This window comes from Adiantum capillus-veneris, chromosome 4, assembly GCF_014529385.1.
Source record: "Adiantum capillus-veneris isolate H3 chromosome 4, ASM1452938v2, whole genome shotgun sequence".
NCBI lineage: Eukaryota > Viridiplantae > Streptophyta > Polypodiopsida > Polypodiales > Pteridaceae > Adiantum > Adiantum capillus-veneris.
The window spans coordinates 52248590-52536947 of NC_140934.1; the positions used below are offsets into that span (position 1 = coordinate 52248590).

At 41.9% G+C, this 288358-nt stretch overlaps 2 protein-coding genes and 1 pseudogene across 6 annotated transcripts; all 3 read right to left on the minus strand.

The window, feature by feature from the left end:
• Window positions 1-51915: 51915 nt before the first annotated feature.
• On the minus strand, window positions 51916-148272 carry LOC147459165 (pentatricopeptide repeat-containing protein At3g09040, mitochondrial-like). 5 transcript variants are annotated; one of them, XM_086510491.1, is made up of 3 exons: window positions 147882-148271; window positions 144840-147803; window positions 102703-102878 (listed from the first exon to the last, which is right to left on the minus strand). In XM_086510491.1, the coding sequence occupies exons 1-2, from the start codon at window positions 148000-148002 to the stop codon at window positions 145624-145626; spliced, it is 2301 nt and encodes a 766-aa protein (XP_086366617.1). In that variant the 5' UTR covers window positions 148003-148271; the 3' UTR covers window positions 102703-102878; window positions 144840-145623. The 5 variants fall into 5 exon arrangements, with proteins under 5 accessions (XP_086366616.1, XP_086366615.1, XP_086366617.1 ...); XM_086510492.1 differs by having other exon boundaries at window positions 144840-147650; window positions 147882-148265; XM_086510490.1 differs by lacking the exon at window positions 102703-102878 and adding an exon at window positions 51916-53919 and having other exon boundaries at window positions 144840-148272.
• A 4665-nt stretch (window positions 148273-152937) lies between these two features.
• Window positions 152938-153809, minus strand: LOC147459166 (trihelix transcription factor ENAP2-like; annotated as a pseudogene).
• A 24812-nt stretch (window positions 153810-178621) lies between these two features.
• Window positions 178622-182257, minus strand: LOC147459167 (RGG repeats nuclear RNA binding protein A-like). Its single transcript, XM_086510493.1, has 7 exons — window positions 181934-182257; window positions 179900-180281; window positions 179714-179782; window positions 179531-179645; window positions 179294-179449; window positions 179124-179180; window positions 178622-179038 (listed from the first exon to the last, which is right to left on the minus strand). Exons 1-7 carry the CDS (start codon window positions 182109-182111, stop codon window positions 178841-178843), a joined length of 1155 nt encoding a protein of 384 aa, XP_086366619.1. The 5' UTR covers window positions 182112-182257; the 3' UTR covers window positions 178622-178840.
• Between the last annotated feature and the right edge of the window lie 106101 nt (window positions 182258-288358).

The window sequence follows — 288358 nt, forward strand, 5'->3', positions numbered from 1 at the left end:
TGAGTTGTTAGTTGTTTTCCAAGATATTGACAACCTCTTGTAGCCTCTATGCACTAATCGAGTCAGCTTCATCCCATGGTTTGACAAATTAATCGTGGTTCTCGCTAATACTGTAATAAGACAGGATGGTGAGGTTAGACATGCATCCCATAGGATATTACCAAGGCCTCCACCATATGCATCTACATTGACTTCTCCAAGAGGCATCTCTACAATAGCAAAGGAAGGTGCATCACAAGTTCCTTCTAGGGACCGAAAGAGTGGCACACTACCATGAGCTGCAAGCAAAAGGGTCAAAGTGTACCAACCTAAATAGCCCTCACTTGGAGCACAAAAAATATTACCAAAGCAAGTCCTACTCCCAAAGGCTCTAAGCACACCCCCATAGGCTAACTGAAGGTGATGATGGTTAGAAAGCCAATGAACACCAATAAATGCATCCAAAGGATGGTTTACTACTCAGAAGCCATTAATTGCATGAGGGTTGTTAGTTGTTTTCCAAGAGATTGACAACCTCTTGTAGCCTCTATGCACTAGTCGAGTCAGCTTCGTCCCATGGTTTGACAAATTAATCGTGGTTCTTGCTAATACTGCAATAAGATAGGATGGTGAGGTTAGACATGCGTGTTACCATATACATGTGGTAGTGATGTGTGTGAACACACTAGGACTGCCGGGGCATTTTTTCCCTCTTTAGGAGGTTTTTTCCCCCGTGCATTGGATATACGCCCATCACTCTAGGACTATCAATCTTTCCATTGCACAACACTAAGTAATACACTCTCTATTGTGTGCCTTGAGCTTCCTTCATCTTCTCCAAGATGTGTGTGTTTCTCTACAACGCTAATTCCAACAATTGGTATCAGAGCAGGTCACGTCCTCCCGGGCTTAGTCGCCAGCTGCTCCAGCACACGCCTGCTCACTTTCTCCGATTTCAGTGAGCTTTGGCAAGCATTCGCAAGTCGACAAATATTTTGGGTAAGCTCGTAGAGCCGGGTTTGCTCAGAATTTTGATTTGGGCTCATTTCGACCTCCGTTTCCACTACAGGCAGTACTGCACAGGCTATTTCATCATTTTGTGCAAAATTTCTGTCAGTGCCGTTTTCTGCATAACAGGTGCCTTATAGTCTTCTACTGTTTGTGTTATATAGCACTGGTTGTTCTCGCTCCGTTTCTCCTATTTTTGGGTAGTTTTCACATCAGGTGCAGCATTTACCATGGCTGACAACAACAACACAGATGTGTTCAAGATGTTTGCTGCTGAGGACAGGTTGGATGGGGACAACTACCCTATGTGGGCTTATATGATGCAACATGTTCTTGTGTCAAAGGGTGTCTGGAACATTGTGCAGGGCATTGATGTACGTCCTAGTTCTGAGGATGTAGGCGATGTTGAGGATGTTGCAGGTCTTGTTGCAAGGATTGCAATTGTTAGAGTTGTTTTGCCTACGGCAGAACAAGCTCGTTGGGATGTTAAGGGTGCGCAGGCTCATGCATTGATTTCATTGTCTGTGAAGCGCACTAATGTTCCTCACATCCGTTCAACAAAGTCTGCAAAACAAGCTTGGGATATTCTAGCAAGTCTTTATGCAAGCCGCAATGAGGCTAAAATTGCTTTGCTGCGAAAAGAGCTAGAATCGAAGATTATGCATGAGGAAGATGATATGGACACTTTCCTTGCTAGTGTCAAGGATACCAATGAGCAACTTATTTCTGCAGGTGAAGTTATTTCAGACAGTTCCCTTGTGCAGACTATTCTTGATGCCTTACCAGATTCTTACCAGAATTTTGCTAGTACTTGGAGACTTATGACCCAAGGAAATCCAGAAGTTGTCAAGTTTGATGCATTATGCACATTGCTGTTGCAAGAGTCACTTTCCAGAAAAAACAGGACTAGACAGCGTGCAGTTGAACAGGCTTTTATTGCTTCTCAAAGAAAGAGTGGTAAGAGCAATGCAGCCACTTCTTATGGTTCTGCTCTGAGTGGCAAAAATTATGTTCCTAATGATTCTGATGGCAGCAATTCGTCTCGAAATTGTGGTGATAAAGGCAAAAATAAGATGCGTTGCCATTATTGTAAAGCTAATGATCACGTGATCAAGCCGTGTCCTAAGTTGAAGGCCAAAGAGGCTAAGAAGAAAGAGGGTGTTTGATGCAGAATGGGCTTTTAGCGCAGAGTGCACTTACAATCCTGTTGTCCATGATGTATGCTTGTCAGTTGCTGCAGATTCACATGTGTGGTATTTTGACAGTGGTGCTACAAAGCACATTACCTCACATCGTGAATTTTTTACCTCTCTCGAGTCTGTCCCTCATGGGAATTCAGTCACTTGTGCCAACAACGCCTCTTATCCAGTTCAGGGAGTTGGAAAGATTGTGCTCTTGCTGCTAATGGCAGTTCCTTCACACTTGTTGATGCACTTTATGTACCTGGGATCAAGAAGAATCTCTTGTCTGTATCCGCACTTGCTAGACTTGGACTTGTAGTCAAATTTATGGATGACAGATGTACAGTTCATGATCTCAGTTTTGGTGATGAAATTGTTGCATCTGGCCTTTTTTGCCATGGGTTGTATAAGCTCACTTTGTATGACTAGTGTGGACAAAATTTTTCAAATGTTGTTACAGATTCAAGGGCTATTTCAGATGCAAAACTCTGGCATGCACGTTTTGGTCATCTGAATTTTGCTAGTTTGCTGCGTTTGCAGAAATCTGATATGGTTGCATCTTTGCCACCTCTTGAAGCACCTGTCAAACATGTTTGTGAAGGATGTATTTTGGGTAAAATGCAGCATTCTAAGTTTCCAAAGGATGGTTCAGTTCGGGCCACATGCAGGTTGCACCTTGTGCATAGTGATGTTTGTGGGCCCATGCAGACTCCGTCCTTGGGCAATTACATGTACTTCGTGACTTTCATTGATGACTACTCCAGGCATGCATGGGTATTTCTGCTTAAAGCGAAGTCCGAAGTTTTTATGTGCTTCAAAAAAATTTTGGCTATGGCTAAAAATGTCTCAAAATGTACTATGGGCACCCTCCGTTCTGATCAAGGGGGGGAGTATATGTCTCATGAATTTAATGCATTTCTGGCTAGTCGTGGGATAAAACACCAATGTACAGTGCCTTATACACCTCAGCAAAATGGTGTTGCTGAGAGGAAAAACAGGTCACTGACGGAAATGGCACGATGTATGGTCAAAAGTCAAGCTTTGCCGCATTGATTTTGGCTCGAGGCCATCATGTGTGCCACTTATGTACTTAACAGGTGTCCTACGAAAGCTTTGCAGTCTATTACTCCATATGAAGCATGGCATGATAGAAAGCCTTCTATTGAGCACATGCATGTTTTTGGTTGTTTGGCATATGCTTTGGTGCCACAAGTGCAGCACAGAAAATTGGATGATAAGGCTGTCAAATGTATTTTTGTTGGTTATAGTGCTGAAAGCAAAGGTTACAGGTTGTATCATCCGCAAACAAAACATATTCTGGTTTCACGGGATGTAGTGTTTGTGGAAGATTCTGTTCATCCCTTGTTGTCATGTACTAGAGAGAGTAATGTAAGCTCACAGGACATTTATGACACTTTGTTGCCTCTTTTCAGTGGTGGAAATATGAATGTAAGTTCCAATGAGGCAAATGTATAGCCTATGGGGGTTTCTGAAAATGTTACAGATCAGCCTATTACTGATGCAGATGTACATGATATACTTGATGAGGAAAGGGCTGAAAATGAGCAGGCTAGAGGTATGCCAAAATGGCTGGTGCACACTTTGCGTGAAAGTAACTTGGATGCACCTTTGTCTAGTCGTACTCGTTCAGGCTCTCGCCATGCATCTTATGCATCAGATTGTTATGCTTTGGCTCTGTCTAACTTACATGATAATGGGGAGCCTCTGTCTTTTGATGAAGCACAGAAATCAAAAAATTGGATGGCTGCCATGCAATCAAAATATGATGCACTTATAGAAAATGACACATGGACTTTATGCGATTTGCCTCCTGGCAAAAAGGCCATTGGTACGAAGTGGGTTTACAAGTTGAAACGCAAGCCGGATGGTGAGATCGATCGCCATAAGGCTCGACTTGTTGCAAAAGGTTATGCCTAGCAAAAAGGCATAGATTATGAAGAGAATTTTTCTCCCACTTGTCATATGACTACTGTACGTTTTCTATGTACACTCGCAGCTCATTTTGGTTGGGATGTACATCAATCAGACATTTTTACTGCTTTTTTGAATGGTGACATATTTGAAGAAGTTTATGTAACACAGCCTAGCGGTTTTGTCATAAAAGGACAAGAGGACAAAGTGTGCAAATGTAACAAGGCTTTGTATGGGTTGAAGCAATCTCCTCGTGCTTGGTATGAAAAAGCAGACACTCATTTGGTCAATCAAGGCTTTCGTAACAGTCCAACAGAAAGCACATTGTATGTAAAGCATGAGGGTGATGTACTTCTCATTGTGGTTCTTTATGTTGATGATTTACTGATCACTGGACCAAATGAGAGACATATTGCTGAATTTAAGGCTGATTTGAATGCTACTTTCAAGATGAAAGATTTGGGGTTGTTGCATCATTACTTGGGTATACAGTTTAAGCAGTGTGATGGTGGTATTGCCTTGTGTCGAAAAGTTACATAGAGACATTGCTATGTAAGTTTGGACTTGAGGATTGCAAACCTATTTCCACTCCCATGGAAACAGGTTTGAAGTTGAGTCTACATGATGTTGGCGATCCTGCTGATGTCACTCTTTATCAAACTGCTATTGCTTGCCTCATTTATGTATGCAACACGAGGCCGAATATTCAGTTTGCAGTCTCACAGGTCAGCAGATTTATGCATACCCCAGGGTCTAAGCATTGGCAGGCTGTCAAGAGGATTTTCTGCTGCCTTAGTGGCACTTTACATCTTGGCTTGTTTTATCCCAAGGGGGGATAATTGCCGCCAGACTTACATGTTTTTTCGGACTCGGATTGGGCTGGTTGTTTTGACACACGAGTGTCCACAAGTGGTTTTTGTTTCATGCTTGGTAGTTCATGTATATCATGGCTGAGCAAGAAGCAACCTACTATGGCCACTTCGAGTTGTGAGGCTGAGTACAGGGCAGTCTTCATAGCTACGGTTGAGTGTGTATGGCTCAGACGCCTTATGGCTGATTTGGGTGTTGGACACGACACTGCCAACACTATCTACACTGACAGTCAGAGCGCATTGGCAGTTGCAAGGAACCCAGTTTTTCATGCCCGCACAAAGCACATTGAGGTGCATTACCATTATGTCAAGGAGAGGCTCTCAGCAGGAGAGATCAGCTTGGCTTATGTGCCAACACAAGACAACCTTGCAGATCTTTTCACAAAGGCATTGTCTCGTGAGAAGCTTGAAGCTTTTCGCAAAGCTTTGGGCTTACTCCCCTTTGTGGACTGATCATGTCCTCAGGGCATGACACTTCCCTTTACTCATGTGCCAGCTCTTGTTCACCGCATCACTCCAGGGGGGATTTGTTACCATATACATGTGGTAGTGATGTGTGTGAACACACTAGGACCACCGGGGCATTTTCTCCCTCTTTAGGAGGTTTTTCCCCCCGTGCATTGGATATACGCCCATCACTCTAGGGCTATCAATCTTTCCATTGCACACTAAGTAATACACTCTCTATTGTGTGCCTTGAGCTTCCTTCGTCTTCTCCAAGCTATGTGTGTTTCTCTACAACCCTAATTCCAACAATGCATCCCACATTTGGCACCGCTGTTGGGGATCGAAGAGACCTAAACTAGGGAAAAATACGAGCGTTTTGTGTAATTGTCCTTTAACTTCCTATAGGTTCACCTAGAGTTCAAAACTCTCTTTTAGAAACCGCATAGCTTAAGATTGTCGTCTTTTGCTGTGTAGAGGTAGCTTGGAAGTAATCGTACTTACTGAGTGTCTTTAGGATTGTAGAATTGTAGATTTAGATTAGGATTTGGAGAATGATTGGTAGACGAGACAAGTCTTAAGCTCAAGGCTCTGAAAAACATAAAAAAACACAAGAAAACGAGTGTTTGTGGACACTTTCCACAAACCCATTGCATGAGAAACTAGGAGTAGGGTAAGTGGAATCGGAGGTGGATTTCATAGCATTGCTCTCTCTGAAAGAATCAAGTGTGAGTTGTTATGCAAAGTTGGAGAATTTCAGGTCTACGGCTAGAAATAGCAAGAGAAGACTCGAATTCACTCAATCCAACTGGGGAGTAAGCCTAAGAGTTGTCTGAACCATTGGTGGGTAAGCTCAAGGACACTTCGAGGTAAAAATTTCAAGAAGTTGATCAAAACTCAGATTAATTACTTTTTCTTGACTTTTTAAAACAAACTAAGTTTTGACTTGATTCATAGGCTTAAAACACATCATAAAAGGACTGTCCTTGAGAAAATTTCAAAAAAGTGCTCATTTCAAGCCTCAAGTTAATAATCACGATTATTAACTTTTTGCTCTAAATTACCCAAAACTCATATCATTGACTCATTGCATGTATACAAACAACTTTTGTAAAGGCCCAAGAGATTTGGATCACTAAACTGGCAAAAAACTAGGTGAAAACTAAAGTTTGTACTGACTTTTTGAATCTTGAGTGTGAATTGAGGAAACATTTATCCAAACTTGTTGAAAATTGATTCATAGACTTATATTGATGTGATAAACATGTGTATATGCTCAGTTGACCAAAAACTTGTAAAATTTTGACAAAAGTAAATAATCACGATTATTTACTTATGTCCTGTTTTTTAACTTTTTTGACCAAGTTGGCATACCACTAGCTTTACCATGTTGTAATAAGACCACAAACCAAATTTGGTAAGATTTGGATCACTAGAGTGAAAACTGTGACAAAAATTGCAAAGTTAGTCTGCGGACAAATAATCGATGACCATTTGACCAAAAATTGTCCAAACTTGGTGAAAATTGGCTAGTGACCTTAACATAAGGTGCTTAACAGATCTGTGTCAAAGTTGGAACAAAAATTTACAAAAAATTATCAAGAGGAAACAATCACGATTATTTACATTTGCTTCAATACTTGGTGATTTTGCAAATTTGAGTATACCACAAGGCTAAGCACATCAATTAGACCCCACAAATCAATTTTGGTGAAATTTGGACCACAAAAGTGAGACTTAAGCCAGATTCTCAAAATCAGAGTCTACGGACACGGAACAGTGGGTAAACTTGATCAAATTTTGTCCAAACTTGTTGAAACTTGCCCAAGGGCTATAACAAGTTGTATACTTGCCAAAACAATCCAAAAAGTGACAAAAGTAAATAATCATTATTATTTACTTATGCTATCCAGAGACTTCAAATTTGACTTTTGGGCTTATACAGTGTTTGACCAGCATAATATAAGGCCACAGGGAAATTTTGGGTTCAATTGGATCAAAATTGGTACAGATACACTAAGTTTATAGATTGCAGATTAGACCTTTGATTTTACTAAGCTGAATCTGAAAGTCAAAATTTTGACTTCCATAGCACGAATTGAAGTGAAATACAGAGACCAGTCATGTCCTTATAGAAAAATAGCTAATTTGATAAATTTTGTACAGGAATCAGGTTGCAGACGAAGAATCAGTGGCTTGACAGAAAGTTGCAATTGAATCAAGTGGACATTGACGACAAGTCAATCCCAGGTGAGTACTCTATCCAGCACTTCATACGTCTATATGAACCTTAGATGCGGTTGTGTAATAGGAAATCAAGGCCTATTTGGGAAAAACACCAGTAGAGTATCCACTGAAGAAAGCGTGAATCAAGGCAATTCCTTGCACACAATTCCTGAACAAGTCTCGGACACTTTTTCAGATTCAACATCCAAAATGTCTTCTTACTCGACTCACTCTGAAACCGGAACGACAATGCACTATAAGCATATACTCTCTTTTACAAGACTAATCGTCATGGTGCCCAGGTTTACTTGGATCCTAACAAAGAGTATGCTATTCGCATTGATGATCATGGTATTGAGTTCGAAGAGGAGGTTAGGACAAACAAACAAGGAAAAATGTACATGGATCGAAACGGAACTCAATATGTAAAGGTTGAAAATCTTGATGTGATAGACAAATGGGGCTTAGAAGTAAACGCTATAATCCCAGTTATGTCAGCAAAAGAAGGACCACCAACTTTGGAATTTGAGGGATATGATCAAGTAGACTTGAAGCCTTTGAAACGGCTTAGTACAGATAATCCTAGGATCGGAGTCTATTGTTGGGAAGATAGAAACATAAAAGATCTTTTGTAGACTTCTCATGCTAGACCAGGGCAATTAACGGCCATGAAGATCATCTATATCTTCAAAATCAAAGATAAGGGATCTGCGGATCTACCAACTTACTTGTTTAGGGATTGCTATAACAACAACTTTGTTATGATGACTCGTGAGGAGGTAGAACAAACCAAATATCAGGGGTATTCCATACGGAATTGGATGTTGGGTCAAGGACCAAAAACCACTCCAAGAGACGAACATCGTGAGAGATCATCTTAGAGTAATGTGAAGAAACCAGAAACCAACTCATCACATAGAAAAACGGGTGACACTAAGGCCAGCCCAGGGCTACATGAGTCACTATTTTTTACAGACTGGTTTGAAGGACTCAAAACAGGACCAACTCCCAGAAGACCTCGAGTTGAACCAAATAGATGTGTCAGACCAGCTGATTCCAAAAATGGGTCAGAAAATACACTGGATGAGGGGATCCATATGACCACTTAGCAAGCTTCAAGCAAGTGCTAAGAGCAGAGCGTATATTCGATTTCCATACTCAATTCGAGGGGTTTGGAATGACATTAGAAGGAAAAGCTTTGACATGGTTCCAAAACATTCCACCAAGGTCAAGCATGGATTTGAATACATTAGCTCAAGGATTTGTAGTTGCTTGTTCTAAAACGGGGATTAAACATAATACGGTAGCTCAAATCTACAGCTTCAAACAGAAACATAGTGAGTCTGTTAAGGATTGTGCAAGCCGGACTAAATCGGAAAAAACATAGTGAGTCCGGCTTAGTCCGGATTTTTGAGCCTACCAAGCTAAATCGGGAAAATGCCTACCAAACAGAAACATGGAAAACAAATGCCTACCAAGCCGGACTAAATCGGGAAAAACATGGAAAACAAATGGAAAAACTATCCATCCCCAGACATGGTAGCAGATAAATTGGAAGCTTATCAAAATTTGGTAAGAATCATGCAGGAAATGCTGGATAAACAAAAACCCAAGCTTGAAAGTATTGCAAAACCGGAAGAGCTTGCAGTAGAAAAAATGAAAGAAAAATCCGATGTGGTGGCAGAACCCCACCTTGAAACAAATGAACCAGAGCTCATAGTGCCGAACAGTGAAGATGCCTTAGACGGAATTCCATTCGTGGAGGAAGACTGGCAAGGAAACTTATGGGAAAAGGTAAGGGATATCAATGATAGGAGCCTAACTTTAAAGTCATCTCCTATAGAGGAAGTCTGGTTGGATAACCTACCATATGATATAAACATGGACATACAATCCTTGTACGGGGATTGCGTATCAGAGGCTTCAGGAATATCTAAACCTTTGACATTAAAAACATTACGTTCTTACTTGGGAGATAACGAAGATGAATCTATCATTTACAAGACCACTCAAGTAAAAAGAGCCAAACAGACCCCAAAAGTAGACAACATTCACTCAATCATGTCTACACCTATCCAATGCACTCTTACCTTGGGAGAACTATTGAAACTCAGGCCATACTTATGGAATGATTTATAGAAAACCCTAAAGAAGGTGGATATAACGGGGTTAATCTCTAAGAATCTGGGAAACTCAAAAAATGAAACGAAATACAAAGAGATACGATCTGTTCCTATGAACAAGGTCGGAGAATATTATGAAGGGGAAGAAGGAAACACTACCCTCCCTGTGAAATATAATGACATTGAAACCATGGCAATACTGGATAGTGAAGCGGTCATAGCCATAGCAACTAAAGCAGTATCGAAATCTTGGGGACAGCCATCCATTAGACAAACGCGAATGAAATTGCAGTTGGCTGACGGACACATTAAAAGACCGCTAGGGCTACTAGAAAAAGTGATAGTCAACTCCTGTGGAATTGTATATCAACACACTTTTTCCATAGTAGACTTTGGGAAAAAACTCAAATATGAAATCATATTGGGAAGACCTTTCATGCCACAGGTACAGCTTATCCAAGATTGGGGAAACGACTATCTGTACTTAAAGCAGGTGGGATCTATAACAAGGGTCAATCTAAAGGACCACACCTATAGAGACATCTTGAAAACACCCATCCAGGAGTTTGATTTAGTCTCTTCGGCTGAAACTAAACTTCCATCTTGGCTAAACAAAGACACTCCTATTTGGATGTGCGGAGCTTCAGAAAATGGAACCCTAAGACGAGAGGAATGTATCCTAGAAAGGGACTGTACAGACGAAGCCTACATACCTGAACCCTTTCCAGAGCATTTATTCGAACCATTTGAGTGGACTCAAATCTTAGCGACAATGGATGTATATGTGAATACGTCTATGCCTACTCAATTTTGCAATGGTGGATGGCATAATTCCCATCCAAATGATGTCAGTCCTTAACATTGAAAATAAGGATGAGGAAACAAAGGACTTGATGAAAGCTCAACAAGTCTTTTTTTACCTCTATTACGATGCAACTGATGATTTGGATGAACACTCAACTACCTCGGAAGATTCGGGATCTGAAAAAGAACATACAAGAGCTCAACTACTCTTAAGGGGAAGGGAGGAAAAGTTTTTTGACTTTCCAAACCAGAAATCAAGAAGAAAAAAATGGTATAGAAGAAAGAGGGACACTAAAATTGTGAAAGCACGACCTATGCCATCAGTCTCCAGTAAAACTCAATTCCTGATGCAGATAGATGCTAATGATTGTGTCAAGGACAAAATAACTGGCAGATATCCTTTGAATGGAAACTCAAAAATGTCTCAGACATCGAGAAAAACAAGGAAGGGTACTCAAGAAGAACATCAGGATAAAAAACCACTCATGACCAGAGTCGAGCGGAAAAAGAAATATCAAGAGTTGAAAAAAGCTCTAAAGGAGATATACACCACCGAAATGGAAACCACGGAAGAGAATGGGAAGGATGTAATGCATCATCCCATCACAAAAAGTATACTCATCAAGATCGGAAAATCATAATCGAACAACCTGTTAGGGAACTACGGAAACAAGGCAAGTCTTACGAAGGACCTGAAAATGCTAAACGGGTAGACTTGGCTGAACTAGGAGAAGAGCCTAGACCGGCCTACATTGCAAATGACCTAACAGAAGAAGAATAAAAGCTTGTTCTAAGCTTGTTAAAGGAATACCGGGATATCTTTGCTTGGTCTTACAAGGATCTCAAAGGTGTTGATCCAGAAATCTGTCAACATACTATACCCATGAGAGATGATGCGAAACCAAGTAGACAAAGACCATACACTTATAACGAAACATTTGCTAGGAAGATCAAAGAAGAGATTGAAAAACTAAAGGAAGCTGAATTCATTTACGAAATTGAACACACTCATTGGGTGTCCCCAATTGTGGTAGTACCTAAAAAGAATGGGAAATTATGAGTGTGCATTAATCTCAAAAAAGTGAATGCAGCTACCGTTAGAGACAACTTTCCTTTTCCGATAACGGAGCACGTTTTAGAACGAGTGGCAGGAAAAGAAGCTTACAGCTTCCTAGATGGTTTTTCGGGATACAATCAACTTTTGGTTGACCCAAAAGATCAGCACAAAACTGCTTTTGCAACAGAATGGGGTATATTTGCCTATCGGGTTATGCCGTTTGGGTTAACTAATGCTCCAGCCACATTTCAGAGATTGATGAGCCATGCTTTCAAAGAGTATCTTCGAAAATTGTTGGAAGTAGACATGGATGATTTATGCGTACATTCGTCAATCGGAGCTGATCATTTTGAACACCTCAAAACGGTATTCGAGAAATGTAGACTTTACAAGATTTTCTTAAACCCTGAAAAATGCACATTCATGGGAAGACAAGGGAAAATTCTTGGACATATAGTGTCTAAAGGGGCATAGCTACCGATATTGAAAAGATTCATGTCATTGCTGATTTGCCAAGACCAACAACAGTCAAAAGGGTACAAGCCTTCACGGGACATTGTGGATATTACTGACGATTCATCTACATGTATGCTATAACATTAAATGGCCTAAAAACTTGTGTGTAGCGGAAATTAGCATGAACATAGTGGGCATTTCATTAGAATAGATTCCTAATGAGAATTACAAGAGTGCTTGGGTGGAGAGAGCAACAAAAAGCATAACACCTAGTTAGATAGCATGAACAATACTTTCAAAAGAGAGAGAAATTAAGCTATTGTGACAACACTTGAGGACCGGATTTGCATGGAGCCAGTCCCCCCTCCAAAAGGCTTTGTATTATGGTTTCTCCCATCAAGAGAGACATTGTACAATACAATTCTTTGTGTTCCTTCAAGACTAGCTAGTGCAATGAAGATGAAAGCTTCATGCACTAAGCAAAACACTTAGCAAACACAACATTAATTATCCCCGTTCTCAGACCCAAGACCTCACACACCTTCGAAGATGGTGAGAGCTAGCAAGGTATGAGAGTAGATTGAGAGGAAGAAGGAGTATCTTACGAGAAAGATGTACATCTCCTCACATAGTCACTCATATTAGCATAGCTTAGCTTAGTAATTAGCTTGGTAGAGGAGATGAGCATGCATTGAAGCTTGGCTCTTGGTTGGATTTGCATCCACATGCCAAGAGTGTGTCGATGTAGGCTTCTATCTCACAAGCTTGGAGTAGGTGATGAGCTCTCCATTAAAGCTTGGGAAGAGATAGTCTTCTTTTCTTCTCACATAGACTGTGTGACAGTGTGTGTGTGTGTGATAATGCCTTGCAGAAATCAACCCCCTCTCTCTCTTGGGAGAGCCCTCTTGCTATTTGCTCTTGCTCTACCCTCATTGGACCTCCCCAGGTCAATCCAATGACTATTAAGCAGCATAAGTGATAGCCTTCTGACATGTGTCCCCCTTTCCCCTTTTGTGAGAGCTTTAGGTAATTTTATAATTCAACTAAACTCTCATTGGACCCCTTTGCCTCCTGGCCAATAGGAATCAGGCAAGCCATTGGGCTGCTGAATGCTCATTGGACCCCTTGGGAGACTGTCCAATAGTCTTCTAGAGGACTTAATTCTCATTGGTTCTTTTATTAAGTGTTTTGAAATTAACTAAACTAGATTTACTCTAGCCTAATTCTCATTGGTTCACCTCCAAGGCCATCCAATAGGAATTGGGTACACCTTGTGGGCATCTGGCCTAGGGAGCTCACATGTGTCCCTCATTCCCTTTGTGTAAAGGGAGCTTGTGTGTGTGTGTGGCTTTCTCTCTTATCCCCTACAAGAAAGGCTCGCCCCCTCCCAAGTAGGGATTGCAAAGACTTTTTTGTTCACACACAAGCATCCAATTCCCTTAAGGTTGACCTTTGGACACAACCTTTGAATTTTGGAACCTTAGCATTTTGGAAGTCTTAATGGGCTGAACCTTAGGGTCTTTTTAGCCCATTTTTGCACATGGCTCTTTTGCAGATGGCCCCCCCTTTGGATCCCTATTTTCCCTCCTTTGGATCCCTACTGTGGCCGTCTACTAGCTTAACCAATATTCTAGCTTTTTCTCCCCTGGCACTTCCCCATATTAAATGATCAGTTTAACATGAGAAAATCATTTAGGAGAATTAGATATTGATTATTATGACATTACCTCTCTCTTGAAATCATAGTCGTCCTCGACTATGGTGTAGAGAAGATAAAGCATATTCATGAGTCCTTTTCTTAGCGGGTAGAGGATCCCTATGTTACCCTACGACATCATTCCACAATGGATGACTAGTCCATTTGGCGCTTGAGAGCGTGAGGCTGCCGCAAGCATGTCTACACATTAATCCTATCAATCTTCCATAGTAGAGTGACAAGGTCTACTTGGTGTTTGGGAGATGTCGTCTCCGCAAACTTGATCTAAGCATGCATACTACTTCATTTTTGTGCACAATAAAGAAAAAGATAGTCTTATAAGACAAAAAAACTTTGTTCATTTTTAACATTTTGTACATTTGCTTACTCTTGGGAAGCATTGACAAGGTTTAGGTTATCCTTTGATTGTATGCCTTGCATCCATCTAGCATCTTCAAAAGGATAATTCTTAAACTTAATAAGATATCGTCGGATAGTCTTACCGCCTCTTAGTACCTTGTCTTCATGTCGGAGAATGGACTCGGGCTACAGCACCTCCTCTTGGTCCTCGATCTCCGGTGGGTCTTCAATAGTTGTTCTTGAGGTGGCTCTCCTTTGTAAGGTTTTAATAGGCTCACATGGAAAGCATTGTGTATGAGCCAATGATTGGGAAACTTGAGTTGATAGGCCATCTCATTGATTGGCCTAAGAATCTTGAAGGGACCATAGTACCTTTTTGCTAGTTTAGCATATTACTTTTGGTGGCCCGTAGGATTCTTGCCCGTCGTGTGCCTTAATCAAGCCTTGGGAAACTTTAATAAGACCCAATCATTTTATTTAAAGGCTTGGGCTCTTCTGTGCTTGTCAGCAGTAGCCTTTTGCCTTTGCTGTGAGATAGAGATAGCATCCTTAATCTTTTGAAAAGATTCTTGTAGGTCTCGGCTATACTCATCTGCAGCGAAGATCTTCCCATGTACCTTAAGTAGCAAGGGAATTTTTGATCTTCCCTCAATTACCTCGAAAGGTGCTTTTCCCGTGGAAGTATGTACAGTGTTATTGTAAGCATACTCCACTAAGGGTAAGTACTTCTCCCATTGGGATCTTTCATCTACTTCCGTTACATATGCTTTTAGTAGATCGAGAATGGTTAGGTTAGCTATTTCACTTTGGCCATCCGTTTGTGGATGATAGGCCGAAGGGAAGTTTAGCCTTGTCCCTAAATTCTCAAAGAGACCCTTCCAGAAATTACTGGTCATTCTAGGATCTCTATCGGACACTATGGAAATTGGCAAGCCATGGTACTTGAAAATTTGTGAAATGAAGAGGGTTGCCATTTGATGGGCTTTGATAGTCTTTTTGACAGGTATAAAATGAGCTTGTTTACTGAACCTGTCTACTATCGTCCATATTCCCGTATTCCCATGGATAGACTTAGGCAATCCAAAGATAAAATCCATGGATATGCTCTCCCATGGTGAATTAGGGATTGGAAAAGGTTGAAGCAATCCAAGTTGCTTCCCTCTATCAAATTTTGTCTTTTGGCATACCACACATTTAGAAACATACTCTTGTATGTTCACTTTCTTGGTAGGCCAATAGAAATATGTTTCAATTCCCTTTAAGGTAGACTGAATCCCTCTATGCCCCGCATAAGGTGGAGCATGAGGTTCATACATTACTTTCTCACGTAGTGAGTTAGTAACACATAGTCTATTGTTATAGAGAAGATAACCATCTTGTAAAGTAAATGGTTCTTCTTTCTTCCCTAATGCAAGGGCTGAAATCACATCTCTAAAATCGGGATCAATAGCATACTCATCTATCGTTGAAGATAGATCATTGTGAGTTGCTATGGAAACCGCATTCACTCTCGGTCGTCTTGAGAGTGCATCAGCTACTTGATTATGCTTGTCAGCAATGTGAGCAATATGAAAATGAAATTGCGAAAGGAAATTTGCCCACCTCATTTGTTTGTCGGAGAGCTTGGTCTGCGTCATGAAGTACTTAAGACTTTGGTGATCCGTACGCAGAATGAAAGGAGTCCCCAATAAATAGTGCTTCCATGAGTCTAAGGCATGTAGAACTGCAAGGATTTCCTTTTCATATATTCCTAAAGCTTGCTCAACAGGTTCAAGCCTTCGACTCTCATAGCCTATGGCGTGCCCTTCTTGGAGCAAAACAGCTCCAAGGCAATCACCACAAACATCACATTGGACCTCAAATGGTTTTGAGAGATCCGGTAGTGTAAGCATAGGTTGAGAGATAAGCTTTTCGAAAGCATTGTTCTCCTTAGCAGACCATGTATACCTAACGCTTTTCTTTGTTAGGTCATGTAATGGTCCCGCAATTTCTGAGAACTTTTCTATGAAGCGTCTATAGTATGCTTCTTAGTTCATGAGATTCCTTGGTTTAGGCCATCCTTTTATTACCTCTAACTTTGATGGATCCATTTGGATGCCTATAAAGCTTCTTAGTTCATGAAGATTCCTTGGTTTAGGCCATCCTTTTATTACCTCTAACTTTGATGGATCCATTTGGATGCCATCTTGAGACATAATGTGACCTAAATACTGAATCTCTTGTAAGAAAATTTCACTTTTCTTTCGATTAACATAAAGTTTATTCTCTCTTAAAACTTGAAATATTACCTGGAGATGTTGCTTGTGTTCATCTAATGAATTAGAGTAGATGATAATATCATCAAAGAACACTCCAGTGAAGGTTCGAGGAGGCCTGAACAGCTTCTCCATCAAGCGGTTGAATGTGGCTGGTGCATTGGTCAAGCCAAAAGGCATGACAATGTATTCGTAAAGACCAAATGTGGTGCGAAATGAGGTCTTTACAATGTCTTGATCAACTGTCCTTATTTGATGATAGCCACTTTTTAGGTCAATCCTACTGAAGTAGGTTGATCCTTGTAGCTTATCAAATAGGTCTTCTACCCGTGGAACAGGAAACCTATTCTTGATAGTGATCCTATTTAGTGCTCTATAGTCGACACACATACGATATGTGCCGTCTTTCTTTTGCACTAATAGCACAGGTGAGAAAAATGGAGATGAGCTAGGCCTAACCATGCCCTTCTCAACTAACTCATGCACTTGCCGCATAATCTTCTCTTGTTGAGCTTGAGAAACTCTATAAGGAGGTTTGTTAGGTGGTGAACTTCCTGGAAGAAGTTCAATTGCATGGTCATCATTACCTCGTTTAGGAGGTAGCTCACAAGGGATGTCGTCAATAAAAACATCTTGAAACCCCTTGAGAAAATTGGATAACTCTAATTCCTTTTGGTGGCTTTTATTTTCTTTTGCTAAAGCATTAGGTTCATTTTGAGAATCTTTAACAAAAATCATGTACACGGAAATAGAGCTCTTTATTGACTTGTTGAAAGCTGGTGTATGTACAATGGGAATAGTGTTACCCATTTCCTTAGCATCTATATACATGTCTTTTTCCCTAAACTTAAAGGAGATTCTCCTTTCAGGGAATTTAACATTGGCAGCCAGGGGCGATCAAACCATGGTGCCCCTAGGATTACATCCTCATGCTTGAGAGGAGAGATAAAGAAGTCCTCTTTGTCCACATAGCTTTGGACATGAAGCCTCAATTTCCCAATTAAGGGAGTGACTGAAGCTTCTTGCCCCTTGAAAGCACTGTCTGCGGGTAGGACATCTCCCATCTCGTAGGCTTGTATTCCTAGCTTGGTGGCCAACTCTATAGATATAAAATTGTGAGTAGAACTAGGGTCAAAGAGAATAAAATCATCATGTTCTCTTACCTTTCCCCAAGCATGGCATAGAGGAGATCCTTTGTGATGAGTTTGGTGAGTCTCCTCCTCTTGGATTTCAACCAAGGAAGCTCTAGGAGGATCTTGGCGGTTGTTCTTTTGGGGACAAGCGCGGTACGCATGCCCTTGTTCGCCGCACTTGAAACACCGGTTATCCTTGCGATAACACTCAAGCTCTTCAAGAGAGAGTTTGTTTTTACCTTTGTAAACTCCGTTCTCTTTAGCTTTGTTGGAGTTGCCCTTAGGAGACTTTTGGACATTGTCCTTCCCCTTAGGCTCATTGGAACCATTGTTTTCCGTGGGCTTATTATTTCTTTTAGCCCCTGTTTGGAAATTGATTCGAGAGGCCACCATAGTATGGTGTATTACCGCCGATATGGTACGTGGCCTTTGGGAGTTGACATACTCCACCATTTCTTCGGTTAAGCCCGCACAAAACTGTTGCTTTTGCTCTCCAACATCCAACTTTTTGAAGACAGTTGCTTTGAGTTGTAAGTCCCAAAACTTGTCTACATATTTGTGGATGGATTCATAGGGAGAGAGCTTCAAGCTTCGCCATTCGGTGAGTACTTTGTCTTTGGCATCGGTGGCCCAAAACTGCTTCATAATGGAAGCTCTTAAAGCTTTCCATGTTCGTGGAGCTTCACCGTTGGCTCGTAGGCTAGACCACCATTGCCTGGCGTACTTTTGAAAGTGCATGGCTACATGGCGTAGCTTAGAGGACTCCGTGAAGCCCTCATCTCCAAACGCCGCATCAAATTGCTGGATAAAGGCCAAGACTTTGTCCATAGCACCAAAGGTGCCATCATAGGTAAGGAAAGAGATGCTCTTCCCTCCCTCTTTGAACTTCTTCAGCTTGGATGACCTCTTCCATGCGGCATAGGATTTCCTATGGCCTCTTCTTTTTTATGGTTCAAAGGTTGCACCATCACTTTCTTCAGAAGGTGAAGAATTTGAAGAAGGTGGAGAAGACGGTGACCTCTTTCTCACCTTTTTCTTGTCTTGATCTTCATCGTCTTCACCATCACTTTCATAAGAGGAAGAGGATGAAGAAGATGGAGAAGAGGGTGTCCTCTTTCTCGCCTTTTTCTTCTCTTGCTTTTTATCATCCCTCTTTGAATTATGGTATGGAGAAGAGTGTGATGGTCTTCTCCGCTTTGGTGGTGATGGAGAGCGTTTAGCCCGCCATCTTCGTGGAGCCATCTCCGCCGAGGTGGCGGGAGACTCACTTCTTTCTCGTTCTTCGGTGGAGGCTCTTGAGTTCTCCTTTGGGAAGGAGATGCATCATCAAGAAGTAAATTCTTGAGCCCTTCGTATGAATTCTCTTCTTCTTCCCGAATCGGAGAGAGACCTCTTTTGGAAGTCTCACAAGGAGGCTTCCTAGGTGTGCTCTCGTCATGGTGATGAGCTTGGAGAATCAAGTGAGTATGGAGCTGCCGTTGCACTTCACTTTGGAGAGATGGATTGCCCATGGCTTGTTGAAGCCTAGAAACAAGATAGTTAACAAGCATCGGAGCATCATTAGTAGCTTGCTCATTAGCAAAATCAAAGTTATCAACATTAATTTCACTCTCTTTACTATTGTCAGCCATTCTAACAACTATTAGGTGTAAACTTTTTAGGTGTACTTTGGCACTTCAAGCCCTAGTTGCTACTCCTCTTTACCCCTTTAGAAAAAGCACTCAAGCTACTGTACCCGTGGCTCGAATACCATTGATTGCAAGGAATAGAAGAGAGGGTCTTTCAACACCAAAACAGCACCAGCTCCTGTCAAGCTTCTAATAGCTCAATAGTGGTTATGCCGTAGGCAAGCCCCGTAGGACTCCACTATTAAGACCATAGCTCTCGACGGTGATGCCCCGTTAACTGCACGAATCCAGGCACACTGCAAGGCTGAAAAATCCCTATTCTACTTACTCACAGGCAATTAATAATACCAACCATCTATAGCTAGCTTGAGGACCTCCCTTCTTGAGCAAGAAAAGAGAAACCTTGTGCTCTGATACCAATGTAACATTTAATGGCCTAAAAACTTGTGTGTAGCAGAAATTAGCATGAACATAGTGGGCATTTCATTAGAATAGATTCCTAATGAGAATTACAAGAGTGCTTGGGTGTGGAGAGCAACAAAAAGCATAACACCTAGTTAGATAGCATGAACAATACTTTCAAAAGAGAGAGAAATTAAGCTATTGTGACAACAGTTGAGGACCGGATTTGCATGGAGCCAGACCCCCTCCAAAAGGCTTTGTATTATGGTTTCTCCCATCAAGAGAGACATTGTACAATACAATTCTTTGTGTTCCTTCAAGACTAGCTAGTGCAATGAAGATGAAAGCTTCATGCACTAAGCAAAACACTTAGCAAACACAACATTAATTATCCCCGTTCTCAGACCCAAGACCTCACACACCTTCGAAGATGGTGAGAGCTAGCAGGGTATGAGAGTAGATTGAGAGGAAGAAGGAGTATCTTACGAGAAAGATGTACATCTCCTCACATAGTCACTCATATTAGCATAGCTTAGCTTAGTAATTAGCTTGGTAGAGGAGATGAGCATGCATTGAAGCTTGGCTCTTGGTTGGATTTGCATCCACATGCCAAGAGTGTGTCGATGTAGGCTTCTATCTCACAAGCTTGGAGTAGGTGATGAGCTCTCCATTAAAGCTTGGGAAGAGATAGTCTTCTTTTCTTCTCACATAGACTGTGTGACAGTGTGTGTGTGTGTGATAATGCCTTGCAAAAATCAGCCTCCTCTCTCTCTTGGGCAAGCCCTCTTGCTATTTGCTCTTGCTCTACCCTCATTGGACCTCCCCAGGTCAATCCAATGACTATTAAGCAGCATAAGTGATAGCCTTCTGACATGTGTCCCCCTTTCCTCTTTTGTGAGAGCTTTAGGTAATTTAATAATTCAACTAAACTCTCATTGGACCCCTTTGCCTCCTGGCCAATAGGAATCAGGCAAGCCATTGGGCTGTTGAATGCTCATTGGACCCCTTGGGAGACTGTCCAATAGTCTTTTAGAGGACTTAATTCTTATTGGTTCTTTTATTAAGTGTTTTGAAATTAACTAAACTAGATTTACTCTAGCCTAATTCTCATTGGTTCACCTCCAAGGCCATCCAATAGGAATTGGGTACACCTTGTGGGCATCTGGCCTAGGGAGCTGACATGTGTCCCTCATTCCCTTTGTGTAAAGGGAGCTTGTGTGTGTGTGTGTGGCTTTCTCTCTCATCCCCTACAAGAAAGGCTCGCCCCCTCCCAAGTAGGGATTGCAAAGACTTTTTTGTTCACACACAAAGCATCCAATTCCCTTAAGGTTGACCTTTGGAAACAACCTTTGAATTTTGGAACCTTAGCATTTTGGAAGTCTTAATTGGCTGAACCTTAGGGTCTTTTTAGCCCATTGTTGCACATGGATCTTTTGCAGATGGCCCCCCCTTTGAATCCCTATTTTCCCTCCTTTGGATCCCTACTGTGGCCGGTCTGCTAGCTTAACCAATATTCTAGCTTTTTCTCCCCTGGCACTTCCCCATATTAAATGATCAGTTTAACATGAGAAAATCATTTAGGAGAATTAGATATATATTATTATGACATATGCTATAATTTCAAAACCCATGTATAGCTTGATTACGCACTTTGAATGGACCGAGGCATGTGAAAAATCCTTCATGAAGCTTAAGCAAGCTCTCACCTCAGCTCCAATATTGAAAGCACCCGATTGGGATAAGGTATTCCACGTACACATAGATGCCTCAAATTTTGCTAATGTGTGTATACTAACCCAACCAGGAGATGGAAAAATTGACTTTCCTATTTCTTATGCTAGCCGACAATTAAATATGGCAGAAAAGAATTACACCACCACTGAAAGAGAAGGACTAGGAATGATCTATGTTGTTAAAAAGTATAGACATTACCTATCGGCCAACAAGTTTGTGTTCTTTGTGGACCACCAAGCTTTGTTATATTTGGTCAACAAACCATGCAGCACAGGGAGAATAGTGAGATGGTTCATCATTCTTCTCGAATTTGATTTCACTGTTGTTGTTAAAAAAGGCACTACACATCAACGAGCAGATCATTTGTCCAGGATTGTTTCGAGGGAATCACCTAAAGGGGTAGATGATGATCTACCAGATGCCTATTTGTTCTCCGTGGAAATGATACCAAGATGGTCGGAAAAAATTGTGTCATTAGTGACGATAGCTCAAGTGGATTCACCACTCTCTATCACAGTTGATTTAATCGAGCAATCAGCTACATATCAATTACTAGTTGGGAGGCTATATAAAAGAAATCAAGATGGGATATTGCTTTTATGCATTAGCCCTGAAGAAAGGGATCAGTACCTAAGTCAAGCACATGTTACCATAGTAGGACTTCACTTTGCGGAACATCAAACTATGCAACGAATCTTAAGACTTGGAGTATTTTGGCCGACTATGAGGAGAGATGTTCGATCTTTTGTAAGAGATTGCCCTCAATGTCAGAAACAACAACCCATTCCTCATGTAACATTGTTTCAAATGTCACATGTTCTTAAGTGGAGTAACTATCTGGTTACTTACTTATCAAGTCGAACATTTCTTGAGGATATGAGTAAACGTCGTCAAAGAGAAATTGAAACGGAAGCAAGAGACTATGCTCTTATTGGAAACCAATTATCTTATTGGGAACCAATTATATTGGCGAAGTAAAGATCAACATTTGCGTCTTTGTGCAAATGAAAACGAGTATATTCCGATTATAGAACAAGCAGATGCTGGATTAGCTGTAGGTCACTTTTCTAGTGAGACCGCCGCAAGAGCAATCTTGATGGCAGGCATATGGTGGCCAATACTTTTTGCAGATGCCAAAGAATATGTTCGAAGGTGTGATGCTTGTCAACGAGCTAAAATGCCAACACAAGTAGACAGCATGCCCTTAAGACCAATGATAGGGGCCAGAGCCTTCGCAAAATGGGGTATAGATTTTGTGGGACCGATACATCCACTTTCTTATAGAACCCAATATCAATATATCATTGTAGCTACGGACTATTTGACCAAATGGACCGAGGCTAAAGCGACTCAAAAGAATGATGCCAGAACCACTGCTGCATTCTTATATGAGAATGTATTTGTAAGGTATGGACTGCCAAGAGAGATTGTCAGTGATCGGGGAACTCATTTCCTCAATGAGATAATAGAGTATCTGCTAAATGAGTTTATGGTTATCCATAAGAAATCAGCTCCCTATCACCCACAAGCAAACGGACAAGCTGAGCATACGAATAAAATTCTTAGCTCAGTACTGTCCAAAGTGGTTAGTTCAAGAAGGACCAACTGGGAAATGAATTTCCATGCTACTCTATGGGCTTATCGAGTTTCATTCAAAACAGCTTTAAATGCTACACCCTTTAACCTTGTTTATGGTCTTGATGCCATACTGCCAATAGAATTTCTATTGCCGACCTTAAGGGTAGCACAGACTCTCGAGTGGACTGGACATGAATTGTCAGAAAGACTTAAAGATTTGGAAAAGCTAGACGAGCAAAGGCTAACTGTTGTAGCTCATATCTATGCACAAAAGCGAAAACAAAAACAGTTTTTTGATTCCCACTTAATCACCAAAATTTTCAAGAAAGGGGACTTAGTTCTAGTCTATTCCCTTTAGCAACACATTCCAAAGTTTAAGAAAAAGGAAAATGGACCATTTATCATTGAAGATGCATCTCCAAGTGGAGCAGTAAAATTGTCAACCTTGGATGGTGAACCAATGGCTAATTGGATTAGTGGATGTCGTTTAAAGAAATACAATTTTCCACTAACCAATGAATTGCTAGAGAGAATGCATGCAACCAAACAAAGGAAGATGAAGCGACAACAGGTTATTGATGAATCCCAAGAGGAAGCTAGACTTCGGGTACTCAAGCGTAAAGTTGCTCTCAAGAATCAACAGATACCGATTCCATCAACACTTTGGAATTAGATGATCGACAATGGGAATTACCTAAAGACGCAGTTTCAAGAGATGACGACTGGTTAGATGGAATGGATCTGCGCATCAAAGTACAGCTCAACAATCATAGCACCAATGCTTTGGTAGACACAGGAGCTAGAGTGAATGCAGTCAGTTATTCCACATCAAGAAAGCAACAAGTCAAGCATTGACCGCAGGAATAACGGCAATCAAAGGATGCAACAAGAATCCGACTCCAACATTGGGAGTGGTCAACTTGAACGTGGTAGTCCATGGATGTTCATGTCCGCATCGGTTTGTCCGCTTGCCAGATGAACACATGAATGAGACGATGATTCTTGGTATTCCTTGGATGCGAACATACAAAGCAATACCAGATTGGGATACAAATCAGCTAAAGCTATCACTTAAAGGAGGGCAACTCATTGTTCCCATTGTACCAAGCAAAGAGGAATGAAAAAGGTGCATTCAGAGGACCAATCCACGAAGCAAATCTTCTCCATCCCCTCGACAAAAAAATGCTACAAGTAGCATACAAGGAGTCGGGAAAATTTGGGTACCAAAAGCACAACTTGTGGATAAACCAAATCAGATCTGGGTACCTAAAATTTCACCAAAGAAACAGAAGACGGTTCCAAGGATTTAAGCACAGAATCGAGCATCTATGATCAAGGAACCTAACATGAAAAAGGTTTGGAAGAAAAAGGAGCACATATCTTCTCCACACAATGTGAAACCCATCAAACAATGGCAAGTTAAGTCTCAACAGACTCTCAACCACCATGCACCAAGCAAACCGAGCTACCAATGGCGAGAAAAAGCTCAACAACCGTCTAGAGTGCTACCAACAGCTCAAGCAATCAGCATGCTTAAACACCCTAGTGGTATTATCAAGCAGAGAGCACAAAGGCTACAGGATTTTCTCTTTGGAAGACACCAGCAGCAAACCTCGACATCGGAAACCCTTAGTTATTTACTCAAGACCCAACTCTTGCACAGCATATTGAGTTGAATTGCATTGATCTTCATATCATGGTAGAGCCAATCATGGCTATGCATAGACACAATTGTTCAACCCATGCACACAGTCGTCCCGGAGAACGCCATCTAGGAGGGGTGGAAGGGTACTACTAAATACTAAGTAATTAGGGGCAATGTTTGAAGAGGGAGAAAAAATTTTCATGTTAACGTGTGATTTTTTGCAAAATTACCTAATAATGCCCTTATAATTCATCAACTGGAGAAAATTCACTGATAATATCTTCCCGAACAGTGTAAATAGTGTATATACTATCAGAAAATCATCAAAAATAATCTCTTTTTTGTATTTTTCATCATTTTTGCTGATGGGAAGGCTTAAAAATGGAGAAATCCAACAAAAAACAATAAAACTGTGTTTTTCAAGGGATTTTCTTAATTATTGGATTTTCACTTTGCTTTTTTAGAGCATTTTTCTATTTTCTTTGATTTTTTCAAATAAAAAGGTCAAAAATTAATAATAAATAGTAGAGAAACTCAGATGGAAAAATGAAAGACACTATGGTGATCAGAAAGACAAGGCGGACAAGCACAAAAATTTTCAATGAAATCAGAAGATGAAAGCGGGAAGGCCAATTTAAGCGGCCAAGCCTACTTTTGCAAAAAAATTTGCAGAATGAGCTATAGGAATCTGAATTGGGAAATTTTTGAGCCTAACATAGATTTCACGGCCTAATAGGACTAACGGGGGAATCTAGGGAAATTTGGTTCGGGAAGTCCGGGTATAGATAGCCAGGGTAGGCTAAAACCACCTCATTTCCACTTGGAGCTTTGCACAGAGAGCATTTCGGCTTCTTTCGCGCGTCATTTTTGGAGCCCGCAGTTGACCTTTTTCAGCGCCGTCTCACACAATACATGAGGGGTAAGTTCCTTACTAATCAATGATCCATTTTGTACAGCCGGTAGCTAGTCTAAAGCCCTAGAAAAAACCTTAGAAGCCGAGCATTGCACGAAGACCTACAACCTAAAAGTGACCATGGCGGCCTGTCAGCTTGACCAAATCGGATGGGATTTGAACCATAGCATGTCCTAACATAATAAAACCATTCCATACCATCAGATGATCATTCGACTGGGGTCAAGGGGGTCCTCAGTAGAGAATCATGGTTTTTTGGGAAAGGCCAGAATTTCGACATGACTCCACAGATGACCTGCTAATGAGGTTCATATACAATGTATATGATTGGTTTGGAGAAATCCATCAAGTAAATCCCTCGAAAAGCGGAAAACGGCTCGAAGGTTACAAAGCGTCAAATTCGACATACGAGGCCAAACTGACTCCAAATGAGCCAGAATTAGACAGGTAGCCTCACGATGATGTTACGGACAAGTCCAAAGCCTCAAAGTTGACCGACCAACCCAACAGACAGAGTAGTCACAAAAAACGGTGATTTCAGAGTCAATAGAGCACAAAGTGATGCCGGCATGACCAAACTTGACCAAATTCAATTTAGGACTTGTATTAGGTGTATGAAACATGTTTAGGTCAAAATTTATGTGAAATGCAAAGTTTTTGTCATTGTTGTAAATAATCGTGATTATTTACTTTTGCAACATTTTTACATGGAAATTGTCAATTCACCTCACCTATCGTGTGTACACACCTATTACATGCCAAAAATCAAGTATGAGCCAAAAAGACAACCCATTACTTGCAAAATTGCCAAAAAACGCAAAGAAGTCTATGCAAACCAAAATTTGGGCTATAGACAACTTTTCTTGATCCAAATCACCTCATAATTCATACCCAAGGTCTATACCATGCTTAGAGCCAGTCTATGCCAAAAGATGTCAATTTTGCAAGAAAAGTTAATAATCGTGATTATTTACTTTTTGGCCAAAATGGGGCAATTTGAAAAATTTGTCATCATATATCCAAAGAGCATGTTGAAATAAGCCCACTAGCCAGTTTTAAGTCAATTTGGATTTCAAAATCTCAAATTTCCTTCATATCTATTGTTTCAAAGACCTAAAGCCCAAATCTGGTACCATTTTCACCTTGTACATCCAAATGAGCCCATATTTCCCTCAGAGCATGTAATTGGCATATACTTCAAGCCTATAAAGCCAAGTTTGCAAAAAAGTTGAAATTTTTCCCAGCTGTAAATAATCGCGATTATTTACTTTGGTTGCAAATTTTTGTTTTGACCATAGAGTTTTGTTCCTTGCATGATTTTATGCATCTTTGCTTGTTCAAAAATTGATTTGAAGCAATTTGGACCAGATTATCAGCATTTGAGTCTAAAAGGACATTCTGGAGAAAAATCTGACAACTCCGCTAACTTTGCACTCTATTCACTGAATAGGAGCAATGCAAGCCGCGGAGAAAGCCAAGAAAAAGTTAAAACAAAAGGAGAAACTGCAAGAGCTACCCCCGTATCAACTGGACCCCGAGTCAATAAAAGCTGCAAAGGCATCTTACCTTTCTAAAGAGCAGTTAGAAGAACACCACACCACAGTCTTCACTGGCAGGTTTAAGAGTGAAGAAGGACATCCAGTGGAGTTGCGGCTCTTGCCTAAAGAGGTTTATGATGTCGCAGCAAAGCCAGAAACCAAAGAGGCGAACCGCAAGTTGGGACTCCGACACTTCTATGAACAAGAGCCCTGCGGAGTAGACTTTCAGAAAGCTTACGAGCTTCTGTCCACCATCAAGGAAGACGGAACTGCCCAAATCTCAGACAACCAAGGAAATAAGGTAGAGGTTGTAATTACAAAGGAAATAGTGGGAGAGGCACTCAGCTTGCCCACTAAAGGGATGACCATGCGAGTAAGAGATAGGAAAACAGCGAGCACGTTTACAAAGGAAACAGTTGTGGGTACATTTTCCGATCTCATCCACAAGCAGGTGGAAGAGCCAGCCCGTCTGTACCACCAACATTTTCATTTCCTGGCGAAAAGGCCACCAAGGTACACGACACCAAATCACGCCGTGGCCACCACTTTTACACAAGTTCTGAAGTCAACCACTAGACAACCTGTGGACCATGCGCTGTATGTGTTGACAACATTGAAGGCCACCAAGAAGGAGGGAAAGATAACATACTTGAGCATGCCGGAAGTATTGACCAGAATAGCCTATCATGCCATCGGCATGGCCGACAACCTACTGCCTACCCCGGATCAGAACACATGGATCTTGGCAGCTCAACCCTCTCCAAGATCTACCAGATCTGGTAAGCGATCATTTAAATCAGGTGATGAATCCAATGACAGTTCATCAAAGCAGCATAGCAGTGAAAGCTCTGACAATGAAGAAAAAAGAGCTAGGAGGGAAGAGATGAAGAGGAAAGTTGTGGCTGCCCACCAAGAGGAGCCAGCTCAAAAGCAAGCGAGATTTGAAAGAGAAAAACAGGTGTATCAGCGCACAAGGCAAGCGCAGGGCAAAGACCCAGAAAAGTGGGTACCCACCGGCTTGAAGGGACTTCGAACGAAACATCATTCAAGGAAAGAGGCCGAGGATCCCAAGGATCATTTAGAAAGAATGTACCAAGAGGCAGAGGCCTTGAAGTTAAAAGAGGTGGAAGAAGCGTCCAAGAAAGCTGAGGAAGCAGTAACTCAAGAGCAAGGCCAGGCATCTTCTCGACCCACCTCACCACCGCCGGAACAACAGGACCAGCCCATGCCCACTCCACCATCATCACCACCAGGCCAAGAGACCACTGAAGAGGCCAAGACTGACAAGGAAAAAGAGTCTGATTTCACCCACCAAACGGAAGATACACAACAAACTGACCACGCCAAGAAACATGAAGAAAAGGAAGCTGAACCAGCACCAGAGCAGACAGCAAAGGATACTCACAAGGAGGTGGATGAAACTGATAAAGAGCAAGATACAGAAAAAGAGCAAACCACTACACATGAGGAAGAAACCGGGACTGAGAAGGCAGAAAGGCCTGCGATCGAAGAGATTGTGAGGGTTGAGACCAAACAGATTGTTTCCACTCAACCAGAAACTACCGAGGTTTCAAAACCTCAAGATGGCCAAGGAAAAGCAACCATCTCTATAGAAACACTAGCAATAACAACACAACAAGAAGCAACACAAGAGGCTGCCGGCACATCTCAACTTGCAAGACAGGAGGAGTGGCATTCCAATGATGAAGTCATTCTACAAGTGAATGAGTATGCAAGGCAGATGCAAATCATGACGGAGAAACTCCGCTTAGCAGCCTTTAACCGCAGTACTAAAGCCAAAGAATTAGAAATGGTCATCAATGATCTTCAAGGCGAGCTCAATGATCGAATGGCTACTATCACTGATCTCCAAAGACAAGTACAAGAGCTAAAGACTGAAGCCAAATGACATCAATAGCCAGGGACAGCCAACAGAAGGAAATGGAAGAGTTGGGCAACCTCCTCACTAAGTTATCTGATGCCTGCAAAGTGAAAGATGAGCAGTTGACAGAGGTGACAAATGAACTTCTTACCACCTTTCTGTCCGCTCAGAAGATTCAAGTACAATTAGATGTAGCAAATGCATCTCTGCAGTATTCGGAACAAAGAATTAATGATCAAGCCACTGTCTTGCGGTAATTAAGAGAAAATCCAGACGTGGCCTCGATCAAGGGAACAGATGAGGTGTATAAAGCACTTGAAAAGAAAAACAAAGATCTAGAGCTGGAGTTGAAGCTGGAACAGTCACAACGCAGAGACCTAGCGCTCGTGCGGGTCCAAAGAGAGGAGGAGCTCCTTAAAGAGATTGCAGAATTGAAAAGAGTGAACCAACTCCTCAGAGATGGAAGGCCAGATATACAGGAAGAGGCAGGCACTTCAGAGCCGCCCCAAGTGGAAATCCCTTCGGTCTCATTTGCTGACCTTGAGACGCAGTCTACAACAGAGCCGAGTGAAGGAGAAGCTTTTCAAGTCCAAATCAGAGAGGAAGACACAGTGCCAATAGTCCAGTTGTCAAAGGCTCAAGAAGATGCACTAAAGGAGAAGATCGCCTTGGAGGAGTGGAAGGTAGCTATGGATTGGGAGTTGAGAGTTTTACACTCTGTCAACATCACACAGCTCACTCCCAATCAAATCAATGCTCAATGGCACCAAAAATTCCTGCCATACCCTCTCATCAAGGTTGAACTCTTACAAGTAAAGGAAAGATTATACAAGGATATGCAAGAAGATGGCGCGGATCAAGACCACCCGAAGTGGAGGCTCAGCTGGCTGAACAAGAATCCAAGATACTTGATTCTGTTCACGAGAGCATCTGCGGCCATACAGAAAGATTCAACATTTTGTCATGTACCGCGAGTAAGGACGTGGCAAGCACATGAAGCACTGTAGAGGAAGAGGCCAAAATGGCTCAATTTTCCCATGCTACCAACTCCAGAGAGAGACCAAGCAACAGAAGAATACATGGTGAAAACCCTAACGAGCGCCATGACATTCTTCAAAAGTCTGCCAAATCTCTCCTGCGCAATGCTATACAAAATCTGCAGGATGCTACTTACTTTAATACAGGTCTTCAATCATCATGAGCAGACATGAGCCCCCTGGCTCTCATTTTCGGAAGGGAACAAAGGTCTTTGCTATGATTTGAGTGGGCAGCCCTCAGAGGAAGTTCTTTATGGCTTTTATGCCCGATGCATGTTTCTGCCCTCACACAATATGCTAGCTTTTGAGGAGGCATTTTACACTGGCTTCTTCACCTAGTGAACGAAGATATTTGTGCCGGTAATAAGTAACCTCACGGCAAGATTTGTAGGCTACTCGGCAGTGGAACTCAAAAACAAAGTCATCATGCAGTTTTTGCAAGTGCCAGACAAAGAACGCAAAATCAAATATGAAAAAGCACTGGAAGCACTGAAGGACTGCCTCGCCCGCCGTTAACCCGAAGATTACTTCAGCCCATAAAGCTATGTCAAGGGACGACACATACGAGGAGGGGGAGAATGTTAGCAGCAAGCTAGCGTGGACACTATTTTTTGGAGTTCTCCTTGTAAAACAGTTATTATTTTGATAAATCGGGAATATTGTAACTCTTGTTTTCTTGATAAACCTTGTAATTAATGAGCCGGGGCTACAAGCTTCCAGATTGTATCAGCCATTCAATTCCCAGCTTTGGTAGAATTCTAGATTATTACTTTTGACCACCCAAAAACCTTGGCTAAGGTATAAAAGCCAATTTTTATAAGTTTTTGGATAAGAAATACACAGCGTGAGCTAACGGCGCTCACTTCTCTCCTTCTCGCGCTTCCTACTCCCTCTCCGGTTGTCACATTGCAAATGCGTTTGTTGCATTGCAACCGCAGGTAAGAGCTCTACGCATTGACGTAAGCCATTCACAGTATTTCGTAGCTTTTGGCATCCCCGACCCGCGGCCTAATTTTATCATAAATAGGAATTTGCATGTTTAAATCAAAAACTAAGCATAGGTGGGGTATTGGAGCATCATTGCTAAGCATTTAGATGCATTCTGGGTCGAAAACGACTAGGTCAAAAATCCACTGCTGTTAATAATTGTGATTTTGGAACTTGACCTAAAGTGGGGTTTGAGGCCATAGGCATGTGTGCTTAGGTCTTATAAACTTGTCCTACAAGTTTCGTTACGTTTGGATGTCATTTGATGCTGTAACGGATGTGATTTGCTTGCCGATGAGCGATTTTCTTTTGATGATTTTAGTCACTTGAGTGTAGCTTGAGTTAGATGCGAGTTGTTAGTTGTTTTCCAAGAGATTGACAACATCTTGTAGCCTCTATGCACTCGTCCATTCATCTTCGTCCGATGGTTTGACAAATTAATCGTTGTTCTCGCTAATACTTCAATAAGATAGGATGGTGAGGTTAGACATGCATCCCATAGGATATTACCAAGGCCTCCACCGTATGCATCTACATTGACTACTCCAAGAGGCATCTCTACAATAGCAAAGGAAGGTGCATCACAAGTTCCTTCTAGGGACCGAAAGAGTGGCACACTGCCATGAGCTGCAAGCAAACAGGTCAATGTGTACCAACCTAAATAGCCCTCACTTGGAGCACAAAAAATATTACCAAAGAAATTCCTACTCCCAAAGGCTCTAATCAGACCCACATAGGCTAACTAAAGGTGATGATGGTTAGAAAGCCAATGAACACCAGTAAATGCATCCAAAGGATGGTTTACTACTCAGAAGCCATTAATTGCATGAGGGTTTAATAATGGAAAAAGAGATCTGTGGTTACCAATTCTAGAAGTCATAGGTTACAAAGTGTAGCTAGGAATGACAAATCAAAGAGCCAACAAGGGGTTTAAACATCGATCACAATCACATACATATATGCGGGTGCATCCTAGGTCTAGAATAAATTGTAAAGCTACTACAAGTGCTTCCAAGGTCCACCACTCTCCACAACAACTTATCGTGTAAAAGAGGATACTAAAGACTCTCCTTATCACCTAGAGGTACTATAAAGGCAATAAGAAAATTTTTCTACCAACCACCCCAAGGCCAAATTCAACAAGTTCCAAGATACAAGGGGATCGAAACATTATGGATATATACAAAATGTATGGAAGCCAAATGTTTATCAATCTCAATAAGGACCACGTCACACACTCAATGATGGATCTCCCAACCTACAATGGGTCCTCAAAAAGTAAATCCATACCAACGAGGAGATTAAAATCATCTCCAAATCCATGGAAACTGCAAAGAGATTCAACAAAGTCTACACGGAGTCTAGTGTTAGGTAACCTTTCCCACCAACAATCAGTTAAGGGCACAAATGCTTCAAGTTTTACTCCATGGTGAGAGCTCCCTAAAATAAATTCACACCATCAAGGTGAACAATACAATCATTTGGCATAGTTAGAGTCAAACAACTTAGCCACCATATCATCAAAGCATTAATCCAAAAGCTTCACATCCTAATAAACTATGTGCTAAAGGTCATAGGTTATAGGATTATGTTCAATCTAGCAGACTTGAATCATATAAGCATGTTGCTCATGTTAGCATAAGAGTTGAAGTCTACTCCAATATATTGATGAAGTGACGTAGAGTCCAACACTCATACACAAGCACACAATGAGATAAGATCACCTATCATTGACATCAAAAAACCCCTTCTTAAAGGGACGATAGCTCGTAAAGCTAATATAAGTGCTTTGATAGCTACACTTACATTTAGAAGTACCATCAATACTCTCTCTTTGCACAACATATGGTTCTGTATGCATTTTTGTGCATGCATATAGATGTCCCGACATTGGACATATGCATTAGACACTTTTTTCAACTCGACACATGCACCCACTTTGCAAGATGACTTGACAATATCAACTTGGAGATCAACAAAAAGTCTATCAACTACATCTTCTACCTCAACACCCTAATTAATCGAGGCCCAATTCCCTAAATTTTATTTCCAATATCTCTACAAACATGAGAGCCTTACAATATCAAGCCTTTTCACTAATTACATTGTTATTTGGCTACAACCCTTTCATTTCAAACCTTTTCCACTAAGGTACTTAGTATTTCTATATGTACTTCTTCATTACCCAATCGTCTTCTAATTGAGCCAAGTACGTATAAGAACCCCATGTGTGTATACCTAGGGTATTTTCTTCCTATTGGATTTTTTCCTTGATCATCCAAGTTTTCAGACCCTAATTTAGCTTCTAATAAATAATAATTTTTTTTGTATTTCTACCATGATAAAATCCAAACAAACTCCAGGTCGTGTAATTGGAATCACAAGTTACCAAGTGAACCTCAACGAACTCTTCAACAGCAAAGCCACACTACAACACCGTTGTCTCCAATTCTACATCCCTCAACAATGCAACATATTAAAGAAATCCAATCAACAAAGAGTTTTCATGTTGGTCTCCAACTACTTTTGTTAATAACAATTTTCATGGCCCATGTAATCTTAGTGCAATGGGGTCCGAGTATTTGCACACTTCATGAAGAGGAAAGTAATGTAGTGATTTGCATACATTACACAATTTTCAGCTACAACAATCAAAGTGAAGGTCAAATCAAAGTATCAGTGTAAAAATGGTCTATAAATTCTCAATTGGAATTATATTTTCATGTAATCTTTGCAAATGCAGTGTTGTATATCGTAGATTGGGCTCATCACGAGCTCCACAAATGGCACAAGTGCCTTATTTATTTGTAGTTGGGAGTTTGATGTATGCTAGATTGCTACACGTCTTGATATTGCTTTTGCAGTGGAAGTTGTTAGCAGATATATGTCAAATCCAGGTAAGAAAGCAATGAAAGGGTTATGCGATATTTAAATGGTACAAAAGACATGTGCATTTGCTTGGGAAGAAAGAAAGCATGTGTAATGGGTTACACGGATGCAGATTATGCAGGAGACTTGGACAAGAGAAGGTCCACTTCAAGCTATGTTTTTGAATTCACTGGAGGTGTTTTTGAATTCACTGGAGGAAGAAGTTTGAAGCTTGTATTTGGTGTCTCTCTACTTCTTCTTTATTAGTATTTACTTTTTAACTCATTAACTATGCTTATGCGTGTTGTTTGCATTCTAGGGTATAAGCATGTTAATGTGTCACTAAAAATATTGTCCTCGACAATGCTAATTACTTGTGCTTGTGAGTATATATTGATAACAAAAGAGCAAGTGCATTTTGAATTTTCAATTTTTATAAAAAATATTATTCATTTCCTCTATTTGAGGTGTGGCCTAGTTTTTCAGTTATACTGAAGACAACATGGGGTACTAGAGTCTCTCTCTCTCTCTCTCTCTCTCTCTCTCTCTCTCTCTCTCTCTCTCTCTCTCTCTCTCTCTCTCTCTCTCTCTCTCTCTCTGTGTGTGTGTGTGTGTGTGTGTGTGTGTGTGTGTGTGTGTGTGTGTGTGTGTGTGTGTGTGTGTGTGTGTGTGTGTGTGTGTGTGTGTGTGTGTGTGTGTGTGTGTGTGTGTGTGTGTGTGTGCGCGTGCGTGCGCAGTGCAGAATCTCTCTCTCTCTCTCAGAGCATCACAGACTTCCTCTCTCTCTCTCTCTCTCTCTCTCTCTCTCTCTCTCTCTCTCTCTCTCTCTCTCTCTCTCTCTCTCTCTCTCTCTTTTTTCCTTGCGTCGGGCATCCTACCTTGGAGTTGAGTTATCAAAGATGAGCTCTTTTCCTCGCTTTGGCACAAACCTACAGATATGGAGAACCAACAGACAACATTATTGCCACTAGATCCAATGCTCGAAATGGAGGCGTGTTGTAATATGATGGTAAGCAAAACTTGTGGATAGCCCACTCACTACAAATAAATTCATTGGTTTAGTTGGCCACATCATTGCATGTTTGGAGCTGGCATGTTTGGAATTACAATGTTGGCAGCTATTCATCTAATTAATTTCAAGTAATATATTATGCACGTCTATAGTCCTCGAGAGAATTAAGAAGGGAGTCACTACAGGCAACAAATTACAACTTTCAGGATCCAACCCTTTCTGTTATCAAGAAATATGAGAGAGAAAAGACTAAGCATCGGGAGCATAAATGGATGAAAGTTGAGCAAGGACATCATGACGTCGACGATGAGGAGAAAAAGAAAATATCCTTCAAAACTACAACAGCTTTCAAGAGTAGGTCTGAAGGTTTTAGTATAGAAGCAAAGTGGGAAATTCACAATCTTGTTGCTCAACATCCGCTTGTTTGGGCAATCCATGATCAATCTTTAATGGAGGAGAATGATGTACAGAGTGCAACTGTCTCCAATGTCCACAACACACTAACACCATCAAGTAGCCAAGTTTTAACAAGGAGTTGTTTTTCAAGAATACAGCATTGCACATGGTGTTGAATTCAAAGGAAAACATGCCTATTGCAAAATTTTCTAGGGTCCCAAAAATTGTCCATCACACCTTGTTCGAGGCAAAATCACGACGGACAAAATCTGGTATCGATGGTCCTTTTTTTCCATTGGTTGCATGTCACAAACAACACCATCATAGCCCTATCACATATGAGAATTAGGAAATTGGTCTATACATTTTGGAGACAGGAGACTCATGTTTCACCCAACAAGAAGGATTTTTTGTCGAAAGAGAGTGGGAAGGAAAATCAGCATAAAACACTTTGTGCACCTCCTAGACAAGCCTCAGGTGATCGATCAAATAATTATACCATAACTTATGCTTTATATGTATTGCATCTCTTGTGGATAATAACTTGTTTATGTTGATCAATAGCATACTCATCTATAGACTGATACTAGTAACCACATTGTACATAAAACTCAGAATGCTTGTTAACATGCTAAGTAAGATAGGTAGCATGCCAAGTATGCTAGTTAGCATATTTGTATATTGTTACACATTGTGTATGTTGATCAACATATTATGTAAGATGGTTAGCTCATTGTCTATGCTAGTAAGCCATATTGGGTGTGATGTTCCAATTGTGTATGGTAGTTACCACAATGTTTATGGTAGTTAGCATTCCTAGTATGGTATTTAGCATTCCCAGTATGCTAATAAGCATATAGCGTATGTTGGTCAAAACAAGATGTATGCTATATACCACTTTATATACTAGTTAGCATACCTAGTATGCTCACCAGCATGATAAGTATGTTATTTAATTCAAGATTTATGCTAGTTACCCTTCCTAGTATGTTGGGTATGTTGTTTAACACGATGAATATACTAGTTAGCATGCTTGCTAATCTACCTAGCATACAGAGTATGGTGGTTAACACAATATTTTATGCTAGTTAACATACCTAGGATGTTTTTTAGCATGTTGAGTACGTTGTTTAACACAAGGTTTATGCTAGTAGTTAGCATTCCTAGTCTGCTAGTTAATATACCTAGTATACTCACTAGCATTCTCAGTATGTTGTTTTAACACAAGGTTTATGCTAGTTATGTTAAGTATGGAGCCTGATCTACCCTTGTAATTTTCTGTGCTAAAAGCGCACATTTCTAAGGCCCCCATTATGAGGAGAAGCCATCGTGCGTGAAGGAAAATCACTCACCGAAAACCAAAATTTTCACAGACAAGAATCAGGGGCAACTTTATAGGCTTCGGGAGCGGAGGCCCCCGAGACTTTTTTTTTTCGCCGGAATATTATGGCCGGATGGCGGCCGGAAAGTGGTCGGAAAACAATCGGTCGGTTGGCCGGTGGCCGGTAGTCAATGGCCGATGGCCGGTGGTCGGAAGTCAATGGCCGGTGGCCGATGGCCGAATTCAATGGCCGGTGGCCGAATTCAAAAGCGGACTTGTCTTCTCAAGGGCGGCCACACATGGGCGGATTGGAGGGTCCGATTTGAACTTATTCGCACAAGGACGGCTACACATGGATGCCTCTCATAAGAGAGGGCAACCCTTTTGGCCTATAAAAGGAGGCCATTTCTACACACATTTCATAGTGTGAAGTTGATGCAACAAGGTGAGTGTGAGGTGGTGAGAGTGAAACAAGGCGGGAGCTTTATCAAGGGTTTAATCCCTTTGTAAACTACTTCTTCTTTTGAAGTGCTAAAGCCATTGAGTGGCTGCTTTCCCGTGGACATATCCCACATTGGGTGAACCACGTATATCGTGTGTACTCTCTCTCTCTCTCTCTCTCTCTCTCTCTCTCTCTCTCTCTCTCTCTCTCTCTCTCTCTCTCTCTATCTCTCTATCTATCTCTACTCTATAATCTCTTGTGTGTGAAATCTATCTCTCTCCATTAAGTAATCTACTCAAAAATCTATTTAGCTACGTCTTATTTTCTAACAAGTTAGCATTCCTAGTATGTTGGGTGTGATGTTTATTATAATGAGTATGCGAGTTAGCATGCCTAGTAATTTTACAAAGTATGCTAGTTAACACAATATGTATGCTAATTAACACCCTTTACACTAGTTAGCATACAGACTATGCTCACTAGCATGTTGAGTATGCTATTTAACACAAGGTTTATGTTGATTAGCATTCCTAATATGTTAGGTATGTTGTCTATCATAATAGGTATTCTAGTTAGCATGCCTAGTAGTCTACTTAGCATATAGAGTATGTTGTTTAACACAACATGTATGCTAATTTAAACCCTTTATGCTAGTTAACATTCCTAATATGCTCACCAATATGCTACATATGTTTTTTAGCACAATGTTTATGCTAGTTAGAATTCGTAGTATGCAAACTAGCATGATGAGTATGTTGTTTGATATAATGAGTATGCTAGCTACCTTTCCTAGTATGCTAACTAGCACAATGGGTATGTTGGTTAGCACATTCTATGCTGGTTATTATACCTAGTATGCTAATTACCATACTAGGTATGTTGAACTGCATAACTTGTATGTTAATCAGCACACCTATTATTCTTGTTAGCATTCAGGGTATGCTGGTCAGAACCTCGTCCATGCTAATTATAGCATACCTTCTATTCTTCCTAGCACACATTCTATGTAGTTTAGCATACCTCATATGCTAAACTACACAATGACTATGCTTGTAAGCATAGCTAGTATGCTAGTTAGCATCCTAGGTATGCTAATCCGAACATTGTACATGCTAGTAAGCATACCTAAGGAGCTAGCTAGCATACCTTGTATGCTAGTTCACATGTTATGCTATTTACATATGCTTTTTGGCACACTGAGTATGCTAGTTAGCATACGATAACCTATTATGCTAGTGAAAACACTATATTGGTAGTCAACACACCTTGTTACAAGTATGTTATGATGTTGAATGTGCTATTTAACACTCCAATTTGTTTTCATGAACATGTCCGATGTCCTAGGTGGCAATTTGTATATTCCTCTTTGGATTCATTTATCCTAGTAAACATATTGATCAAATATGGATATTACAGGTTGAGGTCTTTCACAAATTCAAGAAAAACATCCAAATTGAAATATTTTCCTGACAATGTTTAAGATATTGAAGCCATTCTTTTGCAGGAGACTGAAGGATAGATACACATGTTGTTGCAAATATCATGTGCAAATGTCATGTTTAAAGGGCACACTGAACCACAAGCATTCTCGTGCTTTTGGGATGCATTATGCAGGTTGCAACTGTGTATGGAGTATATATCCCATAGCCAAGAACATTAGCAAGGGTTTCTTAGCTTTACATCACACATTCAAATGTGTCACACAAATGTGGGAGTCCGTTCTCTATCCAAAGCTAGCAGAGGCAGTTTTTCATAAAAGAGAATGTTTGTAGGGAGACTGTAAGGTATGTGGAGTCAAGAGGTTAAAATAATGTTTCTTGGAGATATCAAAGCAAGGTAAGAGCATTAGTGTCAAAGTATATGCATATTTAGAAGCAAAAGACAAACATGGAAACTGTACAAAAAGAAAAGATCTTTTGCATAAAGAAATGCAATGCTGAGAGTTTCTTCAACCCTTGAAGACCAAGTTGAAGCCCTTCATCACTCATACTATTTAGCTCGATGGTAAGGACAACAATTCAAGGATTGTCTACTTTGGTTTTTGATGATTTCAATGTCTCAATTGTTGATTTTGCCAAGAATTACATCTTCAAGGAGCAAAATGAAATTCAAACAATGCATTGGCACTCTAGTCAGGTAACTTATTTTTGTACAATAACGTACTACCGCAAGGCAAGGGAGATAGTCAAGGCAATCCACTTCTTCATATCAGACGACAAGGTGCATGACACATTGTTTGTGAAACACTACTTCATGCTATACAATGATTGGTTACAACAAGAGGTATCACTCCTAAAAAACATTGGTTGTGGTCCGATGGTATAGCATCGCAGTTCAAGGGAGCCAAGCCTTTTTATTCTGTTGCAAGATATGGTGGAATCACAAGGATTGGAATGAGCTGGTTCTTCTTTGGATCAAAGCATGGCAAGAGCAAGCATGATGGTCCGGGAGCAATTGTGAAAGAACCTTGACCCATGAGTAGCTAAAACCTAATGGAGCTATTTTGTGGTGTATATCAAATGTGGTTGCTTATTACCAAGACAACCTGTCAGGGAGCACCTGCATCATATCCTTCAAAAGAAAGAGAATGTGCCGTGTGTTCTGGGAGGTCAAAGAGGGAGATGTGAACAGGAAATTCAAGTGGAATTGTGTTGCTGTGGAAAAATCTCACTCTCTACATGCTTTTCATAGTCACAACCCAAAGGATCCATCTACCCTTCCAAACAAGAAACTTGGCATGCTTCTATGATGCATGCATGCACGAAAGGTGGAATCACTGCATCAATGAAGCTCACATACAAGAAGGATCCAATACAAGAACGAAGATCTTAATATACATTGAACTTGTTAAGAGATACAACAAAGATGAATTTTTTTACAAGTCAATAATCCCATCATCACATGATCACAAAAGCAACTATCACTAGCAGGACACATATTAGGCCTTTCTTCCGTAGGGAGAATTTGCTGTGAAATTGTTGCACTAAACTCTTGAGTATGAGATGAGAAGTTAAAGGGTCCTCTAAGAGGTAAACCAAAGTGAGGGTAAAGATATATCTTTCAATAAGGAAGGAATCGTGCAATCAAAAAGACTCATTCAAAAAACCCCCTATACATTGACCTGATCACATAGTAATATCGAGGACCTAAACCCATAGCTTCAGTTACCATAGTCAAGACAACATTTTTGATAAAGTAATCCTAATCCCAAAGTGTCATCTTTGTTATGCCACAAATGTCTACCATTTGGTTTGTGCAACTGAAGTTTCCAAGGAAAGAGTACGAGCTCATATCGCTCCATAAAATCTCTCCTTACAGATTCACTTGCTTGTTGAAGATAAAGAATGGCCACATATAAAATCAGCTCCTACCATCGGTCCATAAAGTAATGAGCAAAGAGACAGCGTCAAGGATTAAAAGAGATAATCCTTAGAAGCTCTTGACAGAAAGATGAAAAGAAGAGAGAAAGATGGAGGTAAGAAAGAAAGAAAAATTATGCCTTATATAGATGAGCCAGCTAGCAAAGAATGAATTAGCATAAAATAGAATTTCAAGATGTAACTTACAGTTGAAGATTTACACCCACCTTTATTGTTTTGAGCTGAGGACAACTTTTTCTTTTTGTTGAGAAGTTTGTAAGAGCCTCCTCCTAACCCTTACTCTTGATCACAATGCATCTAAACCATCAACTTTTAGAAAACAAAAAAAAATGTTTGAGTAAATTTGGACTCAATTTAAGCACCAATGCATGAAAAATTAGTTTTTCGTTTTGAGAAAATTAGCATAAAGGAAAGGATAAGGAAAAAGAAAAAGATAAGATTTTTATTTTTTTTTTCAAGAGAAGATAAGAATAAGGTGAGTAAGTAACTGTTAATAAAGTTTTCAATAGCAAGATAAGTTATCAAGATAAGTAAAAAGAACTTATTGATAAGAAAGATAAGATATCAAAATAAGAGAAGGTATTATCTAAAATGCGCATAAAAAGACGGCTTCTCTTCTCGTTTTACACCTCTACCTCATTTCTCAAGGTACAAACTTGAGAGTAATCTTGAGAAATCCATAGCTAAGGCTCTTTCACATATACACCTCCTACACACACCTCTCTCCAAGAGAATCCATGGCCAAAACCCTAATCAAGTTTGTCAAAACTTGATCTTCTTCTTCACATTACAATCTCCCTCTCCTCTCTCCTAATTCTCAAGCTTTTCATAGCTTGAATTCCCTTTTTCCTCTTTCCATTCTCACATTCCAAGTAGCGTAATCAGTGGTCTTCAAGCGAAGTGAAGAGAAAAAGAGCTGATTATGTCAACACACTTCTTCAATACTCTCCCAAAGCAAGGAGAAGACTATACATTACACGCTAAGGTAATGTTTTCTTGTTCTCTTTATGCTATTGCACTTTTTTGAAAGTGATTTTCTTTCATGATTACTTAAATTCATGCTTACGCTCTCCCATTTCTTTAAGCAAGCCTTCTTGCTTGGGAAGAAATAAAGTCTCAAGTTTGTTGCTACTTTCTAATTGTGGTTTCTTTTTAATATTAACTAACCACATTGCTAATCACTAACCCGATGTTATTTCAAGTTTCTTCATATTACTAAACTAATATGGCATACAAAGAGAGTAGAAAGTACTCTCTTTAACCATAGGTGACTGAAGACCATAATTATCTAAATATTTTAAGTTTTGTTATTTGAAGTTTCTTAGATTACTAGACTAATATGGCATAGAGAGAGCACAATGCACTCTCTTTTAACCATAGGTGACTAAAGATTATATTTACCTAAATAGTATGCATGATTAAATGGTGACTAATATCTTTAATTATCTCTTAATCTTTCACATAAACCTTATTTATTGATTTTCACTTAAACTACTCTTATAAAGATAAATGTCATAAATCAAAGGCAGCTAAGTAATAAAATTATTTTTGGAACTAATCATAGTTTTCAAAAGAGGAATTATGATTTCTCTATTAAAAAAATGCTCTTGATTTTGCATAAACTAAGTTAATATCTAACTCTTAAGAGGGAGTTGAGTTTTGAATGATAAGACCAAAGGAGTTTTCTTTGAGAAAGAAGATTTCCATTCCAAATAAGGTCATTCTCTCCCTGCCCTCTTGTCGTTGGAAATCCAAAATCTTTAAGCATCTCTTAGCTGTGTGACTAATTCTCTCCACGGAAGCAAGAGATAAGCGTAAAGCCTATCTTAAGAAGAATTTGTTGATCATTCGTACTCCATTGCATGAGCATTTTGTCCATTCTTAGGAATTTCACAAATTACTCTTATATTGTCACTCATTGAAGGATTCTACTCTTACATAAACCATCATTTAATCTTGCATAATCAATTAAATAAAGTTTTAGATTATTTATCTTACAATCACAAGTTGATGTATTTTAAATGTTAGTGTTTACTACTCATGGTACAAACTTGAATGAAAGTCATTGTGTATAGCATATATGCATTGTTTATTTCAAGTTTGTTTTGCAACTACGAAGAAGGGGAGAGTAAGGGGATAGCTTCACAGAAGTGACGACCGTGTTGCTTGAATATAAAACTACCATCGCTTCTATGGACTTGTTCCATGGATGGCAAATGATGCAAAGGAAAACAAATGGGATTCGTTCAAGACGGTATTAACTTGAAATTTATGTCGAAACAAAACCTTAACTTCCAAGAGACTCGTTGTTTTCTTAAGGTCTTGTTTGAATAGAAAATTAAAACAAAATAGGAACAAAGTGACTATAACTCAAATGAACCTTAATCTAAATTTCAATTAGGACTAAAACTTTACCAAGAAGGGACATTGATAGTTTTAGCATAACATAGAATATTTAAGTGTGAACTTTGTCTTACATGTTTAGAAAAGGTCGACGCAAGTGTCTACCTATTGGATGAAACGGCGGATGGTCCTTTTTGGCTAGGACTGATAATCGTTAGTGTATGTTTTGAGCTCGAATTCATTCAATTCCCTAGAAATGGGATTGGATGGAAGTGAGTCCCGATTGGGTGATGAGACCCGCGAATGCGTCTCAAAATCGGTATAGTCCGGGTAGGTCTCATGTCGATGAGAAAAGGAGGAGAAAAAATGGATCCATGAGGAGATCGGATAAGGGAGGAAGATGTGGTTTAATTAAAGAACCCTTGTAATTGTTTTTTAAAAAAGGAACCTTGAAAAGGCTAGGAATGTAAACAGACTCTTCCGCAATTGTCCTCATCAGCCAAACCTTTGCTCTACTTCTCGGATTATTGATTTAAAAAGAACCTAGAGTAGATTATCTTTAAAACCTTTCCTACACAAAATAAAGAAAAATAAGAATTGAAAATTGTGTAAAGGCGCCGCCTCCACACGTGACGGAGGAGACAATATACCCAAGTCCTGAGACGAAGATAGGGATATGCCTGGAGAAGTATATGTGATTACTTCAAAGATAATAACTTTAATAATACTAAAAAAAAAAGTATGATATTCTAAAAAGAAAAAAGGTGGGAACGACCTGATAATGCACACTTGTGAGGGAATGCATTAGTTTGTATGATACTTTCAAATGCTTGAAATGTATTCTTGATTAGACATGATTGGAATATTGTTTTCTAATATCATAGTACTACTTTGAAAAGGTGCATTTACCAAAATGATTCAAACTATGCCTATAAACTGCCATATGGTCGTTTGAGTACCATTGATTTTGGGATTTTCAAGCCTGTGCAAGTTATTACCGTTTGTAGACAGTAGCTAGTCACAGCAAAACTTGTTTTTTTTCAAAAAAATGGGGTTATTCTTGGCCTTTGTAGCATCAGAGGCACTAAGTACTTTGTAATACTCTGCATACTAAAATTCTGAGTAAAGATCATCATTTATACTTGGCAGTAAGCTGGGTAAAATTCACCGATTTGGGTTTGCTAATGGTTTATGAAAGGGTTTTTTGATCACTTATTTGGAAGGTAAGTATATGGCAGTTTTGCTTAACATTTGTATGGAAAGAAACCGAGCAAAGATTTGAAAGGATGAGGATGGAACAGTTCAGTGGGAGGGTGGATTCCGGAGGGTTTATTTGTTAGCCAAAAAGTTAAATCCATTTTATGTTGTCCATTAAGTTAAGTCAAGAACGGAGAAAGAGATTTCGATCTACAGAGTGGGAATCAAACTTGGCAACAAGGGATTCATGTAGTTAGTAAATACACTTATCTTAGGAAAATGCACTGATGATTGTGCTCAATCATAACAAAAAAAAAGCGACAATGACCTTGAACCAAGGATGAATCATAAAACTCTCCTCTAGTTGACCCTGAAAGGTTGAGTTCAAACTTGTTTTGATGACTTCGTTTGGAAAGTTGAACCGATATTGAACGGTGTTTCTGGGTTAAGGGTTCCATATGGAAAAAAGCGAATGTTATCACCTCCTTGAGTTGGCATCAAAGAGCAGGAGGAGTTCTATCTTGGTGTCGGTCTCAAATGAAAAGAATATCAAGAATCATAGTGTATCCATTTAGAGTTAGTGCAGTCGGCGGTCCCTGACATGGCCCTCACATCTATGAAGCATCTAGTAAGCACACATTTCTATAAAGCTTCTCAATTCATGTGGATTCGTTAATATAGGCCATCCTTTTATTACCTCCAACTTTTCACGGTCCATTTAGATCCCTACTTGGAAGATGATATGACCCACATATTGAATCTTTTGTAAGAATAACTCACCTCTAAGTGTTTTGTATATTTGTGGATAGCTTTCCTAGCATACTTTTTTTGTGTTTTTCAAAGCTTTAAGTGAGTTTTGCTTTCAAAACACACAAAAATAAAATAAAAAAAGACCAAATCAAAAGCAACCTGTAGCTGACACTAATCAAGACCAAAATATGTATGGGATTGAGAACATGGATAAAGAGTGGGATGTGTCATCCCATGAGCAACATGAGCAATTACTATGTAGGGTGCACACTCTTCTTGTTGCTCTAGATGGTCTCAAGGATCAGAGGGTTAAATTGAGTAAGTACATATAGAAAGGAAAGCATTTGATGACACAATGTTTTGTGCCATTTGATCCAAATATGTCTTCTATGTCTAGGGGTGGTGGAACCGTTTATAGAGAGGTTGTTATACCTTCTCTTGATACCCAGTTCAAGACCTAGAGAAAACCATGTCTTCAAAGACATAAACCTTCTCAATTTAATGGTGAAGAAAAGGACAGAAACAAAGATGATATATACACTTTCTTGCATAAATAACAAGTCCATAGGTTAAAAAGTACCACACCTGAGTATCAACCACTTGAGGCTAGTCAGCCATTGGGGCCAAAAGCATGAAAATGGTGGATGAGTCTCAAGAAATTAGGAAAGATTTCGAGGGATTGGGCTCAATTTGAGAACATTTTTGTGAAAGAACTTATCCTTGAAAATGAACCAAAAAGAAAATGAAAGGATTGGGCCAAATCTATGCAATGGGATAGGCTCTTCCTTTCTTACCATGCAGATTATAAAGAACTAATCCTCTTGCTTCAAGGAATAGATGACTTTCACAAAACAAGAGGGTTCATACGAGGATTATATAGACACTTCAAGCGAAAGGTTAAAAGAAGTGCACCTAAAACTTTGGAGGAAGCGATTAATTTGCACAAATCTATGAAGATAATACTTGCTTGACAGCTTCTCATCCCATTCACAATGAGCCCAAGTCCACAAATATGAAGGTATCACAGCCTTTTCTAGAAGGAAAAAGGAAATTTCCATTGTAATAAGGATGGCAAACCACTGTTTAATAATTGTGTGGTAACTCGACCTTGGTTAAACCAAGAGAACTTTGCAAAGGCTAAAAAAGAAAGCTTACGCTTCACTTGTTTGTCACCCGCCATTCTCAATGGAATTATCCAAGGAACAAAAGAAAAAAGGACGATGAAAAAGGTAAACGTCCTGACAAGAATCATAGAGCTAGGTAAATCTATCTTGTCCAAACACTTTCGATAAATGGTAATGAAAGATATAAATTCATAGAAGTGTTGCACGAGGACAAAGAGCATCCTTGTTGTTTTTCAACCAACATGTGGAAATCAAGTTTTGGTCCACATGAGTTGGTCAAAATGCATGGGTTTCTAAACGGAAAAAGGTTTAGAGTCATCATAGATGACTCTACCACCAAATAATTTTGTGAATTATGCTCTTGTGAAGAAACTGAAACTTTCTCAACAACCAAGTGCTCATCAATATGTCGTCTCCATGATGCATGGTGAAGCCAAGAAGATATGGGGTACACTACTATCCAATTTGGAAATTGAGATACAAGGGTATGAAGAAATGTTTGACTTCCAAATTATAAATATGGATCATGCGGACTTGGTTTTGGAAAGGAAATGGTTGTGGAGACTAAGACCTTTTTTGAAACGAAGTTACCAACCAAACTCACTAAAACTTATTATAAAAAAATTATAAAAAGTTTGTTATACAAGGTGAGCCTGACGTACAGAATAGTTATTTGATATGTTCTCATGAGTTACAAAAGCTTGTAATAAAAGGTCTTTTGATGCTTATATGTTATGGTGTCGGTCTATTGTAAATAAGGACTCTGATGTGGAAATGAAAGATTAGGTTTCCTACTCGTCTTTGTTTTCACATGTAGTGATTGTGAAAGAGATTTGGAAGTCTTGCTGGAAGAATTTAAAAATGTTTTTCCTGTTGATGTGCCAAGGGTGAAAGAGGTGAAGTAGATCATGCTATTGATTTAGTTAAAGATGAAAAACCTATATGTAAACCACCTTATAGATTAGGCCAAGCACAACACTTGGAAGTAGAAAAACAATTGCAAGATTGTGTAAATAAAGACTTTGTTAAATCTAGCAATTTTGTATGGGCATCGCCAATCTTATTGGTAAAGAAAAAAGATGGTTCTATGTGACTTTGTGTCAATTATAGAGCACTAAACAATCTCACAATCAAGAATTGGTTCCCTATGCCTTAAATGGAAGATCATTTTTATCAGTTAGAGAGAGCCCAATATTTAACAAAGATCAACTTACGATTTGGGTATCATTAAGTTAGAATGAAAGATCTTTTTGATCAGTTAGAGGGAACCAATATTTTACAAAGGTCAACTTATGATCTGGATATCATCAAGTTAGAATAAAGGCTAAATATGTTGCAAAAACAGCCTTTAGGATTAGATATGGGCATTATGAGTTTTTGGTAATGTCTTTTGGCTTACCAATGCACCAAGTACTTTCATGAAACCAGCCCTATCTAGAAAAATTTGTAGTAGTCTTTCTTGATGATATCCTCATCTCCAGTCTTACCCAAGAGGAGTATTTAGAACATCTTATGAAAGTGTTCGAATTGCTCATAGAAAATCTCTTTTGCAAAGGAGTGCAAATGTGAATTCTTTGAAGAAGAAGTAAAAGATCTTGGGGTCATATCATTTCTAAAGATATAATTAGAATGGATCCAAAAAAGGTCCAAGACATTTTACAATGGCCTAAACCTAAAAACCTAGAAGAGTTGCAAATCTTCTTAGGAATGTCTGGATTTTATCATAAATTCATTAAATATTATGTCAAGATAGCTATTCCTATGATTGACCAACTCAAAGGAAAGGGAAAAACCTTTGAATGGGAGAAAACCAAAAGAAAAGTATGCAAAAAAAAAAAAAGATAACAATACCTACAGCTCCTATTTTATACGTAGTGGATCCCAATAACCCTTTTGTGGTTGAGATATATGCTAGCAATTTTGTTGTAGGTGCAGCTCTAACTCAAGAGGGTCGGCCAATAGCATTTGAAAGCAAAAAATCAAATCATGTGCAGCAAAATTACTCAGTCTATGAGAGGAAGTTGTATGCTATTGTCCATGCATTGAAGAAATAGAAGCACTATTTATACGGTACTAAGGTTATGATAGTGTTTGATCAAGAAAGAATTAAGTGGCTTTCCAATCAAGCGGAATTGAAAGGTCGGAAGGCTAGATGGGTTGAACAATTACAAGAGTTTGATTATCAGCTTAGGTATCGTAAAAGGAAATATAATGCGGTGGAAAATTCCCTTAGCAAGATGCCAATGATAAATGAATTGAATTTTACTCGATTCAATAGTGATCTGCTTGAATCATTAAGAGGAATCCAAGTACGAGACACCCAGGTGTAAAGACTTGTAGTCTTGTAAACAGTTTTATTGGTCTAAAATGTATAAAGACGTCCTAGAATATGTAGTTAAATGTAGTAAATGCTATATCAATAAGGCTGAAAGGCTTAAAATGGGAGGATTCCTCCATCCATTAGATATTCCTTCATAAAAATGGGAGACTATTTCCCTGGATTTGATAGTTGGTTCATGTAATGGGCGGGCACCACATGCCAACGAAAAAGAACAGAATTAATAAACAAACAATTAAACTGAAAGAGATGCAGGACACACGAGGTGAACTCGGTACAACGGCAACGTCACTTATTTGCACCTTCTCGCAAAAGCATGCCAGATAATGAGTCCTCACAATGTATTTAAAGGCACTCGGCCTCTCAAAAGCAGTTACATGAAAAGCTACAAGCCTTAAAACCATCTGATTTCAAAAGCGGGCAACAATTGAAAACACGAAAATTTGTACACATGCCATGTCATCAATAGCAACATAAAACCATAAGTCCGTACAACTACCACATCATCATCGTTACGCAAGAGATTTTGTGTGAGTGTGGTAGCTTTAGGCACTTGGGCCCCTTCGAACAAGGTCCCATAAGTTGGTAGAAACTTCTTTCAAAATTACCCCATTCGACAAGGATCTGTAAGTTGGTAAGAGTTCTTATGTTGCTTCTTCTTAGGGTTAGGCCCCTGGGCGGAGATCTGGAGGTTGTCTAGGGCTAGGGTTAGGCTCAAATACCCCTAACTCACCAGGTCTTCAATGGCTTGCATGTCAACAGTTTGTGATAGTTTACCTAGAACATAGACGGAGCACGACTCTGTTTTAGTAATAGTGAATAGATTAACCAAAATCGCTAGGTTTATATTTGATGTTAAAACCCTTGAATTGGCTATATTATTTGTAGAAAATCTCTATCGATTATATGGTTTATCAAAGCAGACATTGCATCAGATAGAGATCGAAAATTTCATAGCTATTTTTGAAGAGTTGTCTTTAAGGGGTTGGACACTAAACTAAGCATGAGTACAATTGAGCATCCTCAAACGAATGATCAAACTGAAAGGGTTAATCAAATCCTAGAAGATATACTACGAGCATATGTAAGTAAACGGCAAACTAATTGGCAAGAGTACTTACCTAGTAGAGTTTGCATATAATAGTGCCAAGTACTTTTCCAGTAGATATCGTCCATTCATGTTAATGAATGGGTTTCAACCTAGAGCTCCTTATGCAGTAGGATTGCTAAAGAGCAACTAAAGACTTTTTAGAAGATATGAACGAAATGCTTAAATTTGGTAAAGACAGTATTTAAAAGGCTCAAGATAGAGCAAAGACATAATTGATTTGCATAGAAGGTCTGTTACCTTTGAGGAAAGGGAGAAAGTCTAGTTGAAAGTGTCTGAAAAGTCTGCAACCATGAAGATGAGACCATGTCCAAAATTATCACCTAGGTATTGTGGACCTTTCACAACACTAAAGAGAGTTGGAGATATGGCTTACAAACTCTAATTACCAAAGACAAGTAGCATACATCCAATCTCCATGTTAGTCGACTCAAAAAGAAGTTGGGGCAATCTGATAATCTTATTCAAGATGATCACATAGTGGAACTCATAGATACTCACTCTCTTCCACATGAGCGAGACACCCATGACTTTCTACCAAAATCATCAATGAAAGTGGCAAAGTACCGTGCACCCCCATATAAACTCACAGGCATGGTGCATACATCAGAGTACCAAATCAGACTCCTTAACAACACCACAGTAATAAGAAGACTTCACATGTTTTCCATGTATGCAATCATTACAAAAGTCGAGATCGGGGCCTTTTACATCAAATCTCCCTAAAAAGGAGAGAACCTGAAGGCCTTTATGACTCATATGGCCAACTCTTTTGTGCCAAAGTTCCGTTTGAGAATGGGCTTTCGCTACAGTCAAAAACTTGCCAGGTAATGCTTTGCAATACAAGTAATACAAAGTTTCCTTCTTGCTGCCTTTCACAATCAGCATTGAACCCTTGTGTACTTTCCAAGATCCATCACCAAAAGTAGTGAAATAACCCTTTGCATCCAATAGCCCCACAGATAGCAAATTTTTCTTAATGCCAGGGACATAAAGTACATCCTGCAAAATCAGCTCTTTGCCATTTTCAAGAGCCAAATGAATCGTGCCAACACTGTATTTGTTGCCCAGGTAGACCTTGCCTAGGCAACCTGTGATGTATGAAGAAAACGTATCCAAAGAGAGAGTAACATGAAAAGAGGCACCACTATCCACTATCCAAGATTGGAACAGCCCATCATGAACTGAAAGCAACACGTCAATCACTTCCATTTTGGTGATGTGCATATCACATGCTGCTGCCATAACATCTCCATCAATGCATGAGGCCGCAACAAGCACTTCTTCGGTGTCAAGAAGCTCTTCAATGACCACACTAGATGCTATATTTGCTTTAGCAACTTCTTTTGAGGAAGATCTGTCATTATCTTTCTTGTCATCCTTTGCTTTCTTTCCCTACTGTTTCTTTCTTTCTTGCTCTTTCTTGTAGTAGCAGCAATCGGAATTTTTGTGCACTTTGGCCCACACTGATAGCAAGTCACATCCTGTGGTTTTCCCTTGCTTCTACTCTTGCTTTTGCCTCTATTGGCTGCATTTCCCCTCTTTTCGGATCTGCCTGTAACTTGATACGCTGAGGCACTGCTTTCATTATTAGACTTCCTCCTGATTTCTTCATTCATGATAGAGCCTCGTACACCATGCAGGGTTGTTGCTAAGTGAAACAACCAAAGATTCCCAACTATCAGGCAAAGTCATCAGCAAGAAAATAGCCTTAAATTTATCATTAAAGTCTGGCAAACGTGAATCCTGCAACAACTGACTCAAGATACATGTGAAAGCACTCAAATGTTTAGATGCTGGCTTAGACTCATCTAACTCCATGTTCACAATTTTACGCATAAGATGCACTTGATTCACAGGAGTTGTATTTTCATAAGTGTCCTTTAGCTTATTCCATATAGCATAAGCCGTATCAAAACGCTTAATAATTGTAAGTACATCATCAGACATAGCCATTTTAATGTACGCAATGGCCTTCTTATTGAGTCTAGCCCAATCCTCATCTGGCATGGTTACAGGCTTAGTTTCCAAGAGCGCATCATTCCAATCCTTGAGAAACAAAATGCCTCCCATTTTGTCCTTTCACATATCAAAGCAAGTGCCATCAAACCTCTTGATTTCAAGAAGGGATTTAGTGTCACTGCTATTGGAGGTGTTAGCGGCCATACTTTAGCGATGCACTAAAGCTCAAATGCTATAATTTACGACCTTTCGTACATGCAAACCGTGATAACAACCATTACATTGAAAAATTAACTAGTTGAATATTTGACCTTAAACAATCAAATTTTCCAAGAAGTTAGAGATCAAGGATCACTACCGTTGTGTCCAAATACATGTACAGTAGTAAAAGTGATAATTTTCAGCAGAGAAACTGAAAATTCAGCATTCAAAGCTTACATACATTGCCATCAAGTGACTCCCACTTCAGCAATATCACCAAAAATGCATTTCTAATAATCCCAGATCTGCAAATGATCTCTAGAACAACTGCAACATGAATATTCAGCAATATAATAACTCGATGTGAGTTATCGACACATGTACTACATGCATAAAAGTGCATATCCGTTTAGATACACGAATCCACAATCAATTTCTGCAATTTCTCCACAATCTCACACATGGCGGGTAAAATCACAATTTACCATTAAAATATTTGCATCAACAGTGCCCCCAAAGTGTATTACACACATCAATTTTACGTAAATTCAAAAATTTCAGCAAAATCCCCACTCTGATGAATTTGCCCCAATTGCATTAATACATGATCCCTTCATCAAATTATGGGCAATTTTTGCAAAATTACATCAAATTTTACAAAATCCCCAACTTTTTCGGGTTCAAATTTTCACAAATGCCAATGAAATTGACTTGGGCGAGTGCAATTTCATATGTACATGAAAAACCCCAATTTCTATGAAACCTTTTTGCACAAAATCTGCAATTTTCGACGCAAAATCTGTTGTTGTCAAAGAATAACACTGAGTCTGAAATTTCCAGCGTAAATTGAGTCCTATCTTGACTTGCATGAAAGGGCTTGGGCTGATTTGATGCAAAGACCAGCTATGTGTGCAACTTTTGGCTTTGCTAGTTACTGCGGATGCGTAGAAGTGCGCGAATCGATGGCTGTGATACCAGTTTGAAGGTGGTGCAAGCATAGGAGAAGACAACGTTGGCAGTTTGCTGCAGAAGAGAGAGAGAGAGAGCACAATGGGTTGCATGTATCAATTGTTGATACACTTAAAAAATCAAAGTGTATTATTATGTATGGTTCTAAGAGTACAAGGGTGTGTTCCCACCCACTGAGTTAGTGTACATAAAATAAGAGGAGAGGGCCTTTACGAACCCAACACAACGTCCATCTTCACTGGATCATACCGCACTTCGGAGGTAAACTCCCCACCTTTGTCCGATCGAATTTTCTTAACACTTCATTGCTCTCCTTCGCCACAAGAGCACACCGATTCAAATACCTTATGATGTAGAAAATGTACTTCCGCCAACAACATGAAATAGAGACCGTTGCCTATGGAAGGAGTTTGCATAGGTCCACAAAGGTTGGTGTGAACCAACTCCAAAATGGCAGTAGCTCAGTGTGTAGAATGCTTCTGAATAGCATCTCGATGTTGCTTCCATAAATGCAAGTAATGCATTTGCCATGCTTACTTCCAACATCTGGCGAGCGTACATCTGTTGTCGAAAAGCAAGTGGATCGTTGGTCAAATTACCAAATCTGTAGTGCCAGAGATCCCCTATGGATATCCTCGTAGTTGAAGAAAGAACATAGAGCCTATAGAGACCATTATCCATTTTGCCCCCTTTGACCGCCTTATCGGAGTCTCGATCCCGAATGGACACTGCATCCTGAGTGAAAATTACCTCCATGCCTAGCTTGTGCACCTCGTGCACAGACATAAGATGAAATCCCAACTTCGGAGCATATAGAACCTTGGAGGTATGCATACCCCCTTTGCCATCTCGAATCAACTCCATGGATCCCTTGCTGTGGATAGTAATTTTAGATTTGTCGCCAATGAAAATAGTACCATAGTGTTGCCGTGTGTTGGACAAAAGATCCTTCGAAGGTGTCATGTGTGGTGAGGCACCACTATGTAGAATACGATCACAATCATCCCAAGCGCAAGAGCCGTCTCAACCTCCGTTGTCCTTGGAGAGTCCTTTGAGGGTAGAATCTCCAAATGAACAAATGTTGGTGATTGCACGGCCGCCGCCGTAGAAGTCGAAGCATCTCAACCGCTAGAAATGGTCCTTGTTCCCACAATGATTGCAATGCCGATACGCCTTCAAGGCTTCCTTTTCAACCTCACTCGTCTTTGGATTGTTGTTGCTTTTCTTTTTACCCTTTTGCTTCTTGTTGTTGTTATTGGAAGAAGCGTCGAGCCTAGCTTCTTCTCTGGATTGAACTGCTCCTCATGGTCCAACACCATTGGAACAATCTTGTCCCAAGAAATAGTATTTAGCCAGCCACTGGTAATTAGCGAAGAGTAGAAATTGGAATACCAAGGAGGTAGCTACGCCAAAAGTTGGATGGCCATGTCCTCTGAATTGATAAGCTTTTTCATGTGAAGAATCTCTTGTTGGAGCTCCTGTATCTTGTAGATGCGATCTCTCATGGATGAGTGCTTTGCATCCAAGGTTCTCAACGGCACCTCCTAAGCTATCCGCTTCATCGGAGAGACTCGATCATATAGAGATGAAAGCCAATCCCAAAACTGCTTCTTGTCCTTCATCAATCGGATGTAGACACTAGAAAATAAAGAATTAGAAATACCATTTATACAGAGTGTCTAGTTAAGTGGAAAGATTGTGTTGCAGAGGGTTCAACATGGGAGCGAGCAAGCAATCTCTAAAAAGGTTCCCCAACTTTAGAATTACTCCTAATGAAATTTTTGAGGACAAAAATTCTTCTTAAGGGGGAAGGAATGTGATATATCCATAGTTGGGCATGCACGGCTACACACATAAGGGGCCATGGCTCGTGCAGGAACCCCCTCTTAGGAGTCAAGAATAAAATTCAACTAGCCAGGTGTCCGAAGTTGGCATTCTTTCCCCATGGAGAGGGGCGGCTGCGATGCTCTCTCTCTCCCTCTCTCACCATAGCTAGAAGGCTGCAACGCTACACAGGTCCTGGATAATATCCAACCATTCAAATGAACATTATGACGGGTCGTGGACATTATCCAACCATTACACCAGGTTGATAAAAAACCGCTCTTGCTGGTCATAAAACAGTATGAGATGGGTCAGTAAACCGTGTGACATTGGACTAAACAGCTCAAAGCACGTCTCAATAATTCCAACAAGTCCAAACAGGTTAAACAAATGCAAACAGGTTCAGACAGGTTCCAACAGGTCCAAACAAGTTCAATCAAAATCAAATAAGTCCAGAAAAAGCTCAAACAATGAATCCAAAAAGTACAGGCATACAACCAAATGCAACATAATAGCTATCCACTCATCTATCCGGTGATCTCTACAGCCATGTCTTGGTGTATGCACTTTCACACCGGTCAACCCTTGGTCAGCTACTTCCTCACTTCTTTCATCCTCGGCTATCATATATATATCAAACATATAATTCTCTAAAAAGAAAAACACAATAATTCCTTGATTTTTTTGCTTTTCCCTCTCTTTGATGTTGCCACAAAGAGATTTTCTTCATCTACTTCTATCTCTTTTGCAACAACAGCCTTTTCAGTTTTCAGCCCAAGCCAGCAGCACGTTTTTCAATTTTCAGCCCATCCTCGACATTGGCCATAGCAAATCAGCCCATAGCCTCATGGAGCTTGCAAATCTCATTCAACCCTAGCCTTTTGCATTTTCAACCCTTAGCCTTGCAGATCCAAACATCTATAGCAAGATCCCATCAGCATCTCAACACCTAGGACCATTGTATCAGCATTTGTGCAATCTATACCTCTCTAACAATAGAGAGGGGGACCCTTGGAAGGGGTTGGGGACCCCATCTGGTGTTAGTCTCCTTTCTCTCTCTCTTTCGCTCACATAACCTTCGATCATAGTATCATTCTCTCTCTCGTCTTTGCACATCTCTCATGAAGCAAAAGGAACTCTCTCATTCAATAAAAAGGAATCTTGAGCACGCATTGAGCACTCATTCAGAGCATTCACTAAGATGTGACATTGAAAGCATAGTCACCACCTAAAAACGAAAAAGGCAAAAACAGAAACGGGAAAAACAGATGCTTTGAAGTTTCTGCCGAAACTAAAACGGTCATGAAAAGGTGTTTCTTTTTAATTAAAATGTAAATATAATGTACAAACAATTTGACTACGCGCCAAGCACGTGATGCACACCCAAAGCCACATAAATGCCTTCAAAAGCTACAAGAAGTTAATCCAGTGCATGTTGTGGACCTTGGACAGTTGGACCTTGGACAGAGAGAGTATAGACACACAAAGCACAGGCATAGAAACATAGATTCGAAAAATAATGCACTCCCAACAACACACTGTTTCATATTAAAAGAACAACACACGATTTTGAGCCTTGGCAACAGTTCAAAAACTGTTTTGGAACGGTCGAAGCAATCAAGAAACGGTGTTTCTTGTTACTATGAAATTTAAAAACGAGGGGCAGTGGCACCAGCGCATGGGCAGATAGGGCGTCTCTCTCTCTCTCTCTCTCTCTCTCTCTCTCTCTCTCTCTCTCTCTCTCACACACACACACACACACACACACACACACAAGCTTTTGACCCTTAGCATTTAACAAAATAGACCTTAGGTCCATATACAAGAGATATGGGAAAAACCATGCAAGATATACAATGAAAAATCCCAAACCAAACCATAGGATACATCTAAGGATAAAAATACTCTAATCGGGAAACGAAAGTAGCTATCTGGCTTGTGATAAGCCTAAACAAATAATCAAAGCTTTGTCCACCTCATGAGATGTAACGAAAACCACAACCTCCAGAGCTATATATCTAACTGATATAAAGGCATATGCTATAAAAACCTCCTATAGCATCTCACAAAAGCCAAAGGATTATGAAACCCCTAAACTGTGCCTCCAAAATCACACACCCACTCTTACCATTTCTAACATTTCTTGATCATGTGTGGGACAAGTGATTTCTCTCACTTGATGATGTGGCATATTTTTTAGGGACGCCCCCATTGAGGCATGTCATGGGTTGTAGGGATGTGAGTAGGCAATATCTGGGAGTCCCTACAGAGGGACCCCCACCCCCTTGTATTCATTCATCATGTCATTAGTAGATTGTGAGCCAATGTTTGAGACACCACTCTCTCTAGCGTTTTGTATCTCTCCTCTCTCTAGCATTTTCTAGTTTTCTAGCATCTCTCTCTCTCTCTCTCTCTCTCTCTCTCTCTCTCTCTCTCTCTCTCTCGTAATGCGGGAAACATCGATTGTTTGGTTCTCAAGAAGTACCCTTTTGACACATTGGTGACACCGGTTCTTCTTTATGGAATTGTGTGGGCCAGAGCATCTCAAAAATCTACTTGGAAAGAGTTTGAGAATGTCCAAAAGCGTTTTCTTACAAACTTTCTCCAAGTTAAGACACAAACACCATATATGCTCCTACTTCTTGAGTCGAGATCTCTTCCAATTGAGGTTACGAGCATGAAAAGGATTGTGGAGTACATGATAAAGAAGCGTCAAAACCCCTCACATCGACTTCCTACAATTGCATGGGAAGAAGGCAAAAAAGTTCAAAAGACGCATAAAAGCAAGATCTTGAGCACGAGATGGATGCAAGATATAAAGAAGTGATTTGGAAGATGGGATGCATTGCACTTGCTACATGATGCCTCAATAGACTCCCAAGTGAATGAAGCTTTTCTACGCCAATCTATTACGGCTTGGGAGAAATCCGGTGGGTCACGTTTTATACATTACACCACTCATATTGCCCCCAACTACAAAACCATGTTCTTTGTTGAAAGAAGAAATTGTACTCACCCTTACATGCTTGAGCCTATCCCCACACCGCTTAGCTCCCACTCCCTTCGATGCGAGACAAAGCGTTAGGGCAATGGAGAAGAGTCAAATCGAGTGTGCACATTATACTCGCTGCAAGTTCGAGAGTCTGAGAACCACACACTACTAGAGTGCTCAACTTTTGGTCACATCTGAACTTGCTTCCCTCACATTTTCAGCCATGACTTAGATCTACACAGTTTCCTCTCCTAGCCACAGTGTGGGCTCTCCATTGCCACTCTCATCACCGCAATCTTGGAGCATCGAGAATCACTCATCAGCCACACACATACTGCATCACATGTAACTTTTGTCCCATAGGTCATATTTGACCTCCGAGGACGATAATAAAATCTCTCTCTCTCTCTCTCTCTCTCTCTCTCTCTCTCTCTCTCTCTCTCTCTCTCTCTCTCTCTCTCTCTCTCTCTCTCTCTCTCTATATATATATATATATATATATATATATATATATATATATATATATATACTGGGATGCCCGCTATCTCCTACACTATTTGGCATGTATGTAGAAGAGGTTGCTGACTACATCGAGAGGAATGGTGATAGAGGAGCACAGTTGGCAGGGACATGGATACCACTATTGTTATATGTTGATGATATTGTGTTGATTTCCGACTCCCCGGAGGGGATGCACCGTCATTTAGATGCTTTGTACACATTTGCCCACGATAGTGGATTGTCTGTTAACCTGGGGAAAACCAAGGTTATGGTGCTTAACACCACACCACAGTGGGTCAAGAGGTCAGCACCTACGTTTACATATGGCCAGGAGACGATGGATTACACAGATGCATACACCTATCTTGGGGTAGTCTTCAGCGGACCGGAATTTTCATTGAGGAGAGCAGCAGAGACTAGATTGACGAGAGCTTATGCAAACTTGGGAGGTTTGGAGAAGATGTGTTCGCAGGTTCAATTTCAAGAACCTCGAACAAAGCTGTGGCTTTTTGACACTCTAGTGGCTTCAGGTATGCTCTATGGGGTTCAAATTTGGGGGCCCTCAGTGGACCACCAAGGCAGATCTGATAGCACTGATGGATGGAGATGTATGGAGAGGCCTCTAGTCTCTATGATCTCTTGGATGATTCGGGCTAAGGCCTCAATGCCACATGAGATTATTTGAGCTGAGTTAGCTGCCCCCCCTCTCCTAGTTCAGGTCCTTACTAGATCAATTTCCTTCATGCATAATTTATGGGACCTTCCGAGAGACAGATATGCTTGGCTAGCCCTTGAGTCATCCCGACAGCTAGAGCTACAAGGGGACATAACATGTTGGTATGGACAGATGACATCATGGTTTCAGTCACATCGCTTCAGCATGGATAGACTGCCTCCATTCCAATACTCCTTGGATGCACTGTCACAAAGTGATGACGTGGCGGACAGCAGAAACCCTAAAATTCCTGCAAACCCTAATTTCTGCCAGAAACCCTGATTTCCGGAAATCGCGGAGACTAAAATTTTTATTTTTTTATTTTTTTATTTTTTTATTTTGAAAATGATGAGCGACGCGAATTTTGCTTTTTTTTTATTAAAAAAAAGAGAAAAGACTCTCTAAGAGAGAGAGAGAAAACTGATGCTTTTTATTCTAAAAGCTTTTGGGGCTCTGCTTTTGGGCATCCCTTGTACCTTTAAATAAGTGGTGAGCACTTCACTTCTCAGAGCATCTGGACGCAGAGTCTGAGAGTGAAACCCTAACCGCTCTCTTGTACTTTGATGATTGATTAATACAAAAAGAAATACCGAAAGGGGCGCCTGTCTTTGGGGCCAATATCTCTAGGCACGGAACTCTGCCAGGCTAGTGTACATCTATTGTGATCTGTGACTTGTTTTGAAGTGGTTATTTGGTGCTGTCGCGGTTGATTATTGACTTGGAGTGTCCAAGTCTGTTACAGTGGTATCAGAGCACGGCCAATTTCTCTTCTACGGGAAATCCGATCCCCGAATTTTTAAATTTTTTTCCCGCGGCACCTATGGCTTCAGGTGAAACCGGCCCGTAGGGCGGTAGGCGTTGGCTTTCACTCGAAATTCTTTACTTTATACACACACACAGAGCACTTTGCAAAGGAGACCTGTAACGGGAGTTAACACTTAAACACACACACGGCTCGGAAGCTAGAATGCTCCGAGCAGACGCCGACAACCAATAGGCCCCAAAATTGGCGCCCCTTTCGGTATTTCTTTATTCTTTAGGAGGGTAAATTACAAGGTAAGGTCCTGGGAATCCTTCACGTGTATCCACCTAGATACCATTTGATTTGGCCAAATTTCGGGAGCATAACAGCCCAAAACTTGCGTGAAACCAATTCCCCTGCTGGAACTCGCTTGCACTGTCGTATACCCTCTGATTCCTGTCCAAAAACAGTAAATTCAGCACGCTGTATTTACTGGTTTTTGCCCTGTTTTCAGCCCCAAACAGTCCCCTAACTGTCCTTTGCCAGTGGGACATGATTCCCAATGATCCTGGCGTCCGTATGGCTGAAAAACAGTAAATATACAGCGCATACACAGCGCTGATTTTGCACCTGTATGGTGAGGTTATGACCCTCACCAGTGCCTGCTTTGGAGCAGTAGCTAGCTACCCCTGTTCCTGCTCAAGGAGGCTCTTGCCTCAGCACAAAAGCATGAACCCACACAACTGTACATCAGTCAAATGAGTAGCCCTCTTGTGGGGCATCACATAACTGCACGTAGGGGAGAGAGAGAGCAGTGTGTAGTGTGCAGGGCATCACTCCTAGCACCACACTGTACATGAGAGGGAAAGGAAGCACTCCATAGCTCTTAACCTGTGACAAAAGCTGAAATGAGGCCTCTCCCAGCATAAAATTCAGTGCCACTTCTTCTGCAAGAGGAAAGTGCATGAAAATTCGACACTTGGCGCATTTACAATCATTTGCCCGTTTCGGGTTCGCCGCTTAAAAATATCTTGACCGGTTGTCCAGTTGACTTCACGGCAGAGTTATAAAATGTTCCCCTAGTCATACAGGAGGTAATGACGCGAACACATTTCACAACCCAAAATAGCAGTTCCCTAAATTTTAGGAGATGCTTCCATTGGGCTCCCACTGGTCTTCTGACCATCTATCCTCATTGGGACCGCATCCAAAAGTGCAATGTGGCCCAACTGTCGGATACTTTTTGTCGGTAGTCCCACCTTGACTTTACGCCTTAATTGAGTTCACTTCCTAGTATCCACCAACTTGCTAAGTGCGACGGGGGGACCTATATGATCTTGCTCTGAGCCTAGACATCCTCTTACCATACGAATTCGAGTGCCGACCACTTCCCATCTGCGGGTGAATCTACCGTTCACATTGGCCATACAATGTCCGACCGTTTGCTACTTCAAAAAGAGGGTCTTAAACAAATAAAATAAACCCCATTGGAAAGAAACCAACAACCAAGGTTAGCAGTTGCCACATCTCTATGACATGGTTAATAACTGCCACGAACATACCCCCCTCTTGAAATCGCAAACGTCCTCGATTGCATACCATAAATACACGCTACTGATGTTCTTGTGCTATCAACACTCTTTTATCATCGCATGTATCCGCAAGAAAGGTCGTAACATACATAGATACAAATGACTTAATGAGACCTTCATACTTTTGCCATTTCTATCTATGGCACTGAATTCATATGTACATTTGATGTACTAGCTCTATCATTACCCCTCCTTTGCACACGTTGGGTTGGGGCATAAGTAGGCTGTAACCCAAAGGCTTCAAGGTAGAGCTGCAATACATTTGGTGACTCTGACAGTTCATGCTCTTCCATCCACTTTGCATCCATAGGTGGATAGTTCTTGAACTTCACCAAATAACGTCTTGCAACTTGTCCTTTAACTTTTCTGTCCTTATGTGCCAAAACTTGCTCAGGTACCACGATCTCATCAAGTTCCTCAACTTCTGGCTGATCCTCAACTGGCATATCTTCTGGCACATCACCCACGAAGGGTCTTAGAAGACTCACGTGAAACGAATTATGAATCTTCCACGCATCAGGCAATTTCAGCCTGTAAGCCACATCGCTGATCTTGTCAAGCACTTGAAAAGGCCCATAGTAACGCATGTTGAGCTTAGGAAACAGCCGTTCCTTGCCCTTCATCTTCTTTAACCTTGCCTTTTCGAACCTTAAGAGAACCCAATCACCAGGTGATAGTAACAATTCACGACGGTGACGATCAGCAGCCTTTTTCTGTTTTGCCTGAGTCTTCTCCAAGGCAACTTTAATCTTCTTATACATCTCATCCATGTTCTCAACATATCGATCTGCCTCAAAGATCTTGTCCTTTGTGTGCAAAATGGGAGGAACCTTTTTGCCGCCTTCAACAATTTCAAAAGGTGCTTTGCCAGTAGACGAATGCACCGTATTATTGTACGCATACTCAAGCATAGGCAAATACTGTTCCCACTTGCCCTTATTATCTAACACATAGCATTTCAGCAGATCTAAGACAGTAGAATTGGCCTCTTCTGACTGTCCATCAGTTTGTGGATGAAACGAAGACGAAAACTTGAGCGTAGTGCCCATGTTCTCAAACAATCCTCTCCAGAACAAACTCGTCATGCGAGGATCACGATCACTGATAATCGATTGTGGCATACCATGGTACTTAAACACATTGTACATGAACAAGCGTGCCATCTGATCAGATTTTATCTTCTTCATGACAGGGATAAAATGGGCTTGCTTGCTGAACCTGCACATAATGGTCCATATACCATCATTCCCTGTTGGCGTCCTTGGAAGATCAAAGATAAAGTCCATAGCAATGCTTTCCCATGGCTTATCCGGAATCGGGAGTGGTTGTAACAACCCTGGTGCCTTTTGCCTGTCAAACTTGACCTTTTGGCAAACTATGCATGCTCGCACAAAGGCATCCACATCTCTCCTCAAGGTAGGCCAATAGAAGAACGTCTCTACCGCTTTAACTGTCGCATCAATGCCACGATGCCCTGCATACAGTGGGACATGACTCTCTTCCATGACCTTATGTCGCAGTGGCCTAGTGACACAAAGTCTGTCATGCATCATCATAAAACCATCTCTGAGGAGGTAGTGCTCGTGATGTTGCCCCTCTTGTAACTGTTCAAAGATCCTTGCAAAATCTTCATCAGCAGTATACTGTTCCTTCATGTCATCTAACTCATGATGATAAGGAATTGACACAGCTGAAATTTGTGGCTTTCTTGATAACGCATCAGCCACAACATTCTTCTTGCCTTCCACATGCATAATCTGGAAGTGGAACATGGAAAGAATGTTTGCCCATCGCATATGCTTTTCGGATAACTTTGACTGTGTCAAGAAGTATCACAAGGTCTGATGATCTATTTGGACAACAAAATCAGCACATAAGAGGTAGTGCTTCCAGCTAGAAAGCGCATGAATAACGGCCAAGAGCTCTTTCCATAGACTTGCATAGTCCTCTCTGGCCCTTGCAAAATTCGGCTTTCATAGGCTACTACCCGTCCATCTTGCATTAGCACTGCTCCGATGCTACTGCCACACGCGTCACACTGGACCACAAATGACTTCCTGAGAACTGGCAAAACAATAACTGGATCTGAAGTCAACTTTTCCTTAAAGAGAGTAAAAGCTGAAATCTCTTTTTGGGTCCATCTGAAAGTGACCTCTTTCTTTTGCAATGCGTGAAGAGGCGATGCTATCTCTGCAAAATTTCTGATAAACCTTCTATAGTAGGAACACAATCCCAAGAAGCTTCTGACATCATGCACAGTCTTCAAGTCTGGCCATGTCTTGATAGCTTCGACCTTTGCGAGATCCATTCTAACACCATCCTTTGAGACTATGTGGCCCAGAAAGTGGATCTCTTCGAGGAAGAATTCACTTTTCTTAGGATTGACAAGTAACCTGTGACTGCGCAGCTCTTCGAACACAATGGTCAAGTGACGCCTATGCTCCTCTTCATTCTTCGAATACACAATCATGTCATCGAAGAATGTTCCAACAAACTGTTGATGTGAGCGGAAAATCCGGTCCATCATTCTGTTGAACGTGGCAGGAGCATTTGTTAGCCCAAACGGCATCACTAGAAACTCATAAAGACCAAATGTCGTTCTAAACGCAGTCTTGTGCACATCCTCTGGGCTTATACGAATCTGATGGTACCCACTCTTAAGGTCTATCCTGCTGAAAATTGCAGCACCCTCTAAACGATCGAGAATATCATCAATGTGAGGAATAGGAAACCTATTCTTGATGGTATTCTTATTCAATACACATGCGCCATGAGCCATCCTTCTTCTGCACTAGGAGCACTGGGGAGCAAAAAGGTGAAGAACTAGGCTGGATAAGCCCCTTCTCTAATAACTCCTCAATTTGGCCCATAATCTCTTTCTGCTGCACCGCACTAACCTTGTAGGGAGGTTTATTTGGTGGGCTACACCCTGGCACCAAATCTATCCGATGGTCCTCAGGTCTCTCTGGCGGCAATTGCGACGGTAATGAATCAGAAAAACAGTCACTAAACTTTTGCAAAAATGTTGACCTTTCTTTATCTAACACAGATAAATTTGACTGATCCCTATCTGAGACATCACGTGCAAAAATCAAGTACACAGAAAGATGATTCTTTATTACAGAAGTGATAGCAGAAGCAGATACAATAGGGACTGACTCTCCTTTAAGCTTTACATCCAAGATGTGAGTTTTGCCCCTATGCTGTACAGTGATCTTTTTGTTGTAGGCATCCAAGACTCCATGCACTCGAAACATCCACGGGATCCCCAACAAGGCGTCACAACCTTCCAACGGCATGATGTAAAACTCTTAAGTGTCCACATACGACTGAATATACAGACGCAGTTTTCCAATGATGGGAGTAACACACTCTGAGTGGTCAGGACATGCCAACCTTGCCTCTGCGGTGTACCCCATCTCTTCAGCTCTGATGCCCAGCTTCATAGCTAACTCTGGTGAGATAAAGTTGGCTTTGGCACCTGGATCAAAGAAGATGAGTGCCGTCTGATCCCTAACTTTACCCCATGCCCTGCATAACTCACTGGCATTTGTGCTGGGCCTGTCACCCACCATGTCTGGCACTAAACCTGCCGTGGGTTTAGGCTTCTTGCCTTTCTGGTCTTCTTTATCCTCTGAGTCAGCTGGCCTTTTCCTTTGTGGACAATTGATAGAAATATGACCAGGCTGCTCACATATAAAGCATTTGTTCTCAGCCATTAGGACCTTCTTTTCCTCGAGCGACTTGCGCAAAAAAGGCTTCCTTTTCTGTTTCTTTGTCTGCGCTCCAGAAGTCCCAGCTGAATCCTTGTCTTTGGTGACCTGTTCTGACCCCTGTGACGCATCAGGAGCCGTTTTCACAAAGGGCTTCTTCGCTGAATTTTTCTTTTGCTGCCCTCCTTTATCACTGCTCGGAAATCCACTGTCCTCTCCTTTCAACAGGGCAAGACGAGTGTTCGCAACTTCCATGAGCTGAGTAAGGGTAGCCACTCTGTTCTTTGTACAGTAATCACGAAGCCCTTTAGGCAACCCACAACAATACTTCTCTATCTGCTCTGTCAGTGGCACAAATCTGTAGGAGGTCACTGAGAGTAACGCTTTACAAAACCTCCTATTGTACTCCAGCAAGCTCTTGCACGAAGCTAAAGTAAGCTGGTGCCAATCTGTCAGGACATCGGCTTCAAATTCATTTGATAGCCAAGCAGATGCAAACATTTGCTTGAAGTAAACCCAAGTGGCGGGTGCCTGTCCTTGCATTAACAATGTCGTCCACCATGTAAGCGCATTGTCCTTTAAGAAAGTGGCAGCTTTTCTAACCTTCGAGGCCTCTGTAAAATTCCCTCCCGCATAAGCTGTATCAAACTGCTGGAGGAAAGTGAGGGCCTTTGTCTTGTCCTCGAAACCACTGAAGGTACTGAACTTTACTGCTGCACCACCTTCTTTGTAAGCCTTCGGCTTCTCTAGTGCCCCCAAGTTGTCATACGGAATGGTCTGCAACATGGGCACTGTACTAGGCATGATCGGCACGCCTTGGCCATTCACATTTTGCGTAAGAGGTGCAATATCTGGCTGCTGTCCAGAAAAACCAGCCATGCCAAAATGACCCTGTGGCACCCCAAACTGGCCCTGGTTGCAGTGGAAACCTTGCTGCATGCCGATAGTACCATACATGGGGTTTGGCATGATGCCTTGCATACCCCCGAACACTGTTCCTGGCATGTACGGCTAACTTCCAGACGCATAACCAGCCATACTTTGGAACACTGATCCACCCCCGAAATACCCAAGATGTACCGTGGGTGGTGGAAAAACTGAGTGCATAGCCTGGTATCCAGCTCCCTGTCCATTCAAGACAGCATGCTGGCTCTGAAAGGTGGCGGGCTGAACTGGCATAACCTGTGGAATAGGCGTTCTAGCCACCTGTTCAAGCACGGGAGGAACCTGCTTTGGAGCCCCCGACTCCGCAACATGCGAGTGTTCCCTTTCCTCCTGCGCCTCATGAAGTACCTGGGCTTGAGCTTTAACAAGCTCCGTACGCGGCGTACGTTGCCTATTTTGCTGTTGCACTGGTGGCGCTTGCAAGAATTCCATAAACCTCGGATTCTGCACCAGCTGCAAAAAGACATTCACCGCGGCAACTAACTGAGTCTTAAACGCATCATCCTCAAGTTGCCCTGTCATAAAGCCCTGTACTACTGGAGGGACATTCACGTTGACAGGAGGTACAGACTGACGTGGCCGTGAGCTCTCGCCAATCTCAAAAACCATAGGAATCTCCTGCCTGTCCTTTAGAGAGGAACCCTCTTCCATAATTCCCTTCCCCTTATCGGCCATAGTGTAATCCCCGCGTTCTTGCACTGTGTGTCTTTACCCTGAACAATCCAGGCTCACTCTTTGAGGAAAAAGTGATTGATGTCCCGGCAACGGAACCATGAAACCGGCCCGTAGGGCGGTAGGCGTTGGCTTTCACCCGAAATTCTTTACTTTATACACACACAGAGAGCACTTTGCAAAGGAGACCTGTAACGGGAGTTAACACTTAAACACACACACGGCTCGGAAGCTAGAATGCTCCGAGCAGACGCCGCCAACCTGTAGGCCCCAAAATTGGCGCCCCTTTCGGTATTTCTTTATTCTTTAGGAGGGTAAATTACAAGGTAAGGTCCTGGGAATCCTTCACGTGTATCCACCTAGATACCATTTGATTTGGCCAAATTTCGGCAGCATAACAGCCCCAAAACTTGCGCGAAACCAATTCCCCTGCTGGAACTCGCTTGCACTGTCGTATACCCTCTGATTCCTGTCCAAAAACAGTAAATTCAGCACGCTGTTTTTACTGGTTTTTGCCCTGTTTTCAGTCCCAAACAGTCCCCTAACTGTCCTTTGCCAGTGGGGCACGATTCCCAATGATCCTGGCGTCCGTATGGCTGAAAAACAGTAAATATACAGCGCATACACAGCGCTGATTTTGCACCTGTATGGTGAGGTTATGACCCTCACCAGTGCCTGCTTTGGAGCAGCAGCTAGCTACCCCTGTTCCTGCTCAAGGAGGCTCTTACCTCAGCACAAAAGCATGAACCCACACAACTGTACATCAGTCAAATGAGTAGCCCTCTTGTGGGGCATCACATAATTGCACGTAGGGGAGAGAGAGCAGTGTGTAGTGTGCAAGGCATCACTCCTAGCACCACACTATACATGAAAGGGAAAGGAAGCACTCCATAGCTCTTAACCTGTGACAAAAGCTGAAATGAGGCCTCTCCCAGCATAAAATTCAGCGCCACTTCTTCTGCAAGAGTAAAGTGCATGAAAATTCGACGCTTGGCGCATTTACAAGCATTTGCCCGTTTCGGGTTCACCGCTTAATGTTGGGTTCAAGCTCGCTTTCGGTCAGCCCGTGAGAACAAGACTCAAGGCATGCAGCTATAGACCAGCAGATTAGTTGAGTTTGCATGTGGAAAAGGTGTGGTAGGCATCACCTTCCAATGACTATGTAAAGGCTTCCCTTTAATAAAATTATATAGCGTTGTTCTTTTTCTACTGTGTCGACTCCTACCCTCTCTCTCGCCTTCTGCTGTGCTTCCTCCACGCCATGGCTTCCCTCAGGCTGCATCCCCCATAGCCCCTCGTTCCAACAACTGGTATCAGAGCCTCGAGGGCTGTGCTCGAGAAGCCTCGCGGGACCTGCCGCTTACAGAGGGAGACAGCCAGCTCGTCGACCTGCATCAAATCGCACAAAGGCTGCATGAAAGCAATACCTTGTCTTGCTGAAGCGATCCCGACTCTTCAGCGACCCCAAATTCGGCCTCTACAGGCACCTTTGTTCATCAAATTGCCATCGCGCGCTGTTTCGGCTGCTGCAGAAGCTCGTTTGTATTTTGTTTTATTGTGATTTTCACACTGCCTTTTTTGGCCACTTGCTTGGCTTTGATCAAGACCCTAGTCACACACTTGGTGTTCGATAGTAGCCATATTGGAAATTGAATCTTGAAGGAGTCATTTCTAGAATGGCAACAAGCTTTTGTTTTTGGGTTTCAAAACCACCATTTGCCCGGTATCAAAACTCAAAACGCAGCTTGTTTGGTGGTGATAGCAGCAGCTCAAGGACGACGACAATAGTCAATGCACAAGCAGAGCAGCTACGCTTTATTGATATTTGGAAACTTTGTACCAAATACTTGGTCTCCAAAATTCTCAACCATAGAGATGCAAGTTTTGGGTTGTGATGCCGACATTAGGTGCAACATTTTTGGGCTCAAGCTCGATGCAACCAAGCTTTATAGGTACCTACTTGATCAGTGCATGGAAAATAGCACCAATGCCAGAACTGATGAATATGGCAACTCTTTGAACAATAGGATCACAATTGTTTTTACCAATTCAATGTCATAAGTTTTTCAATTGTCAACACAATAACATATTTTCAGTCAAAGCCTCTTTTAGTTTATCTGTTGCCAGTCATGCCATGATAAAAATTTGTACGGGATATAGACACTGCCATCCATAAATGGTAAGACCTCCCATTTTATCAGTTCTCAGCCCATTTTTGCACGCTCATGAGGTTACTGGGTACACCATAAACCCAAGGTTTGGTAGTGAACCAAAAACTCCAATACTTTTGGTAGCTAATGTTTTGACCTACACCCTATCTGTTCAAGGGGGGGTTACTGTTCTAGCACCAGGTTATGGATAAACCAAAAATCCTTGGTTGTGAGAAAACCTAAAACTCACGGTTGACGAGTACACCCAAAACTCGAGGTATCATGAGACGGTCTGTCCAGTTCGGGCTTGAGGGGGGGATTGTTGGGTTCAAGCCCGCTTTCGGTCAGCCCGTGAGAACAAGACTCAAGGCATGCAGCTATAGACCAGCAGATTAGTTGAGTTTGCATGTGGAAAAGGTGTGGTAGGCATCACCTTCCAATGACTATGTAAAGGCTTCCCTTTAATAAAATTATATAGCGTTGTTCTTTTTCTACTGTGTCGACTCCTACCCTCTCTCTCGCCTTCTGCTGTGCTTCCTCCACGCCATGGCTTCCCTCAGGCTGCATCCCCCATAGCCCCTCGTTCCAACACTTAAAAATATCCTGACCGGTTGCCCAGTTGACTTCATGGCAGAGTTATAAAATGTTCCCCTAGTCATACCGGAGGTAATGACGCGAACACATTTCACGGCCCAAAATAGCAGTTCCCTAAATTTTAGGAGATGCTTCCGTTGGGCTCCCACTGGTCTTCTGACCATCTATCCTCATTGGGACCGCATCCAAAAGTGCAATGTGGCCCAACTGTCGGATACTTTTTGTCGGTAGTCCCACCTTGACTTTACGCCTTAATTGAGTTCACTTCCTAGTATCCACCAACTTGCTAAGTGCGACGGGGGGACCTATATGATCTTGCTCTGAGCCTAGACATCCTCTTACCATACGAATTCCAATGCCGACCACTTCCCATCTGCGGGTGAATCTACCGTTCACATTGGCCATACAATGTCCGACCGTTTGCTACTTCAAAAAGAGGGTCTTAAACAAATAAAATAAACCCCATTGGAAAGAAACCAACAACCAAGGTTAGCAGTTGCCACATCTTTGTGACATGGTTAATAACTGCCACGTCCTCGTGACATCAGCCAATGATCAGTCGACTCCCTCTGCATCTGGAGATGCGGGCTGGGATCACAACGAAGATTCAGACAGAGAGTATGGCCCGCCTCGGCCTACTAAGGCGAAGCAAAGAGAGATGGAGCGTCGTCAATTGATTGGCGATGCAACAAAGATGATGCTCAATTTTGCCAAGGACCCGAAGATGGCAAAATATATGAACCACACCTCTTTGGAAGAGGTACAGATGGAGTGGCAAAGAACCACAACACCACTCCCGAAACCCGCTCTCAAGAAACCTTCTGCCCCTAAGAAATTTACGGAGAAGGAACTAGAGAACGTGGTTGATGCACGGATTGCTCAGCTTTTCGACGTGCAAAAGAAAGGCAAAAAGCACGGCAAAAAGCAGAAGAAAGGCACTGACTTCCCGGGATATTTGGGTCGTCGGTCGACATTTGACAAGGCAAATAAATTGAAGAAGCGCGTCAAGTTTGAAGACCTACCCAATTCTTCTTCTTCTTCTTCTGACAGTTCTTCTAGCTCTTCAGACTCGAGCGAAGAAGGCAGGAAAAGCAAAAAGCGAAGCAAGAAACGCTTCGGAAAGGGCAAGAAAAAAGGCAAGGAAGTCTAAGTCTCGCCCAGTGAGTGACACTTCTATAGAGGACTCGTCTACGGACAGTTCAGACTCTAACAATGGAAACTTTTATGCGAACAAGAAGAATTTTTACAAAGCCAACCAGTATGACTTTCTCGAAGATAAAAGCAAGAAAGTCCGAGAGTTTAAGGAAGGTGGCCACTCGATCAAGTTTGATACTTTTTCAGGATACTCAGATGCTTCGAAGGCTTTGTCTTTTATACAGTAGTTTGACATCGCTTTCGCGGGAGGACGCTATTCGGAGCACTCCAAGATTCGGAGAGTTGCCTCTTATTTTAAGGGGAATGCTCGTACTTGGTGGTCCACGCTTCTCTTAAGCAAGACTGTGCCGGTTACATGGCTGAAATTCAAGAGGATTTTTATTTCTTCTTGGTTGACTCAAGAGTTTGAGCGAGATATACGAGTTGCTTGGAACCATCTCCGGATGACCAAGAGCGATACAGTGAATGCTTATTGTGAAAGATTCTGGAGCTCTTTTCTACCCACCTCTTCATTCAAGAAGATCTCGTTCAGAGAACAGATTGAGCGGTTTACCTTGGGTCTACCTATAGAGATCCGAGATCACTGCTTGGAACAGAAGTCAGCTTCTATTCAGGAGTTGATGAGTCATGCGAAGCGGGGCTTTGCCATTCCCTCTAGCAGTCTGACCTACCCCACAGATGAGGCCATGACACAACGAGCCAAACAGACTTCTGGGAATGAAAGTAGAAAGAAAAAGAGCAACCCAGAGAAAAAGGATGCACGACCCAAGCTTACTCCTGAGGAGAGAGCTCGCTTCATCAGAGAGGGGAAGTGCTTTGGATGCGGGGAACAAGGACATATCTCCGCGAAGTGCCCTAAAAAGGCACAGAAAGAACAGCATGATAAAGACGACGACACGCCTGAGAGTTCGAGAGCAGCTGAGGAACGTGGCAGAAAAGGCAAATAGAAAAGCAGAACTGGTACCACATGGCGTGGGACTTGCACTGAATCAAATGAATGAAAGTACAAACTTTGCCTCTTTTTGGGGAAAAGTGAAGGATCAGGAAGCTCTTTTGAAGGAGCCAAGGCCAACTTCTATTCACTTGGAATTGGCGGCTCGATTTGGAATTACGCCCGACAGACTGACGCCACAGGCGGAGGTAGTTCGACTAGCACCCGGATGGAATGTTGCCATTACACCAAGTACAGAATGAAGAGATTATGAACCAAGTGAAAGACCTCTTGGAAAAGGGTCTTGTCCAGCCTAGTACTTCACCGTATTGCTCTCCAGTGTTGTTGGTTTTGAAGAAAGACGGATCTTGGAGAATGTGCATCGATTATAGAGCTCTCAACGAAATCACCATCAAGAACAGATTTCCGATTCCTAGGATCGATGATACACTGGACAAGTTACAGGGATCCTCGTGCTTTAGCACGATTGACTTAAAGAGTGGATATCATCAGATCAGGATAGCGCCGGGAGACGTCTACAAGACAGCTTTTCGGACGACGTTTGGGTTATTTGAGTTTTTGGTGATGCCTTTTGGCTTAACCAATGCTCTTGCGACATTTAACCGGATGATGGATAGGATTTTTTGAGAGTACAGGCTATTTGTTGGCACTTTCTTTGACGACATCATTGTTTTCTCCAAGAATGAGGCAAAACACAGAGATCATCTGCTTCAGGTCTTTCAAGCATTACGAGATCACAAGTTAGTGATTAATGCAAAGAAAAGTGAATTTTTCCTACCAGAGATACACTTTTTGGGACACATTGTGTCAGCAATAGGAGTGCAAATGGACCCGGCCAAGATAGAGACTATCCGTGATTGGTCCGATTTGAGGAATGTCCATGAAGTTAGAAGCTTCTTGGGACTGTGTTCGTACTACAGGCAGTCCATACGAAAGTTTGCAGAGGTTGCTTCCCCTTTGCTTACCTTGACACAGAAAGGAGTACCTTTTTCGTGGGGACCCACAGAGGTGACTTCCTTTCGGACATTGAAAGAGAAATTGACTACGGGACCTATTTTGACTTTGCCGGACTTGCAAAAGTTATTTGAAGTATATTGTGATGCTTGTGGTCGTAGTCTAGGTACGGTCTTGATGCAAGAAGGCCATGTCATAGCTTACGAGAGCCACTTGTTCTCTAGGCCCGAGATGACAACACAAATTTATATGAGAAAGAGCTTTTGGTGGTTATCCATGCTCTTACTCAGTGGCGGCATTACCTACTCGGAGCGGATTTTACTGTCTTTACAGACCATCAGAGTTTGCGCTACTTCTTGTCACAGAAGCAGCTTTCGGAAAAGCAGATGCGGTGGGCGAACATCTTGTCACAGTTCCACTTCCAGATTGTCCATGTGCAAGGACATAAGAATGTGGTGGCAGATGCTTTGTCTCGGAAACCGTTGGTTCTAGCTGTTTCCGCGATACATCATAGGAGCTTCGAGGATATGGTCGATCAGTATGCCACAGATACAGATTTTGGAGATATTTTCACACGGACACGGGATGGGGAGACAGTAGCTGGATACTCCCTTCGGGAAGGCTACTTGATGAAAAAGACTATGTTGTGCGTTACACAGCCATTGAGGGATAAGATTATGATTGAATGCCACTGTCCACCTTTTACGGGTAACCGCGGCATTGCTACCACCATGAAGGGGGTAGAGAGATACTTCTTTGGGCCGGGACTCAAAAAGGATGTGGAAAAGTTTGTGCGCAGTTGCTTGGTATGCGAGAAGGTCAAGTTTGACAGGCATAAGGCACAGGGATTGTTACAACCTTTACCCATACCCACCCACCCCTGGGAAAGTATTGCAATGGATTTCATTTTTGATCTCCCAAGAACATAGAATGATCACGATGATTTTCCAATTACATGGCACGTCTGAGACGATTGTCTCCGACAGAGACCCCAGATTTACGAGTTTGTTTTGGAAGGAAATTTGGGAGAACATTGGCACGCAGTTGCAGTTCTCGTCATCGTTCCACTTGCAGACTGACAGGCAATTTGAGATTGGCAATTCAGTGATTTTAAATTTATTGAAGTCTTGTATCTCGGATCAGAAGACTCAATGGGAAAAGAACTTACCTTGGTGGAATTTACCTACAATAACATGATACACTCTTCGACGGGGAAGACGCCATGAGAGATTGTTGAAAGTGCTGCGAAGGTTCTATCCTTCCTGAGCACGAAGATTAGATATTTGAAGCGGATGAATAATCGCGAGATTTGGATACGGCTTTTGCCAAGGTTCGCGAGACTTTGCAGGAGTCTCAAGAACGACAGAAAAAGGCAGCGGATCGCCATCGTCGCGACTTGAAATTGAAGGAGTATGATTGGGTGCTCTTACGTTTTGAGAAGGCACGCCTACGAAAGAAAAAGGGAAAGGAGAGGCTTTTTCCAAAGCTTAGTATGCGATACTACGGACCTTTCCAGATCACTGACAAGATAAATGATGTTTCCTTCCGATTGAAACTGCCAGATACTTGGAGGATCCATAATGCATTGCATGTGAGTCTCTTGAAACCTTTTAAGGGTGATGTGCCTGATGATGGGGAGCTTGATGAGCAACCCGAAGTGGAAGAAAACGAAGAGATCCTTGTTCCTGAACAGATTTTGGCACATAACGATACGAAGAAAGGTAAAGTCCGAAGGCGGTTCTTGGTTTAGTTCAAGAACTTTCCTGCATTTGATGCAAAGTGGATGGAGGAGGAGGACCTAGCAGATACTCCTCGGATTGTGAAACTTTACCTCCATGTTTTGGTTTAGCGTAGTCTACTCCAAACGGAACCCAGAATTCAGCTTGGCCGGAGATCTGGTGCGGTGGGATGCACAAGAGGGGAGTCACTCCGCTCCCTTGTCAACAGATGCCTCGATTTTGATACTAAAGTCACTGATGTCTCTTTGAGCTTCAGGGATACTGAGAGCTGACAGTATTCTGTTGGATGACTTTATGAAATGGAATTCCTGATAATGATATTGATTTGTTCTTGACTTCTTGTGAGTGCAGGAACTGATAGCCGAAATGACTGCAGCATTTTGGTCTGATTGATCTCGAATAGACATGGTTGCAATAGGGGTTAGTCAATCAGACATCGATGAGGTCTTGATTGGACCTAGATGTGATTGCTAGCTACATTGCCGATAAATCATGGTCTAAGATCCGAATGAATGTTGAATGTCATGTGATGTCCTGTGATATCTGGTGATGTCCTGTGATGTCGTGTGATGTGACTGTCGATTTTGTACATGTGCTAGATGTGTGTTCCTAGTACGTAGGTACTAATAGTCAGTGTCTGCTAAAACGGTTTATGGCTTTTGTCGGTTTTGCAGGTGTAATCGCGGTCGATTACAATGCTTTCAAGAGGGGGGTATGTCACAAAGTGATGATGTGGCGAACAGCAAAAACCCTAAAATTCCTGCAAACCCTAATTTCTGCCAGAAACCCTGATTTCCGAAAATCGCGGAGGCTAAAAAATATATTTTTTATTTTTTATTTTTTATTTTAAATGATGAGCGACGCGAATTTTGCTTTTTTTTTTATTAAAAAAAGAGAAAAGACTCTAAGAGAGAGAGAGAACTGATGCTTTTTATTCTAAAAGCTTTTGGGGCTCTGCTTTTGGGCATCCCTTGTACCTTTAAATAAGTGGTGAGGGCTTCACTTCTCAGAGCATCTGGACGCAGAGTCTGAGAGTGAAACCCTAACCGCTCTCTTGTACTTTGATGATTGATTAATACAAAAAGAAATACCGAAAGGGGCGCCAGTGTTTGGGGCCAATATCTCTAGGCACGGAACTCCGCCGGGCCAGTGTACATCTATTGTGATCTGTGACTTGTTTTGAAGTGGTTATTTGGTGCTGTCGCGGTTGATTCTTGACTTGGAGTGTCCAAGTCTGTTACATGCACCCTCTCCTTCTCTCACACGGACAGAGACCACTAGAATTATACGTCAGAATTTGATTCAACTAGATACTAGAAGCACATGGATACAGCCGGTACAAGAGTTGGGCACAAAGATGGATTTCTATAGAGAGCATCTCCTCCAACTAACAGAGGATGGATATGTGATCAGACCGGCCTATATGGACACTCATCTATCCTATGGGATATCGTGTGCTATTGGTCAAATGCGCACATCATCACATCAGCTAGAGATTGAGACTGGCAGATTTAGGAGAGTACCTGTAGAAGCCAGGATATGCCAGTTGTGTCATACAGAGCTAGAGACAGAGTTACATCACATTTGTCGTTGTCCGGTATACTATGAGATACAAGGTCACTTTCACAGTCTATTCAGAGAGGGTTTTGGACGGTTGGCTAGAGTCATGATCAGAGATGCCTCAGGTTGTTTTTGCTAGAGCTGCGCAGACACTGGGAAAGTCTCTTGAGGAGACCAAGTAGTGGGAGATATTCACAGAGGGAAATCGCTGACTTCTTTAGAGCAGGGACTCATCAACCGGATGAGTATGCTTCACAGCAGACTTCAGAGCCCACTTCTACCAGAGATATATTAGTGGACAGAACCATTGAGCTCGAGAGAGCCAGACGCCCACGTCTATGGGGGTGACCACGACATCGATGGAGGCTCCACCAGAGAATCAAGACTATTCTAGCACGACACCGAGTGCGATTAATTACAGAGGCAGACATTGACGAAGCTCTTCAGTGGCCGATCCAATCCTTTCTTGGACAACGCCTGCTGTCGGGCATCCTCAGGCATGGATGATAATGATCAGTCTGACAATTTTAGCCTTTTAGTCTTAGTCTTTCACTTTACTTCATTTTATTTTTGTACCCAGACATTGGATTAGATCCGCAAGGATTGTATCAGTTTGCTTTCATAGGTCATTTTGGCCTTTTGAAGACGTTTAATAGAACATTTCATTTCATTTCATTTCTCTCTCTCTCTCTCTCTCTCTCTCTCTCTCTCTCTCTCTCTCTCTCTCTCTCTCTCTCTCTCTCTCTCTCTCTCTCTCTCTCTCTCTCTCCCCCTTTTGTTGTGGTTGCTTACATGTGTTGCACCCCAAGCCCGTACGTTGGGCAGTCGACACACTGAGGACGATACGGAGGCATTATGTTGCAAAAGATTTGAGATCTGTTGGTTGTTCGGTTTCGAGAGGAGGTTAGCTCATGGGACCTTTGACATGGTATCAAAGCAGAGGCATACTCTTTAGTCGAATCGGTGATCTGTGCAAGTTTATGGTGCTGATTTTTTTACGACAAAAAGAGGCGTATTGCTGGTTATTGTTGTTTTTTATCCTCTTTTGTTGATCCGCCGGAGCTGTTGTGGGCTCATTTGAAGATCCCTCTTCATCCCAATCCATCCTAGCCTTGTCACATGCCCAAGTTCTCATCGACAATGTTGAGGGGTGATGATTCTAACTTGAGCTCTGTCCAAGATGAAGAAGTAAAGTCAATGATGGAGCAACGAGTCATGAGGAGCGAGCAGATTGGTCCCAATTCTACTCTGGTGTAGGTGATCAACCAACCAAAATCCCTACCTCCTATTGATCAGCAATTGAATGGCAAAAACTATGCCATTTGAAGAGGACTATGACGGCAATCTTGGACTCTTATGAGCTTGGAGACTTCGGTAGAAACTTTTAGAAGCCAAAGGATTCAGCGAGAGCAAAGTTATAAGAGCATGTCAATGCTCGGATTCAATCATCATCATCCTCAACAAGACACCATCTATCATCAGTCATATCTGATTGATGAAGGACGAGAAGCAAATTTGGGATCGATTTGCTTCATTATATGAGAGTTTCTCCAACGAAGCGGGTTGCTTTGGAGGTGGAATTGCTGACCTTGGATGCCAATCAAACATCCATGAGGGGCTATATCAACAAGATGCAAAACTCCAGTGGGAGATACTTCATATGGGCAAGAGGATTGGTTGTCAGGTGCAGCGACAGGGTTTAAGGATTTTACCTCGGATCTAGTACTTCGCACAAACAAAGGTTACTTTACTTCACTTGAGAGAAATTGAACACAATGAGAGAGAGGAGAGAGAAAGAGAAGAGAGATGACACTGCATGTCGGGTCCCAACCACCCTCAAGGGCACCTTGCTTTGTTGCCAAACCAAGTACTTGCTTTAGATTACTAGCACAAATTACTAATACAATGCTGTAATGCAGAATACTACGCTTAATGTTGATGAGATCTGGTATTAAATGCTGAATCTGATGCTGAAGATGCTGACGCTAGGGGCTGATCTGCAAACGTTGATGATGAGGATGCTGATGATGAAAACGCATGCTGATCTGAGGGCTGAAATCTGATAACACTGATGTGACTAAGTCGATCTACGACGGTAAGACAAGGTGATGGCTAAAAATTGCTAGCGCTAGTGAATCTGCTGGGGATTTGCAACTTGACAAGGCTATGGGCTAAAATGCAAAACGCTAAGGTCCTACTGGGTACTGGATATTGATCTTCTAATGCTCCAGCGAGAGGCAAGGCTCTCATATATAGGAAAAAAGAGGGACGTCGAGCAATATTTGGATGCTCACGATTCAAAAAGCAACTGCATTTCCTCAAAGCTTACTCGGAACCCATCTTCATCCAAGTGATTGTCTCTTGTGCACAACTCTAACTCAGTTGAGTATCTACTCAGACCATGGAATATTACCTACCCGATGCTCCCGTCGCCAACCCTGTGACACATCAAGAATGCCATCACTTAGTCTCTCACTAGTCGAACATACGAAACAACTTCTTCGCAATGCTCTATGTCACCTATCCCATGACGCATCACAGATGTCTGTCCCGGAAGTTCGAATACTTCTTCTCCATGCTCCTTGTCACCCATCCAACGTGACACATCACAAGTATCCGTTCTTGGTGGCCATACAGATATTCCCGTTCATAGTGCTCCCGTCATTTCTCTGAATGACGCACTAGGAATATCCGTACTCAGATGTCTAAAGCCAAAAAACCCTCTCATTTATGGATCCGGTTATTTCCAATAATTCATTTAGAATTATAGTTTTTCCAAATAAAGCTAATTTAGCAATACGATCAGTTGCGAGGACCAGTATTCCTGCAGATGATTCATGGCATTATTGGTTTGGCCATTTGAGTATTGATACTCTTTGTCGTGCTTTTCGTGATCAGTTGATTGAAGCCTTGGGAGTGAGCATTAGAAAAGCATCACTTGCATTCGTGGCAAGCAACATAGAGAGGCTATTCAAAACCACTCTACACCCTGAGCTATTGGTTCACACCGACCTTTGTGGACCTATGAAGAATCCTTTCTTGGGCATAGCCTTCTATTTTATGTTGCTGGTGGATGATTTCCATCGCTTTACTTGGGTATACTTTACAAAGCACAAGTCAGAGGCCTTTGATGTCTTCAAGAATTGGCATACACTCATGGAGAAGGGAAGCAGCAAAGTGTTGAAGACAATTTGATCAGACGAGGGTGGGGAGTTCACCTCCAATACTTTTTTATACAGTTTTGTCCGGACCATGGCGTCACGCAAAAGCTTGCAAATATTGGATCACCCTAAGAGAATGGAGTTGTGGAGCCGAAGAATAGGATTGTGGTGGAGATGCCGAGGGCAATGCTTGAGCATCGAGACGTGTTGAAGACTTTGTGGGCGGAGGCAGTTGCAACAGCAGTTGATACTCTCAACCAGTCTCCTACAACTTCGCTTCTAGGGAAGACTTCATTTGAGAATGACTTTGGTAGAAAGCCCAATGTCTCATTTTCGGATATTTGGGAGCGATGCCTAGGTCCATCTACAAAAGAAGCGAAGTAGGAAGTTTGACTACAAGTCCAACTGGATGGTTTTTGTCGGCATTTTAGTCTTTCCGAGGGATATCAACCTCTAGAGAAGAAGGACATTGTATTGAGCCGAGATGTGGTCTCCGAAGAGCATATTCCTTCGGAGGGCCAGATTTGCCTATCCTTGAAGATCTTGAAGATGATTCCTGTCTTGAGGTTGATGAACCCTCTTCTCCACTTCCTAACCCTCAAGCTCCGGAAGAGGGTACAAGGATTCAAGGTGATGCAGTTGATAGCAGTTCGCACCACGGTGTTGATGGAGAGGAGGATGTACTAGCTGCTTCTCGCAAAGTCTCCAATGGCCACTCAGGTAACTTGGGCTTTTCTCAAGGACCGGGTGTGGACTATGGCGAGACCTATGCACTGGTTGCAAGGATGGCGACGAGACCTATGCACTGATTGCAAGGATGGCGACTATTCGGATAGTTTTTGCTCTAGCAATCCATAATCAATAGCCGGTGTTTCATATGGATGTCAAGTTGACCTTTCTCAACGACAGCTTAGAGGAAGAGGTGTATGTGGAGCAACCTCTTGGACTCTCAATTCCAAGATTGAGCAACATGGTTTACAGGTTGTGGAAGGCTCTTTCAAGCCTAAAGCAAGCCTCTCGATCATGGTACCAAAAGATTGACTCTTACTTCCTACGGCAATCCTTTCATTGTTTTACTGCAGACCCAAATTTATATCTTTTCAAAGAGGGAGGATTGGTGAATCTTGTTATCCTCTATGTGGACAATCTTGTGATTATAAGTAGCCATGACACGCATATACATAGTACTATGGATACCTTGGCAAAGGAATTTGAGATGACACATCTCGGCTAGCTTCACTACTTTCTTAGCTAGAGATATGGCAAATAGAGGAGGGTATCTTTCTCTCTCAACGGCACTCACTTCGAGAGCTATTGTAAGCATTTGGTATGACCGAGTGCAAACCTATCTCTTCTCCTATGGATCCTAACTAGAAGTTGTCACAGGATGACCCCTCGGATGTAATAGATGCTACAAAGTATCGGAAGTTGGTCGGTTCTCTTGCTTGGGTACTGAACACCCTGTTTGACATCAGTTTCCGGACTTCCCAATTCATTCATGCAAAGACCCACCAAGTCATATATAGAGCAGGCTCTACGGATCTTTCAGTATTTGAAGCACCCAAAGTTGTTGGGCATATGGCATGCAGCTGGAGGTACAGACTTCAGGATCATTCTTTGAGGATGGAGGGACTCACACTGGGGCAATGATTTAAATGGATGACGGTCGACTACAGGTTACATCTTTTCATTTGGCATAGGAATGATTTCAAGAAGAAGTCTATAGTTGCCTTATTATCCATTGAGGCTGAATATGAGGCTGTTTGCAATGCTCCATGCAAGTCACTGTGGTTTCGCAGGCCATGATCTACTCGGACAACCAGAGTTGTATAGTCATTGTGAGGAACCCGGTATGCCCGGACCAAGTATATAGAGATATGGTACCATTTTGTTCGTGAGAAGACCTTGGATGGCTCCATTCGACAAAGTACTATTCTACATCAAATAACCGTGTTGATATCTTCACCAAACCTCTACAAAAGGCGACATTATCCCTTTATGCAGTGCTCCATGCAAGTCACGCAGGCCATGATCTACTCGAACAACCAGAGTTGAATAGCCATTGTGAGGAACCCGGTTTCTCATGCCCGGACCAAGTATATAGAGATACGGTACCATTTTGTTTGTGAGAAGACCTTGGATGGCTCTATTCGACAAAGTACTATTTTACATCAAATAACCGTTTTGATATCTTCACCAAACCTCTACGAAAGGCCACATTATCCCTTCATGCCAACTCCCTTGGATTAGTTCATCGTCCACGAGGTGAGAGGGCGTGTTACAGTTAAACACAAAAAGGTGGTTGATAGCTCCATAGAGCCTTCACACCGCTAAAGATAGAAAGCATTTTACAATATTAATGGAATGCTATTGTCACAAAATCATCACAATGTGAAATTTGAATGTCCGACTTATATGACTAGACTGATATACCAATGTAGGTCAAAAGTACACATCTAGGACAAATTCCCTTACATTTTAGAAGCTTCCGGTGAGCTTTAGGTCAATTCCAGCATGCTGTAATTTCCCGTTTTGGTCACTGTCAGGTGCCCAAAGCCCTATATAAGAAACCCAAGACTTCCACGAGGCTCCCTTGGTGTTATCTTGCAGTTTAGGTGCAAAACCCTAGACCTGCAAATAAACACAGCACGCTGTAATTCTTTGTTTTTGATTCGTTTTGAGCGGAGCAAACACATCTACGCATTGGTGCAACTAAAGTGAGTCTGTGCTAGGAAGAGGACAAAGCAGGGCCATGGATATCTACGAGTGCAGGTCATCGGGTTGCAAAAATGTAGCAAGGTCCTGGGGGTTGGAAGCCGACAAAGTGAAGTTTCCATGGGGTTTTACAAGGTGGCCATATGACACTAACATTGGAAAAGGGAGCAGATCAAAGTGGCAGTGAAAAAGGGGATGTTTTTTTTAAATTTTATGGTTTTTTGACCCCCCAAGGGATGCAATCCGTGAGAAGCAAGAACCCACATGGGGAAGCTGGACCCTCCATTCGGGGGTATATATGTAGAAACGTGATGTACATAGAGGCATCCAAAGAGGGAGAGAGGTAAGCTATGGCTCCCTCCCCCTCCCATGCTGTGGGACGCTACTCATGGCGGTTCCCTATCGTGTGCGGCATGGTGACTCTCGGTGTTAGCAACTCTGGTTTGGCATAGGTAGAGGGCAGGGGGCATTCAATGGTCAAAGGTAGCAACCTGTAGCTGAAAATCCTACACCGTTGGCTCCACCAAGTAATGATAAATTTTATAGGGTTAATAACATCGGTGTGGATAAGCAGGATGTGGATGTTCTGGCCAACAAGAGAGCATGAGAAGAAAGGAATACGGAGACTGAACGGGAGACAAGAGATCGCAAAGGCAAGGAGAAGGTGTATGAAGGCAGAGAGCAGCCAAAGACTAGCAAGAGGAGAAGCCATTGCAAGATCAAGCAATCTGATTTTCAACTTGGTCGAGGCCATCCGTGTATGATCTAGTGAGTGATGTCAAGAGTCAAAAAGGCTAACATTACATTTGGGCAGTTTCTAGCATTGAATCCCAAGTTGAGGAAGCAATGGTCTACCAGTGTTAGTACGAGGCTTCCACGGGTTCGAGGTGATGTGCATGCAGTGCAAAAGTTGGCCTTAAGGGTAGGGAATCTAGTAGATGTACCTCTATCGTTGATGTATTAATTGAGAAGAAGATGCAGTATAGGCATACATTGATGGTGGGGCCCAGTTTTGTGTCCTGACAGAAGCTGCTATGAAGGATATAGGTATCAAAGTTGTGGTCAAGTCCAATGTGCGGATGAGGATGGCCAACCATGCCAAGGCGAGGTGTTTGGGGGTGGCTCGGGATGTGAAGGTTAGGGCAATGGGAATTGAGTGCCGCATTGACTTTTTTGTGATGAAAGCTGGTGAGAATGCTTACACTGTTATTATGGGGAGGCCATGGCTGCTTGCAATTGGAGCTAAGTAAGATTGGGAAAGTGGGTTATTCACTCTGTCAGACAAAGAGAATGGTAGACATGTGGTGCTTGATTGAAGACCACGGAAAGCCATTTTCATCCTATGGCAGGAGGTGATGGAGGTGATTCGAGCACTAGCTATGAGTACGAGTCAAAGTTGAAATACGATGAGGGCTCTACCAATATAGAGGAAAAAGAAAGTGACGAAGACCTGTTGAAGGTTGATACTGCTTTGTTTGGAGTCACCATCGACTCTCCCAATTCTAAGGAAGGAATGCAATCTCAAGTTTGTGGTGTAGATGCAGTGGAAGTAGAGAATATGTTGGGTGAAGATTTGACTAAGCAGAAAAAGAAGGGTTATGTAGAGTTGTGCACATCGTATCCCAATCTGTTTGCTACAGAGTATGTGTCACAAACTGGTGACGTGGCTGCTATGTACACACACCTGCCCTGCTGAGAAAGATGGCATGGCTGCCCTAGCACTGCTGAAAACAGTCCAATACACACACACCATTTCAGTGCTAATGTGGCAGGTTTTCAGGCAACATACGGCTTCTGCATTTTGCGGCGCAGAAGCCGGGAATGGCCGACCTGTGGACACGTGGCATGCTGTACGGACTGCAGCGGCAGACTTTGGCGTTGCTTTTTGGCTACGTAAAACTCTACGCCATGCTTGGGAAAGCCTACGCAAAGGCTGGATTAAAAGTCTACGCAATTTTTGGCCTTGCTTTATTGAACGCTAGGCAGCAAGAGAGAGAAGGCTTAAGTTTCTTTAAGTGCTTTATTTTTGTAAGCCTATTTTAGAGGCAGTTTTTATGGACAGCTTTTGAAGCTTTTGGGCTCTGCTTTTAGCATCCCTTGTAAACTTTTTAAATGGGTCTTTGGGCTCCCACTCTGCAGAGCATCTGGACACAAAGTCTGAGTGTGAGTCCTGAACGCTCGCTCTTACTTTGAGTTGCAAATTAATATAAAAAGAAATACCGAAAGGGGTGCCAGTCTTTGGGGCCAATATCTCTAGGCAAGGAACTCCGCCGAGCCAATGTCAAATAAATTGTGAACTGTGAACTGCTTGAAGTGGTTATTTTGTGGTGTCACGGTAGATTCTCGACTTGGAGTGTCCAAGTCTGTTACAGTGGTATCAGAGCGCGGCCGATTTCTCTCCTACGAGAAATCCGATCCTTTCTATGCGGCACCTATGGCTTCAGGCAAAGATCAGTCGACTCCCTCTGCATCCGGAGATGCGGGAAGGGAACACAACGAAGATTCACGCAAAGAGGACGGCCCGTCTCGGCATACTCCGGCGGAGCGTCAAGAGATGGAGCGTCGACAATTGATCGGCGATGCAACAAAGATGATGCTTAATTTTGCGAAGGACCTGAAATTTGCAAAATATATGAGCCAGACGTCTTTCGATGAGGTGCACATGCAGTGGCGGAAGACCACAAAACCACCCCGCAAACCCGCTCTCAAGAAACCTCCTACTCCCAGGAAGTATACAGAGCAAGAATTAGAAGAGGTGGTTGATGCACGAATTGCTCACGTTTTTGACTCGCAGAACAAAGCTAAAAAGCACGACAAAAAGCAGAAGAAAGGTGCTGACTTCCTGGGTTATTTGGGTCGTCAGTCTACTTTTGAAAAGCAAGAAAGCAGAAGAAGCGTGTTCGATTTGGAGTACCCAGTTCTTCTTCTTCTTCTTCTTCTTCTTCTTCTGACAGTTCTTCTAGCTCATCTGACTCGAGCAAAGAAGACAGAAAAGGCAAAAAGCGAAGCAAAAAGCAAAGCTTCGGAAAGGGCTAGAAAAAGGCAAAGAAGTTTAAATCTCGCCCCGTGGTTGACAGTTCTACAGAGGACTCGTCTAGTTTGGACTCTGATGACAGCAGCTTTTATGCAAAGAAGAAGAATTTTTACAAAGCCAACCAGTATGACTTTTTGAAAGACAAAAGCAAGAAAGTCCGAGAGTTTAAGGAAGGTGGACAGTCAATTAAATTTGACACGCTTTCTGGTTATAGAGATACTTCGATAGCTTGGTCTTTTGTACAGCAGTTTGACATCGCTTTCGCTGGAGGGAGTTACTCAGAGCACTCTTAGATTCGGAGAGCTGCCTCTTACTTTTAAGGGGAATACTCGAACTTGGTGGTCCACGCTTCTATTAAACAAGACAGCGCGAATTAAACGATTGAAATTCAAGAGGCTTTTTATTTCTTCTTGGCTGACTCGAGAGTATGAACGCGACATACGAACTGCTTGGAACCATCTTCGGATGACCAAGAAGGATACAGTGGATGCTTATTGCGAGAGATTCTGGAGCTCTTTTCTACCCGCCTCTTCATTTAAGAAGATCTCGTTCAAGGAACAGATTGAGCGGTTTACCTTGGGTCTTCCTACAGAGATCCGAGATCACTGCTTGGAACAAAAGTCAGCTTCAATTCAGGAGTTGATGAGTCGTACGAAACGGGGTTTTGCCATTCACTTTGGCAGTTTGACCTACCCCACAGATGAGATCATGACGCAAAGAGCCAAACAGACTTCGACAAATGAAAGTAGAAAGAGGAAGAGCAACCCAGAAAAGAAAGAGAAGGATGCACGACCCAAACTCACTCCTAAGGAGAGAGCTCGCTACATCAAGGAGTGGAAGTGCTTTGGATGCGGGGAAACAGAACATATCTCCACGAGGTGCCCTAAAAAGGCACAAAAAGAACAGAACGACAAGGACGACGAAAGGCCTGAGAGTTTGAGAGCTGAGGAACGTGTAAGAAAAGGCAAGACAAAAACAGGACTGGTTCCAGATTGCGTGGGTACTGATCCCAGCACGATGGACGAGAGTACAGAACTTTGCCGAGCTTGGGGCAAAGTGAAAGACCAAGAAGCCCTGATCTCCTTTGATGGAGGAGCCAAGCCCAACTTCATTTCACCAGAATTGGCGGCGCGGCTCCCTCGAGATCACTCCCGATCGGATGGAACTACTTGCAGAGGCAGTTCTAGCGACACCCGAGAGGGACGTAGCCATTACACCTGTCATTGGCAAACTTCGGTTGCATTGTCAGGGGTATTTGGGGCATGAGGACTTTTACATAATGCCTTTGGAAGGTTGTGATGTTCTCTTGGGAATTCCCTGGTACCACAAGAACAACGTTGTGGTCGACTATCGGGCGAGGAAAGCGACATTGACCAGAAAGAAGGGCAGAACCATTGTACTTGATATTAAACCTAAGGACAGGCAAGTCTGTCCCTATTGTATCGGCTTCTGGCATTTCAAAATTAATGAAATCCAGTCTATTTGTTTACTCGATCTTTATGAAAGAGTTGAGTGATGAGGATAGGACAAATATGTCTGAACATGGTAAGGAACGCCAAGATTTTCTCCACTCTCATGCCGATTGCTTCTCAGAGGGCCTGCCAGGCGAGTTACCACCCGCTCGTCCTGAAGATCATACCATTGATTTGATACCTGGAAGCACACCACCGAACCGGCCACCTTACCGTGTGAGCCGAGCCCAGAACAAAGAGATTTGAACCAAGTGAAAGACCTCTTAGAAAAAGGTCTTGTCCAGCCTAGTACTTCACCGTATTGCTCTCCAGTGTTGTTGGTTTTGAAGAAAGACGGACCTTGGAGAATGTGCATCGATTATAGAGCTCTCAACAAAATCACTCTCAAGAACAGATTTCCGATTCCTAGGATCGATGATATACTTGACAGATTACAGGGATCCTCATGTTTAGCAAGATCGATTTGAAGAGTGGATATCATCAGATCCGAATCGCGCCGGGAGACGTCTACAGGACAGCCTTTCGGATGACTTTTGGGTTATTTGAGTTTTTGGTGATGCCTTTGGGGTTAACCAATGCTCCTGCAACATTTAACCGGATGATGGACAGGATTTTTCGAGAGTACAAACTATTTGTTGGCACATTGTTTTCTCCAAGGATGAGGCAGAACATAGAGTACATTTGCTTCAAGTCTTTCAGGCATTACGAGACCACAAGTTAGTGATTAATGCGAAGAAAAGTGAATTTTTCCTACCAAAGATACACTTTTTGGGACGCATTGTGTCAGCAGCAACAAGAGTGCAGATGGATCCGGCCAAGATAGAGACTATCCGTGATTGGCCCGATTTGAAGAATGTCAATGAAGTTAGAAGCTTCTTGGGATTGTGTTCGTACTCCAGGCGGTTCATTAGAAAGTTTGCAGAGGTTGCTACCCCTTTGCATCTTGACACAGAAAAAAGTCCCTTTCTCGTGGGGACCCACAGAGGTGACTGCCTTTCAGACAAAATTGACTACGGGACCAGTTTTGACTTTGCCGGACTTGCAGAAGTCATTTAAGGTATAATGCTTGTGGTGGTAGTCTAGGTGCGGTCTTAATGCAAGAAGACCATGTCATTGCTTACGAGAGCCGATTGTTCTCAACGCCGGAATTGACACCGCACATATATGAGAAAGAGCTTTTGGCGGTTATCCATGCTCTTACTCAGTGGCAGCATTACCTACTCGGAGCAGATTTTACTCTCTTTACAGACCATCAGAGTTTATGGTACTTCTTGTCACAAAAGCAGCTATCGGAAAAGCAGATGCGGTGGGCGAACATCTTGTCACAGTTTCACTTCCAGATTGTCCATGTTCAGGGACAGAAGAATTTGGTGGTAGATGCTTTGTCTCGGAAGCCGTTGGTTCTGGCTATTTCTGCGATACATCATAGGAGCTTCGAGGATACGCATTATGCACACGTTTTCACACGGACACCGGATGGGGAGACAGTAGCGGAATATTCCATTCGGGATGGCTACTTGATGAGGAAAACCATGTTGTGCGTTACACAGCCGTTGAGGAAAAAGGTTATGACCGAATGCCACTGTCCACCTTTTACGGGTCACCGCGGCATTGCTACTACCTTGAAAGGGGTAGAGAGATACTTCTTTTGGCCGAGACTCAAGAAGGATGTGGACGAGTTTGTGCGCAGCTACTTGGTATGCCAAAAGGTCAAGTTTGACAAGCATAAAGCACAGGGATTGTTACAGCCTTTGCCCATACCCACCCGCCCCTGGGAAAGTATTGCAATGGATTTCATTTTTGATCTCCCGAGAACACACAGTGATCACGATGGTACTAGACTGTTATTGACATATTTAGCAAGTAGACTCATTTCATTCCAGTGAAGAAAACAGTCAAGCCCGATCACTTAGCAAGACTGTTTGTGGCCCAGATTTCAGATTACATACCATGCCCGAGACGATTGTCCCCAACAGGGACACCAGATTCACCAGTTTGTTTTGGAAGGCAATTTGGGAGAACATTGGCACGCGGTTGCAGTTCTCGTCATCTTTCCACTCGCAGACTGACGGGTAATCTGAGATTGCCAATTCAGTGGTTTTAGATTTATTGAAGTCTTATATCTCGGATCAGAAGACTCAATGGGAAAAGTATCTACCTTTGGTGGAATTTGCCTACAACAACACGATACACTCTTCGACGGGGAAGGCACCATTTGAGATTATTGAAGGTGCTACGAAGGTTCCACCCTTCTAAAGCACGAAAGATAAGATTTTTGAAGCTGATGAGTACACACGCAACTTAGACACGGCTTTTGCCAAGGTCCGCGAGGCTTTGCAGAAATCTCACGAAAGACAAAAAAAGGCAGTAGATCGCCATCGTCACGATTTGAAATTGAAGGAGGATGATTGGGTGCTTTTACGTTTTGAGAAGGCACGCCTGAGAAAGAAGAAGGAAAAGGAGAGGCTTTTTCCAAAGTTTAGTATGAGATACTATGGACCTTTCCAGATCTCCGAAAAGATCAATGATGTCTCCTTTTGACTGAAACTACCTGACACTTGGAGGATTCACAATGCATTTCATGTGAATCTCTTGAAACCTTTTAAAGGTGATGTGCTTGAAGATGTGGAGCCTTATGAGCAACCCGAAGTGGAAGAAAACGAGGAGATCCTTGTTCCTGGATAGATTTTGGTACATAAGGACAGAAAGAATAAGGGTAAAGTCAGAAGGCGCTTCTTGGTTAAATTCAAGAACTATCCTGCATTGGTTGCGAAGTGGATGGAGGAGGAGGACCTAGCAGATACTCCTCAGATTGTAAACCTTTACCTTGAATCTTTTGGTTTAGCATAGTCTACTCCAAATGGAACCTTGAATTCAGCTTGGCTGGAGATCTGGTGCAGTGGGTTGCACAAGAGGGGAGTTACTCCGCTCCTTTGTCAACAGATGCCTTGATTTTTGAATACTAGAGTCACTAATGTCTCTTTGAGTTTCAGGGATACTGAGAGCTGACAGTATTTTGTTGTATGACTTTATGAAATGGAATTCCGGAAAAATATGAAATTGATTTGTTCTTGACTTGTTTTTAAGTGCAAGAATTGATAGACGAAATGACTGCAACATTTTGGTGTAAATGATCTCAATAGACATGGTTACAATAGGGATTAGTCAATCGGGTATCTCTGAGGTCTTGAGTGGATCTAGATGCGATTGCTAATTGCATTGCCGATAAATCATGGTCTAAGATCTGAATAAATGTTGAATGTGATTTGTTATGTAATGTCCTGTTATGTCAAGCGATGTCCTGTGATGTCTGATGTGACTGTCGATTGGTACATGTGTTAGATGTGTGTTCCTAGTGCGTAGGTACTAGCAATTAGTGTCTGCTAAGACAGTTTATGGCCTCTGTCTGTTTTACAAGCGTAATCGAGGGCGATTACAATGCTTTCAAGAGGGGGGTATGTCACAAATTGGTGGCGTGGCTGCTATATACACACACACTTGTCCTGCTGAGAAAGATGACATGGCTGCCCTGGCACTGCTGAAAAGAGTCCAACACACACCCCATTTTAGTACTAACGTAGCAGGTTTTCAGGCAGCGTACAGCTTCCGTATTTTGCGGCGCAGAACCCGGGAATGGCAGACATGTGGACACGTGGCATGCTGTACGGACTGCAGCGGCAGACTTTGGCGTTGCTTTTTGGCTACGTAAAACTCTACGCCATGCTTGGGAAAAGCCTACGCAAAGGCTGGATTAAAAGTCTACGCAATTTTTGGCCTTGCTTTATTGAACGTTAGGCAGCAAGAGAGAGAAGGCTTAAGTTTTTTTAAGTGCTTTATTTTTGTAAGCCTATTTTAGAGGCAGTTTTTATGGACAGCTTTTAAAGCTTTTGGGCTCTGCTTTTAGCATCCCTTGTGAACTCTTTAAATGGGTCTTTGGGCTCCCACTCTACAGAGTATCTGGACGCAGAGTCTGAGAGTGAGTCCCGAAGGCTCGCTTGTACTTTGAGTTGTAGATTAATATAAAAAGAAATATCGAAAGGGGCGCCAGTCTTTGGGGCCAATATCTCTAGGCACGGAACTCCGCCAGGCCAGTGTCGAATAAATTGTGAACTGTGAACTACTTGAAGTGGTTATTTTGTGGTGTCACGGTAGATTCTCGACTTGGAGTGTCCAAGTCGGTTACAATATGAAGACCTACGGGGAGCCAGAGGGGTGGAGCACCCGGTATTTGGTGAAGTTCAGAGACTATCCACCTATGGATGCAAAGGGGGTGGAAGAGTGTGAACTGCTACAATGTACTGCAACTTTACCTGGAGGCCTTTGGGTTAGAACCTACGCATGCCCGAACTCAACTTGTTCGAAAGAGGGGTAATGATGGAGCTAGCACATCAAATGTACATACGGATTCGGTGCAATGGAAGTGTACACTGCTCTACAAATACTAAAGGTATAATGTTCACTTCTATCGTAGATAGAAATGGCAAAAGTATGAAAAATGTGATGATAAAAGGATGCTAATCACACTAAATCATCTACGGCATGTATATTTGGCATGCAATCGAGGACGTTTGCGATTGCAAGAGGGGGGTATGCCACGAGGCTGTGGGAACCACTAACCTTAGTTGTTGGTTTCTTTCCCTTGATTTTTATTTAACTTTTGGAACCCTCTTTTTGATGTCACAAATTAACTCTTTGGAGGACCAGTTGACGACTACTTTCATTTCTTTAACTACTTTCGTTTCACCATGGGGTTGCTTTAATTGCCGTAGGATGCCCTTTGGTTTGGTGAATGCCTATGCGACCTTTGAGACTGGATGAACAGGGTGTTTGGGCCCTATTTGGGTAAGCTTATCTAAGTTTTAACGAATGATATAAGTTGCTACAGTTTCAGAACTGATCATTTGTCAAAGTTGAAACTATGTTTTCAAAGGGTAGATGAAGAGTGTGGTCAATTGAATTCTAAAAAGTGCAAGTTGGCTCAACCACGGGCTCATTTGTTGAAACTTGAGTCATGTGGTCTCGCAGAATGGTATAGAAGCTGATTCCGAAAAGATGAAGGCTTTGGTATTGATGGAACCTCCAACCAATGCGACACATTTGGCTTCCTTTGTGCACAAGTTGAAGTGTTGGTCCAAGTTCTTTTGGATGCTTTCGCAATACATGTATCCTCTTCAAAAAATGAGTCAACGAGGTCCATGGCTTCCACTGGACTGAAGATGCACAGGTAGCCTTTAACAAGGTGAAGGGGATTCTTTGCCAATTGCCAATAGTTTGTCCTCCTAACAATGAGAATGATTTTTATGTTGCCATGACGGTAGGCACGGTTGCTATAGGTGTCACGAGGCTGTGGCAACCACTAACCTTAGTTATTGGTTTCTTTCCCTTGATTTTTATTTAATTTTTGGGACCCTCTTTTTGAAGTCACAAATGGTCGAACATTGTGTGGCCAGTGTGAAACGACCGATGGGCGAGAGTTTCACTTGCAGCCGTGAAGGGCAGGTAGCCACGAGATTTTCGATCCGGTCGCCACTAGAATCCGAGCAATAAAAGGGTGTCTAGGCTCGGTTCAAAGTCATTTAAGCCCCTTGCAACACGTAGAAGTTGGTGGTACTAGGAAATAAACTCCAAAGAGGCAAAGTGGACACATGGCGGCACCAAATGAATTTGTCATTCTAGCATGAAGAGAGTGACCCTAATTGATCCCTAATATTCCCAAGAGCTTTCCGGAAGCTAGGGGATCAATGTATAAGTGATCTAGTGCATTTTCAGGGCAAAAAACAGAGAATTCAGCGTGCTGTAGATTCTTGTCAAGTTTGGGAAAGTGCTCGAGCCTCGAATGCACCCGGGAAGTCACCTTTTGCATGGGAATTTTGTCTGTGAAGCCCATTTCTACGGTTATGCTGCTGAAATCGGGCTAGAGTAGGTCATTTTCAGCCCGGTAAAAGCAAGACAGCTCGTAGAAATTTGCAGGTTTTCTCCCAAGTTTAATAAGAATAAAGAAATACCGAAAGAGGCGCCAATCTTTGGGGTCTACAAGGTGTCGTTGTTTGCTCGGAAGCACTCTAGCTCCCAGGCCGTGTTTTGTTTGAAGTGTAGTTTCCAGTCACGAGTAAACTTGTGAAGCTTTTCTGTGTCGGGTTCTATTTTGATGCACGGTGGGGAGATGCTACAAGCCCATTTACTTTGATAGTCGAGTGATTAGCTTAGGAGAAAGGACTCATATTGAAGATGAACAGTGGGTGATGACTCTAGTGTTTGCATGCAGGAACTTTAAAGTGTATTTGATCATTCGCAAGTTCCATGTGCTCACAAATAACAATTTGTCGCCTGAGGTGATGCTTTATCTAAAGCCAGGAAGATGTATCATGAAGTGGGTGCTAGAGTTACAGGAGTTCGAGTTTGAATTCGAGATTGATCACGCAAGCAGGTGTAGGTCCCATCTAGCCGATATTCTGGTTAACAAGGGAGCTGATTTGCCGGTGTATCCAAGAGAGGTAAGAGAAGAAGGGGAAGGGCCGTTTTGGAAGAAGCTTTTGTGATGTGGTTCGACAGAGCATACAAAAGAGTATTACAGAAAGCAAGAGGAGTGGTGATATAGGATCCACAAGGTAAGGTTATATTCTCCAAGGCTTATGATCTAGAGGATGTTGACACAAACAATGAAGCCAAGTACTTGACTCTCCATCTGGGCTTGAAGCAGAGTGTGGAGTTTGATGTTTCTAGACTTGTAGTAAAGGGTGATGCACTCTTTGTCATTGAGCAGCTTTTGGGACAGTAGCAGGTAAAGAGAGATTCTCTTAAAAATTGGTTTTTTCTATAAAGAAGCTATTGAAGTTTTCCGAGGCAGTGCAATTTAAACAGGATCAAAAGGGAGAAAAATTGGCCAGTAGTCGACAAATGCATGTAGCAGGTTTATATGTGGCACTCACCACCTATGCAGGTAGAGAGACTTTGAAGGAGATTGATGAATTTTCTAGTACAAGTGAATGTTCGGAAGGTCTATCCAAGCTGCAAAGGAGAAGGATTGTTCAGAAGGCTCACACGTTCACTTTAGTAGCACATGGTGGCTCAGTTGTTTTGGATTGTATCTGTCGTCGGTTTGCAGTGCCTTGGGTGCCAATTTTTTATTGAGGTCAGGACTTTTGAAGTAAATTGTTGCGTACATTAGTAGAGAAGTTGAGTATCTTTCTTCACAGTGCAATGGTATGGTTGAAAGTGTCAATGGATAGATTGTCAAAATGCTTACCAAGTATTTATACAAGCAGGTAGAAGCATGGGAGGTTAATCTTGATAAATACATGTGGACTTACAAAACCTCTTATAAAGTTGCCACCAACTTCACTCCATATGAGTTGGTTTATGGTACAGAGGCGGTGTTGCCGGTGCATGTCCACTTGGGTGCATTGAAGGATATGTGGGGTGTTGATAGAGCTCATCAAGATATTTTGCAAGACAAGATTACTTGCCTTGAGGCTTTGAAGATGGGCAGGGAAGCTGCGGCAGGCGTTTATGTGAAGCAACGAGAAAAGAGAATCACGAAGTTCAACTAGTATCCGCCAAAGAAGCAAAACAAAGAAGGGCGATCTAGTGAGAAGTATGAGAGCTATCTTGACTTCACTTTCCAAAAGAAATTCAAAAAGAAGTGGACGGGGCCGTACAAAGTTCATGAAGCTTTTCCCAATGGTTACTACCAGCTGGTAAGGTTAAATGGTAAACATCTCAAACACAGCGTAGATGGTGTGCGTCTCAAGCTCTTTGAAAGGGAATTGGTACCAATTGTGCATCAAGTGATAATTGAGAGGGTTGGGCAACCCACTCAGACGAGAGTTATAGCAGCAAGAATAAAACTTTGTTCATATGATAGCAATTATTTTTGTGTTTGCTCAAAGTGTTCTCTAGTTTTGCAGTTTCCAGTTCAATAAATACCTTTTGTGATCGAACATAAATATTCAGAGAGTGGATCGGGCAATGATGGTACAACTAAAGTGCATTTGTGCTAGGAGGAGGACAAAGCAAGGCCATGGATATCTACATGTGCATGCCAGGGTGATAAAGCATGTATGAAGACCGAAGGCACACAGGTGGATCCAGATGTGTATGCATTTTGGGGTTATTTTGGCCAAAGTGCTCTGCTATGGGGCTTCTCAAAGGTGAATGCTCGGGGAGTTTGAAGTGCAAAAATGGAAGTGCCGAAGGTGGTTTTCAAAGTGCTCTACAGGCTGGTCCAAACGGCCTGTCAATCGGAAGTGTATAGCTCAAGATATGGCCGTTTGAAGGAAAAGGTGCTTTGCAAATTCTCACCGGATTGGACCGGTGCAGCATGATGGTCAGGGCATATGTGAGCTGATAGGTCTGAAGTACTCAATTTATGGAGCATGCTTGTATTTTGGGATCGGCAATCAGAGTCCAAATGGCAAAGATATGGACAGATGAAATTTTGTCGAGAGCCAGCTTTGCACCATTTTGATCGCCTCGATAAACGTTCCATCAAATGTTTTTTCAAGCTCGCCAAGGTTTACTGAGATAGTATGAAGCATTTGAAGCTAGCAGGAAGCGACGGTTCGTTAAGTAGAGTTGCAAGCATCAAGATACATAGAAGTCTGAAGTTGCATATAATTTTTTCCTGTTTTAGGGCTCGTCGTTCACAATCGTTGGGTTGCCAAAATGCAGCGGACAAAGTGAAGTTTCCATGGGGTTTTACAAGGTGGCCATTTAACACTGGCACTGGAAATGGAAAGTAACCAAAGTAGCAGTGAAAAAGGGGATTATTTTTTAAAATTTTATGGTTTTTGACCCCCCAAGGGTTTAGGGTTTACCCCGATACGGGCATGCAAGATATTGTAGTCGAAATACAACTGGTCGATGCTGACGTGCCTATAGGCACGTCAATGTAGTCACCTCCTTCTCTTGCTTTGTACATATCCTTAGAATGCATAGTTGTATTAAATGCATTTCATACAATGTGCGCACGTTATGCAACCCTACGAAGTGGCGATTAACCTAGCACTATGTACATACATGTAAGGCAGATATTTTTGTTTTGCGAGAACACAATCAACATGAGTTCGTTGGGCAATGCTTGTACTTTGCGGGTTACTAGCTTGCGTATGCTACTTTGACGACCTTTTCAGGCATTTTAATGATAGTCAAGCATGAGCTACAGCCAGTTCTTGCATATAATGACCCGGCGGGTAGTTGGATGGTGGTTCAATGCATAATTAATGGCCAGATGTATGAATTTGGAGGGGGTTCTATGCGCATACAGCCTCGGGTCAACGGGCTTCTTTATGACATGATATGTCTTCATATCCATGGCTCTCCAATGCTTTGCTTTGTGGTGATTTTAAGAATGCACCCGCATCCTCTGATAACACTACATGTCATTCGCACATGTTGGGTGTGGAATTGCAGGTCGGACAGATTTTATTGCATGCACACAGATGTTGGATTTGTGGAGCCTATTGCCTATGTTTCTGGATACACCTTTCGTCATAATGCTCAATCCTCGTATCGTGCAAGATTAGATCGATTTTTTGGTTGATGTGCGCTCATTGACTAAAGGTGAGCTGACAGCGTTATATCAAGCCCGAGTACATATGCAACATAATGATAAACCTCAACTGGATAAATGGTTGAGCTCGTCATCGAGCCTTTGTGGATAAGGGTTGTGCCTCGAAACATTTTTTAAAGCACTTGCATCATTCCAGGGCCTCTCAAACCATCAAGAGGGTTATGCTTCGCTCAGGCTCTTGGACAGCCTCTAAACGTGACCTTGCCAATGCCATGGTTTCACACTTTGGGAATGTATTTGCTGCTCCACCTCCAGTTTCTGCTCATCGTGCACGACAGCTTTTGTTATCTACGGTGCATTCGATTCTCTTGCCCCCTGATGCTCAAGCCATGAAAGTTGACTTTACTGAGCATGAATTACATTCAGCCTTACCTCCTCTCGGACGATTGCGTTTCCTTGGTTGGGACGGGCTCATAGTGGAATTTTTCATCTTCTTTTGGGAGCCCTTGAGAGAGCCTTTGCTCTACATGATGCATGTTGCTTGGAGTATGCAGAATTTGCCAACATCCTGGAAAGAAGAACTGCTGAAATTATGACCCAACCATGCACTTCGTGAGCATTTCTCTCATTGGCGATCGATCACTCTTATGCCGTTGTACACAAAATCTTGGCAAAGATGATTGTACTTCGCATCAAGGAGCCGACTTTATGGGACACACCTTTTGTTGACATTTCTGTCCGCAATTTTTCTGCTTCTCTCCTGCCTCGGTCTTGGTTGACTGACCATCGTAATGCATTATGGCCTTTGCACAAATCGGATCAATGGTGGAGAAATGCTCTTACTACAATTTGGAAGAGTCGTTTGCTCTAAAGGAACGTCTATTTTTATGGCGTTGCTTGCTGGAATTGCTCTCTGTTAGCACCTTCCTTAGTGCACGTTACATCAGCTTTTCTCATTGTGCCATATGTTTAGCCTCCGACGAGACAATCAGACACCTGCTTTGGGATTGTCGCTTTACCAGGGCCCTCCTAGACTACATATCCACCTGTATGCGCCTCCATGTTCCCTCGGAAGTTTTCCACAAACGTTTTTGGCTCTTCGGCAATCTCTCAAATTCCCTTCAACATTTGCAGTCTTCTTCACCTAGGTCAGGTTTTGGTCGCTATGGCCCTTATGGCGTCAGTGCAACTTTCACTTGTTCCATCAGCATGATGCGGATCCCTTTCCTTTGTTTCAGATTTCACTTGAGCGATCCTTACATTTTTCCCTTGATGTTGTATCCTCGAATATCCTACAGCTCTATTATGTGTGCTTTTAACGCCTTCCCCTTTCGGAACACCTCTGTGTTCTTCGTTGAATTTGAGCTTTCTAATGGGTTTTCCTCACATTGAGGTTTCCCATCTGTAAATTGATCCAAGATTTACAAAAAAATGTGTGTGTGTGTGCATGCAGCTCCATTTTCCCATGACGGTCTTCCATAAAAGGTTTTGGGCATTTGGTATTTTCTCACCGCGTTGCAGTGCTTTGCAGTCTTCTTCATGTGGGTCAGATTTTGGGCTTACTAGAGCCTATGGCGACGGCGTAATGGCTATATGTTCCATCGCATTCATGCAAATCCCTTCCCGTTCTTCAAGCTCTCTCTTAGGCAATCTTTACCGTTCGCCTTGGAAGTTGGTGATATCACTACAGAGATACATCAGCTTTCCTATGAATCCTTTTAGCCATTTTGTACAGATGAACACTTCCGTGTTCCTTCCCTTGTACCTTATCTTTTTGGTGGGTTTTCCTCGCTTTGAGGTTTCCCACAGGTAGATAAACCAAATTGATTTACACCAAAAAAAAAGAGTGTGTGTGTAGCTATTTTACCTTAGATAATAAGACATAATTTGAACTTTTACATTCAAAAGACGGCTGGCTGTGGAAAAACGAAAAGATGAGCACAAAAACAACTCAGTATTAGAATTATTTTTGTACAATGTTTGTAAGAATGAGGTCCCATTCTAGTATACAGATAGTAGATGAACTTCCCGAATAAGAAGTGAGTGTGTAATCCAGTGTAGGTCAGCTTGCCAAAGTCAATAAAACCTTCCAAGATAAGGTAGAGTCCTTACCTCCATCCATCCAAACAAGACAACAGATACGTTAGCCTTGGATGTGTTTTACAGGTATCAATGGACTATACCAGTTGTTATCCATGTCCATCTTACAAACTTTTTTTTCCTCCACAAGCTAAGTTCATGGTACAAAACAATTACTAATTTAGAAGAATTTATACATCATTCTGATTAGAAGGCCATCACCCCTTCTAATCCAAGTGTCGAAATCCCTCCACTTTTATCATAGTTCCTTTTCCTAGATTAATGAAAGCATCAATATGTAAAGTTTTTATGCAATAGGTTTTCTTTATATATATAGCAAAGAATCCCTTTAATAGTTCCAATCCAACCATCGGCTGGTTCAATGTTAGTTTTCAGTTGGGTAAAATTTAGGCCCACCATGTTATCCGAACTAATCAATTTGTAAGTCATCAACTTGATACATTTTTTTATGGCCAACCCAGGTGGCAAGATTCTTTTGCTGCATCGAGTTAAGAACATGCGTCTACAAAAGTTTATGCTAAATAGTAACCAATTCCTTGAAAGAAAAAGAAGATCCTTGTATTACCTTAATCATGATGGTTTTAGCCATTCAACCAGTTACCCAAAAGAAGTAGGGTAAAAAAGAACAATCTAACACCCGTATGCAGTAGGGTGAAGTTCTATCTTTTTGTAATTACAAAACAAGATGCCAATGCAAATATCAAAAAAGCAGTATATCGGCCAGAGTTAGGGAACCGTTACAAAAGTCGTATCAGAATGCATTCCTGGCAGCTTTCCTTACCATAGTGCTGCCAGTCCATACTGTAAAATAATACAACCCCTTTCTGTTCAAAAAAAACCAGTCCTAAACACCAGCCAGCAATAACCCATAATATCGTCCTTAAAGGGAACACCAACTGCTAGTGGGTAGGCTAAAAAACGTAAAGTATAGCCTTTTACCCAGATAATGAAGGTACGTTCAAAAACAGCAGTAACGTACAACCTAGCACAATGAATATAAACACACAATCGGTGTGCAGAGGGTGGAATACCACACCCCCCTCTTTTCCAAGTTCACCATCAAAACCTACTATGGTTCAACCAGTCAAAAAGCAACAACCCATGTATTCAAGGCACCAGTTAGCCGGCCAACCTGCAAACAGATTAGTGCGCATTCAAGAAAATGCCTGTCTGTACTAGTTACTAGGGCAAAAAGCCATAGCCAAACAAGTGGTCCAGCCACCAATATAGTAGTTAATAGGACGGTTTGTATCATGATAGAGAACCAAAGTTTCTAATAGCAACAGTAGACAGTAAGCTGTATCAAAAAGAACCACTAATACGCCATCTTTAACAGAAAAACGCAACACAGATCAGAACCAAAAAATTGGAAATAATCATTCTAGAAAATACAATCCATTGTATCCTACTATACCGAGAAAACATACCCCACAGTGTACCATGCCAAAAAGAAGGTGTAGAAAAATGCCGACCTCTGTTACTTGAGTCGAGAGCTCCATGCTTTGATACAGCAGCAATACAGTCACGCAGTTTCTTTTTTTTTTAAACAGAGCACAACCAAGCTAAGTGAGGGGCAGAGATGCGCCCTCACCTTTTAAATAGAGGAAGGAGGGCAGTTGCCATATCGTGCGCAGATTTCATGAGTGGAACGATCCCAACAGAGATGGCGAGGCCACCTGCAAGATGTAATGAAGAGGCAACCTAAATGTATTTACGGTCGGGTAAGCCCGAGGTAAAGACACGATGCAGCACTCAAGTCCTTACAAGGGCCATGCCATATGGTGGAGGCATTAGGCGGTAAAAATTCAATAGAATCCAAGAGAGTAAACTCGGGATTGTTTAATAGGTCGGTGTTTAACGTGTGTGTGTGTGTGTGATAATCATCCTGGGCACAAAACAACCCAACCCCACTAGATCCCTTAAGATGGGTCATGTCCCATGTTGTGGACTTTTTTACGATGAGGTAAAAAATAAGCTAGGAGTAACACTGTGTGTGTGTGTGTGCGCGCGCGCGCACATGTGTCCGTGTAGAGGGTGTCAGCATTTAGGGTTTTTGCTTGCACTGCATCTGGATCGCGTGTTGGCCCTACCTGCAAGCTTCCTCCCTCCTCGATGTGCTAAGCCTGGCGAAGTCTCAGCACCTTGATCTGTCGGCAATCTGCACCAACATGACCCACCCCCTGTGCGCGACAGTGTCACAAGGGCGGGCATCACATGCCAGCGGAAACTAACAGACTGAACAACTTTAAGCACTTCAAATAACAACCGAATTGAAAGAGGTGCACGACACGAGACGGGGAGTGGCGGAGTTCCACCCCAAGAGAGCGTTGGCCCCAAACCTTGGCGCCCCTTCGGTATTTCTTTATATTGCTTGAACTGAGTACAAAGCCGGTACTCCATCCTCTGCACCTTCACACAAAAACATGCCAGAGAATGATCCCTTGGCTCATATTTAGAGGCCCTTGGCCATGAAAAGCAGTTACATGAAAAGCTTCAAGTTCTAAAAGCATATGGCCTCCCCAAAAGCAACCAGCAGAAATCAAGGAAAAATCCGTACACTACTGCCACGTCAACACGTAAAACGCGAAACTGTTCATACAATCTTGCCACGTCAGCATGTCGGGCTTCAGGGGAATTTTCAGGCAATCCATACGGGATGCCACGTCGTCAGTGGATTTCGCAAGGAGTTGAGGAGAGTGTATGTGTGTGTGGTCCCGCTTTATTTAATCTCTTTAGGTCCCCTGGGCACCATCGGACGGGATCCCGCAAGTTGGTAGAACTTCTTCTGCTCCTTCTAGGGTTTATGCCCCTCGTCCAGGATGTGCAGGTTGGCTCCGTTCTTTAATGGCTTGACACGTCATCAGTTTGTGACAGACAGTCTGACCCACCCCCAGTGCGCGGCAATCTGCATCACTGTCTGTCCGCCCCTCGCCTCGGCACTCTCAACCAAGCACCTGCCTTCCCCAGCCATGTGCAGCTGAGTGCGGGACCGCTTCGCCGCCGATCAGCGTCTTGTTTGTTTCAGTGTTTTCGATTGCAGCAATTTCTCTTTGACTACAAGAGGATTGGGTCGGGTTCATCTGATGTATGCTTTCTGTGGCCGGATGGATCTGCTACTATGGTTTTTGTACAGAAATTGAAATCCTTGACTATAAAAACCTCCCTTCATTGCACTATGCATTTCGATAGGTGTTGGTATGTTGGTGTTTGCTCGTAGGGAAGGATCTTCTTGCTTTATGTTCGACTCTTTGTGTGTGTTTAAGCGTCGAAAAGCCATGGAAAGTTTTTCGGAGGCCAATTCTGAGATCAAAGCTTGTTTGTTTGAGGACTTTGCGGAAAGCTTGGAGTAGTTCACCTCTTGCTCTCAAAGTCTATATCCCTGTGCAAGAACTTATATGGACCTGGTTGCGCAATATGCTATGAATACAGTCATTTTGTTTTTCCCGGGTAAAATGCCTACTGCACAGGATGTCGGGCAATGGGTTTATTTTCTTCTCAAATGCCAGGCTATTAGGGATGTTTACTTTGGTACTCGTGATTTTACGAAGTCCGGTATGGGTGGAAATAATGGAGTTCCCACGCACATGGAGACATTTTCTACCTTTGTTGGCTACCTAGCTTGGAAAGGTGATCTATCCTTCAAAACTGGACGCGAATACCAACAGGTTTTGCATTCTATGGGGGACACTAACAAACCTACATCAAAAGGCATTATGTTTAATTCGGGAGACTCGTGGGTGGGCAAGCGCCCATTCAAGCTTAAATGGGGCAAGTTCGCAAATTCGTGTTTCAGATATGGTAAATTTGGGCACATGCAATTTGAATGCCCTGAACCTGTTTTACAGCCCCCTCCTTTTGCAGTCCCATCCCCTGCTTCGGTCTCTGTAGGTAAACCCGTCTTTGAGGTTAAGCAAAATGGAGGCTCATTTGTTAATGTAACTCCTAAAGTGGGAAAAGGGAAAGCGAAACTTTCACAATCTATAGCTCGGGGTAATGGAAATGTTCAGAAGGGTAAAACTGTGGGGTCTAGTGATTCCAGTGCATGGTGGTGCCTAAAAAGACGGTGAAGATTCGCACTCCACCCTCTTCTCGTAATTATGTTCCACTTGTTAATGCAGTTAAGAATGCTTCATTCAAGCAGCTTCCATGTAATGATAATCGCACATTGATTGACACATGGGAAAATGTGATGCATTCTTCTAAAGGTGAGCTTCTTGGTGAGGCTTCTATCCTTCCTTTGAATTCTGTGGAAGCTTGTTCTGCATTGAATCAACGGATTGGCCACGCATAACAACAATAGATGCATCTCGTATAATGTGCGTGGGTTATGTAACCTTGATAAATGGCGATTAACCTAGCACTATGTAAATACATGCGGGGTTGATATAGTTGTTTTACAAGAGCATAATCAGCATAAATTTGTTGGCCAATCATTATTGGATTGCGTATGCTGGTTTACATGATTACTCTGGAGTTTTGATGATGGTTCGGCATGAGCTTCAGCCACTTCTGGTGCGCAATGACCCGCGTGTTTGTCGAATGGTCAGATTTATGAAATTGGAGATTTATATGCATACACGGCTTCAAGGCAAAGGGCTGCCCTCTGGCGAGATCACTCTCCTTATCCCAGGACCTCCAATGCACTCCTTTGTGGTGATTTTAACAATACGCCTGAGGTGAACGTATGATAGTACCACAGGTGATTGACATATGTTACTTGCAGAGAGACAAGCATGGGATCATCTCCTTGCTTCTTCTCAAATGCTGAATTTATGGCATTCTCTTTATCCTGTTGTGTTGGGTTTTACTTTTCAGCATACTGCTCATCGTTCATATCGTGCACGGCTCGATAGATGGTATGCTCTCAACATCCAGCAATACAAGGCTTTTGTATGTGATGTGCAATGGGATTACACTTTACAGTTATTGGACCATCACCCAGTCATATTGAATCTGTATTTTGGGCAATTACTCTGTGATAGACCTCTTCATCGCAAGTGTCTACTCCATGTTAACAATGCCTATATTTCTCATGAGGCCTTTCGTGATATGATTTCTGAACTCATTCCTCCCTTGCTTGCCCACATGCATCTTGATCTCGATGCTGCTTGGTTTCGATTTGTCATGCGACTACAAAGTGCTATTAGATTTTTCTAATGTGGGTCAGATTTTGGGCTTTTTGGACTCTATAGCATCAGCGCAACAGCTGCATGTTCTCTCATGCTGATGCAGATGCCTCAGTTTTTCAGGCTTTCCCTTGGGCAATCTTTGCGCTTTGCCTGGTAGGTTGATGATATCACTTCAGACATGTATCAACTTTCCTATGAATGTTTTTAGTCCTTTTTCGATGACGATCAATTTTGTGTTCATGCTATTGTATCTGATCTTTTCTGTGGGTTTTCCTCGCCTTGAGGTTTCCCACTTGTAAATTAATCCCAAAGATCTACAAAAAAAAAATGTGTGTGTGTGTATGTAGTGTGTGTGTGGTGGTGTGAAGAGTGTGCATGAGTGTGTGTGTGTGTATGTGTGATATGTGTGTGTGCATGTGTAGCTGTTTAAATCTTAACTAATAAGACAATTGAATTTTTACATTCAAAAGACAACTGGCCAAGGAAGAATGAACTGATATGTACAAAAATAACTCAGTATTAGAATTATTTAGGTACAATGATTGTAAGAAAGAGGTCCTCTTTCAGTAGGGTTGGTAGTAAAAAAAACTTCCCCATTCCTCAGTGGGTATTTCATCATAGTAATGTTGCTTGCCAAAGAAAATAAAGCCTTCCAAGATAAGATAGAGTCCTTACCTGCATCCATCCAAACAAGACAACAATTCAATTAGCCTTGGATGTGTATTACAGGTATTAATGGACTATATCAGTTGTTATCCATGTCCATCTTACAAAATTTAGTTACTTTAGACAAGCTAGGTTATTAGAAAAAAATAGTGAGGTTAACTTGTTAAGCCATAGCCTGGTAGCTATGCTTGAGCTCATAGTAGCAGCCATATATTTACTAGTCAATAGAGTATTGTAAAACTCCATTTTTACCAAGTGAGACCTCATTTCTCGAGCCGTATCTCAGTATTTATGCCAAGTTTGAGAGTACCAACCATATACTTACCTTCAACTTCCCAAGATTTCTCCATAGCTCGGTAGCTATGCTTAAATTAACAGTAGCGACTATTCACTTACCAATCAAAAGAGAGTATCAAAGAAAACCTATTTCAAGTGGAGCTTTCTTGTCATGAGCAAAAAGGCCAATTTTTTATGCCAATGCTGAGAGTAATCCCCATATACTTACCTTCAAAACTTCAATTTAAGCCCTTAGTATTCCATTCAGTTCGGTAGTGTTTAGCCCTATTTTAGCCAAGATACTTCAAGTGTAGAGTCATTTTTCGGTTCCTTTCCACATGCCAAGCCCAAAAGAAACCATATCTTACCTTCAGAAAGAGCAGAATAATCAAAGATTGGCACTTCCCCTAAAAAACCGAGGGTTATGTCAAGCAAGAGGTCATCCTTCCTCACATTGTGAATCCGTACAAGGTACCCTATGTTTTGAATGATACAAAGCTAAGATTAGCTTTTTTCTTTAAAAAAACAGTTTTAACGTCAAAAGACCAGTTAGGCCAGTAACTCGAGATAACTTGCAACGGCTTGAGAAAGGCCCCAAAAACCAAGAAATTGCCATATACTTACCATCAGAAGAACGAGCATAGAGAGGCAAAAAACCCAACCATACAGAGTTTAGGGATCGGACTGTACCAGAAGTCCTTTTTTTTATGTAAGTCCCCGTAGTAAACGAATGTACCAGGCGCATCAGTCCAGACTACGAATAAAACAACCCCCCTAAAAAACCAGTATAATACCGATAGACAGTCTGCAGACAGTTCAACGCTGTCAAACCGTTTGAGAGCTTAGGTAAGCAGTAGCAACCATCTGCCATGCTACTAAAACATATATCTAGGAACCATAGTAGACGACTGTCGAAAAAACCGGTTAAGCAGAACTCTAAAAAAACCAGTGTAATGCCGAACATTGTCTGCAGACAGTTCAACGCTTGCCAAAGCATTTGAGAGCTTATGTAAGCATTTAGCAACCATATGCCATGCTAGAAAAACCTAAGAACCACAGTGGTTGATTGTCAAAAACAACTCGTCAAGCATAACCACCACCATGTTTAAAACATCTTTCCCTACTGTGTTTAGCAAGATGGCAAAGCAAGAAGCACATAGTGCTATACAAAAAAACCTAAATTAAGTTAGGTACCTGTGTGACTTGAGCTGCGAGCTCCATGTTGGAAAAATCAGACAGTAGCGATAAACAATAAGTAAATACCTACTCCAGAGCTAAGTGAGGGGCAAGGTGCGCCCTCAACTTTTTTTATAGCAGTTTGAGCTCCGTTTCCTGAGCGTGATCGGCGAGAGAGGCAAGCCGCCCTCCTGTTTAAGCATCTTCAAGTTATGCACAGAAACTTTGCAAGGGGAGATCTCAACCCAGGATGCGCAGGCCGCCTTATGAGAGCTTAATGTATTTAATTATAGTAGAGTTTTTTTTAAGCAAGGGCCAAGTCCCACCAGCCATGACTAGCAAGTTATGAGCTAATGTCCCATGAGTGGTTGGGGGGCGGCGGGGGGGGGAAGGCAATATATAGCAGAAGGGTGAAAAATAAAGCATTTAGTAATACCACGATGTGTGTGTGTATGTGTGTGTCTGGTGCGCAAGCGTGACAGCAGGAGGACGAATTGCGGTGCCCTGGTGGTGCTCTGTAACAAACTTGGACACTCCAAGTCAAGAATCAACCGCGACAGCACCAAATAACCACTTCAAAACAATTCACAGATCACAATAGATTTGCACTGGCCCGGCGGAGTTCCATGCCTAGAGATATTGGCCCCAAAGACTGGCGCCCCTTTCGGTATTTCTTTTTGTATTAATCAATCATCAAAGTACAAGAGAGCGGTTAGGGTTTCACTCTCAGACTCTGCGTCCAGATGCTCTGAGAAGTGAGGCCCTCACCACTAATTTAAAGGTTACAAGGGATGCCCAAAAGCAAAGCCCCAAAAGCTTTTAAAATCAAAAGCATCAGTTCTCTCTCTCTCTTAGAGAGTCTTTTCTCTTTTTTTTTTTATAAAAAAAAAAAGCAAAAGCAAAATTCGCGTCGCTCATCATTTTCCAAAAAAAAAAAAAAAAAAAAAAAAAATTAATAATCCGCCTCCGCGATTTCCGGAATTTAGGGTTTTTGGCAAAAATTAGGGTTTGCAGGAATTTTAGGGTTTCTGGCAGAAATTAGGGTTTCTGCTGTCCGCCACGTCATCACTTTGTGACATACCCCCCTCTTGAAAGCATTGTAATCGACCGCGATTACGCCTGCAAAACCGACAAAAGCCATAAACCGTCTTAGCAGACACTGACTGTTAGTACCTACGTACTAGGAACACACATCTAGCACATGTACAAAATCGACAGTCACATCACACGACATCACAGGACATCACCAGACATCACAGGACATCACATGACATTCAACATTCATTCGGATCTTAGACCATGATTTATCGGCAATGTAGCTAGCAATCACATCTAGGTCCAATCGGGACCTCATCGATGTCCGATTGACTAACCCCTATTGCAACCATGTCTATTCGAGATCAATCAGACCAAAATGCTGCAGTCATTTCGGCTATCAGTTCCTGCACTCACAAGAAGTCAAGAACAAATCAATATCATAATCAGGAATTCCATTTCATAAAGTCATCCAGCAGAATACTGTCAGCTCTCAGTATCCCTGAAGCTCAAAGAGACATCAGTGACTTTAGTATCAAAATCGAGGCATCTGTTGACAAAGGAGTGGAGCGACTCCCCTCTTGTGCATCCCACTGCACCAGATCTTCGGCCAAGCTGAGTTTCTGGGTTCCGTTTGGAGTAGACTATGCTAAACCAAAACATCGAGGTAAAGTTTCACAATCCGAGGAGTATCTGCTAGGTCCTCCTCCTCCATCCACTTCGCATCAAATGCAGGAAAGTTCTTGAACTTAACCAAGAACCGCCTTCGGACTTTACCTTTCTTCGTATCATTATGTGCCAAAATCTGTTCAGGAACAAGGATCTCCTCGTTTTCTTCCACTTCGGGTTGCTCATCAGGCTCCCCTTCATCAGGCACATCACCCTTAACAGGGTTCAAGAGACTCACATGCAATGCATTATGAATCCTCCAAGTATCTGGCAGGTCCAATCGGAAGGAGACATCATTTATCTTGTCAGTAATCTGGAAAGGTCCGTAGTATCACATACTAAGCTTTGGAAAAAGCCTCTCCTTTCCCTTTTTTTTTTCTTAGGCGTGCCTTCTCAAAAGTAAGAGCACCCAATCATCCTCCTTCAGTTTCCAGTCGCGACGATGGCGATCCGCTGCCTTTTTCTGTCGTTCTTGAGACTTCTGTAAAGTCTCGTGAACCTTGGCAAAAGCCGTATCCAAATCTCGCGAATATTCATCCGCTTCAAATTTCTAATCTTTCGTGCTCAGGAAGGATGGAACCTTCGCAGCAGTTTCAACAATCTCTCATGGCGTCTTCCCCGTCGAAGAGTGTATCGTGTTATTGTAGGCAAATTCCACCAAAGGTAAGTTCTTTTCCCATTGAGTCTTCTGATGCGAGATACAAGACTTCAATAAATCTAAAATCACTGAATTGGCAATCTCAGATTGCCCGTCAGTCTGCAAGTGGAACGATGACGAGAACTGCAACCGCGTCCCAATGTTCTCCCAAATTGCCTTCCAAAACAAACTCATAAATCTGGGGTCTCTGTCGGAGACAATCGTCTCAGGCGTGCCATGTAATCGGAAAATCATCGTGATCATTCTGTATTCTCGGGAGATAAAAAAAAATGAAATCCATTTCAATATTTTCCCAGGGGCGGGTGGGTGGGTATGGGTAAAGACTGTAACAATCCCTGTGCCTTATGCCTGTCAAACTTGACCTTCTAGCATACCAAGCAACTGCGCACAAACTCTTCCACATCCTTTTTCAGTCTCCGCCAAAAGAAATCTCTCTCTACCCCTTTCATGGTGGTAGCAATGCTGCGGTGACCCGTAAAAGGTGGACAGTGGCAATCAGTCATAACCTTTTCCCTCAACGGCTGTGTAACGCACAACATAGTCTTTTTCATCAAGTAGCCTTCCCGAAGGGAGTATCCAGCTACTGTCTCCCCATCCCGTATCCGTGTGAAAATATCTGCAAAATCTGTATCTGTGGCACACTGATCGACCATATCCTCGAAGCTCCTATGATGTATCGCGGAAATAGCCAGAACCAACGGTTTCTGAGACAAAGCAGTCACCTCTGTGGGTCCCCACGAAAAAGGTACTCCTTTCTGTGTCAAGATATGCAAAGGGGAAGCAACCTCTGCAAACTTTCGTATGAACCGCCTGCAGTATGAACATAGTCCCAAGAAGCTTCTAACTTCATGGACAATCCTCAAATCGGGCCAATCACGGATAGTCTCTATCTTGGCCGGGTCCATTTGCACTCCTGTTGTGCTGCTGACACAATGTGTCCTAAAAAGTGTATCCATGGTAGGAAAAAATTCACTTTTCTTTGCATTAATCACTAGCGTGTGATCTCGTAATGCCTAAAAGACTTGAAGCAGATGATCTCTGTGTTCTGCCTCATTCTTCGAGAAAACAATGATGTCGTCAAAGAAAGTGCCAACAAATAGCCTGTACTCTCGAAAAATCCTGTCCATCATCCGGTTAAATGTTGCAGGAGCATTGGTTAAGCCAAAAGGCATCACCAAAAACTCAAATAACCCAAAAGTCGTCCGAAAAGCTGTCTTGTAGACATCTCCTGGCGCTATCCTGATCTGATGATATCCACTCTTCAAGTCAATCCTGCTGAAGCACGAGGATCCCTGTAACCTGTCGAGTATATCATCGATCCTAGGAATCGGAAATCTGTTCTTGATGGTGATTTCGTTGAGAGTGCTATAATCGATGCACATTCTCCAAGATCTGTCTTTCTTCAAAATCAACAACACTGGAGAGCAATACGGTGAAGTACTAAGCTGGACAAGACCCTTTTCCAAGAGGTCTTTCACTGAGTTCATAATCTTTTCATTCTGTACTCGGCTCACACAATAAGGTGGCCGATTCGGTGGCGTGCTTCCAGATATCAGATCAATGGTATGATCTTCAGGCCCTCTCAAAAGCAATCGGCATGAGCATGGAGAAAAAAATCTTGGCGTTCTTTTCTTCAGGTCAAAACATATTCAACTTTTATCCATGGTTCAGTTCTCCCAAAAGAATGAGTAAGAAAACTGAAGTTCATCAAGTACAATCTCTAAGCCCTTCATTTATCAAAGTCGCTTTCTCGGCCCGGTAGTCAACCACGGCGTAGTTCTTGTGGTACCAAGGGATCCCGAGTAGAACGTCACTCACGTGCCCTGAACACCCCTGTCATTGCAAACGAAGTTTGCCAATGCTCGGTGTAATGGCAACATCCCATCCGGGTGCCAGTCGAACTACCTCCGCCAGTGGCGTCAGTCTGTCGGGCGCAGTTCCAAATCGAGCCGCCAATTCCAAGTGAAAAGAAGTTGGCCTTGGCTCCTTCAAAAGAGCTTCTACATCCTTCACTTTGCCCCAAAAAAAAACGGCAAAGTTTGTACTTTCATTCATTTGATTTGGTGCAAGTCCCACGCCATGTGGTACCAATTCTGCTTTTCTATCTGCCTTTTCTGCCACATTCCTCAGCTGCTCTCGAACTCTCAGACCTGTCGTCGTCTTTATCATTCTGTTCTTTCTGTGCCTTATCAGGGCACTTTGCGGAAATATGTTCATGTTTCCCGCATCCAAAGCACTTCCCCTCTCTGATGAAGCGAGCTCTCTCCTCAGGAGTAAGCTTGGGTCGTGCATCCTTTTTTTTTTTCTCTGGGTTGCTCTTTTTCATTCTACTTTCATTCCCAGAAGTTTGTTTGGCTCGTTGTGTCATGGCCTCATCTGTGGGGTAGGTCAGACTGCCAGAATGAATGGCAAAGCCCCGCTTCGCATGACTCATCAACTCTTGAATAGAAGCCGACTTCTGTTCCAAGCAGTGATCTCGGATCTCTGTAGGTAGACCCAAGGTAAACCGCTCAATTTGTTCTCTGAACGAGATCTTCTTGAATGAAGAGGCGGGTAGAAAAGAGCTCCAGAATCTTTCACAATAAGAATTCACTGTATCGCTCTTGGTCATCCGGAGATGGTTCCAAGCAGCTCGTATATCTCGCTCAAACTCTTGAGTCAACCAAGAAGAAATAAAAAGCCTCTTGAATTTCAGCCATGTAACTGGCACAGTCTTGCTTAATAGAAGCGTGGACCACCAAGTAGGAGCATTCCCCTCAGAGTAAGAGGCAGCTCTCCGAATCTTGGAGTGCTCTGAATAGCGTCCTCCCGCGAAAGCAATGTCAAACTGCTGTATAAGAGACAAAGCCTTCGAAGCATCTGAGTATCCTGAAAAGTATCAAACTTGATCGAGTGGCCACCTTCCTTAAACTCTCGGACTTTCTTGCTGTTATCTTCGAGAAAGTCATACTGGTTGGCTTTGTAAAAATTCTTCTTGTTCGCATAAAACTTTCCGTCATCGGAATCTGAGCTGTCTGTAGACGAGTCCTCAGTAGAACTGTCAGTCTCTGGGCGAGATGTAGCCTTCTTTGCCTTTTTCTTGCCCGTTCCGAAGCTTTGTGTCTTGCTTCGCTTTTTGCTTTTTTTTATGTCTTCTTCGCTCTAATCCGAGGAGCTAGAAGAACTGTCAGAAGAAGAAGAAGAAGAACTGGGTACTCCTTCAAATCGAACACGCTTCTTCCGTTTCTTTGCTTTGTCGAATGTCGACTGACGACCCAAATATCCCTGGAAGTCAGTACCTTTGTTCTGCTTTTTGCCGTCCTTTTTGCCTTTCTTTTGCACGTCGAAAAGCTGAGCAATCCGTGCATCAACCACGTTCTCCAGTTCCTTCTCCGTATATTTCTTGGAGGTAGAAGGTTTCTTGAGAGCGGGTTTCGGGAGTGGTGTTGTGGTTCTCTGCCACTCCATCTGTACCTCTTTCAAAGAGGTCTGGTTCATATATTTTACCATCTTCGGGTCCTTGGCAAAATTGAGCATCATCTTTGTTGCATCGCCAATCAATTGACGACGCTCCATCTCTGTTTGCTCCGCCTGAGTAGGCTGAGGCGGGCCATACTCTCTGTCTGAATCTTCGTTGTGATCCCTGCCCGCATCTCCAGATGCAGAGGGAGTCGACTGATCATTGCCTGAAGCCATAGGTGCCGCGGAAAAAAAAAATTCGGGGATCGTATTTCCCGTAGAAGAGAAATCGGCCGTGCTCTGATACCACTGTAACAAACTTGGACACTCCAAGTCAAGAATCAACCGCGACAGCACCAAATAACCACTTCAAAACAATTCACAGATCACAATAGATTTGCACTGGCCCGGCGGAGTTCCGTGCCTAGAGATATTGGCCCCAAAGACTGGCGCCCCTTTCGGTATTTCTTTTTGTATTAATCAATCATCAAAGTACAAGAGAGCGGTTAGGGTTTCACTCTCAGACTCTGCGTCCAGATGCTCTGAGAAGTGAGGCCCTCACCACTAATTTAAAGGTTACAAGGGATGCCCAAAAGCAGAGCCCCAAAAGCTTTTAAAATCAAAAGCATCAGTTCTCTCTCTCTTAGAGAGTCTTTTCTCTTTTTTTTTTATAAAAAAAAAAAGCAAAAGCAAAATTCGCGTCGCTCATCATTTTCCAAACAAAAAATAATAATAATAATAATAATAATAATAATAATAATAATAATCCGGCTCCGCGATTTCCGGAATTTAGGGTTTTTGGCAAAATTTAGGGTTTGCAGGAATTTTAGGGTTTCTGGCAGAAATTAGGGTTTCTGCTGTCCGCCACGTCATCACTTTGTGACATGCTCTCTGCCCACCTGCGCGACTTCCAGCTCGGTTCACATCTCTTCTGTGTGTGCTTCGTTGCCAACAGAAGACCCTATACTCTGCTGCGTGTCTGGTTCCTCCTTTGCGACCTGAGCAGATCGCTGCTACAGCCAGCCAGTAAGCGGGTGTGACAGTGCGGCAGCTTTTGCACGTCAAGTTCTGGCCAGTGCTGGTCAGTTTGGTCTCGCTGTGCAGGACTGGCAGGGCAGATTGTACACAGGTTGGATTCTGCATGAAGCTCCAATTCTTTGGCCAGAATTCAGTTGATGTATATTGTTGTGGGTTTTGGTTGCTTCTTTCTGTGAAGCATGTACAGAGCTTTGGTTCGTCTGTTATTTGCAAGGTTTTCTCCACAGTAGATTGCAGAATTTTCTCGCCAGTCGGTTTTGTTTTAAGAAGGGGTTTCTTTTATTTATGTTTCACTCACTATGCGTTTTTAAGCGTTGGAAAGCGATGGAATTCACGTCGGAGGCAGCTTCTGAGATCAAGGCATGCTTGTATGAGGACTTTGAGGAGGCTCGACAGGCATGGAATAGTCAGGCGCCTGCTCTTGAGGTGCGCATTCCGGTACAGGACCTCATGGACCCAGTTGCGCAGTACGCTATGAATGCAGTTATTATGTTTTTCCCGGGGAAAATGCCTACTGCGCAAGATGTCGGCCAATGGGTCGATTTTCTCCTTAAGCGACAAGTGGTCCATGGTGTCTACTTTGGGACGCATGGATTTTATGAAGTTTTGCTCGCAGATATGGAGGCTCAAAATCTTTTGCTTGAGATGTCTCCCCTCTTTTTTAATACGCAGATGTGACATGTTCTCCCATGAACACTCACTAAAGACTACCAGAGTCTTATTCGTCACAAATGCCCCGTGTGGGTGGAGATTGTTGATTTCCCCCGCACGTGGAGACATTTCCTGCCGCTGTTGGCTACGCAACTTGGAAAGGTTATCTGTCCTCCAAAATTGTATGCGAATACCAACAGGTTTTGCATTCTATGGGACACGGACAAGATTACCCCTGATGGTATTATGGTTGACTCAGGTGATCCGTGGGTAGGCAAGCGCCCCTTTAAACTTAAATGGGGAAAATTTGCGAATTCATGTTTTCGATGCGGCAAATTTGGTCATATGCAATCTGAATGTCCAAAGCCGGTCTTGCAACCCCCTCCCTCTGCTGTTCTTTTGTCCACCTCTATCCCTACTGGAAAACCCACAAGTGAAGTCAAGCAAAGTGGAGTCTCTACTGCTAAAGTGGCTTCAAATGTGGACAAAGGGAAAGGCAAGGTACAGCAAGTTACTGATCTTGGGAATGGGACTAGTGCTAAAGGCAAAAATGTTGGACCTGCTGATGTCAATACATGGGTGGTACCAAAAAAAGCACTAAAGATTCGCACGCCACTTTCTTCTCGCAATTACGTTCCTTCTGTTAATGCTAACAAGAATGCATCGTTTAAGCAACTTCCATGCAAGGACAATCGCACGCTGATTGATACATGGGACAAAGCGATGCACTCTTACAAAGATGTACTCCTTGGTGAGGCTTTCACATCGCATGTGAACAATGTGGACATGTTTTCTGCCCTAACTCAGAGGATGGGTCCTCGTACGGATGCAGTGGATGGAGATGTGTCTATGGGCACCTCCACTTGATTATGATACTTGTTGCTTTTTGTACATATGTTTTCAATGCAAAGTCACATTAAATGCATCTCATACACAATGCGCGTGGGCTATGCAACCTTGACAAATGGCGGCTGACCTGGCACTATGTACATACATGTAGGGCAGACATAGTTGTATTGCAGGAGCATAATCAGCACGAGTTTGCTTGTCAATGTTCCTATTTTGCCGGATATTGGATTGTGTATGCTGGCTCGCAAGATTTCTCTGGTGTATTGATGTTGGTTCGACATGAGCTTCAACCTGTTCTGTTATACAATGATCCGCATGGTCGGTGGATGGTTGTACAATGTTTGTTGAATGGTCGAGTTCATGAATTTGGAGGTATATATGCATATACGGCCTCTCGGCAAAGAGCTGCTTTATGGCGAGAAATCTCGTCTCGCTCATGGACCTCGAATGCATTTCTGTGTGGAGATTTCAATAATACTCCTGATTTGCTTGACAGCACCACAAGAAATTCGCATATGCTGCTTGCGGAGAAACACAAATGGGATCTTCTTGTTGCCTCTGCTCAAATGATTGATATATGGCGTTCTTTGCATTCTGATGCCTCTAGCTTTACCTTTCAGCATGCTGCTCATTCCTCTTATAGAGCACGGTTGGATCGTTGGTATTTGCTTAATGGGCAACAGTATGAAGAATTTGTATGTGACATGAGTGTTGGAATTAGGGTTGAAGAGAAACACACACAGCTTGGAGAAGACGAAGGAGCTCAAGGCACACAATAGAGAGTGTATTACTTAGTGTGCAATGGAAAGATAGATAGCCCTAGAGTGATGGGCATATATACAATGCACGGGGGGAAAAACCTCCTAAAGAGGGAAAAAATGCCCCGGCGGTCCTAGTGTGTTCACACACATCACTACCACATGTATATGGTAACAAATCCCCTCGGGAGTGATGCGGTGAACGAGAGCTGGCACATGAGTAAAGGGAAGTGCCATGCCCTGAGGACAGGATCAGTCCACAAAGGGGAGTAAGCCCAAAGCTTTGCGGAAAGCTTCAAGCTTCTCACGAGACAATGCCTTTGTGAAAAGATCTGCAAGGTTGTCCTGTGTTGGCACATAAGCCAAGCTGATCTCTCCTGCTGAGAGCCTCTCCCTGACATAGTGGTAATGCACCTCAATGTGCTTTGTGCGAGCATGAAAAACTGGGTTCCTCGCAACTGCCAATGCGCTCTGACTGTCAGTGTAGATAGTGTTGGCAGTGTCCTGTCCAACACCCAAATCAGCCATAAGGCGTCTGAGCCATACACACTCAACTGTAGCTGTGAAGACTGCCCTGTACTCAGCCTCACAACTCGAAGTGGCCACAGTAGGTTGCTTCTTGCTCAACCATGATATACATGAACTGCCAACAATGAAACAAAAACCACTTGTGGACACTCGCGTGTCAAAACAACCAGCCCAATCTGAGTCCGAAAAAGCATGTAAGTCTGGCGGCAATGATCCCCCCTTGGGATAAAACAAGCCAAGATGTAAAGTGCCACTAAGGTAGCGGAAAATTCTCTTGACAGCCTGCCAATGCTTAGACCCTGGGCTATGCATAAATCTGCTGACCTGTGAGACTGCAAACTGAATATCCGGCCTCGTGTTGCATACATAAATGAGGCAGCCAATAGCAGTTTGGTAAAGAGTGACATCAGCAGGATCACCAGCATCATGTAGACTCAACTTCAAACCTGTTTCCATGGGAGTGGCAATAGGTTTGCAATTTTCAAGTCCAAACTTACATAGCAATGTCTCTATGTAAGTTTTCTGACACAAGGCAATACCACCATCACACTGCTTAAACTGTATACCCAAGTAATGATGCAACAGCCCCAAATCTTTCATCTTGAAAGTAGCATTCAAATCAGCCTTAAATTCAGCAATATGTCTCTCATTTGGTCCAGTGATCAGCAAATCATCGACATAAATAACCACAATGAGAAGTACATCACCCTCACGCTTTACATACAATGTGCTTTCTGTTGGACTGTTACGAAAGCCTTGTTTGACCAAATGAGTGTCAGCTTTCTCATACCAAGCACGAGGAGATTGCTTCAACCCATACAAAGCCTTGTTACATTTGCACACTTTGTCCTCTTGTCCTTTTATGACAAAACCGCGAGGCTGCGTTACAGAAACTTCCTCAAATATGTCACCATTCAAGAAAGCAGTAACAATGTCTGATTGATGTACATCCCAACCAAAATGAGGTGCCAATGCACATAGAAAACGCACAGTAGTCATACGACAAGTGGGAGCAAAAGTCTCTGCATAATCTATGCCTTTTTGCTGTGCATAACCCTTTGCAACAAGTCGAGCCTTATGGCGATCGATCTCACCATCTAGCTTGCGTTTCAACTTGTAAACCCACTTCGTACCAATGGCCTTTTTGCCAGGAGGCAAATCACATAAAGTCAATGTGTCATTTTCTTTAAGTGCATCATATTCTGATTGCATGGCAGCCATCCAATTTTCTAAATTCTGTGCTTCATCAAAAGACAGAGGCTCCTCAACATCATGTAAGCTAGACACAGCCAAAGCATAACAATCTGATGCATAAGATGCATGGCAAGAGCTTGAACGAGTACGACTAGACAAAGGTGCATCCAATTTACTGTCACGCAAAGTGTGCACCAGCCATTTTGGCATACCTCTAGCCTGCTCATTTTCAGCCCTTTCCTCATCAAGTACATCATGTACATGTGCATCAGTAATAGGCTGATCTAGAACATTTTCAGAAACCCCCATAGGCTGTACATTTGCCTCATTGGAACTTACATTCGTATTTCCATCACTGAAAAGAGGCAACAAAGTGTCATAAATGTCCTGTCAGCTTACATTACTGTCTCTAGTACATGACAGCAAGGGCTGAACAGAATCTTCCACAAACACTACATCCCGTGAAACCAGAATACGCTTTGTTTGCAGATGATATAACCTGTAACCTTTGCTTTCAGCACTATAACCAACAAAAATACATTTGACAGCCTTATCATCCAATTTTCTGCGCTGCACTTGTGGCACCAAAGCATATGCCAAACAGCCAAAAACACGCATGTGCTCAATAGAAGGTTTTCTATGATGCCATGCTTCATATGGAGTAATAGACTACAAAGCTTTTGTAGGACACCTGTTAAGTACATAAGTGGCACATAATGGCCTCAAGCCAAAAAGAATGCGGCAAAGCTTGACTTTTGACCATACATCGTGCCATTTCCGTCAGTGACCTGTTTTTCCTGTTAGCAACACCATTTTGCTGAGGTGTATAAGGCACTGTACATTGGTGTTTTATCCCACAACTATCCAGAAATGCATTAAATTCATGAGACATATACTCCCCCTCTCGATCGGAACAGAGGGTGCCCATAGTACATTTCGAGACATTTTCAGCCATAGCCAGAAATTGTTTTGAAGCACATAAAAACTTCGGACTTCGCTTTAAGCGGAAATACCCATGCATGCCTGGAGTAATCATCAATGAAAGTCACGAAGTACAGGTAATTGCCCAAGGACGGAGTTTGCATGGGCCCACAAACATCACTATGCACAAGCTGCAACCTGCATGTGGCCCGAACTGAACCATCCTTTGGAAATTTAGAACGCTGCATCTTACCCAAAATACAGCCTTCACAAACATGTTTGACAGGTGCTTCAAGAGGCGGCAAAGAAGCAACCATATCAGATTTCTGCAAATGCAACAAACTGGCAAAATTCAGATGACCAAAATGTGCATGCCAAAGTTTTGCATCTGAAATAGCCCTTGAATCTGCAACAACATTTGCAAAATCTTGTCCACACTTGTCATACAAAATGAGCTTATACAGCCCATGGCACAAAAGGCCAGATGCAACAATTTCATCACCAAAACTGAGATCATGAACTGTACATCTGTCATCCACAAATTTGACTACCAAGTCCAAGTCTAGCAAGTGCGGATACAGACAAGAGATTCTTCTTGATCCCAGGTACATAAAGTGCATCAACAAGTGTGAAGGAACTGCCATTAGCAGCATTGAGCACAATCTTTCCAACTCCTTGAACTGGATAAAAGGCGTTGTTGACACAAGTGATTGAATTCCCATGAGGGACAGACTCAAGAGAGGTAAACAATTCACGATGTGAGGTAATGTGCTTTGTAGCACCACTGTCAAAATACCACACATGTGAATCTGCAGCAACTGACAAGCATGCATCATGGACAGCAGGATTGTAAGTGCACTCTGCGCTAAAAGCCCATTCTGCATCAACATCAGCATTACAGTCTCCTTTCACAGAAGACTCAACAATGGCTGCATTTGTAGTGGAACCAGCATTTGCAGTGGAACCACCCTCTTTCTTCTTAGCCTCTTTGGCCTTCAACTTAGGACACGACTTGATCAAGTGATCATTGGCTTTACAATAATGGCAACGCATCTTCTTTTTGCGCTTATCACCAGAATTGCCAGACGAAGTGCTGCCAACAGAAGCATTATGAACAGAATTTTTGCCACTCGCAGCAGAACCATAAGAAGTGGCTGCATTACTGTTACCACCCTTTCTTTGAGAAGCAATAAAAGCCTCTTCAACTGCACGCTGCCTAGTCCTGTTTTTTCTGGAAAGTGACTCTTGCAACAGCAATGTACATAATGCATCAAACTTGACAACTTCAGGATTTCCTTGGGTCATAAGTCTCCAAGTACTAGCAAAAGTCTGGTAGGAATCTGGTAAGGCATCAAGAACAGTCTGCACAAGGGAACTATCTGAAATGACTTCACTTGCAGAAATAAGCTGCTCATTAATATCCTTGACACTAGCAAGGAAAGTGTCCATATCATCTTCCTCATGCATAATCTTCGACTCCAGCTCTTTACACAGCAAAGCAATTTTAGCCTCATTGCGGCTTGCATAAAGACCTGCTAAAATATCCCAAGCCTGTTTTGCGGATTTTGCTGAACGGATGTGAGGAACAATGGTGCGCTTCACAGACAACGCAATCAATGCGTGAGCCTGCGCATCCTTAACATCCCAACGAGCTTGTTCTGCCGTAGGCAAAACAACTCTAACAGCTGCAATCCTTGCAGCAAGACCTGCAACATCCTCAACATTGCCTACATCCTCAGAACCAGGACGTACATCAATGCCCTGCACAATGTTCCAGACACCCTTTGACACAAGAACATGTTGCATCATATAAGCCCACATAGGGTAGTTGTCCCCATCCAACCTGTCCTCAGCAGCAAACATCTTGAACACATCTGTGTTGTTGTTGTCAGCCATGGTAAATGCTGCACCTGATGTGAAAACTGCCCGAAAATAGGAGAAACGGAGCGGGAACAACTTGTGCTATATAGCACAAACCGTAGAAGACTATAAGGCACCTGTTATGCAGAAAACAGCACTGACAAAAATTATGCACAAAATGACGAAATAGCCTGTGCAGTACTACCTGTAGTGGAAACGGAGGCCGAAATGAGCCCAAATCAAAATTCTGAGCAGACCGAGCTCTTCGACTTCTCCCAAAAAATTTGTCGACCTGCGAACGCTCGCCAAAGCTCACTGAAATCGAAGACAGTGAGCAGGCGTATGCTGGAGCAGTTGGTGACTAAGCCCGGGAGGACGTGACCTGCTCTGATACCAATTGTTGGAATTAGGGTTGAAGAGAAACACACACAGCTTGGAGAAGACGAAGGAGCTCAAGGCACACAATAGAGAGTGTATTACTTAGTGTGCAATGGAAAGATAGATAGCCCTAGAGTGATGGGCGTATATACAATGCACGGGGGAAAAAACCTCCTAAAGAGTGGAAAAATGCCCCGGCGGTCCTAGTGTGTTCACACACATCACTACCACATGTATATGGTAACAATGAGGATAGATTATGCTCTGCAGCTATCGGATCATTATCCTCTTTTGCTGTCGTTGTATTTTGGACAGTCTCTTTGTGATCGGCCTCTTCACAGGAAACGTTTGTTACATGTGAATAATACCTATCTTACTCATGAAGCTTTTCGTCGCATGATTGCCGATATTATTCCTCCGCTGTTGGCTCAAATGCATATTGATTTGGATGCTGCTTGGTATTGTTTTGTCATGAGAGTACAAAGTGTGATTTCTGACTATGCTAGGCAGCATATGCAACGTATTCGAGAGAATGTCGTTGATGCGAAGCAGGTTAGTCAACGATTACAACAGTTGGCTGATTTCCGCCCACTGTCTGACTCTGAAATGACAGAGTTATGTGAAGCTAAAGTGTGTATTCAGCAAAATGATAAGAGGAAGCTTGCTAAGTGGCAGACGCGTGCACGTCAACAGGCTTTTATGGATAAAGGTTGTGCTTCGAAGAAATTTTTTAAGCATTTGCATTATTCAAGTGGAAGGTGTAGCGGAATGATTGTTTGCGCTTTGCTCAAGATGAGTGCTCCGAACTGTGCTCAAGGGTTTTTTTTAGTTCTTATGGAAGGTAGAGCCTTCCGTTCTTAATGGAAAGTGCTATGATCACAAACAAAGTGAATGGACACTATGCGTGCAAGTGTATGAGACTGAGAGTTAGAGAGAGAAGAGAGATACGACACCAGAGACGTTGTAAAACCCTCCTCCGAAGGCCCCACTCTCGTCGGCGAGAGTGGTCTACTATTGATTGCACAATCTGGTACAAATGGTATGCATGAGACTGATGCAAGTCTAGGCTATGTCGACGATGATGACGGTGATGACGAAGTCGACCTAAGGGCTCAAATCTGTGGTCTTCTATCTGCTGAATTTCAGGACTGTTTCGGTGGCTGAAAATGATTGTTTTGGCTGCATTTTCTATGGCTGACAATGGGGGTCTTCTGCATCCAACTTGGGATGGATTTGCTGCTATGGATACTGCTGAAAAACGCTGCTGCTCTGCTGTCGCTAAGGCTGAAAATGAAATGCTGATCTGATGCTTGGTAGCGTTAGTAAAACGCTATTGTTCTGCTTCAACCAATGCTGAAAACAAAAACGCTGGCTGACTTGTGTCCTTAGCAAAATGCTAGGCTTGATAAACTCCAAAAACGCTCATGGGCTGAGATTGGAAAACGCTAGCAAACTGATGCTTCTGTTGGCGATTGGGTGGATCTGCAACCGCTTGGGGACTGGGAGATGATGGCGATCATGCAAGGGATGGAAACGCCAAGATCTGGGTACTGCTGCTGATGCGGAAACTGTCAAGACAGCAAACGCTAGGTGCTTGAGGGTGTTGGCGATGACGGCAATGGAAAACGCCAAGGTTCTTGCTGGGTTCTGCTGAGAAGGTGCCTGTTAAGCATGTGCTCCTACTGCCTCTTCTGCCAGAAAGTGCTAACTTGGTTTGCTTATATATTAACTTAGCAAAATTGCCCTACCTACTTTTGTTGGAAAGTCACTTAAAAATAATAAGTGAAAATACCAAAAATAGGAAAGATAGGCTAAATGCACTGGACAATTCCCCTAACTGATTCTAATGGATTCTGATGGGAATTCTGATGGTCATGCTGTGTGCAACCAGAGGATATGCATCTATACCATGTGACTGGGCATGCACGGTCTACGAATAGACTCACAAAAGTGCCAGATCACTTCTAATCTAGACTGACTGGACTGACTGAACCCTTCATACTGTAGCTTGTCCACGGACACATAGGGTTGGATGTGTCACGTGACATCCCCTCCTTTTCAAAGTGAGGTACTGGTACCGAACTGTATGGCGTCGAGGGAGATCGCCAATAGCATCCGGAATCCTGGAAGGGACTCTTCGCCGGCCCACTCTGATGTGTGGGTCGTGCGGTACTTGAACTTCATAAAGGTCTGCAACGCTTGCTTCTTTGGGCCGCACCGAAAGCGACACAAAGTCTTCTGTGGCTCCTTCGATGCCTCAATTTCGTCTAGAGTCGTGCTTCTTTCTTCTTCAAGAATCTCAATGGCTGAAAATTCTTGAAACAACTTCCAACACAAAAACATGAACATACCTATTCCATGTAAAGTGAGTGGAAAAAATCTTGTCTTCGCTAAAGGCTGTGTATGCAATGTAGATGAACATAGAGACGGAGTGACAACCCATTCATCAAACACATGCAAACAATGAGATCGAATCTTTCTCTTATGATCTAGAGCAATCAACTGTGGCAATTCACTACGGAAATGCCCATGCTTGGTGCTCACACTTTCATGTGCTCGTTCTACAAATTTGTCATGCCAAGGAAGAGACTTGGAATGTGACTTCCTTACATACATACTTTTCAACTTTTCATGAAAAATCCGCATACATTCATGCTCATCCATGAGAGAAACGTCCTCAACATACAATATGTCATGCCTAGGAAAAGGGATCACATAACGATGCTGACTAAAATACTGGAAACGGTCACGAATGAAACATTCGAACAATGCGTGTGTATCAATCATGCAAACACATAATACTTCCTATGAGGGTTCTTTGGACCTAGGCTCGAGAGCCAAGATCGATGCTTCCTGAATGATCGAATCGTCCTGTGGGGATTCTTTGGACCTCGACTCGAAAGCCAAGATCGGTTCTTCGTGATTGATCGAATCTACAACGAGGTTAGCTTCGCTAGAAAAAGCATCCACTAACACATCATCCTTGTGAACAATCACATCATCTTCATGCAACTTATCATGCTTGTGAGAAATCACATCTTGATCATACAAATCATCATGCTTGTGAGAAATCACATCTTGATCATGCAAATCATCATGCTTAAATTTATCATCCAAATCATCATGCTTCACACAATCATGCAAATCTTGTGTGTCATGTTGTGGAGAAAAAGAGACTGAGAGAGTCACCTTTTCCCGATCCTATTGAATCTGTGCCTGCATTTGAGAAAAGAGTCGCAACATCGCTTGCATTCTTGTTGTGGTCTCGCTGTCATATTCTGCTTGTCTTTCTTTGGCTTCCAAGCGTGCTTGCTCGCTCTCACGCGCTATGGCTGCCATTCTTTCTTGGTACTAGCGGTCTATGGCTGCCATGTCTTCTTCGTAGGCTTTTCTTTCTGCTTCTCGTTCGGCATCTCTTGCTTTGTCTTCTAACTTCTTGTCCATCATCCTCTTGTTGAAAGCCTCCATAGGAGTTAGTGCAATCCTTGTCGTAGTAGATGGAAAAGGGGGAGAGTCGGAAAAACCTCCTGGTGGGGAAAATTCTTCTTCGCCTCTCTCATGCTCATCACCTCCAAGCGAAGTATCCATTCCTCTTCGAGTGATGACCATCCTGAAGTCGTTGGTTCTTGTGGGTTCTTGTGGTCTTGGGTTCTTAAGTTCACGAGGAACTTGGGTTCTTGAGGGTCTTGGTTTCTTGAGGTTCTTGAGGTTTTCTTTTGCTTGCAAATCGCGGTGGAGAAGGATCTTCTCTTCACCCGAGTTCTACTCCTTTCTGCGGGCGCACCCCTTGGCTGCCTTGCGCTCACACCAAGGTTGCTTTTTCCCACCTCACGTCGATTGGCCGGCCGCTAAGTGCACGGTCCGCTCTCAATGAGTGAAAAGAGACACAAGGGGAGACTGGACAAGCCCTTCTTTCTTGGGATTCCTGTCACTCTTCAACAAAACACGATTAGGAATCGACACGCCCAAGCGAACTTGGGTTCGTGTGATCTCAACAAGCAAAAAACATTCTTGTGGTTCTTGTGGTTCTTTCCTTGAGTGATACAGAACACTGCCAAAGCTCTGATACCAATGTAAGGTGCAGCGGAATGATTGTTTGCGCTTTGCTCAAGATGAGTGCTCCGAACTGTGCTCAAGGGTTCCTTTTAGTTCTTATGAAAGGTAGAGCCTTCCGTTCTTAATGGAAAGTGCTACGATCACAAACAAAGTGAATGGACACAATGCGTGCAAGTGTATGAAACTGAGAGTTAGAGAGAGAAGAGAGATACGACACCAGAGACGTAAAACCCTCCTCCGAAGGCCCCACTCTCGTCGGCGAGAGTGGTCTACTATTGATTGCACAATCTGGTACAAATGGTATGCATGAGACTGATGCAAGTCTAGGCTATGTTGACGATGACGATGGTGATGACGAAGTCAACCTAAGGGCTGAAATCTGTGGTCTTCTATCTGCTGAATTTCGGGACTGTTTCGGTGGCTGAAAATGACTGTATTGGCTGCGTTTTCTATGGCTGAAAATGGGGGTCTTCTGCATCCAACTAGGGATGGATCTGCTGCTATGGATACTGCTGAAAAACGCTGCTGCTCTACTGTCGCTAAGGCTGAAAATGAAATGCTGATCTGATGCTTGGTAGCGTTAGTAAAACGCTATTGTTCTGCTTCAACCAATGCTGAAAACCAAAACGCTGGCTGACTTGTGTCCTTAGCAAAACGCTAGGCTTGATAAACTCCAAAAACGCTGATGGGCTGAGATTGGAAAACGCTAGCAAACTGATGCTTCTGCTTTCGATTGGGTGGATTTGCAACCGCTAGGGGACTGGGAGATGATAGTGGAAAGTCACTCAAAAAATAAGTGAAAATACCAAAAATAGGGAAAATAGGCTAAATGCACTGGAAAATTCCCCTAACTGATTCTAATGGATTCTGATGGAAATTCTGATGGTCATGCTGTGTGCAACCAGAGGATATGCATCTATACCAAGTGACTGGGCATGCACGGTCTATGAATAGACTCACAAAAGTGCCAGATCACTTCTAATCTAGACTAACTGGACTGACTGAACCCTTATCATACTGTAGCTTGTCCATGGACACATAGGGTTGGATGTGTCACGTGACATCAAGAGTCTCACAGTAGATTAAACGGGTTATGATTCCCTCGGGTGCTTGGACTTCTTCGAAGCGGGAACTTGCTGAGGTTATGGTTTCACATTATCGTAAGGTGTTTGCTGCTCCATCTCAGCCTTCTTCGGCAGCTTGTCGAGCGCGTGAATTGTTGCTTTCTTATGTTTGCCCGATCCTGTCTTCGTAGGAGGCACAATGCCTGGAGGTTCCTTTCTCTGTCTCCGAATTGCATGGTGCCTTGCTTGCATTGGGCCGGTGGAGATCTCCTGGTTGGGACGGACTTACTGTGGAATTTTTCCTCTCATTGTGATATGCTCTTAAACAACCCCTGATCTTCATGATAAATGTAGCATGGGAAAAACAGGATCTACCAATTTCATGGAAAGAGGGCTTACTTAAGTTGTTGCCCAAGCAAGCGCTTTGCGAGCAGTTCTCTCATTGGCAACCCATAACTTTGATGCCGGTGATATACAAGATTTTGGCTAAAATGTTGGTCCATCGCATCAAGGACTATTTGTTTACAGGACTTCATCAGGCTCAGTATGGTTTCATTCCTCGTCGTCAAATCATGGACAGTTTGGTCAATCTTATGATTGGCATGGAGTATGCTAAGTATACGCAACAAGATGTGCTGGTCATGCAAGTTGATATTGAAAAGGCCTTTGACACTGTGCATTGGGACTTCATTGCTACCACAATGAGATGTCTAGGATTTGGTCCTAAGCTGGCTAATGTGGTTTATTTCTTGTATGATTGTAGTACGTCTTCGGGAATCCTGGACGGGGAATTAGAATCATGGCCGCTTGGTTGTTCACTTGGGCAAGGTTGCCCTGTTAGTGCTTTGCTGAATGCAATTGCCTCTCATCCTTTGTTGATGTATCTGGATCACTTCACCTCTGCGCAGCGTCTTCATGGCTTGCAGCTACCATCGGGTCATACTTTTATTGGGCAGGCTTATGAGCATGACTCACTGTTTATGCCCCGCAATCAACAAAACGATGTTCAAGAGATTATGAATGCTTTGGAATTGTTTGCGATTGCGGCTGGTCTTAAAGTCAATTTCCGTAAATCAAAGCTTTTGCCGCTTCGTTCTTGTGATTGGCATGCTTTGTTGTGGCCAGTAGAGATTGTTCTTCCATATGTAATCACTAGGCATTTCGGTTATCCAATTGGATGGAATGTTACTCACACGCAGAAAGTGGATTGGGTTATGAATCGCTTGAATGTTAAATTGCATTACTGGAAGCTTTCTACCTGGCCGCTACATGTACGCCTGCAAATTGTTCAGAGTATCCTCATGGCATATGTTCAGTTCTTTTTGCCATTGTTGCATTGGCCCCGTCATTGTCTTGACTCTCTCATGTCGGCCATTTTGTCTCTTTTGTGGCGAACACGTGCTCACAAAAAAGGTTTGCGCCTGATATCGATGGCAAAACTTTGTACACCAAAGCGCTTTGGTGGTTTGAATATTTTGGACCTACGTAGGCATGTCATTGCTAGGAAGGCTATGCTTTTGCCTACACTTGTGGAACAATCTCAACCTTGGACTCTTATGTTTACACACTTGAGTTAGCATGTGGTTACATCCTCATTTGGTCACTGGCAATCATCCATGTGGGAGGCAGTATTTGGTAAGATGGATGGTCATATTCCTGGATGCCCACTTTCTTCCACCTTGCTTTCTGCATGGAAACAGGTTACGATTCATCTCTCATGGAATGCTCGGAGGGAAGGAAACTCACTTCGTGCGGAGAGCCTTCATTAAAGTCGGGCTTTTTCTCTTACTTTGGTCGACCGCTCGCCTCGCCACGCGTATTTCCTCTCCTACCGTGGCATTCGAGTGGTTGAGGATGTGGTGGATGTAGCTGGTTTCACTTTTGAGTTTCCATTTGCCGCTCGCCGCTTTGGATTGGGCATGCATTCTCGCCAGTTTTAAAGAGAATTACAGCAAATGTTGACAGGTTTTTTGCCCGTTTCACCTTTGGCTGATGGTGATCGTGTGTCTGACTGGCAGCTTGGGGAAATGCCCTTTCGAGATATTTCTGCCGGCCGGGCATATGCTCTTCTTCTGCCTCCTCCATGGATTGTTGATCATTGCAACGCTATTTGGCACATGCATAAATCAGATATTTGGTGGCGCAGGATTATATCTGCAATATGGGAAAGCAAATTGCCGTTGAAAGAGCGTTTGTTTCTTTGGCGGTGTTTACTAGGTGTGCTCCCAGTGGGTACCTTTCTTAGGATGCGCCGTATCCGCCCTTCATCATGTGTTCGTTGCTTATCTGCCGAGGAGGATGTATGCCACCTCTTGTGGGATTGCTGTGTCACTCGAGACTTCCTTCGCCGGGTATCTGCGTGTCTGCGGCTACGTTTTCCCACGATGGTCTTCCATAAGCGGCTTTGGGTTTTTGGTATCTTCTCGCTGGCGTTGCAGTGCTTTGCAGCCTTCTTCATGTGGGTCAGGTTTTGGGTGTACTGGAGCCTGTGGCGACAGCGTAATGGCTATATGTTCCATCGCATTCATACAGATCCCCTACCTTTCTTCAAGATTTCCCTTCGGCAGTGTTTGCGGTTCGCCTTGGAAGTTGGTGATATCACGGCAGAGATACATCAGCTTTCTTATGAATGCTTTTAGATATTTTGTACGGCCGAACACTGTTGTGTTCCTTTCCTTGTACATCTTTTTGGTGGGTTTTCCTCTCTTTGAGGTTTCCCACAGATAGATAAATCAAATTGATTTACAAAAAAAAAGTGTGTGTGTGTGTGTGTGTGTGTGTGTGTGGTGTAATGTATGTGTGAAGACGTGTGTGCGAGGGAGGGGGACTGTGTGACCTATGTTGCTGTGCGACCTGCACCCTCTGCCTTGCTCAGAGTGCATCCCTGTGGGTTGATTGCCATCTACGCAAGAGATTGTCCTCAGAGTGCTCAATCCTGCCTGCGTGTACTTGCCACCACGATCTTGCTGCCTGTAAGTGCCTAGCCTGTGTGGCAGCGTTTGCACCCTTCTGTTCCGCCTCGGCACCTCCTGCTGCAGAAGACAGTTGGGTACCCCTGCCTGGTTGTAGACCTACAGGTGTCTTACGTGCAGTGTGTGATACCTATAGTGTGGGTTAGATTTACTGTGTGTTGTGTGTGAGGGACCGAAAGTTCTGCAGCGGCAGCGTTTCTGTACAGCAAGCCTACGTGTGTGTCTATGTCGTGTGTGTGCGTGTATGCTCGTGGGGGATTTGGGTGTGGTGAATCCTTCTGTCACTCGTCTATCGCACAACTCTATTTTGCACAACATCTACCCTGTGCACAGCGCGTCGAGGGTTGAAGTTTGATTTCGCCTGCACGTGGTCCTTCTGTCGTTTTGTGTGAGAGAGAGAGGTGTGAGTGTTTCTATACAGCTAGCCTGTGTGTCTGTCTATGTCTATAGCAATCAAATATCAAAAACCTCCCAAAAAAAAAAGAGTGTGTGTGTGTGAGCTTCACATGGATTCGATTGATTAGTGTATATATAAGCGCCCGAAAGCCATGGAATCTTCGGATATGGATGCTTTAAGCCTTATCAAAGAATGTTTGCATGAGGACTTCAAGGATGCACATCAAGCCTGGGAAGGATCCACTCCAGTCATGGAAGTGTGCATCCCCGTACCGGAGCTTATGGATCCTGTTGCTCAATATGCACTTAATGCGGTGATTCTTTTTTTCCCGGGTAGAATGCCTACGGCTCAAGATGTAGGCCAATGGGTTGATTTCCTACTCAAACAGCAAGCAGTCCGAGGGGTTTACTTTGGCGCACGAGGGTTCTATGAAGTCTTGATGGCCGACATGGATGCTTGGGATGCTCTGCTTGACATGTCTCCTCTTTTTTTCAATATGCAGATGACTCATGTGCTGCCCTAGGCTCTTACCAAGGACTATCAGAGTCTCATTCATAACGAGTGTCCCATCTAGGTTGAGGTGGTCGACCTTCCTCGCACTTGGCGTCACTTTCTTCCTTTGTTGGCTGCTCAGCTGGGCAAAGTCATTTGCCCTCCTAAGCTGGACATAAACACAAACCGTTTTTGTATTCTGTGGGATACGGATATCCCCACACCAGCAGATATTTCGATCGATTATGGGGATGTAGTGGTTGGAAAGCGTCCATTTAAGCTTAAATGAGGCAAGTTTGCAAATTCTTGCTTCCGCTGTGGCAAATTTGGTCGTATGCAGTCCGAATGTCCGGAACCAAATCTGCAATCACCTCCTTCAGCCGTCCCTGCTCCTCAACCTCGCTCGCCTCCGAAATCTTTTACTAAGGTTCAAACCAAAGGAGCTTCAACCTCCTCCCCGACAGCTGGGGCGATTAAAGGCAAGGGGAAACAATTACAATTGTCTACACTTTCTGCTTCTCCAAATATTAAAGACAAAGGGAAAGAACAGGTTTCGACCTCTCAAACTTGGATAGTGCCCAAGAAACCCGCCAAAGATGCTACAGCTCGTGTTCCGGCATCTTCTCGTAATTATGTGTCTACTTTGAAGAATGTTGCTCAGAAAAAACTCCCTTGTAATGACAACACTTCTTTGGTTGAAGCTTGGGACAAGGTGGTTCGCTCTTACAAGGAAGTTGTTACAGGAGAAGCCTCTTCATCGCAAGGTGCCTTTATTTTCAATCATCCTAGTCCAGGTCTTGACCCACCTCCTCAGGCACCTACAGCTGAGGAGGATGTATCGATGGGCACTGGTACTTGAGTTTTCTCCCCCCCCACTTTTTTTCCCGTTTCCTCGCCCACTGTATATACCATATAGAATGAATAGTTCTTTGAATTGCATCTCCTATAATGTGTGTGGGTTATACAATCACGACAATTGGCAGCTTACCTGGCACTATGTACATACATGTAAAGCGGACATTGTGGTTCTTCAAGAGCATAACCAGCACCAATTTGCAGGACAGACTTCTTACTTTGCGGGCTATTGGATAGCTTATGCAGGATCAGCTGGCTATTCTAGAGTGCTTATACTTGTTCGACATGAATTCTTCCCGGCCTTGGTTTTCAATGACCCGGCTGGAAGATGGATGGTCATTCAATGTATTGTTAATGGGGAAGTTTTCGAATTTGGAGGATTATATACATACACAGCTTCTGCAGATAGGGCACAGTTGTGGAGTGCTATCTCTTCTTATTCTTCGCGTTCCAATGCCTTTCTCTGCGGGGATTTTAATAATGCACCAAACCTTGCAGATAATACTACTGGCCATTCTCACATGATTCATATGGAACGGCAATCATGGGACCAATTTATATCGGCCTGTAATGGGCTTGATTTGTGGCCCTTTTTGCATGCGACTGATCCAGGATTCACTTTTCAACATAATGCTCAATCTATGTATCGCGCTCGGCTGGATCGCTGGTATCTTTTTCACATGCAGCAGTTTGATGACTTTGTATGCGAGGTGAAGATTGATTATGCTATGTGTCTCTCGAATCATTTTCCCGTATGCTTGAAACGTTGTTTTGGCTCTTTTGATGTCAATGATCGCCTACCCAAGAAGAGACTTTTGCATGTCAATAATGCTTATCTCAAGCATGAGCCTTTTCGTGCTATGATTGTGGATATCATCCCGCCTTTGATCTCCCAGATGTATGTTGATATGGACATAGCCTGGTTCCTCGATTATCCAGGATTATGGCACGGATTATTTGTCACAATTAAGCGAACAGGTTAATCAGGCGAAGGACGTTTGTAGCTGATTAATGCACTGGGCTAATCATTCTTCTCTTACTGACGCTCAAATGACTGAGTTGTTTTCTGCTCGCGCAATGTTAAGGCACAATGATGAGAGGAAATTGGGCAAATGGCAGACTTGAGCTCGTCAACAGGCTTTTGCAGATAAAAGATGTGTTGCTAAACAATTCTTCCATCGTTTGCATCACTCGAGGCAGTCTCAAGCTATACGGAGAGTTAAATTACCGTTAAGGGAGTGGACCTCCACTTTCCGAGAGCTAGCACTAGCCCTACACTCTCGTTATGGCAAGATTTTTGAGGCCCCTTCTTCTCCTACGAGAGAAGCTCGCCAAGCGCGTCACATGTTTCTATCGCATGTTACTAACATTAAATCACATAATACTCGGGAATGCAATAGTATTGGAAAGTGGCGCTTCTGCAAAGAGTGTAAGAGTATGCATAATCTACTCTACATCATCATAGTTATTACGAGGCATGAACAAAGAGTCATCCGCATAAGACTGACCAGCAAACTGCCGACCAGAAGGTAAAGTGTTAGGTGCAGCGGAATGAATGTTGTATTTTCTCAAGATTAGTGATCTTTATTGCTCAAGGTTCCTTTTAGTTCTTAGGGAAAGAGAGAGCTTTCCGTCTGGTAGAGTGCGATGATCACGAACAAAGTGAGTGGATTGTGCGTGCAAGTGAGTGAGACTGAGAGAAGGAGAGAGAAGAGATACGACACCCGAGAGGTTGTAAAACCCTCCTCCGAAGGCCCCATTCTCGTCCGCGAGAGTGGTCTACTTGATTGCACAACGGTGTACAATGCGAATGCAATGGACAGATGCAATGGGACTATGCCGATGACGACGACGGTGATGACGACGGCGACTTGGGCTGAAATCTGAGATCTTCTAGATGCTCGATTTCTTGGACTGTTTCAAGGCTGAAAATGGACTGTTTTGGGCTGTGTTTTTATGGCTAAACTTGGGGGATCGTCTGCAACTGAATGGGGTGGTTCTGCTATCGATTCATAGGCTGAAAACTGCTTTTCTTCAAGGCTGAAAGTCCTGCTGTAAAAACGCTATCAAAACAAAGATCTGCTGGCGCTTTGGAGAAGGAAAACGCTGCTGAATCTGGGGTCTATTCCCTGCTGAAAACGCTGGATAGCAGTACTCCTTAGCGTTAGTGATTGGCGATACACTAAACTGCATGGGGTTTTCCTTGCGTTTGCAAAGGCTGAAATCGCTGCAGATTTGCACTAGATGCTAGCGTTAGTGATCTTCTACTGCTGCTGCCAATGGGTAATGGAAACGCCAGGTATGAGGAGCATAGGATGGCGATGGCAGGTTGTGGACAACGGCCGGAAGGGAGAGGTAGTCTGTGAAGAAAACGCTGGCTTGGTGGGAGTGGCCTCGCCGAGGGTACGGAGAGGGTCTTGCTGAGAAGTTGCCTGTTGAGCGGGAAGCTCCTGCTGCCTCTTCTACCAAAAAGTGCTTACTTGGGTTTGCTTATATATTAACTTAGCAAAATTGCCCTACCTACTTTTGTAGGAAAGTCACTTAAAAATAATAAGTGAAAATCCCAATAAATAGGAAAATAGGCTAAATGCACTGGAAAATTCCCCTAACTGATGCGAATGGATTTTGATGGGAATTCCGATGATCATGTTGTGTGCAACCGGAGGATATGCATCTATGCTAAGTGACTGGGCATGCACGGTCTACGAATAGACTCACAAAAGTGCCAGATCACTGCTAGTCTAGACTTGACTCGACTTGACTTAACCCTGTTGTGGTGTAGCTTGTCCACGGACACATAGGGTTGGGATGTGTCACGTGACATCCCCTCATTTTCAAAGTGAGGTACTGGTACCGAATTGTATGGCGTCGAGGGAGATCGCCAACAGCATCCGGAATCCTGGAAGAGACTCTTCGTCGGCCCACTCTAATGTGTGGGTCGTGCGGTACTTGAACTTCATAAAGGTCTGCAACGCTTGCTTCTTTGGGCTGCGCCGAAAGCGACACAAAGTCTTTTGAATCTCCTTTGTTGCTTCAACTTCGTCCGCGCCGAAAGCGACACAAAGTCTTCTGAATCTCCTTTGTTGCTTCAACTTCGTCTAGAGTCCTGCTTCTTTCGTCTTCAAGAATCTCCGTGGCTGAAAATTCCTGAAACCATCTCCAACACAAAACCATGAACATACCCATTCCATGTAAAGTGAGTGGAAAAAATCTTGTCTTCGCTAAAGACTGTGTATGCAATGTAGACGAACATAGAGACGGAGTGACAACCCGTTCATCAAACACATGCAAACAATGTGGTCGAATCTTTTCTGTTTGATCGAAATCAATCAATTGTGGCAAATCACAATGGAAATGCCCATGCTTGGTGCTCATACAATTATGTGCTCTTTCGGAAACTGTGTCATGCCAAGGAAGAGACTTCCTGACATACAAACTTTTCAACTTTTCATGAACAATCCGCATACATTCGTGCTCATCCATGAGAGAAACGTGCTCAACATACAATATGTCATGCCTAGGAAAAGGGATCACATAACGATGCTGACTAAAATACAAGAAACCTTCACGAATGAAACACCCGAACAATGTGTTCGTATCAATCATGCGAACACATAATACTTCCTGTGAGGGTTCTTTGGACCAAGGCTCGAGAGCCAAGATCGCTTCTTCGGGATCTATCGAATCTTCTTGTGGGGGATCTGTGTACCTTGACTCGAAAGCCAAGATCGATTCTTGGTGATTGATCGAATCTACAACGAGGTTAGCTTCGCTAGAAAAAGCATCAACTAACACATCATCCTTGTGAACAATCACATCATCAACATGCAAATCGTCATACTTGTCATTGTCATCCAAATCATCATGCAAATCATTATCCTTCAAATCCTCATGCTTCTCATAATCATGCAAATCCTGTGTGTCATGTTGTAGAGAAAAAGAGACTGAGAGAGTCTCCTTATCTCGAATCCTTTCAACCTTGTCCTGCATATTAACAATGAGAGATGGAGAAGGAGCAATGTCCTCTCCATGAATGACAATAGGAGAATCACTTTTGGCATTGAGAGTTATAGTGTTAGTCAAAAAATCCATGAGAGAGTCATTATCACGAAACCATCGAATGCCCAAAATCATATCACATCTTGAGAGAGAAGAAACAACAAATCTTCTAGTGAAGGCAGTCTGTTTAATTGCAAATAAAACATAAAGGCCTTCCTCGGTGATGAGAGCGTCCATACCAGGATGAAAGCCAGAGACCTCGATTGGAGATCTCGGACTAACTTCAAGGTGGGCTCTCTCAACAAGAGAGGAATTGATCACATCATGCATACTACCTGGGTCAAACAATATGACAAATCGGTGCCCCGACGTACGACCATAACATTTAATGAGAGAATCATCAATGGGAGAGTCCTGAGAAACTTTGGGCACAATCGTGTTATCATTCATTGCATTGACAGATGTAGTGGGTTGACAGATGTAGTGGGTGTTGTGGGTTCTTTAGATTCATTCAATTCAAGCTTAGGACATGTTCGTTTTATGTGACCCTTAATGTGACAATGAAAACAACGACCTTCTTTAGAATAAGTGCTTTGTTCTTCCGAAGTAATGTATCCTCCTACAATTCCTTGTGATATCTTTTTACCTGGAGTAAGCTTAGGTTTAGCAATTGTGTTAGCCTTACCCTTAGATTCATTGGAAGAATTCTTTGATGAGAGACTGTTGGTAGATTGGTTAGAAGAGTGATCATTCTTACCATTATTACCGTTCTTACCATTCTGAGGAGTCTGCGAGGTACTTGTGGAAGTCTTGTTCTCCTTAGGCTTCCCCTTGTTGTGCTTCATCTCCTGCGCGAGAGCAATCGCTACCGCCTTGTTGAGATCGATTGGATCGAATACCTCGACATCGTACTTGATATACTCGTCCAATCCAAAGAGAAAATCCTCTTTACGCTCGTCATCCGACATGCGTAATTGGGTACCTAGCTGCAAAACACAATTAGAAAAAGACATAACAGGCATACCATTTTGCTTGAGAGCGCGCCAATCGTCTTTCAACCGTGCGAGGTACTGAGGTGGCATAAACCGCGCCTTGAACTTGTCTTGGAAATCAGCCCAACTAAAAGAGAGGGGCGTGAAATTGTCGGCTGTCTCTAGGTGCGCGGCTAGTTGTGCCTCTTGCCATACGTGGTACCAATTAATGGCATCACCGGCAAGGTACATAGCTGCCGTCAAAACTTTGTTGTTGCTTGTCTTCTTAGTTGTCGCAAAATAGCATTAAATTGATGCAACCAAGATGAATCACTGTAGCATCCATCTTACCATCATACTTACTGAAAGTCAACTTTTCTGTAACAATGGTTGGAATCCGCGTCGTGGCTTGCGCCACTTGACGAACTTCCACGATCTTTGGGTGGTTCGGTCTTCGAGGCTAGGATGTGGGAAATAAACTCTTGATGACGAAACTCCCTTTCAGCTTCTCGTTCATCGCGCTCGCGTTCGAAGGCAAACCAATTTTCTTCTTGTTTTGCGGCAAGAGCAATGCGCTCACGTTCTTGAGCAAGGCGATTTTCATCGCGGTCGTGGTCCTTGGCTTCTTGTGCTTCTGCTTTGCTTGCGAGTTGTGCCAATGCAACTCGATTCGTTTCTTGTTGTTGTGCCATCATGTCCCACATTGACTTGACCATCATCTCCATAGGAGTGAGTGAAACTCGTGGCCTAGATGGCGAAGGGGGAGGGTCGAAAAAGTCTCCTGGTGGGGAAAAATCTTCGCCGCCTCTCTCATGCTCATCACCTGTATGCGAAGTATCCATTCCGCTTCGGGTGACGACCATGCACTATAATCTTGGGTTCTGAAGTTCGCGAGGAACTTGGGGGTTCTTGAGGGTCTTGAGGTTCTTGAGGTCCTTGATTCGTGAGAATCTAGGGTTCTTGAGGTTCTTGAGGTTCTTGAGTGTTTTGGGTTCTTGGGGTTCTTGAGGTTTTCTTTCGCTTGCAAACCGCGTTAAAGAAGAATCTTCTCTTCACCCGAGTTCTACCCTTTTCTGCGGGCGCACCCCTTGGCGGCTTTGCGCTCACACCAAGGTTGCTTTTTCCCACCTCACGTCGATTGGCCGGCCGCTAAGTGCACAGTCCGCTCTCAATGAGTTAAAAGAGACACGAGGGGAGGCTGGACAAGCCCTTCTTTCTTGGGATTCCTGTCACTCCTCAACAAAACACGATTAGGAATCGCCACGCCCAAGTAAACTTGGGTTCGTGCGATTGCAACAAGCAAAAAAAAAATCTTGTGGTTCTTGTGGTTCTTTCCTTAAGTAATGCAGAACACTTCCAAAGCTCTGATACCAATGTTAGGTGCAGCAGAATGAATGTTGTATTTTCTCAAGATTAGTGATCTTTATTGCTCAAGGTTCCTTTTAGTTCTTAGGGAAAGAGAGAGCTTTCCGTCTGGTAGAGTGCGATGATCACGAACAAAGTGAGTGGATTGTGCGTGCAAGTGAATGATACTGAGAGCAGGAGAGAGAAGAGATACGACACCCGAGAGGTTGTAAAACCCTCCTCCGAAGGCCCCATTCTCGTCGGCGAAAGTGGTCTACTTGATTGCACAACGGTGTACAATGCGAATGCAATGGACAGATGCAATGGGACTATGCCGATGACGACGACGGTGATGACGACGGCGACTTGGGCTGAAATCTGAGATCTTCTAGATGCTCGATTTCTTGGACTGTTTCAAGGCTGAAAATGGACTGTTTTGGGCTGTGTTTTTATGGCTAAACTTGGGGGATCGTCTGCAACTGAATGGGGTGGTTCTGCTATCGATTCATAGGCTGAAAACTGCTTTTCTTCAAGGCTGAAAGTCCTGCTGTAAAAACGCTATCAAAACAGAGATCTGCTGGCGCTTTGGAGAAGGAAAACGCTGCTGAATCTGGGGTCTATTCCCTGCTGAAAACGCTGGATAGCAGTACTCCTTAGCGTTAGTGATTGGCGATACACTAAACTGCATGGGGTTTTCCTTGCGTTTGCAAAGGCTGAAATCGCTGCAGATTTGCACTAGATGCTAGCGTTAGTGATCTTCTACTGCTGCTGCCAATGGGTAATGGAAACGCCAGGTATGAGGAGCATAGGATGGCGATGGCAGGTTGTGGACAACGGCCGGAAGGGAGAGGTAGTCTGTGAAGAAAACGCTGGCTTGGTGGGAGTGGCCTCGCCGAGGGTACGGAGAGGGTCTTGCTGAGAAGTTGCCTGTTGAGCGGGAAGCTCCTGCTGCCTCTTCTACCAGAAAGTGCTAACTTGGGTTTGCTTATATATTAACTTAGCAAAATTGCCCTACCTACTTTTGTAGGAAAGTCACTTAAAAATAATAAGTGAAAATCCCAATAAATAGGAAAATAGGCTAAATGCACTGGAAAATTCCCCTAACTGATGCGAATGGATTTTGATGGGAATTCCGATGATCATGTTGTGTGCAACCGGAGGATATGCATCTATGTTAAGTGACTGGGCATGCACGGTCTACGAATAGACTCACAAAAGTGCCAGATCACTGCTAATCTAGACTTGACTCGACTTGACTTAACCGTGCTGTGGTGTAGCTTGTCCACGGACACATAGGGTTGGGATGTGTCACGTGACATAAAGTCAGGCCATGTAGCCTACCAGTGGAAGTCAAGGAATCCAAATCCATAAACAAGGGAGAGTAGAGATTGCATAAAGCAAAACACTCAGAGGGCAACCCTGCCTTACCGACCGTTCCAGAGCGACAAAATGTCTTGGTCATGCAAGTCGACATTAAAAAGGCATTTGGTACTATTCTTTGGGATTACATTGCGGATGCTGTCACAAAGTGATGACGTGGCGGAGAGCAGAAACCCTAATTTCTGCCAGAAACCCTAAAATTCCTGCAAACCCTAATTTTTGCCAAAAACCCTAAATTTCGGAAATCGCGGAGGCGGATTATTAAAAAAAATATATATATATATATGGAAAATGATGAGCGACGCGAATTTTGCTTTTGCTTTTTTTTTATTAAAAAAAAAGAAAAGACTCTCTAAGAGAGAGAGAACTGATGCTTTTAATTTTAAAAGCTTTTGGGGCTCTGCTTTTGGGCATCCCTTGTAACCTCTAAATTAGTGGTGAGGGCCTCACTTCTCAGGGCATCTGGACGCAGAGTCTTAGAGTGAAACCCTAACCGCTCTCTTGTACTTTGATGATTGATTAATACAAAAAGAAATACCGAAAGGGGCGCCAGTCTTTGGGGCCAATATCTCTAGGCACGGAACTCCGCCGGGCCAGTGCAAATCTATTGTGATCTGTGAATTGTTTTGAAGTGGTTATTTGGTGCTGTCACGGTTGATTCTTGACTTGGAGTGTCCAAGTTTGTTACAGTGGTATCAGAGCACGGCCGATTTCTCTTTTACGGGAAATCCGATCCCCGAAAATTTTTTTCCGTGGCACCTATGGCTTCAGGCAATGATCAATAGACTCCCTCTGCATCTGGAGATGCGGGCTGGGATCCCAACGAAGATTCAGACAGAGAGTATGGCCCGCCTCGGCCTACTCAGGCGGAGCAAAGAGAGATGGAGCGTCATCAATTGATTGGTGATGCAACAAAGATGATGCTCAATTTTGCCAAGGACCCGAAGATGGCAAAATATATGAACCAGGCCTCTTTGAAAGAGGTACAGATGGAGTGGCAGAGAACCACAACACCACTCCCGAAACCCGCTCTCAAGAAACCTTCTGCCTCCAAGAAATATACGGAGAAGGAACTGGAGAACGTGGTTGATGCACGGATTGCTCAGCTTTTCGACATGCAAAAGAAAGGCAAAAAGCACGGCAAAAAGCAGAACAAAGGTACTGACTTCCCGGGATATTTGGGTCGTCAGTTGACATTCGACAAAGCAAAGAAACGGAAGAAGCGTGTTCGATTCGAAGGAGTACTCAGTTCTTCTTCTTCTTCTTCTGACAGTTCTTCTAGCTCCTCGGATTAGAGCGAAGAAGACAGAAAAAAGCAAAAAGCGAAGAAAGACACAAAGCTTCGGAACGGGCAAGAAAAAGGCAAAGAAGGCTACATCTCGCCCAGAGACTGACAGTTCTCTTGAGGACTCGTCTACAGACAGCTCAGATTCCGATGACGGAAAGTTTTATGCGAACAAGAAGAATTTTTACAAAGCCAACCAGTATGACTTTCTCGAAGATAAAAGCAAGAAAGTCCGAGAGTTTAAGGAAGGTGGCCACTCGATCAAGTTTGATACTTTTCAGGATACTCAGATGCTTCGAAGGCTTTGTCTCTTATACAGCAGTTTGACATCGCTTTCGCGGGAGGACGCTATTCAGAGCACTCCAAGATTCGGAGAGCTGCCTCTTACTCTGAGGGGAATGCTCCTACTTGGTGGTCCACGCTTCTATTAAGCAAGACTGTGCCAGTTACATGGCTGAAATTCAAGAGGCTTTTTATTTCTTCTTGGTTGACTCAAGAGTTTGAGCGAGATATACGAGCTGCATGGAACCATCTCCGGATGACCAAGAGCGATACAGTGAATTCTTATTGTGAAAGATTCTGGAGCTCTTTTCTACCCGCCTCTTCATTCAAGAAGATCTTGTTCAGAGAACAGATTGAGCGGTTTACCTTGGGTCTACCTACAGAGATCCGAGATCACTGCTTGGAACAGAAGTCGGCTTCTATTCAGGAGTTGATGAGTCATGCGAAGCGAGGCTTTGCCATTCACTCTGGTAGTCTGACCTACCCCACAGATGAGGCCATGACACAACGAGCCGAACAGACTTCTGGGAATGAAAGTAGAATGAAAAAGAGCAACCCAGAGAAAAAAAAAAAGGATGCACGACCCAAGCCTACTCCTGAGGAGAGAGCTCGCTTCATCAGAGAGGGGAAGTGCTTTGGATGCGGGGAACATGGACATATTTCCGCGAAGTGCCCTGATACGGCACAGAAAGAACAGCATGATAAAAACGACGACAGGTCTGAGAGTTCGAGAGCAGCTGAGGAATGTGGTAGAAAAGGCAGATAGAAAGCAGAACTGGTACCACATGGCGTGGGACCTGCACCGAATCTAATGAATGAAAGTACAAACTTTGCCGCTTTCGGGGCAAAGCGAAGGATCAGGAAGCTCTTTTGAAGGAGCCAAGGCCAACTTCTTTTCACTTGGAATTGGCGGCTCGATTTGGAACTACGCCCGACAGACTGACGCCACAGGCGGAGGTAGTTCGACTGGCACCCGGATGGGATGTTGCCATTACACCGAGCATTGGCAAACTTCGTTTGCAATGACAGGGGTGTTCAGGGCACGTGAGTGACGTTCTACTCGGGATCCCTTGGTACCACAAGAACTACGCCGTGGTTGACTACCGGGCCGAGAAAGCGACTTTGATAAATGAAGGGTTTAGAGATTGTACTTGATGAACTTCAGTTTTCTTACTCATTCTTTTGGGAGAACTGAACGATGGATAAAGGTTGAATATGTTTTGACCTGAAGAAAAAAACGCCAAGATTTTTTTTCTCCACACTCATGCCGATTGCTTTTGAGAGGGCCTGAAGATCATACCATTGATCTGATATCTGGAAGCACGCCACCGAATCGGCCACCTTATCGTGTGAGCCGAGTACAAAATGAAAAGATTATGAACTCAGCGAAAGACCTCTTGGAAAAGGGTCTTGTCCAGCCTAGTACTTCACCGTATTGCTCTCCAGTGTTGTTGGTTTTGAGGAAAGACGGATCTTGGAGAATGTGCATCGATTATAGAGCTCTCAACGAAATCACCATCAAGAACAGATTTCCGATTCCTAGGATCGATGATACACTGGACAAGTTACAGGGATCCTCGTGCTTTAGCAGGATTGACTTGAAGAGTGGATATCATCAGATCGGGATAGCACCAGGAGATGTCTACAAGACAGCTTTTCGGACGACTTTTGGGTTATTTGAGTTTTTGGTGATGCCTTTTGGCTTAACCAATGCTCCTGCGACATTTAACCGGATGATGGACAGGATTTTTCGAGAGTACAGACTATTTGTTGGCACTTTCTTTGACGACATCATTGTTTTCTCCAAGAATGAGGCAGAACACAGAGATCATCTGCTTCAAGTCTTTCAGGCATTACGAGATCACACGTTAGTGATTAATGCAAAGAAAAATGAATTTTTCCTACCAGAGATACACTTTTTGGGACACATTGTGTCAGCAACAGAAGTGCGAATGGACCCGGCCAAGATAGAGACTATCCGTGATTGGCCCGATTTGAGGAATGTCCATGAAGTTAGAAGCTTCTTGGAACTGTGTTCGTACTACAGGCGGTTCATACGAAAGTTTGCAGAGGTTGCTTCCCCGTTGCATACCTTGACACAGAAAGGAGTACCTTTTTCGTGGGGACCCACAGAGGTGACTGCCTTTCGGACATTGAAAGAGAAATTGACTACGAGACCTATTTTGACTCTGCCGGAATTGCAGAAGTCATTTGAAGTATATTGTGATGCTTGTGGTCGTAGTCTGGGTGCGGTCTTGCTGCAAGAAGGCCATGTCATAGCTTACGAGAGCCGTTTGTTCTCTAGGCCGGAGATGACAGCACAGATCTATGGGAAAGAGCTTTTGCCGGTTATCCATGCTCTTACTCAGTGGCGGCATTACCTACTCGGAGCGGATTTTACTGTCTTTACAAACCATCAGAGTTTGCGCTACTTCTTGTCACAGAAGCAGCTTTCGGAAAACCAGATGCGGTGGGTGAACATCTTGTCACAGTTCCACTTCCAGATTGTCCATGTGCAGGGACAGAAGAATGTGGTGGCAGATACTTTGTCTCGGAAACCGTTGGTTCTGGCTATTTCCGCGATACATCATAGGAGCTTCGAGGATATGGTCGATCAGTATGCCACAGATAGAGGTTTTGCAGATATTTTCACACTGATACGGGATGGGGAGACAGTAGCTGGATACACCCTTCGGGAAGGCTACTTGATGAAAAAGACTATGTTGTGAGTTACACAGCCGTTGAGGGAAAAGGTTATGACTGATTGCCACTGTCCACCTTTTACGGGTCACCGTGGCATTGCTACCACCATGAAAGGGGTAGAGAGAGATTTCTTTTGGCGGAGACTGAAGAAGGATGTGGAAGAGTTTGTGCGCAGTTGCTTGGTATGCCAGAAGGTCAAGTTTGACAGGCATAAGGCACAGGGATTGTTACAGCCTTTACCCATACCCACCTGCCCCTGGGAAAATATTGAAATGGATTTCATTTTTTTTTATCTCCCGAGAATACAGAATGATCACGATGATTTTCCGATTACATGGCACGCCTGAGACGATTGTCTCCAACAGAGACCCCAGATTTATGAGTTTGTTTTGGAAGGCAATTTGGGAGAACATTGGCACGCGGTTGCAGTTCTCGTCATCGTTCCACTTGCAGACTGACGGGCAATCTGAGATTGCCAATTCAGTGATTTTAGATTTATTGAAGTCTTGTATCTCGCATCAGAAGACTCAATGGGAAAAGAACTTACCTTTGGTGGAATTTGCCTACAATAACACGATACACTCTTCGACGGGGAAGACGCCATGAGAGATTGTTGAAACTGCTGCGAAGGTTCCATCCTTCCAGAGCACAAAAGATTAGAAATTTGAAGCGGATGAATATTCGCGAGATTTGGATACGGCTTTTGCCAAGGTTCGCGAGACTTTACAGAAGTCTCAAGAACGACAAAAAAAGGCAGCGGATCGCCATCGTCGCGACTGGAAACTGAAGGAGGATGATTGGGTGCTCTTACTTTTGAGAAGGCACGCCTAAGAAAGAAAAAGGGAAAGGAGAGGCTTTTTCCAAAGCTTAGTATGTGATACTACGGACCTTTCCAGATCACTGACAAGATAAATGATGTCTCCTTCCGATTGGAACTGCCAAATACTTGGAGGATTCATAATGCATTGCATGTGAGTCTCTTGAAACCTGTTAAGGGTGATGTGCCTCATGATGGGGAGCCTGATGAGCAACCCAAAGTGGAAGAAAACGAGGAGATCCTTGTTCCTGAACAGATTTTGGCACATAATGATACGAAGAAAGGTAAAGTCCGAAGGCGGTTCTTGGTTAAGTTCAAGAAATTTCCTGCATTTGATGCGAAGTGGATGGAGGAGGAGGACCTAGCAGATACTCCTCGGATTGTGAAACTTTACCTCGATGTTTTGGTTTAGCATAGTCTACTCCAAACGGAACCCAGAATTCAGCTTGGCCGGAGATCTGGTGCAGTGGGATGCACAAGAGGGGAGTCACTCCACTCCTTTGTCAACAGATGCCTCGATTTTGATACTAAAGTCACTGATGTCTCTTTGAGCTTCAGGGATACTGAGAGCTGACAGTATTCTGCTGGATGACTTTATGAAATGGAATTCCTGATTATGATACTGATTTGTTCTTGACTTCTTGTGAGTGCAGGAACTGATAGCCGAAATGACTGCAGCATTTTGGTCTGATCGATCTCGAATAGACATGGTTGCAATAGGGGTTAGTCAATCGGACATCGATGAGGTCCCGATTGGACCTAGATGTGATTGCTAGCTACATTGCCGATAAATCATGGTCTAAGATCCGAACGAATGTTGAATGTCATGTGATGTCCTGTGATGTCTGGTGATGTCCTGTGATGTCGTGTGATGTGACTGTCGATTTTGTACATGTGCTAGATGTGCGTTCCTAGTACGTAGGTACTAACAGTCAGTGTCTGCTAAGACGGTTTATGGCTTTTGTCGGTTTTGCAGGCGTAATCGCGGTCGATTACAATGCTTTCAAGAGGGGGGTATGTCACAAAGTGATGACGTGGCGGACAGCAGAAACCCTAATTTCTGCCAAAAACCCTAAAATTCCTGCAAACCCTAATTTTCGCCAAAAACCCTAAATTCCGGAAATCGCGGAGGCAGATTATTAATTTAAAAAAAAAAAAAAAGGAAAATGATGAGCGACGCGAATTTTGCTTTTGCTTTTTTTTTTATAAAAAAAAAAGAAAAGACTCTCTAAGAGAGAGAGAGAACTGATGCTTTTGATTTTAAAAGCTTTTGGGGCTCTGCTTTTGGGCATCCCTTGTAACCTTTAAATTAGTGGTGAGGGCCTCACTTCTCAGGGCATCTGGACGCAGAGTCTGAGAGTGAAACCCTAACCGCTCTCTTGTACTTTGATGATTGATTAATACAAAAAGAAATACCGAAAGGGGCGCCAGTCTTTGGGGCCAATATCTCTAGGCACGGAACTCTGCCGGGCCAGTGCAAATCTATTGTGATCTGTGAATTGTTTTGAAGTGGTTATTTGGTGCTGTCGCGGTTGATTCTTGACTTGGAGTGTCCAAGTTTGTTACAGATACCATACAACATTTGGACTTTGGGCCTAGGCTATCCCGTGTCGTGCTTTTCTTTTATGCACACAATACTTTTGCAGGCTTGCTGGATGGTTCTCTCACAGAATCTTGGCTTGCTAGCTTTTCTTGACTTACAAGATTTGCTTTGTATACCAATGAAAGAATCTTTCCATACCTTCGCAAGGTTATGAGTAATTTGACATCGTGGAATGAAGCCGTATTGAGATTGATGCAAGACTTCATGCAGAAAGCACTTGAGTCGGTTAGCAAGCATTTTAGCCATTAATTTATATACCACAAGCATGAGTGTAATAGGCCACCAATGTGAGAATTCTTCACACAATGCATGCTTCGGTATCAGCTTGAGCAAACCTTCTTTCCAAGAGGAGGGCAATTCCTGTTGTTCCCAAGCTGTATTCATCATGAACAACAGAGGCAACTTCAAATAATCCCACAAAGACGAGAAAAATTCCACAGAGAAACCATCCCAACCAAGAGCTCTCCATCGACCCAAATCAAGCAAGCTTGCATATAATTCCGACTCAGTGAAAACAGCTTCCAAGTCTTGAGCCTGACGCATCGAAAGAATGGACTTCACTTGTTTGGATTGGCAGCAGGTCTCAAATTTAACTTTTGCAAATCCAAGCTATTGCCTCTGAAAGAGTGTGACTGGCATAAGATATTGTGGCCTGGGGAGATTGTTCCTCCACATGTTTTGGTTCGCCATTTGGATTATCCGCTGGGTTGGAATGTATCGGCTATGCAAAAACTGGATTGGGTGCTCCAATGTCTACATTCCAAGTTGAATTATTGGAAATTGTCCACGTGGCCACTTCATGTGTGTCTCAGGATTGTCCAATGCATCCTTGTGGCTTATGTTCAGTTTTACTTGCCTTCGTTATTCTGGCCTCGGTTGCGCTTGCAGTCCATCATGTCCAATATTTTAGAGCATTTTTGGCGAACCTCATCTAGCAAGAGGGGCCTTCGGCTTCTATTTATGGACAAGCTGTGTTCTCCCAAGAGGCTTGGAGAGTTAAATATTTTGGACTTGAGACGTCATCTTCTGGCTCGGAAAGCTATGTTGTTGCCAGTTTTGGTGGAGCAGCAACAACCCTCGGCTCTCATGATCACACATTTGTGTACGCACATTGTCACCCCTTCTTTTGGTCATTGGAAACCAACTTATTGGGATGTTGTTTTTGGGAAGCTTGAAGGACACATTCCTGGATGTCCCTTTACTTCTTCTTTAATTGTTGATTGGAAGGTTGTCACTTCGCATTTGGCTTGGGATGGTCGACAATCCTCTGTGGGTAACTCTCTTTGCTTGGAGAGTCTGCATTGGAGCACGGCTTTCGCTTCGACTTTGGTTAAACAATCTCCTCGCCAAGCGTAATTTTTTTCCCAAAAAGGAATATGTCAGGTGCATCGGGTGGTTGATGACTCGGGTTATGTTCTTTCTTTCGCTTTCGGTTGGGCCTTTACTATTCTCCTCTCTGGCGGGAGATTCAAAGGATGCTTACTGCTCACTCACCCATTCCTCCTTTGGTTGTGGACTATCGCTTCTCTGATTGAAATCTGTCTACTACTAGATTGGACTGCATCTCAGCTGCCAATGTCTATGCCATCCTTCAATCTGATGTATGAATTGTGCATCAGGGTAATCAATTGTGGTCGCTTTCCAAGTCATCCTTGTGGTGGCAACACACATTGTCTCGCATTTGGTAGAGTCATCTGCCTTTGAAGAAATGTGTTTTCTTGTGGCGGTGCTTGGTGGGAGCTCTACCTGTTGGCAATGTGTTGCATGCTCGGCATATTGCGCCTTCCCGCTGCCCCAGATGCCTTGAAGCTGAGGAGACCGTGCCACACTTATTGTGGTGTTGTCGTCACTCCAGAGCCTTCATTCGGCAAGTGTCGACTGCTCTTCGGCTGCGTTTTCCTTCCAGCTCTTTTCACATACGATTTTGGCTTTTTGGGGTGCTTCGGTCACCGCAATCTCAGTTTGCAGTGTTCTTCACCTCGGTCAGATTTTGGACTATGTGGGCCATCTGGCACCATAGGAACTACTTAATGTTCCAAGGCACTTCTGTTGACCCCTTTCCCTATTTCAAATTATCTCTTGGTCAAGCGCTTCATTTTGTCTATGACGCTGGAGACATCACTCTTGATACCTATAGAATTTACTTTGACTGTTTCTAGCCTTCGGAGCCTCATAGTGGTCCGCGTTTTGTATCCCTTTCTTTTCGTGGGTTTTCCTCGCTTTGAGGTTTCCCACTTGTAAGTTAATCAAAGCAGATTTACAAAAAAAAAAGGTGTGTGTGTGTGTGTGTGTGAGAGAGAGAGAGAGAGGAAGGGGGATACTTGATCAATCTGGTCACAGAAACGTTGCCGTTCAGTGCCGCACTCTGCTGCTATCCGTCCCACCTGCTCAAATTTCCTCTTCAACATCAGTTCCGTCAAGTCTCCTTAGTATTACTTTCACCCGTGGAAGAGGAGACACCTGATTAATGTAATGTCGTTTGGGGAGGGTTGGTCCGAGTTGTGCCTCCTGCTGTGATTTGATGTTGTTCCTTCTGATTTGGCAACATCGCCCAGTGCTTGGGTCTGCTCAATGACCCTCATATCACCACCCTCCATTGCATGCACTCCTCCAGCTTTCTTGAGGACCAGCCACCTTTTCATTGGTTAAGCCAGCTCTACCCTCGTCCAGCCTGTTGATGTGTTCAAGGCTGAGTTCTTAAGTACTCCATTCCCTTGCCCTCTACCATCGTAACCGTCTTATCGGTCAACTGCCACATCCTGGTTGTTTCTCACGCAGACACTTCATGACTCTTTAAGCTGTCTCGGCAGGAGCCACAGGTGGACGCCACAGATATGAGATGTTTTCCTGGGCAGTTCAGCGATTGTAGTTTTATTGAAACGGATTTTTGTGGATGGTCACTTGGCCCTTACAGGCAACTTTCTGGCTTCTCTCCGTCTCCTTGATTACTTGTTCTCCATCATCAAGCTTTTCATTAGCTCGCATGGGTCTCACCCCAGAAGCAGCTTTATTAAAGTGTATGATTTTTCATCCTGGCCTTTAAAGTGTATGCTTTTTCTCGTAATGTTCCACTTTCATTGCATTTTCATGCATGCCAGCCTGAGCTTATTCCAGCCTTTTTAGTGCATGATTTTTAATTCGTAATGCCTCCACCTTCAGTACATCTCCATGCATGCCAGCCTGAGCAAAGATATTGTGCATACAAATGTAAGCTGATGTCCGTTTATCATCCAACAGCAGCACCTGCTTAAAAGCATCCTTCCCAAGTTCCACATTCCCCCATTTTTGACAGGAGCCCAAAACTGTAAGCCACAACTCAATATCTGGATCCAAAGATGTCTTCTTGACCAACTCTACTGCCTTCTCCAACTGGCCTGCACGGCCAAGGAGATCAATCATACAAGTGTAATGTTCAAGAGTTGGGTCAACACCATACTCATTCACCATTGTTTCAAAGTATGCCACACCTTTCTCCACAAAGCCTGCATGACTGCAAGCATTAAGAACACTAACAAATGTAACCAAGCTAGGTATCTTCCCGCTCTCTCTCATCTTGTCTATAATGCGGACAACATTCTCAGTTTGGCCCTGCTGAGCATAGCCTGTAAGTAATGTAGTCCATGAAACATCGTCATGAGATTGTTTGCTGTCAAAAACTTCTTGAGCTTTTGTTAGCATGCCACATTTGGCATACATGTCAACCAGTGCACTATTGAGGAAAGGATCCCCCTTTACCAGCTCGTTCCCCTGGATTTTTGAATGCAATTCTTTTCCAAGATCTCCATCTCCTACCCTGCCACAGGCTTTCAGTAGATGAGTAAATGTAACTGAATCAGAGAGCACGCACTTTTCTTGCATCTTTCTATAGCAGTCAATGGCTTCTTCACACAGGTTGTGTTTTACGTAGCCTTCAATCAACTGAGTCCATGAGAAAACATCTTGAACTTGAAGCTCATCGAACACTTCACGTGCTTTATGAAGCATGCCAACTTGGGCATACATGGCAAGCAGTGTATTACCAACACAATTATCATTTTGCACAAGGGCCTTTTGAGGAATCTGACTATGAATCTCTACGCCCTTCCTTGTAGCTCCACTAATGCCACAAACTTTCAGGCAGCACGTAAATATAAACACATCAGGAAGTATGGCCTCTTGCATCATTTGCTGGAAAAACTGCAGAGCATCGACACTATGATTTTGTTCAATTAAACCTGACAAGAGAGCAGTCCATGATACAACATCACGAGCCAGAAGCTCATCAAACACCTCCTCAGCTTTTGCCAGCATACCACACTCGGCATACATGGCAATCAAGGCATTGCCTAGAAAATGATGTCTTTCAAGCAATCCATTTTTGGAGATCTTAGCATGTAGTTCCTTGCCCCTGATCAAATCCTTCCTACTAGAGCAAGCCTTCAGAGCAAAAACAAAAGTGGCTGCATCTGGAGAAACATTGCTTGACTGCATCTCCTCAAAACACCACAGGGCTTCCTCACTATGTTCATGGTGCAGATAACCTGCCATAAGTGCATTCCATGAAACTACATCACGAACAGCAAGCCTGTCAAAGACTTCCCGAGCCTTTTGCAAAAGGCCAGATTTCACATACATGTCAACAAATGCACTTCCAAGTACAGGGTCCTTTTCCAACAATCCTTTGCGAGATACCTCGGCATGTAGCTCCCCACCCAAATTGTGGGCCTTTATGCTTCCACAAGCTTTCACGCAGAATAAATAAGTGATAGAATTTGGAGAAAGACCCTCTGATTGCATTTGTTGAAAACACTTCAGTGCTTCCACACCAAGCTCGTGTTGTGCATATCCTGCAATCAATGAAGTCCATGTAGCAACATCCCGTGAAGAAAGTGTGTCGAACACTTCCTGCGCTTTTGCAAGCAGGCCGCATTTTCTATACATATCAACCAGAGTGCAGCCAAGGACTCCACTTCTCTGCAACAATGATTTCCTAACAATCTCAGCATGCATTTCGAAGCCAGTATCTACTGCTCCAGTGTTACCACAGCACATCAAGATACATGCATATGTATGGGCATTTGGAAAGATGCCATGGGCTTGCATTCCATTGAAAAGGCGAAGTGCTTCTTCACTTAGATCAGATTGTGTATATCCTGCAATGAGAGTGGTCCATGTGACTACATTGCGCCTCGGAAGCTGATCAAAAACTTCTTGTGCTTTAACAAGAGAGCCAAACTTTACATACATATCCACCAGAATATTTCCAAGGTAAAGGTTGGTTTTAAGCCACCCCCTTGAAGAAATATCTGCATGTATTTCGCAGCCTCTATCTTTGTCATTGAGCTTGATGCAGGACTTAAGTAAACCCAAATAGGAGAACTCACCAGGAAAGAGGGATTGCTGTCGCATTCGCGTGTACAGGAGCAAAGCACGCCTTGGCTCCCCAGATGCCACGTACTGAGAGATGAGAGAATTCCATGAGCAGTCGCTCTTGAGGGCCAGCATGTCAAAGACATCCTGGGCAAGGCGCAGGCTTCCAGCTTCAATCAAAGCAGAGACCAGCAAGATTCCGAGCAAGGGATGAGTTGCAAGCTACACAAAAACGAGTGCAAGGAAAAAATGGATGATGGGTTCCGCAATGGCACATCGTTCAATATTCTGAGCTGGGGACTGCCCTTAAGTACAATCCCACTACGTAGGTAGATGATCGTCATTTGCAGACGCCTTTGAATTTTGAGATTCAAAGTGGCTGGTCGCTATTTATAAGCTACTCTTTTAAAGGCAATGATAAAAAATCACGAAACCCCCCCCCCCCCCTTCCCTCTCAGGTCGACCTCGCACGCCCTCCCACGGCACTAAAGGGCATGGGTAGAAAGAGATGGGATCGGCGGCGTAGGTCGAAAGGGGGGATCTCGAGGGGGATTGAGGGTGGAAAAAAATGGGCGCCCATGGCGGGCATGGAGACTCGAACCCTCACCACCACCATGAGAGCCCAATGCACTAACCGCTACGCCCGTGACGGGGAAGTTGGCACGTGGGCAAACCGGCAAATGACAAATAAACGTGGACAGCCCCCCCTGCTTGTCCAAGTTTACCTTTTGGTGTCCTAGTTTACCTCGGCATCCTACGGCTCCGCGTGTCTTGATCTTCGTGTTCGAACTTCGCTGCCGTGGATCCCACCGTTTGGGCTTCAATAAATCTCCCGTGCCCTTTAGTGATGAGACACGCCCTCCCCATTCCTACTTCGTGCACAAGCACACACACACACACATAGAGAGAGAGAGAGAGACAGAGAGAGAGAGAGAGCCTGTTGCCTCCATCGCCCATCGTCTCTGCCCTCACCATTTCCTGCACCACACCTACCGCGTAGAGAGAGAGAGGGAGTGGGGCGTGGGGGGGGGGATCGAGGGAGAGCCCTCTGTGTGACCTCCAAGAGATGTAAAGCGCACATGTGGCCGTTCGTTCGGCCATTCGTTCTCAGAAAAGTGCAACAAACGGATATGAACTTGTCTCCATTTCGCGCACATGCATCCGTTCGTGCATCCGTTCAATCAAAAAAAATTCACCTGTTCTGTCCGGCCACGTCCTGTGCGCACATGCGTATGTCCGTTCGTTGTTGGAGTCCCATCATGCGAACCAACAAACCACGCATTGCCAACATCACAAAGATAGCCTTTTCCAACAAAAAAGGCCTGATAACATTGCACCGAATGCATGGAAAAACGCATGACAAAACAAAATTTCAATGTCCGACAACCACATAAACAAGAGACTGACATCCATAAAATAAGATGTTCTGAGCACATCAAAATGGATCATTGCCTCTGATACAGAAGCGCGGGGTATTGTTGCTCATTGGCAGCCATAAATGAAAATGCTAGATAACCATAATAAAAACCCTGTGGCAATACATAAATAGAGGTGCTGCTCATTGCAGCCATAAAGCAAGCCACATGACAAAAACTACAACCATGTAGAACATGACTCAATCCTCAGACTCCGAATCATCATCAAGCCCTGCAAAACACAACTTCATGAAGTTAACAATAAGCTTTATGGATACATAATTAAAACCTTAGTTGAAACAAAAGACATGATCACTTTGAAAAATAAGAACAATTACTAAATCCACAACCTGCTACACCTGGAACTGCTGCATTCCGAACCCTCAAGTTGCTATGGCAAAATAAGGCTGCCCTTATCCACACGGCCATCTCGCAATGAGCAGGATTACCGCCATCATTAGGAAGTGGCTCTTGGGAGTTGAAATGTGGATCTTGCTGATCATGAGGCTCCGTGTCGCCTCGGATTTGCACAAAGTTGTGTAGGAAACAACAGGCTCCTATCACAGTGGACGCGAAAGCAAGATCGACATTGAGATCTCGCAAAATCCGCCACCTATTCTTCAAGAGACCGAAGGCATTTTCCACTTTCACTCTTCCCTTTGATATTTTCCTGTCAAAATCTCGCTTTTCGCGTAAAAATCACCCTGCCTTCATTTGATATGGCTTTACCAAGAATGTTCTCGCTTTGTAGGCTGAGTCTGCAATCAAATAAGGTCGTACTATCTCTCCTTGAATGTGCAATAGTGGTCGATCCAGTGCTTCTCGTCGCTTGAGCTGACCATACAAGTCACATTCTTTGAAGTGAGAAGAATCATGAACCCCTCTTGCAGCCCTGCAAACTGCACTCCAAAAAAGCTTGTTGGAGTCGACAATACCCTGTAGGAGGATGAAACCGGCTCGTAGGGCGGTACGCTTTGGCTTTCACCCGAAATTCTTTACTTTAGACACACACATAGAGAGAACGTGCAAAGGAAACCTGCAACGGAATTAACACTTAAGCACACACACGGCTCGGAAGCTAGAATGCTCTGAGCAAACGCCAACAACCTGTAGGCCCCAAAATTGGCACCCCTTTGGTATTTTTTTATTCTTTAGGAGGGTAAATTACAAAGAAGAGTCTTGGGAATCCTTTATCTGTATCGAGCTAGATACCACCTGTTTTGGCCAAATTTTGGCAGCATAACAGCTCCAAAACTTGCGCGAAACCAATTCCCCTCCTCGAACTCACTTCCACTGGCATATACCCTCTGATTCCTGCCCAAAAACAATAAATTCAGCACATTGTATTTACTGGTTTTTGCCTTGTTTCTCAGTCCCAAATAGTCCCCTAACTTTCCTCTGCCACCAGTGGGGCACTATCTCCAATGGTTCTGTTGTCCGTGTGGCTGAAAAATAGTCAATTTACAGTGCATACATAGCGCTGAAATTGCACCTGTACGGTGGTGTTATCACCCTCACCAGTGTCTGCTTTTGGAGTAGCATTTAGCTACTCCTATTCCTGCTCAAGGAGGCTCTTGCCTCAACACAAAAGCATGAAACCACACAACTGTACATCAGTCAAATGAAGAGCCCTCTTGTGGGGCATCACATAATTGCAGGTAGGGGAGAGAGAGAGCAGTGTGTAGTGTGCAGGGCATCACTCCTAGCACCACACTGTACATGAGAGGGAAAGAAAGCACTCCATAGCTCATAACAGGTTCTCAATGAAGCATCCCCCCAACATAAATCGAGCGTCCCCTCTTTTTCCCTTGACCTGTAATGCATCTATGAACAAATAGATGCAAAAAGGGGAAGATTTTCATGGCTGCCAAAACCTGCATATCGCTGAAAACGCAGCAAAACAGCCCTATAAACACGCATCTGATGCCTTCCAATGCTAAAAATGAGCTTCTTGGTCCTAGGTAAAGTCATGGGAAGCTCAAAGAGAGAAATGATTGAAAATCACAATTATCAACCTCCAAAACTGCTCCAAAAAGTCAGTTACGAGTTCTGTTCTCCCAAACTTGGTAAATTGGTCAAAAAGTGCCACTTGTCACTCATACATGCAATTTTCCCGCATTCGGCTTCCTGCTTAAAAATCTCTCAACTGGTGCATCAGTTGACTTTGCAACATAGTAATAAAATGTTCCCCTTGTCATTCCGGAGGTAATGACGCGAACAAATTTCATGGCCCAAACTAGCAGTTTCCTAATTTTTAGGAGATGCTTCCGTTGGGCTCCCACTGGTCTTCTGGCCATCTATCCCCATTAGGATCGCATCCAAAAATGCAATGTGACCCAACTGTCGGGTACTTTCCTTTGGTGACCCAGCTTGGCTTTATGCCTTTATTGAGTTCACTTCCTAGTATCCACAAACTTACTAAGTGCGACGGGGGGACCTACATGATCTTGAACTGAGCCTAGACATCCTTTTACTTTACGAGTTCCAGTGCCGACCAACTTCTCGTCTGGGTGAAACTACCGTTCACATTGGCCATACAATGTCCGACCATTTGCAACGTCAAAAAGAGGGTCTCAAAAATTAAACAAAAATCATTGGAAAGAAACCAACAACTAAGGTTAACAGTTGCCACGTCCTCGTGATAGAGGATGCTCCAAAAACCATGCCTATTGATGTATTGTACTGGATAGAACTCTCGTGCTGGCTTTTGTAGACGGATGTGAGTCCCATCGAGTGCCCCAGCAATATGCAGCAAACCAGAGATAGCCTCAAATCTTGCCATTATCTGCTCAAGATGGTCTCCACACAACACTCTAATGCCAACCCTGCGGAAGAACTCAGTACTATTCAAAATGCGACAAATGATCACCACATATTTGCAAAAGGTGCTTTCACCCATGCCAAACAAATTTGCCATGCTTCATGAGGAGTGTCCATGCGCAAGCCGCCAGAGTACGCAAGAAAGCGCAGCCTCTGGAGAAATAGGCTCTCTGACAAACCTGACTCCCCTTGTGGGTAGTGGTGGACGAATCATGTTTAGTAGCATAAGAAAGGATCTGCGAGACATGCGATATGAAAAACAATAGGTATCTTGATTTGAAAGGCGAGCCGTAGACCAAAGCACATTGTGCACACTACGAAAGAACGTTTGTTGACAAGGAAAACACCACCATACTCTTGGTGCAAAAGGCCATGCCACTGACTCCGCACCCGCCATCCCACAACACAACCATGCATAAGTAAACATAAGTATGAAGAAGTTGTTATCTTCCAATTCCTCCAAGCCTTGACCATGTGATGTACCAGCAAGGTCTAGTGTATTGTCACTCAATAATGTCATCATCCCAAAGAGATGCTCCATCCTATGATTGCATCTTCCAAAGAGATGCACCCACTCTTCCATCCTATGATTTAAAACGAACATACTAATTTGGAATCACAAAATAACGAAAAGTAAATAAATATCCAAACTACCAAGTTTAGTTAAGACATACCTGAATAAGAGTAAGGACGCACACAAGACGACACGATGGAATGCGACTCCAGAAACTCACCTGCACAAAAACAAACATGTCTATATATTAATTACTCTGCAATGAAATGTGGTAGTGCTCAAAAAAAATGTAGATTTTACTACAGTGAAGTTAAAATAAACTTACTGCTCTAGCTTCTTAGAGATAAGCTTGGCAATCTCCAAGAAGATCTGGTGACGCTTCGTCTCTTCCTCCTCTTTGATCTTTGCGAGTCTCTCCTCATGTAGCATCCTAGCAGTCTCAAGCTCTTGCAAGGTGTTTGTCTTCTTGTCTTCTGCACGCTCGTAGGCCTCACACATCTGTTTCATCCCATCTCCCATTGTCTTGGCCACTGTGCCTAAGCTAGATTTTCTTGGTTGCTTGACTTTCTTGCCAAATACGCTGTCCAAATCCATAGTATCAGGTTGTGTATTTTGACTCGAGGTACCATCGTTCTCAACACCATCCAGGTCTATGGTGTATCTGCTGTGGAGGATACAGGCATGTGACTCTCACTGTCAAGTGCACCAGCTATGCCTGAGCACTTTGGAGTCTTCCCCCACAAAGCGTCGCACTGGTCATAAAATGGCCAGGTATTGGGAATGCTGCTAGTAGAATTTTGTTTTGAAAGCTCTTTCTTGTGGAGCTTCTTAAGTGTGTCGATTTGGTTTCTTGCATGCTCAGGATTGAAGTTACCTGAGATCTCTTGATTTAGAGCAAAGACCAAATCTTCCTAATCCTTAGGGCAAAAATTACCATTTTTGATGTGTGACCATTGCTCCTCATAGACTCGCAAGAGAGTATGCATGCTTTTGTCGTCCCATATAACTGTTGTTGCCCTTGCACGCTTCATCCCTTTTGTGTTTATGTCTGCTTCTTATGGTGTCTGCATTGGTGGTTGAGTCCTTGCATTTGTGATCTCTAGCTTCTCGCTTGGAGCCTATGATTGCGAGGATATATCTACCTTGGATCGTTTTTTCCCAGTTGAAGGAGGCGTAACCATAGCCTCCTCCATCAAACCGACGTAGGAAACCTACTCAAAAGGCGTGGCGTCGTGGGAAAGAGGAACATACTCCTCACATTCAGCTCCCACTGGTGCCAACTGTAAGTGCATTGCCCAAGAGGGCCTAGAAGACACACCAGCCTTCCCTCGCCTAGCTCTCCGCATGCCAGCCGTGACTAGAGGTGGAGAAGACAGACTGCGAAATATTGATAAACATGCATGAAATTTTGGACATAATCGACAGTATTCCCATACGTGTACACACGAGGCCATGACCCAATCTGCAACTTGAAACCATTCATTGGCAAACCACATAAATGCGTTGTCATGCAATTGCATTTTGACGAACGTGAGCTTTTGAATGAAAAACGTAATGCTATGTGTGTATACAAAACAATGCAGCTTCTGACTGTAATGCATGTGTACATGTGTGTGTGTGTGTGTGTGTGTGAAGAAAAAGAATGAAATTCCTTCTTCCTCCTTCTGCAATGATGCATGATTCTTGCTCTTCCTTTTCTTAGCTTGTTTTTAGATTGAGAAGCTGAAAATAGGCAACAGCTTTTGTCTCCTCCTATGTGTGTGTATGTGTGTGTGTGTGAGAGAGAGAGAGAACACCATAGAGCTTTTGTCTACTTCTATGTAAGTGTGTTTGTGTGTGTGTAGCTGTTTAAATCTTAACTAATAAGACATAATTGAATTTTTACATTCAAAAGACAGCTGACCAAGAAATAATGAACTGATATGTACAAAAATAACTCAGTATCAGAATTATTTAGGTACAATGATTGTAGGAAAGAGATCCTCTTTCAGTAAGACAAGTAGTAAAAGAACTTCTCCATTCCTAAGTGAGTACATCATTAAAGTAAGGTTGCTTGCCAAAGAAAAGAAAACCCTCCAAGATAAGATAGAGTCCTTACTTGCATCCATCCAAACCAGACAACAATTCAGTTATCCTTGGATGTGTTTTACAGGTATCAATGGACCATATCAGTTGTTATCCATGTCCATCTTACACAATTTAATTACTTTAGACAAGCTAGGTCTTTTATTAGAATTTGTATGTTTAGCAATCTTTATCTATTGCTTCCAAAATGAGTGGTACAATCTACCTTCTAATCTGAGTGGTGAAGTCCATCAATTTTTTTTTTTACTATAATGAAGTTTACTTGTTTAGCCATAGCTCGGTAGCTATGTTTAAGCCCACAGTAGCAACCATATACTTACCAATCAAATATAGTATCAAAAAAACTCCATTTTTACCGAGTGGAACCTCATGTCACAAGCCATAGCCCAGTATTTATGCCAAAGCTGAGAGTATCAGCCATATACTTACCTTCAAACTCCCAAGATTTAAGTCATTAGCATCCCATAAAGTACGGTAATGTTCGGCCCTGTTTGAGTTAAGATACCTTCATGTTTCCACAGCCATGGGTACTAGATGGGATTAAAAAAACCCAACACTTTCTCCTCATATGAAATCATGTGGGAAAGTACTTTACACAAGTAAGTGTGGCCATAGTTCACCAAAGAAAACACCAAAAGTAACCGTGTAAGTGTTCGACAGAGATCATCACCATTTTTTATGCAAAAAACGAGGTTTCAATACCCAAGGTTCCATTTATATCAAGTGCACTCATAGATCACCAGCCATAGCTTCATGCCAAAGCCGAATGTATTAGCCATATACTCACCTTCAGAATCCCAGATTTATTATCATTACACAAAGCATTGTAGTGTCCGGCTATTCTAAACCTGCAAAAGTCCTATAGCGGCTAAAACAGAGCCAAAAAAAGTTGATTTTGAGTGTAGCTACACCAAAGAATAAACTCCTCCCCCCCTTTTTTTTACAAAACTTAGTTAAGTCGGCAGCTGTCAGGACCTGCAGCGGCTTGAACATAGCCAAGAAGATCCGAGAAATGCCAAATGATGCGCGGTTTTTCCTCAGAAAACCAGTCGACAGAAATCCCCAACCTCTCTAACAAATCCAATTTTAGCAATCAAATGCCTTGCTACAAGATCTAAGAGCCACAGTGGATAATTGTAGAAAAAACCAATCAAGTAGAATATTGCCGAAAAAAACCAGTCAAGTAGAACCCCTTAGTTGAAAAAGATTGTCTGTATACAATTCAACGCTACTGCATGCTTTGAGAGCTAATGCAAGCAGTAACAACCATATCAAATTCAATGTCCATCAAGCAGTTCTTCCTTTCCTTAAAGATTTTTACTCAAACACAGGTGTGAGGTATGAAAAAAAGCCTAGAGAAAAACCCGAGAAGTTTGAGTAGTGAGCTCCATAGCTCGAACCGTGAAGCAATCAGTAAATCACCTTAGTCAAAACAACAGAAAATACACACAGGCTAAGTGAGGGGCAAGGTGCGCCCTCACCTTATTTATAGAGGTTGGACTGCTTGTTTTTTAGCGTGAACGATGAGAAAGGCGAGCCGCCCTGCTGTGTGGTGTCATCAAGCGGTGCACAGAAAGCATTGTAGGGGGGGATCCATAGCTAGGAAGCGCAGGCCGCCTACCAAAGGTAATGAGAACCCGGCGTTTCACTCACGCTCGTTATTCCAGGAGACACACTTTATGATTGTTATGCAAGGGCATAGTCCCGTAGCCCATTAATGGCTTTTTGTGAGCAGTATCCCATTGATGTTCGACAAGTTTAATGAGTGTTAGGGGGGGGGGGGGATATATAGAAGGAGGGAAAAAGAGCCAAAGTAATTATAGTACCAAAATGTGTGTGTGTGTGTGTGTGTGCGCGCACCCGCCCTCTAACCCAGGCACCACACACAATGGGTGGGTAGTAGGCCCATTGTGTATGGGCCTACTACCTTATGAGAGAGATGAGATTCTCTTTCTAAAATAATAGTCCAGGTCAGTTATGCCGAATGAGAGCTTGTATGATGGTGTTACGGATCTGATTGTGATTAAATCCGTTATGGCAGTATTTTTTAATTAGTACAGAAATCTCTTCCCATGCCAACGAGGGGGTAGATGAAGAGTAGCAGATTAAGTAAAGAAGGCCAATACAGGAGCAAATAGAGGCTTTGTATGGCCTATTTCTATTTCTTTTAATGAATTCTATGTGAGGAAGCTTAAGAAGATCCTTTCTCCATATAAATCTAAGGTCATATCCACCTGTAGATGGGGAGTGAAGGGATATTGAAAGGTTAAGAAATTGGACTGATTTGCAAAAGTCCCCAAGAGTCGAATTATCTGGGAGGGAAGTAGGTTCAATTTTTAGGCAGTGGGGGTAGATTAGATCAATCTCAGTAGAGAACAATCTGTTGTTAATACTAAGCAGGTCATCCATATATCTAAAAGTATGATTGAATAGTGGAAGTATTTTATGGTTAGTTTCCATGTTCTTAAGACACCATCTGTATTCAAAAAAAGCCAGGTAAATATTACACATAAGGGGTGAGCAAGAGAAGCCCATAGGGATGCCAAGGCATTGATTAAAGCCGCAACCGCCTGAAATAATAGTGCAGTTATTCAACAGCCAAAAAATATAGGAGCAAAGTTTTGATTCATTGAAGTGTAAAGGGTGTACGTAGTGAGATGCTTGAATCCATCTAGGTTTCTTGGATAGGGAGATAAAACGATACTTTCTCTTTTTAGCATTGGTAAAGACTAAATTAATAACCTTGGCTAAAACAGTCTTAAGGCCGAGATCCCTACTAAGTGGGATGTTTTTGTAGCATTGTGTAATATCAACTGTAAAGATGTGGAAGATATGTTGAGGAAGGTTAAGTGTGACTTCTGTAGCGTTTTTTATTAGCTAGAAGGGATTATATTGGATATTTAGAAAATCCTTGCAGATTCTCTGCTTCTCTGCACAAATGAGCTCAAATTCTGTAAGAATAATATCACGGCAAAGAGTAATATCTTTGGTGATATCTGTGAAGATACACTTAGAGGCATCAGATATCCATCTGAACTTATGTTTGTGGAATTTATATGTAGGAAATAGTAATGGTAACGTGGTGTTACTAATTGAGTATCCAAGCTGTCCTAAATGTTTAGAGATCTTGTAGAGATATTTTGTGGCGTATTGTTAGTATGACAGAATTCTTTACCTGATACTCGATCCCGAGCTGCTTTCCAAGCAAGGTATTTGCACATAATAGTAGGGCAGTTGGAGCTTTTGTCAAGCCCGACCACTAACCATTTATCTGAGATTAGTTGAAAATCAAGAGCTAGTTAAGGTGTAAGCCAAGAGCTATCAGAAGAAAGCCACTTCCTAGGAAGTAGAGAAATTTTATGAAGGAAGCCTTCCTTCACTAATTCCTTTAAGTCCGGTAGGACTGTCATCTCCTGTCGGAGAGAACTGACAAGGTCAGTGAAGCAGCTAAGTAAAGCTGATAGGGCAAGGTAAGGGTTTTTTGGATAGTTAGGTATGTGATTGAGCCCTTTGGCCAATAACTTACGTATTGTGACATTATAGGAGACCTAATCCTATTGAAAGGAGCTTAAGTCATGTTAGATGTGCTTGGTGTGCAGCAACTAAAATTAACAAGCCAATGTGAATAGCAATTTGAGATACCTCTTTATTTGCATCTGCTCACATGGGTACTCTCTTCTTCAAGATCAATTTTCTAAATGCTTACAAATGGGGAGGGCGCAAGGTATACAATAAGGCCTCTCCTATTCTCCTTGCACACACGGCGAGTAGATACTAGAATAGCAAACAAAGCAGAATATGTTTCATTGCCCTTGATGCAAAATTCTCAATGCTACAAAATTTTAGATGGAGATCATAGTTCCTCTAAGGTCTCGACCATCATTTACGAGGTCTCGAGCATAGAGTCTAGAGGAGCTACATGAATTCATCAATGAACTTGGGATGAGACCTTATTGAGTTACGTTTGCAAACTCCAATAAAATCCACAATCTGCTTTAACCACTGCCTTGAATTTGTATGAATGCAAACACTTGACCGTGGAGGCGATCTTTGGGCCCATTCACATGGCACCCAATCCCTGGAGGGATGAACCCACTCAAGGAATTACTATTGAGATCCTACTCCCTATGAAGCTAGGATGCTTCCTGTGAGCTAGTTGTTGAAGAGTAGGAGCCATTGCATCTCAATGAAATTGGAGATCATACTCCCTATGAAGCTAGGATGCTTCTTGTGAGCTAGTTGTTGAAGAGTAGGAGCCATTGCATTTCAATGAAATTGGAGAGCTCAGCATGTAACAAACCAAAAAGGAAGTATGTTTTTATTTAGAATGAGCACTCTCAGTTTGGACAACATCACTATTGCTTTTGGAATATGTCCCACTGTGAAATCATTGTACTACATTGAGAAGCTCTGAAAGTTTGAAAAGACACCCGACCTTAGGAGATATATCTACACAAATGATTGAAGCTGAGCTCAATCACCTTGAGCTCAAGTGCTACAATTAGCGAGGGCTACTCGAATTTCTCCTAAAAATCCATATTTTTTCCAAAATCCATAGCAAAGCAGGCTCCTACTTAATTATGGAAGGAGAACATTTTTTAAGATTCTCCCTTCCCTCTTTGTCCCCCCCTTTCTCCTTCCTCCCCAATCACATTTGCCTCCTCTTGCCTTCCTCTTCTGCCTCCTACCACTCCATTGTTTATCCTGGCTCTTTCTACGCAAATCCATTGAGTGGAATATCCCCTCGGGGACGTTCCATCGCATGCTTTTTCCTTTCTCACAATGCTTCACATTGTGGATTTCCTCACATGGAGAGTGCAACGATGATGAAGGAATCTTGGCTTCCTTCATTACGCAATGACGTAGCTTGGCTTGCGCACAAACAAAACCGGGCTTCCTTGAGCCTCGAGTAGGACATAAAGAGCTTGGCTCCCTTGCTTGCTCTAGCGACCATGGAGGGCTCCCCTCTCTTCTGCTTATGCTTTAATCCTGGAGGGGAGATCATTTTTAACTATTCCCACCGACCTGCCTTGTAGCCTTTTTTCTTCATCATACCTCAGCCAAAATACACACACACTCATTCGCACATGTGGGAACATTGTCTGTTAAGAAGACTGCAACCTACGGGAGAAGAAGAGAACATTTGCGACCTTTTTGTTTTTTGCCTCAAAAACATAGCCAATTGTCACAGCTCAATGTATCCAGTTTTTGTGTCCCGAAAACATTAGATAGATGCTCTTCTCTCAAGACAACAACTCTCTCTTCTGCTACGCACATGCATTGTTCACGAAGCCGTTTGTTGGTGAAAAAGGACACTCCACATTAGCAAGGCCCACCATGCCCCTGCACATAATGAAACGGTTCTCCATTGCTCGTACCGCAATGGAAACCCCCCCCCCCCCCCCCCCCCCCCCCCCCCCCCCCCCCCCCCCCCCCCCCCCCAAATCATGTTCAATAACCATTCTTTGCGTTCACATGGAGGGAGCTAGCATGAAGATGTTGTAGGTCTGCACAAGGTGCAACACAGCTTACATGGAGACCGTTGGTTCCCTGGCCACTCTACACATTGAAGGTCAGTAAGACTGTCATCTCCAACTTTGCTTGAACAGCCACCATCATGCAAAGCAGCAGCCGATCTAAGGACGTTCATGGTACCAACGACCACACCACGAACACCTCATGTACGCATTAGATCTCTCTCTCTCTCTCTCTCTCTCTCTCTCTCTCTCTCTCTCTCTCTCTCTCTCTCTCTCTCTCTCTCTCTCTCTCTCTCTCTCTCTCTCTCTCTCTCTCCTTGGTCGCGCAAGGCTGCCAAGCAGCGAGCCTACCCAATCACCCAGTTTTTCCATGTGCCAAATGATCCCCAAATGATCTCTTGCACAGAGCATGTCAACTTCTCAAGCAAAAGGCATTCAAAGGGAGGGTGTCAGCGAGTGGGGTGGTTGCTCTAATTTTATGAGAATCTCACTTCTTTTGAGGCCATTATTGCATATCTTGTAGCTTTTTGAACGCAGCTGATGAAGTGTTGTATTGCATTCTCTCTCTTTCAGTTACCTATTGGTAATCGGGTGAGGAGCGAGATGGGAAACACATGAGACTAGGTCCTCTCTCTCTCTCTCTCTCTCTCTCTCTCTCTCTCTCTCTCTCTCTCTCTCTCTCTCTCTCTCTCTCTCTCTCTCTCTCTCTCTCTCTCTCTCTCTCTCTCTCTCTCCCCCCCCCCTCTTTGCAGCCTGCAGGTGAAGCCCTCGTGAGTTCCTGTGGCATGTGCTAAGGTGGAGAGAGGTTGGAGCCGAGGGGAGGGCACACAGATCACTCACTCTCTCTCTCTCTCTCTCTCTCTCTCTCTCTCTCTCTCTCTCTCTCTCTCTCTCTCTCTCTCTCTCTCTCTCCACAAGATATCTACTCATACTTGCTCTCCAATAAAGAAATAGTATTTCTTTATCAAATCCCCCTCGATAAACCCCCACCCCATGTGCTTCCTCCCCATTCATAGGCCCGCCCTTTGCTCGTGTGCCTCTATTGCCCTCCCTTGCCTTGCTCCTTTGTAGCAACTCTACCCCCCCCCCCCCCGGCTCCTTTTGCCCCCTATCCCTGCTTACTTTGTAGACAAATACTACAATCGTCTGCAGGACTACAGCAACAACAAATGCACTACAGTCGCCTGCAACACAGCACTAGAGAGACACTGCAGACGCCTACAGCAAGCTTAATCATCCAAAAATAGAACATCTTTCAATCCTAATTCTCCTTCCAAGGGTATATTCTCATAACATTGAGTAATATATGTTGTGAAGAGATGAAAAATCTGTTTAGGGAGGTTAAGAGTAACTTTTGTGGAGTTTTTTACTAGCCAAAAACAGTTATAGTGTATTTGGAGAAAGTTAGAGCAGATATTTTGTTTGGAAGCACAGACAAATTCAAATTCTAAAAGTACAAGGTCAAGGCAAAGGGTGATATCTTTGGTAATTTTAGTAAAAATATCATTCGAGGCATCAGATATCCATTTGAATTTATGCTTATGTACTTTATAGGTGGGAAAAAGTATTGGAAGTTTGGTATCTTGAAGAAAATAACCCATTTGATCTATATTTTTTGAAATACCATTAGTGACCTCACACAGAGAGGTGTTAAGTGGTGTGAATTCATTCGCAAAAACCCGAGAGTGAGTTGCTTTCCAAGCCAAGTTTTTGCATAAAAGAGTGGGACAATTGGAGCTTTTATCTAGCCCTACTATAAACGAGTCCTGTGAAAGCTTTTGAAAATCAATAGCCACGTGTGGTGTGATCCATGAGCTTTCAGTAGACAACCATTTACATGGTAGGAGTGAGATTTTTTGAAAGAAATGATGCTCAACCAATTTTGCTAAATCCAGTAGGATTGTCTTCTCCATTCGGAGAGTGCTGACAAGGTCAGTTAAACAGCTAAGTAAAGCTGATAAAACGAGATATGGGTTTTTAGGAAAAATCGGTATGTGATTAAGTCTTGTAACTAGGATTTTCCAGACTGTGGTATTTTTAATTAGATCAAGATTACAAGTGCAGACATGCATGCCATAAGTATCAAAATCTTTACAAAAAGGGATATATTTATCACAAGCACAATCAGGAACGATGTTATGTTGTAAAACATCATTATTGTAGCCAAATTCTTAATAGATTGTTGATACTTCCAACCAATAAGTACATTATCAAGTATTTCATGGTTTCCAAACAGTAAGTCAAAACACTCACAAAAAAGTGTCTTTGGGTGTATCCAATCCAGAAGTTCATTCTGAAAAAGACAATGTTCATAAATATAATCTTTGCAAGAAGTTTTTTTGGTGAGATGCATCCTTCCACATGGGCCAACAGCAACCTGCATAGTCATAAGTGATCATAAGTTAAGAAGGTGCCGGATAGGGGTGTTTGTTCCTCTTCCCCTTGTAAAGCTACAAGATTTTCCTCTATTAAAATTAGAGGAAGAGCTAGGTGTCAGAAATGAAGTGAATAAATTGGGGGTGGCTCGAGAATTAGGTCTTTTCAGCGAGGGGGAGTCATCATACTCAATACATGGCTTAACTAAACTGGTGATAATCTTAACACCGTTGTAGTTTGCATAAGTAGTCAAATATGTCCCAGGTTCATCAGACTTCAGTTCTTTGAGGATATCCAGTATAAGCCCACGAAAAATGTTGAAAGCAATTTGAGCAATCAATAATTGCTTAGCTTGTCCACCTAACCAAGAAGAGATAAGGGATAGATGAAAGTCCATCGGTTTTTCGGGGAAGAGTTGGTCTAGATGGTAGGGGAGAAACCGGATAGCATGGTCAAACCACATAATGATGGATTCGCACGATGCTTTAGGGTCAAGAAATTTACAAGAACATTTAACATATGGTTCGAAAAACATTCCAAATGGATTCTGTGTAGAAATCGGGATTACTTTTAGCAAACTCCATGTTCCCTTTTGTTCGAATTTATAAACTGTATTGGAAGAGCATTTAGAATGGTCAATAAGGTTAAGGTTGAAGGGGGCTTTAATGAGTTCTCCTTTGTCTAAGAACTGTCCTCCTTTCAATATCCTGAGTCTACAATCCTCAACTGTGGAGGCAGAAAGATTAGCCAGATAGACCCAGGTTTCTCTAAGAATTGGTGCCAGAAAGGCTTTGTTAGGTAGAACCCAAAGCTAATGGCTTACACCAAAAGATTCAATTTCAATTTGTCTAACTGGTAGGAAAGGAAACACCTTGGATACTTTGGGTAGCATTTCCAAGAGATTAGAGTCACTAAGGGAGCAAAGATTGTTTTAAAATTCCTTGACAGCTTCAAGTGCCGCACTATCTCTACAAAAGATACCACCGGTTTGAGGGACAGTTAGAGCAGCAGGGGTAGTGATAAAAGATGGATTGAGGCCGCATAAATTTTTCAAAAAGTTGGATAATTCAGCCCCAGAAGAAGAAAATAGGGCTAGTTCTTGCTGATACTGTATAGAAAGTGTAGGTAATTGGGCTAAATAATGGTAAATCATATTAACCCCTTCTTTGGAGTCCTTGTCCAGGGTAGCCAAAATCTTGACCCAATCATTAAAAGACAGCATGTGTAAGATAGATAGCATTTTATATGAGGTAAGAGCCAAATCATAGTTCTAGGCCTTGCAAGAGATCAAGGGTCTGCAATAGATAAAATTATTAGTAAGCCATGGATTACTTATGGTAGTATGTAACACAACATTTGGTCCGTTGAGCCAGAAAAGGTCTTGTTCTAATAGCTAGGGATTTTTTTGGAGAATGGTCCTTTAGGTAAAACCTAATTTGTTCTACAATCGTTGTATGCTTCTCCGGGTCGTAGTTTACTCTCATGCGAGCTATCAATTTAAAATGTTTGTGATCCTGAAAGAAAATATAGAATTAGTCCTGTAGGTTGGGCCTGCAATCCTTGAACCGGCAAAGTCAGAGACTATAATAGCCGTGAGCAGGTATCAAGAACATTAGCCTATGAAGGACCACCTAATACCAGCCAACCAATTAAGGAATGATAGGCAGTGGGTCCGACTTAGAACTAAGATTCAAGCTAAATTCTAAAGCCAGTGTCCTGGTTTTTCCAAAAAGAATGGAAAAACCTTATGTAAAGGACGTGTGTGTTGCTATTTTTACTTAAATAATAAGACATAAATGAACTTTAACATTCAAAAGACAGCTAGAGAAAAGGCAACGATTAGTACAAAAACAACTTAGTTTTAGAATTGTCTTTGTACATGGCTTATGAGGATGAAGCCTCATTCTAGTATACAATGATAATGACTCATTAAAGAAGTACTTCCCAAGTAGTAGGAGCAAGTGTAATCATGGACAGACATTTGTTTTAAGCCAAAAAAAATCCAAGAAAGGATAGAGTCCTCACCTGCATCCATCCAAACAAGACAACAAATACGTTAGCCTTGGATGTGGTGTACAGGTGTCAATGGAATATATCAGTTGTTATCCATGTACAACTTACAATTTTTTAACTTAAAACCATTGTCCAAAGTGTTCATGTATTTTAGTTCTTTGGTTAAGAAATTTTATTATCTCAAAGATTTATAAAAGTATTTATAAGTATGGTTTCTATATAGCCTCATTTTTTATTAGACCTTAAATAGATAATAACATACATATCATTCTGATCAAAAGGCCACCACCCATCCTGATCCAAGTGTCTTAATCCCCATATCATCCCATAAATCAGTCTTTCAATATCAAAATAACTTTGCCAGATTTGTCAAGCTCCAACTCCTCTAGCATTTATTAAGTACCATGAAGCCAGAAAGTATCCAAATCAATGGCTTCAGATATCTCTCAACAACAAAAAACTCCATTGATAGTTAAAGGTATTAAACTTGGCTATGTTATCAAGCAAAACCAAATTTCACATGCCCACTTATACATACAAAATCCATCATACCTCAGTTTGTATGCCAAATGACAAGAAAACCTACTAAATCCAATCATCTTAGCCTTAACAAAATTAAAAAATTGTTGGGCCTCAATGAACAACATAAAAAGTGGCACTGTTCATTACGTTGGTATTCTGATATGAACTCGGTATTAGATGGAACAGAGGCTACTCAGGTATGAAGTCAACATTCCACAAAGTACAAAAAAACAGCTGCCCTTTGGGGCTAGTAGTACCCAATACACCATTCCCTTTCCTGTGAGTGTCAAGGATATATTATACCACCCCATCACTTCTCTAAAAAACAAATTTTAGGTAGTGTAGTGTTAAGGCAGAGTTCTACCAGCATCACGACAGTAACCAGTAACCTAATGCGCCATATTGGCCATCAAAAAATACCTTTATCTAGAGCCAGAATGTTGTTTACGCAGAGGTTCCATTAAATCAAACCAAGGTATAATAAGGTTTTACCCAAAACCACTAGTGAAACAAAACTTACTAACCATAATACAAACTTCCTAACACAGTAATCAAGTCAAAGAGAGCCAGTTAATAATCATCAGTGTGACATATATCGTGTCAAAGGGGAAAAGACCATGCAAACGTACTTTGTACAGAATAACACCGTTAATCCAAATCATACAATCATGATTTCCAATCACTATTATGAACAGTATGCGTTCGAGGTAGGACACCCCACCCATTTATGATGCTCCTAAGTCATGCTTACCAAGCCAGGCGGTAACCTTTTTTACTGTAAGAACTTTAATCAACTAATTACCATATGCAATGAAATGCTTATGCAAAGTTTAGAAAACATAAACAGACAAAGTAACTAGATTATTTAAATCATGAGCTATGTATATAAAAAAACCCCACATTATGTCAACCAGATTCCATCAAAAGGTGAACACCGACCTGAGACGGTAGTTCAACCACCTCCATAGATGCACAGTACGTGTCTATTCCCTCACTCCTCTCTTTCTCAAACGCACGCAAAGAGAAATATACCACAGGCTAAGTGAGGGGCCAAAGCACCCTAACCTTATATAGTGCTGCAGGGTTCGGTTCTTCAATCTTGCCCAAGGTGGTAAAAGCCCCACGGTCCAAGTACTCAGTAGGTGCAGGTTTCTAAGAAGCAGCTACAACTGCCCCTGCTCGTATAGTGGGGGTTGAGAGGGAGAGAGAAAGTAAGATTTAGCGTGGGGTATCTCTGAGCATGAGGTGTGTTGCAATAGGGACAAGGGGGAGAGGGCGTGAAAGTTCGAGCATATTTTTAAGAGGCATGAATGCCACATTTTTCAAGTTCAATATTATGGGTGGGTGCCCATAGAGGGAAGAAAGGAAAGAGTTTTTCCAGTTTTGTACTTGGTTAAATGCTAGCTATATAAGAGTGTGTGTGTGTGTGTGTGTGTGTGTGTGTGTGTGTGTGTGTGTGTGTGTGTGTGTGTGTGTGTGTGTGTGTGTGTGTGTGTGTGTGTGTGTGTGTGTGTGAGAGAGAGAGAGAGAGAGAGAGAGAGAGAGAGAGAGAGAGATGTGGAGGTAGGGGGAGAGGAAGAGTAATGAGAATATAGCGAGAGGGGGAGAGGGTGGAGGAGGATGGTGGTTCGCTTTAGTGGCCAAGAGAGGCGGCACAAGTGGTTCATGGGCAGCAAAGGAAAATAAAAAAGCTTGCTCCAAGTTTAGCTCCACAAAGCTCACTCTGTATCCCCCCTCGTATCTTGTGTTTCTTTTGATAGGCCTTTCTCTAATTGCAAATCGTTATTTTGGGAGACCCGTGTCAAGGTTAGCTATACAAAGCATTACACCTATCTTTGGCAAAGTTCACCAAAGATGTAGTACACCTAAAGAGAAGTGTGCCTTTTATGTTACATATTTTTTGAGTCAACCCACAAACATAGATTTTTGTTATATTTCTACATTTCCTACACAAGATGTCAAAGAAAACAAAAATGTATGTAGATGCGATGATCTTATCATCAATGCCTCAATTAGGACTATAAATGTTCTATTCAATACCTATTTCTTATGCAAGATGCATACCTTGTACAAAAAATTAGAGTAGTAACAAAGTTAGTAGGAACTCTCAGTTTTTAATCAGCATATATATTAAATCGAATGCTACCTTATCTATGTATTAGTTGAGTTTAAAATATGTCAAAAGTGCCACTATGAGAGTAGCGGGTCCCATTACCAGAAAGTGTCTAAAAACAACCTTATACTTCTCAAAAGATAGAATTTTTTTAATGGGAAAGTCAGATTCCCTCAGTCAAGTAATAAAGAGCATTATTACAATCTTAAAGTTAGAAAGGAGAATTAGAGAATTGTGCATTCTCATATAAAATGTGAGAGCAAGGTCTAGTAATAACAGGTAGTGCTTTGGCTTTCGCATATGCTCCGAGGCACTAGTCAAGTTTGAATAGGACAAAAACCAAAGAAAAATTCTTTTTTGGGTCATTTAACCAATCCATAATCAATGCCATATCAAAAAATCCCACATGGTAGGGTTTTTTTGGCACATGTTGTTAGTCACAAGCATGGTCTAGAAACTCTTGAAGTTTGATTTAGCCAATGTGAAGCAAGGTTCATGAATGTCCCTCTCACTCATGTTGTTGAGCGTTTACAGTTACCTCCACACACAAGTATATTTTGTACTTGACGGATGTCTTATTTCTCAACATCATTATATGAGACATATTCCACGTGTATAGAATATGAGTCTCTTGGACTAACACTTGCACTTGTTTTTTTTATTATGTGTCGCAACAGAGTCCCTATGTGCTGGTCAAATCCATTTATTAGATCATTTTGAGCACGTAATAATAGAAACAATTCAGTGGCCAAAAATTATTAGATGCCGAGTAAATCTTGTTACAATTACAAGTACTACCAAACAACACTAACAGATGGTTGTTTACGCATATAACAAGGCTCTATTTTGTTACTGAAATTTTTTCATTATTGGTATCTAGATGTGATTCATTTTCACGTTCTATTATGGTTCAACAGTTTTAGCAATACTTTCAAGTGATTGCCGTGGGAATTATTTAGTTTCTTTATGTAGAGCATTGCCCTCCTCTTCCATGTGTACTATGAGCATACATCCATTAGACGAATTGGCAACTATAGTCATGAAAATGTAGGTTCGGATTAGTTTTTGCTAAATGCATGCACACTAGGTGTTAGGGTCCTTGTGTTTAGCAAACACAAATTTGAAGTGGCATGCAAATTCATGAAATTGCTAGCATATGAAGCATTTCGCACCAAAGGTGCAATATCTTAATAGAAATCCTTATGGATCTGCCAATCGCCATATGAGGTCATGGTTCAGTATGGGTTCTTGTAGATAAGCTGACTAAAATTTGTAAAGTTTATTTAGTTCACGCTTCAATCTCTCACATGAACCAAGCTGGTTGTTTATACTCTGTGTTAATTATATCGATTACTCAAAAATATTGAGTTTTTGTGACCCATCTTTATTAGCCATTTCAAGAGGACCGTCTGTAAAAGACCAAGGAGAAACGACTCAATATTAGTAACGCTAGTCATCTGAATGCTAGTCACTCGAGGACAAATAGGTAGTTTACATTGTTAATTACAAGTGTCAATCTCAAGCTAGGGAGTATACTAAGAGCGAACATTAGCAAAAAGCAATCCAATTGAAAAGGTTATCTTTTTAGTTTGGAGTTTGCTTACTATGATGCAAAGCATGTTGGGACTAGGTTTAGTCTCTTAATGTTTAGTACAACTTTTCAACCTCGATCACCAGTTATGGTAATGTTGCCTACTGATGAGAAATGACAATAAATCAAGGACTTAATTTGTGTTGATGACTTATGTTAGCATGTCACTTTCATGGAAAGTTGAGAAGAGGAATTCAATACCTTCAAAAAGTTTAAAACTTGGTCATTCATTTAGACACCTTTTAGTTGTGATAACTATTTAAAATATTTAAGTGAGTTATAAATAGAGTCTACACAGTATGTTGGATATAGGTTGGTTACACAAGCGGTTGCAAAGGGACGGCAATGTGGAAAATCAAAATGTTATTCTTGGTTTCATTTAACCTTCTACTAAATCGTGTATCGATCAAATGGACAAATGGATCCATGAAGGATACCACTATGGAAAACATTAGTTTCCTTATGAATTTTGTTTTTGAGAACAAAAACTCTTCTCCAAGGGGGAGTAATGTCAGGCCTAAGGTAGGACTAGGCAAGCCAAGGGTCAGGACGCACATGCGGTATAGGGAGCCTATATTTAGTAAGCCAAAGGCCTATATATGGCATAGTTGAGTGGAGATGATCGTGTTTCAATTCACCATCTCTTACACACAAAGATTAAGAATATGTGTGGGTAACTTGAGAATTTCAAAAGGTGCTTTTCCAATGGTTCTGCACGGTGTTGTTATGAGAAAATTACAATAAAGGTAATTGTTCATCCCAATTTTATTGGTGGTCCCTTGTGCAGCACTAAAGGAGATCTAAATTGGACTATTAGTGGCTTCAGTTTGTCCTTTACTTTCAAGATGGAAAGCAAAATTAAAGGCCATTTTATATCTTTATTTAAAAACAGAGCAATACAAACGTGATTTCAAAAAAGTGAATCTTTATAAAAAAGGATCACTTTGGAAAGCCATGATGAACAAACACATTATTTATGAAAAGCTTTGCAGCTTGTTGTGCAGTCAATGTTTTCTTGTATGCAATGAAATATTCCATTTACTAAATGTAACAATAATTGTCCATGTCATATCATGGTGTGTTTAAGTGAGTCACAAGCAAAAAACATGGTTGAAACACTCATGTGACCCATATATTGTGGCATATGCATTTTTTGTAAAACCAATTGTTGAAAAAGTGCAGTCACACACAATTGCTGATTAGTCTCAATTAATAGATGGGAGCCCATAATATAATGTTTTCACATACCAAGAGTATGAACAATAGAGACCAAGCCTTTATTATCGGTACTATATTTTTATTCATTTTGTTTCAATTTACGACTCTCAAAATCACATAGAGGACAGAAAGAAAACCTACACAAATTGGGTCCTAAATGTCCCCATGCACAAGTGAGCTCCTCTTTTGTGCATATATTTACAATTTTTAGCTAATTGAGCTCAAAAGGGATGTACAATTTATTTCGGGTAAAAAGTAAATTACTTTATTTAAAATAGAGTTCACATAGTTTAAAAAGGGTTTTGTGAATCAAGAGATAACCGAAAGCGAAATAGACTTTGCTTTTTTATTGTAAAAATAAAGATCGCCCAAAGTTAGTATCCACGTCTACTCATCTTCCAACGCACGTCAATCATATATTAGATCATATCTTTTCTCACCAATAGAGTATCCAATGTGGGTTTTTAGTTTTTATCCGCATTTCCTTTATAGTCATATCTACACTACCTAACTATCGACAGCAACTAGTATTGTCGGCGGCCTCTCTTCTTCACTTCTCCATCTCTCTCCCTCTCCTTTTGCAGCCTTCAATCATGAAAAAACAAAATGGCAAGGATGACCCTATGGAGGATGCCATTCAAAAATGCAAAGAAGAAATGAGCGAGTCCATCAACAAGATCAATCGCCACCTCCTAGGTACTATTAACGCACTCGACGCGAGCACATGGCGGCACGGGAAAGCACGATACATACACTTGAGGATCGTGTGAAGGCCCAAGATGAGGAAATTGTGCTACTCAAGAAAGAGTTTGTAGAGATGTGATCGTATAACGTCCTCAAAGAGGGAGAGATTCAACCCTCAGTAATTGAAGAGCTTAACACGATTAAAGAACAAGTGCGGGCCATCAAAGAAGGTGGGGAGCAACAAAAAGAAATGACGACCTCGTGGGTAGATGTCATCACAAAGACCCAACAAAAAGCAGAAAATGTCAAAAAATGGATCGAGATTGTCAAGAAAGGAAAGGGCAAGGAAATAACCCGCACACCAACCATCATTAACTTGACACTAGAAGAGGCACAAAGGAGATGTGTGCGGGCCTTACACGTAAGGATATGTGGCCTCAGAGATTAAGATAATATGGATGAAGAGGTGAAAGGAATCATGACTTTGGTGGGGGTTAACGAGCAGAAGCATACGAGGGCCTGGAGAGTGGGCAATAAGAAAAGTGGGAGCAACGGAGAAACCTCGAAACAAAGGGCACTCATCCTTTGTTTCCCTTCCATGGAAGCAAAGAAGGACTTCTTGAAGAAGTGACTGACTCTAAAGAAGACTGGCATCTTTCTTGGAGATGACCTCACCCTCTCGCAGATTGCTCATATGCAAGAAGTAATGCGGAAATTAGAGCAGCAAGGGAGAAAGAGAAGATCGCTTTTTACAGGGATGGAAGGGTGGTGATATTGGAGCGACACTCCGCATGACGGTGCGAGACATAGGGGACCACACTAAAGATGGCAACTTGGATTTGTAATGGGTCACTCCGCCTTGATGTAGGTGCCTTTGAGGATAGTTTCACAGGGAGAGACATCATTTTCCACTTTAAGACGCATCAAGCCCTTAGGCAATCCATGCCACAGGTGAGCGGATATAGATGGGAGACAGCCTGCAGGACAGGAGACTAGATCGGAGCATGGAGGACGGGGTTAAGGGGGAGTGGCAGTTCTATTCAGGGAGGAGTTGCAGCCATTGATATATATAGCACGCAAGGATGAACAGGCTAGGTACATGTGGGTGAGGCTCAGGGCAGAGACGGGCAGATACCTCTACATTGCTATTTGTTATTGTCCTCCTAGTACGTCAGTATATGCATCACCTAGAGGACAGTCCCCCTTCGCTATTTTGGATAATGACATATGGGAGTTTTCTAAGGATGGTGACATTATCATACTAGGGGACTTCAATGCTAGGACTGCCCATCACCAGACAATATTTTATGATACTTCCAAGGAGATGCTTAGGGAGTTGGACGTTACAGAGATGGGCCTATCCAAACTATCACAAGATGAGGAGTACATTGAGTATGGCAGATACTTGATAGATATGGGTGTTGCACATAGATTGGCCATTTTAAATGGCCTACAAAGATTCTCAACAGCTGGAGGTTTTACTTGCTTTCCACACCGACATGGTGCTATTATAGTGGATTATGTAATGGACCAGCCAAGTCTCATTCCATTCTTTCAAGACTTCATGGTGGGCACTAGGCCAGTTGGAGTGGCAATTGATCATGTTATCCTATCTTTCACCCTGACGTTTCAATTCAGCCCAGCTCCATTAGGAGAGGTCCCCACACACAATTGATATACCTTCATGAGGGAGACGGATTCTGTGTATATGGATGAGATATACAGGCAGCTATGCACTCAAGAGCCGGGACGGCCACTAGCTGATGAGGAGAGTGGAGAGACGAGGATCAAATTACAAAGGGAAGTGCTCATGGGTACTACCACACATAGACAGTCACGGATTATCTTTCGCCGCCTAGTGCGACGAAAGAAAAGGGCTTATCTATCTCAGCTAGAGCGGGATCTATATCAACTATTTATGAGTCAAGACTTAGGTGAAGCATGGAGGCTATTCCACGAGTATTCACCACCACCACCAGCCACCTCCACAAAGACGTGGGGGGGATATGCCACATCCCTCTACGCAACATCAGGGCAACCACCTTTGTCGGACCCACCAGAGACATGCCCGGAGACATGTACTTTCTTTACTGCCGAGAGGGTAAGGACAGGATGAAGACAAGGAGAGCATTGATAGGATGAAGACAAGGAGAGCACATGATCATGATGGTCTGGTAGCAGAGCACTTCATCCATGCCAAAGACATGCTTCCAAAGCTTCTTGCTATGATGTTTAATCGATCCATGTATGAAGGCTTTCCTGAGACTTGGAGTATGTCTACGATTGTGCCTGTTTTCAAGTCAAGAGATCCCATGATTTCCAAGAATTATCGCACCATCATGGTTGGTCACACATTGGCTAGGTTGTATGCATCCGTTCTTGAGCAAGAGCCGAGTAGATGGGCAGAGCGAGAGGGCATACGAGCACCAAGGCAAGCAAGATTCAGGAGAGATTTCTCCACTCTTGACCAGATTCTGACACTCAAAGCTATTACTGAGGAGGGTAGCACCATGGCAAGAGGATCTACTGTAGCTTTGTGGATTTCCGCAAAGCCTCTGACACAGTGCCGAGAGCCAGACTTGTACACAGACTACAGGACATGGGTGTGCCTATAGAGCTGATATGGGGTATTCTAGCTTTATATAGGACAGTGATGGGGCGGGTTACGCACTACTGAGGGAATGGCTGACATGGTCCACTCCACTATTGGAGTGAAGCAGAGATGCCCCCTATCTCCGACTCTTTTTGGGATGTATGTGGATGAGTTTTCAGACTATGTAGAGCGTCAGGGAGACAAAGGGGCTCAGGTAGCAAGGACATGGATTCCGTTGTTACTATATGCTTATAATATTGTATCGATTTCTGACTCTCCATAGGGGATGCAGTGTCATTTAGATGCTTTGAATACATTTACTAATGACAGTGGATTGTTTGTCAACCTTGGGAAAACCAAGGTTATGGTGTTCAACACCACACCACAGTGGGTCAGGAGGTCAGCACCCACATTTACGTATTCCCAGGTGATTGTGGAGTACACAGATGCATATACCTATCTCGGGGTAATTTTCGGTGGACCAGTGTTCTCACTAAGGAGAGCATCAGAGACTAGACTAACGAGAGCATATGCAGTCTTGGGAGGACTGGAGAGGATGTGTTCGCAGGTTTAGTTTCAGGAACCGTGAACAAAGCTATGACTTTTTGACGCTCTAGTGACCTCAGCCATGCTCTGTAGAGTTCACAAATGGGGACCCTTAGTGGACCGTCATGGGAGATCTGGCAACACAGATGGATGGAGATGTATGGAGAGGCCTCTGGTCTCTATGATCGCTTGGATGATTCGGGCTAAGGCCTCAGTGCCGCATGAGATTATCCGAGCCAAGCTAGCTGCACCCCCCCCCCCCCCCCCCCCCCCCCCCTCCGTGGTTGAGGCATTGACTAGATCAATATCCTTTATCAACAGTTTATAGGATCTCCCCAGGGACAGATATACTCAGCTTGCCTTGGAGTCATCTCGACAACTAGCGCTACAAGGAGATACAGGATGTTGGTATGGACAGATGACAACATGATTTCAGCATGTATAGATTGCCTCCGTTTCAATACTCCTTGGATACACCCTCCATGTCTCTCACACAAGCAGAGATCACGAGACTCATACGCCAGGATCTGATTTAGCTAGATACCAAGAGCACATAGATATAGTTGTCACAGGAGTTGGGAACGAAGATGGCCTTTTACAGAGAACATCTTCTCCAACTCACGGAGGACGGTTTTGTGATTAGGCTTGCATACATGGATACGCACCTATCTCAAGGGGTACAATGCGCTATTGGGCAGATACGCACATCCTCACATCAACTCCAGATCGAGATTGGCCGATTTTGAGGGGTGCCAGCAGGGGCTAGGATATGTCACCTATGTCACTTAGAACAAGAGACAGAGCTACACTACACGTCATTGCCCGATGTACTATGAGATACGCAGCCGCTTCCATTGTCTGTTCAAAGAGGGCTTTGAACCATTTTCTAGAGTCATGAGATAGGAGGATCAGAGATGTCTCGGATTTACCACAGCAGATCTCAAAGCCCACTTACCCTAGAGGTACATTGATTGACTGAGCCATTGAGCTAGGTAGATCCAGTTGCCCACGACCTCAAGGGGCCTCCCACCATTGACGAAGACTGCAGCAGAAGATACAGATCACTCTAGCTCGACATGCAAGATGCCCAACCAGAGTACTGACTGTGGAGGATGTTGATGAGATTCGACAGCGATCGATGAGAGATTTCATTTGAACCCACTAAACCCCCCGCCGCCCCCTCAATCTCAATTCCGAATCAGCTTCAGATTCATTTTCTTAATGTTTCTAGTGTTTGTTCATTGTACTTTCTGTATTCAGTGTTAGTTCTTTGTACTTTCCGTACTCGGACATGATATTAGATTCACCAATTGTAACTTTTTGGTCTCATAGGTCATTTTGGCCTTTCGAAGACATTAATATAACATTTCATTTCATTTCATTCTCTCTCTCTCTCTCTTTGCACAATCTCTCTCTCTCTCTCTCTCTCTCTCTCTCTCTCTCTCTCTCTCTCAAAGCCCTTGGCTTCAAGGCACACTATTGGAGCTCGCCGGAGTGAGGCGTCCACACGTGTCTGGGGTAGGGGGCTTGAATCCCTCTTTTTATTATCATATTAATATAAATACCCATAGCAATAATATAACATCAAGCATGTTACCATAATGATATCCAAGTCATTGTTGCAAACATTAAAGTTTTCAAGTTTCAAAACGAAAAATGTCGATTACTGAACTTCAGAGAAGTCAAAGCAACTACTTCTCCTTGCTTAGGCATAAGTGCACATAAAAGTGTGTGTAGTGCAAACAAAATATGGAGTGAGACTAAGCAAGCATAAAGATTAAGAAGATGTGAGCTTCAATTGACTAGGTCAGACATCACCGAGGTCATGATGGTCCCCATGTCATTCCATACAACCAATGGTAGGCGACACGAGAGCAAGCTAACTAGGTTAAGGAATGTTGGTTAAGGTAAAAGATTAAGTATTGCAAAATATCAAATGAAGTTACCAAGTTGTAAAAAGGTGAAGAAATCCCAATTGAACTTAGTAGGAGACTAATGCAAAAGGTACATATATATAGAAACAAGCTAAACCATGGGTACTAGAGCACCCTGAATAGTTCAAGTATCAATGTTAGGTAAGAGATTAGTGGGAGATTGGTAAGCTATTGAATCAAGGGCTAACGAAAGCCTAGCCAAGGGGCTGATGATAACCTAGCCCAAGCGAGCAACTTGCAATAAAATCATGTATGTATGAGGGCAGAGTGTTGCATTATTCGATCAGCCCTCATTCTAAATGTGTGTAGAATTGGATAGAAAATGATTGGGCTGAAAATGATCCTTGTTTAAAAGGCCAATATTAGTGCCCTATGATGAGAGAGAGAGAGAGAGAGAGAGAGAGAGAGAGAGAGAGTTGTTAATAGCCCAATACCGGTGCAGCACATCACTTCGAAATGTTCACTCTTTACATAGATCATATAATGAGGACAAAAACTGCAAAATGCTTCTTCCAAATAATGAGGGCAAGGTCTCATGAAAGCACTCCAAGCAGATTGCTCAACAACACGTACACAATAAGCCAGTCCATGAAACATTTTATGGAAAAAACAGTTTAATCACACGAGGTGGAAGAGACTGTCTATTGAACCAGCAATCCTGCCCCCTATCTAACGTTGCCTACCAAATTACTCAAAAGCTGCACAAGAAATTATACCCAAGTACAGAATAAGCCCAAAGGCACCCCCCAAAGGAAAGGCCAAGGTATAGACTCATGGTAGTCACCCACAAGGCAATATAACCATCAGCTCCATCATGCATATTAATAATAAATACAACATTCCCACAAACGTTGTCAGTGCACAGTAGTGGGTGTAGAACTAGGTAGGCTCCCACACCCACCACACTCACGCTCACACAAGCATTCATCAATACAAAGATCTATATCAAGATGCTTTCATAATCACAGAGATACAGCACAGGATATTCGACCAATCACCCGCTGGTTAGATTCCAATCACAAACACACTTCATATTAACTCTCCAGAAACTAGTAAAATTTGACATTGAGGACTCTACAATAATGCGCAAAGAGCTTACATTCACAGATGCCATTGCATTGGCGTCAGCTAGCATTTGAGTACCAAGTAGTAATACCAACATCACACCTGATGCAATGCAGTATCTCATCCACAAGCAAAGCAATACTACTTCAAACCATGTTGCTTGCAATGCAAGCACATTCCACAATAGTACCATGGGATCTACTGCTGACGCACCCAAAAATCTTGCAGTGACATTGTCAATGATAGTCTGAAACTTGGAGAGATTCACAAAAGATACCCAGGCACAAAAACGTCACAATTAGATGAAACAAAACATACAGTGCATATGGTGAACAAAATAAATTCCATCTCTGCACCACCAACAGCATACATTAGAATAAGAGGACAAGTGCCATTTCAGACCACAAATTGAAAAGACATTCACAGAACAAAACAAGCTTGCATCAATAATTTAAACAGATAGGATACTGCTAGTGTGACTGGTAGAAATCTTTTGCATACAGAATTTACAAACTCTTTAATTCTTGTGACGCGGCACTTACAGAGGACAAACCCCTTCCTCACTCTTCTTAAAGCTGCTCCCATACCTTTAAAACCCAATGTACAAAATATCTCAGGTGTCTTTCAAAGCTTTGAAAGTAGCAGAGTACACAAAGCATGGAAGCATCTGAAAAGGATAGACTCAAAGAAGATTAAGAGCCCGATTCTAGGACCCAAATCAATATGGAAGTACTGAAGGATCATTGACACATACATTATGGCTCAAGTGAAATTACATTCCTCCTATTAGTGAGATTCCCCCCCCCCCCCCCCCCCCCCCCCCCCCCCCCCCCCAAAAAAGTATCATGGCTGACCGACTACCCCTCTCCTCTGCATGCCATCCACCCGCAATCCATCGCATGCTCCCACACTGCCCTGCTAACCCCATCACACTACCCCATGGCCTCTGACTGCACCATCGGTGTGAGAAGAAGACGAGTATCTTAACGTCGTAGGAAACCATCCCAAGAGACCGCAATCTATCCGACGAGGAGAGTTGAACTCAACACCTGTTATTCAAGAAAGAAATGGCATAACCAATCTACCACACTTGGGTGATAGAGAGAGAGAAGAAGGAGAGAGAGACCCTGCGTGCCTCTATCCCTCCTGTCTCCCACAGAACAAGAGAGTGCGAGACCAGAGAGAGAGAGAGAAACCTTGCTGGCTGCCCTCTTGTGGTTCCAGAGAGAGAGAGAGAGAGAGAGAGAGGCCTCACTGGCGCTGCTCCCAGAATAGAAAAAGACGAGAGCCCTCCTCATCTCCAACCGAGAGAGAGAGAGAGAGAGAGAGAGAGAGAGAGAGAGAGAGAGAGAAGGAATCTGGACAAGTATCCTTAATTTTCTTTTTTTTTTTTTGGCTGTGGTGCACACATAATCACAAGAACAAAAAGACATTCAGGAGAAACACTGACAAATGTTTACATACTGTTGGTCATGTTGACTCGTAACAGAAGTCAAAAGATCCTGAGAGCACCTCTGATTTTGGACTGATCACCATACCTCATGCAATTCTAAACATGTATAATTCAAACCTCTATGAGTTCGAAGATGCTATTAAAAAGGGGCCGGTTACTCATCCATGGCATTCTCCAGAAGACAAAACAGTGGTCAAAACTGCAGTGCCTGACCTTGTTGGCACTACTTACCTGAGGAGACAGGAATAGAACACGACCACTCTCATCACAAACACCTCCGACACCCAATTTCACACTCCAACATTGAATGATACTTTAATACTTTGGCACACATCAATACCAAGACCCAAAAAATGGATCCTTCCCAACTGAATTTCAGGGCTTACACAGCACAAATATAAACAGCATGTAAGTTCATACACAGAGTGCACTGTTTAAAGTAAGTTGGCTAGGCTACAAAACCGGAGAAGACAACACAAATGACAAAGTGGTAATGAAGAGAGTATTCACCATACAGTAACAATGGCAACCCTTCCACATCGTGAAGATCCAAGCTATTTCCCACCTAATGTAGGAAACTGGCCAGGGTCCTCGATGCGGGGGGCACTGGCAGCCTCTCGAGAGTTGTAAGCTCCTCCAAACCCTCCTCTAAAACCACCACGGTCTCCTCCACGCCCCCGCCCACCACGCCCTCTTCTCTGATACATGTTCTCTCCTTCCGCAGGCCTAAGAAACTCATTGATGCTCACAGCCTTCACGACCCACAGATAAAGAAAAGTTAAACATCAAAACATTCTTCTCCAACAACATATTTTCTGAAGAAAGAGCTTTGCACACCTTCTTGGCTTTCTCATCTTTGTCAAGCAGCTCCTTTTTTTTACCTTTATCAGCCCCCTGCAACACGAAAAGCGCCATTGCATAATCACCAGGACATATTAAGAGTTGCAACGATACAATCACCTTAACATCCAAAGTTGGCAAAAAACAGGATACAAGGAGTCACATACCAATTTTAAGAAAATTTCGTCATCGGTCTTTTTGTCCACCAGCTGCATGGATGCAAATTCTGCATCCACTTTTACTTTTCTCTCCTCTGCCTTCATGCCCTCCAAGGCTTTTCTCTTTTCTGCCAAAACTTTCTCATACTCCTCGAGGGTCATTTCCTGGACAAAGGAAGCAGGTCGATGAATCAAGTCAGAAAGTCAGCAGAAAAATCAGATAAGAACTTGGTGAGAACCACGCACCTTCTCCTCCTCCTCCACTTCTTTCTTCTCTGTAGACTCCACCTCTACACCTTCCTCAGGTTTCTTCTCCGGCACATCAGCAGGCTTCTCCTCGACCACAGGTACCTCAACCTCTCTAATAGGCTTAGCAAAGTTAATACCACAAGCAAATTCAAATCATAAAAGCACAGAGCAAATACTTACTCAACCACATTCTGGTCCAGCTCTACACCCCAGTTGCCACGACCAGCACCATCTCGCTTGACCTCACTTCTGCATTGATAAAATGCAACAAATTCATGCATGATGCAAGCACATCATCAGCACCCATAAATATACAAGAACATAACTTCAGACGAGGACTAATTACACCCCCATTCATTTACATACCCGCGTCCTGAGCCACTCCTCCGGTCATAAGTACGTCTTCCACCCTGTTCCTCTCCATCACCAAAGTAACCACGGCCTCTTCCGCGACCACGACCGCGACCCCCCTCCTGTGAAAACCTACCTTCTCCATCATCTCGTGGTACTGAGAATTCACCATTTTGCACTGCATTACCACCAGAATAGCCTCCTCTGCCACCTCTGTACTCACCACCATTTCGATAATTCCGGTCATTGTAGTCACTGCGATCACCCTGAGGCCCATTTTCCCGTCCAGGCCTGTTGTAACCACCTTCTGAACCCCTGTCACGGTTCCCAAAATTACCTCTACCTCCACCACGACCACCACCTCGTCCTCTACCACCATCAGCCCGTGACTCCCTCACTGCAGCAACAGAAATAGTCAAGATTAGTAAACTCCCCAACTACAGCTCAAAGAATAACATAATACAACCCAATTAAAGTTGCAACCAAAGAGCACGCCATCCATACTCGTAAAAAGATCAAGTCGAGAATTATGCCTTATGCCTTAACACTATAAATTTTATACCTAGATGAACTCAGGATAAGCCCAGATTCACCCTTCAAGGAAAGTGAAAGGTATAGACCCATGGTAGCCACCCACAAGACAATATAAAATCAGCTCCATCGTGCATAGTATTGACTAAATACCATGACAACCCCCCTAACGTCGTCAATGCCCAATAGTGAGTGTAAAACTAGGTACTAACATATGCTCCTAAGCACAACACACACCAACGCGCACACACATGAGCATACATCAACAAAAAGCTCAGCAACCTGAGTTTCTGTCATGATTCCGGAGATCAAGGGCCAACTCAGCCATAATGAAGCCTAGCACTACAAAAAGCATTTAATTGGAAAAATTAGCACAAAAATGAGGTTTTCGATAGGATATGCGCACCACAAAACACAGAAAGAATTAGCACAATATCAACTGATCTTAATTCAGACCAAAACTTCACAATGTCTGCATTCCGCCATACACCCTAAGAATATACCTAGATGAAGCCAGAATAATCCTAGATTCACCATTTAAGGAAAGTGCAAGGTATAGACCCATGGAGGTTTGCACAACAAATGTAAGGTAGAAAATCTGTCAAAAAATTGAATGTCAACCCTTCACAAGAATCGATAAAATAAAAAAGAGCAACTTTGCACACATACTAGTCCCTCCATTCGGAACAAAATCATTTCAGAAAATACTGTAATAAAACCATCACAGAAAGAGGTCCCATCATCAGCACAATACAGGGTGAGATACACCCTGTATAAACGACAGTCAGTAATTGCCAACAAGCTCCTACATTTTGGACTTAATGCATAGATCAAGCTTGCTCAAACATCTTCTTTAAGGGTCAATAGGCCATGGCTCTTTGACCAGAGGAATCTGTGGTCCAATGTATCTTGATATGAAACTCTGAAAACAAAAAGCACCGCTCTTCAAAACATAAACAGAAGTAGTATTCCGATAGAAAAGGTAGTGAACAACAGCAGGCTCCCAAATGCAGGCAGCAACTGCAATGAAATAGTACATAGCAGGGGCACTTAGGTCCCCATTGCAGATTGCCAAAGGCAGAATGCATCATTCACGATAAAAGCCACAAGACAGAGTCCAAGCCAAGCAAACTTCCATACTAGCCCAATACCATCCCTTCCATATAGAGTGAGAAGAGCCCACATTGTCCACTTTCCGGCTGCACAAATACGGCAAAAAAGGGCATACTTCCCTGCCCTGAATGCCATGCTGTTCCTGGTGCTCGATAATGTCAATGTACAATGTGCTCAACCCGATGCTTTGCACATATACTATTACACTCCTACTGAGTGCAGTTAGGATTGGCATAATCACAATTGTTACCCATATTCCAAATGAATAAAAATAAGTCTGGCACAATCCACTTAGCAACAACATCCTCGTTTCTTGTGGCCTTTGCTACAGAAGCAACCTCACTGTTCCCGACTCATTCATCTTATCAAGACATAGATCGAGATTAAAGAGCACTTCGCACGTACCAGCTTGAGCGGGAGGAGGCGGCTTGGTTGGAAGCTTGGCAGGGGCGGCGGCCTGCTGCGAGGAAGGAGGCTTCTTAACCTCTTTCTGAGCAGAAGCAGCTCCAACACGTGCGATGAGGACCGCAGGATCGTCATTCTCGTCCTCCTCCAGCAACGCAAATGGGTTCTGGGTCGCCATCGCCTCGCTTATGGAAAAACACACCCACACGCACAAATACGCGACACTCACCAAGGGCACAGCCGTATGGAAGCCATGAAGAAGCCTGTCAGCTGCCGCGACCTGCTATGGAGTCGAAGCTTTCCTTCTGTATTACGGCGACACAGAGGCTCAAAGAGAGAGAGGAAATGATAGACTTCAGCATGTAAAGCGAAACCCTTACATTGTTTTTAAATTTACATGAATTACCTGTATAATTTATTTATGTAGCTAGGGTTTAAAGCCTAAAGATGAACAGGTAGGCTTGTCTACATTACACAAAGATTGCTACTAATTGCTACTATTACCTTACAAGGACAGTAGAACTTTTGACATTGCCATACAAAGGTAGCAATTATCCCTTGCTTTCACTCATTGCACTCTAAAGTTGCTACCTATGTTTTAGATAAAACTCTCTCTCATTTGTAGTGCAAATTTCCATTCACACTCATTTCAATCGTCATTTTCACTACAAGGAGCAGACACATACAATTTCCTCCACTTGTGCAAAATTTGCACAATGTAATTTTTTGTGGAACAAAAGTCTTTTGTGGCTATAGCACAGGTTGGTTTTTAATAGTTTCTTCTCCATACAGACAAAAATTGCATTAATTTGTTGTCATGGCCATGGGTGAAAAAAATAAGGTACCTATTGTTTGTTGGGGGAAAAATAAGTGGAGAAAATTACTCATTATAGGCATATGTGATGCAACATGTTTTGGTTGCAAAGGTAGTGCGGGTTATTGTGCAAGGCCTTGACGTATGCTTATCTTCAATAGATATAGAGTCTATATTAAGGGTTTTGTTGGTCCAATAGTTTTGTTGCTACATGCCCTAGCAATTCCACTATTAGGGAAATTTTGCTTGATACAAAGAGGAAGTTTAAGCAAACTATGGGCATATATACAAGAGGTGTAGAGTCTATGACTCTAACCTATGCCCATAAGCATTCAGCAGTGTGCCTTGATAGAGTGTCAAAATAGAAAAATTGGATAGTGATATATGACCCAAATAATATAAAATCTAATTTCATGTTGGCTCTTAGGCCCTACCTACTATGCCACAAAGACGTATTTGGCTACTTGGTTATTCTTAGAACATGATCTTGCACATTAAAAACATGTAATGAATCACTGAGTGACACATTTGACTCCTTTAGCTGAATTTTCCAATATGAGTGCCAAAGCATGTATGAAAGCCACTATCATCTAACTATTCGACAAAAAGGAGACCCTTGATGAGATTTGGCATGTGTCTCATATTCAAAAGAATAAATAGAATCATTAACAAGTCTTAGGATAGCTGGCCACTTCTGACAACTATTCCAGGTTAGAGACTTGGAGTTAATCATATCATACCAAACATGAAACCGGGTTCTGACTTCAAATAGCACAAGAACCACATAGGGACTAAAATGAAAATGCGAAGACAAGACTGGACACGAGATTGGAACTCATATATATTCATGCACTAGAAAGTGTACGACTGGCACCAGATAAAGTTACAAGAAAGCTCAATGAAGTGCTAACTCTCATCTATAGAATGAAAAACCACAAAATGGAGCAATGGGTCCTATTTATAGGTACCTAGACTGCGCTCTAATTGATTGTACATTATACAATTATGGTGGTAAATACATCCATTAACTGCCAGATCCAACTAACTGGTCTAACTATGCACTAGCACCATACTAAGGCCTATTTCCTGTGTCTACATTCCTCCTCTCCTTTCTTTGAATTTTGGCACATTCTAAAATTCTCGACATGCCTTTGACCATAACTGATATCTATGGGGATGATTATGTTGAATCCACCCACTTTCCTTGCTCACTCTTCTAAAACTTCAATTGTGTAACATTGTGGTTCTTTAGCTTCCCGTACATGATCTCTTTGTCGTTTGAGACGTCATCCATTCCTCTTATGTAGAGCTTTTTTCCGTGTTGTCTTCTGAATCGTCTGAGGTGGAACCTTAAGCGTCTCAAGTTGACTCGTTCTTTGATGTTAACCATGATGCCATTATTGTTCTTTTTTCGTAGTTTTAGTCATGGGTTGGGCTTGTCGGTCCCGTAGGTTTATGGCCAAGGGTTGGTGATCGCCGATGAGAGGCACACTAGACTTATTTAGTGTTGACTGGCCGAATGTGGATGCCCATATGTCAAAGGGATAGGCCCACGTATAAGGATTATAAACCTAGTTTCTCCTCATTCGAAAGGTACAAAGCTTTGCTCTTGCCTCATCCGCTTGGGCTATCTGTCAGAGAGAGAGAGAGAGAGAGAGAGAGAGAGAGAGAGAGAGAGAGAGAGAGAGAGCATAGGTGATTGAGCAGTGACGAGTACTGCGGCAGCGACAAGAACGGGCAGCAGCGGCGGCTTCTTCCTCTTGACGTGCGTAAGATTCCCTCAACGGCAGCAATGCAGGAGGTGAGTGACGAGCTGTTTGTTATTGTAGATCTTGTCTACGCACGGGTTGTGTACTTGCAGCCCTTGTGGCTCACACACGGCGTTGATCAAGGTCCCGGTAGTCGACATTTTTGGCATTGTTGCTAAGGAACCGCTCTGCGCCAAGATCCAACTGTAGCCTGCATTCTGCATGTTGAGGTTACTTTTGTATGTTTGCAAGGTCGATGTGTGTGTGTGTGTGTGCGCGTGTGCGTGCGCAGATATGTATGCATTGATGCAAATTAATGTCGATTGTTTTGCTGCTGTCAAATTCTAATGTGGTATGTGTGTTGCAGAAGGGAATGAGAAGGTTGTGTTTTGGCTTCAATCTCAATTAAAGCAGATCCTATTCTTTGGTTAATTTCTATTTTTTTAAAATGTATGCTCTATTTCTGGTCAATTTTTGAACTGTTTTATTTATGTTTACAAACTCCATAAAACTAATTATAAAAAAAAACTCCAAAAAAAAACGTCATACAATTGGTTTTGATTTTTTGAATTGACAATTGGGGGTGAATATCTCCAGAGTGTCATGTGGTGCAATCCGCGACCCCTTGAGCTTGCACAGTTAGAGATTACAAAGAGGCCAAAAATGAGTCGTACTATAAGAAGGTGTTAAAACCGAGAGTTAGCTCAACAACAAAAGGAAGCAAAAATTCAAGCAGAGACCTTAGCACAAGAAGAACCCATAGACTTACATCTTGTGGCTGAACATTTTAAATCTTATACCATAGGGGAGCAAAAAGTTGTGTATGCCAAAGCTCAATGAATGCCTATCGATGGAAGCAGTGGAGTTTACAGTCCAGCGATAGTTAAGTAGATAGAATCAGTAAAACCAGGTGAGGAATCTAAACCAGTTTTTATTACTCAAGGTCTTACCAAGATTGAAGAGGCTGTAAAGTTAAAGACCTTCTCAAAGAATTCAAGGATATATTCACTTGAACATATCATGATATGAAGGGCGTTCCACCTTTCGTGGTGCAACATACAATTCCCATGATTAGCATTGCTAAACCGGTCCAGCAATGACCCTACCCAATGAATCCTAAGTAGGCAAAGATTTTCAAGAAGAGATAAAAAAACTTATCCAATGTGGATTCATATACCCTATTGAGCACTGGGAATGGGTTTCTTCGATAGTCATTATGCCAAGAAAAAGGGAAACTCATAGTGTGCATGGACCTCAAGAAGGTTAATGCAGTCACTATGAGAGATCATTATCCCTTGCCATATTTGGAACATGTGCTTGAAAGAGTTGCAGGCAAGGAAGCTTGTAGCTTTTGCCGCACCTAATCAATGTTCAAATTTGATCCCTCCGATGTGTGATCATGGTTCTGAAGTTGCGCAAGTCATCCTTCATCTTTGACATTGTTGTCTTCTACTCAGTATCATTAAGAACATTCTTCCAAGCCATCCAAACCACTTTACTTTGCTCATACCATTCCTTGAGCTGATCTGCAATTTTGAAATACCATTGCTGATCTCCTGGTTCATTGTATTTTGGATACACGGGAAGAAAAAATATGGGTAGTTTATCATCTTTCATAGGTAAGGCATACATGAGAATCAGCAAATCAAGAAAACCAATTTGATGAAGTTCAAAACTATCTAATTTTCTTGCATCATCATCTTTTGCAAGATTCGAACCAGATGAAATAGATTTTTATAGGCCATTTCCTTTTCTCGAAGGGTCATCCTGGTTCTAGGTCCCTTATTGTTAGATGCATTATTTTCCAGCAACATCCTTGCCTTCTAACCTAGTATTTTTGTGATCAATGCCTGCATTTCTAGTCTGATGTCTTTCATACATTGGTATGAAGGATGATTCCCCATAAGCATTTCCTAGTTGCAAGCCTATACTTTGAACATTCATAGTTGTAAGCTGTTGTGCTTAAACTTTGACCAGCACGTCATCTTGTGTTAGCATATACTCACGAACTCGTGCTAAGAGTTGGATGGTATTGGGATAGGGGAAAGTTTGCAGGTAGCTTGTTTGTGGGTGGTAACTAATCAGCTTCCATTGATCTATCATCCTTCCAGCTGCTACATACAACATATAAAATCTTTCCAAGTGTTAGTATGTAGCATCATCATGGAGAAAATTATGTATTTGTAAAGTCCTTTCCCCCCTTATCTTCTTATTCAAATCGAGGGACTCAGTGGAGTAATTACAATCATCCTTTGATTCTAAATCAATTAGCATTGCTTTACCCTTAGTTGCTATGACCAAAGCCCCATATCGTTGTTGCCTAGTTGTCGCTTATTGTGTTTGATGATCAATTTGACAAGATTGAGTTTGATAACCCTTATTTTGTCTTTGATTTGTAGGCGGTTTATTAGTTCCCTTTGTACCTGTTGTGGTCCCTTCGTATTACCACCTATTGTTGACCCTTTTGTCAGAGAAAGTGGAGGAGGTTGGTTGTCATCATCATCCAGTTGACCAGTCGTCCCCTCTCCTTGACGATACTTGCTCATCTAGGCCCATGCATGCACTAATAAGGTAGGTATGGGTGCGTAATGAGCATGCATGTGAGATTTCTATGAAATTCAGAGATGCATGTCATTCCTAAAGACTTCATGCACGTGAAAATCATACATGCAAGAGTTGCATGCTACCTAGTATCAAGGAACACAATAATTTCTAGAGAGAGAAGATTTACGGATTTTGAAGAGAGAGAGAGAGAGAGAGAGAGAGAGAGAGTATGTGTGTTTTCCTAAGCGTACAAGAGTATGTGTAGATGCTGAATTTAACATTCTATTACCTTTGGTCTCGTGCTTCACAAGTTTCAAAAATGTCGATCGCAGTTCGTCACTTCGTCGCCTCGCGTGAACCTCCTCCAACTCCACGAGTGAGTGTGAGCGAGTGTGTGTGTGTGTATGCGGACAAATGCGTGAGTGAATTTCAGCAAAGTCTCCTTCTCCTCTTTAAGAGCTCTTTGAGCATACAATGTGTGTTGTGAGGGGGATGGGGGTCTTTATATAGGCTAGGGAAGGCTCCATGCGGATTGGAGTGAATTCCAGATGGTGGGAGGCAAGTCTACAAGAGGAGGGTCTTTCTCAATTAACTAAATTCAAATTTAGTTAACTGGGGCCTTTTATGCATGTTCTCACACTTGTTAGGTGAGTGCCTGGCCCTTTAACCCTTCAATTTTACCATAAATTTTTTTTTTGCCAGGTTAAATGTGAGCTAAAGTGCACATCCTAGCTCTATTTTGGACGCCGTCAGGTGCGTTGGAAAGCTCTTCTCAGGGACTACAATGGACACGCATTGACACACACATCTATTGCCTATGATTGAATCCAAAAATTCACAAAAATGGACACTTTAAGTTCAATAAAATTGCAATGTTTTCAATTTATCAATGTGTACAGTTGTTGTCGGGGTCAGGCACATTACATCCGCTGAAGGGCAAGAAGTAATTAAGGCCTTATTAATACATGTTTTGTATAGGGAGAGGCTTTTAGACTATGTCAAGCATGATGCCCTCTTTCGATAGCCACCACCACCCAATTTGGGAGTTGGAATTGTTCTTAGAATACGTGGACATGACCACAAAGGAGGCACAAGAGCAAGGGTGGGAACACATAGCAGAGGCAAGGGGAAATCCAAAGCCCAATACCCTAGATACCTTACACAACAACAACACCCCCCTCACAAACTCCTATTGCCTTGCCATCCGAATCTTCTGGATGCTACTCCATTATGAACAAAAACTCATCAGCACCTAATAGAAACCCTCCATCTACCTCTAGAATGCATGCTACTCCCTCTAATATTCCTACATCTGAACCAGAATTGCCTATATCCTAGAGTATGCATAATTTTCCAAGAGCCTATTGTATTTTTTAATGTAGGATATGTTAGCTAGGGATGATGTTGAGAAAAACAATCATGCCCAATCAAGCAAACACGTTCTCCCATATGTATCACCTGAGATATTACAATTCCTTTCAAGATATGAGCTCTATAAGAAGCTTCTTTGGTCTTTTTTATTATGCTCTAGAGGGGAATAATGTGATGGACTTTTAAGTAGTTTATTAAATTACAATTATGCAATGCAAAATTTCTTTTTTGTCATAAATCACAACATATATGTATATGCAACAAAGGTATGATGGGATTTTCCCCAGAGGATCAACACAGATTAGCATATGATTTGTATATCTTTGATCCTAACAGAGATTCCAACATAAAGGGTTGAATCGCATACCCACTCAACCCTTATGTCTACACACAACATGTGAGGAACTAAGGACAATACTTTACTCATTAATCACAAATAATGTGGTTAATCTAACCACTCCCCTACAAGATATCAAGGGTGTGTTTTGGAAATATTGCAAGCTACACCTACCTAAGCCTAAGTTTATCAAAAATCTACAGAGCGTGGAACATGATGTGGTTACACTAAAGAAGGACTTTTGCATTACATGCCTGGACAAAGCTCCTAACAACCATGTTCTTGTTTGCAAGTTGAATATGATTGGAGAAGCAAGATTGAGATTGGTTGCACCTAATTTTCTACCTCATTTAGACGCCCAACAAGAAATCATCCAAAAAATATGTTCCACATATGAAAGATTTTACATTTCAAATACACTACAACCCCCATATCTATTGACTATCTATAAAGCCCATAAAAAAGCTTTTAGATGGATTGGCAATGGATTAGTTGCCGTTTTACTAACTTATCCCTTTTGCTTGCATGCATCCTACAAACATGCACCCTTTTAACAAAAAAGAGAGCTCATTTTATGAGCCAAAAAGTTCTACTATGCCACCATCTTAAAATTCAGTCATAATGGGTAGTAGAATGCTTGTATGATGCTATCACAGACCTCCTATAAAGGGCCACCTCAAGAAATGTGAAAAAATGCTATGAAAATATCCCACATGAAGGAGAATTTGGGCAAAATTCTAGAATTACCCAACTCATTGCATACTTCTTCGACCAGACACAAGGGAAATACATCTCATTTAAGAGATTCCTTGTTGAATGTATAGTTGGGACTCAAAAAGCTTGTACAAGACTTTTGTAATAAAGGATTTGAGAGACATAGATTATGGAGATTAGTTAAAGTATATAAGGGACAACTATCAAAATTCCATGATATCCCAACTATATTAAGTATGCTCAATGGTGGGCACTAGGTCCCTAAGGGGCCTAGTGCCCCGTCAGGAATATCCAATCCTATTTAAACCTAGTGTGGGATGGATGGAGGGCCATATCACACATGGGGAATAAAGGGATTTTAGTTTTGATCGATGCATCTCTTTATCATTATGTCATGGAGCTCATAACACCAATTATGTTGACTACGCTCGAGGTTAGGGTTACTTGGCTCGAGTTCTCTGCCTACCTCACCTGGAGGGATGTGTAGCTGTTATACCTCCTACACGCTTATTATGGATAATTGATTCTTGGCTGATGCAACACCCCCACAAATGAGTACTTTTGGCAATCGTCCCTGCCTCCTCTACCATATAAGGTGAGGGGCTCTTCCCCTCACTTAGACGAGGTCTTGGTGTTTACTTTCTTGGTGTAGAGGATAGTCTGCAAGACAAGTTGATGATTGGCTCTATAGTAACAACTTTTTATTGATGCTACTGTGCTGACTGTTGGAGGGCTTCTACTTCAAGGTTTTCTATACACTATCTTTAGGGTACACTTCGCATTTTTTCCACATTGGCTTTTTACCACTATTCCATGACAAGAACTTTTTTATTGTAATATATAAAAGATGGTTGTTTTTTTAAATGCTAACAATTTGATATTGGAAGATTAGGGGTAACTCACTCAACTGGTAACACTACATGTTCTTGTTATAAAAACTTGCATGGCACAGATGATTCTATAATTATCTGCTGGCCTATTACTTCTACTGGGAGGGATTAGCTGTTGAACGCTGGTTTTTGTGAGGTCTTCTGTCCTGCTCATTTTTACTCTTTGAAGTAATGGCTTACCATGGAAACTTATGAAAAATTGGGGCTTTGTACATTCACTTGATACTTATGGTAAGAATGATATGGAAAGCTTAGTTCTTCCCTTCACTTAGGCTTGGTTTCCCTTGGCTACCTGGAGAAATACTTGGGATTCCGTCTGCTCACAGGTTTCATTATCTCATTGCTTAAAAACCATGCTCTGTTATTTGATTATAAACAGGTTTTTAAAAAAAACCTTTTGGAAGAACTGGTCTTTTGGGATTTTTTGAGGAACTGGGTACTGTTTTTACACATCAGCATAGGGTGGTTACTAAAATATGGTATACTGGTTATGCTGCCATATTCTGATATAGTTTTTACACGTCAACATAGGGTTTTGTTTGGCTTCTTGCCTGGTAATGACTGCATACTCACTTAATCCTCTGCTACTGTGCTAGGATATGACATCAAATTTATCATATATATGGTTATTATTTTCATTTTTTAAATCAGATGGTGAGTATAAGACTGAATGCCTGGTGGTGGTGCTGATTATGCATGGATTTTCAGGTTACTAGAATGTGGTATATTGGTTATACTACCATATTCTGATAGTTGTAGTTGTTTATGTTACATTCAAAATTGCAAAAAAATGGAGATCTGGCTTGGTCTAACTGGTTATACACAGACTTCATATCTTCGGCTTAGTCTTGGGTGTGGTTGGATATTAGCCGGATCTGGTTTTCCATTATACAGATCTGGTCTGATAAAACTGATCTTTACAAATGGATAGTGATGGGTTTTTTTGTGCTTTGCTACCTTAGTTTGTTATGGTATTTTGATTGGGAGAAGTATGTTGTGACTTACAAAACTTCTAAACTTTACTTGATGCTTGGTTATCTGACATAAATATGGTTCCTCACTTACATCTAGTGATGATGCTAAACATAAAATAAATTTTGGTTTTTTACTGCTTGCTCTGACTTAATGGAACCTTCTGGATGCCAGGCTTTGCTCTAGTCCAGGTTTGATAAAACTGTGCTGGGAAAACTTGGAGATTTAACCCAACTGCTACTAGTGATGATTATTTTGTTTTTGATACTTAAGTTTAAGCTATTGGATAAACATGCCTATTATGATTTGGCGGGATAAATGATTTACATTACACTCTTCTGGTTTTTACCGAGTCTCAGGATAGGGCTTGCTTGGTCAAAAGATAATCCTAGGTGTTTCTAGCTTTGAAGGGCTTGACATCGGAATACATTTTAAGGATGAAATTACTTAAGTAAGCTTTGCTTGCAAGCTTTTTACATTCAATAACATGGATTAGTCGAAATTTTTTACATTAATAGATAGTATATAATGAGAAGCTAAATGTATGTGTAACTCTAGCAAAAACATGATGGAAACTTTCAATATGCAGGACAATAGCTAGTCTAAAATTTCTTAAGTTTGACATGGATAACAACTGATAGATTCCTTAAAGCCTACCATACGTAGCCAAGTCTAACATATCTGTTGTCTTGACTATATGGATGCAGGTGAGAATTCTATCTTTGCTTAAAGAGGTTTAGCTTGCTGCAGTCCGACTTTGGAAACATCTAATGATGCAATTGGGATAGTTTTTGATACCTTTGTACTAATTCCTTTGGAATGATACTTCATTCTTATCATGTTGTACAGTTATGATTCAAAGAATGAATTGTTTCTATACTTATCTTTGCCTTGACATCTTTAGCCAGTCATCTTTTTGAACATCTTGTTCATTGGTGTGTTATTTATTTAAATTAAGCAGCTACACACATCCCTAAACACCAGGCCCTCCCAAGCAACTGGGAGGACCAGGATGCTGGCTTTAGATATGTTTGTGTCTGTAGGCTTTGAGTGACCCACTGTCTTTTAATCCTTAACTAGTCGACAGGTGTTAGGTGGTCTCTCCTTGACTATAGACTGGATTCCTACTCAGGACTATTGTAGTCTTTTGACTCGGTCGGTTTTAAGAAGCAGGTTAATCCAACTCTATTTACCTATGCTTTTGCAAATTGTATTTTTGACATTTACAGGCACATATTACCTATTACTCATAGGTTGGCTTTTTGGAACAAGAGGACTTGCTTGACGTTCTTTCCAACAGCTACTCAATGACAACCATACTTATTTCAAACTCGCTGACAAAGCCTTAAAACTCCTACAGGAGTAATGTCTTCCTCGAGGACTATATTTGTTATTGTACAGACATTTCTTCCCTTTTCAGGGTCACTCCTACTTAGCTCTTCTATGCTCAAGAAAATTAAAAAACTCATCTTTCTGATGAGGCAGTAGGCCCATACACAATGGGCCTACTGCCAAAACCCATTGTGTATGGCGCCTGGGTTAGGGCGGGTACACACACACACACACACACTTTGTCACAACAGCTGACCATGGTAAACCTACTCATAGCCTAAAGCTTTCCAACAGGAAAAAAAACTCGAAAATGGTACTGCTAACCTACTATTTGCATGGTGGAGTAAAATGGTACCATATGGGTATCACCTCCTACCCCAACTCTTACCAATTTCACTTAAAACCCTTTTTAGGGCCCTTACTTGGGCGAGTGTGGTGATTTTAGTTTTGATCGATGCATCTCTTTATCATTATGTCGCGGCACGCATAACACCAGCTCTGTTAACTTGGCTGGAGGTTAGGGTTACTTGGCTCGAGTTCTCTGCCTACCTCACCTGGAGGGATGTGTAGCTGTTATACCTCCTACACGCTTATTATGGATAATTGATTCTTGGTTGATGCAACACCCCCGCAAATGAGTACTTTTGGCAATCCTCCCTGCCTCCTCTATCATATAAGGCGAGGGGCTCTTCCCCTCACTTAGACGAGGTCTTGGTGTTTACTTTCTTGGTGTAGAGGATAGTCTACAAGACAAGTTGATGATTGGCTCTGTAGTAAAAACTTTTTTTCGCTGGTACTGTGCTGACTGTTGGAGGGCTTCTACTTCAAGGTTTTCTATTCACTATCTTTAGGGTACACTTTGCATTTTTTCCACATTGGATTTTTACCTCTATTCCATGACAGGATATAAAAGATGGTTGTTTTTTTAAATGCTAACAATTTGATATTGGAAGATTAGGGGTAACTGACTCAAATGGTAACACTACATGTTCTTGTTACAAAAACTTACATGGCACAGATGATTCTATAATTATCTGCTGGCCTGTTACTTCTACTGGGAGGAATTAGCTGTTGAACACTGGTTTTTGTGAGGGCTTCTGTCCTGCTCATTTTTACTCTCTGAGGTAATGGCTTACCATGGAAACTTATGAAAAATTGGGGCTTTGTACATTCACTTGATACTTATGGTAAGAATGATATGGAAAGCTTAGTTCTTCCCTTCACTTAGGCTTGGTTTCCCTTGGCTACCTGGAGAAATACTTGGGATTCCGTCTGCTCACAGGTTTCATTATCTCATTGCTTAAAAACCATGCTTAGTTATTTGATTATAAACAAGTTTGAAAAAAAAACCTTTTGGAAGAACTGGTCTTTTGGGATTTTTTGAGGAACTGGGTACTGTTTTTACACATCAGCATAGGGTGGTTACTAAACTATGGTATACTGGTTATGCTGCCATATTCTGATATAGTTTTTACACGTCAACATAGGGTTTTGTTTGGCTTCTTGCCTGGTAATGACTGCATACTCACTTAATCCTCTGCTACTGTGCTAGGATATGACATCAAATTTATCATATATATGGTTATTATTTTCATTTTTTAAATCAGATGGTGAGTATAAGACTGAATGCCTGGTGGTGGTGCTGATTATGCATGGATTTTCAGGTTACTAGAATGTGGTATATTGGTTATACTACCATATTCTGATAGTTGTAGTTGTTTATGTTACATTCAAAATTGCAAAAAAATGGAGATCTGGCTTGGTCTAACTGGTTATACACAGACTTCATATCTTCGGCTTAGTCTTGGGTGTGGTTGGATATTAGTCGGATCTGGTTTTCCATTATACAGATCTGGTCTGATAAAACTGATCTTTACAAATGGATAGTGATGGGTTTTTTTGTGCTTTGCTACCTTAGTTTGTTATGGTATTTTGATTGGGAGAAGTATGTTGTGACTTACAAAACTTCTAAACTTTACTTGATGCTTGGTTATCTGACATAAATCTGGTTCCTCACTTACATCTAGTGATGATGCTAAACATAAAATAAATTTTGGTTTTTTACCGCTTGCTCTGACTTAATGGAACCTTCTGGATGCCATTCTTTGCTCTGGTCCAGGTTTGATAAAACTGTGCTGGGAAAACTTGGAGATTTAACCCAACTGCTACTAGTGATGATTATTTTGTTTTTGATACTTAAGATAAACATGCCTATTATGATTTGGCGGGATTAATGGTTTACATTACACTCTTCTGGTTTTTATCGAGTCTCAGGATAGGGCTTGCTTGGTCAAAAGATAATCCTAGGTGTTTCTAGCTTTGAAGGGCTTGACATCGGAATACATTTTAAGGATGAAATTACTTAACTAAGCTTTGCTTGCAAGCTTTTTACATTCAATAACATGGATTAGTCGACATTTTGTACATTAATAGATAGTATATAATCAGAAGCTAAATGTATGTGTACTCTAGCAAAAACATGATGGAAACTTTAAATATGCAGGACAATAGCTAGTCTAAAATTTTCTAAGTTTGACATGGATAACAACTGATAGATTCCTTGAAGCCTGCCATACATAGCCAAGTCTAACATATCTGTTGTCTTGACTATATGGATGCTGGTGAGAATTCTATCTTTGCTTAAAAGAGGTTTAGCTGGCTTCAGTTCGACTTTGGAAACATTTAATGATGCAATTGGGATAGTTTTTGATACCTTTGTACTAATTCCTTTGGAATGATACTTCATTCTTATTACGTTGTACAGTTATGATTCAAAGACTGAATTGTTTTTGTACTTATCTTTGCCTTGACATCTTTAGCCAATGGTCTTTTTGAACATCTTGTTCGTTGGTGTGCTATTTATTTAAATGAAGCAGCTACACACACACACACACACACACACACACCAAAAAACAAAAACACGATGAGACTGTATAAGTCAAAACATGTTGGCAAATGCCATGTTTTAGTGAAATTCTCTCTTTCCCTTTAGCTTGTGTGTTGTCAAATTACCCTTCTCCTATTTTTTCTTAGTGAAGTACTCGCATGCTTGGCTTATTAAAATATAAATAAAAGTAAATATATTATTAAAAGTGCAAATACAAGATACATTAGCCCTAGAACGATGGATGTTTATGAAACGCACGGGAAAAAACCCTCCTAGCAAGGGAAAAAAGTACTTGAGTGGTCCTAAGTGTGTTCACACACATCGCTACCATATTCCTTTTAAAAAAACCCCTAGGAGTGATATGGTGAACGAGACTTAGCACAAAGAGTATAAGGAAGTGTGATGCCCTATGGACATGATCGGTACACCATGGGAAGCAAACTTAAAGCGCTTTGCAAAAACCTTTGAACATCCCACGAGGTAATGCCTTTGTGAAAAAATTGAAAGGTTTCTTGTGTTTTCACATAAGCCAAGCTGATTAGCATTCAAGCACACCATGTGGTTAAGCTTAAGGAGAATCTGACATGTGTCCCATGTGCCCTTTAGGTGAGTGGAAGTTTGTAAAGAAAGAGGATGCAAGAGAGCTACAAAAGACAAGCACAAAGCACACAGAGATGGAAAGCTTCTTCTTCTTCTCACAGAAAAGAGAGTACAAAATGACTTAGTGCTAAAGCTGAAAAGTAGCACATATGTACATGCGGTCACTAAGTGTGAACTCGCTAGAAGCGTACTAGGCTGGCACTGTAAGTGTAGTCCAGCTGTAGAATCACTAGCAGAGATCCTCCGTGTCGGTCACCTAACACGCCAGTGAGTAAATGCCGTAAGCGGCCAAGACCTGTAGTGGATGCCAGTTCAAGATGTAGAGCTCGACATCTCAACAAAGTTTAGGTCAAAGATTCCCCTAACTTTGGGACTTTCATGCATAGGAAGCTTCTCAAGCACCTTCCTCATTAAGTTTGTAGGGTCTCTTTTTGACTCAAGCACCTTACCCCCATGCATGGGAAGCTTCTCAAGCACCTTCCTCATTAAATATGACAAGTACCTCAAGTACCTTAGTCATCAAGCATGACAAGCACCTTAGGCGGAGTTTCCACGTCAAGCTCAGCCCTAGCTTGCCTAAGGTCAAAGGCAAGTTTAGGTCGGGTTCCCACCTCAAGCTCAACCCTAGCTTGCCTAAGGTCAAAGGCAAGTTTAGGTCAGGTTCTCACCTCAAAACCCTAGCTTGCCTAAGGTCAAAGTACTTTTAAGACTAACCATTGGAGGTCTTTAATGAAGCTAACCCTAAGGTCTTTTAAGCTCCGCTAGTTAACCTTGCTCTTTGATAGATCATCTCTCATTTGGGCCCCTTTACCATTGGCCCCGTGTTGAGATAGATCCGTAAGCACATGTCTATATTTTAACCCTTGTTCCCGTTTATTATCCCACATTAAATGATTAGTTTAATATGAGAAAATCATTTGGGTTGGTTAGATATTAGATTTAATGACATTACCTCTCTCTTGAAATCATAGTCGTCCTCGACTATGAGGTAAAAGGGATAAAGCCATAGTCATTAGTCAATTTGGCTTAGCGGGTAGAGGATCCCTTTTTATCCTACGACATCATTCCAAGATGGATGACTAATCCATTTGGTGCTTGGGAGACATAGCTGCCGCAAGCATGTCTGCTCTTTAGTCCATTTCATCCTCCCAAGTAGAGTGACAAATTTTACATGGTGTTTGAGAGACGTCGTCATCCCAAACATGATTCTTAGTATGCATACTACTTAAATTTGTGCACAGTAAAGAGAGAATTAGTCTTATAAGACAAAAACATTGATCATTTAAAAGAAACATGTACATTTTCTTACTCTAATGTAGCATTGTAAGCGTTGACAAGGTTCTTACTATCCTTAAGCTGGATTCCTTGCATCCATCTAGCATCTTCAAAAGGATAACTTTTGAACTTAATAAGATATCGTCGTATAATCTTACCATGTTGTAGTACCTTGTCTTCATGCCGAAGGATAGCTTCGGGTTGTAGTACCTCTTCTTGATCTTTGATTTCGTGAGGGTCTTCAATAATTGGTTCATTTGGAGGCTCTCCTTTGTAGGGCTTGAGTAGGCTCACGTGAAAAGCATTGTGTATGAGCCAATGGTTAGGCAACTTGAGTTGATAAGCCACCTCATTGATTGGCTTCAAAATTTGAAAAGGACCATAATCTTTTTGCTAGTTTAGCATAATACTTTTTATGGCCCGTAGGATTTTTGCCCGTCGTTTACCTCAATCAAGCCTTAGGAAACTTAAGTAAGGCCCAATCATTTTCTTTTAAAATTAAGGCCCTTCTGTGCTTGTCAGCAGCAACTTTTTGCCTTAGTTGGGAGATGGATATAGCCTCTTTAATCTTTTAAAAAGATGCTTGCAGGTCATGGCTATACTCATTGGCAGCGAAGATCTTCCCATGTACTTTAAGTAGCAAGGGACTTTTAGGTCTTCCCTCTATGATTTCAAAAGGCGCTTTTCCCATAGAAGTATGGATAGTATTATCATACGCATATTCCACAAGAGGTAAGTACTTTTCCCATTGTGAGCATTGATCTACTTCTGTAACATAGGTCTTTAGTAGATCAAGAATTGTAAGATTAGATATCTCACTTTGGCCATCCGTTTGTGGGTGATAGGCCGAAGAGAAATTCAATCTTGTACCTAGATTTTCAAAGAGACCTTTCCAAAAATTAATGGTCATTCTAAGATCTCTATCTGACACGATGGATGTTGGCAATCCATGGTGTTTGAAAATATGGGATATGAAGAGAGTTGCCATTTGGTGTGCCTTAATAGTCTTCTTGACAGGGATAAAGTGTGCCTGCTTGCTAAACCTGTCGACTATTGTCCATATTTCTGTATTCCCATGGATAGACTTGGGTAATCCAAAGATAAAATCCATGGATATACTCTCCCATGGTGAATTAGGAATTGGCAATGACTGGAGTAATCCAGGTTGCTTCCCTCTATCGTACTTGGTCTTTTGGCATACCACACATTTTGAGACATACTTGTATGTCCACTTTCATGGTAGTCCAATAAAAGTACGTCTCTACTCCTCGAAGAGTAGGTCGAATGCCTCTATGCCCCGCATTGGGAGGAGCATGGGATTCATACATGACTTTCTCACAAAGGGAGTGGGTAACACATCGCCTATTGCCATGGAGAAGATAACCATCCTGCAAGGTGAATGGTTCCTCTTTCTTCCCCAAAGCAAAGGCTGACATTATGTCTTTAAAGTCAGGGTCAGTAGCATACTCATCTATCATAGAAGATAGATCATTGTGAGTTGCTATTGACACAGCATTAACTTTTGGTCGTCGTGAAAGTGCATCAGCCACTTGATTGTGCTTACCAGCAATGTGAGCAATGTGGAAATTAAATTGTGAAATAAAATTTGCCCACCTCATTTATTTGTTGGAAAGCTTTGTTTGCCTCATGAAGTACTTGAGAGTTTGATGGTTTGTTCGTTAAATGAATGGAGTCCCCAATAGATAGTGCTTCCATGTGTCTAGGGCATGTAGAACAACTAACAGCTCTTTCTCATAAATGCCTAAGACCCGTTCATCCGTGTTGAGTCTTTGGCTCTCATATGCTATGGCATGCCCTTCTTGAAGCAAGACTGCTCCAAGGCAATCACCACAAGCATTACATTGGACCTCAAATGGTTTTGAGAGGTCCGGAAGCATAAGGAGTGATTGGGAGGTAAGCTTCTCTTTGAGCTTGTCAAAAGAACTTTGCTCCTTAGCATTCCATGAATACTTAATGTTGTTCTTTGTTAAGTCATGTAATGGTCCTGCTATTTGAGAGAATTTTGCTATGAAGCGTCTATAGTATGCACACATACCAATAAAGCTTCTTAGCTCATGTAGATTTCTTGGATTAGGCCATGCTTTTATTACCTCCAACTTTGATGGATCCATACATATACCATCTCGAGAGATAATATGACCTAAGTATTAAATCTCTTGAAGGAAAAATTTGCTTTTCTTTTGATTGAGAAAAAGCTTATTCTCCCTTAATGCTTGAAAAATCACTTGGAGATGTTGCTTGTGTTCTTCCAAGGAATTGGACTAGATGATGATATCATCAAAGAACACTCCAGTGAATTTGCGGTAGGGTCTAAAAATTTTCTTCATCAATGGATTGAATGTAGCTGGTGCATTAGTCAAGCCAAAAGGCATGACTAGATATTTATAAAGGCCAAATGTTGTACGAAATGCGGTCTTTAGGATATCTTCATTCACTATCCTTATTTGATGGTAGCCACTTTTAAGGTCAATCCTATTGAAGTAGGTAGAGCCTTGTAGCTTATCAAACAGATCTTCTACCCAAGGTACGGGAAATCTGTTTTGATAGTGATATGGTTTAGTGCGCGATAGTCCACACACATGCGGTATGTACCATCTTTCTTTTGCACTAAAAGGACTGGAGAACAAAAGGGAGAGGAGCTAGGCTTCACCATCCCTTTGTCTACCAATTCTTGTACTTGCCTCATGATCTCCTCTTGTTGAGCTTGTGAAACTCGATAAGGAGGTTTATTAGGCGGTGAGCTTCCTGATAGGAGCTCAATTTGATGGTCATCATCCCCTCGTTTTGGAGGTAAGTCCATAGGCATATCATCGATGAACACATCCTGGAATCCTTTTAGAAAGTTAGACAAGTATAACTCTTCTTGATTCCTACCATTCACCTTTGATGAAACATTAGGGCCTTTTAGGGATTCTTTGACAAAAATCATGTACGCACAAACTGAGCTCTTCATTGATTTATCAAGAGCAAGAGGATTTACAAGTGCTAGAGTACGACCAAACTCATTAGCATCTATATACATATTCTTTCCCCTGTAGGTGAAGTAGATTCTCCTTTCAGGGAATTTGATGTTGGCAGTCATGCGTTTGAACCATGGTACCCCTAGGATAGCATCCTCAGGTTGGAGAGGAGAGATAAATAAGTCTTCTTTGTCGACATAGCTTTGGACATGAAGCCTCAACTTCCCAATCAAGGGAGTAACGGAGGCTTGCCGTCCCTTGAAACCGGCATCGGCAGTTACAACATCTCCCATCTCAAAAGCTTGAATGCCCAACTTGGTGGCCAACTCCATTGATATGAAGTTGTGAGTAGAACCAGGGTCAAACAAGATGAAGGAATCATGCTCCCTTACCTTTCCCCAAGCATAGGAGAGAGGTGATCCTTTGCAACGAGCATCCTCTTTTGGAGCTTCGATAGTGGAAGCTCTAGGAGTCTCATTGCGAGCATTTCTTTTGGGGCAAAAACGATAACCATGTCCTTGCTCCCCACATTTTAAACATTTGTGATCCTTGAAAAAAGTTTCAAGCTCTTCAGGAGAGAGTTTATTTTTACCTTTGTAAACTCCTTTCTCTTTGGATCGATCGTTGTGTTGTTGTTGTTGTTGGAATGGCCTTGGGAAGAATTTTGGGCTTTAATTTTGCCCTTTGCATCACTTTTGTCTTTGTTTTCCATGGGCTTGACATTCCATCTAACCCCTTGTTGAAAATTGATGCGTGAAGCAACCATGGTATGGTGGATAACTTTGCTGATAGAACTAGGTCGTTGAGAGTTGAGATACTCGGCCATCTCTTCAGGTAATCCCGCACAGAATTGTTGCTTTTGCTCAGCAAAGTCTATCTTTTGAAAGACAGTAGCCTTGAGATGTAAATCACAAAACTTGTCCACATATTTGTGGATAGACTCATGAGAGAGAAGCCTCAAACTCCGCCATTCGGTGAGCACTTTGTCCTTTGCATCGCTTGCAAGGAATTACTTCATGATGGAAACTCATAGAGTTTTCCATGTCTTTGGGGCTTTGCCATTGCCACGAAGGCTAGCCTGCCATTGACGAGCCAATTTTTGGAAGTGCATAGCTACATGGCATAGCTTGGAGGACTCCGTGAAGCCCTCGTTCCAAAGGCCGCATCAAATTGTTGGATGAAGGCCAATACTTTGTCAATAGCACCAAAGTTGCCATCATAGATGAGAAAAGAGATGCTCTTTCCTCCCTCTTTGAACTTCTTAAGCTTTTGTGACCTTCGCCATGCAGGACAAGATTGCGATGTCCTCCCCTCTTATGTTCTCTAGGAGAATAGCCATAGCTTTCATCGGTAGAGGAGGAAGGTGAAGAAGAAGGAGAAGAGGGTGACCTCTTTCTTGCCCTTTTCTTCCTTGATTTCCTCTCTTCCCTTTTGGAGTGACGAGGAGAAGGACTATGGGTTAACCGTTTCCTTTTAGGAGGAGTTGGCGATCGTTTAGTCCGCCTTCTTCGTGAAGCCACATCTTTGGAGGAATCTAGGGATTCATTACTTTCTTGATCTTTGGATTCCTCCTCTCGTACGGGAGAGAGTCTTCTTTTGGGGGTCTCATCAAGAGGCCTCCTAAGCTCTCTCTCCTCTTGGAGAGGAAAGGAAATCCCATAAGCACGAAGTTGTTGAGTAACTTCGTCTTGCAAAGTGGGGTTGCCCATAGCTTGTTGCAACCTAGTGACAAGATAATTAACAAACATGGGGGCATCATCATTAGCACCTTCATGTGCAAAATCAAAGTTATCAATGTTTATTCTACTCTCTTGGTTATTGTCAGCCATGTTAATTAAACCTATGTGTTTACTTAGTATATGCTTTGGCAATTCAAAACCTTAGTTTCTACTCCTCTTAGCCTTTGAAAATAGGCACTTAAGTATCTACACCCACGGCTTGAATTTGTTAACTATAGAGAGTAGTGGAGTGAGTCTAACATAGCGAAGTTGCCGAGGAATAGCTCCTTTTAGACTTCTTATGGCTCAATAATGGTAAAGCCGTAGGCAAGTCTAAAAAGATTCCATTATTAAGACCAAATCTCCTGAGGTGTGCACCGTATCCCACATAGTGGGCTCAACAGAACCAATAATAGATCCCAATCCCACTTACCCTAATATAATTAACAAAAACAACCATTAATAGGCTACTTAAGGATCTCTCTTCTTAAGAAAGAAAAGAAAAACCAAATGCTCTGATACCAATCTAATGGAAATGGCCTATGAATTTTGAGAGTAGTGGAATTAGGAAATTAGATGAAGCACTTTTGTGAGATTACTTTATGAGCATAGCGTGCGAACTTAATTGATGGTAGCAACATAAACATGGTACCTAGTTAACTTGGCATGGACAATACTTTTGCAAGAGAGAGTTTTTTAGAGAACATGACAATAGTTGAGGACCGGATTCATATGGAGCCGGTCCCCCCTCCAATAGGCATTTGTATTATAGTTTCTCCTATCAAGAGAGACTTGGTTACAATACAATCTTTGTGTTCCTTGTGACCTAGGTGATGCAATGAAGATGGAAAGCTTCATGCATCGCAAGCATAACATAAACTTTGTAGAAAGCATTAACTATCCCAAGCCTTAGTCCCAAGGCCTCAAACACCTTCGAAGGTGGAGAGAGCTAGCGGGGAATGAGGATAGGGAAGAGGAAGAAGAAACATTTCATAGGAGAAAGAAATAGCTCCTCACTTGTCATCACTCTTCTTGCTAGCATACATAATAGCATAGTAATGAAGATGGATAAGATGGAAAGCTTAAGCATCGAAACATGGCTCTTGGTTGGATTTGCATTCCATAGCCAAGAGTGTTGGTGTAGGATCTCACTTCTCACAAGCTTGGAGAAGGAGGTGGAGTTCCTCAACTTTCACCAAGTGAGAATGGTTCTCCCAAATGAGTGTGTGTGTGGTGTATATCCCCCTAGCACCCCCCTTGCTTGCTTGGGGCGAGTTGTGACTTTTCCACATGCTGCAAGCTCATTGGGCCCCTCTCCCCCTAGCCAATCACATGCAACATGCATTCAAGTACATGGGTAGTTTGGTTGACAAGTGTCCTCCTTAACCCTTAGAGAGAGAGAGAGAGAGAGAGAGAGAGAGAGAGAGAGAGAGAGAGAGAGAGAGAGATTGAAAATATCTAGATATTTGTTGGATGGAATTAGAAGCTCATTGGACCCCTCTTTAGCCCAACCAATAGCATTCAAGCACACCATGTGGTTAAGCTTAAGGACAATCTGACATGTGTCCCATGTGCCCTTTGGGTGAGTGGAAGGTTAGGTCAAAGATTCCCCTAACTTTGGGACTTTCATGCATAGGAAGCTTCTCAAGCACCTTCCTCATTAAGTTTGTAGGGTCTCTTTTTGACTCAAGCACCTTACCCCCCTTGCATGGGAAGCTTCTCAAGCACCTTCCTCATTAAATATGACAAGTACCTCAAGTACCTTAGTCATCAAGCATGACAAGCACCTTAGGCGGAGTTTCCACCTCAAGCTTAGCCCTAGCTTGCCTAAGGTCAAAGGCAAGTTTAGGTCGGGTTCCCGCCTCAAGCTCAGCCCTAGCTTGCCTAAGGTCAAAAGCAAGTTTAGGTCGGGTTCTTACCTCAAGCTCAGCCCTAGCTTGCCTAAGGTCAAAGGACTTTTAAGACTAACCATTGGAGCTATTTAATGAAGCTAACCCTAAGGTCTTTTAAGCTCCATTACTTAACCTTGCTCTTTGACAGACCATCTCTCATTTGGGCCCCTTTACCATTAGCCCCGTGTTGAGATAGATCCGTAAGCACATGTCTATATTCTAACCCTTGTTCCCATTTATTCTCCCACATTAAATGATCAGTTTAATATGAGAAAATCATTTGGGTTGGTTAGATATTAGATTTAATGACAAATGCCCCTAGGAAGGATGTGGTGAATGAGAGCTGGCACATAAGTAAAGGGAAGTGTCATGCTCGAATGACATGATCGATCCACAAAAGGAAGCAATTCCAAAGCTTTGCAAAAAGCTTCAAACTTCTCATGAGGCAATGCCTTTATGAACAAATCTGCAACCTTATCTTGTGTTGGTACATAAGCCAAGTTGATCTCTCCAAATAAAAGCCTCTCCCTGACGTGGTGATAATGCGAGAAGTAGAAGTCCTATGATGTCCTCGTGTACTTTCGTTCATGGTCTGCAACACTCAATACTTTCTCCCCTCTCTCAAATTTCTCCTACCTTTTAAGCTCATTTAAAATGTAAAACATTCAATGGCATGTCGTTTTTCTCTTCACCCAACCTATTTGACCTCCTCTTGGCAGTAATTGTGAGCTCCTTTCCCACGGGCTTGGCTTGTTTGTATTTCCCCCTTGGAGATCAATCTCGAGATGTGTTAGGAAATAGGGTGTAGCTAAGTAGATATTAGAGTAGTTCAGTTAATGGAGAGATATAATTTTCACACACGAGAGATTATAGAGAAGAGAGAGAGAGAGAGAGAGAGAGAGAGAGAGAGAGAGAGAGAGAGAGAGAGAGAGAGAGAGAGAGAGAGAGAGAGCAGATATGATATAAGTGGTTCACCCAAAGTGGGCTACGTCCACGAAAAACCAGCCACTCAATGACTTTAGTACTTCAAACTAGAAGTAGGCTACAAAGGGATTATACACTTAATGGAGCTCCCACCTTGCTTCACTCTCACCACCTCACATACACCTTGTTTCATCAACTTGACAATGCAAAATGTGTGTAGAAAAGGCCTCCTTTCATAAGCCAAAAGAGTTGCCCTCTCTCCTCATGAGAGGCAACCATGTGTAGCCGCCCTTGTGTAGAGAAGTCCAAGTTGGACTCTCCAATGTGCCCACATGTGGCCGCCCTTGAGAAGACAAGTCCGCCTAGAAATTGACCACCGGCCATTGACTTCCGCCCATCGGCCACCGCCTAACCAACCGGCCGTTTTCCGACCACTATTCGGTCATTGTCCGGCCATAATATTTCGATGAAAAGGGAATATTTTGACACCCCCCCCCCACCCCCTTCCCCAAAAAACTCAATTGGCACTTTTCATCTTCATCCAACATACTCTCCTCCTTCAACAAGATCATTATCCTCAATGATCAATGTAGGAAAGTGTTGAAGAACATAGTCCTCTCGCTCCCAAGTAGCATCAGTATGTAGAAGGTCTTTTTAGGAAACTAGAAATTCTTGGAAGATACAATTTCTTAGTTGTTTCTCTCTCTCTCTCTCTCTCTCTCATCTAGTATTCTGCCTAGACTATGGTCATACTCTATTGATTTTTGTAAAAGAACAGTTCCATTAATTACATTATCTTCATTAGAAATAAATCCTTTTCAATCTACTAACATGAAACACTAGATAAACATGGCATTATGGAGGTAGCTCTGGTTGATATGCTAAGTCACTAGGTTTTTTAATAATCTTCCAAGGACCACAATACCTTGGTGAAAGCTTGTGATGCCTTCCTATCAACAAAGAAGAAGACTTTGAGGAAACTTGGAGAAACACTCTTTCTCTTTCTTCAAAGGCCATAAATAACCACTTCTGATTTGCATAATTTTTACCCCTATCAGGTGCTTACTAAATCCTTTTCTTGGCTAAAGTTAGTATGCCTTGCATCTTGGTAAGAAAACTTGCCATAGTCAAGGGCAACTAGTCTAAGAACCTAAATTCTTGGAGCCAAAGGGGTCATATTATAATGCATTTCAAATTGTGGAATTCATGTAGCTTGATGTGGATGACTATTATAAGCAAATCCCATCAACAAAAGATATGTATCCCAATATGTACATCCGACACATAGGCTATTAAAATATCTTCTAAAATGTGGTTCACCCTTCCTGTATGATGATATGTCTCAAGGTGATCACCACTACTCATTTTAAACTGACATTCAACTTAGTGAATACCTACTGCTAAAAATTCATATGGACTTCTATTCTCTGTCAAAATTTATGGATTGAGGTAATCCATGGAGTCTTAAAATATTTTGAATAAAAAAATCCACGACATGTGGAGTTATTATCTCTATGGTAGGAATAAAGTGAGGCCTCTTCCTCAAACAATCAACCTTTACCAAAATAGAGTCCTTGGCTCTTTGAGTTCTTGATAGTGCAAGGCATTTTCAAAAGAGGCACTGTGGATCCATGTCTCCTCTTCCTTCATTTCATATGTGGCTATGGTGAGCAAGTCTTGCAAGCTATCTCACCAAGAAATGAAACCCAGTTTCTTGCAAAACAATGCTCTCTATAACACATAGTATGTTGGAAAGACATGCCTTAAATCATATACATCGCACGCCATACAGTTACCCAAACCATGACAAGTCTAGTGTGGACCCAAGCACAATGTAGAGCTCCTATCCCATTTTGCCTCATGTAGTTCTTAGGTTGACGCCTGATGATGGACACACAATGGAAATTTTGAGAAAAAAACTATTCTCCCCTTCCTTGCCTTGCCTCGAAAATGAGATACCTTGAAATAATTCATAAGTGCAATCTTGTTTCAAATTGAGAAGTTTGTCAATACCAAATGATTCTTTGGTCAGGCTATTACACATCCACAAAACAGATCATCAAAACTTGATGGATAATTCAATGAAAGGAGGATTACAAGCATATTACTTTGACATAGCATAAATTAAAATTTGAAAAATAATGCAATGGATTAATTACCAATTATCTTGCATCAAGGGACCCGTTTCCTTGGCTACAATGTATAGTTGTTGCTCAATGATCATTATCCTCGATGATCAATGTAGGAAAGTGTTGAAGAACATAGTCTTCTCACTCCCAAGTAGCATCAGTATGTAGAAGGTCTTTTTAGGAAACTAGAAATTCTTGGAGGATACAATTTTTTAGTTGTTTCTCTCTCTCTCTCTCTCTCTCTCATCTAGTATTCTGCCTAGACTATGGTCATACTCTATTGATTTTTGTAAAAGAACAGTTTCATTAATTACATTTTCTTCATTAGAAATAAATCCTTTTCAATGTACTAACATGAAACACTAGATAAACCTGGCATTGTGGAGGTAGCTCTGGTTGATATGCTAAGTCACTAGGTTTTTTAATAATCTTCCAAGGACCACAATACCTTGGTGAAAGCTTGTGATGCCTTCCTATCAACAAAGAAGAAGACTTTGAGGAAAGTTGGAGAAACACTTTTTCTTTCTTCAAAGGCCCTAAATAACCACTTCTGATTTGCATAACTTTTACCCCTATCAGGTGCTTACTAAATCCTTTTCTTGGCTAAAGTTAGTATGCCTTGCATCTTGGTAAGAAAACTTGTGTTAAGGCGGTTACGCCGCTAGCGGAAGCTAAATAGCGAGAACTCAACCAACAACAGAATTTGTCAGACGAGGACGAAGCTTGACCCGCAGTAGCATGGAAACAACTAGGTGGGTGTCAAATCACCTACTCGACCTTCTAATGACAATCACTACTAAGGAAATCAAATCTAAGTTCTAGAATACGCAAGTGACTGAAATCCGTACTACGAATGAATGCTATACGAAACAAGATCTAGAATCATTGAATCGATCTCAAACTCAAGGGGAAGTCTATACACTAGGTAAGAACAACACCCTAAAGACTTGAACTGCAAAATCAACCTATAACCACTCCGTGCGGTAAACGCGTATGAAGACAGGCCGAAAAATACAGGTGATCGAAACTTGACCCCAATGGTACTAATGTGTAGCTCTACTCGTTGTGGTTCTATAGATATGCTGCACGCTCCATTCCGACACACGAGTTGGAAGAAAACTCACACCGAAGCTCGTAGGAACTTACCACACATAGAAGCCGATAGCGCGCACTCTTGGTATCTGTGCGTAGCTCTCGCCGTTGCTAACACAATGGCGGTGTCGCTTCTCCAATGGCAGCTCCGTAGCTCGCGTAGCAAGTAGATAAGACTCTCTCTCTCTCTCTCACTCTCTCTCAGACACAGTCACGGCGCTCAAAAACTCACTTTGATTAATAATCTGAATCCCCTTAGGTTACAAAAACTTTGGCTTATATACCTCAGCCTTGGAGGTGAGAACATCTCTAACTAATTACATCAGCAAGTGAAATTACTTCGGGATTACAAGCTGGAAACTCAATTGAGTCCCGTTACTTAATGAATGGCTCCAATCAAAATCAATGTCGGAAAGACATTTATTACAATCAATGGTTACAAAAATGATGAGTGTGAGCAAAAATGTGGGTGTGATCCTATGCTGGCTCAACACTCCCCCCCTCCGCGTTCATGTCGTCCCTGACATGACTTTTATGCTTGGTCAATAAAGTCCTGTCGTCTTGAGCATCTGCAAATGTGATTCGTATCGTAGGTTGCCGATGGTCAAGGTTGGGCTGAATATTTTGCTTTCATGGGTGAAAAAGCCGGTGTAGAAAGCTTCTTCGAATGTTTGCATGTGGAAGCTAGGCAAAAACATAATCCTCTGGTATAGGAGGTGCAACACTTTTGGAGAAGGCTGCAATGAAAGATCATATATCATATCAGTCACTGTGTCGGCCGTCGATAGTAGACTCGAGGTCGTGGCTTTATCTGACGTAAACACTTCAATGCAAGCTAAGAGAGTCCTGCAGATTTTCTTGAGCATCTGACACGAAAGGTCAGGAGAGCCAGTAAAGAGCTTGATGGTGCCCGTTAGGGTTTTCACCATGTAGGCTTTACCTATTCTCTCTCCTGCCTTTGGTCCTGGCATCCTTGGGTAATTAAGCCAATTTGGCTTCTTTTCTGCAATCCTGCCATGCTCTTTCCAGCTTCTGACTCTTGGCACCGGGCAGAAGGTTGCATTCTCCCAAATCTCCTTTGGTGCCTCCACCAAGTAGATGAGGTAGGCTGGGTATTTGTTCAGCCAACCTTTCCTCCATCTAGGCTGCGAATCTACAATTTTCTTTGATTGTTCCTCTTTTGTGATGTCGCCTTGGTAAAGAGCGACATACTGCTCCTCCTCTATTCTCTTTTTCGTTTTTATCACTTCAAACTTCATCAAAGGGAAAGGCAGGCTGGGTTGCATCCACTCTTCATGGAGCACTTTTGTGTCTAATCCCTGAAGTCTAATGGAGATTAGGAGTCTCCTCTCCCATTACATTTCCGCCTTGGCACTCTCCTCTGTTGACTTTGCTATTTGGTCATGGAGCCTTTGTTCTTCTCCTTCAGAGATTCCTCTCCCATTCCATTTCCGCCTTGGCACTCTCCTCTGTTGACTTTGCTATTTGGTCATGGAGCCTTTGTTCTTCTCCTTCAGAGATTCCTGAAGTCGAGGCCACCTCGTGAACTGGGGCTAGATCTTCAATTATGGTTGCCTCTCCAGTTTCTGGTAGCTCTATGGCTGCTCCACCTGATTCTTCTTGTGGTGTCTCTGTCTCTCTTCTTTGTTGCTCTTGTAGATCTTGGAGCTGTTTGCGGAGGGTCTCATTCTCTGTTCTTAGTGTTTGATTTTCTAAAGTGAGCCTCTCCTCTGCTGCCAATGATCCCTCCGCAATGTGCAACCTTTGCACTTGCTCTAATCTTAGCTCTCTTTGTAAGCTTCGGACCTGGTCTTCCAGAGCTGGTACAAGAGCTCCCTCTTGTTCGGTTCCTGCTCTGCTAGCTCTAGGGGTAGTCCTGAGTCTAGTGATTGTTCTTTCTTGGAGCTCGACTCTTTCCCTTAGCTCAATGAGCTCATCTTTAGCCGCCTCCAAGTCGTCTTCCATCCGCTCCCTTGCTTCCTGTGCACTTGTTACTTCTCTTGAAGCCTCGGCTAGCTGGAGTATCAAGCCATCTCTCTTGTTTTCCGCGTCGTAGAGTGATGCTTTATGACTTTCAGATTCAGTCATAGCATCCTCTAATTTCCTCTGCAACTCGGCTTCCCTTTGTTTGGCTGTCTCAATCTCCACTTCCTTTGCCTTGGATCTTTCTTTGATCTTGCTGAGCAGTTCATGCACCATGTGCATGTCTTTTTCATCTTCATCTGTCAACTCTAAAGCTTTTTCTGTCACCACCTCCATTGGCTTTGGCTCTTCTAGTACGTTCTGTTAGTCCAGTTTCTCTTCACTTTCTTTTGTACTCCTTGTTTTTTCCTCCGTCCCTCTCCAATCATCTTGTTTTTGTAGGGTGATCCCATAGACTGCCTCAAGGGCCTCTTCTTCAGTGTACCCTATCGCTACCAGATCCTCATAATCGTTTTTCTTTTCCTGAATTGGATCTATCTCCTTTTCCTTGGTCCCGGCCACCGGCTTTTCCATACCAGCCGTGTCCATCTCTACTGTGGTCTCTTCCACAATGATTTCCGTCTTCTTCGGGCTTGGTACATCAGTAAAGGAGGGCTGATTGTCCTCAGTCATCTTGGATTTCCCTTTGTTTGGTTGTCCGTCTTTCTCTTGAGGTTCAGTAGACTCATCTACTTTCTTCTTCCCCTTGTCATCCTTTTTCAGCTCAGCTTTTAAAAGCTGTACTTCCTCTTCAGTGTATGGCTTGACAGGTTGCTGCTCCAGTATAGCCTCTGACTCCTCATAAGCTCTAATATATTGATCATATTGATCAACATGTGGCCTGGCTGAGCTAGTTCCGACTTTAGTGGGGTCTGGAACCCACTTTTCTTCAAAGTCCCCTTTTAGAGCTCTTTCCGCTCTAAATTGCTCCACCAGTCTTTCCATTCTTGCCGCTTTCTGACTTTTGATTTGCTTGGGAGCAACCTTCTTCTTTGCTTTCTTCATAAGCGGCTCATCCACATCCTCTTCAGGTTCTGAAACTATTTCTAGTTTCCTGCGTGCTCTTGTGGACGCCCTCTTGGATACTTCAGGCTGTTCTTCCTTCTCATCGGCTTCTCTAAGCCACTCATTCTGGGAGGGAACCTTTGGCCATTGATCTCTGGCTCCAATAGCTTCATAAGCTATTCTTGTCAGAACTTCAGCTCCTCCTATATACTTTGGCTTCTCGTTGTGCATGGCAATTACTTGCTCGTGGATGTGTTGAGCGTAATTCACCTCTTTTGGCATATTGCTCTTCAATGCCCATGTGATGGTAGTTGCAATGGCATGGGGTGGTGTCGTATACTTTTGCGGTCTTTTACTGCAAATATGGAGAAATTGGTTGTACAGTCGGCAAAGGGTTGCCGCTCTTTGGTCTGCCCTATCTCCATAAGTTGCATTCTGTTTCTTGGACCCATAAACCTCTATAGCCTCCCTTCTTTCCCTGACAGAGCTCCCTTTGTTGTGCAGCTTCAATGCATTTGCAATGAGCTGTGGAGTGATCTGTACCTCTACTTTCTCTCCATCTATTGCTGTCAATGTGGCTTTCCCATCCTTATGAATGGAGGTTGCCAACTCATACACTCTTCTTGTATCTACACCTGATGGTCTCGAGGTGAAGAATCTGTGCAAGTCTGCCCTTTCCAGGTACCTGCTGATGTTCTGTGACCTGCTATAATCCACCAATTCTTGTGGGATCATTGGTATATCCACCGCTTGCCCTTTAGGATCTCTGAAAGTCCCCTGGTAGATCTTTATTCCCTCTTGTTCCAGTACTGCTTCCTCCACCCAAGTTTTGGTTGGCTTGAGGGTTTCTGCTGGAATGTCAAAGGGTTCTGCTTCTGCAAGAGCATCTTTGATTGTCGGTCTTTTTCTCTTTGTTGCTGATGACTTGGCGGAATCCATGGATCCTGTAACTCCAATTTCAGAAGTTAGCGTCTTTTTAGTACTGAAAGCCGAAATGAAGCTTTTAACTATTCAAATGACTTGAAAATTGAAACATGAGCTATTCAGGGCCTAAGGATGCAGGGTAGGTGAAAAAATATGCAAACTGGGCTCAAAATCATGCTGGAGACATCATACGCGTATGATGTCTTTTGTGTCAAAATGACTTCATATTGGTTGTGCTTGTAGCTGATAGTGTATACATGAGTATCCTATGCTTGGATTTGAGTTTGGATACCATTTGGTCAAGTTTATGCCAGTTTAGTCCAGTTCAGGCTCTAGGCAAAATTTTGAAAGGGAATTGGATTTTATGATCCAAATTGGATAAAACTTGGTGGTTCACCTTCAAATGGCATGTAGATCACTTCTGTTTGGTGGTTGAAGCCCTGAGGTGCCAAAATCACATAATAAGACATCATACGCGTATGATGTCTTTTAGTGTATTTTTGGACCAAATTTCTCTATAAGCTTGGATTTGGCTTTAGATAGGCTTATTCAGTGGATTTTTGAAGTTTGGATAGATTTTGGGCTAAAAATGGCTCTGGAGACATCATACGCGTATGATGTCTTTTGTGTCAATTTTGCATGGGATTGGTTCTGTGGACTCCCCATGTACTAGTGAAGGACTGTCCCTACTCAAATCTTGGTTTGGACTTGAGTATGTTGAATTTGGGCTAAAATAGGCTTTGGATGAAGGATTTTCCCTCAATTGGGCTAATGGGGTGATCCACTTGACCAAATGGTTCCAAACTTCATATGTAGCATGTATTAGATATATATAATGGATGTATGATGTCAAATGAGCAGTTTTGGCTCTGTAAGTGTAAATAGACATCATACGCGTATGATGTCTTTTGTGTCAAAATGGTGCTTTTTGGTTCCAGATAGCTTATAGATGTGTTAATCAACAATCCTACAAAGTTTCAATGAGTTTGGAGTTATTTTGACAAAATTAGGACCAAAAATCAATTTTATGGCCTACTTTGCGTCTTTTTGGTTTCCTTGGGTTTTCTAACTCCAATTCTCATGATACTTGGTTCATAGGATGTGATTAACATGTGGAATGAGGCTATGCACTCAAATGTTGAAATGGATGTGAAAATCATGCTGTGAGACATCATACGCGTATGATGTCTTTTCTTGAAATGTTGGTCTTTTTGTGCAAAGAATGCTTTGTGCTAGTGCCCTAAGCCCTGCTAACTAGTTTTCAACTTAAAAAGTCATCAGTTTAGCTAAAAAGCCCCCTTATAGGCATTTCAGTCTCCAAAGTCGTCTTTTTGCCTTGGAGTTGAATTTCTTCAACTTTTCTTCTCGAGAGTTGCATTTCCAGCTCATTGGATATGTTGTGAAGCCACCTATTTGGTTGAACTTGACTTTGGCTCCCCGTTCTCCATCTTTCTCCATTTGGTTGCCCGAAAGCGTCTTTTTCACCATCGGTAAGTGAATCAGCTTTCTTTTGGGTTTTGCTTGCAAACATAAGTCATCCATGTATATTTGAAGCTGCTTGTGAAGTTTCATGTCATTTGGTCGTCAATTTTAGCCGTTATGCCAAAATTACGCTTTGTGTGTCCGCAGCCGAATTGTTTGTTCCGACCTACTTTTGGTGATCCAAACCCGGAGATACTCCATGGTTGCATTGCCCTCGATGTTGTTAAGCTTCCTGAGAAGTTTTGTGTCGTTTCGACAACTTTTTCCTGTTTGCCTCTTGCAGGCTCTGTTGACCTAGGGTGTTTCAAGTCGTTCTTTCTCGAGCTTTGAGTGTTAGAAACCCATCTTCTATACTAGGGTAACCCACCTATAAATTCTTGCAAGGTTTGGTTAGGCGGTTGTGCCACTACCTAGCGTTCTTCCCCATTCCCCGTCTGCTCTTGTTTCTTGGTTTTGGTCAGTTTTCGCGACAAAAGTTAATGATAAGCATCAAAAGCTTATGGCAACGAGTCTACCTCTCATGTCTGGTGTCCTCTGAGCTCTCGTAGCAGTCGTAGAAGGCTGTAGAAGGTTGGATGCTCCTGTGTGCTCTTTGCTCTCTCCAAGAAGGTAATAGTGGAAATGAGCTTGAAAGTGATGTGAAAAATACTTAACTTCGGGCTTCCCGGATCACTTGTTACCAAATTTGACATGTGCTCCTATCTCGTCGTGAAATGCACTTTAGGATTTGAAATTTCTCAATTTGGACTCCGTTTGACCTGTTTCTGAGAAATCTGTCCACTTTGCCAAAATTCTGTCATTTCGGGCTTTCCACAACTTTTTCAGAATTGTACCCAATTTTTACCATGGGTTGCCCTTGACATTAGGACCATCACCGTCTATTCTTTTCTTTTTTCCGATCTCATTTCACCTGCTTTTTTATTTTTCTTTTACTTTTATTAAGAAAATCATAAAAAATAAAGAAAAATAGCAAATTGAAGCCAAAAAATTCCAAACATACACAATAAATAGCTGGTAACCCTGTGTATATGAATATACACTTATTTGTGATTTCTGGACTTGGATTACCACTTTTTCCACTTTTTAGCTCCAAAAACACTCTTATTTAGTGATATTTACACTTCTAGAGACCCAAATTCATCATTTGATCTCTTCTTGTTGCAAAACAAGGTATATAAGGGCATAAATATTATCAATATCCGCAATCAAACATAAAAATTGCAAAATCATGTAAGACACTGCCCTTGTAATATAATTTTTGTTTTTCTTTGTTTTTGTCGCTAGTAGCTGCTTTGTAGCTCCTATATACCTGTATACCTCCCTCCCTCCTAGTCTGAGTCCTCCCGGACGACTATGAAGTGTCTGTGGGCGAAGCATTGTAGTTGTTTTGGTCATAAGTTCCCAATGCAATTGTAGAGCGATGATACAACAGTCTTTCCAATAAAGCTGCTCTTTGTTTGATTGAAGGATTGGTGGTCGGGTTTTGGGTTGGTTTTGGCACTTCGGTAGTAGAATCAGTAGATGGATTCTTCTTTACTTTGTTGTTCTTTTTTACAATCCAAATCTGCTTCCGCTTCACTTGTGCTTGCCACAAACTCTTTGCGACCCAAACCTGCTTTGTTCTTTGTGTTGATTTCCTCGCTTGAAATACCTAGGAGTTTCCGTTGATTGTACTGAAGGGAGTTCCTGTTTACAAAATTTGGGATCCAAATTTGCTTGCTATAGCTTTGTGCCGTCATGAACTTCTTTGGAATCCAGATCTGTTTCACTGTCCTTGATTGTCTGGAATCACTCTGTTGTCTGGTATTGAAGACTCTGTTTTCCACCTTTGTGTTCTCTGGCACAACCTTTTTTGGTCTCCATACCAACTTTGACTCCGTTTTTTCCCAAGGTTGAGCTGTTATATTATTGCTTGTCTTCCTTATCCACTGTTGAGAATTCCTCGTCGAAGAGTAATCCGGTTGTATAGAAACTTTTGGTTGCCATTGCTTCTTCTTTTTCTCTGGTTGTTGTTTACCTTTGTTCTTGGATTCTTCCTTTGGAGTTGGCTCTACTCCTTTGGTGAACTTAACTGATTGACTTTCACCTTCGTATTTGATAAGCACTGATTTAGAACTCCAGTCAATCATTGCATTGTATTGCTTCTGCCATGGTTGTCCTAGCAATAATGGATGTTGTGTAGCTTGGTCTTCAACCACGTAAAACATATGAGGATACACATACTGGTTAATCTGTATATGTAAAACTGTGCATCCGACAGTTTTGATTGAATTCTCAGAGTAACTCTTTAACTCTTGCTTGGCAGTTTGTAGTTTAGTGTCATTTGTCAATTGTCTATACAAACTGAGTGAAAGTAGGTTAGCTTGAGCTCCTGAATCCAATAGTGCTCTGGCTTTGATTTGGTTGGTTCCTACTTTGCATTCAATGATGGGTTCTTCTTTGTCATTATCCATTTCTGTTATACTGACTGCGTTTATTCGTATTGCTCCTTCATTGCGCTGTTTCTGACGTAGTAGTCTTCTTTTCTCCATTCTTTCCTTCGCCTCGGCTTGCGCTTCCTCCAAATCATTTTCTTTTTCTGGACACGCAGCTTTTCTTGATGTATTTTGAGAAGCATGTCTTGGGTTAGCGGCAAAAGATACTTTTTCACTCTGCATCCACTAATCCAATTGGGCATTTCTTCTCCGTCTAATGTAGCAAGCTTGACGGCTCCACTTGGTGATAGATCTTTAATCACCAGAGGTCCCATCCCTCGCTTTTTAAGCTTCTTAGCATGCTGTTTCAGAGTGTAAACTAGGACATAGTCCCCAACCTTAAACTCTTTAGTCCGCACATGCTTATCAAAAAATTCTTTTTGTCGCCTTTTTTGAGCGTAGATAGAAGCTACTGCTTTTAGGCGAAGCTCGTCTAGCTTTTCCAGGTCATCTATTCTATCAGAAAGCTCGTGCCCTGTCCACTCTAGATCCTTAGCCACCCTTAAGGTTGAAATCAAGAATTCTATTGGTAAGATAGCATTTAGCCCAAAAACCATGTTATATGGGGTCGTTCCTATTGATGTTTTATATGCTACCCTATATGCCCATAATGTTGAATGCAACTCTGGTCCCAGTCAGTTCTCGACTCAGATACAATCTTCGTAAGGACCGTGCATATGGTTTTGTTTGTTGCTTCAGCTTGTCCGTTTGCTTGTGGATGATACGGGGCTGATTTCCTATGGATTACCATGAATTCATCTAGAAGGATCTCTATCACTTCATTTATAAAATGTGTGCCTCGATCACTCACAATTTCTATTGGCAATCCATATCGTACAAAGACGTATTCATATAGAAATTGTGCCGTGGTCCTGGCATCTGCTTTTTGAGTTGCCTTTGCTTCGACCCACTTTGTTAGATAGTCTGTAGCCACAACGATGTATTGTGCATGAGTCTTATATGCAGGAGGTGAAATGGGTCCGACATAATCAATCCCCCATTTTGCAAAAGCTCTTGCCCCCATCATTGGTCTAAGCGGCATATCATCTCTTTTAAGTGGTACTTTGGTCCGCTGACAGTCATCGCACCGTTTAACGTATTCCTCAGCGTCCATATGTAATGTTGGCCACCATATTCCTGCGGCTAAGACAAGTTTTGCTTCTTATCACCTGAGAAATGGCCTCCACCTACTCCTCCATGAGCTTGCTCTAGGATTATCACATACTCAGACTCTGATGCGCAAATCCTAAGCTGGTTGTCTTTACCTCTCTTATAGAGTTGATCTCCTATTAAAGCGTAATCTCTAGCTTCTATCTCTACAGATTTCTGACGAGCTTTTGACGTTCCTTCTGAGAAAGTTCTATTTGTGAGATATTCAACAATATACTGACTCCATTCCGGAGCGATCGTTATCTGATATAATGTCGAATACTCTGCTGGCGGTTTCGATGAACATATAATACATACAGTGACATATTCATGTACGCTTTCTTTCATTCCTGACCAATAGACTCCCAATTGTAACAAATTCCTATATGTATTCCTTCTTGAACAATGAAATGCACATTCCTGAACATGTGCTTCGCACAGATATATATTATATTCCTCACGATTGATGCATAGTCGTAAAATATGATCATTTTCCAATTGATACAACCTTCCTGCAATCAATTGAAGATTCTTGGATTGCTGAATAGCAATATGTTTCTGGTTGTATTCTCTTCTATCAAACTCTCCTCCATAGGTTAATAGATTAACGACATTTTGAGACCACTTTGGTATCATTTCTATGTTGAACAAGTACGCGTCTGGCATGTCGTCATCTACTCCTATAGGGTCTTCTCCATTCGTCAATCGCGAAAGATGATCAGCTCTAAGATGTGTTTTTCCTTTCTTTACTACTACCGTGAAGTCGAATTCCAGTAAGATAATGAACCATCTCACTATTCTCCCGGTATTGCATGGTTTATTCACTAGGTAGAGCAAGGCTTGGTGATCCGTAAAAAACACAAACTTGTTGGCTAGAAGATAATGCCAAAATTTCTTCACAGCATATATCATTCCTAATCCTTCTCGTTCTGTTGTGGTGTAATTCTTCTCTGCATTGTTGAGCTGTCGACTGGCGTAACAGATAGGAAAATCCATGTTTCCTTCTTCTGGCTGAGCCAGAATGCATCCTATTGCATATGCCGAAGCATCTATATGCACATGAAATATCTTCTCCCAATCTGGTGATTTCAAGACTGGAGCAGTAATGAGTGCCTCTTTCAATTTCTTGAACGATTCCTCACACTCCTCTGTCCATTCAAAGTTCACTATTAGCCTGTAAAGTGGTTGGCCTATTATAGCGTACATGTAAATGAATCGTCTATAATATCCGCAATGTCCCATAAAGCTCTGTACTTGTTTCGCATTGGTTGGTCTAGGCATATCCACTATATCTTTTATCTTCTCTAAATCCGTGGATATTCCGTTTTGTGAGACAATATGTCCCAGAATTCTGCCCTGTCGGACCATAAACACACATTTCTCAGGATTGAGACAAATGCGATATGTCCTACATTTCTCAAATACTTTTCTTAGGTGTTCTAGATGCTCATCTCTCAGTAGAGAATGTACACATAAGTCATCCATGTATATTTCTAGAAACAACCTTAAGTATTCTTTGAAAGCATGCGTCATCAGCCTCTGGAAGGTTGCGGGAGCATTGGTTAGACCAAAAGGCATAACCCGATAAGCATAAATTCCCCACTCAGTTGCAAAAGCTGTTTTATGTTGATCTTCCGGTGCTATGGCTAGCTGGTTATATCCTGAAAAACCATCAAGAAAGGAGTATGCTGTTTTCCCTGATACACGCTCTAGAACATGATCAGTTATCGGCAGGGATAATTGTCCCTGATTGTTGCAGCATTCACTTTCTTTAAGTTGACACACACTCGGAGTTTTCCGTTCTTCTTGGGTACCACCACAATTGGAGATACCCAATCGGTGTGTTCAATCTCGTATATGAATTCAGCTTCCATTAGCTTATCTATCTCTTCTTTGATTCGCTTAGCAAACGTATCATTATATGTGTATGGTCTCTGTCTGCTAGGCTTTGCGTCTTGTTTCAGTGGGATTGTGTGTTGGCATATCGATGGGTCAACTCCCTTTAAGTCCTTATAAGACCATGCAAACACATCCCTATACTCTCTGAGAAGACTCAAAAGTCTCTCTTCCTCGCCTGGAGACAAATCTGTGGCTATGTACACCGGTCTAGGTGTCTCACCTGGAGCTGCTAAATCAACTTTTTTTGCATCCTCCGGTCCGTCATAAGATTCGTTCTCCCTTTTCTCTCGAATAGGTTGGGTTAATACCACCTTCCTATCCTCTATTGTGAATTTCCTATAGTGAGAGGGAACATCCATGTTTTCCTTGATTTTGGCGTTTCCGTCCTCTCCACTCTCAATTTCTGTCGTCCAAACTTCTTTCAGAGTTTTCTTGAGCTCTCTGTACTTGTTTCTACGTTCTAACTTGGACTCCGTGTGTTCTGTGTTGCGCTTATTCTTTTCTGATTTTTCTGTTTCTATTTTCGTTCCATTCCTTTGAACTTGATTTCTTGAGCCTTTTTTGTCTTTTCGTAAGCTCTTTTGATCATTGCCTCTCATTCTTCCAGAAATCTTGTCCTTAATACAATCTTCCGTCTTCACTAGCATTAGGAATTGATTTTTTCCCCTTATTCTAGGCATCGGATTGGTTCTAACCCCCTTTGTTTTTCTCTTTGCTCTATAGCGTTTCTGCGTTGTTTAGTTTGGTTCGGAAAATCATAAAATCTGACATCCGTTATAGTTTCTTTGTTTCCGCTTGAATTGTCCGTTGACTCGTTGTCTGCTTCATTTCCCCACTTTGGATGATCGGAAATGTCGTGAAACACCTCTTCTTCATCTTCCTTTTCTAGTGTATCGTTCTTTTCAGTTTCTTTTTCGAGTACAGTTCTCAACATGAAGTACGGAACCACGTCGTACCCGTCCTTGTCGTAAAATTTCGTTGTGGGACCATCCGGAATTGCACAAACATCTAGGGTTGCTAGAATGTGTGTCCATTCTAATGGTTCAAGTGTGTCCTCTGGAAAGGGTTCTCCTATATAAGTTTCGTCTGCGATAGCCCTTTCTAAAACACATTCTTCTCGCCTCAGACTTCCACATTTCGAGGCTCCACACATCCATAACTCCTTGTGCTTACCTAACCAAGCTGGAAATTCGGATCCCGCCAAAGTAGCTGAATCAAACTCCTCTACCGGTGTTCGGTTCACATCTTTGTAGCTATGGTCTTTCAGGTTCACACGTGTAGTGGTTTCCATATTTCTCAGGTATATGTGATCATAGCCCCAATCCTGGACCATTTTCAATTGTCTCATGAATGGTCTTCCCAGTATGATATCATAGTTATTCTCCTTGCCAAAATCGACAATAGCAAAAGTATGTTCGTATTCAATGCCGCAAGAAGTCACTACGACTTTCTCTAATAACCCCATAGGTTTCTCCATGTGTCCATCTGCTAATTGGAGTTTCAACCTAGTCTTCCTTATTGCTGGTTTCCCCCATTTTTTCCAGATTTCTTTTGTAGCAATGGCTACCCCAGCTCCGCTGTCTAGTATTGCCATCGTGTTCACTCCTTGGAATTCAACTGGTAAGGTTGTATTCCCCTCTTCACCTTCGCAATACTCTCCGACCTTGTTTAAGGGTACAGGCTTAGCGTTCTTTTGTGGTTTGCTCAGCTCTTGTATACCCTCTTGCAGTCTCGATGTTGGGTCTTTTATCCCAAATTTCTCCAAGCATTTTCCTACAGTGGTCCACATATGTGGTCTTAGCCTCAAAAGCTCAGCTAGAGTGATAGTGCATGTCACTGGTGTTGACAAGATCTCTATCAATCCTTGCGAGTCCATGACTTTTTCTGATGAGATTCTTCGTGAGGGAAGTGCTCTAATCTCGGATTTTGCTTCATACTCTCCTAAGTATGAAGGTAAGGTATTCAGTGAATGAGGTTTGCTCTCCATTGTTCTAACAGAGCCCCCATCTCCCCAGTAAGATTGCAGATCCAAGTCCACTTGAGATCCTGCCTCAAATTCCACTATGGGAGGGTTCCTGATGTCCTTTTCCCAATTTGTCTGATTAGCTTGGCAACTTAGCTCGTTTGCAAAGTTTGCCTCTCTCACTTGTTTCCAAAATTCATTGTAATCCTCATCTCTTCCGTAAGACCTCTGTATGACTGGATGAAAACTCTCTATCTCCTGATCGGTTGTGTTCAATACTATGCGGTCATCCTTGTGTGTATTTTCAGGCTTTTGTGCACTGGGAGTCTTTTCAGCTACCCGTGAAACAATAGTCTCTTGCTGAATTGGGTTTTCCGTTCCACAATTCATTGTTTCTTTTGGTGGTTCTAATAAGGCTTGTGCAGTCTCGATCATTCTCTGGCACATTTCAAGTCTCTGCTTTTCCAATTCCGCGTTTGGGTATGTCATCCACCTCTGTTCTTGTGTTTGGTTGTTCTTTAACCTAGCTTCGTAAGCTCTCATCAGTGCGTCCAATGGTTCGTGTACTTTGTCGACTAGCACTGATCCCCCTGAGCTTAAGCTCGTTGTTTCTTTGATACTCTTTTGTTTCGTTCTTTCCGGGCTCATCTCTCGTTTCCCGTTTTGACTCTCAAGTTTTCCTAATCTATCTTTCGTTTGCTTTAGTTCCTCAGCTAGAATAGCGTCTTCACGTTCTTTTCTCAACTTCATGCGTGCTTTTCTAGCTTTCCATGTGTTTCTCTGACTCCGCGGTCCTTGACTAACCACTTCAGTCGCTAACTTTCCATTCTCAGGTTCTCTAGTGGTTTTCTTAGCTTGAGCTCTAGTAACAACTTGCGTTGGTATCAGAGTTTCATTTTCAGACCCACTGCTGGTAGGAATAGTTTCTAGCATATTCAATGTCGTCTTTTGCACTTTGTTTGGATTTTTTGAACAATCCTCAATGAAGTGAGTAACCCCACACTCAGTGCAATAAGCGTTAATTCTAATGATTTCCGTATGTGGACAAACATTCATCAGATGGTCACCTCCACACTTGTAACAGGGTCCTAGTGCTGGTCTTGGTCCCACTTGATTCGTCCTTTGTGGATAGGATGGTCTTTGTCCTGTTAACCCTCCATGAGCTATGAACATCAATGTTCTTGCGTCCAAATTGTATCTCTCTTCATCAGAAGCACTTGTAACTGTTGGTATTCCAACATTCCCCATCATGCCCCATGGTTCTGGTTGTTTGGGTTCTTCTGGTGGGTAATACACAGTTGGAGACATGTGTGCACCAGATTCTTCATAATAGGCTTGAACAGGCACTAAGGCTTGTTCTTCCTGATTCTCTAAGGTTGGTGCATATCTAATGCCCACTGGTCTTGCTCCTGGTAAAGGTGGTTGTTGTCCCAATACCGGTTGCGGTCTTTCTATCCCCATAGGTCCTGGTACATTTCCCGTTGGGTATCGAGGTACTGGATGTACTTGAGGTGGTGCTAATTGAGCAGGAGGTGCATACTGACACTCCCTTACATACCCTTTGTTGTAATAGCACTCCTCTGTTGGATGGTTTGTCCATTTTTGTTCAATAGCACACCATTTCAGTGGTTTTGGCAATGGTTTTTGGTATGGTGCCATCCTTTTTAGAGCCTCTTCTATCATTTGCTCTACATTTGGCATGGTTGTTGTTTGAACATTCTTTTTAGTGGTAGTCTTGCTCGCTACGGAGGAGGAGCTACTGGATGCAAAATCTGTATCCGCTGACACCTCTCCATAAACCGTACAGTTATCCACTAAGTACAATGCCTCTCTCGTTACTTGCTCGAAGCTTGTACAAGCTTTCAAGTGCAAGTCCTTCTTGAGAGTGTCGTTTCTCAGTCCCTCAATAAAGAGAACAGATAGTCTGTCATCTTGTGGTCGTTCACGTACTGGACATCTCTCAATGTATTGTTTGAAGCGAAGTGAAGCTTCCTTCACTTTTTCGTGTTCTCTCTGTTTAAAAGCATATATTTGTGAGACCGTATTGTGCTTAATCCCTCGTTTTGAGAATTCCTCTGCAAACTCTCTTAGCAAATGGTCAATGTCATGGAACCCCCCTATGTTTAGTGGTTGAAACCATGTCAATGCCGTACCTTCTAGAGTAAGAACAAATCCCTCGTATTGTGTATGGAAATCTGTTATCTGCTCAGCTCTTAAGACTTGCTTAAAGAGTGACACATGTGCATACGGATCTCCTGAACCACCATACTTCTTTGGCATACACTTGGCTACTTGAGATGGTCTCATACGTCTATGGTCTGCTACCAATCTCATTGCTCCTGTGTCCCGGCTAAAGCTTTCTCTAGCATCATGGACTTCATGGGTTACCCTTGTCGGTTCCCCTGCTCTGAATCTACTACTAGGAGGTAATTGTGATGGTTCCGCTTCGAACCTTGGACCTGGAGTGGTATACATGGGGATTGGAACTGCACTACCTCGGTTTGTATCCATTGACTCTCTGGAATGTAATGATCCCATTGGTCCGGGTTTCGAGTACTGAGGTTGACTGAAAGAGTCAGCAGCCTGAGTTCTTTATCCTCCTGTCGTCATTGGGTTTTGCACTCCATTTGTTGGTGTTGGTCTTTGTGAGCTAGAAGTAACATAATACTGATGTAGTGGTCCCCCAAAGTATGTATATCCTTCTAATTCTTTCTTGCCCATTGTTGAGTATTGCCTCCCATACTTGTCGTAAGCGGCAATTTTCACTTCCGATCCCTCTGTGTAGGTAAAGACATAAAGTCTTTTTCGGTCTGTCAACTCTCCAGTGTAGGGTTCTTCACATCTATAATAGAGATCCTGCTCCCCATTATTATATTTGTATAGCCCCACATAGATGTTATCAGTGTTGATCCTTGTAGTTTCATTCTCTCTTCTTAACCTCGCATCAGGGAAGTTCATTATTGGTGCTTTCTCCTCGAGTTCTTCATCTACTTTGGCTTTGGTGCCCATCAATCCCCACTTGTCCACAATGTTAGGGTTTAGGACTACCAAGTACATGGTGCCCTCGTCATCTAGATATCTATCTCCGCTATAGCTCACAGACACTAAGTCCTTGAACTCACTAGGTCTCTCTTCTATCTTTACACAATAGCGGTCCATTCCATCTTTGTAGATCTTGACACCTTGCTCATTGTCGTACTGGTATTTTATGAACAATAGCTTCATTGTGGCGGAAGGGTTTGATGATCCTGCTGCCATATTTTCTTTGTTGTTCAGGTTCAAGTGTTCCAAGTGTTCGGTGAAAATCTCGTAAGATCTCTCCGAAGAACTATCAGAGACACTTCCTTCAAAGATCGGCTCTAATGGTTGCACCCAACTTTGGTTTACACTTCCCTCGGTTGATATGACACTTGCTTGTTCCCCTTGTTTTGGTTGGTTATTCTGGAGATTCCTGCCCGATCTCAAATTCATCAATTCCCCTAAAGGACTTTAACTTTTCTGTCTCGGCAATTTGTTTTCCCAATTTTTTGTGGTCAGAATTGATCCAAACTGATTGATACTTGGTCAATTGTTTAATCTTGTCAGTTGGACAACTTCTGTTTCATCAAGTGAGAATTTTGTTGCAGTTATGCTGAAAAAGACATTATACGCGTATGATGTCTTTTTTTCACAGATTTAGACTATTTTGGTTATGCTCACTCTCAGTAGCCCCCTTATACTCTTTCCACTCACAAAATTCAGTTTGAACTCTGTTTGAGCAAGTTATGGCTAATTTAGGCTTTTCTTGGCAATTTTCCGCTTTTGACTTGTTTTTTGGGTCAATTGTGATCCAAATGGGATGAAACTTGAAATATAACCTCTAGACAGCTATTACAATGGATTTGTGTTGGCAAAGTATCAAAATATGTCCAAAATTAGGTCAAAGACATCATACGCGTATGATGTCTTTTTCATCAATTTGGGTCAAGACTTGATATTTATGCTTTCTACAGTGTTTGTAACAATCTTGTCAGGTCAGATATCAAAAATAAGCAATGGATATGCTAAAAGACATTATACGCGTATGATGTCTTTTATCCCAGATTTTGACTATTCTTGATTTTAAGCCTTCTCCAATGTTTATAATTGAGTTTCAAGTGTTTTTGTCACGTTTGAATGTAAAAACAAGATCTGAATCCAAAATTTCCTATTCTTTGCGTTTCTTGGACTCCGACTTGTCTTTTTGGGTTTCTTTGAGTGTTAATGCTCTTGTTTTAAGTTGAAATTAGGGTATAAACCCCCTTTTGAACACTCTGGTAAAGTCAAAATTTCTGTTTTGGTCTCTGTTTGGTCATTTAGACATCATACGCGTATGATGTCTAAAGTTGTAGATTTCCAATTTTTTGGCACAGAATCCTTCCTAAAGCTTTCTCTAGTGCTCAGCAACACCCAGATACACAAAAAATTTCTCTGACTTTTGTTTATTGCAAGTTTCACTACTAACTCGACGGTTCAGTGATCTAACATGCAATCAACCATATCAAGCAAATACTCCAATGATTACTAGCTCTAGATCAGGATCAAATGAAGTCCTACCTAAGCTATTCCTAATCATAAAATGGGTTTGGTAATTGTGATTTTAAAGAGATCCACTGTCACTCACGGACTAGCAAATTCTTCTTCTATCAACAACTACTCAACACCAACAAAACAACAAACAAATCTAAGCTAAACTAAAAATACTGTCAACACGGAAGACCCAGGAATACCCCACTTCCTAGTATCTCTCGAGATCTTCGGAGTCCACCACTCCTAGATCTTTTCTAACTAAATTATACAAAGTAGTTTATACGACTCACCTCGTAGGATTAGTCTAAGGTCACCTACTTAGGGCTCTCGTCCCCGGCAGCGGCGCCAAATGTTAAGGCGGTTACGCCGCTAGCGGAAGCTAAATAGCGAGAACTCAACCAACAACAGAATTTGTCAGACGAGGACGAAGCTTGACCCGCAGGCGCATGGAAACAACTAGGTGGGTGTCAAATCACCTACTCGACCTTCTAATGACAATCACTACTAAAGAAATCAAATCTAAGTTCTAGAATACGCAAGTGACTGAAATCCGTACTACGAACGAATGCTATACGAAACAAGATCTAGAATCATTGAATCGATCTCAAACTCAAGGGGAAGTCTATACACTAGGTAAGAACAACACCCTAAAGACTTGAACTGCAAAATCAACCTATAACCACTCCGTGCGGTAAAAGCGTATGAAGACAGGTCGAAAAATACAGGTGATCGAAACTTGACCCCAATGGTACTAATGTGTAGCTCTACTCGTTATGGTTCTATAGATATGCTGCGCGCTCCATTCCGACACACGAGTTGGAAGAAAACTCACACCGAAGCTCGTAGGAACTTACCACACATAGAAGCCGATAGCGTGCACTCTTGGTATCTGTGCGTAGCTCTCGCCGTTGCTAACACAATGGCGGTGTTGCTTCTCCAATGGCAGCTCCGTAGCTCGCGTAACAAGTAGATAAGACTCTCTCTCTCTCTCTCCCTCTCTCTCAGACACATTCACGGCGCTCAAAAACTCACTTTGATTAATAATCTGAATCCCCTTAGGTTACAAAAACTTTGGCTTATATACCTCAACCTTGGAGGTTGAATGGCTCCAATCAAAACCAATGTCGGAAAGACATTTATTACAATCAATGGTTACAAAAATGATGAGTGTGAGCAAAAATGTGGGTGTGATCCTCTGCTGGCTCAACAACTTGCCATAGTCAAGGGCAACTAGTCTAAGAACCTAAATTCTTGGAGCCAAAGGGGTCATATTATAATGCATTTCAAATTGTAGAATTCATGTAGCTTGATGTGGATGACTATTATAAGCAAATCCCATCAACAAAAGATATGTATCCCAATATGTACATCCGACACATAGGCTATTAAAATATCTTCTAAAATGTGGTTCACCCTTTCTGTATGATGATCTGTCTCAAGGTGATCACCGCTACTCATTTTAAACTAACATTCAACTTAGTGAATACGTACTGCAAAAATTCATATGGACTTCTATTCTATTTCAAAAATTATGGATTGAGGTAATCCATGGAGTCTTAAAATATTTTGAATAAAAAAATCCACGACTTTTGGAGTTACTATCTCTATGGTAGGAATAAAGTGAGGCCTCTTCCTCAAACAATCAACCTTCACCAAAATAGAGTCCTTGTATCTTTGAGTTCTTGATAGTGCAAGGCATTTTCAAAAGAGGCACTGTGGATCCATGTCTCCTCTTCCTTCATTTCATATGTGGCTATGGTGAGCAAGTCTTGCAAGCTATCTCACCAAGAAATGAAAGCCAGTTTCTTGCAAAACAATGCTCTCTATAACACATAGTATGTTGGAAAGACATGCCTTAAATCATATACATCGCACGCCATACAGTTACCCAAACCATGACAAGTCTAGTGTGGACCCAAGCACAATGTAGAGCTCCTATCCCATTTTGCCTCATATAGTTCTTAGGTTGACGCCTGATGATGGACACACAATGGAAATTTTGAGAAAAAAACTATTCTCCCCTTCCTTGCCTTGCCTCGAAAATGAGATACCTTGAAATAATTCATAAGTGCAATCTTGTTTCAAATTGAGAAGTTTGTCAATACCAAATGATTCTTTGGTCAGGCTATTACACATCCACAAAACAGATCATCAAAACTTGATGGATAATTCAATGAAAGGAGGATTACAAGCATATTACTTTTACATAGCATAAATTAAAATTTGAAAAACAATGCAATGGATTAATTACCAATTATCTTGCATCAAGGGACCCGTTTCCTTGGCTACAATGTATAGTTGTTGCTCAATGATGATTATCCTCAATGATCAATGTAGGAAAGTGTAGAAAAACATAGTCCTCTCGCTCCCAAGTAGCATCGGTATGTAGAAGGTCTTTTTAGGAAACTAGAAATTCTTGGAGGATACAATTTTTTAGTTGTTTCTCTCTCTCTCTCTCTCTCTCATCTAGTATTCTGCCTAGACTATGGTCATACTCTATTGATTTTTGTAAAAGAACAGTTCCATTAATTACATTTTCTTCATTAGAAATAAATCCTTTTCAATGTACTAACATGAAACACTAGATAAACCTGGCATTGTGGAGGTAGCTCTGGTTGATATGCTAAGTCACTAGGTTTTTTAATAATCCTCCAAGGACCACAATACCTTGGTGAAAGCTTGTGATGCCTTCCTATCAACAAAGAAGAAGACTTTGAGGAAACTTGGAGAAACACTCTTTCTCTTTTTTCAAAGGCCCTAAATAACCACTTTTGGTTTGCATAACTTTTACCCCTATCAAGTGCTTACCAAATCATTTTCTTTGCTAAAGTTAGTATGCCTTGCATCTTGGTAAGAAAACTTGCCATAGTCAATGGCAACTAGTCTAAGAACCGTAATTCTTGGAGCCAAAGGGGTCATATTATAATGCATTTCAAATTGTGGAATTCATGTAGCTTGATGTGGATGACTATTATAAGCAAATCCCATCAACAAAAGATATGTATCCCAATATGTACATCCGACACATAGGCTATTAACATATCTTCTAAAATGTGGTTCACCCTTTCTGTATGATGATATGTCTCAAGGTGATCACCGCTACTCATTTTAAACTGACATTCAACTTAGTGAATACCTACTGCCAAAAATTCCTATGGACCTCTATTCTATGTCAAAAATTATGGATTGAGGTAATCCATGGAGTCTTAAAATATTTTGAATAAAAAAATCCACGACTTGTGGAGTTACTATCTCTATGGTAGGAATAAAGTGAGGCCTCTTCCTCAAACAATCAACCTTTACCAAAATAGAGTCCTTGGCTCTTTGAGTTCTTGATAGTGCAAGGCATTTTCAAAAGAGGCACTGTGGATCCATGTCTCCTCTTCCTTCATTTCATATGTGGCTATGGTGAGCGAGTCTTGCAAGCTATCTCACCAAGAAATGAAACCCAGTTTCTTGCAAAACAATGCTCTCTATAACACATAGTATGTTGGAAAGACATGCCTTGGATCATATACATCACACGCCATACGGTTACCCAAACCATGACAAGTCTAGTGTGGACCCAAGCACAATGTAGAGCTCCTATCCCATTTTGCCTCATGCAGTTCTTAGGTTGACGCCTGATGATGGACACACAATGGAAATTTTGAGAAAAAAACTATTCTCCCCTTCCTTGCCTTGCCTCGAAAATGAGATACCTTGAAAGAATTCATAAGTGCAATCTTGTTTCAAATTGAGAAGTTTGTCAATACCAAATGATTCTTTGGTCAGGCTATTACACATCCACAAAACAGATCATCAAAACTTGATGGATAATTCAATGAAAGGAGGATTACAAGCATATTACTTTTACATAGCATAAATTAAATTTTGAAAAATAATGCAATGGACCAATTACCAATTATCTTGCATCAAGGGACCCGTTTCCTTGGCTACAATGTATAGTTGTTTCTCATCAATTTTGTAGTCTACACCTTTGGATCAAAGAATAGACCCCGACACTATCTCTTTTGCCATACACACCTGGACGTTCTTAGATCTTGCTTGATAGTCAACAATAAGGACCTTTTTCACCATTTCTTTGGTTTTGTCGTGAGTGACTTTGATGGGCCATCACGAATGTTGTGAGAGTGCGTGTCTCAACGAATTAGCAACCTACTACACGTCCCATCTGATGGCATCACATAATACACAAAAAAATCACAAGTTCTAATACAAAATGTGTAGCATTGGAACCAAAGTGATAGACTACTTTGCCTGATGTTATGTCACATACCTCATCGGGTGTAAGTACCCTCAACAAGCTACCACGAAAGTGCACACAATTAGAATATCCATAGTTTAGAAGTTGAGGATAAACCTCATTGCTGCGTGTCAAAGAACCAATGCATTGGCTTTGTTGTACAACCCCATAGAAGGCTATGTTTGAGGTTTGTGGCTTTATCTAAAGATGAGGATTGTATGGATGTTCCATTGAGTCCATTGCGTGTGCTTTTCTCTTGATTGATGAAAACTCAAGAATAATGTCATCGTTGTAACTTTTAGGAATCTCTGGCACCTTCACAATGAGACCAATGTCATAGATGATCTTTGTTAAGGTGTTCTTCCTTGACGCAGACCTCAAAATATCCACAAGGCTTTTTCCATCCATTGCAAACGGTAAAGCATGCAAACAATCTTGCATTGACATATGATTGCTAGAATCAATGAATTTTTCAATTCTTGGTTCAGAAACAAATGGGATGCGTGCACGTCAAAACATCCACCGGGCTTTTTCCATCCATTGTGAAGGGTGAAGCATGCAAACAATCTTCTGCTGACAAATGATTCCCATCGGGGGTGCTTAAATCAATGAATTTTGTAGTGCTTTAATCGATGAATTTTGAACTTCTTGGTTCAGAAACAAACGGGATGCCAGCAATAAAGCATTGAGGAGATGATAGCTCTCGCTAACTTTGTAAACACTTGACAAACACTCCTCCAAAATGTACCCACCTTCTCTAAGATGATTGATTGTATGTTCCAAAGGTACATATATTTGCTCTACACCAATATCAATAATAGCCTTTAGAGAAATAAACTTTGAGGGAGAAACCTGAACAATAAAAAAATTTCAAGTATAGTAACTTTTCCATTTAGAAAAAGAAAAACATTGATTGAAAGCAAGGAAACTGAGAGTACAAGCCATAAGAGAGATAATATCTAAAGAGAAGTAATTTAATAGATAAAGGGTATTGTAACACACAGACACACACACACACACACACACACACATATATAAAATCTCTTTTAATTTTAAGAGGTAATTTACTCTCTCTCTCTCTCTGTAATTCTCGTGTTTCTCTCTCTACACCTTATTCTTCTTCTCACGTGGGTGGGTAGCGTCCTTGTGACATGCACTCCCCTCCCTTACCCTTTCTCTTTTTTTCTCTCTCCTCTCACTCCATCTGCCTCCCCCTCCCTCCCACTGAATCTCCCCTCTCTCTCTGTCATTGCCTCTTCCTAACACCTTCCCTTGCAACCTCCTTCCTCTCCTCCTCCGTCTCTCTAACTCTCCCTCTTCCATCTCTCTCTCCCCCCAACTCCTCCCTCTCTCTCTCTCTCTCCCTCTCTCTCTCTCTCTCTCTCTCTCTATTGTATTGTTGTTTTCTAGACTTTAAGAAAGCCTTGATATGATTCCACATAACAATTTGTGGAGAAGGATGGAAAACTCCAAGTGCCAAGTGAGTTTATGCTTGCGATTTTTCGAATCTATGAGAAGGTGATTTGTCAATTGCGCATGGGAAGAGAAATTTTAGAAATTTTTGTAAGCACTATTGGGGTTAAACAAGGATGTCCATTGTCACCAACTCTCTTTGGTCTATGCATCGATCAATTGGAACAAATGGTACTTGACTTTATGCAAGAAGAAGGCATTGAAGAGGTCACTATTTGCAATGCGGTAATCATGCTTTTGTTGTATGCGGATGATGTAGTGCTTCTAGCACACACTTTAGAAGATGCACAAAAGCTTATGGTTGTCCTTGAGAACTTTTGCTTGCATAGTGGGCTGATTGTGAACAAATCCAAGACAAAGGTTATGCTTGTGAAAACCAACCATAAGGAGAAGCCATGCATTGTGTACAACAATGAGACACTTGAAGTTGTTGAGAGCTTTAAGTACCTTGGCCTTGAGGTTCCGTCCAATCACAAGTGGCATGAATGTGCTGTGCGTCATTTGGAAGCAGGAAAGAGAGCATTTTATGCATTTGAGAACATGTGTAATGCAGGAAACATCAAGTGTTGGGTTCTCAAGAAGTATCTTTTTGATGCATTGGTGACACCGGTTCTTCTTTATGGAGTTGAAGTGTGGGGCGGCAACATCTCAAAGTCTACTTGGAAAGAGTTTGAGAATGTCCAAAAGCGTTTTCTTACAAACTTTTTCCAAGTGAAGACACAAACACCATATATGCTCCTACTTCTTAAGTTGGGATGTCTTCCAATTGAGGTTATGGGCATGGAAAGGGTTGTAGAGTACATGATAAAGATGCGTCAAAACCCCTCACATCGACTTCCTACAATTGCATGGGAAGCAAGCAAAAAAGTTCAAAAGACGCATAAAAGCAAGATCTTCAGCATGGGATGGATGCAAGACATAAAGAAGTGGTTTGGGAGATGGGATGCATTACACTTGCTACATGATGCTTCAATTGACTCCCAAGTGAATGAAGCTTTTTTACAATGCCAATGTATTACGGCTTGGGAGAAATTTGGTGGGTCACGCTTCATACATTACACCACCCATATTGCCCCCAACTACAAAACCATGTTCTTCACTGAAAGAGGAAACCGTACTCATGCTTACATGCTTGAGCCTATCCCCTTGTCGGCGATACGCACTATCGCAGCCATTTGGCTTAGCTCCCATTTCCTTCGATGCGAGATAGGTCGTTGGGGCAATGGAGAAGAGTCAAATCAACAATGCACATTATGCTCACTGCAAGTTCAAGAGTCTGAGTACCACACAATACTAGAGTGCTCAGCTTTTGGTCACATCCGAACTTGCTTCTCTCACATTTTCAGCCATAACTTCGACCTACACACTTTCCTCTCCCAGCAAAAGTGTGGGCTCTCCATTGCGACTCTCATCACCGCAATTTTTGAGCATCGAGAGTCACTCATCAGCCATACACATACTACATCACATGTAACTTTGGTCCCATAGGTCATATTTGACCTCCGAGGACGATAATAAAATCTATCTATCTATCTCTCTCTCTCTCTCTCTCTCTCTCTCTCTCTCTCTCTCTCTCTCTCTCTCTCTCATTTGATATGGGCATCGTATGCAGTCCATGTGGACTGGGGTGGGGGCCAGGGATCAAACAATCCAATCAAACCGTTTGTGAGAGGCATCCCCTTTAAAAGGGGACAGAACCCCCCCCCCCCCCCCCCAATTTTTTGCGCTCTCTCTCTCTCTCTCTCTCTCTCTCTCTCTCTCTCTCTCTCTCCCACCATCTATCTCGCTTGTGCTCTCTCTCGCTCACTGTTAGTGGATTGACCGAACGGGTGCCCACTGGCCGAACACATAGCCGGACACTACATTTGTGCTCTATTATTTTTTTCAAGCTAGCATAGTGATACTCTGTGAAGTTTGATTCCAGAGTAGCAAGTTTATTCCCTAAGTTGTAATCCTATCATGACATTTGTAAAAGTCCATGTGAGCCAGTCATCACTGGCCATTTAGAAAGCCCTAGATATAAAGTTCAATAACTTCAATGTGAGAGGAGGCTTATCTTTTGAACAGAAGAGAGCTCTAATGTACGTACGCTCAAGCGACTACAAAACTGCAACTTGTAATCATCGCAACTAATGATTGGGTAATACGTTTTCAGTTTTGAAGCTTGCATTGTGTTCCTCTTTCCTTACTCTTTCATTCAAGTATAAGCATTGTCAGTTTTGTTGAGGTTTGCGACTACAAGTTAATGAGTCTAATCTTCAAATTTGAGTGCTTAAATCACTGTTTTTTGATGTTTTGACCATAGGAGAGTGCTCCTAGACCGTAAGGGGATCTTGTTGGATACTTTTGTTGCAGTTTTCATGACCTTTTTCATGATGGATTGTGATTTTTGTACCTTTTGGAATGCAACCAGACTTGGTAGGATAGTGCCCCCTAAGTGTCTTAGACCTCCTCATAAAGTTTCGTTGCATTTTGAGTTCGTTTGAGTGCCAAATGGCGTGATGACCTACAACGGTGAGAAAGGATATAGGCAGATTTTTCAATCATTGAGTGGTGGTTTGCTTGTTAAGTTGTTGTGTTATCTTGATAGGGCCACTTCTTGAGATTGACAACCTCAAAGAGTCTCCATGTCCCATCCAAGTCACTTCCTTGAATATGTACATTAAGTTAGTGCCAGACGCTATAGACGTCAGATCGCGTGATCTGCTAACATTGACGCCATTGTCGGAGAATAATCTTTAGATGGTGAGTGACCTAGTGCGTATTTAGAGTGTTCTTTTTCGAAGATTTGTCCTTCCATTCCATTTACAACTTAGCAGTGAAGCAGTTAGACACGGGGTTTAGTGCTTGATAGAGTCTAGAACTCAAGGACTTGCTAGGACTATTCTTGAGAGGTAAAGCGAGATAGCCAAAAGCATTCCGTTCTCCGATTTTCTCGTTACTTTTAGAGTGTAGTATGGTTTTCCATTTTGACTTTATTTTGTTTTTTGTTTTTGTTTTTTTCATGTTTCGTTTTAGTACTTAGGAGTAGAGTAAGTAGAAACTACCACCACCAAATTTGGGCTGAAAGATTAGAGAAAAAGAAGGGGTGAAAACCATATTTTGGCAAAAACGACCATAACTCTAAAATTATAAAAATTTAATGTTAGAGACCTGAAAAGTGATCCAAATTTAAATTTTTGTTGATCAAGGGCATTAGAAGACTCTTTAAAAGAAATCTAGAAAGTGTGAGCAAATTCTATGGAGGAACATGAATCACAATCCATGTCCCCTAAAGACCATTTTTGCAGAAAAGTAATCAGTGATACTGTGCATCAGTGGGACATTACATTGAGAAAGTTTTCTTGAAAGAAAAACTCAAAAATCATATCAGAATTGGTTGATAGGGCAAAAACAGCAAAACATGCATTTTAGACACCATATTTTGAGATTTTGTAATCCAAATTCAAAAAAAAGTTGTGCATAGGTATCACAGGGCATATGCATACTGCTGACCAAATTTCGTGTTCAGATGTGGTCAAACATGGATCACGATCTATGTCCCCCTTGACCATTTGGACTTGAGATTTGACCAATAGTTAGCTGATACAATTTGGAACAACTTTCCCAAAAGGCACCATAGTAAAAAAGTAAAAAAAGTTGGTCAAAACGGCCAAAAACAGAAACTAGTCAAAAATCATAAGTAGAGAAAAAGCTTGCTTTTGATTGACAAAATGTTGTCCAAATCCCCAAATAAGTGGTGAAGTAGACTACTGACACTGCAAGCAATCAACAAGTCAAATTTGGTGTTCATATCTGATGGAACATGGATCGCGATCCATGTTCCGATCCATGTTTCCCATCAAGATTTTTGGCTGAAACTTGAGCAGTAGTTAGGTAGTTGAGACATAGACAAACACTCTTCTTAAAAGACGCATTGCCAAAAAAGTTGTAAACAGTGGTCAAAAGAGCAAAAACAAAACATTGTCAAAACTATCACAGCAGGCTGTAGATTTCACTTTTGATTGGTCAAAACTGATCTAAATTTGAAATAAATTTTGGGGGAGCAGGCTACAAACATCATAAGCTATCTGCTCAGCAAATCCCAAGTCCAAAAGTGGTGGAATATGGATCACGATCCATGACCCCCATGTGACTTTTTGGACAGAAGCTATACCATCCTGTACTAGAGATCTTTGTGAACAAAATTTCCCAAAGGAGCTTTGTCAAAAAAGTCTAAAAATCTCATCAAAAGTGCAAAAAAAAGTTCAAGTAAAAAACAAAAAAAAATAGTCCTAGGGATTGACTTTTGACTAATCTAATCAAGTCCAAACCACACAAAAACCATATAGTAGATATCAATGGACCAAGGGCAAGCTGTGTACCCAGGATACATGGATCGCAATCCATGTCCCCCTGTATGGTGCAAGTTTGGTATCACAGACTGATACCAAACTTGCACCATAGCTAGAGTAGATCACAAGGAGTCTAGTGGTCTTTTCAAAACTAAATTTGGATATAAAAAACCAAGCCAAAAGCGTAAAACTGGCAAGAATTCCAACAAAGTGCTAGAATTAATCTAATTTTCAATCCAGAGGTCCATTTTCAAACATTTATAATACCGTAGCACCTACTAATCATGTTGATTCTAATGGTACTAAGAAAAGTCAATTTGGCCATAGTGACAGCTTGACCTAAAATTTTCTAGATCAGTAGTGCAAATACAAGGAAATATATTCCCAAGTCTAGTCATGGAAAAAATCGAGCAAATTTGGGTGAAAAGTGAGCAAAACAAGTAATAGACTGAAAACCACAGTGCAAACCTAGTAGTGGTGATTTGACCTATCAAACAACTCCAAATTAAAAAATAGTTGAGTTTTAGCTCGTGGACATAGTGAGGAACAATCTCCCAAGAGACCATAGGTGGTTGAACATGGATCACGATCCATGTCCTCCAACCTCAAAATTTGATGAAAATTGGTACAGAGCTTGTGCATAACCTTGTCTACATATTGTCAAAATTTGGAGTCAAAACTTGACAAGGGGTCATGGATTGCAATCCATGTACCTCTTCATAGTGGGGGTATCTGACTTGATGAGCTTGTAGACATACTTGAGTACATCTCAAATCTCAAGTTTGCGCCTAAAATACCTTTTGGAGACCAAGATACAAGCCAAAGTTCATGTGTCCTAGTCCTAAGACTTTTTGAATGTTGTTTCAAGTGTAGTTCACCAAAATTGCTCTAACTTTTGATAGTCAACTCCAAATTGAGTCAAGTATAGCAAGGAAGAGAGTACAAAGTGAGCCTTAAACATGAAAAATCATCCACCACTAGGGTTTTCTACTCCACTCAGAGACACGCAAACTACAAGAAATGTTGCAATACCTTCAAGAGTGAGAATCGGTGAAGACCTCGAGGAGAGGCATTCTCTTATCAACAAACTGAACGTGAGATTCTCAAAACCAATGAAGCCATGAGAGTTTCAACGGATTACACTCATGAGGGATTGTATAGGTTCACAAATGTAGATCCATATACCTTCTACAAGTGTGTAGAACCCAATGCAAGAGATTTGACCGACCATAAGAATCTATATGTCTTCGCATATACAGATGCTCACACAATGCAAGTTTTAATGGTAGATAAGTATGATAACATACAAGGGTACTCTGATCTCTACTTACTTTCAACCAAAAACGATGCCAGAGCATATATTAGAAAGGATTCCACCAGGATTTTCTCCAAGATGAGAAGAGAGAACGAGAGATGTTCTTGGCAGAGACCATGAATTGGTTAGATTGGTGATCGAACCACAATGACTAAGACCATATGAAGGGGCCCAATGTGTCAAGACAAAGTATAGTGGGTCAGGAGACCCATATGCTCATGTCTCACTCTTCAAGCAAGTTTTGAGAGCTGAACAAATTGCGGGTTTCATACACAATACAAGGGATTTGGGTTGACTTTGGAGAAATAGCTTTGACTTGGATCCAGCCGCTGAATAGAGATGATTTTCCGAGCATAGAACAACCCTTGCAAGAATTCATAGAGGAGTTCTTGAAAAGGGGGATCAAGCACAACACGGTGTCATAGAGCTACGCTTTCAAATAGACAAAGAACAAGATAGTGAAGGAAGCTTTGTTTCGCTTCAAACAACACTTAGAGATATGTCCTACACAAGAGTTACCACAAGATTAGAGATTATCAGTTCTCTTCATTGAGGGCTTGAAGAACAAGACTCTAAAAAAGGACCTACATTTGAAAGGAGGTGCAAGATGTTTGAGGAAGCCACTAGAGAAGCTCTATATCTAGTTGACAATTGCAAGGCCTACGCAAAGGTGACATATGATGTAGGAAATGCGACTAGTAGTGTCTCATCTTCAAAGTGTGAATCTGTAACAAAGCAAGATTTTCAAACTCCTATGGAACCAAGCATTGATCAAGTGGTCAAGGAGGTGATTAGAAGAATAAACCAAGGCTATATATAGGACTTGAATACACGACAACAACCAACAAGAAGATGTGACATATGTGGAGGGGATCATCCCACCCCCCCATGGCATAACACTCAACCTAAACCACAACATATGCTAGGGAAACAACCACTTCTTGTGAATGATGATAGAGTGGTAGTAAACTACACTCGACCAGCTACGTATATGCCACAATCCCTAAAAAACCACTATTCCATGGACAAGAACACACTCATGTTCATAGCCAATCAAGAGTATGGTTCAAAGACCATTCTTACAAGGCAAGAACAACCATTGGCTAGATCACCAACTACGAAACAAGTAGGTGTAAGAAATGCAGAATACAATAAGGGTCTAGTAGCAAGGAGAGTAGAGAGAGAGATACAAGCAAAGTAGATTAGTGGAAAATCAAAAACTTTAGATTAACACATTATTACAAATTGATGGCATTATCCACCCATGCGCTCTCAAGGTAGAGCTTAGATGGCAATTTAGACAACTAGAGCAAGTAGGAATACAAGGGACTAACAATCCTTCAACAAGGATGTGTTGTGTGCGTCAAGTATGCACACCATTCTTCCAAATTACTCAGGTGAAGGTCTCCTTATATAGATGTAAGGGAGCCTCTAAACGCCCATGTGTAGCCGCCGCCCTTTGATAGCCAAGTCCAAGTAGAACTCGGCCATGTGTCCATGTGTGTGGCCACCTTTGTGTAACCAAGTCCAAGTAGGACTCTCCCATGCGCCCATGTGTAGCCACTTTTGGGTGGACAAGTCCTCCTATACTCGGCCACCGGCCAAGGAAATCCGGCCACTGGCCAAAGACCACGGACAATCGACCACCGGACGACCATTTTCTGATATTCTTTCGACCATCATCTGGCCAAGATATTCCGACGAATAAAAAGTCTAAAGCTGGAATCCACCAGATAGATGTGCACCATTGGCTTCTCCTCATATGGGGGCCTTACAAACTATGCAGCATATATTGTGGTGGCAAAATCGAGAGAGGTGGCATTGCAAGTATACCAACAGTAGGACCATGCTGCGAGTGTGGAGGTAATCATTGGCCAATAGACTGTCCTAGTTGGGTAAAGAACGTGGAGATATTTCAATATTGTTTAGAATGCGTTGTTGTACACCTGGTTCATGATTGTCCAAAACACCCAAACAACAGGGGAAAAGCAACAATGAACATTGTTGGAGTGATGCCTTCTTCAAGTGGATCTCAGGTAGAACCCACAATTCCTATAAAGGTGATGACTCGGGCTCAAGGTCAAGAAGCTACCAAAAACAAACCGGCTGACAAACCCACATTGCGTATTTAGACAAAAACTGAGAACATATCAATGAGAACTGGAAGAAGATCGTGAAAATCAGAATGAGACAAAATGAAAGCAAAAAGATTGAAAGAGAAAAACATAAAAACAAGGAACGAATAGAAAAAGAAAAATCATCCAAAATTTCATTGAGAGGTTCAGTCTTAGTGAAGAAGGTGAACGAGCATTTAGATGCTATGTTGCAAGCATACGAGGAGAGATTGAAGAACAACTAAACATTGAAACAAAGACTTTTGGTCTATCTACATACAAAATTTGAAACAAAACGGATGGAAATATGCAAACATCTCATAGAGAAAGCTCAAGCTCTAATGGAGCTAAAAACATTGAATTTCCATGAGCAAGTAGTGCCTGTGTTAATAAAGGACACAAGCATACAAAAGGAAAACAAATCAATAGAACCACCTAAGCTAGGGGATGAAAAGCCATTGGATATGAGGGTTGTTGCAAACACAATGAATGAGGCCAAATCTCATGTCATGCCACCAATTTGTAAGGTGGACGCGTTGTGGCCACAATCCTTATGGGAAAAAACAAGAAAGCACAAAGACGGTAGTGCTACTTTACAGTCAGAATCTATCACTGAGATCAACATGGATCATGAGTTTTATCCTGGAGACATACAATCTCTATACAAAAATGTTGGGTCTATCGCATCTGAAGAGAGCAAACTAGACTTTATACAGACTTTGCCATCTTTGATAGGAGAACACAAAACAAAATCTGAGGTTAGAGTGGTACCATCCTAGTGGAAAGCTACACCAAAAATGATGGATACCAAAAGCTTGCACAAATTGATGTCTTCTCCTATATAATGCAAGATTACTCTCTCAAAGTTGCTGAAAATCAGACCGCATCTATGGGGCCAAATGGGCAAACATTTGGAAAAGATGGGAATGAAAATCCGTTCACATGACCAACTCGCACATGACAACATGGATGAAACTTCGCCTAAGAAACCACAAGCAAAGCCAGTACCAGTGAATAAGGTGGGTGACTATTGCGAAGGAGAGGAAGGAAATACAACCTTACCACTCGAGTATAAATAAATAAAAACGATAGCCATACTTGATAGTGGAGCTAGAATAGCCATTGCTACAAAGAGAGTCTGGGAGAAATGGGGAAGACCAGCTCTCAAGAAAACGTGCGTGAAGTTGCAACTAGGAGAGATATATGTAGAGAGACCCTTAGGGATGCTAGAACAAGTTATTTATCGTCTTATAGAATCAAGTACGAACACATGTTTGCTGTAACTGACTTTGGAAAAGGCAACAACTTTGAGGTTATTTTGGGACGGCCATTCATGCATCAACTCAAAATGGTTCAAGATTGGGGCTATGACCACCTCTATCTGTGACATAAGGGCGTCACAATCAAGCTTAACACTAAGGATCATAGTTATAAGGATGTAAACCAAACTTTGATAGAACTTTGTCGTCACTATGGACGAGGGAACATATTTGCATGCTTGGTTAGTTAAACATATGCATGTTTGGATGTGCGAAGCATCTGAATGCGGAAGCCTGAGAAAGGAAGATTGTATCCTAGAAAGATCAGGAGAAGATGAGGCTTACATAAAAGAGCCATTTTTTGAAAATTTGTTTGAACCCTTTGGATGGGATAAAATACTAGCCAGTGGCTACTCTAGATGTGTGCGTAAATAAAATAACGAATACGAAGTTCTACAATGAGAATGGCTATGACAGATCTCCCCTATTTACGATAAAGTGTTGAAGGAACCTAACGAGGTTTGTGAGTGTGAAAGCAGAAAAGTTGAGACATATAGCTATTTCATGGAGCATGGTGCCAACGTGCAAACAAAGGAAGCAGAGCAACCATGAAAATATGTCATCATTGACATACCTGAAGAATTGACCAAAGTTGTTTCAAAGAAGCCGACTCCAGAAAAAGAACAAATGAAAACAGGTCAAGGAGCAAAGTTTCCAAGTTCAACGTCAAATGTTCAACAAATGCAAGATCAAGAGAAGAAAAAGGAGAAGAAAGAAGATCAATTGTCTCCTACGAAGATCAAATTTAGCATAATATGTGGAGAAATAGGACTCAAGATCACATGTTTAATTGTGATAGATCCTTATGCAACAAAGAATTTAATGTCTTATGGCACATGGATAATGGTGGGAAAGCCACCACTCACTGAGCTAGAAGAAATAATGTGCACAAGTTCTAAAATAGCAATTCCTATTCAAGTTGAGTGACCCCCTTTCTACATGGCTATAGAGCTGCAACACAAACGTTTGTCTGACGAGCGTACCAACATTTACACCTTGGGGATCCTACTCCATTTACTGATGTTGCTCCCATTCATCAGAAGGCCGCATGTCTTGATGGTTTATTATCAAGCCTATAGCTTGCTATTATTAGGGATGTTTGTTGAGAATCCGAAGAAGAGGATCAATCTGAGTGACATTTTCTTGCACTCATGAATACTGCAAAATACGTCAACTAGGCTACCAAATCACATGTTGGTCATCAGTCAAACAACATTGAATACTGCAAAATACGTCAACTAGGCTACCAAATCACATGCTGGTCATCAGTCAAACAATATTTCGTACTCCACATAAAGAGTTATCAATTTCTTGTGCAACCGGCCATAAAAACTAGTGGTTTGTTGCATTTTTTCTTTCGTTGTTTGTAGTTGATGCTTAATTTTCAATTGTCTGTAGTTGATGGTACTCGTCAATAACAAACATTAATCTATTTCCACTGGCCATTTTTGTCTGTAGTTAATATTCCATTTTTCTATTGTCTATAGCTCATGGTAGGTGATCGTACTGACCATAAAGAATAATGATTTCACAACACATATATGTCAAATATTAGGTGATGATATTTTTGTGGTAGAGTTAGCTTTAGTCTTCAACCCATAGCCCTAGCCTTCTCATGACCTAGGTAACAATAGCACATCATATGATCCTAATATGAGGCTTGTCTTAGGGCAAGATCTGGCTTTAAGGCACTTCTTTTTGCTTGATAAAGTTCTACCTCCTATTATTTTTATAATGATGTCAAAAGCAGTAACAACAATTAATAAGGGTGCTGCTACATATTATTTCTCTGTGCTAAAAGGATTTCCTATAACAAGCACATGTCCTTTCTACATTTTCCTAGGTAAGGTTACTGATGCATAAGGTTTTTAGATGAGAATACTGTTCAAACTTGGACTAACTGAACTTTATAAAAATAAAAGGTATTTGACTATGGAGCTTTTGCATACAAGTTTGATGCCCCACCCTTAGCATTGATGCCAAGGGGATGTTATCCTTCTAGGATTTTGGGAGATACATTTTGTGGAGCAGTCTCTTGTTTCTTGCTCTCTTTTGTGGCTTTTGAATAGACATATATGTATGGTAGTCTACAACAGTCTATAGCTAGACATTATCATTTAAGCTCTAAAATATGTGGCAGTAGTAGCAGTCAATTAGAGTCCTATACACCTCGAGCTCGACTTCTAAATTAGATAATATACTGAGAAAGACAAATAATTTAGCCACTATCTAAGATAGCCTATGTAGAAATTTTGGCAAGATCTTATGGATCCTCTTATAATCAACTTGTTTTTGTGAGCGCTTTTGCAAATTCATACTAGCCTACCCTACATGGCTTTTGTACGACTCCTTTATAAATTGATATTATTAAATATTATTAAACGCATTTATACAACTTAAAAACTCTTGGCACTAATAAACTATGGAGAGTTTCTTGATTCGATAAACGCCAGACATTTGTAGAAGGCAGGAGGACTCTTTTACTTACATGCATTATTTTACAAGCTATCAAATCAAAAATTTCTAACATCATGGCCATATCTGCACTAAATGAAATTGCTATTAAGATCATTTGACATTAAGCTATGCAACTATTCACATGAGCTATTCACATGAGTTGAGGTGCTTTGGGTTAGGGGAAAACAATTGTAAGTACTTTGCTACTCAACTATACTCCAATGTGGTGTCAAACAAGTAGTAAATGTTTTTTTTCTCCCTTTTATGCCTTGCCTAGTCCATTGGTCACATAGACATAGATTTACCAATTTAGGTAGTGTAAATGCTCATCCTGGTGTAGATTCTCCAATTTAGGGAACACCAATTAACTGTGCAGATCTATCAATTTAGATAGCAGAAGTGTATATATTTTGTCAATTCAAGCAGCACACCAACAAACAATAGATTCACTAAGTTAAATAGAATTGGTGCATATTCACTGATTTAGGTAGCACAAGTGCAAATTCGCCAATTTAGGCAACACCAATTACAAAATCATGTTGTAGTGCCTGGTCACCATCCGGGGGATTCACCATGGAAAATTTACCACATCACGTAAGTGTAGGGGAGGGGTTTTTTTACAAGTTACATAAGCGTATAAGCTAGGGGTAGGTCCCCAATAATTTATCTCCCAAGCTTAAAAATAAGGGAGGGGGTATCATATTTATGGGGGGAGGGGGAAAACTGACCCGAGTTGATTACTTGTTGTAACGATTGGTCACCGGTGTGCATTAGAACTCGGATGAATTTTGAAGAAGTTTTTTATCAGACCACACATCAAATTTTGCATCAAGGTAGTCATAGATAAGGGCTGATTTGGAGCAGGTCAAGGGTTGATTTATACCAGCTTTGAATGTGTCAGAATTGGACGAGTAGCGAGAGTGTAGAATGATTGAGCACATAGTTTGAAATTCAAACTAAGACACATTGAGGGTACATCTAATCATCAACATAAGTGGTTTCTTAGTATGTTGCCAATCACTATGCTACACACTCTTTGACTATTTTTACTCAGTTAGATAATGTGATACCTAAATTTTATATGTAAGATAGGGGTATAATAGTTTTCTTCATTGATTGTCGTATAAGCGTAGAAAGGGGGGTCATATTCCCTAATATGAGTCATATATAGGGGTTTTATCAAAGTTGTCTGCTCGCAGGTGGCGTCCCATTTTATATATAGAGTGAATCCCCCGGGGGTTACCACTATGCTTAATGTGATTTTGTTACTCGAGTATATAATAAAAGTGATTTTGGTTTTGGATTTGGATTTGGTCTATGATGATTTCGTGTTGTGACAATGTTTACGAAATTGGACTTGAAATTAATGAGAATTGAATATTGAAAGATGAATGTGACTAATGATATCCTGATACATCAGGATATGACATATACCGCCTATTCTAGTGGTATGGGACACTAAAATATTCAATATGTCGATGATGACAGGCATAAGCAAATTCAATTGCTTAAGTTTATGAATTTTTCCTTTGATATATGATATTTTTGACTCATGATTCTAACCATTGTTTTTTACTAGGATGATTTACAGATTCTTATCTTAGCAACTGAGGATTGCTACTTTCCTAAGGGAGAGGTATGTAGCAAAAACTGATAGGTATGTGTTTATTGCAGCTGATAGGTGTCAAAAGCTTGCTTGATCTATAGACGATGCTAAAGGTTAGCAAGTTTAAGGGTATCTTGTAATTAAAGAGCTCTCTATGAGCTGTGGTCATTTTTTATGTCCGGGCAGATAGTCTCTATTCATTTTTTAGCATCGATCAATCTATGAATTAATACCTGCAAGAGGAAAATGCTCACTCTTGCATAGGGGGAGATTGCACCCAGTGTTTGCATCTTTCTTCTTCTCTCTCACCTCTCCTCTCACCATGCCGGTGTAGCACTTTGCTCTAAGAGAAGCACCTACACGTGTTGTTGTGCTCTCTCTCTCTCTCTCTCTCTCTCTCTCTCTCTCTCTCTCTCTCTCTCTCTCTCTCTCTCTCTCTCTCTCTCTCTCTCTCTCTCTCTCTCTCTCTCTCTCTCTAATCAATCTTGTGGCGTGGATTATGTGCTCGTGCGACTTGCCAGGTATGCAAAAGTATCATTTTATGGCTTGTAGCATGTTATTTTTAGTATGTACAGGGCCCTCTATGCTCTCGCATGTAGCAGTACACGCTAAGCATTTTCTATAAGCATCATTGAGATTTCTTGTAGTTGTATCTAGTGCCAATTGTATACTTTCAGTATATGAATACATATCAGTTCTAGTCTTGTGTCTAGTCTTGTCTACATTTCCATTTCAGTGTCTATCTCGTCCTTGTGCTATCTGAAGTTTTGAACCTAGTTTCACATCTAGCTTGACATGATTAACTCCAAGTCTCTAACCTAGAATAGCTATTAGATGTGACCATCTCATTGCATTTTGGAAATCATGGTGGTGAGCTCAATGTCTTGACAAGAACCTATCTCCTAGTTGGATTTTGGAGCTAGTTGCAGTCTACAATGCTTGCCAGAAGATCAAGGAGACCAGCCACATTCTTCACAGAGGAGCAAGATCACATCAACACACTGGTTGGGAGTTGGAGTGCGGCTTTGATAGAGGACTTGACATTGGGATGATGAAACGGATGCTAACTTTGACTAAAGAGAGACTAAGGGACTCGGGGGTTCCCAATTCTCAGCTCGATTGAGGAGAATTCATTAAGAGAGAGCTGGGAGACATTCCAAGTCTCAAAAAGTGGACAATGACAAAGGGAAAGATTAGACAGATGGGATTGATGGGAGCAGATGGAGTGAAATAACAACACACAAGAAGTCTGAGAGGAAGAATGAGATAGACACAATAACATAAATAGATGATCAATACAATAATAGGTGGGATGCAAACATTGATCATTGTAGTAAGCATCGAGCCAGAAGGAGAAATCTAGACACATGGATCATAAATCACACCATCATAGGAATAGACATGCTGAGCGCTCCAACGACCTGAAGATTGCTTTTCCTATATTCCAGGGTAGAAAGGAAGATGATCCTGATGTCCACATACAAGCATTCAAACAAGACACGAAATTGAAGGACATAGATGAGGACGCATGGGGAGAATAATTTTCATAGACCTTGATAGACACAACAAGAAAGTGGTATCACCACTATAAGCTCACAATGTATAGCAAGCTAATCAAGGAATTTCTTTTGGAGTATACGAGCAATAGAGGTGATGAAGTTTTCTTATGTGAACTGGATAAGATTAAGCCGGGCATGCTATCAGTCAAAAGCTATGTTGAGAAAATAAAAGAGCTTACTAGGCAACTGAATGAGCCTCCTTCAGAAAAAAGAATACGAGCTTGGTTTCTTAGTGGATTTAGAAGCAAAAAGTCCAGGGAATAAGAGATACCAGCATGGACAAAGAAGTTCAATGATCTAGTGCAAAGGGCATCAACAAGCCAAGAAAGAGAAGGGACACAAGGGGTGCAGAGACTTGAGTGACAATAAGACATCAACGGAGGAGTCCGAGCCCAACTCTAGCTCAAGTTCATCTGATAGCGAGTTAGATGATCATGTCAAAACCAAGAAGAAAGGATCATGGATGAAGAAATATGAGGCGATGTCCAAACAAATTGTGAAAATGTCCAAGATTAGACCTTTAATTGGCAAGGTCAAGGCCGAGTTTTTGAAATGTAAACCAAAAGTTCACAGGTCTTGATGCACTTAATGCAAGGCATTCGGCCATGTATAGAACAACTGTAAAATCTGGATGCACCATTTTAAGAAGGGAGAGGATGTGTCAATGGTTGCACCAACAAACCCGACGGGGCCAAAGCAAAATGGAGCATCTGGTACTAGAGATAACAAGGCCAATACCAGTAATGGGCCAAGAAGAGGAAGGTATGAGCACACCAATGGCGGGGGCAAGGTAGAGCCGATTTTAAATGGAGAAATTTCAATTGCAATACTTACAAGACGTATGGACAGTTTGCAACCCAATGTCCAGAGAGTGTGAAACCAAAAGGATCTGAAGCAAAACCAACTGAATCTGTCTCTGTGAGAGAAATTATTAGAAGTGATGGGGTGGTAATTAAGGATTTACCATAAGAGCCTGTGTAGGAAACGAAACAAATCGAAGAGGCAAAGAGATTGGAAAAGCAGTGACCTACATGGAAAGTTAAGAGTAAGGCTAAGGATGTCGATGAGTGGAAATGGTAGCCAAGATCACAGACAATTTGGCTAAGAAGATGCGGGAGCAACCAGAGTGGCAAGAGCAGAGAACTCTGGTAGCCAAGATCTCAAAGGATCTCACTAAGAAGATGCTGGAGCAACCAGAGTGCTCAAATGCTAGAACCATCCAGAGGCTGGCACTACAACTTTCAATAGCTCAAGAGAGCAAGCCCACATAAGGTGTATTTGGTAAGGAAGAAGTTGGAAAGAAAGTTGATGAGTCAGGGAAGGCCTCGATGGAGTGCCTAGAGGAGGAAGTCTGACAAGTCAGACTAGACTTGGTTGGGCTGAGAAAACAGACCTCAGGATGAAAAATGCTGAAGGGCAATCTAAATTCTCACCAAGGGGTCAATCAATCACTAGACGTTGGAGGCCAATTGAGGCGTGGCACTGCAAGGATAACCAGTTGAAAGGAAGGTTTTCCAGTTCAGAAAACAACTCTGGTAATGAACAAGATGAGATTTATGTCAAGGTTTGCAAGCAGATTTAAAAGCTAACTATAGAGCTAGATGATATCAATCGGACCGTACCAAAGGCTGCAAATTTTATTAGAATGAAGAGAAAGTAAGCGGTTGAAGCAATGTCCATGGGCATGTATGCAATAAAGGATGATGAAGTGTCAGTCATTCAGATAGACTATAAGAAAAGGAAACAATTGGAACCATTATCAGGCATCATACTAGATGGTGGGGTAAGGATAAATATATTGGGAGAACATGTTAGACAAAAATCGAGCATTTAGAAACTGAAACCAGTGCCATTTAGAACAAGAATGGCTAACCAGAGAGTTGTCTAGGCCACTAGATTGGTGGAAAATCTGCAAACTAGAGTTGGGAAAGAAAAATTCAAAACTGGTTTTCTTGTGTTGGATGTGTAAGGAGGATATAGTATGTTATTGGGTCAGCCACCTTGCCGAGAGAGAGAGAGAGAGAGAGAGAGAGAGAGAGAGAGAGAGAGAGAGAGAGAGAGAGAGAGAGAGAGAGAGAGAGAGAGAGAGAGAGAGAGAGAGAGAGAGAGAGAGAGAGAGAGAGAGAGAGAGAGAGAGGCATGAGAGATTGTATGAGTCCAACATTGACCATTCAGGGACCCAATAGGCATATTCAGGTGAAGACCAACAACACTAGAAGTTTGAAGAAAGCTATGCAACCAAAAGAGATGTGTAGGAATTGTGGGACAAAGAAGATCGAGTAGATGCATGCATCAACAAACATATTTCCCTTAGCAAAACTAGATCTGAATGTAGTGTTGATGGATAGGGATCGAGTAAAAAGACAAAGGCAACAATATCTAAAAAACTTTACTAAGTCTAACTCCGGAGAGAGATGAGATGGAAGAACACCAATATAGTTAGCATAAGAAATGGAGGATTCCAGATCAAAGGCGAGTCAAATGCAAACCAATGTAGAGAATTCTAATCAAAGCAGTGAATGGATGGACATGGAAGCAGAGTTAGCTAAACTAGGAAATCAATTTAATGACTATGCAATAAAAATTCAGGCAAATAAGGAGACATTATCACTGGCAAGAAGGAAAGGAGGTGGACTAAATTGGTTATTGCTAGATGATCAAGAAATCAAAGAATGGAATCTCGATTCAAAAGAGAATCCCAAAATGGTGAAATTCAATGAGCATCTGAAACTAGAGATCAAAGAAAAGGCCAAGCAATTGTTTTAGAAGTATAAGGATGTGTTTGCTTTGGGACATACATACTTGAAAGGGGTAGATCCAAAGGTCTGTCAGCATAGGAGACCACGAAAACCAAATGCAAGACTAGTAAGGCTCCAAAGGTATAGGATGAATCCTAATTATGCCAACAACATCAAAGAGGAAACTGATAATTTACCAAAATTAATTATGCCAAGAAGGTCATAGAGGAAATTTGAAACATTTAATGGTCTAGTAACTTGTGGGTAGCGGATAATAACATAGACATAATGAGCATTTCATTAGAATAGATTCCTAATGAGCATATCAAGAGTGCTTGGATGGAGAGAGCAACAAAAGCATAACACCTAGTTAGATATGCATGAACAATACTTCAAAAAGAGAGAGAAATTAAGCTTTTGACAACTGTTGAGGACCGGATTTACATGGAGCCGGCGGTCCCCCTACAAAAGGCTTTGTATTATAGATTTCCCCCATCAAGGGAGACATTTTACGATACAATACTTTGTGTTCCTTCAATAACTTACTGGTGCAATGAAGATGGAAGCTTCAAGCACCAAGCTCACACTTATAAAACACAACATCAATTCCCTCACGGTCTCAGACCCAAGACCTCACACACCTTCAAAGATGGTGAGAGCTAGCTGGGTATGAGAGTAGATCGAGAGGAAGAAGGAGTATTCTTACGAGAAAGAAGTATGTCTCCTCACATAATCACTCATAATAGCTTAGCATATCTTAGTAATTAGAATGGTAGAGGAGATGAGCATGCATTGGAGCTTGGCTCTTGGCTGGATTTGCATCACAAAGGCAAGAGTTGTTGGTGTAGGCCTCCCTTCTCACAAGCTTGAAGTAGATGATGAGCTTTCCATTAAAGCTTGAGAAGGAGATAGTCTTATTTACTCCACACATGAGCTTCTGTGAGTGTGTAAGTGATAATGCCTCACAAAAATCAGCCCCCTCTCTCTCTCTCTCTTAGTCAACCCCTCTTGCTTTTTACTCATGCTTGCATCCTATTGGCCCCTCCAAAGCTTAGCCAATGATAATTAAGAAGCATAAGTGATAGCCTTGTTACATGTGTCCCCCTTTCCCCTTTTGTGAGAGCTTTAGGTATTTAAATAATGCAATTAAACTCTCATTGGACCCCTTAGTCTTTTGGCCAATAGGAATCAGGCAAACCATTGGGTTGCTGAATGCTCATTGGGACCCTTGGGAGACTGCCCAATAGTCTTCTAGAGAGCTTAACTTCTATTAGTTCTTTTATGAAGTGTTTTTAAATGAATTAAACTAAATTTTCTCTAGCCTAATTCTCATTGGTCCACCTCTATGGCCATCCAATAGGATTTGAATGCTCCTTGGGGGCAACTAGGCTAGGGAGCTGACATGTGTCCACTATGTCCTTTGTGTAAAGGGAGCTTGCTAGAGTGTGTGTGTGTTTCTCTCTCATCCCCTACTAAAAGGGCTTGCCCCCTCAAGGATAGGGATGTGTAAAGACTTTTGAGTCTTCCCACAAGCATGAAATATTTCCTAGGTTTTGACCATTGGACCTTACCTTTGAATTTTGGAACCTTAGCATTTTGGAAGTCTTAATGGGCTGAACCTTAGGGTTTTTGAAGCCCATTGTTGCACATTGCTCTTTTGCAGATGGCCCTCCCTTTGGCCCCCTATTTTCCCTCCTTTGGATACCTATTGTGACCAGTCTGCCATCTTAACCAATATTGTAGCTTTTTCTCCCCTGGTACTTCCCCATATTAAATGATCAGTTTAATATGAAAATATAATTTAGGAGAATTAGACATAGTCATCCTTGATTATGGGATAGAGAAGATAAAGCCTATTCATTAGTCCTTTTTCTAGCGGGTTAGGATCCCTATCTTACCCTATGACATCGTTCCAGAATGGATGACTAATCCATTTGGCGCTTGAGAGCCTATGCTGCCGCTAGCATGTCTGTGCATTAGTCCTATCAATCTTCAATAGTAGAGTGACAAGATCTACTTGGTGTTTGGAGACGTCGTCTCCACAAACTTGATCCTAAGCATGCATACTTCTTAACATTTGTGCACAATAAAGAAAAAGAGAGTCTTACAAGACAAAAACTTTGTTCAGTTTTAACATTTGTACATTTGCTTACTCTAGGGAAGCATTGTAAGCATTGACAAGGTTTAGGTTATCCTTTAATTGTATGCCTTGCATCCATCTAGCATCTTCAAAAGGATAGTTCTTAAACTTAATAAGATACCGTCTGATAATATTACCGCCTCTCCATACCTTGTCTTCATGTCGGAGAATGGACCTCGGTTGTATCACCTCTTCTTGGTGCTCGATCTCCGGTGGGTCTTCAATTGTTGGTTCTTGAGGCAGCTCTCCTTTGTAAGGCTTTAATAGGCTCACGTGGAAAGGATTGTGTATGAGCCAATGACTGGGCAACTTAAGTTGATAGGCCATCTCATTGATTGGTCTAAGAATTAGGAAGGGACCATAGTACCTTTTTGCTAACTTAGCATAGTACTTTTGGTGTCCCGTAGGATTCTTGCCCATTGTGTGCCTTAATCGAGCCTTGGGAAATTTAAGCAAGACCCAATCATTTTCTTTAAAGGCTTGGGCTCTTTTGTGCTTATCAACAACAACCTTTTGCCTTTGCTGTGAGATAGGGATAGCATCCTTAATCTTTTGGAAAGATTCTTGTAGGTCTCGGCTATACTCATCTGCAAACAAAGATCTTCCCATGTTCCTTAAATAGCAGGGGAATTTTGGATCTACCTCAAAAGATGCTTTTCCCGTGGAGGTATGTACAGTATTATTGTAGGCATACTCCACTAAGGGTATGTACTTCTCCCATTGGGACCTTTGATCTACTTCCGTTACGTAGGCTTTTAGTAGATCAAGAATTGTTAGGTTAGATATTTCACTTTGGCCATCTGTAGATAGGCCGAAGAGAAGTTTAGCCTTGTCCCTAAATTCTCAAAGAGACTCTTTTAGAAATTAATGGTCATTCTAGGATCTCTATCCGACACTATGGACATTGGCAAGCCATGGTACTTGAAGATTTGTGATATGAAGAGGGTTGCCATTTGATGGGCTTTGATAGTCTTTTTGACAGGTATAAAATGAGCTTGTTTTCGAAACCTGTCTACTATTGTCCATATTCCCGTATTCCCATGGATAGAATTAGGCAATCCAAAGATAAAATCCATGGATATGCTCTCCCATGGTGAATTAGGGATTGGCAAAGGTTGAAGAAATCCATGTTGCTTCCCTCTATCAAACTTCGTCTTTTGGCATACCAAACATCTCGAAACATACTCTTGTATGTTTGCTTTCATGGCAAGCCAATAGAAATATGTTTCTATCCCTTTTAGGGTAGACTAAATCCCTCTATGCATAGAGAAGATAACCATCTTGTAAGGTAAATGGTTCCTCTTTCTTCCCTAGTGCAAGGGCTGAAATAACATCTCTAAAATTGGAATCAATAGAAAACTCATCTATCATAGAGGATAGATTATTGTGAGTTGCTATGGAAATCGCATTCACTCTCAGCCATCTTGAGAGTGCGTCGGCTGCTTGATATGCTTGCCAGCAATGTGAGCAATATGAAAATGAAATTGCGAAAGGAAATTTGCCCACCTCATTTGTTTGTCGGAGAGCTTGGTCTGCGTCATGAAGTACTCAAGGCTTTGGTGATGTGTCCGGGAGAATGAAAGGAGTACCCAATAAATAGTGCTTCCAGGAGTCTAAGACATGTAGAACTGCAAGGAGTTCCTTTTTATATATGCCTAGAGCTTGCTCAACAGGGTCGAGCCTTCGACTTTCATAGGCTATGGCGTGCCCTTCTTGGAGCAAAACAACTCCAAGGCAATCACCACAAGCGTCACATTGGACCTCAAATGGCTTTGAGAGATCCGACAGTGTAAGCACAGGTTGAGAGATGAGCTTTTCTTTAAGCTTTTCAAAAGCATTGTTCTCCTTGGCAGGTCATGTGTATGACCTAACATTTTTCTTTGTTAGGTCATGTAATGGTCCCACAATTTGTGAGAACTTTTCTATGAAGAGTCTATAGTATGCACACATACCTATAAATCTTCTTAATTCATGTAGATTCTTTGGATTAGGCCATCCTTTTATTACCTCTAGCTTTGATGGATCCATTTGGATGCCATCTTGAGAGATAACGTGACCTAAATATTGAATCTTTTGTAAGAAAAACTCACTTTTCTTTCGATTAATATAAAGTTTATTCTCTCGTAAGACTTGAAACATTATTTGGAGGTGTTGCTTGTGTTCGTCTAGTGAGTTAGAGTAGATGATTATATCATCAAAGAACACTCGAGTAAAGGTTCAATGAGGCTTGAATAGCTTCTCCATCAAGCGGTTGAATGTGGTTGGTGCATTGGTAAAGCCAAAAAGCATTACAATGTATTCATAAAGACCAAATGTAGTGCGAAATGCGGTCTTTACAATGTCTTGATCAATTATCCTTATTTGATGGTAGCCACTTTTTAGGTCAATTCTAATGAAGTAGGTCGACCCTTGCAGCTTATCAAATAGGTCTTCTACCCGTGGAATGGGAAACCTATTCTTGATAGTGATCCTATTTAGTGCTCTATAATCGACACACATACGATATGTGCCGTCTTTCTGTAAGGTCTCTGACCCCGACCAAAAAAGAGCACCATTGTACCATGAAATGAATATAATGGAAAAAGTTACTATTTTTAGCAGTTTTCCGAATTCTGTCAGTGCCATGATGTTTAGAATGTTTTAAAGCTTCGAAATGTGAATTAAAATAATTTTTGTAAAAAAAATTCCAAAACTAGTAAGTTTTTGGTCACCTGACCCGTCCAGTTTTGACCGTCTCGAAAAACTGCACCCGTACCCTAAATTTGAAAAAAATGTATTTTTGGACCGCGGGGGCTGCTAAATATGGCAGGTACTTGGACTAGTACGCCTTAGTTAGAGCTTAGTATAGCAATTTACGGCATTAAATTCCGACTCGTATGGGCCGTTTTAGCCTAAAACCAATTTTTCCTAAAGTTGTGCGAGGAGGCACCGGGGCTCGAGGCTATGTGGGAATAGGTTCCAGGCCACTCAGAGCCAGCTTTAGCAGCTAGGGGGCGCCCTCTTATCTTGTGGGAGTTGTGGGAGAGTTTCCAAGCTTGAGAGTGAGTGTGAGAGCCAGCTAGACTAGCTAACTGGACACTTGGTAGGCAGGAAACTAGACTTGCCATGCATTAACTGAGTGCTCATTCAGATGCAAATAGCAAGCCTGGTCAATTTTCAGCTTGAAGGAGCCTATGTAAGAGTGTGCTCACACACACACACACACACACACGCTCACACACACACCCAGGACACACACACACGCCTACATACACACCTTGGGGAGGTGCTGCCGACACACACAGTTTTTGGAGGAGAAGCAAAGGAGGGAAGTGCTGCCGGATTCTCGTCTTGAGAACTCATTTGGATCAGAAAATCGAGAGGATTTCAGCCCCTAATCACGATAATCATGATTTAATTTATGCTCTTCTGTAATTCTCTTCATCATTCTCTTAATTCCTCATCTACTATGCTTAATCCTAGCTATAATTCCCAATAGCTGCTCTCTAATTATCCATATTTATATTCCATTACATAATCATCATCCAATAGCTAATTATGCAGCCATTCATCACTCTTAATCAATGATTAATACATGATTAGAAGAGATTTCTCTCTCTAGGCAGCATAGTAATTAATTGTCAAGACGGTAATGATGTAGATTTGGTCAAATTTATTCTTTTACCACATAATATTGGTGTAGCTAAGTTAGATTCAATTTCTTCATACATTAAGATGTGATTAAGGTAAAATTAATCCATCATTAAGCCACTAAGAAGAGAATTTTCTCTCACCTATGCATGCGGTAATTCTGCATCTTTCTAATTGCATTAGGAAAGTGATTGAGCTTGCTTAATTCATCTCTCTTGTAATTTAATTAGTAAAATTCTGAAATTCTTAATCATCTAAGCCAAGTGATTAACTTTAGAGCCGGTTCCCATAGGACAAGTAAAGTATTATCCACAAAATTACTATGTCTCGAAGTAAAAATCTAACCCTCTTGCATAAGGAGGATTGTTCAATGATTCTAATCTATCATTGGGTTGTTAGTAAAATTATGAAATTATTAATCATCTAAGCCAAGTGATTAACTTTAGAGCCGGTTCCCATAGGACAAGTAAAGTATTATCCATAAAATTACTATGTCTCGAAGAAAAAATCTATTCCTCTTGCATAAGGAGGATTGTTCAATGATTCTAATATATCATTGGGTGTACTTTGGCACTTCAAGCCCTAGTTGATACTCCTCTTAACCCCTTTAGAAAAGCACTCAAGCTCCTGTACCCATGGCTCAAATATCATAAATTGCAAGGAATAGAAGAGAGGGGTCTTTCAACACCAAATCAGTACCGGTTCTTGTCAAGCTTCTAATAGCTCAATAGTGATAGGCAAGCCCTATAGGACTCCACTATTAAGACCATAGCTCTCGACGGTGATGCCATGTTATCTGCACGAAGCAGGCGCACTATAAGGTTGAAAAATCCCTATTCTACTTAATCAATTGCAATTAATAATACCAACCATTTATAGTTAGCTTGATGACCTCATTTCTTCAGCAAGAAAAGTAAAACCTTGTGCTCTGATACCAATGAAATATTTAATGGTCTAGTAACTTGTGTGTAGCGAAAAATAACATAGACATAGTGAGCATTTCATTAGAATAGATTCTTAATGAGCATAGCAAGAGTGCTTGGATGGAGAGAGCAACAAAAGCATAACCCCTAGTTAGATAGGCATGAACAATACTTCAAAAAAGAGAGAAATTAAGCTATTGACAACAGTTGAGGACCGGATTTACATGGAGCCGGCGGTCCCCCCTACAAAAGGCTTTGTATTATAGATTTCCCCCATCAAGGGAGACATTTTACGATACAATACTTTGTGTTCCTTCAATAACTTACTGGTGCAATGAAGATGGAAGCTTCAAGCACCAAGCTCACACTTATAAAACACAACACCAATTCCCTCACGGTCTCAGACCCAAGACCTCACACACCTTCGAAGATGGTGAGAGCTAGCAGGGTATGAGAGTAGATCGAGAGGAAGAAGGAGTATTCTTACGAGAAAGAAGTATGTCTCCTCACATAATCACTCATAATAGCTTAGCATAGCTTAGTAATTAGCATGGTAGAGGAGATAAGCATGCATTGGAGCTTGGCTCTTGGTTGGATTTGCATCACGAAGGCAAGAGTTGTTGGTGTAGGCCTCCCTTCTCACAAGCTTGGAGTAGATGATGAGCTTTCCATTAAAGCTTGAGAAGGAGATAGTATTCTTTACTCCACATATGAGCTTGTGTGAGTGTGTAAGTGATAATGCCTCGCAAAAATCAGCCCCCCCTCTCTCTCTTGGTCGACCCCTCTTGCTTTTTACTCATGCTGGCATCCTATTGGCCCCTGCAAAGCTTAGCCAATGACAACTGAGAAGCATAAGTGATAGCCTTGTGACATGTGTCCCCCTTTCCCTTTTGTGAGAGCTTTAGGTATTAAATAATGCAATTAAAGTCTCATTGGACCCCTTAGTCTTGTAGCCAATAGGAATCAGGCAAGCCATTGGGTTGTTGAATGCTCATTGGACCCTTTGGGAGACTGCCCAATAGTCTTCTAGAGAGCTTAATTTCTATTGGTTCTTTTATCAAGTATTTTTAAATGAATTAAACTAAATTTACTCTAGCCTAATTCTCATTGGTCCACCTCTATGGCCATCGAATAGGATTTGAATGCACCTTGGGGGCAACTGGGCTAGGGAGCTGACATGTGTCCACTCTGTCCTTTGTGTAAAGGGAGCTTGCTAGAGTGTGTGTGTGTTTATCTCTCATCCCCTACTAAAAGGGCTCGCCCCCTCAAGGATAGGGATGTGGGAAGACTTTTGAGTCTTCCCACAAGAATCCAATATTTCCTAGGTTTTGACCATTGGACCTTAACTTTGAATTTTGGAACCTTAGCATTTTGGAAGTCTTAATGGGCTGAACCTTAGGGTCTTTGAAGCCCATTGTTGCACATTGCTCTTTTGCAGATGGCCCTCCCTTTGGATCTCTATTTTTCCTCCTTTAGATCCATACTATGACCGGTCTACCAGCTTCACCAATATTCTAGCTTTTTCTCCCCTCGTACTTGCCCATATTAAATTGTCAGTTTAACATGAGAAAATCATTTAGGAGAATCAGATATTAGTTATTATGACAAAATTGACTGATAACTTACTAAAATTAATTATGCCAAGAAGGTCAAAGAGGAAATTGATAACTTATTGAAAGCAAGACTCATCCTTGAAGTGACGAGAAGTGACTGGTTATCTCTAATAGTGGTTGTGCCGGAGAAGAATGGAAAGCTGAGGGTATGTGTTGGTTATAGGAAGTTGAATGCTCAGACAATCAAGACCCATTTTTTCTTCCATCCACTGACATGATGATGGATGAAATTGCTAGCCACAAAATGTATAGTTTCATGGATGGACACATTAGCTATGATCAATTGAGAATCACACCATAAGACAGAGCAAAAATGACGTTCATCAATGAATGGGGAGCATTCATGTACTCGGTCCTACCATTTGGATTATGTAATGCTCTACTACATTTCAAAGATGTATGATGGAGATATTGAGTGAGTTCTGACATAAATTTTTGACTATATTTGTGGATGATTTTACAATCTTTTCAACAAAGGATATGCATTTTTTGTTTTTGAAAATGGTGTTTGAGAGATGCAGGGAGAAACAAATTTGTATGAACCCCTTTAAATTGGTCTTTATGGTATGGAGTGGTCAACTTCTAGGTCATATTGTATCCTAAAATGGCATTGAGATGGCTGAAGGCAAGTCGAGTGTGTGCAACAACCCCAAAGTACCAACGAATGTGTCTGAATTGAGTTCATTCCCGGGCCTAATCAACTTCTTTCATTGATTATTCATATGTTTGCAACTAAGGCTCTTCCATTGTATGAACTGACCCAAAAGGGAGTGAAGTTCATATGGACCACGAAATGGAAGGCCAGTTTCCAGTGCTTGAAGGAAGCAATAATCAGGAAGTCAATCCTTCATCAACCAAACTAGGATGTATGTTTATGTGGATGCATCTAGAATGGCGATGGGAGAAATATTGGCCCAGCCTAATAGTGGGAAGAAAAACTATCCAATCTACTTTGCTAGTTGTAGGTTTACCACAGCTAAATATAGATACTCAACAACAAAAAGAGAAGCACTAGGAATGGTGTTTAATGCAACTAAGTTTAAACACTACGTACTAGGAAAGCTACTTCACTTTAATGTTGATCATAAGGCAATTCAAAACATTCCACAAGCCAAGAAAGACTCACTGTGGTGCGAATTTCTTGTCCAAAAGTAGAGAGGGAATCTCAACAACATTTATGAGAGATGAATTAGTAGATCCTAATTTATTCATAACATGCAATGGATAAACCAGATATAGAGTGGCGAGATGTACATGACTTCCTCCAGTTTGGGGGATTTCGAGAGGATTGGTCCCGATCCATTAAAAAGGCATCGATTATGAAAAGTATGAAGTTCACCATCATAGGAGGATCATTATTTAGATTGGAGATTGATGGGGTGCTTAGATGATGTGTGCCAATGCAAGGAAGGATGCAGATCATTAGAGACGCTCACAGTGGGAGTGCGAGAGGACATTTTTTCACTAAAAACACGTACAAATTTTTTTACAGGTAGGGTTATAGTGGCAAAGCATGATGATTGATGTTAAGGATTTTTGCAAAACCTACGATCTTTGCCAAAGAATGGGAAGGCCAACAACATTAGACATGATGACCTTGACCACCATACAACCATTGGGGGCATTCATGAATTGGGGTCTAGACTTCATGGGTCCATTCAAGAAGGTCACCCCAAGGAAGAACAAGTATATTGTCATGGCCACATGCTACGTGAGCAAGTGGGTAGAGGCCAAGGCATTGCCAAACAATAGTGCAAAGTCAGCAACATGGTTTGTGTGAATGTATAGTCTATAGATTTGGTTGTTTGATCAAGATAGTTTCAAACCAGGGAACTCACTTCATCAAAGACCTAATTAAAATATTTTCGATGAAGCATAAAAGTTCAACACCTTATTATCCTAGATATAATGGAGAGGTTGAAATCAATAACAAAATGATCAAGACCATTCTGACGAAAATTGTCCAGAAGGAATCCCATAAATGGGATAAAAAGCTATAGATGACGTTATGGGCATGTAGAACAGCTCACAAAGTCATGATGGGAATGACTCCATTTTGGATGGTGTATGGCATAGAGGTAGTAGTGGTAATGTATTTTGCAATTCCCAACCTCAACATGACTATCAAAGAGGATATGCATTTTAATTCAAATCTAAAAAGCAAGCTAGATGAGTTCCAATCAAAGCTAGGTCCTAAGAAACCTAATCTAAAAATAGTTTAATAAGGACCATATGAGGTAGATTGGATCTTCTCAAATGGCACAATTAAACTCAAAGATTTATGTGGACTACTGTTGCTAGGGGTCTATAATGGGGATAAGATCAAGTTGTATTACTCTAGATCAGAGAAAACTCTAGCACCAAAGCAACACAATAAACTGAATTTTGAATCTGAAGATGAGCCATTGGATCTCTTCAATATCAAACGAAAGGTAGTGGGAACAATTGAGGGTCAAAGCACTCTTGATAACTTAAAAATCATATAGTTTCAAAATCAGATGGGAAAGGATCTGAAGAAGATTGATTCCTATAACGGTAATTGGTGATGCATTAAAGACCAAATCTTTTGGGGTACCTCGCCAATAATCATTAGCAAGACAATCAACACATGTGCGACACATCATATATGGCGGGCATAGCCTAAAGGTGCTAGAGGAACGATGCATTCATGGCCAGAATTAGGATAACTATGCGGCGTGCTCGCAATCCTGCGTTTAGTTCTTCACCTCTAGCACGTCTTGCATCCTACCCTCAAGAGCTCTCTCTTGTGTCACTTACATCACCTATGCCATCTGCAACCACGCTTACACCACCATCACATTCACCTTACCTAGCTTTTGCTACACATCTTGACAGACCTATCTACTTATGGTTTGCATTGACATCATCTTCAAGTGAATTTTCCTTCTCATTACAACGCTTATTATAGAGCTCAACCATCGGGAATTACAAGGGACAGGTACGATCACAAGCCATGCAAGCTACCATAGATGGCTAGAAAACAGAAATGGAAGCACTATTGTAACTTGTCAAGGAGTAATGTTCGGTTCCTCACCAAATTGGCAAATATATACTTAAGCTTAATGAAATATCCTTGCCAATGCTATGGGGCATGGAGGTGGTGGTGGAAGATACTAGAGCAGTGATAATTAATTGTAAATCAGTACAAATGATTGCGATAACCTTATCACATGTTTTACACTTACCGTTTGATTCAAAACCCCAACCATGCTCAGTCGATGAGGTCAATACTTTTGTGCAAGAAAACCCACAAACCAGGAAGAAAAGAAAGGATGAGGGCTAGGGCATCCCAATATCCATCCTCAAGTAGAAACCAACATAAAAGTTTGTTGTTAAAGCAATTACTTTGAAAAAAAACCCTACATTTGTGTCTAAGAAACTCTTCAGTGTGCTACTTGCTCATACAAAGAACTCTCAAGCGCAAATTAATCTAGACTACCAAAGTTGAAAATCCAAAATTTGTTCAAAGTGTGGTATGTGTGGCAGTTTTTGTATTAGGCGACTTGCATACTGATTAATGTCACCAATGCACGGGCAAGGGTCAATGGGGGATGACGTATCTAGAAAACCAGTAGGGACAAATTATTGAACAAATGGCCTTGGTAAGGGTGCGAACAAAATGGGACATGGACTAGACAACACCTGCAACATCAAAGGCTGCATCAAAAAGATAGAAAATCACATAAGACTTCATGGATCAAATCAAGGCTCGGAGAAAGAGGGTTTCAAGAGAGATTGCTCAAACCATTTCAAAGCCAGATTGCTCGGAGAAAGATGGTTTCATGAGAAATTGCTCAAACCATTTCAAAGCCAGATGGTGGTCAGATTTAGAGGACATCAATAGAAGTCAATTGTACTGCTCGGATCTCCACGAGAAGCCACAAGAGAAATTGCAAAGAAACCTGATCAAACAGTACATTTGAAAAGGCTATTGTAGTAATCCATTGACATGTTACAGGTTTTGCAAAAGAAATCTATGGTCAGCAATCTGGTTATCAACAGATTTGGAAATTAACAATTATTTGATATGAAGCAGATCAGACAGACATGGATACCATAACAGATGGATATGTATCCACCATTTAGACAGGGTGGAATACCATAGTGAATGCAATATGGCAGGTTATGGAAGCGCATGCCTCCACCTAACAATTTGACATATGCCATTTGGAAGCTAAAAATCAAAAGGCAATCTGGGAATGTACTCGTCCGGAATCACCTCACAAAGTCATACACAGAGCCAAACCGCTCTAGCCGGAGTATCACTCAACGATGCCACAAATGACATACGTATGTGAGTGAAAAACTGCTACCAAAATGTGTCAATGAATGAAAAATGTGCTAGAAAACCGTAGCATACATAACCTGTGTAAAAGTGGGAGTCAAAACTCAACCACTATCAAGAGTAACAAGAACTGTACTTTTAGAGTAACACAAGCTCGTGTATAAATATGGCTGCAAATCATCCCCAAAACAGCCCCAAATTCAACTCTCAAATAGCAAAAAAAACAGGTCACAACTCTGCCGTAAATTAGCTTACAATTGAGCCATACATAGATACGTGCAAAGAGGGAATGTTGGCTTAAAAATTCAGCTCACAAATGACCCTTAAACCTGCCTTTAAACGTGTCAATGTGAGAGCTAAGATCGATCACCAACTATGGCGAGTAAACTCTAGCCACTATCCCATAAAAGCATACACAAAGCAAAAGCTCAAGACACCTGCTGTGTCGTAACTGGTATGCAAGCCAAAACACTACAGAAGATGTCCTCAAATGCAAATGGCAACACCTGTGGGAGTACTAGACTCAACCTGGCTGGGAGTCAAACCTGGAAGCTCCAAATGACCGAGCACTTACAACTCAAGACCAAAAATGCAGAGCAAAACACGCTCGTGATGCACCACCCAAAAGGGAAAACAGTGCACGCAAATCTTGAGTTCTACAAGCAATCGCAATCTCGATCGCACCAACAATGCGCATAAAACTGTTGGAAAAATGTCGCCAGAGTTTCATAAGCAAAACGGCTACAAAACCTGTAACCAAAATGACTGCACGCTCAAAACCATGAGCAACCAAAGTGAATCAAACCGCACTCCAAATGTATGCACCAATCTCCACACTTTGCGTACATCATTGCAAACACCTACAAATCTAGTACATAAATATCTGCTCTACGTGTGACTACCAAAAAACATGCTCGAGGCATACATTGTCGAGCTCAAACTGCAATCACATGACTCTACCTAAGTATCTGACCACAGAGATCATACATCATATCCTCCCATCTGTGAACAAACTTGCAGCCAATACCACTCTCACATTCTAGAGCAAACCATGTGTGGAATCCTCGACACACAAAAAACAGCTACTGATTTAGAAATTTTAGAGGTCAAAATCAGTCCAAATGAACATTACCATTGTGTCCGGAGCATGCAAAAACCTCAAGTTACACCCTTAACTTGCATAAATCGCATTCCGTATGCAAAAGTTACACAAAAAATACTATTTTGGAGCCTGAAAAATGACCCGTGGAAATGAAAATTTGCATTCTTCCTGCAAGTATGGCTGCAAAAAAGCATACACACTTGCAATACACACCTGCAATACACCCTCCTCCCAAGCTTGGGAATGTCCCTCAAGCTTTCATGAGCACATATCTGGTGGTTGCTCCACCGTTCTCAAGCTTCCACAAAAAACGAGCTCACCATAGCTGAAAGCTCACTTCTCTTTAGCACTCCATCTGTCGTGAAGCCAAAGCTTTGATACCAATTGTGAAGGAATGGATCATAGACATGCATGTGTGCAACACACACACACACACACACACACACACACACACACACACACACACACACACACACACACACACACACACACACACACACACACACACATAGAGAGAGAGAGAGAGAGAGAGAGAGAGAGAGAGAGAGAGAGAGAGAGAGAGAGAGAGAGAGAGAGAGAGAGAGAGAGCACGACACAGGGATGTGGTGTGGAGCTCCCAAATCTCATTGTATGAGCACAATGTGAGAATGAGTGAGAGCTCCTTATTCTTTGTATGGGCACAATGTGAGAATGAGTATGAGCACAATGTGAGAATGAGTGAGAGCTCCTTATTCTTTGTATGTATAAAGAATAAGGAGATAAATGTGCGCGGCCGGACACTGGCCGATGGACACGGGCAAAGCACGATGAGGCACACCGCCTTTACTTAACAAGGATCATCTTAGCAATTTTGCAGGTTATCTGGAAAGTTATGTTTGGCACATCTCACATTAAAGTGATTATAGCCTTGAGTATATGTACCATATACGCCCGTGTGGGTTTATAGTTGTGTGCAAGCTTTGCAATCACTGGATAGTTGAGCATAGATGGCCTCCTACTCTTCCATATGTAGTACATCTCCCAGGATTGCCGTCTTGGTATTAGGCAGTATGTTGGGTTGATCCTTAAATGTCGGGAAGCATTCATATATGTTGTCTCATCTTGGGACCTCTTTTTGAACCATTTCTTCCTACATAGCGGTTGGCTCTCCAGGATGAGCAACAATTGCTGTGCTATCATTCGAACATCTTTGTAATCTCCTTTGGTATTTTCTTAGAGTGTTGGCAGTAGGGATTTCTTCCAGAATAGGGCCTTCTGCTTCATAAGTGGTAAGGTGACCATTTCATGGCCTAAATTCTTCACATGCTCCTCAAGTTTGAGCATTAGAAGGGCTGCTGACTATAGCACCTTGAGCTTGTATAACATATATTCTTCGTGAGAACTTTCAGGCATGTCTTCAATCCACTTTTTGAGCTCATCTCTAGCATCGATTTCTCTTCTTCAATATCTTACATTCCTCCCCCGGATGATGTACTTGGTAAGTCCATTTGGGGCATGTCGATGCTTTCAAATTCTATAACTTGGCTTTATGTGATTGGTACAATTGCTTGTGTCTGGAGAGCACTCAATTCCAAGACTTTAGCTTGCATTTCCTTTGTGTGAATCTCCACCTGGGTAGTGAGGCCCACCTTGACCTTTGTTAACTGTTCTTGAAGCTCTTTGATCTATTGTTCCAATTGGGAGTTTGTCACGAGCATCCCAGCCATTAGAAGTTGCCACACTAAAGTTTCTCTTGTTTGAGCTCCATCTTCAAGGCTTTGATCTCTGTAGCATTTGTCATGGATGCTTGTGATGTGGAGGCAAGTGCAAGTACTTCTTAGATTGAGAGGAGGTGGAGAGGGTGTGCTTGACAATGTTGTATGATTCACATAACTTGGAGTGTTTTTTCTTCTCCCCTCTAGAGCCTCTTTTAATGCTTGTTGCTACACTTGGACCTCTTTATTAGCTTCAATCTATTTCTCTTAGTCTGAGTAGATACTTGTTGCATCCTCTTTTTCTATCTTTAGAGTGGTTGTTAACCACCGGCATCCACTTCTAGTAGTCATGGGCCAGGCTTGTTGGTCCAACAGGAAAAGGGTAAGAGTGATTGCCGATGAGAGGTGCACTCTAACTGGGACATTCAAGGGTTAGTTGGCTAAGCATGGGCACCCAAGTGTGAATGGGCGAGCTCATATAAAAGTCACCTAAACCTAAAAATCTCTTATTCTCTCTCATTTGTGCAATGCAAGAAGAGTGCTCTTGCTCCATCTCCTTCTCTGTCTCCTTTGTGTACTAGTGTGTGAGTGTGTGTGTTTGAGAGAGAGAGAGAGAGAGAGAGAGAGAGAGAGAGAGAGAGAGAGAGTGATCGGGCATTGTGGCAGCACGACGACAGTGAGGCGGTTGAGCGCGATGTAGCGACGGTTCCCTCTTTTTCGCGGCGATGAATCCTCCACGGTAGCAAGCGTAGAGCGGTGAGTGACACACTATCATCATCTTTGAGCTTACTAGTTTAGGCTAGTTCCGTGGATGGATGAGGAAACTGAGGTATCCACTTTTTAACTTTATTGATAGTAAATTGTTTCCTATAGCAAGTGTTGAAGTTGTTTAAAATGTTTTGCAGACTGCATACCATGTTGATAAGTTTGCAATGAGTACTGGAGGTTCACACAACAATCCTATGGGTAGAGATAGCTCCCTATGGCACTACCTTGGTGATCTGGGGCCATCCGTTCTTCAAGTTTCACACAAAGAGTTCTCCAAGCATGGTTTTGCGGAGCTGCTCAAGTGCAAGGCATTAAGTGCCATCCTTGCTGAAGATTCCCTTACCCTTAATGCTCACAAGTGTATCTTGATGGATCGAGAGGCCGCATTGTATGATTTTACAGGAAAGCACCCTGGGTCAGTCCTCTCCCATTGTGCCTTAAGCCTAGGTCAAGGGGTGACAAACCCAGAGGAGATTGTCAAAACTTTTGGTGTCAAGTCGGCCATTCGCCCTTCAACAAAAGATGTAATTTACAAGAAAACCAACCAGCCATGATGTAATATCCAGAGCAATATACAATAATTTTGTCTTTTGTATTTTGTTTGTCACTTCATGTACTTTTTTTTTCTATTGCACATATTGGCCAATAAATCTTTTTCTTCAACGCGTTAACACCTCCTCGACCATTCCTCGACCATCCAAGCACCCGTCTGACATGGGACGCCTATCGGTGAATATTTTGTGAAACGGAGCCGTTTTGGGTGCATACGGAGGCCGTGGGATGACCAAAAGCCACGGCGATGACCAACGATGTGGAACGGGCCACAAAAATGCCCTGTCCATGTTGTGCAAGATATGAGTGTGTGTACATTTGGGCTTGAGAGGATCTTCTAAAATGTGCAAACAAGAAATGAACTTTGAGTTGTGATTTTTGAATTATATAGTACTTAAACTTTTAAATTTTTTTAATAAAATCACTAAAAATTAAAAAAGACTCCAAAATAGAGGAAACTTGAGCCATGAGACTAATAATTGTCACCTTTACAAAGCACTTTGCATGACAATGCATGTTTATAATAGAAATGGTTAGTGTCAAAAGGAAATTAAATTTCCACCCAACACCTGCCATCATGCCACCTTGGCTCCAACCAACGTCGGAATCTATTTTTTGCACTCGAAGCATGATATGATTATGATTGCCTCAAGATAACAACTTCTTCTATTCTACATTTTAAACTTCTTTGTTCTCTTGTCTTTTTTCTCTCTCTCCTTGCTAAAACACTGTAGAACCAATTGAACATCTTGTGAAGGGCATTGCTCTTTTTTCTTCCACCTCCATGTCGTGTATTTTTAAAATACACTGCTTTTGCTTGATAGTGTGAGCGCTCCATCCCTTGGCTACTCCAAATGACTAATGAAACATAAGTGTCGAGAAAAAAAGCAGTATGTTGCAAAAATAATGTGCTGAAAAGAAAACAAACTTTAGTTTCACATACATATGTATTTTGATTGAAAATATTAAATGTGCAACACACCATGTAATGTGTTATGTGTGTCTCCCCCCAAGCATCCACCATTTGTGCTGTAAAACTATTGATTACAAACTTTAGGGTGGATATCTCATCATCGGCTAGCTTTTCCTTTTTGAGAAGATGAAAAATATCATCAATAGACTGCCACATACAAGCATGCTTAATTCCTAGGGTTGCTTCATTACCTTTGTAGGTGGTAATGTCACACACCTTTTTCCACAACTGAAACTCATTGAGACTTTGGGAGTCTGAATAGTTTGAAAGAAAATGTCTAGCTTTACTACCACCCATACAAACCTTATTAGGGCAATCTTGTGTACTTCCAGATGCCTTCTTGTCTTTTGATAGCTCAACTGCACCCCCATGTAGACCAACACTCGATAGAATATGTTCTAGTTCTTGTATACACTCTTCTCTTCTTTCTGCAGGCTCCATATTTCAAGCGTAATTAATATGGAGCATAAGCAACTTGTCAAGAATTTGTAGACGGGCATGAAGGGTGCACACATGCACATTTATCAGTGGTATTGAAAGAATAGGATCCCAATTTGGATCATCCATGTTTCGATTAGGAGGTACTTGCTAGTCACAACTGAGGATACTTTGAAACCATTGTTGTAGTGCTTTACCCACTACTTGTGTAGTGGGTACACCTTTTGCAGAGTTGACTGTAACTTTGCCTCCCTTACCCTTACCACCTTTAAACTTGCTGGCCTTTGCACCCTTGCCATCAGTTCCCATTGAGACTTTACTGTGGCAACAATAAATACATGGAAAGAGGGTCATTGCACCTTGCTTGCACCCTAACATACACTTGAGTGTTTTCAAGTCTCCTGCCAAATGCCACTCAACTTGGAACGTTCCAAGACCTGAAACATGCAGTCTCTGTCTTTCTTGCTGTTGTCGAATGACATCAACGATTGCTGTGTGATTGAAATACCATTTGAGAGTTTCACGTGTCTCATGTGGGAGATGAAAAGCTGCCAGCCACCATATATTTTTCTCTGACTGAACACCTAAACAAGTGTTTCCCTTCTCATTGGCATTTAGCTCCACATCGACACCCACCAAGGCCCTGCTCATCAACATAACACTTACCCTTTCGAGCTGTTGACCTTTAACAACTTGGCACTCATCAAGCTTCATAACAAATATCAGTTTCCCATCACACTCTTCTTGTGTCAACCCATAAAATCTTATCATTGAATCTTGGAGCTTCAACAAATCAACATACACATTGTTGAACTCGTTGTAGCGGAATAATTTGTTGCCATCTAATGGCATGTCATCCTTCACATACTGAAATCCGCCCAACAAGCTTGCAACACCATTATTGGCGCACTTTTTTGCAACACTGACACTGTAAGGCATTGGTAGAAACCAAAACAAACAGTCCGCCTCTTCCATCTCCAATAAAACATAAAAGCTCAGTGACATTAAGAAAGGGTAGTGGTGCATTAGTCGTTGGATCATCTGGGTAAATGTGGCCATCAACCCATAAGTTGATTGCCTTGCACCCAATGCTTCATAGCTGATTTGCAGCATCAGGATTCGATGTGCCAAGTCGCACAGTAGCATACTTCTGCTCCAAATCAGTGTTTAATTGATATCGTTTTGGCCTGTTAGTAATGTCTTGCAGTGGAGGGAAATTGAATGACATGTTTGTTAGCTAAACAAGAAAAATAGTGAGAGAATGTGTAATGGTGATTACTGCAAGCAGGAAAATCTGGCTATGGAAGGAAAATGTGGAAGGTACTTAGAGATAGTAGAGAAGGATTATGTTGTGGAGGGAAGAAAGAGAGGGGGTGTAGCTCAATCTCTTTTGAATTCAAAATATTGATCATGAGGGATTTAGAGAGAGAAATGAAGTTGCACACAGAGGTAATGGAGTTCTCCATTGCTCTCACTTGAAGTTGGAATGGGAGGAGAGAGAGCTTGAGAGAGAGAGAGAGAGAGAGAGAGAGAGAGAGAGAGAGAGAGAGAGAGAGAGAGAGAGAGAGAGAGAGAGAGAGAGAGAGAGAGAGAGACATAAAGGAAGAGAGTGAGAGAGAGAGTAGATCTGCAGCCTTGGAGGATTTGCACTTTCTATCAGATGTAGGCAGCATAGAATGTCCTCTTGATGATTGGGAGGTGGAAGTAACAAGAGAGAAAAGGGGGGAAAAGAGAAAGAGTCGGCTCACGTTTTAGAGAGACAATACAGAGAGAGAATATGAAAAATCTGCTTTTTGGACAGGGGGATAGAAAAGTGCTTCTTTTAATGAGAACTAAGTGAGAGAGAGTATTTTATATGTTAGAGAGAGAGAAGAGAGATGGGAAAAGACATTTTAAAATTCAGTTACCCACCTCTCTTCTATGTTAAAGTAGCCTATTTTCAAAATACAAAATATACAAATGGAATTTTTACAAATCTCAGCATAGGCCTTTTTGCCCTGTCTTTTAGGCTTGGTCAAACTTGACTTAAGCTTTAAGCATTTCCTTAAACTGCGAAATAAAGAGGCCCTCCTATACCCCATTCCCTTCCTAATGTGATGCTGCAATAGATAGAGCCCTAATTGCAATGTGTTGCAGCTCCACTTTCTCCCCACCATACTCCTTTCACCATAGAGGCGCACTTGTGTGCGCAATGTCATCTATATGCCATGGATCTTGGAACATGCAAGTTCTATTAGCATAATTGACTCATTTAAGGTTAGTAGTTTTCCCATCCTCCTATCCCAATAGTTGAGATCACACTGTTTTGAAGTTGGTCATGACTTCTTCATTGGATGATCGTTGATGCATTTGAAATTTGGGATCCAATACAAATGCAGCACCATGCAACGGCGTACACGATTGCACCCAGCAATTGTGATTATGGCAGTTTTTTCCTTTGCACCAAAGCCAACATGCTCTCTTACTTTGCATAATGCCTCTGACATATACCAATAAACTCGACCAAAGACAAAAGAGTCTTTGTCGACTATTTGCATTAGGAAGAGAATGGGGTCTAGGAGGGCCTCTTTATTTTTGACAGTTTAACGAAGTCAAACCTTTGGTATTAGAAAAGTAATGAAAGGACAGCTTTTGAATTCAAACAGGCAAAACGGCTAGTTTATTTGAATTCAAAGTTTCCCTCCAAAATGGAATTTAAAATCTAGCGGATAAAACCATATCATGTAGCATATCTATGGAAAGAGCTCAACAGATTGCAGATTCTATGATCTCCGCTCAAATCAGAGATCATATGTGGGTGTTATGGAAGGCCAAAAATCATAAATTGTCCACCTCCTTTTTGGGGGAAAAAGTGCATCCTTTGACCACTCTTACACATCTCTTACACATACACCATTCTTGCACACATGTCGTACACCTATTCGTCAAAATGTTAATCATCTCCATAAGCTCATGGCAAATAAAGAGGCCCTCCTACACCCCATTCTCTTCCTAATGGGAAAAGATCTACAAGCCAGGGTGACAATTCTCTCTACATTGCGCCAAAAAATTGGCAGGTTTACAGAGACTTATGGACTATACAAAGACCTTTGGTATTGTGAAGGACCATTGCCATAAAACAAATGTCAGATTTGGTACTACCCGTCTGCTTTTGACTCATAGTAAACTCCATGCAGAAGAGCACCCATATGGGTACTTTGCAAATTCTTTGGGGATAAACAAGTATGATTTGGTACTATACATGGAGTAGGTTTGGTACTGCACAAAGACTTTGGTACTACACAATTAGGGTTTGAAAAATAAAGTAAGGCTTTGGCACTCTATAGATATATTATTTCGATATTTGGTATTGCCATTAGGCTTTTGGTACTATGTACAACCATTGGCATGCAGGAGAGTAGCAAATTGGGTAGTTTATAGAGGCTTCAATACTACACCTAAACCTTTGGTACTGTGGAGGAAAAATCCCAATCCTCAAGCGGGTACTTTTGAGCAGACAAGAAAGCGAGCAAGCACATACAATGAGAAATACTAGATCAAGACCTCAATAGTTACTCTGTATAGGATAGTGTAGCAAGAAAATATGTTGCCTCTCAAACAGTCTCAAACAAAAGAACCATGAGTCTTACTTTAATGCGTCCACATGCACATTAATACATAGTCACAAACGCATTTGCATAATGTGCTAGCAATGAGAGCATTGACACTAAATCCAAAAACATCTTAATAAAACTACCTCCAAAAACTTGTGCTTACAAAGATAAGCAATCTAGGCCAAATCGCAGCTCGGCAATAGCTGATGACAAAATACCCTACAATGTAAAACTAGTACAACTTGAGACACTTAAAGTACTGATGTACATTTGGCCGCGCACCACCCAAGGCTTAAAAGATCTCCACCTTGTTCAAGGATGCTTGGAGCATGTACTCCTTATGGGCTTGAGAGTCCAAACCTAAAATTTGAAGAAACACATAGTAGATATGCTTGCATGCAACATTTAATGGCTTAGTAACTTGTGTGTAGTGGAAAATAGCATGAACATAGTGAGCATTTCATTAGAATAGAGTCCTAATGAGCATAACAAGAGTGCTTGGGTGAAGAGAGCAACAAAAAGCATAACACCTAGTTAGATAGGCATGAACAATACTTCAAAAGAGAGAGAAATTAGGCTATTGACAATCGTTGAGGACCGGATTTACATGGAGCCGGCCCCCCTCCAAAAGGCTTTGTATATTATAGGTTTCCCCCATCAAGAGAGAAATTTTACAATACAATTCTTTGTGTTCCTTCAATAACTAGCTAGTGCAATGAAGACGGAAGCTTCAAGAACTAAGCAAAATACTTATAAAACACAACATTAATTCCCTCACGGTCTTAGACCCAAGACCTCACACACCTTAGAAGATGGTGAGAGCTAGCGGGGTATGAGAGTAGATTGAGAGGAAGGAGTAGTCTTACGAGAAAGATGTACATCTCCTCACATAATCACTCATATTAGCATAACATAGATTAGTAATTAGCATGGTAGAGGTGATGAGCATGCATTGAAGCTTGGCTCTTGGTTGAATTCGCATCACAAAGCCAAGAGTTGTTTGTGTAGGCCTCCCTTCTACAAGCTTGGAGTAGATGATAAGCTTTCCATCAAAGCTTGAGAAGGAGAGAGAGAGAGAGAGTCTTCTTGCTTCACACATGAGCTAGTGTGAGTGAGTGTGTAATAATTCCTTGAGAAATTCAGCCCCCCCTCTCTCTCTCTTGGTCGAACCCTCATGCAATTTACTCATGGTGACACCCCATTGGACCTCTCCAAGCTTAGCCAATAAGAACTAACTAGAATAAGTGATAGCCTTCTGACATGTGTCCCCCTTTCCCCTTTTGTGAGAGCTTAAGGTAATTAATTAATGCAACTAAATTCTCATTGGACCCCTTTGTCTTCTGGCCAATAGGAATTAGGCAAGCCATTGGGCTGCTGAATGCTCATTGGACCCCTTTGGAGACTGTCCAATAGTCTTATAGAGAGCTTAATTCTTCTTGGTTCTTTTATGAAGTGTTTTTAAATGAATTAAACTAGATTTACTCTATCCTAATTCTCATTGGTCCACCTCCATGGCCATCCAATAGGATTTGAGTGCACCTTGTGGGCATCTGGGCTAGGGACCTGACATGTGTCCCTCATTCCTTTTGTGTAAAGGAAGCTTGTGAGTGTGTGTGTAAAGGAAGCTTGTGTGTGTGTGTGCGGTTCTCTCTCATCCCCTACTTGCAAGGCTCTCCCCCTCCTTTGTAGGAGTTTTGAAGACTTTTTTGGTACACACACAAAGCATCCAATTTCCCTAGTGTTTGACCTTTGGACACAAACTTTGAATTTTGGAACCCTAGCATTTTGGAAGTCTTAATGGGCTGAACCTTAGGGTCTGTAAAGCCCATTGTTGCACATTGCTCTTTTGCAGATGCTCCCCTTTGGATCCCTATTTTCCCTCCTTTGGATCCCTACTATGGCCGGTCTACCAGCTTAACCAATATTCTAGCTTTTTCTCCCCTGGCACTTCCCCATATTAAATGATTAGTTTAACATGCGAAAATTGTTTAGAAGAATTAGATATTAGTTATTATGACATTACCTCTCTTTTGAAATCATAGTTGTCGTCGACTTTGGGGTAGAGAAGGTAAAGCCTATTCATTCGTCCTTTTCTAGCTGGAAGAGGATCTCTATCTTACCCTATGACATCATTCCAGAATGGATGAGTAATCCATTTGGCACTTGAGAGGCTAATATACCGCAAGCATGTCTGCACATTAGTCTTGTCAATCTTCCATAGTAGAGTAACAAGCTCTACTTGGTGTTTGGAAGACGCCATCTCCGTAAACTTGATTCTAAGCATGCATACTACTTCACATTTGTGCACAATAAAGAAAAAGAGAGTCTTATAAGACAAAAACTTTGTTCAATTTAAACATTTGTACATTTGCTTACTCTAGGGAAGCATTGTAAGCATTGAAAAGGTTTAGGTTATCCTTTAATTGTATGCCTTGCATCCATCTAGCATATTCAAAATGATAATTCTTAAACTTAATAAGATATCATCGGATAGTCTTATCGCCTCTTAATACCTTGTCTTCATGTCGTAGAATGGACTTGGGCTGCAACACCTCTTCTTGGTCCTCGATCTCCAGGATCTTCAATAGTTGGTTCTTGAGGTGGCTATCCTTTATAAGGCTTTAGTAGGCTCACATGAAAATCATTATGTATGAACCAATGGTTGGGCAACTTGAGTTGCTAGGCCATCTCATTGATTGGTCTAAGAATCTAGAAGGGACCATAGTACCTTTTTGCTAACTTAGCATAGTACTTTTGGTGTCCCCTTGTCGTGCGATGGCACGTTCATAATGTGAAATTGAAGTATCTACCTCACTCTTAATGTTTATGATGTGTGGGACCAAATGCTACAATGTACATAGTGTGATATATGCGAAAATGAATGTCACAGTTGCAGTCATGTACACACCTTGCCGGGCGGGCGAGGCCCTACACGTGGCACCATGGAATTCTTTTTCACATAAATATATTCTTAATTTCCTTTGGTAATGTACAAATGTCAAGTGTTTCGAAGTGGCATGCTCGTTTTGCCTAGAAAGTTCAATGCGGGCAATCTCGGCCAAAAATAGCAGGTTTTGTGCGCTGGCGTGACAGACGTATCCAAAGTGCTTACCAAGTGGGAAAATGAGGTTTAACATGAAATTTGAGCCCAATGGGATTTTTCCACAATTTTAGGGATTTTTCCCAGCTCATTTGGGCTTTTTACGGACAAAAAGTGACATTTTTGGGCTAAAAATGGTCAAAAATAGCCTAAAAAAATGCTCAAAATAGCTCAAAATGCCACATCAATGATGCTGGCAGAGTTTCCAAAGTTGTGTGGGAAATTTTAGAGCCAAGAATGAGCTCATTTGGATACATGAGAAAGGAGATACAACCATTCCTCTACAGGGTGCTAGTGCAGTCCCGTGCTGCTTCCACTACATGGTTGAGGCTATGAGGCCTCCAATTAGGGTTTCCCCTCCTCAAATAACTACTTGGGCTTCTCCAATGAAGTATTGAAGCTTCCATGAAATGGTCACGATGAAGAATCGAAGCGTAAATTTAGGGTTTTTAACAGGTCGAATGAGCACTGCATCTGTGCAATTGGGAGCGAGGCAACACCTAATCTTCACACACACAAGAGTTTTGAGTTAGTATTGGTTCTTTTTCAAAGTTGAGCTTTCATGGCTGGAGTTTTGTTCTTTTTTAGTGTGTTTTTGGCTTCAAATCGTCTACGCCTTGCTTGATTTTGCTACGAATCCTCACAGTCAGAGGCCCGACGCTTTCCTAGTAGCACTGCGCACTTCTTGACACATTTTTGGTGAACCCGACGTGAAGTAGGCTAGGGTGAGGGTTCAAAAGCTTCATTGAAGGTTTAAAATAAAATCTTTAAAGCTATGGAGAAACAAGAGCAACAGGGGGTTCGGTATAATCCAGTCACAATGCAAATATTTCAAGCTTTTGCAGTGTTTATGCAGCAGCAGCAAGCTGCAGAAAGGAGGGAGCTCTCCTCAACCAAAGCGCTTCAATATGTGGTGAAGAAATTGGACCAATTTAAAGGTAAAGATGTAACAAAGTATCTTTGTGGGTATGTAAAGGAGATGGAGCTTCATCGAGTGTCCGAAGCAGAGATGGTGCAAAGTTTTGAACTTGCTGTGGTTCCCGAGATCAAAGAGCATGTAGGGGGAATTAGAAATGAGCATGAAAGGGTAACAAAAAGGACTTTCATAGAGTGGGTAGTTCGGCCAAAAGAGGGGCTCTCGCCTACCGAACTGCTAAGGGAATTCAAACGCCGTTATGATCAACTGTCAAGGACTGAAAAGGCTACGCTAAACTCAGAGAAGACAAAGCTCTTTTTGCAGGCAGCAGGCAAAGAGATTCAAGAGAAGTTAGAGCTACTACTTGAGGATAAGGATGCGGAACAGGGTTTGAAGACTGATTGGAATGAGGTCGAAGATGCCATTTCACTGCTAGCTAAGCGACAACGACGAAGAGACAAGATGATAGTCAACCCTACTCAATCCCCAAGTGTTTCGGAGAGTCCTATAAATCCTGTGATTGTGGTTCCAAAGAGTGACAAATCCATCCTAGATGATATTGTCAAAGGAATGCAAGAGCTCAAGTTAAAGCTTACAAGGCTAGAAGAAAAGGGGCAACCATCAGGACAATCTACAGGGCAAAGGCCTCAAAACAGATAAGGCTTTGTAAATAGATGCATATGGTGCGATAGTACTGACCATGGAAGGAGGGATTGTGAAAGTTTTAAAGATGCTTTGACAAAGGAGCTTGTTTTCTTTCAAGATGGAAAAATTCACTTAAGTGAAACAGGTAAGCTCTTGGGAACCAACTTTGGCAAAGGCGGGATGAAGAAACTAGTTGAGGACATGGCTACTAGCCATGCCATCTCAATGGTTGAGGCAGCCGCCTATGGGTTGAAGGTGGATCCTATTAGAAGAAAAGGATCAATCAAGTTTGGAGAAGAGGAATCTAATGGCATTGGAGAGCTATGGCCATGCGCTATAGAGTCTGCTATGAAGGGTAAAATGACTACATAGGTTTTACATGAAGCTGGAGATTGCATTCGGCTTGAAACAGGTTGGAATGACCCTGTGGACTCTTTGTCAGTGCATGCACATATTGCCAAATGTCAAGCAAATGAGGCCATTGTTGAAGAGAAACGTAGGTGCAAGAATGGGGATGAAGGGACTTCAAAGCGGGCAATGAGGAGTGGAGGTAGAAATGACACAATGCCTCTTAGATCACCTTCCCCGCAACAGATGCCTGTCCCCGAAGTGCCTATGCAAGAGGCCTCTAAAGACAAGAAGAAGGATGCAACAAAATCGAAAGCAAAGGGTCCGGCCTACAAACTCCAATCCGATATAGAGGCAACAACGGATCTAAAAAAGATTTTGGAAGAGAGGATTCTAAACAGTAAGGTGGAATTTACCTTGGGTGAGGTCCTTGGTATAGCAAAGCGGGAATTCCACGAAGAAATAATTGATATCATAAAGAGGAAGCGGCAGTCTCTTACTGAATCTATCCATGTACAGGGTGAAGAAGAGACTTTAAATGCACAGGGTGTACATGTCTATGGCAAACAAGGTGACGAAACTATTGTTGGATGCTACAAGTCTAGGGGAGGAGTAAAACACGTTCGCTTCTTGGATGATGAAGATGAAATGGAGACCACTCACAAGAGCTACTACTTGAATAGTCACTGGGCAAGAGCAACTACTGAGACGCTAGTAAAAGTGGGAGACTTAGAAGAGCCATACATTGCGTTGATAGATCATGGGTCGGAAATTAACCTCATGTCAAAGAGTCTTTATCGAAAAGGGAAATGGCCAATTGATATAAATCATGGATGGATGATTCGTGCAGCAAACAACTCATCAGGGGAGCTGTACGGAGCTTGTCCAAATGTAAAGGTGACTATTGGGGATGTGAAAGATGACCAAAATTTCTTTGTACAGGAGATGTCTACATATCCTCTTATCCTTGAGCAGCCATACATCACTGCTACTCGCATGGAAACCAAGGTGATGGATGATGGGTCAGCTTATGCAAGAATAAGGAGCAGGGATGGAAAGCGTGCAGTACAATTCCTTACTGTTTGTGTAGAACATGAAAGGAACCGTGAAAGTCTTAGAGAGCAACCCTTGCCAAAGACGAACAAAGAATTCAAGGACTACAGGGATATGAGGGGTTTTGGCCATGTACCATTATAGAGCGGGATTGCAGTGGTACAAGAAGAGAAAGGTTCTCGCATGATGTATATGCAAAGGATACATTTTCTACAGGTTTTGTAGGATTATGAGACTATGGATCTATTGCTTTTACAGAGTGTGAGGACTTAAAGCGGGGTGAACGACAACATGTAAATAGTGTACAAAGAGGTTTGAAGATGGATGGTTTGCTAGAAGATGATGAATGCATTGCAGGTGTTTTTGATGAGTGTTCGTTTGTGGATACTATGCAAGATTTGGAGTTTTTAATGGATTGCAATTTGCATATGGGAAGTGAGGTTGTGAAAGTATGCTCAATAGAAATGTACAAGGTCATTGAGGATTTAAAAAATGCTCAAGGTGTTGATGTACGAGTGGAGACTAAGTATAAGTCTGTGGCAAAGAAAGTGAAACCAGTGGCATTACCTCTACCAAAATATTGCACAAATAAGATGGAGCAAGCTGCTTTGCAACCTAGCCTTCGTAACCCAAGCAAGATTGGACACAAGTTCACAAAGGATTCTTTGAAAGAGTTAAAGGTTGGTTGCGAGGATAGTTTGAAAAAAGCTGAAAAGATATGCTTTGAAGACATGCTTGCCAAACACGGAAAAGCTTTTGCATTTGAGCCTTATGAGATAGGGTGTGTTGATCCATCCATTGTTGCTCCTATGGTGATCTTCACTATCCCTCATGTACCTTGGAACTTGAGGTCTATTCTTGTTCCAAAGGCTCATTTGCCAAATCTCATTGAGTTGCTTAATGAAAAGATCAAGATGGGTATCTTGGAGCCTTCTTGTGCTCCGTATTCAAACAGGTGGTTCACAGTTCCGAAGAAAAATGGTTCTTTACGCTTTATTCAGGATATGCAACCTGTAAACAAGGTGACAATCAGAAATGTGGGTATAGGGCCAATTGTTGATGAGTTTGTAGAGGCATTTGCAGGAAGGTAAATATATTCTATGGGAGATTTGTACTCAGGGTATGATCAATTCCAACTAGCAATGGAAAGCAGGGACCTGACTACCATGAGGACACCCTTGGGTTTAGAAAGGATGTGCACCTTACCTCAGGGGGCAATGAATTCAGTTGCACACATGATGAATGGTATGAACAAAGTCCTACGTGACTCATACCACAAACTACAATGCCTTTCCTTGATGATGTGACGATCAAAGGATGTGATGTAAGTGATAAAGATGTGGCTCTAGACTCGAGGGGGTGCCAAAAATATGTGGCAACCCATATCAATGATTGTGATAATATCTTGTCAAGGTTGGAAGAGGTGAACCTTACCTTGCCTGGCCAAAAGTCAGTGTTTGGTGTGAATGAAGTTCTTATTGTGGGACATATGTGCGGGCCATATGGTAGAAGGCCTTGTCCTGCAAAGATTGATGTAATCCAGAGAATGAAAGAGAAATGTATAAATGTCACTCAGGTTCAAAGGTTCTTGGGTGCATGCGTGTTTTATGTTATTTGGATTCCGCATTATGCACATTATCCAAAAGTTTCAATGGGAAGAAGTGCATACACATGCCATGAGGAAATTAAAGAAGTTGCTACTTATGTATCCAACTTTGAGGAAAGCAAACTATGAATGTGGAAGATATGTAATTGTAACAGTGGATACTAGCTCCACAGGAATTGGATGGGCGATTGGGCAAGATGATGATGATGGCAAGCGATATGTAGTGAGGTTTGGAGCAAAAGTCCTAAGTGCTCATCAACGCAACTATCCACAGGTAAAACGAGAGTTATGGGGAGTAGTCACAACTTTGAAATGTGACAAAGAGTATTTGATAGGAGCAAATGTAATAGTGGAGACTGATTGTCTACCCCTTCTTGGAATGATAACAAGTTGCTCAACTCTCGACATTTCTATGTTGAGATGGATTGCCTACATAAAGTCCTTGAATAAGCATATTGCAGGGAAAGATAATCCAATTGCGGATATGCTTTCAAGAGCAAGGTATGAAAAAGAAGAAGACATGGTTGTCGAGGGCGATGATGTAGGCACACAGTTCTATAGTATCTCTCATGCCAAGGGTGATCATGTTTGCCTGTCAAATGCACTTGAACCGTTTACAGAGGACCTGTATCAAGGTGAGTGGTTGCTCATTGGACGCTATCTGAGCACTTTGACAAGGCAAGAAGGCTGGATTGATCAAGAGTTCAAAAGAATACGTAGAAAGGCCTATGGATACTTTTTGAAAGATGGGTACTTGTGGAAGCGCCCAAAACAAAGAAATGGAATGCCAATGAGAGTCGTGAATGATAAGGATGCTCAAAATGAGCTTATGAAAAAGTTTCACGAGAGTTTTTATGCTGGACATAGAGGTGTATGGGCCACCTTTACTAAAATGAAAGAGAGGTATTGGTGGAAAGGTATGTATAAAGATGTATCTCACTTTGTGGAGTCCTGTGAAACCTGTCAAATGTATTCAAATGTACGTCATCGTGATGGGTTGCACCCTACTTACCCATTAGCCATGCATTACAAGTGGGTAGTAGATCTGGTTACGATGCCATTGGGCTTATGGCAAATGAGATACATAGTGCTTGCACGAGAAGACTTAACCAACCAAGTTGAAGGTCGTGCTCTAAGAACAAAAAGCACAGAAGGGATATGTAAGTGCCTCTTGGATGATGTAATTAGCTGTTATGGCTGTGTTGGGAAAATAACAGCGGACAGGGGTGAGTTGGAGGCTGACAAAGCAAGGGAGTTTTTCTCTAGGTTGGGCATTAAACTTGCTCTCACTACTGCATATAATCCTGAGGGAAATGGAAAATCAGAGCGTGGGCATCCTCCTATCATTAAAGCTTTGGCTAAGGCCTGCAAAGGTAAAATGGGAGAGTGGCCTAGGTTATTTCCTTATGCTTTATGGGCTCATCGTACAACTCATAGCTCGGTTACTGGTTATATGCCTTTTGAGTTGATGTATGGTCAGAAACCTATAATGCCAATTGAGGATGTAATTCCCACATGGAATGTATTGCCTTGGGAAGATGGAATGAGTAGGGAAGACCTTCTTGCTTTGCGCATACAACATTTAGAAAGAAGGCCCCAAGATATTGAGATTGCAGTAGCACGATTAAAAGATGCAAGGTTAAAGAATAAGGACAGATTCGACAAGAGGCATAGGCTTAGACCTAAAGCTATTGAGGAAGGTGATTGGGTGTTGGTGTATGACAGCAGTCTTGAAAACCAACATTCAACAATAAGAAAGCTTTCAAAGAGATGGTTTGGTCCTTATGTGGTTCAACATGTACATGGGAATGCGACTTATACCTTGCATGAATTAGATGGGACAATAATGAAGATTCCCATTGTAGGGAAAAGAATCAAGTTATTCAAAAGAAGAGGTGATACAGATCCCTTTGATTCACAAGAAGGTCAAAATGAAGGCTCTGATGAAAATGGTATGGATGTGGATGAAGAACAAGAGGATGATGCGTTAGATTTTGTTGCAAGTGATGATGAAATCGACATGTATGTTGACTTAATGAAGACTGAACCTGCAAAAGATATATGTGGCACATGCCGGAGGATGTGCACGTTTAGAGGGGGTGGATGTCGTGCGATGGCACGTTCATAATGTGAAATTGAAGTATCTACCTCACTCTTAATGTTTATGATGTGTGGGACCAAATGCTACAATGTACATAGTGTGATATATGCAAAAATGAATGTCACGGTTGCAGTCGTGTACATACCTTGCCGGGCGGGCGGGGCCCTACATGTGGCACCATGGAATTATTTTTCACATACATATATGCCTAATTTCATTTGGGAATGTACAAATTTCAAGTGTTTCGAAGTGGCACGCTCGTTTTGCCTAGAAAGTTCAATGCGGGCAATCTCGGCCAAAAATAGCAGGTTTTGTGCGCTGGCATGAAAGACGTATCCAAAGCGTTTACCAAGTGGGAAAATGAGGTTCAACATGAAATTTGAGCCCAATGGGATTTTTCCACAATTTTAGGGATTTTTCCCAGCTCGTTTGGGCTTTTTACGGACAAAAAGTGACATTTTTGGGCTAAAAATGGCATAAAAATGGTCAAAAATAGCCTTAAAAAATGCTCAAAATAGCTCAAAATGCCACATCAATGATGCTGGCAGGGTTTCCCAAGTTGTGTGGGAATTTTTAGAGCCAAGAATGAGCTCATTTGGATACATGAGCAAGGAGATACAACCATTCCTCTACAGGGTGCTAGTGCAGTCCCGTGCTGCTTCCACTATATGGTTGAGGTTGTGAGGCCTCCAAGTAGGGTTTCCCCTCCTCAAATAACTACTTGGGCTTCTCCAATGAAGTACTGAAGCTTCCATGAAATGGTCACGATGAAGAATCGAAGCGTAAATTTAGGGTTTTTAACAGGTCGAATGAGCACTGCATCTGTGCAATTGGGAGCGAGGCTACACCTAATCTTCACACACACAAGAGTTTTGAGTTAGTATTGGTTCTTTTTCAAAGTTGAGCTTTCATGGCTGGAGTTTTGTTCCTTTTTAGTGTGTTTTTGTCTTCAAATCGTCTACGCCTTGCTTGATTTTGCTACGAATCCTCACAGTCAGAGGCCCGGCGCTTTCCTAGTCGCACTGCGCACTTTTTGACACCGTAGGATTCTTGCCCGTCGTGTGCCTTAATCGAGCCTTGGGAAATTTAAGTAAGACCCAATCATTTTCTTTAAAGGCTTGGCTCTTCTGTGCTTATCAATAGCAGCCTTTTGCCTTTGATGTGAGATAGAGATAACATCCTTAATCTTTTGGAAAGATTCTTGTAAGTCTCGGCTATACTCATCTGCAGCGAAGATCTTCCGTATACCTTAAGTAGCAGGGGACTTTTTGATCTTCCCTCAATTACCTTGAAAGGTGCTTTTCCCATGGAGGTATGTACAATGTTATTTTAGGCATACTCCACTAAGGGTAAGTACTTCTCCCATTGGGACCTCTGATCTACTTCCGTTACATAGGCTTTTAGTAGATCAAGAACTATTAGCTTAGCTATTTCACTTTGGCCATCCATCGGGGCAACACAAATGGTTAACTCTACAAGGTGAGCTTCTCGGCCTATGGAGGAGCTAAGCCACAATGAAGGGCAATCTCCATATCCACTTCTCTTCACCTCTAATCAACCCAATCACACATATTACGATTGCAAGACACACACAACACTAATCCTATCATGCAACACACTAACCGCAAGCACACACATATATAGATCTATCGAGCACAACACTCCAATCAAGCCTATATTCACACACAAGCAAGAGAGGGCAATCACACAAGATTAGAGAGGGATTAACCACTAATTAGTTAAGATCTAGCTAATTTAAGCATCATAGGCAATCATAAGAAGCATGAGAGACATAGTGAGAGAGAATGAAAAATTGATTAGTGTTAATCAAGTCTCATGAGCAAGGAGAAGCTCAAGGAATCCATAGCCACACACCTCAAGAGCTCTCACCAAAGAGTGCTCTCAACCAATGAGCTTCTTAACCCTAATTTCTTTTACACACTGCCTTATGTACTTAGGGTAAAAATATGCAATGTCCGGGCGTCCAAGGCCTTTTAGGCTCCACCACTTACTGAATCTGCAACCTAGGAACAGTAACTGACCTATTCTTTACAAGTTGGAACTCCCATTGAGCCTGTAACACATTAAAATATTACAAAGGCTTGAAATAAATCGGGAATTTACAATACGTGACCATTTTGGGAAAACTTGAAAAATGTGTAACTCGAATCTTTACTGCTTCTTCACTTTGATCTTCGATGTGAATTTGTATGTCTTCGGTCTTTAGTAACTTCTGTTAATTGAGGTTGACTCAGTTAACATTCCCCCCTTCCGATTTTAGTGCCCGTTGTCCTTGGGCACTGTTGAAAAGTGTCCGTGGAGGCTGTGGAAGGTTTTTGATTGGTTGTTGATGGGTTGATCGTCTTCATTTTTCATTGAATTTGTTATGAGATTCAATTTGTTGCAGCATCTTTATTGGTCTGAATATGTCTGATGTGAGAGATGATGTTGCATTTGTCCGTTGTAATAGCATAATGATGAGGCTGCTATTTTTTTGTGAAAAGTATGTACAAGGGAAGTAGAATGATGAGGTTCTAAATTAGGGTCTAATACCTGGATGACCAAAGGGAAAAAACCCAGTGAGAAAAAAGTACCTTGGGATACGTGCATTATTGGAGTACTTATTAGCATGGGAAATATTAATTAAGCATTGAAGGGATTATTTGCTGATAGATATGGAATTAAAGAGGCAACAAATATGAAAGGGTAGCATGATGGAACATTGGTTTGCCTGTTGTAGTCCACTCAAGGTGCATAGGTGGTAGCAAAAAAGAGTGTCTAATGCATATGTCCAATGATGGGACATTCTATTTATGCATACATAGAAATGCATGGAAAAAAATATGCTGTGCAAGAAAGATTTTGAGGGGTTCTTCAGAAAGATGGTGTAGCTATAAAAACATATGACATGGCTTTGCAAGCTGGCACCCCTTTAAGAATGGTTTTTGTTGACGAGGATATGTGCTCTCATCTTACTGTGCACTGTGTGTGAGTGTTGGACTCTACGACACTCAACCATTTGTAAGTTAATAGACTTTGACTCTTATGATCATCTCATCCAGCATGAGTGACATGACATAGATATGCTCAACTCTTCCAGCTTGAGCGTAAGCCTAATAACTATGACTCTTAGCACAGCGTTTGATATGACTTGAAGCTTTGGGACTAACGCTTTGCTCATTTTATGGCTTAGCAGCCCGGAATCTAATTATGCCAAAGAGTGTTTTTTGCACCCTGACGACTTGACTTTTTACATTCTTGAGCTTACTACAAACATTTCTTCAGGTAAAAGTAAGCTTGAATCCTCAAAAAGAGGATCAGTGAAGGACCAAGTTGGTATTGAAGGTTTCTTTTGCCATACCCGTTTTATCATCTTCAAATCTGCATTCTCATTGGTTGGGTTGTCCTTCTTTGACTGTGAAGACTCCATTATTTGTTTGATTCTCCAATTGGGCCTGTTGATAGGAGTCTTTGATGTTGTTGTAGACCTTTGTTGTCTGTCGGCATCTGGATTTTGACTAGGAGCATTGAAAGACTTAGGAATCCAAATCTCTTGATGACCTTTGTATCTCCATTGTTGACTTTTCTTTGCTCTAGGTCTTGTTGATTTCTTGAGATCTTCATGCAGGTCTGGTGCAGTTGCAGTTGGCTTATGGTTGACTGGTAGCCAAATCTTTGTATAGCTTGGGTATAATCCTTATCTAAAAGGAAGATTCTTTGAGATCCGTCTTTTTTCTGTATCCTCTTGAGGGTTGTGGTTGACTTTAGAATCATTTGATGTTGTTCTGTTGTATATCTGCTTCTTAGATATCCTAGAATATTGTCAAGGTTGATACCTTGTGGGCCTTCTTTCTTGGGAGGGACTTGATTTCACCTCATATACTCTAACCTGAGGTTTTGGTATCCATATTTGTCTGTTATCTCTATAGTACTCATGTTCCTTTAAGCTCCAGTGCGATGCTATCCATCCCATGTGTTTGTCTTTCTGTGTTGATTTCCTGTCTTTAATCCAAACCGGATCATTGACTTTTACTAAATTGCTCGAAACAAACACTTGCTTGACTTTGCTTTGCTTTTTTGAGTACTTTGGCTGATATACCTTTGCTTTTTTGGGTGTCTCCTTAGGGGTTTCAGTTGGTTCAACAATTGAATTGAAGTTTTGAAAGCCTTTCTTGCTTGAAAAAGCTAATCCATGAGGGTTCTTTGATGTAGAGACATATTTTGTCATACCTTCTTTGCTAATCGGTGGAGGGTCCACTTCAGCTTTACCTTTGTCTGCAAGATTTGTCTTCGATTCTTGTGACTTCTGCAACTCTAAATCTAGCATTAACAGTACCTGTAAATGCTGTTGGCTACCTCTTGGAGAAGAGAGTATTAGCATTGTATCTTCTTTGTAGGCCTTGTGTTGGTCTAGCCACTGATGTCCAAGGATGACATCTGCAAGGATTTCCTTTGAAGGCTTCACCTGAAACTTTACCCGCTCTTCATGATTTTGGATGCCATTCCTTCTTGACTTGTAGCCTTCCCCATTATTTCCCTGCTACCTGGCTTGTTTAGAGTAATCTCGAGAATGTTCTAGATGTTGTCTGCAACCATATTGCAATTTGCTTCTTTATCCAGTAGAGCATTGCATCTAACACTTGCTCCTTTTGTACTGCTGAGAACTACATCCATTCTCATTGGAGGTTCTATTGAAGATCTTTTGTTTTTCTTTTGCCATGGTCTCATCTTGATCTAAATGTGTCTCTATGGAGAGTGACTTGAGACCCTGTTTTCCAATCTGACTTTCATCAACTGATTCAACTGGCAATGAGTGATTGATCTTTGGACATCCTATTGCTTCTTGGTTGTCTGCAACCCCGTTCTTCTTAACTTCTGGCTTTGGTGGCATTCTCTGCTCAATAGCTTCCGTGGTTGCTTTTTGTTCTGTTTGATCTGCACTTGCTATTGCTTGATTTTCTTTAAGCTCTTCTAAAATTTTTTTCGATGGAGATGAATCATCCTCAATAAGATTTTCTTTGATATAAGTCTCCATTTTAACTGTGCTTGAGGAATTTTAGCTGTCGTACGCAGGTGACCAGTCTTGGTCTCCATTCTTGGTTGTCTCTGAAGCCTGCATCTTGTTTGCATTCTGTATCTCTGACATCTTCTGAGACATTGGCATTCCCATTATGATGTCTTCTGGCATATCCTTTGTTGTGATCACGTGGAATTGGGCTATGATGATCTGTGAACTTACTTCAATGGTGGTGGAGATGATTCCCTAGCATTTTGCTCGTTTGCTTCCTGATATGCTCACAAATTCAGGAGCATCTTCTAGCTGTGGTTGGCCACATCTTTTCCAAGTGCAAAAAGACATGAGGTTCTTATCTGGTTGAAAATCTAGCTTTACTTCTCTTGACAGCTTTTCTTCGTTTTCACCAACAATGTTGCACTTGATCGTCTCAGGATTTGTGTCTGAATTGACTGCTTTTGCTGTGGCAGCATCCTTTGGTTGAACTTTACCTGCATCTTCTTTGCTTTGACCATCTGCTTCAATCGATGTTGACTCCATTGGTTGTAATACTACACTTTTTTGCAATTGTTGACCATTGTCCTCCTGCATTTGAGTAACCTTTGATATTAAAAGATCCACAGTACTTTCTGGAAGAATCTGTCTCTTTGGAGGAGATTTTGGAGGTGACCTTTGTGTAGCTTTCTGGACTTTAGCTCCCATTGACTTTGACTTTTCTATCACCTGTTCTGGCAGCTTGAGGCTTTGCATCATCTTTAGATAGTCCTGGACTTCAGTCGGGCCATCTGTAGAGGTTTGGACAAGATCATGATCTTGTTGATATTCGTTACCCTCTGCATCTTGATATGCATATGTGATCTTGGTCACATGTAACTGTTTGAACACTATTGGATTTGTCGGCTTTTGACTTTGATTTGTGGAGATCAACTGAAACTTTTGTCCCTGATGATTTTCATAGAAGCATTTGTCTGTTGATTGTGATGGAATCTGGGTCAATTAGAAACTTCCAACAATCATATGATCTTTCAATGGTTTCTGTATTGAAGGGGTTTGTTGGCTAGAAGCTCTAGGGCTTCTAATTGGTGTAGCATTTCCCGGTACATAAGATGAACTTGATGGATTTACAGCTCCCCCCTTCCTAGGGTGATCACTATAGCCTGCTTCATTGTAAGAGTTCAAATTTTTTTGGCTTTGGTTTAGTCTCACCTTTTGGGACTGTGAAGGCACACTTTGGGTAGCACTGTTGACATTCGGTATCTGTAAACCTTCTACATAGTTTCCTACGTATCTCCTTGAAACATGACAAATTATTCCCCAAGTCAAGCTACATAAAGCATTATCTTTGCCCTCATATTGTCTATCCCATGGGTCTCCTATGATATGAGCTTCTGTGGTTTCAAGACCCAAGGTATCATAGATGCTAGACTCTCGTCTATATCTACGACTGTTATGGTCAAAGTATATGCTCGTTTGGTCACAACATCGAAGTTTGATTTCTGATGGAGGAGAGTTTGGCTTTGAACAGATTTCTGGGTTCACTCGGGTAATATCCTTCATCACGAGAAAGGATGGGCTATAATAGATTCCTTCCTCTGAAATGAACCATCCTTTCTGATCTATCACTGGACACACTTCTATGAGCTGTTATGTGGGCCGTTCAAACACTGGTTGATCCTTTTTGTACAGTTTTCCTTTTTGGTCTAAATAGTGTGCATATGAATTATGTGTACCATGCAATGCTAACATCATTTTGTTTGATGTGTCTCTTAGACTCGTGAATGATTGCACATTTGTGTCAGTGGATGCAAAATCATTTGCAAATTTAACAATCTTTGGTGATATCTCGAGACCTTTACTAAATTCATGCAGGAATTTGTTATTCAAAGAATCAATTTTAAGCTTTTTAGGTGCTTGTGCATCTTTATGATAATTTTGACTTTGCAGTGTTTTTACTGGTGCTTCTAATTGTAATGCAGAATCATCTGATTGCGTTAAAAGTGATGAGTTAAATGCACTTACATCGAGATTCGCAATTCCAATTTGCTATGTGTCTTGCTTGGCACTTGATGTATCCTTGTTGTCAGGATTTCTTGGACAATCTTCAGAAATATGTCCACCTTTTCTTCCACAATCTGAGCAATACGCCATGACTGTTGGTATTTTAACTGGTTCTGTCATGTCAAGCTCTTTCTGAGAAGTTTCTACTTCTGTGCTTGCCAAGTTGTCGGCATCTTCTTTCAAAACACTAAGCGTCGTCAAGATGTAGAATGATCCATCTTGACCTTTGTACCGTCTTTGGCTTTGTTCTCCAATTAGATTTGCTTCTATTGGCTGATCTGTTGGATCTTGCAATTTTGGCTCTCTATTATAGATCTGACCACTGTAATCCATGTACAATGACCCTGATTGCATATGCACTAATTGGATGCTTTGCTGGCTTATGCAGATTTCTAGATAAATACTTGGGTTGATTTTTTGCACTTCTATCTGCACTTCATCTTTAAGCTTGCAATACCTAGCTCCACTGAAGCCTGTGAACATTTGGGAGTTCTCTGAATCTGGCTTCACTCGGATCAACAGGATCTTGGCTTCTGTGTTGCTTTTGCTGCTCATCAAGTATCTATGGCCTTCTGTATCTGCATATAAGACTTTGTCTCCATTGTAGCCATATAGTTGTAAAATCTGCTCTGTTGCAGTTGTGCTTGTGTTGCTACTGCTACTAGCTCACTCTGCTGTACTTGAACTCTTGACTCGATTTAAGTCCATGTTGGCTCAATCTGTTAAAACTGTCTCCTAGCAGATTTTTGTATTGATTAGTAGAATTTATGCTGCTCGTACTAGCCTAATCTGCAATCACATGTGAGTTGTGTCCCTGTTCGTTCGATTGGAATCTAATTTTCATTGCTACACTCGCACCTGCTTGGTTCTCACATGCAAATTTTTTGAAATTTATTTGCCCCTCTACTGCTTCGAATTGGTCGTTTTGCTTACTTTTTTTGGATATTCGCTTTTGCACTACGTAAACTTTCGTTTGCGGTGTTTGCTCGGTGTGCGATACACTTTTTCGGCTTTGCTTTTTTTTTTTTTTTGCTTTTCGAGCTCTTTTTGATTTTTCTTGACTAT

Excerpts from the sequence above, each read along its gene's own strand:
- LOC147459165 (XM_086510490.1), bottom strand. The coding sequence starts at position 148,002 with ATGCTGGCCCTCAAGAGCGACTGCTCATGGAATTCTCTCATCTCTCAG.
- LOC147459167 (XM_086510493.1), bottom strand. The coding sequence starts at position 182,111 with ATGGCGACCCAGAACCCATTTGCGTTGCTGGAGGAGGACGAGAATGAC. Across the intron at positions 180,282-181,933 it reads GCCTCCTCCCGCTCAAGCTG|TGAGGGAGTCACGGGCTGAT; the intron begins GTACGTGCGAAG and ends CTGTTGCTGCAG. Across the intron at positions 179,783-179,899 it reads AGGAGTGGCTCAGGACGCGG|AAGTGAGGTCAAGCGAGATG; the intron begins GTATGTAAATGA and ends TTATCAATGCAG.